The 277,759-nt window shown below is 40.4% G+C and overlaps 27 protein-coding genes and 5 long non-coding RNA genes across 101 annotated transcripts; 14 read left to right on the top strand and 18 right to left on the bottom strand.

Moving 5' to 3' along the window:
• Positions 1 to 852: 852 nt before the first annotated feature.
• Prosap (prosap) lies at positions 853 to 70,209 on the bottom strand. 11 transcript variants are annotated; one of them, XM_046625375.2, is made up of 19 exons: positions 69,710 to 70,207; positions 47,935 to 48,002; positions 25,997 to 26,252; positions 23,229 to 23,248; positions 17,684 to 17,809; positions 16,630 to 16,810; positions 15,680 to 15,999; positions 14,957 to 15,221; positions 12,121 to 12,733; positions 11,411 to 11,637; positions 9,777 to 9,953; positions 9,443 to 9,653; positions 9,129 to 9,330; positions 8,615 to 8,924; positions 8,310 to 8,503; positions 7,111 to 7,275; positions 5,432 to 5,735; positions 4,732 to 5,285; positions 853 to 4,674 (listed from the first exon to the last, which is right to left on the bottom strand). In XM_046625375.2, exons 3-19 carry the CDS (start codon positions 26,196 to 26,198, stop codon positions 4,237 to 4,239), a joined length of 4,509 nt encoding a protein of 1,502 aa, XP_046481331.1. In that variant the 5' UTR covers positions 26,199 to 26,252; positions 47,935 to 48,002; positions 69,710 to 70,207; the 3' UTR covers positions 853 to 4,236. The 11 variants fall into 11 exon arrangements, with proteins under 11 accessions (XP_046481331.1, XP_046481325.1, XP_046481329.1 ...); XM_046625369.2 differs by having other exon boundaries at positions 853 to 5,285; positions 25,997 to 26,249; positions 69,710 to 70,208; XM_046625373.2 differs by having other exon boundaries at positions 853 to 5,285; positions 23,229 to 23,246; positions 25,998 to 26,252.
• Positions 70,210 to 73,611: 3,402 nt separating this feature from the next.
• On the top strand, positions 73,612 to 104,777 carry RhoGAP102A (Rho GTPase activating protein at 102A). Its single transcript, XM_046629787.2, has 13 exons — positions 73,612 to 74,429; positions 74,792 to 75,201; positions 83,740 to 86,805; positions 92,279 to 92,435; positions 93,089 to 93,202; positions 96,412 to 96,602; positions 98,769 to 98,987; positions 99,387 to 99,537; positions 99,791 to 99,981; positions 100,282 to 100,511; positions 101,190 to 101,590; positions 101,826 to 102,150; positions 102,381 to 104,777. The coding sequence occupies exons 3-13, from the start codon at positions 84,949 to 84,951 to the stop codon at positions 102,742 to 102,744; spliced, it is 4,200 nt and encodes a 1,399-aa protein (XP_046485743.1). The 5' UTR covers positions 73,612 to 74,429; positions 74,792 to 75,201; positions 83,740 to 84,948; the 3' UTR covers positions 102,745 to 104,777.
• LOC124220620 (uncharacterized) lies at positions 96,678 to 100,331 on the bottom strand. Of its 3 annotated transcripts, XR_006883632.2 has the most exons (5): positions 99,777 to 100,331; positions 99,277 to 99,608; positions 98,791 to 98,967; positions 98,009 to 98,103; positions 96,678 to 96,967 (listed from the first exon to the last, which is right to left on the bottom strand). It is a non-coding gene; the product is annotated as an uncharacterized lncRNA (long non-coding RNA). The 3 variants fall into 3 exon arrangements; XR_006883634.2 differs by lacking the exon at positions 96,678 to 96,967 and having other exon boundaries at positions 97,108 to 98,103; XR_006883633.2 differs by lacking the exon at positions 96,678 to 96,967 and having other exon boundaries at positions 97,108 to 98,103; positions 99,789 to 100,331.
• On the bottom strand, positions 103,534 to 121,331 carry LOC124220619 (uncharacterized). Of its 4 annotated transcripts, none has more exons than XM_046629788.2 (8): positions 121,133 to 121,331; positions 117,961 to 121,020; positions 113,965 to 114,072; positions 112,286 to 112,450; positions 110,630 to 110,727; positions 107,876 to 108,038; positions 107,224 to 107,435; positions 103,534 to 103,663 (listed from the first exon to the last, which is right to left on the bottom strand). In XM_046629788.2, the coding sequence occupies exons 2-8, from the start codon at positions 118,145 to 118,147 to the stop codon at positions 103,592 to 103,594; spliced, it is 1,005 nt and encodes a 334-aa protein (XP_046485744.1). In that variant the 5' UTR covers positions 118,148 to 121,020; positions 121,133 to 121,331; the 3' UTR covers positions 103,534 to 103,591. The 4 variants fall into 4 exon arrangements, with proteins under 4 accessions (XP_046485744.1, XP_068992878.1, XP_068992879.1 ...); XM_069136777.1 differs by lacking the exon at positions 121,133 to 121,331 and having other exon boundaries at positions 117,961 to 119,804; positions 120,572 to 121,074; XM_046629792.2 differs by lacking the exons at positions 103,534 to 103,663; positions 121,133 to 121,331 and adding an exon at positions 107,527 to 107,561 and having other exon boundaries at positions 107,278 to 107,435; positions 117,961 to 121,074.
• Positions 121,332 to 123,589: 2,258 nt separating this feature from the next.
• Positions 123,590 to 125,757, top strand: LOC124219756 (uncharacterized). Its single transcript, XR_006883453.2, has 2 exons — positions 123,590 to 124,007; positions 124,799 to 125,757. It is a non-coding gene; the product is annotated as an uncharacterized lncRNA (long non-coding RNA).
• LOC124219755 (toxin Tbo-IT2) lies at positions 125,475 to 129,140 on the bottom strand. Of its 4 annotated transcripts, none has more exons than XM_046627828.2 (4): positions 128,980 to 129,140; positions 127,688 to 127,971; positions 126,520 to 126,613; positions 125,475 to 126,259 (listed from the first exon to the last, which is right to left on the bottom strand). In XM_046627828.2, the coding sequence occupies exons 2-4, from the start codon at positions 127,779 to 127,781 to the stop codon at positions 126,124 to 126,126; spliced, it is 324 nt and encodes a 107-aa protein (XP_046483784.1). In that variant the 5' UTR covers positions 127,782 to 127,971; positions 128,980 to 129,140; the 3' UTR covers positions 125,475 to 126,123. The 4 variants fall into 4 exon arrangements, with proteins under 4 accessions (XP_046483784.1, XP_046483788.1, XP_046483786.1 ...); XM_046627832.2 differs by having other exon boundaries at positions 127,688 to 127,863; XM_046627830.2 differs by having other exon boundaries at positions 129,024 to 129,124.
• A 3,037-nt stretch (positions 129,141 to 132,177) lies between these two features.
• On the top strand, positions 132,178 to 144,791 carry LOC124219750 (serine/threonine-protein phosphatase 6 regulatory ankyrin repeat subunit A). 7 transcript variants are annotated; one of them, XM_046627815.2, is made up of 17 exons: positions 136,568 to 136,989; positions 137,099 to 137,285; positions 137,578 to 137,702; positions 138,154 to 138,411; positions 138,997 to 139,192; positions 139,345 to 139,534; positions 139,661 to 139,907; positions 140,012 to 140,126; positions 140,191 to 140,280; positions 140,489 to 140,712; positions 140,948 to 141,173; positions 141,270 to 141,434; positions 141,724 to 142,082; positions 142,164 to 142,318; positions 142,445 to 142,723; positions 142,917 to 143,291; positions 143,424 to 144,791. In XM_046627815.2, exons 2-17 carry the CDS (start codon positions 137,283 to 137,285, stop codon positions 143,531 to 143,533), a joined length of 3,117 nt encoding a protein of 1,038 aa, XP_046483771.1. In that variant the 5' UTR covers positions 136,568 to 136,989; positions 137,099 to 137,282; the 3' UTR covers positions 143,534 to 144,791. The 7 variants fall into 7 exon arrangements, with proteins under 7 accessions (XP_068992223.1, XP_068992222.1, XP_046483771.1 ...); XM_069136122.1 differs by lacking the exons at positions 136,568 to 136,989; positions 137,099 to 137,285 and adding an exon at positions 132,178 to 132,268; XM_069136121.1 differs by lacking the exons at positions 136,568 to 136,989; positions 137,099 to 137,285 and adding an exon at positions 136,390 to 136,416.
• A 1,421-nt stretch (positions 144,792 to 146,212) lies between these two features.
• On the top strand, positions 146,213 to 152,535 carry TM9SF2 (transmembrane 9 superfamily protein member 2). Of its 4 annotated transcripts, none has more exons than XM_046627825.2 (15): positions 146,213 to 146,520; positions 146,809 to 146,876; positions 146,956 to 147,049; positions 147,281 to 147,416; positions 147,614 to 147,729; positions 147,912 to 148,035; positions 148,315 to 148,457; positions 148,912 to 149,088; positions 149,447 to 149,591; positions 149,689 to 149,866; positions 149,978 to 150,137; positions 150,279 to 150,430; positions 150,519 to 150,630; positions 150,713 to 150,884; positions 150,973 to 152,535. In XM_046627825.2, exons 1-15 carry the CDS (start codon positions 146,392 to 146,394, stop codon positions 151,038 to 151,040), a joined length of 1,974 nt encoding a protein of 657 aa, XP_046483781.1. In that variant the 5' UTR covers positions 146,213 to 146,391; the 3' UTR covers positions 151,041 to 152,535. The 4 variants fall into 4 exon arrangements, with proteins under 4 accessions (XP_046483781.1, XP_046483780.1, XP_046483782.1 ...); XM_046627824.2 differs by having other exon boundaries at positions 149,435 to 149,591; XM_046627826.2 differs by lacking the exon at positions 148,912 to 149,088.
• On the bottom strand, positions 151,306 to 160,059 carry Acn (apoptotic chromatin condensation inducer acinus). Of its 4 annotated transcripts, none has more exons than XM_046627823.2 (9): positions 159,925 to 160,059; positions 157,080 to 158,508; positions 155,805 to 155,892; positions 154,976 to 155,095; positions 154,673 to 154,877; positions 154,349 to 154,557; positions 154,041 to 154,271; positions 153,590 to 153,847; positions 151,306 to 153,474 (listed from the first exon to the last, which is right to left on the bottom strand). In XM_046627823.2, the coding sequence occupies exons 2-9, from the start codon at positions 158,504 to 158,506 to the stop codon at positions 153,349 to 153,351; spliced, it is 2,664 nt and encodes an 887-aa protein (XP_046483779.1). In that variant the 5' UTR covers positions 158,507 to 158,508; positions 159,925 to 160,059; the 3' UTR covers positions 151,306 to 153,348. The 4 variants fall into 4 exon arrangements, with proteins under 4 accessions (XP_046483779.1, XP_046483778.1, XP_046483777.1 ...); XM_046627822.2 differs by lacking the exon at positions 159,925 to 160,059 and adding an exon at positions 159,499 to 159,711; XM_046627821.2 differs by lacking the exon at positions 159,925 to 160,059 and adding an exon at positions 158,919 to 159,422.
• Positions 160,060 to 161,457: 1,398 nt separating this feature from the next.
• LOC124219749 (CD109 antigen) lies at positions 161,458 to 173,488 on the top strand. 5 transcript variants are annotated; one of them, XM_046627809.1, is made up of 28 exons: positions 161,458 to 161,505; positions 162,968 to 163,047; positions 163,204 to 163,396; positions 163,562 to 163,789; positions 163,909 to 164,159; positions 164,309 to 164,467; positions 164,621 to 164,792; positions 165,040 to 165,231; positions 165,328 to 165,429; positions 165,511 to 165,644; positions 165,726 to 165,846; positions 165,960 to 166,103; positions 166,532 to 166,651; positions 166,744 to 166,798; positions 169,316 to 169,538; positions 169,750 to 169,867; positions 169,944 to 170,130; positions 170,207 to 170,367; positions 170,528 to 170,666; positions 170,758 to 170,876; positions 170,958 to 171,097; positions 171,182 to 171,401; positions 171,483 to 171,860; positions 172,121 to 172,273; positions 172,353 to 172,528; positions 172,627 to 172,798; positions 172,926 to 173,028; positions 173,142 to 173,488. In XM_046627809.1, the coding sequence occupies exons 1-28, from the start codon at positions 161,473 to 161,475 to the stop codon at positions 173,354 to 173,356; spliced, it is 4,488 nt and encodes a 1,495-aa protein (XP_046483765.1). In that variant the 5' UTR covers positions 161,458 to 161,472; the 3' UTR covers positions 173,357 to 173,488. The 5 variants fall into 5 exon arrangements, with proteins under 5 accessions (XP_046483765.1, XP_046483766.1, XP_046483767.1 ...); XM_046627810.1 differs by lacking the exon at positions 169,316 to 169,538 and adding an exon at positions 167,586 to 167,724; XM_046627811.2 differs by lacking the exon at positions 161,458 to 161,505 and adding an exon at positions 162,257 to 162,397.
• Positions 161,638 to 164,462, bottom strand: LOC138191052 (uncharacterized). Its single transcript, XR_011177294.1, has 2 exons — positions 164,265 to 164,462; positions 161,638 to 162,518 (listed from the first exon to the last, which is right to left on the bottom strand). It is a non-coding gene; the product is annotated as an uncharacterized lncRNA (long non-coding RNA).
• A 259-nt stretch (positions 173,489 to 173,747) lies between the features above and the next one.
• On the bottom strand, positions 173,748 to 177,511 carry PIG-T (phosphatidylinositol glycan anchor biosynthesis class T). Its single transcript, XM_046627827.2, has 8 exons — positions 176,984 to 177,511; positions 176,244 to 176,418; positions 175,857 to 176,088; positions 175,563 to 175,730; positions 175,041 to 175,338; positions 174,766 to 174,918; positions 174,422 to 174,668; positions 173,748 to 174,177 (listed from the first exon to the last, which is right to left on the bottom strand). Exons 1-8 carry the CDS (start codon positions 177,288 to 177,290, stop codon positions 173,928 to 173,930), a joined length of 1,830 nt encoding a protein of 609 aa, XP_046483783.1. The 5' UTR covers positions 177,291 to 177,511; the 3' UTR covers positions 173,748 to 173,927.
• Positions 177,396 to 181,470, top strand: LOC124219757 (uncharacterized). Of its 3 annotated transcripts, none has more exons than XR_006883455.2 (3): positions 177,396 to 177,994; positions 179,052 to 179,218; positions 179,783 to 181,470. It is a non-coding gene; the product is annotated as an uncharacterized lncRNA (long non-coding RNA). The 3 variants fall into 3 exon arrangements; XR_006883454.2 differs by having other exon boundaries at positions 177,396 to 178,016; XR_011177293.1 differs by lacking the exon at positions 179,052 to 179,218 and having other exon boundaries at positions 177,396 to 177,797.
• A 4,925-nt stretch (positions 181,471 to 186,395) lies between these two features.
• LOC124219229 (uncharacterized) lies at positions 186,396 to 187,864 on the top strand. Of its 3 annotated transcripts, XM_046626528.2 has the most exons (5): positions 186,939 to 187,107; positions 187,197 to 187,287; positions 187,414 to 187,448; positions 187,530 to 187,642; positions 187,738 to 187,864. In XM_046626528.2, exons 1-5 carry the CDS (start codon positions 186,939 to 186,941, stop codon positions 187,828 to 187,830), a joined length of 501 nt encoding a protein of 166 aa, XP_046482484.1. In that variant the 3' UTR covers positions 187,831 to 187,864. The 3 variants fall into 3 exon arrangements, 2 of the variants coding, with proteins under 2 accessions (XP_046482484.1, XP_068992349.1); XR_011177195.1 differs by lacking the exon at positions 186,939 to 187,107 and adding an exon at positions 186,396 to 186,773 and having other exon boundaries at positions 187,414 to 187,642; XM_069136248.1 differs by having other exon boundaries at positions 187,414 to 187,642.
• Positions 186,581 to 192,329, bottom strand: LOC124219218 (intraflagellar transport protein 81 homolog). 4 transcript variants are annotated; one of them, XM_046626499.2, is made up of 12 exons: positions 192,037 to 192,321; positions 191,813 to 191,958; positions 191,480 to 191,591; positions 190,533 to 190,649; positions 190,227 to 190,439; positions 189,877 to 190,155; positions 189,360 to 189,674; positions 189,123 to 189,276; positions 188,522 to 188,670; positions 188,322 to 188,402; positions 188,060 to 188,223; positions 186,581 to 187,997 (listed from the first exon to the last, which is right to left on the bottom strand). In XM_046626499.2, exons 1-12 carry the CDS (start codon positions 192,139 to 192,141, stop codon positions 187,901 to 187,903), a joined length of 1,932 nt encoding a protein of 643 aa, XP_046482455.1. In that variant the 5' UTR covers positions 192,142 to 192,321; the 3' UTR covers positions 186,581 to 187,900. The 4 variants fall into 4 exon arrangements, with proteins under 4 accessions (XP_046482455.1, XP_068992346.1, XP_068992348.1 ...); XM_069136245.1 differs by lacking the exon at positions 188,322 to 188,402 and having other exon boundaries at positions 192,037 to 192,323; XM_069136247.1 differs by lacking the exon at positions 192,037 to 192,321 and having other exon boundaries at positions 191,480 to 191,649; positions 191,813 to 191,944.
• A 100-nt stretch (positions 192,330 to 192,429) lies between these two features.
• Positions 192,430 to 195,599, bottom strand: LOC124219219 (tRNA methyltransferase 1). 2 transcript variants are annotated; one of them, XM_046626500.2, is made up of 11 exons: positions 195,490 to 195,599; positions 195,172 to 195,227; positions 194,959 to 195,111; positions 194,581 to 194,665; positions 194,323 to 194,510; positions 193,987 to 194,209; positions 193,603 to 193,896; positions 193,346 to 193,513; positions 193,101 to 193,259; positions 192,832 to 193,022; positions 192,430 to 192,691 (listed from the first exon to the last, which is right to left on the bottom strand). In XM_046626500.2, the coding sequence occupies exons 2-11, from the start codon at positions 195,219 to 195,221 to the stop codon at positions 192,502 to 192,504; spliced, it is 1,701 nt and encodes a 566-aa protein (XP_046482456.1). In that variant the 5' UTR covers positions 195,222 to 195,227; positions 195,490 to 195,599; the 3' UTR covers positions 192,430 to 192,501. The 2 variants fall into 2 exon arrangements, with proteins under 2 accessions (XP_046482456.1, XP_046482457.1); XM_046626501.2 differs by having other exon boundaries at positions 195,486 to 195,542.
• On the top strand, positions 193,878 to 197,243 carry LOC124219226 (alpha-ketoglutarate-dependent dioxygenase alkB homolog 7, mitochondrial). 2 transcript variants are annotated; one of them, XM_046626517.2, is made up of 5 exons: positions 193,878 to 194,048; positions 195,498 to 195,750; positions 195,849 to 196,022; positions 196,319 to 196,446; positions 196,554 to 197,243. In XM_046626517.2, the coding sequence occupies exons 1-5, from the start codon at positions 194,035 to 194,037 to the stop codon at positions 196,681 to 196,683; spliced, it is 699 nt and encodes a 232-aa protein (XP_046482473.1). In that variant the 5' UTR covers positions 193,878 to 194,034; the 3' UTR covers positions 196,684 to 197,243. The 2 variants fall into 2 exon arrangements, with proteins under 2 accessions (XP_046482473.1, XP_046482474.1); XM_046626518.2 differs by lacking the exon at positions 193,878 to 194,048 and adding an exon at positions 195,105 to 195,277.
• On the bottom strand, positions 196,852 to 199,604 carry TfIIS (RNA polymerase II elongation factor). 2 transcript variants are annotated; one of them, XM_046626513.2, is made up of 4 exons: positions 199,398 to 199,604; positions 198,797 to 198,974; positions 198,287 to 198,648; positions 196,852 to 198,108 (listed from the first exon to the last, which is right to left on the bottom strand). In XM_046626513.2, the coding sequence occupies exons 1-4, from the start codon at positions 199,464 to 199,466 to the stop codon at positions 197,773 to 197,775; spliced, it is 945 nt and encodes a 314-aa protein (XP_046482469.1). In that variant the 5' UTR covers positions 199,467 to 199,604; the 3' UTR covers positions 196,852 to 197,772. The 2 variants fall into 2 exon arrangements, with proteins under 2 accessions (XP_046482469.1, XP_046482470.1); XM_046626514.2 differs by having other exon boundaries at positions 199,387 to 199,601.
• A 1,174-nt stretch (positions 199,605 to 200,778) lies between these two features.
• Positions 200,779 to 205,098, bottom strand: LOC124219221 (lethal (2) 37Bb). The gene is made up of 7 exons (XM_046626510.2): positions 204,407 to 205,098; positions 203,954 to 204,235; positions 203,245 to 203,751; positions 202,757 to 202,902; positions 202,614 to 202,700; positions 202,391 to 202,544; positions 200,779 to 201,345 (listed from the first exon to the last, which is right to left on the bottom strand). Exons 1-7 carry the CDS (start codon positions 204,503 to 204,505, stop codon positions 201,091 to 201,093), a joined length of 1,530 nt encoding a protein of 509 aa, XP_046482466.1. The 5' UTR covers positions 204,506 to 205,098; the 3' UTR covers positions 200,779 to 201,090.
• Positions 205,099 to 205,190: 92 nt separating this feature from the next.
• On the top strand, positions 205,191 to 209,480 carry LOC124219227 (metallo-beta-lactamase domain-containing protein 1). 4 transcript variants are annotated; one of them, XM_046626523.2, is made up of 4 exons: positions 205,191 to 205,632; positions 205,853 to 205,915; positions 206,034 to 206,150; positions 206,279 to 209,480. In XM_046626523.2, the coding sequence occupies exons 1-4, from the start codon at positions 205,482 to 205,484 to the stop codon at positions 206,479 to 206,481; spliced, it is 534 nt and encodes a 177-aa protein (XP_046482479.1). In that variant the 5' UTR covers positions 205,191 to 205,481; the 3' UTR covers positions 206,482 to 209,480. The 4 variants fall into 4 exon arrangements, with proteins under 4 accessions (XP_046482479.1, XP_046482476.1, XP_046482478.1 ...); XM_046626520.2 differs by having other exon boundaries at positions 205,193 to 205,632; positions 205,751 to 205,915; XM_046626522.2 differs by having other exon boundaries at positions 205,194 to 205,632; positions 206,031 to 206,150.
• Positions 206,200 to 211,345, bottom strand: CarT (Carcinine transporter). Of its 2 annotated transcripts, XM_046626497.1 has the most exons (12): positions 211,233 to 211,345; positions 210,540 to 210,758; positions 210,153 to 210,320; positions 209,933 to 210,036; positions 209,689 to 209,843; positions 209,312 to 209,480; positions 208,931 to 209,179; positions 208,252 to 208,466; positions 207,388 to 207,569; positions 207,067 to 207,245; positions 206,652 to 206,895; positions 206,200 to 206,515 (listed from the first exon to the last, which is right to left on the bottom strand). In XM_046626497.1, exons 1-11 carry the CDS (start codon positions 211,293 to 211,295, stop codon positions 206,658 to 206,660), a joined length of 1,941 nt encoding a protein of 646 aa, XP_046482453.1. In that variant the 5' UTR covers positions 211,296 to 211,345; the 3' UTR covers positions 206,200 to 206,515; positions 206,652 to 206,657. The 2 variants fall into 2 exon arrangements, with proteins under 2 accessions (XP_046482453.1, XP_046482454.2); XM_046626498.2 differs by lacking the exon at positions 211,233 to 211,345 and having other exon boundaries at positions 210,102 to 210,320; positions 210,540 to 210,666.
• Fs(2)Ket (Importin subunit beta Fs(2)Ket) lies at positions 211,233 to 220,820 on the bottom strand. Of its 4 annotated transcripts, none has more exons than XM_069136244.1 (8): positions 220,557 to 220,820; positions 220,185 to 220,417; positions 219,410 to 219,468; positions 219,150 to 219,332; positions 218,663 to 219,016; positions 218,366 to 218,515; positions 216,376 to 218,228; positions 211,233 to 211,345 (listed from the first exon to the last, which is right to left on the bottom strand). In XM_069136244.1, exons 2-8 carry the CDS (start codon positions 220,237 to 220,239, stop codon positions 211,336 to 211,338), a joined length of 2,664 nt encoding a protein of 887 aa, XP_068992345.1. In that variant the 5' UTR covers positions 220,240 to 220,417; positions 220,557 to 220,820; the 3' UTR covers positions 211,233 to 211,335. The 4 variants fall into 4 exon arrangements, with proteins under 4 accessions (XP_068992345.1, XP_046482450.1, XP_046482449.1 ...); XM_046626494.2 differs by having other exon boundaries at positions 220,583 to 220,820; XM_046626493.2 differs by having other exon boundaries at positions 220,185 to 220,820.
• A 927-nt stretch (positions 220,821 to 221,747) lies between these two features.
• Positions 221,748 to 223,665, top strand: LOC124219228 (calcium load-activated calcium channel). 2 transcript variants are annotated; one of them, XM_046626525.2, is made up of 4 exons: positions 221,748 to 222,268; positions 222,371 to 222,448; positions 223,019 to 223,338; positions 223,454 to 223,665. In XM_046626525.2, the coding sequence occupies exons 1-4, from the start codon at positions 222,208 to 222,210 to the stop codon at positions 223,544 to 223,546; spliced, it is 552 nt and encodes a 183-aa protein (XP_046482481.1). In that variant the 5' UTR covers positions 221,748 to 222,207; the 3' UTR covers positions 223,547 to 223,665. The 2 variants fall into 2 exon arrangements, with proteins under 2 accessions (XP_046482481.1, XP_046482480.1); XM_046626524.2 differs by lacking the exons at positions 221,748 to 222,268; positions 222,371 to 222,448 and adding an exon at positions 222,470 to 222,700.
• A 144-nt stretch (positions 223,666 to 223,809) lies between these two features.
• LOC124219211 (DNA (cytosine-5)-methyltransferase PliMCI-like) lies at positions 223,810 to 231,145 on the bottom strand. 2 transcript variants are annotated; one of them, XM_046626485.2, is made up of 15 exons: positions 230,211 to 231,139; positions 229,653 to 230,016; positions 229,251 to 229,583; positions 228,873 to 229,025; positions 228,293 to 228,752; positions 227,974 to 228,173; positions 227,431 to 227,848; positions 226,766 to 227,095; positions 226,502 to 226,653; positions 226,097 to 226,431; positions 225,603 to 225,714; positions 225,330 to 225,479; positions 225,079 to 225,245; positions 224,723 to 224,963; positions 223,810 to 224,113 (listed from the first exon to the last, which is right to left on the bottom strand). In XM_046626485.2, exons 1-15 carry the CDS (start codon positions 230,951 to 230,953, stop codon positions 223,871 to 223,873), a joined length of 4,401 nt encoding a protein of 1,466 aa, XP_046482441.1. In that variant the 5' UTR covers positions 230,954 to 231,139; the 3' UTR covers positions 223,810 to 223,870. The 2 variants fall into 2 exon arrangements, with proteins under 2 accessions (XP_046482441.1, XP_046482442.1); XM_046626486.2 differs by lacking the exons at positions 223,810 to 224,113; positions 224,723 to 224,963; positions 225,079 to 225,245 and having other exon boundaries at positions 225,344 to 225,479; positions 225,603 to 225,700; positions 230,211 to 231,145.
• Positions 231,146 to 231,215: 70 nt separating this feature from the next.
• LOC124219215 (centromere protein I) lies at positions 231,216 to 236,116 on the top strand. 2 transcript variants are annotated; one of them, XR_006883347.2, is made up of 15 exons: positions 231,216 to 231,395; positions 231,462 to 231,587; positions 231,771 to 231,920; positions 232,043 to 232,131; positions 232,313 to 232,443; positions 232,722 to 232,908; positions 233,003 to 233,109; positions 233,172 to 233,326; positions 233,448 to 233,651; positions 233,754 to 233,860; positions 233,945 to 234,264; positions 234,384 to 234,501; positions 234,634 to 234,807; positions 235,016 to 235,172; positions 235,266 to 236,116. XR_006883347.2 is itself a non-coding variant. In XM_046626496.2 (14 exons), the coding sequence occupies exons 1-14, from the start codon at positions 231,344 to 231,346 to the stop codon at positions 235,082 to 235,084; spliced, it is 1,989 nt and encodes a 662-aa protein (XP_046482452.1). In that variant the 5' UTR covers positions 231,216 to 231,343; the 3' UTR covers positions 235,085 to 236,116. The 2 variants fall into 2 exon arrangements, 1 of the variants encoding a protein (XP_046482452.1); XM_046626496.2 differs by having other exon boundaries at positions 235,016 to 236,116.
• On the bottom strand, positions 235,196 to 239,978 carry LOC124219220 (endonuclease/exonuclease/phosphatase family domain-containing protein 1-like). 7 transcript variants are annotated; one of them, XM_046626503.1, is made up of 8 exons: positions 239,594 to 239,974; positions 239,098 to 239,217; positions 238,868 to 239,022; positions 238,275 to 238,598; positions 237,263 to 237,552; positions 236,897 to 237,115; positions 236,423 to 236,672; positions 235,196 to 236,318 (listed from the first exon to the last, which is right to left on the bottom strand). In XM_046626503.1, exons 2-8 carry the CDS (start codon positions 239,129 to 239,131, stop codon positions 235,950 to 235,952), a joined length of 1,641 nt encoding a protein of 546 aa, XP_046482459.1. In that variant the 5' UTR covers positions 239,132 to 239,217; positions 239,594 to 239,974; the 3' UTR covers positions 235,196 to 235,949. The 7 variants fall into 7 exon arrangements, with proteins under 7 accessions (XP_046482459.1, XP_046482460.1, XP_046482461.1 ...); XM_046626504.1 differs by having other exon boundaries at positions 239,116 to 239,217; XM_046626509.2 differs by having other exon boundaries at positions 236,192 to 236,318; positions 236,409 to 236,672; positions 239,594 to 239,978.
• Positions 239,979 to 243,062: 3,084 nt separating this feature from the next.
• On the bottom strand, positions 243,063 to 244,819 carry LOC124219230 (THAP domain-containing protein 1-like). 6 transcript variants are annotated; one of them, XR_006883350.2, is made up of 5 exons: positions 244,513 to 244,819; positions 244,054 to 244,296; positions 243,811 to 243,986; positions 243,497 to 243,593; positions 243,063 to 243,265 (listed from the first exon to the last, which is right to left on the bottom strand). XR_006883350.2 is itself a non-coding variant. In XM_046626529.2 (5 exons), the coding sequence occupies exons 1-4, from the start codon at positions 244,572 to 244,574 to the stop codon at positions 243,510 to 243,512; spliced, it is 579 nt and encodes a 192-aa protein (XP_046482485.1). In that variant the 5' UTR covers positions 244,575 to 244,819; the 3' UTR covers positions 243,063 to 243,265; positions 243,497 to 243,509. The 6 variants fall into 6 exon arrangements, 3 of the variants coding, with proteins under 3 accessions (XP_046482485.1, XP_046482487.1, XP_068992170.1); XR_011177136.1 differs by lacking the exon at positions 244,513 to 244,819 and adding an exon at positions 244,404 to 244,503 and having other exon boundaries at positions 243,497 to 243,607; XR_011177137.1 differs by lacking the exon at positions 244,513 to 244,819 and adding an exon at positions 244,449 to 244,503 and having other exon boundaries at positions 243,497 to 243,607.
• Positions 244,820 to 244,874: 55 nt separating this feature from the next.
• Ahcy (adenosylhomocysteinase) lies at positions 244,875 to 247,912 on the top strand. Its single transcript, XM_046626512.2, has 7 exons — positions 244,875 to 245,064; positions 245,492 to 245,682; positions 246,291 to 246,632; positions 246,707 to 246,922; positions 247,042 to 247,268; positions 247,349 to 247,514; positions 247,653 to 247,912. The coding sequence occupies exons 1-7, from the start codon at positions 245,037 to 245,039 to the stop codon at positions 247,782 to 247,784; spliced, it is 1,302 nt and encodes a 433-aa protein (XP_046482468.1). The 5' UTR covers positions 244,875 to 245,036; the 3' UTR covers positions 247,785 to 247,912.
• A 205-nt stretch (positions 247,913 to 248,117) lies between these two features.
• On the top strand, positions 248,118 to 250,903 carry LOC124219222 (uncharacterized). The gene is made up of 8 exons (XM_046626511.2): positions 248,118 to 248,304; positions 248,596 to 248,703; positions 248,789 to 248,998; positions 249,083 to 249,574; positions 249,664 to 249,733; positions 249,834 to 249,996; positions 250,301 to 250,537; positions 250,639 to 250,903. The coding sequence occupies exons 1-8, from the start codon at positions 248,278 to 248,280 to the stop codon at positions 250,664 to 250,666; spliced, it is 1,335 nt and encodes a 444-aa protein (XP_046482467.1). The 5' UTR covers positions 248,118 to 248,277; the 3' UTR covers positions 250,667 to 250,903.
• Wdr59 (WD repeat domain 59) lies at positions 250,898 to 257,393 on the bottom strand. Of its 5 annotated transcripts, none has more exons than XM_046626487.2 (20): positions 257,245 to 257,393; positions 257,070 to 257,119; positions 256,865 to 257,000; positions 256,596 to 256,809; positions 256,387 to 256,520; positions 256,026 to 256,175; positions 255,774 to 255,933; positions 255,603 to 255,682; positions 255,399 to 255,465; positions 255,107 to 255,315; positions 254,764 to 255,027; positions 254,533 to 254,686; positions 254,264 to 254,460; positions 254,041 to 254,174; positions 253,770 to 253,967; positions 253,584 to 253,710; positions 253,117 to 253,146; positions 251,874 to 252,034; positions 251,494 to 251,747; positions 250,898 to 251,401 (listed from the first exon to the last, which is right to left on the bottom strand). In XM_046626487.2, exons 1-20 carry the CDS (start codon positions 257,368 to 257,370, stop codon positions 251,262 to 251,264), a joined length of 2,985 nt encoding a protein of 994 aa, XP_046482443.1. In that variant the 5' UTR covers positions 257,371 to 257,393; the 3' UTR covers positions 250,898 to 251,261. The 5 variants fall into 5 exon arrangements, with proteins under 5 accessions (XP_046482443.1, XP_046482446.1, XP_046482445.1 ...); XM_046626490.2 differs by having other exon boundaries at positions 251,651 to 251,747; XM_046626489.2 differs by having other exon boundaries at positions 256,596 to 256,769.
• On the top strand, positions 253,914 to 258,271 carry LOC124219234 (uncharacterized). Its single transcript, XR_006883353.2, has 3 exons — positions 253,914 to 254,233; positions 257,612 to 258,051; positions 258,146 to 258,271. It is a non-coding gene; the product is annotated as an uncharacterized lncRNA (long non-coding RNA).
• A 238-nt stretch (positions 258,272 to 258,509) lies between these two features.
• Positions 258,510 to 262,701, bottom strand: LOC124219213 (Coiled-coil domain containing protein 39). The gene is made up of 11 exons (XM_046626492.2): positions 262,206 to 262,701; positions 261,707 to 262,132; positions 261,422 to 261,643; positions 261,135 to 261,326; positions 260,864 to 261,079; positions 260,414 to 260,797; positions 260,088 to 260,342; positions 259,511 to 259,993; positions 259,218 to 259,430; positions 258,833 to 259,133; positions 258,510 to 258,743 (listed from the first exon to the last, which is right to left on the bottom strand). Exons 1-11 carry the CDS (start codon positions 262,299 to 262,301, stop codon positions 258,619 to 258,621), a joined length of 2,913 nt encoding a protein of 970 aa, XP_046482448.1. The 5' UTR covers positions 262,302 to 262,701; the 3' UTR covers positions 258,510 to 258,618.
• Between the last annotated feature and the right edge of the window lie 15,058 nt (positions 262,702 to 277,759).

The following is a 277,759-nucleotide window of genomic DNA, read 5'->3' as shown; positions in this document are numbered from 1 at the left end:
TGCAGCAGACAACCTCCATATACCTGCGTCACGCTTGGTTATAGCCTGATGGGTGAAACATCCAAAGGCTATATCTCTTAGAATATGACTCGGATCGTTTTAAAATTTTAAAGGAATATTCTCAAGATATTCAATTATAAGATAAGCAAAAAAAAAAATTCGATTTTTTGAAATTTTGAAACCCACCTAACCCCTTAACGTTACGTACCAGACAACGGGCCTGAGGTTCTCGTAGCGGGCTCAGTTCTAAAATATTATTCTGACATACTCCCAGAATCCATCAGAATCACTTCAGAAGCAATAGTTCCAGTTAAGAGCTTTCTGAAAACCTCACGATATTCTCCTTCCTCGAACTGAGACTCCGAAAATCCATCAATTTGTTTTAGAAGCAAGATTTCCCAAGTTAAACGTGATTTTAGAAATTGGGTAACGATAATCTTCATCTGACTTTTGATTGTATTATTTCCACTCCAAGACTCCACCAGAATCGCTCTGGGAGCAATATTGTCCGAGTTACGTATAATTGAATTTGTTGTCTGAATTATTGACCAATTTTTTTGACTTCGAAAATCCTTCACCATCGCTCTAGAAGCGATAGTCTTCAAGCACCTCACAAGCGTTTTCAAAACATGAATAACCATATTGTCTCTTTGAATCCATATTTCTTAAGGGAATTAGACCACAAGTTATTTAGAAAAGGCAACAAAAACTATTGTAGGACCAACAGCTAAGGAATTACGAAAAAAATCTATTGTTTCGACTGTGACTTCTGATATGCCATTCCCAGTCACTTCAAACTAGGAGCAATCGATTTCTTTCGCAAAATTACGTTATAAAGTAATCATAAGCGTCTGGAATTGAACATCTGTGTTATTATTCACTCTCAAAAAATTGCACATACCTCTGCATCTTACAGTCTAATACTATCATACAAAATACAATATTAATTATAATAATTACAATGAGAACCATAATTATTGTAACAATAATGACGCGAATGATGACGATAATAGTGACAACGATGCCGACGGCGACAGTTACAGTAATAATAATAATGAAAGTATCAATAATAATGACGATGATGATGACAATGGTATTAAAAATTAGAATAATAAGAATAACAACAACAGCAGCAGCAACAGTTTCAATCATAATCAAAAAGTGGACATATGCGTGTATGTATTACGTAGTACTAGATGGCAATTTGCTAAAGTGTGTACGTATAGTATTATAGGCATAATGGAAAGAGAAAAGTTAAATAAAATAAATGCTCCGATGTTCAGTCGTTTGAAATACCATTCGATACGCTTTTTAGTTGCTATTTTACTATAACCATTGCTCTGTATGGTATTTAATGATCACGTTCACAGATTAACGTCATATATTGTACTGTGTACATGTGTATAATAATAATTGTTGCCTGAAATTCCGCTAAGGAGAAGGAATAAAATGAATTCTCATCTTCCCAATCATCGTTTCGTAGCGAAATCCAAGTTATGAGCATACACTTATCCATGACTAAACCAAACTTGACCCTTTGTGCAATGCGATCAAATTCATTTCATAGAAAGTCAGTAATACTTCAAGTTCGATCTCTTTTTTCAGTTCTGAGTCATTAATATACATATAAATAGTGCAAGATCTACACAGGAATTGGCAGAAGAATCGATTATAGCGAATTTTCAAAAAATCTGAGGTCCTATTCCATTCCTCTAGCCACGCAGTGTTGCAAACGTACATCGACGCTTACTCAAACACATGTTCATGCCACGAACTTCATCCCAATTGAGAGACCAGATACGAGGTTTAGTTATGTTTACAGTACGCATGTATGAGTAAACTCGGCGATTACTTCGCAAGTCACACGATATATGTATTTATATATGTATGTATGTATGCATAGTATATTATATATGTCATTGTGGTAAGTTGTTCGACTATATACCACTTACACGACTTGCTTTTGACAATAACACTTGTTTCTCGCTAAAATCAAGTCATAAATTGAAACTGCGTGGGTCGATGGACAAATTAGATCGTGCGAAACAAGAGGATGAACCGCAGAGATACTTGAATGAACTATTATTATGGATGCACAGAGTTCTTTGATAGATGCGTAGATGCATTATGCTTTATACATACCGATATTTGCATTTTAGATACTTATATCTATAATTATCTCTTGGATATCCATTTTTCTTTTACAGAAGGTATATGACTTTGAGACTGTGTAGGTTTCATTGAAGTGAAAAAATTGTAGCGAAAATCACGTCCGTATTACATAATACAAATGTTATTCATACTAGGTATAATTGCAGTTTCATCCAAAATGGCATTTATCTATATATCGTAGTTGCGATCAGTCACTTTATAATATAGTACACTACTTCAGTTTCACTCCAGCTTCAATGAGTACTAATATTATTAAGGAAGTGTCAATGCTGGAATCATAATTGCAGTGGCTGTACCCGATATATATGGTATATCATATCATACTATATTATGTTAAATTATATACTATATTATATATATTTTTTATAATACTCTTTTCACTAATATGGCATGTCATTACTACAACTATTCTTCGAATGGTGAACAGCGGATGATTCGGCATTCCACAGGGAACGCCAGCTATACTTATATATAGGTACATAACAAACACCTGGAATTCTGTACCAAATCTACTCACCCTTGACCCTTCCCCTACCCTACTTAATTAATTTTTCTTGTGACATTGACCCCATTGGATCAAATATATGCCAATTTTCTCGATTATTACAAACAATCATTTTCATTTTCAGGATTCATAAAAACTTGCAGTTTTGCTACGATCAATAAATTTTCAAACATACTTATATTTTTCGATACGTGAGTCTCGTCAGAGAAATCAAATATGTCAAACCAATTCCCTTGGATCGAACTTCTGTATGCACATGTCGCAAATCTAATTTGCCTCTTTATAAAGTTGCTATGGTGTAGGCATGTAGTATACATTACACACAAATATACGCTAAAAGAGAATTCTAACAAATGAATTTTCTATTGTCGTTATGCAATAACTGGAAATAGCTGTATAAATAACTATTAACGAGGTTAACAAAAACCGTATGCAAAGTATTACGAAGTACAGTTTGATAAACTTTTCTCTACTCAATCATAGTATAATATTTATGTAGGCTTGATTGTAAGGTATACATGGTACGTATCACCATAATTCTTTCTCGCAACCATGTATCTACGTAAGATGCGTACTTACACACTTGCATACCTATACATTGTTTTCTTGTTTTTTTTTTTGCTTGCGCATGAATATTTATCGACCCTGGTTTGACTCTATTTGAACATGTACAATGAATTATTATAAAGTTGGATTGATACGCACATGGGAAAAAAATAATTTACAACAGAGAGATGAAGCATCATGGACGTCGTTTGTAGAAATAACTCACGTTTAAAGCAATACTTATTTATAGTTATTACTAGTGACAAACATACAACTGTGTGCATTCCAATATTCTTCATTATCAATATATGTATATTAAAATATACAATGAAACAGGATACTGTACCCAAGAACCATCGATTGTTGAACTGCTTATCTGGGCAGTTATTAGTCTATGAATGTGAAACCATATATGTAGTTCTATGACAATGATAGTAGTTATGTATGAGCAGAGATATTTTGTTTCGAAAATTCAACAGAAGATATGAGAACTTGAAACACAATCAAATATCAATTTTCAGCCGGGAATAAATAGTTTCCCACATTTCCTAATAGTTTTTTCAGACTATGATAGTTTACTTTACAATGAAATAATTCTTAGGAACAGATTTATGCATGGAAGGAATAAAGACTACTATTTAACAAGACGAGTATTGCAGTACAAGAATGTATCGGCGAGAATTCGCGATAAGCTCATGCTTTGTTGATGGTAATAATTATGCATTTGCTTATATTATTAAAAACTACAAACATTTTTTATGACTTTGTGATTGTGCAGTTTTATTAGGCTCTTGAGCGGTGTCTGTAGTAAATAAAACAACTACAATGTATATATATGTGCCGTACAAGGACAATATGAATATAACAGTTTGTCCATCAAGACCAATGTATACAGGCATCACATACGTATATGCACATCAAGTTCTGCGCGTTCCGTGTATTTATGTATGTACGTACGTATACAGCATTCACACGCGCACAGCAGTTCTGCAGTCATAACACCAACAAGCCGTTCACTGACTGTGCAATCTTCCACTGGGCGGTTTTACTTGATTATTTCCAACTTTAGGGATAGCTCCGATTATTTTTACACGGTTTTGCTGCCTGTTGTCGCAAAACTGAGGCGGTGGTGCAAACACCGGCTCGTCGCTACTGCCTGACGATGGCCCTGCATTAAATTCCGGTGGAGGTGGGACAAATAAATCGTTGTTCTGTTCGTCGGCTTCGGCTTCTATCGGCGGGGGTAGCTGAGCCAGGCTGACGGCATGCCTGGTCAGCATCCCACTGCTGTAGCTCATTCTCTTTGGGTTACTTTCTTTATCCGCTGGCATGGGGTGGGTATTGTTCTCGTTCCGGGAGTCGTCAAACCCTGTCGGTGGTCCGACCGGTACGTCTTGATCAGAGCTCACACCGCTAGAGCTGTTGTCACCGTCTTCCATCAGCTGTTGGGTCTGTTGCAACAAAAAGTCATTAGGATAGCTCTTAGATGACTTAAGCTGCGTCCTGACCTTTTGAATTTCATCAACGCTGAACGAATGTGGAATCGAACTGCTTCCGGAAGAGCTGCCAGAGTCGTTCGAGTTCCCCGACGTTTCTTTGGCAGATTCTATTTTTTCCCTCGCTGCCGCTTTTTCCAACGCCTTGGCAATGTCTGATTCACCGTCAGTTTCATCATTTTCCGATTCTGAGAGGCTATAATCTGGCTCGGGTATAGGCGGTGCTGCTAAATTCGTTGCGGACGAACTTGTTGTCATGCCACCTTTCTTTTTCCTGTCTCTAGGACCTGCGGTATTGTTACTTCTATTTGTTTTCAACGGCTGGGCGTACTGATTCTTAGTCAACTGGTTGTTACTCTGGCCAAGTGGTTTGAATGTTGAATTGTTCGGAGTTCTGAGACTGTGAGACTTCCTGACGTGCGGCCTTGCCGAGTGCGCCGGCAAGCTGCGAGAGCGGTAGCCTACTGTCTTTGTGTCTTCAGGCGACGCGTACAACTTGGCACTATTGGTTGGACGAAAGCTGGACATGATGCCATACACAGATTCTGGTGTTGCTGCAGCCAATTCTGAAAACGGACAGAATTGGTATCACTACGGAAGAATTTTTTTTCCAGCACCATTGCTATTTAGATAGATAGAATGTAAACAGGAAGAGCAAAGATTCATTTACTCCAGTAGTTACTCATGTTACCCTCGTAAATTAATGACAAACCTTTGACTTGTTGGATATGCGCTATGTTATCGTAAACCGATGCAGCCGGTGTTACCACATCGGACGCACTAGTGCCAACGTTCACTTTGACAACCTGACCAACAGGTGGAGGCGGGGGAGGATGATTTGGTGGAGGTAGAGCGTTTCTGCTGGCGAGCACATTCACATCCTCTTGACTACGATGACCTTTTGGGACGATAATATAAGAATGCGCTTGTATGTTCAAATCCGGAGTGCTATGGAAATCCCTGTGAAGATCGGAACCACCTCCCAATCCACCAAAGAACCGTACCTTCGAGTTCGACTGTAAGTAGAGAAAGTCTAGTCATTTATTCGAACTGTGTATAGTTTGGCAAATAAAGTAATCATTTCACTTATTACTTAATCGCAGGACATAATGGTTGTTATAAAAAAAATCTGTACAGAAAGAATCTTGATTTAGTAACGTCCAGAAACGATTACTTTGTTCTTTGTTACTTATAGTGTACTAACATATTATTAGCAATCGCACTGCCAATTGTTCCAACAGGTAGACTTATGTTCCTACACAAGATATAAAAAAATCGTAGTTGTAAAATTGTGTGTTAACAATTAATTTATTCATATTCATATGGACCGAGGAAATAATGTAACACTAACTGCCCAGCGGTTTGCAATTTGTGGTTGTTAAAAACATCAATTGCAAACATTTTAGTTTTTTGCTGAGGCTGTACGTATCCAACTGAAATATGTAACTCGTGAAACAACTATTGCAGAAAAAGTTCAACTTTTCATGACTGATATAGATTGGGCATGTGAAATGAAGAAAAAATTATACTCCCTTAATTAATCGTACTCATACATTTTTATACCAACAATCTAATTAGTACCAGTACCACGAATAACACGATAAAGATCTCGAGTATTTCTTTACAAACCAGTATGAATAATAAGAAACGAATATCAAGCCGGATAATTTGGTTAGTAAACGCAATTCACCTGGAATCATGCAAGTATCAGATGCATTATAAATAAATTGTTTTTCAATCAGTAATACAAGAAGTCCTCGTCATCTCGCCCGTGCCAGGATTGTGGTCTGTTGTACGCTCGTGGTTTGCGTGAAAACTATAACAAACATGCACATTGCATTCTTTATCCACATACATGCATTAGCTGTATATAAATAAGTTTGCCATTGCTTATTCTGGACTATGTAGTATAATTTACATGAAGCGCAAAGCACTGGCAATTCATTGATCAGTAATAGCGTCAATAGTTACGGATCAGAATATACGCTACATGTCAGATAAACACGGGATTGTAAAGTCTAAAAGATAAATCAGATAATACAACAGCAGTCCAACAAATGTCTACACAGCTGATAAATATCCGCATTGAATTAGCATTGGCCTTGATTACAAAGCTTTTATTATACTTGTTACTCCCCCAACGAATATCTAGACAATCCCTCAAAGTTAGTTTTCATGAGTTATATGCCCGTACATGGTGTGGTAGGCGTTAATATTAGAGGAGCAGTGAATTTAGGCATAAAAAAAAATACCAGTCGCCCCATATATAGCTAATGCAACTCTAATACTGGGTAAATTAGGTAGACATGCTGACTATTTTTCAGCGAAAGGAAAAAAGAATGAAGAAAACATGAAAAATACTACTAAACATCCAGGCAACGGTTACTGTACCTTTCCCTTCCTTTTCATGTCTGCCACACTGGCGTATACACGACCAGTTTTTGCCGGTGATGAAGGGTGAGATTTAGTCGCATGGTTTCCAGTTTGAAAGTGGGAGCTCATCATTGACGAGCCATACTGACCAGTAGCACTACCCTGTTGTCGCTGGAACAACTCCTACAAGCAAAGTTTAAATCTAGATACATTCCTGTGTGCAAAGCTTGCAAACAATCACTGCCCTGTAACTGAAAAAGTTCATGTGATAAATGTTCTGAGAAATCGTATGCAGTTATGAAAGAAATCAGCTCCACCTTGACCAGGTGTAATTTATTATGTATTTTATTCTGTGATTTGTTATATGAGTTATCAACTTGGTATAAAGTATATCATTTAATATCTGATTTATCATACAATTTTTGATACTATCACATTTCGAAGAAAATTAAAGCTTCGTGTCGGAATCGAACCCACGTCCATCTAAGTTCGAGATGGTCACTTTACTACTTCAGCCACTGCACTTGTATGATACGATTCAGTTTTACAATGATAAATCTCAACTGCGTTGAGGAAACTTGGAATAAATTTGGATATTATTATTATAAAAAACAATAAGTAATAAATAAACTACTCGTATGTGTATCATTGATGATTGATATTATTTTCATCATGTAAATATTTTGATATTATTCTAACTTATGTAAAGTTCCCTGAAATCAGTTGAGATTTATTACTGTAAGACTGAATCTTAATGGTTACAACTGCGATGGCTCAGATGGTAGAGTGAATGGTCCAAACTCCGACGGACGTGAGTTTGATCCCGAGCTGAACAGTTTTCTTTTTCTCCGAGACGAGAACAGAGATCACATCAACTTCTTCAGTAGGATCCAGTCTGTCGTACTAGTTTTAAATATTATCCAGTTAATTTAAGTAAGTGTTTCTTGGAATTTTTTTTTCATTGACTGACGATGAACTGCCATTCTACTTGCACATTTATGGATCAAACAACTGTTGTTTGGACATAAAATGGAGTTAAACATAATAATATACAAGCGGACATGCTTTTGCGGTACAAGTATGTGTTCGGCTATCTACGATCGGCAGGCCTGATATGTCGAAGTACACTTGTAGCGGGAACATTTTTTCTTCATCTCACATTCTTTAGTAACTTCAATGCAACATCAAAGTTTTCACTCTGCGATTTAATCTATTACCTCAAGTTCGGCAGCAGTGATACGACTAGACGTTGGCCTTGAACGAATGCTAGCCGTTCTCGGTTGGACAGGCGTACTCTGCCCGGTGTTCGATCCTGTCAATGGTTGTTGGGGCAAATGTATCGACTCTGCACTACTGGACTTGGCACCTGTCGACGCTATTTCATCCCCATCATCCTTTTCTCCGCCGCCCTCTTTAAATAGAGACCATTTGAAGAGGTGAGTTAGAAACAGTTATAAGTGCTATTTTCTTTCTTAAATTTCTTTCAATGGTCATGCTCAGGCGAACGAAAAATATGACTCACCCAACCCAGCGACCATGGATCGAGCTCTAGCCCTTCCGACACTTAGCGTTGTTTTAGGATCTCTTCTCGGCGGCATTGGTGCCGGTGACCTACCAAGAGTGCCACCAATGACCACATTATTGTTTCCTTTCCTCGGCAGTGTCGCGTATTGCCTTTGGATTGGCTGACTAATGGGCAATGCTGCGGCAGACTGAGAATTTGGAAGTCCAACAACAGCCGAAACAACGCACATACGAACAAGTTCACCAGATTTTCTTATCAGATCCACGACGTGCTCGTGCGAAGCTGTTGTCACATCTTCGCCATTTATCTACAGTGTAAAAAGCTTCAAGTCAACTATATATCCAATGATATCTAGTATATTATGAATGCTTTATTGTATGCTACTGTTTCTTATACTATAAAGTGAGTATGAATTTGTGATTTGGCACAGTACTTGAATGAGAAATTGCTGGAATACAAGCAGAGCACGTCAAAAGTGGATACTCTAGGCTGTTGAGCGATTGTACATTACCTGGATCAAGTAATCCCCTTTTTTCAGTCCGGCAATATCTGCGACACCGCCCTGATCCACATCATCGAGATACTGTAAAGCGGGATATCTGGTCGACGGAGTTAGCTCCATTAGTGGTGAGGTGGCTTTTGCTCCACGTAATACAAAACCAAAGCCCTTTCTGGATCTGTGTAGCACGACGGTGCGAGGTTCCGTCGTCACTCTGGAGAAGGAAATAAATTTGATACACACACACGCAGACACGCATAAATTTAATCCGGGTTGTTCGACTAACAATAAATGTGGAATAATTGATATATGATTCTTCGTCTTACGGTTTCTTCAAACGTGGAGCGGTTGCAAAGTATTTATGCTGCGATTCTCTACGTCCCAATACCCTGTTTCGTCCTTCTCTGGTAGCTTGCGGACCCAATGGAATATTCGTATGTCTCAGCCTCACTTCTTGTATGCAGTGCGCTGGAAATAGACCGGTTCCTTGCCCCCTTAGAATTCCTTCCAGCAACCCGCAATCCGTGGCCCCTGTGACTAAAGCAAAAATAACGTCACCACTTGGATAGATCAGGTCAATACAAACAATTATATGATGTGATATGTGAAGGTGTAACAAGTGTGTCACAGCCTGTGTAATAGAATATTTTGGATATGTACCTTCCAGAATATCCCCTTGGTTGATTGCGAGGTGCCCGTTAATCCCAGTATTATAACTTTCGACACAAACGACCGTTGTTCCAGGAATTGAAAGAGAGTTTGTTGTGTCTGATTGCGATGTACCGACGCCAGAGCTATCGCTGATAACGTCGGATGCTGTATCACCCAAGCTTTTGTCTGAAATAATTGAGAATACAGATGCATTGAGGTGAAACGTTCAAACAGTTTTACCTTTTCGAAATGCCAGCTGTCCGACTTGGATAACAATAAATGAAAATCTATCTAGTTCAATGACCTTAAGAAAAATTACCGAAAAAACTTTTTTTGCTTCCTATGAAATTTGTCTACAAACCAGGTCCCGTTGACAATGTACCAAAGCAATTTTTAGTGTTTAAACATTTCCCTGAAACTAAACGACGCTTTGCAGGCCAATGCAAACCAAGTCATGGAGAAACATACGGTGGTTAAAGGTTGTTAAGATATAACGTTGCCACAACGAACCGGTGAATGATAGCGATTCAGCGATGGTTGTACATGAATTTAAAAAAATACATGCAAAGACGGAATAAGATATTACAATATTTCAACATTATACACTATATGCACATATATGTCTTAGGATGGTCTTTGATTTGATTTTGGACAAATTTTCATTGTGATAGTTCTCAAACCTGTTATTCCAAATCATTAGATATAACGCATACAAAATTTCGACCTTCCATGTCGACGGAAACCTGCGCACTATCAAGCTCGGATTTTCCCCATTTTGGGTTCATTCTCAGTCAAACAAATATATGCTAATCTAAGAAACTTTTTCTTAACAAAACTTGTTCTCATTGCAAAATTCAAATTATTGATAAAAAAAAATAACCAGTCTGCGACTAAAACTTAGTTTCAGCTCGCCATCATAGTCCGCATAAAAAATTCGTCAAAAAGCATATGGAAAACATACACATATGGGAACAAGTTGATCTAGGTATACGTACACGATTGCATCTATTTGTCACTAGGGTATTAAAAACGTGCCATTTTATATATAAATATATTTATGCGTGTAAAAATCTGACCGCCACGCGATCGCAAGTATATTCTTGAGAGTACATATACCAATGGACGATTAGTGCCATAAGCGATTGAAAAAAGATGAACATCCCTTTCAGAGACACTGAACAAACATGCATGATATAGTTATCTGTGTGTATAGGTAAAATTGATTTTGGTGGTGATGGGTAAAGTACCAAACGAATAATAACAAAAAGAACGTTCCGACAGACTTTCCACTTATTTTATAACGCAGCGTCAGAATAAAATGATAGATCATTTTTGCCGTTGAGCAGGAACTTCGGTTTTTACATTCCTAAATACGTTTCTACACTTAGCTAAATCGCGATTGGTTGCCAGTGATGATTTCAAAACCGACGTCAAAGTCGACCATACCATGATTAGATATTGACTGGCATTTGTATGCAAAACTTGTCGATTATTTTGCGTAAACACGTATCGTAACACTTTCATCATAAGTGTATGTGCGCTCTCGCTCAATTGCGCACATAGTACGGCGTGCACGTTTAAATTTGGCACCTAGCTGTATTTTTTCGGTGGAAAAAAAAAAAAATTTAAAAAAACTCTTGTACCTGTAACTATGCTGGCTGAGTCTTCGCCGGACGGTTGATTGCTGCCCTCTGACAGGCTAGAACTAGCAGAGCTGAATGGGGCGAGACTTCTGTTACTTGGGGATGGAGACGGTGGAAGGTCCATCGTCCGATGAATGTCCAGACGATGCTGTAACTCGATCCTATGCTCTTGTAACCTTGAGAGGCCCTCAATTCTTAGGTTTTGATAGTGCTCCGAAGGTGGGAATCTTGAAATTTTGGTGTGCATTTGACATCGGCATAAATTGTCTTTGCAACATGGATAATTCGCAAAATTGTTCTTTACACTCGACACCATTCATACAAAATTTCAATTTCGGCTGATTATTTGCATAAAATGAGAGAAGTTTTTGAGATGGTAAAGAAATTTACCGTGATCACGTTATTTTTCAGGATGTCTGACACGTCGGATGTGAAAGTAAGAAAAATACATTTTTTCTATTACCCATTAACAACCGAAAATCGTGTACATTTATACTTGTCTACTCAATTTTTTGAGCCGACATTATAACACCTTTTTTACCCATAAAGAGGGGAATCCTTAATATCATCATTGCAATGGTTTCGGTTTAGCCCGACAGTATGCAGCAGTTGGAAGTTACTTTCCACCCATTTGGCTCTCTCACGATACGTGTACACAACATGTCCAATCATACTTATTTGCACCAAATGCAAAGACAGTTTATGCTTACCTTGTGTTCGGATCTCTTAAGCTATTAGGATTCTGGTATTCGGACGGTATCCGGTCGAGCGTGTTCAACTGTTCGGTTCTAGCCAGGGTGCCAAGGTTAGGCTGATCAGATTGTATTCTGACCAGGGCTCCCAAGTGTTGTTCGGACGGGATTCTTTGGAGGGTTCCAAATTCTGTTCTGGACACACCAACACTTTGATCCATGGACGGTAACCTGGTTAGGCTGCTCTTGCGCAATTCGCTCATTTTCGTAGGAGGGTAGTGTTCGACTGATGGGATTCTTGACAGCGTGCGAACTCCAGAATTGTATTGTTCGATCGAGGGAATTCTGGTCAAAGTGCCTGCAGTAAATTCTTCAGCGAACGGTGTTCTAGCCGCGATATTTTTTATACCGCTATGCGTCTCCGCATGCTGCATTCTCGTCAATGTCACTCCGGCATACTCTTCAATGGAAATTGTTCTCGTAATGAGAGGACCCGACACGTCATGCTGCTGATCGGTAGACGGTACTCTGGTAAGAGTTCCCAGGTTGCTAGCCGAACAGCTTGTCGTCATACCGCCAAAAGCCATAGAGCGGCGTTTCGGGTTGTAGCGTGGAGGCCCTTTAAACGGTACTGGAAAAGGAGGTTGCAAGGTTAAGTAAATAAAAGGTTACTTAGCCTTACAAGTGTTCAGCTTATATTCTATCACATTTATCATACATGTAATCGTACATACGCAGGTGTGTAGTACGTAGGCGTGCCGCTGACACAAGCGACATGTATTACATTAATGTATGTACCATTTGGATGCGACAGGTAGTCATATCACTGGCAAATATGATGCAGACAAACACATCGCTATTCTATGATCAAATATAACGTACAACTCTTATTAAGCACGATTAAAGATTCTCCATCATTTTAACCCATATTTTTCGCTTCGTTGGCGCCCTATCAGCAAAGATATTCTCACAAATCAGATGGAAAATTTCTAGAAATATTCTTGTTCCTTCATTAGCTAATACCTCTTCCAAAATTTTGCTACGTTTTTTCCTTAAAAATTCGGACAACGAATCTTTTTCTTTTTTTTTTGCCACAAATTCATTTCCCTTGTTATGCGTATCGCGCCAAATACAAGAAATTTACATACATACTCTGAGGATTTTATAAAGCCATAGGTCAACCCTACGCGACTTAGCGGGATTCGCCTGCTTTGCCGAATCCTCACGCTATATGTATAAGCTACCTCTGCAATGGACTCGTAGTAATATTAATGACAATAACAATGATTGTAATATATGTTGAAAAGCAGTGAAGCACAGTAAATTGATTAGTAACGCACTCATATTTATATGTGTTTCTAGAATAATTACAATACATAAAGGTATACGGAAATGTATGAAGGAGTTATCAAGAATTAATGACAAATGTTGTATAATTACATATAGCTGGCATTAATAGTACGACACCTGCAGTCCATTGGTGATTGATAAACAATTGTCAATTTGTATTTGGTGATCAGATATTGCAACTTGAAGTACGAGTATTGAAAAAGTCGTCCCCTTGTCGTCGACCAGTCAAACTTATTCGAGATTGACACGATCCACCGCTTATTAGACAAATATCTATGCTCACGAATAAGCATACTTGGTCCAAAAAATATTCAAATCTGTAGCGGCATGCAAATATCTGTTGGGTCACTTACATTGCGTCAAAACGCACCATATTGTACTTTCGTTTCAGGTTGGAAACAATACGTGTACAAATTTTAATTGTACCTGCACCGTTTGCAGTACGTGCCGATGCAGTAAGAAAGAGAGGCGGAAAAAGTGATTTGAATAGTATTAGAAAAGGTTGGAAAACTTCCTTTATATTTTCCTTTTTGCAATAATAGTAAAAGTTATAGTGTCGGCCAATGTGACCAGTGGACTGCGGTTGCATTCAAAGGTGAAAAAAAAATTCGTGGCAAGTCTATAGTGATCTGGTGTATACGTACCAGTCAAGCATTTGTTATGTACATATGAGTTACAAGAAACCAACGTTATACAAAATTAGACGGACAACCATCACCACCAAATCCCACACACAGTCAAGTCGATATTCCTAAGTATACGGTTACGCTTGATCGCTTGGTAAGAACTTGGTACTACGCTTTACGATTCATTTTCAATTATCAACAAAATAGTTAACAGTGCTAATTAGATTAGAAAAACTAGAGCGTGCTCATGCTCGTGCCAGGCAACCGATAATCAAATGGAATTGTTGTGACGATGTTACTTCGATATCTAATGCTTGATAAAATTGAAAAAAGAAATTTGAAAATACTATCGAGTAGTTTTATTGGCATTAGATTCGTACGCCAAAGTTTTTTTTTTTTATTTTTAATCGAAATCTCGGTGCTCATCCAGAATCTCCTTTTCCAAAATACCCCAGGACAAAATCCTCCCTTGACAAAATTCCCCTGGACAAAACCTTCGACTGCATAAAATCCTCCCTCCACGAAAATCCCCTGCAAAAAATTCCTCTTCCCCAATATTATTGTACGTTTATTCATGTTCGTATAATTATTTATTTATTTATTTATTTATTTATTTGGGGAAATTTTGTCCAGAGGGGATTTTGTCAGGGGTGATTTTTTCCAGCGTGAATTTTACGGAGGGTGAATTTTGTCCTGAAGATTTAATCGAGGTGATTTTATCCGGGGAGTTTCGTCGCAGGGCGACTCTGAACGGTCACCGAAATCTCCACAAAGCCTGTCGTTGAACAAGAGAAAAAAAAAATAATGGTATCAAGGAGTGTAACTGAAAGAGGACTGCCTACGTGTTTCGACATGCTGGTTAAAATACGAGCACTTACCAACTTCTTCGGCTTGATAATTTTTAATAACTTCCGCTAGATCCATATTACCAGCGATCACGGCGACCTGGTACGGTGTTTGATTTGCATAGTTGAGACTGTCTTTTTGAGCACCTCGGAAAAGAAGTTGTCGAATGCACGACGAGTCTGTGTTGTTGACAGCGCATACGTGCAGAGGAGTATTCCCAGACGCATTTCTTGTATTCATATCAGCCCCGTAGAAAAGAAGGTGGTCAAGGTGTTGTACTAAATTATTTCGACAGGCCTATAAAAACATTGAAATATTACCTACCCTGTTGCACATGGTATTACGAGTATTAAAATAGTTGGAAATTGATAGGCGGGAAGTCACTGCCGGGATGTGGTGTAGCAATAAAAGAAATGAGAAAAGAAAAAAAAAACACCCGTAGTCCTCGGGGCTGAGATGATGTGTATGTAATATACCATACATGTGTGTGCGTGTGCTTTTGTGTGTACAGTTAGTGTGAGGTTTCTTGACTGCGAGGTATGAAAACATGACGAGGTTCTCGGTCGTATATAAGTCAGTTATAACGAAAGCGTCGCATAAAAATTTCATTTTAATTGACTGATATACCCGAGGACATCATTATGTGTATACAGAGTCTGTCCGGAGCATTTGAAAACGTGATTGATAGGTACGAGGGTTTAGGTCTGAGGTAACATAGCCAAGGTGCCCGTGACGGGGGACCTTCGTCAAATTACCTGATGGACCTCCTGCCAGCCCTGAAGATCCTGAGCACCGATAGTGGCGTGATCGTGAAGGAGAGTTTCGCAGAGCATAGGATCCGTCTTGTACGTGACGCTGTAGTAAAGCGGTGTCAAGCCTTTGGTGTCCTTGTAATTTGGACTAGCCCCCAGTTCCAACAACGTTTTCACCGCGTCTAAGCTATTTCGCTCGACGGCCCGATGCATAGCCGTCAGTCCCTCTTTTGTTCGGTAATCTAGGAGGGCTCCACCATTCACCAATGCGATGATAACTTTGGACGGTTTTTTTAGGGTAGCTGCCAACGTTAGCGGGGTTTCTGTTTTCGTTGGAAAATTACAATGTCAATCGGTAAATATTTTTCGTTAGAATTAACAAAGAACTTCGCCCACTTTGGACTATCGCTGCCCAGTGATGAATTCTGTACCATTTTCTGGCTAATTTTCGTAGCAACAATAACTGAAGAGTATTAGGTCGTTTGGAGACCGCCTCAAGTATTTCTGTTCGATCTAACATGTCGCCTTACCGTTATAAAAGTTACTCCACAGAACTGTCAAATGTAATGAACATGTTTCGGACATGCTCAGATAATACTGGTATAATATCATCTTCAGGATACGTGTAATATCCCAAGTACGAAATGAGCAGTGGTAGAACTAGAAATGTTGCGGTGGATCCAAATGACTACCAGACGTTCATCTTTGATTTTATTTTTATCATCTTTCATCAGAGTAACTGTTTCTAACAGGAATTAACAGAAACTTTCTTATTCAATCGATTTTTGACGATTACCGGCATAATTGAAATAATTTGGCGCCGATAGAACAGAAACCTTTATAACAATATGAGCGAAGTTCTTTAACTTTATGCAACATCATGCAATGCAGATGATTCAAGAAGCCGGTATGCATACACAATCGAATACCATGCATGATTTCATAAAGCTTACCACCTGATTCTTGACAATGAAAATTTGGATCGAGTCCTTTGCTGCACATTTTAGCTATTTTTTCTACTTGACTATTAGCTACGTAATCCAGCAGTCTTCGGAGGTTTGCTCTGGTGTGCATTGCTTTTAGTTGCTTCTCATCCAAATGAAGCATTTTGTACACACGTCTTTTGTACTTCAACTGAAACAAAATCAAACAACACGACTTCGTTAATCGCTGATACTTACGGTTGTCTAGACCTACTACAGTTACGTTTCTCGTTTTTCATACATTGCGCATCATGGAAATACCGAAAAGGATATCAAATGGTACACCTCCACGGTAACGTAAGAAACATAAATAACTCTTGCTAGATGTTTGCATTCATGCTCTCGACCCGCAACAGTATTATTTTATACCTATGGGAACAATAGCGGATAACACGATATTAATATGTGACATTGGGAGCTCGTATAGGAATGAGACAAAGCGAGGTACATGACCGAACGCTGGTGCATAGATGTGAAGGGACGAATGTATACAATCGAATATTGACCAGCGATTTGATCGGGTATGAAGAACTGGCGAAACACAGCATTTCTAACGGTGCTCGCCCCTTCCTGCATCCGTAGATCGCTGTTCAAAGATAATCGATGTGATGGCCAGCGAGCAATTTTAATTATACTACACTGTCGCGTATTATACTCAAGTACCCATGCCCAACAATGGTCCAGGATAAAATCAAAAGGCTTGGACACAATCGAACTGCTTAGTTTTTTTTTTTTTTGATTTGATGAATATTGAAAAGAAACAATTCGATTCATAAGTTTAACTTGAAGAGTACCGTCTCACTAGTTTAATATTCCATTTTTTGTATTTCAAATTAATCCGCTGAGGATTTGTTGAAAGTTCTGACTGATATATCAGCAGCCTCGGACGTATACAGAGTTCGAATTTTTTCGTAGCAAGCGTTCTAGCTGCTCATTTTACCGTAGTTTTAAACAGATAGTTACTGTTTACCAACGGCTGAATATTGCAGAAAATGCTATGGAATGCAATATTCCAATTACGTACCTCTAGGTAGCCGACTGGTCCGTTAAACGGATAATCCCCCAAACGACGTTCTTCGTCCAGGAATTTTCCCGCTTTTCCGTTAACTGGTGGGCAGAACAGCCCATAGTTGAAACTTTCCTTGAGTTCCTGTAAGATGAAAATTTTTGGGATTCAATATCTGTGATCACAGGAAAATTGAAAAAAAAATAAACCAAGGTCTGCTGTTACACGAGGAACGGGATGGATGCTGAATATTTTCAAGAATTACATTAAGATTAATCATACAAAAACGTGCGGTGAAAAGTGCAATGTTTAACCCATTGACTGTTGGGCGGAAAAAAGTCGTACCACTTTTGTATTATGATACATATGTAGGCATTGGCAAAAAAAAAAACATGTGTTTACTGTATCGATTTGGCTGGCGTATGGTAAATCATAGCTTTTGCGGCAGTTGAATCTGAAATCAGATATCCAAAATTCAACATCGTGGATCCAATATGGCGGGAAAAAATTCGAAAAATTTTTATCCTCAGTGTTTGTGTTATGTTTTATAGCATTTAGGCCCTCGCATCCAGATCAACTCGATCAAATCAAAATTCAAATTGGCAACCTCCGTATTGGACCCGCCACTTTGAATTTTAGAAATCTGATCCCAGATTCAAATTCAGTGACCTTATATACTTCACATACACTTCAAATACCGTAATACTGATATGATAGGATAAATCTATTCATTTTTTTCTGACGCAAAAGTGGCATGAAGATGTCATTTTCACCATACCGCTGAGAGGTTAAGACTGATATTCAAGAGTGCAGTATGGCGTCGATGGAAAATAATTAAAAAGATCAACAGGACGAAGTAGGAGAACAGGAAGAGGGGAAAGCAGAGGAAGAACAAAATAAGGCAACATCTTGGCGGGCAGACTGCACGCTTCCAACATACGTTTGGTAAAAGGGTAACTTAGTTTCAAGTTAAAAACAAGTTGGAACGAAAATTGAAAGTTCTCATTCGAAACGACGTGGGTAGAGAGTTGATGGAGTAGCTTACTTTTTCAGGCTAATTCAACTAACAATGAATACGAAGACATGCTGAGAACCACATGACTATCATAGCCAAGAAGGCAAAAGACGAAGTAATGCCAGGTAAGTATAACGACGTGTGACTCAAAAACGTTGACGCGAATATCTGCAATATGTATAGCAGCCTGTTACGAGCTATATCTAATTGTTTCAAGCTTCCTTCGTTATCGACAAATTCAAGTTTTTCAGCCAAACTCCCGACGAACAAGTCTTGGACAAGGAGGTGTGCTGTTGGTGCATCGGGAGCAGGATTCTATCTTCGCAAGACGAAGGAAGGAATGGATTGAGTATGGCTGACATCCATCGGTTCTATCGCGTGTACTTAGTCAAGTCTGTTGGACCAAGTCGTCATCCAGTGACTTAGGATACCTACGGATCGCGTGAGATCAAGCTGTAAACCTTCGCTCGGCCCGATGTTGCAAAAGAACAACGTCGTACCATATCACGCTACAATTCGTGTTGTAACGCGGGTGTTAGAAACGACTCGTGATCTGTGCACGAACAGCACTTGCCGTAGCCACGGGGCATTTTCGGTTAAGCCTTGAACTGACAAAAGTGTAGAAAACGAGGTAAAAAAAAATTAATAAATAAAAAAAACAAGAAAATTTTTACACAAACCTCTCGATCTCGAAACCATGTCCAACACTAAGCAGCAGATACATTCGTGGAAGATTATTAGATCTTCATTATACGCGTTTAAAATGAAATTCACCTTGCACAATATCTCCGCGTATTCAATTGAAACTCGAGTCAGTGCAATCTAAATATCACTGAAGAATTTGCTTAAATATCTGTTAATCTTCTAAGTTAGTCGTTTGTGGTAGTCGCACAATCGTTTGAAAATGTTGAATTTCTCTCTTGATTTTCTTCTCGCAGTCGTCGAGTGTGCCTTCGATACTGCGTCAATATTTTCTACATTGACTCCAAGCAATCTTTCAACATCCAGTTGAATAATATTAGACATCGTAACACGTGCGTTACCGGGGTTGGTATAATCTGGTATTTTGTCAAAGATAGGGGAAAAAATCTAATTTGTTTTTCAACTTGTCAACAAGTTGTTAACAGGCAATAAGTACATAGCCGCAGAATGCCATTCGGCAAAAGACGAACATTGGGCTGAATAGGCAGATCCTGCTGCACGATTTAGCGAAGGAAGCTATAGTTAACACGATTCAAACGCGCAATCCCGTATACCATGAAGTTCAGTTCTCGTTAATTTCAATCAAAACCGTTAACTACGTCGTTAGCGACAGAGACAGTTTGCATCTTCCGGTAGAGTTACCTGCTGGTAAATAATTGAATTGGAAATCACTTGGTCCGTTCACGAATCACAGTAGTAATTCTCCCATCGTGCGGAACGACAGAGTCACGGGATGTGGAATAAATTGTCGATAACATCGGATATTGAAGATTGATTCAAAACGCTTGCTACACAAGCGCGATCAAACACTATAGCTTACATCGCTTCGTAATGTCATTCCATGGAATGCTCGATGCACTGTGAATGTATTTCACTTCTCGTTATTAAACCGGATATTTCAGCGTCTGGCAAAATTCTAATTAACTATCTCGTAAAGCCGACTCACACGCTGGAGAGAATTTCAAATGCGGACAGTTTCCAGTTTTCTAAATACGCTGTTCTTGCTGTCTTACGCATGCACACTAATTTGCCGTTTCCGAACTTATACCAACAATATGCGATACTTGTTAAGTGACAATTATCGTTCAAGAAACAATGATGCTTCCCTCGTTGACAACCACTTGATTGATATCCGAAACAAATGACCGGTTTAATTTCACAAAGATTTTCTCTTCCCAGAGCTGACGTTGATATTTTTTGCTACCGGCAATAAATAAACCACATCAATAACGACAGTGAAATGTTTTCTTCGTAAATGAAAAGATTTGAAACGTGGTAGGATCGAAGAGCCGCCTCGAGGTTCGTCACGTCTTGAAATACCGAAGAGATATTACAGGGTAATCATTACGTGTATACAATGCACAAAAATATAATAATATTATACGGCTGGTTGTGAAGTTGCAAAAACCATGGATGAACTCATAAAATCGATGGCTTACCCGACGCCAGGACTATACGAGGAGACGGAGCAGCAGCAGCAGCAACCCAATAAAAAGTACTCTCACGGGCTCTGGGTGAATCGTGAGACGCAAAGAAATAAAAGAACCAGTTCACCGTCCGTTAAATACCGTACTTATCTCATTAGGAGTTACTACAAAACAGAGTTTATAGTGTGCATCTTTATAAGGCAAAAACAGCCGTTTAAAAAAATTTCGCCGATCCTGACGATCCCGAAGATAGCTCATCACCCTCTTTCGCCCATTTTTTTCATACAGACTTGAAATATCATAATAATATAAACAATGGTCTAAGAACGGTGATTCCAATCGGTATTAATTAACCTATCGGTAGAAGGACACCGCGGTGAGATAACCAAACAACGTCGTATGTTTGCAGAATAAAAAGGCTTGACCGAAATTACTGATATCGAGAGATGGATCGGTTTAGTGTCTTCAATTTCTGACGCACATATTTAGGTACACGCGTATCTTGGTTACTGCGAGCTAATGACTGAGCTGACAGCGAATGACCAAGTTATTATTGTGCGAAGGTATTCGATGATAAGCTTTCGGTGACATGATAAAATAACACAAATACGAACTGGCTGTTCGAACATCGCATCCGGCCAAATACGAATCTCCGCCCCCACGGCGAGATTGAATACACATCAGACGAATGTACGGAGACTTTATTCGTCGTTGTGCAACTTCCGCTGTCATTATCACTTCTTTAGTGAATAGCGAACAATGCATTGCAGGTTACCAAAACCTATATCTACACGTACTACATTACACATCAGAGGTGTGATACATGCTCGCACGGCCATGCTGTGAATGTATGTATATACACACGCTAGTAGCTACGGTCGGTATACTACGTAGAATATATTCATATGTATTACAATGACGGTACGCGTAATACGAACAAAGTAAACACATCGATCGGTCAACTCTACGCAATCACACAAACATAATATGCAGAGTGAGTAGCTAACGGCTGAACGTTCCAACGCGCATGCGCTAAAATTCTAGAGGAAAAGCAGTTGTTTTGTCAGGTTGACCAACCGTCGTAAGTACGGATGAAAGGATACCGCGATGTATGTAACCTCAAAAATGTTGGTCATTCTGATAAAACAACTGCTTTTGCTCTGGAATTTGAGCGCATGCGCGTTAGATCAGTCACCGTTAGCTACTCACTCTGCATATATTACATAAGAGGTGTTTCATGACAATGCAGTAAACAATTGACTGTGACATTATTATTTTCGTGAGGAATTTTATTCAACAAAATTTTTAATTTGTTTCAACAACCAGCTTTCAGCCTATCAATTATCAACACTTTAAATCTTCTGCGAGAATTTTCTAAAAATCAGCAAAACTAGTTATATTTAAGTTGTGGTTTTTGACAATGAATTCAAAAGTTTTTGGGAAAGGTTCGAAAAATCATAGGCTGAAAACTAGTGCTTCAGAAATAGGAAAAAAAATTTAAAAAGAAATTTTGTTACGAGATTCTCGGGGGTGAAGGTTAAAACTTAGAAGGGTCAATATTTCGAATGGCGGATATATCGAAATTTCAAGCAAGCGAAACTAAAACAACGAAAGACGAATTGTTCGAAATCTTAATTCCCGAAAGTGTCACTGATTAAAATGACTAAGTAATCAGTGACACTTTCAAATACTAAGATTAGAATGACTGGTAATCAGTGACACTTTTAATCATCAAGATTTCGAACAATTCGTCTTTCGTTATTTTATTTTCTCACGTTTGAAATTTCGATATATCGGGCATTCGAAATATTGATCCTTCCAAGTTTTGACCACCACCAATTCTCGGGGGTTATACCATAATGGAAAAATCACGGGTGAAAATAAAAAAAATGTCGTCGTCGATCGCTGCCCGAGTTGGCATGGAACACACCATATATGCTTCGTGTTTTATGCGAATTCTGACACTCCACATCCTGCAGCAAGGTCCACTGCAAGCGCATACCGCGTACCTAAGCTGCAGCTTGTGATCCTCCTACTCCAGCGTATCCCTTCCAAACCGAGCCACACGTACACCTTTTACGCTTGCAGTGGACCTGCTACGCCACATGAAGTGTCCGAATCACAGACAACTTACGGTATACAAGTATAATGTAATACGTACCAGTGCTGTGCATTTAATCGATTAACGCGCAGCTTCGATTAATCGTTTTTTCGATTAATCGATTAATCGATGGTTTCGATTACTCGCAGTTGCCTCAATAATCCTGCCGGTCAATCGGTACGTGAATAGCAATCGTCGATTAATCGATTAATCGCGCACCACTAATACGTGCTAACAATTAACGTTAAAATAAAAAAAGTAAGAAAAAAATGTATCGAGAGTATATTATTGTGCATGCTATTAGTGAATTGGACGTACCCTGTACCAAGTAGCCACCTGGTATCAAGTGCTCGGAAAGGTGAGACGGGGAAGACGTACATCGTACGTTGGCCGATTCGGACGAACGAGATTCATCGTCAGCAAGAACCAACCAACCAACCAACCAACCAACCAGCCAGCCAGACAGCCAGCCAGAAACAATACCAGGTGGCGGCGAATTCAAGTGAAGCGAGGTGAAGAGTGAAGTGAAGGTGAAGTGAAGCGGAGCGAAGTTGCCCACGAGACGGTAGTAGGTATGGGTAGGTACACGTTGTAATAATTGTTGCCGTAGACCACGTCGTGTGCACCCCCCAATGTGCAAGCGTGGATAAGCGAAACAAAAGAAAAAAACACCACAAACGTCAGACACAGCGTCACATTTTTCCATCCCCGTTAGTTTCGGACATTGCAATTGGGACTATTGTACATGAGGTGAGAGGAGCAATGAAAATCGTAGTTTGGCGCTAATGGTTGTCTAGGTACAAGTACCGTCCTCAGTTTTTTTCTTTTTTTTTTATTTTTCTTTTTTTTTTAAATTTTAATTTCAACGAATTGCTCGATCTTAACACATTTTGTATTCCTGATGTGACGGCAAACTAACCAAGAGTAAATAGGCACGAATTTCAAGCTTAATTTTTGGAAATTTACTAGTTACCAAAATAATTCCCACGTAAATTCAAATACTTCCGAATATTTTTAAATCTAAATAGTTACGAGAAATGATTGAATGAATTTTGAATCGTCGATACTTTCTCAATATCTTTAAGAGATTGCCGGTGACCCTGAAATTGAGCCACTAGAAACCATCAGTAAAGACAATCATTAACCCCATGAAGAAGAAGGGGAAAAATGCATAAAGGTGAAAACACATAAATAAAAATTAAAATAACCTAAGGAAAGTAAATAGATAATTTCAATTTAAAACTGCTGCATTATCTTCGTCTGTTGAACGCCGGACGAGTAACTGTAAAAACTCTTGCATTTCAAGGTACAATGACGATAGAAGTGAAAAATCAGGAAGATAATGCGACAGTTACGACTAAGGATCGTTAAGACACATAATAATTACAGAAATAGAGGGCAGGATGTTAGTGGGGTGGTGCTATACCTCCTGAGTTCCGAAGGCAAGCATGTTGAACAAAAAAAATACGTTGCGGTGAGTGTGTATATATATATATATATATGTGTGTGTGTGTGCATTAGAGAGGTTCGAAAAATCAAATATTTTTTTTTTCAAAGTCCCACCTTCCGTACTTGTTGGAAGAGGAAATAAGATGCCTGTGAAAATTTGTACCGTTAATTCTAATATTTAGTGGTTCCTGAGCGCCATTTTTCATTTACCATTTGTTTAACTGGTGAAAATAATTTTAGTTTCATTCTGAATTTTGTAAAAGCAGCGTTTTTTAGCTAAAAATAAATTTTCTCGAGTTGAAAATTATTTGAATGACATGACTTCATAGCGTTCGAAATGCTTTATATTAAAAACAAAAAAAAAAAAACAATATTTTAGAATAAGTTTGCTACTTTCGCATGATTTCAACTTTAACCTTGAATAACTTTGGAAAGAGTTGAGTTATCAACAAATCATAAAAGACCTTTTTTGTAAAGCCTTAAATTCCCTACAAAAACACCGTATTGGACATTTACGTACATTGCCTCCTTACCGAGATACAAAATTCAGAACGAAAGTAAAATTATTTTCGCGTGTTAATCAAATGAACAATGAAAAATGGCGTTCAGAAACTAATAAACATTAACATTAAGGGCTCTAATTTTAACAGGTATCTTATTTCCTCTTTCTACACAATTATTAAATTTGTGCCTTGGGCAAAAAGAGAGTCGGTTTTTTTTAACCACCCTAACGTATATATATTTAGCAAGTAATAACACGATGTGAGCATATCATGTGGTTACAAGTATACATATAATAATCGAACAATACACATGAAATAATTGCTTTTTATTCCATTAGGTTGTGCCCGATGTAAACGGAAATCTGAATCACCCAAAGATATTTGAACAACAAGAATAACACGATTTTTTGAAGATTTTTACAAATGAAAATTTCAACTCTGCCCTCTCCCTCTATCGGATTTTCTAATTAGAAACTGTCACTGTACAGAGTGATTGTGCGAAAACTAAACACCCTACACACGTGCAAGCAGGCTACGCATAAACGACGACCCATAAGCAACTAATTGTCATTTAGGTGTTTCGATTCGACGTAATATTTCGGTAACCAAATAGCCTTGTACTATCGTCCATGAATTGAAACGCTTCGGTATACTTACAATATTATCTGTAAAAAATTAATTACTTGACAAAGTCTCTGATTTCATAAATTGGTACAACGACTCGAGTGCCGTTTCAACATCGCCTCCCTGCGTGGTCTGAAAGCTGAAAAGCTTCGCTAATAACTATGAAGCAGCTCGTTATTCGTTGCTCGTGACAAAAACAGTAATTAAAATTGGACTGATCTACAGACACTGTAGCACATCGCACGAGAGAAGATGCAAGACCAACGAAATATGCTTCTGCTTTCTTCTTCTCAGGAAAAGAAGAATAAGAAAGGAACCGTTCCTCTTCTGTACTGAATCAATTTTTAAAATAGCATTAAATTTCATCGTACGGAATATTTTTATACATGTATACATACACGTGATATTAGTGATAAGTTGCAGGTAAGCAATCGCGGCAAAGACATAACTGGATAGATTCTAGGTGTGATAATAATATCGATCGAGAGTTACAGAGACGCGTGGTCCATACCTTGGGTAGCGAGGCGAGACACTGCTGCTTGACATCCCAGACAAGCTGATCCTTCGGGAATTGAAGACATTTGCTGACGTTGAGCTCAGGCACGTGCACCCTGGCAAGGAGGATGCCTTCCTCAGCGGAACCCGTCGTCTCCGAGCCGAGTTCGTGGCCCGCGGTGAAACTTGCGGAGGATTGCTTCAATCCTCCGTCCATCGCGAAGCTCGCGATCAGCCAACTTAGGATCCCAGATTCATTGATTTACATCTGCTGGAACAAGAAAAAAAAAAACCCTCGATTAGATTTTGGTCGACCACATTATCAACCACAAATGTATGCCTCTGACAATGACTTGAGATCGCGAAAAGAGTAGAGATTAGGGATCGAAGAACGATCAATTATCGTACTCTCAATAAAAATGAACACCGAATTTGCACGCTTACATCTATACTGCGTCTTTTTTTATAAATATATACATGTGAAAATATACGTATGTATGTACGTAGCTACCGGATCAAGTTTTTACCAACATCTGTTCGTAAAGTTCGATTTTCCAAGTCTGCAAAGCGTGCATGAATTTTCCCATATCCGAAAAGTGCGGTAAAATATCTAAACTTTGACGCAGGTGCGTAATTAAAATTCTATATTTTCCAAACTAGGGTTTTCTTCGACGCAAGCGCACTTTCGGATAACTTAATTTTACGCACTCTGTTATCGTACAGCGTAAGTTACCTAACGTCAATATTATACGCCCTGTCACTGGCACCTTCGGTGCTTTTCACATGAAAATTTTCGCACAGGTGTTGCAAAAAATATCGCGTGTGACTAGTTTTATGACAACACTCGCGTTTGGTTGGTACCGTAAGCCGTATTCGTTCATGTATCGTCTATTGTTCGCACCTATTTTTACACAATATATTTTTACATTTCCTCACAGTCGTAAGGCTGTCAATATGTATATGTTTTCTCGATGAAAGTAAAAGAATAAATAAACGTTTTTTTTATTCTAAACCTTGGGCATGTTGACATGGGCAGTAGGATAGTTAAAAAAAAAAAATTTTGTTTGTTCCGTTGTTACAAAAATTTCAACTTTCGTTAAAAGTTGAAATACTCATAAGCTATTCAATATTTTTCAAATTCATGCATAGATCCCTGAAGCTTTTTTGAGTACTTATGTAGCGAATACCGCAAAAAAAAAAAAAATTATACGCTCTTTTACCACCAAATTCGTCATTTTGGCGCATACGACCATATATCATAAGACACGCGATACAAGATACGATATAGATTTTTCCACCCATTTTGCGCGTTACCCTCATCCCCATCTTCACCCTCTTAGTACGTTTCGCTTATATTCACGTTATACTTGCCATCTCATTTTCAACGCTCAAAGATATATACAAGAAGTCGACGCGAGTCGAGAATGCGGACTACCGTGGGCGTAAGAAGTTTTACGTAAAACCGCAAAAGCCTCAGGAGAAGCTGCAGTTAAACACAGTTTTGTCCAACCTTGATGTCTGATGGGTTTAAAACTTTGCATACACCACAGACCACGTCGAGTGATATCGACACTGTTAAACCACGCCTGTTCCAACCGATGTATTTAAAAAAAAAAAAAGATTCAACAACGTTATTCCAAAGCGAGAATAAGCACTATTATATTCAGATATGTAGAAAATAGCAAAGACAATAACGCTGTACGATTCCTCCTACGACGTTTGACAGAAAAGATTCTTCTACCTTCTCTTCGCGAAGTCTGTACGCGTACTTACGAACATCGATTGTCTGTCTGACAGTGACACGATGTAAATCATAATTTTATAGGCCTGCCCCAGGCTCAACGTACATTCCGAATACAAGCAGGTCGAGATTTTTACGTCTGACTTTCGATCCTCTTCTCCCCCCGCCCTTTCACGCCGTCTGTAATTCACGTTAGGTGTGGGCGTTAGTCGCCGACTTGAACCGTACACTTACCGAACGTATGGTTCGACATGATCAAGGGAAAAGCGCCGGTCCATCGCTCGGGGTATTGTCTCGCCTCGGCATATTATTCTCAGAAACAGATTCCGAGCTTATTGATCCAGTTCGCGTTTTATATGGTCCTCGACATTCGTGTCCCGCCGATAATAGGTACCCAAAGATTTTTCGCGAGGGTGTACGACACTCGCATTGCAAAGGAGATCGCATAACAACCGTGACACGAATAATCGACAAAATAGATCCGACCGTGTGAAAAGAGATCGACTAATGACAGACTATCAATATCTATTATTAGTATTCATATTCATTAATTCATTCAGAAGCCCAAATCCAAAGCTATCTAGTATTATTCTAGATCCATCGTCACGACGACATTGAAACGAGGGTATAAAATTGGCACGAGAGTGAACCCGCTACGTAAGGGACGAACAAATACACGTAGAGATTCGACGCCTTGTCGTCGAGCTTGCAAGCGCTTCTAGACCTTCCAGGTCCTACATTGACTGCATCGGAACAAGTGAGGCGAGGCACCGCGAGGATGTTGGAGGGGGTGGCCACCCTCCACGGGTATAGTGACAGAGGTACGTGAATCGCAGATAACTGATGCCGAGGAAAGTGGGGGGATAACAGGCCCGTACTGCACCCTCGGATATGCAACAGCAAAAAAAAACCTCAGACTATCCCGAAGAGATATGTGTGCAAGAGAATGACGGAAAAGGCAAGATCTCGAATATATGACTATGATCTCGACCTGGCAACTATCCGTAACCGCCCACCTTGACGTAGTCCACTGTTCAGACAAGGTCATTTCTTACAACACCGCATTTATCTTGTTAATAAATTTTCAAGAGATTTATTTGGTTCATCAATTGTTCAACCTCGATTCGGTAGTACACCCGACATTTGCAGCGGATTGAATTGAAGAATTTTTTTACGGTCACTTGCGTACACTTACCCTTGACGAGGATTGGTCTTTGGTCTTGATCCAAACGCTGAGATACATAATCCAAGAGAAGAATATCTAACCTGCGTCGGTACACTTAACGAAAATACGATTATAGGTGACCTTGTAGTTTCCAGATTTTTGTAACTCGGTGAAAAACGTACGATCGTGACGTAGCACTGGGAAAAGGCATTGTTATACCGATACTGTAAGAAGACGACGAGAAGAAAGGATAAAGACTGATCAAATACTAAAAGTTACGGTACGACATTTTCAGTACACGGTTCCAATCGTTTCTGCAACATCATCCAAACCGAAGTTACATGATCTGCAGTACGAATAAGAAGGGTAACAAACGAAAATAGGGATCGAGGGTTATACCAACTCGTCTTATTATCGAATAAAATAATTTTTAAGAACGAAAGAGTAATCCCGGCGTTGTTGATCCAGTCAAGCACTAAATAAAACGGCACCCCGCACTCCGACACCTGATAACAGCGCACAGCCCTCTTAGGTTTAGTCGTACGGCATTTCGGGAAAAACACATCCCTACCGGTGCCTCGTCGATCCCAAGGTGGCGCCATCAGGGAGCTCCGCAGGGGCGGCTAGTGAGGGGGGTGGTGGATGTGGTTGCCCGGCAACGCCGAGAGATCGACCGAGTACAACCCCTGTAAGAGAGATGGAAGCCGCCCCCGGATTCGCTTACGCGTCAATTCGTCGCAATTCCCACCTGGTAGGAAAAGCTACGAACGAACCTCGCCCAACTCGATTTCATCTCGCTGCAGCTGCGTCTTTGCTTTTATATCTTGTGGGTCTTTTTCGTGCGCCGATTTTCTCCTCACAACTCGCGCATGGGCCTTTCCGCAAATATATGTAATTAATTTTTTCCTAGTGTGGATATCTGCAGCAGCCAAAGATTGGAATAAACGAAACTGCTCATCTATACGAAGATGTTTCGTCTTACCACACTTTAAGACTGAGATCGTCAAAACGAACCGGTTTCTCTGCAGAGTAGACAATTACCTGAAGATCTTACCACTTTTTACACTGAAAGATTGTCTTATCGGTATACCGTGAATGTTAATCCGACGTTAGTCAATCCAACACTAGCTAATACTCAATTCCCGAATTGTGCAGAAAAATTGTTCGATAGTAGTTAGACGGTAAATGTTAAGATCACATTCTTTACAGAGTAAATATGCAGAGGTCCAAGGGAAAAACCACTTCAGTCCATATTTTATCGAAAACGAGTTAGCGATACGATTGTTGTGGCTTTAGAGAGTGCTTTCAGAAAATACCACTGGAAACCTGAATTTGCATTTTTCTTGAAATCACCCGAGTGGACTAATGTGGTTATTACCCTGGGCGCTTCATATACACAGACATCGAGCACCGTATCCCGTGACTATCTCTTGAAGCGGATGTCGATTGAACCAGTCGAGGTGACTTCGTGCCTCGCGTTAAGCTGCACGTTAAAGCGACGCCACTGCGGTAAGCGCGAGTGGCAAGCTTCAGAAGATATTAGATTGCCATGCATTATGCGATTGCGGGACACAACGGATAAAACCTACAAATATTCAAACTGATGTATCGAAACGTACGAGGTTGAAGTTAGCGGCCATGCATAAGTAAAACTCTAGGGACAAATAGGGTTTGGGGTCCAATGACGAAAACTCCTAATTGTACACATTTTTTACAATCACATAAATAGTGCTTAAGAATTACATTACAGTAGAGTTTTGGAGAGAGGTGTTGTAGAAATGGTCTGTTAATCACAAGACTGTAATGTGAGGAACCCCGGACAACGAACTGACCGTGACGACTCGGTAAAACATTTCCCTGCAATCTCCGTCGGACAGTGGCTATCTATTATGCAGCTTTTCCGACTTACTGCGGAGTGCTGAAACAATTGCAGCCTCCCTATAAACAAATTAACATCTTAACAAGAGATATATCGAGGGTTGAATTAATTGGATTTATCAGGGAATCAGATCGGCTAATTGGAATATTGAAGTTAGGCATCACGGATTGTACAATGGTCAATTTGTCGTTCGATATTCCGATCTTTTCTGAACGTTGTTCTCTTTGTGCTGAAGTATCGAGTGATTGCATCAGGGCAGCAGAGTAAACAGACGCAATGTAAACAGGTAGGTAAGTAGATACGTATAAGTTTCAGATGAGAATGATCCAGAAGCTTAATATTCGAATGTCACTAGCCAGTGGACCATCTCTTACGATAGTACGACTCGAATATCATTCAACGATAAAAAACTGATCGATAATTGATAAATGTAATGCCAAGAAAGAATGTATACGGTAGATAACGTAAACTAATCGTTGCTCAAGTGCAGGCATAGTGAGGAGGATCGCTAAGCGGTAACAGGTTACCCTTATCACTCCCTCCCCTGCAATAATATGCGCTTGTTGTCGATCTTCCCTATGCCGCCTGACGCCCAACATTGAACTCGGAGACCTCCACCGCGAGAGGAAGCAAGGAAATAACGGGACGAAGAAGGGTGACCCTCTTTCTATTGATCTAACCCCCTAAAAAATATGTCATCCTAAGAGTGACGCATTTCCTCGCGGAGCCTTCCCCCCGTTTAATAATTTCTATAGGTCTCTGCCCTTCCGCTCCGCTTGTCCAATTAACGTCCGCCAATCAGAGTGATCCCCATTCTAGAGGGCGGAGAACAACATCCACTCTGCGAGTTATTAATTCACAAGTTAAAAAAGGGGGATATCTGTACGTTATACGCGTTCATGTGCTTGTAAGTATGTACGCACCTATAGGTGTATAGTTATGGGTCCTCGTTGTACCGACAACCGGTAAAGGAAAAGGAAGTATGAATATTGGTGAGCTCGTTGGATTGACGTCAACGCGTCAATTGCGCCATACGCCTGGATCCCCATGCGCTGATTTATCAAATCAATTACCAATTTGTAGCATATAGGTACCTATACGCGTACCAGCTACATCTATCGCTTCACTGTACCAATGTTACTACAAAATCCGAAGGGATAAACAAGTTGATATCATCATTTAGTCATTGCAGCATTACGGCCGTACAGTGCAATCTCTCAATAGAGCCGCTCACGGGCTGCGAGGGGAATACATTTCTCAGATTCTTGGTTCCCCCACTCTGACTACAAACGCTCGTTCTCGATCCTTTCAATAGTACCGCGCGAAAAAGTGTAACTTTCGTACTTTTGTCTTCCATTTACGTACATTTGAGGACAATGAATCTGAAACGGCTCATTTTTTACACCAGACAGTTATGTTGGCAACACAGAGAAACCTACAGCGCCACAGTCGGCCGAGCGCCAAACAAACTCAATCTCAATAAACGTAACATAAACCCATGACCGTCGAATCTAACCTAAGAATACCGCGGGGATAATGACTTGTTGGATTGACACGTATTCTAAGGTTAGATTCGACGGTCATGGGTTATGTTACGTTTATTGAGATTGGGTTTGTTTCGCGCTCGGCCGACCGTGGCGCTGTAGGTTTCTGTGTTGCCAACATAACCGCCTGGTGTGAAAAATTAGCCGTCCCAGATTCATTGTCCCCAAGTGTACGTACCACTGAATCACTGAAGGTATGTATGCATTTCAGCAGCGGCACTATTGAGAGGTTCTACTGTATAAGTTCTGCGGTATCAATACTACACCTCACGGGCCGCTGACTTATTCATACCCACTTCACATGTATACGTATACTATGCAACTAATGTGTGTAAAGTTGTTTCAATTGAATAAACCCGTAGTATTCCTTGCCCAATGAACCGTAATGCTACAGATTTTCGATCTTTTAACGTCCCCGAAACGTCCAAAACGGCGCGTGGCATCGGCGACAAATTAAAGCGGGCGATCCATCGGCGTAGAAGCTCCAAGGGTTGGAAAGCGAAGGCTAAGTTATATGCCATATCCCGATTCAATCGCTTTCTGGCACGACCTTTCGTAAATGAAGTGCTTTATACCTACGGTTGCCTTCGCGAAAAACGTCCGATTGAGTAAAAATTGTGAAACTTTATTAAAAATATATTTTGGAACCTACAAGCTCGTTTACAAATATTTCCAAAATCGCTTGAATGTTCCGAATGACCAGTATAGAATATTTGTGAACACGATGCCAAACAAATCACTTACTTGACCGATTTGGTTGAAATTTGGAAGGAAAATTGTCTACATCGAGACAATGTTCAAGTAACTTTGTCAGACTTCTTTTCCCATTCGATTTGAAAATGACAACCCTTCAAACTTTTGGAGATTTCGTAACTTCTACAATCTTCAAGTTACATAATTCGCTGAAGTACGAAATTCAGCTTTATGCCAATGCAATATGTTGTTCGTAATTTTTTCTGTAATTTCACTTTTTTCTCATCGTACAGTAAGTTCAGTGACGACGAAGAAAACTAGGTTCGGCAAAAGCTTGTATTTGCTTTTCGAATAATAGCAAATGAGAGAGGAATATATTGTGATTTATGTAAGAGAGGCGAACGTTAACTATGTACAAAGTAGAGTTTTATTCCATAATGGTCACATTTATTGAACTATTTCGACACTTCGGATGGGCCCAGCCGACCATTTTCAGAAAATGTGACTGTGACCTGATCGGCAAAGATGTTAACGAGACGCCATTTGGGGAGAAAGTGAAGATGGTCACGGACCTTTCCTGAAGATGGTCGGCTGGGCCCGTCCGAGGTGTAGAAATAGTTCAATAAATATGATCATTGTCTAAGATAACTCTCCTTAATACTATATTCGTGGTCAAAAAAATTACTATGTTAACTATTTACGGCACGCGTGTCGTGTAGAATGACGTCGCAACGACCTGTGTGCATCTCTAATGTTAGCATATCGTAAATAAATCGACGTTCTCTTGGCATCCAGATTAGTTTTATAGTTCCTCCTGAATTAATACAACAGTTCATTTAATTTTCTCGAAATGCAGCATAAACTATTCAGCTATCTGTAATCAGAGATGTTTTTTTTTTTTTTTTTTTTCAAATAACCAGGTTTAAAAAAATGGATACATGATGATGTTAAGCATAATATCAAAGTACGGTATGAAATAATGATGACAAAAATGGATAATAGAACTTGAAGACAAAGTTCAACAACAAAACTAAATAAGTCACAAAAAGAGAATATAAATAACCTTTCACTGAAATTCTCGCCGAAAAACAAAAAAAAAACATAGATAAGCAAAAAAAGGGACCAGATTTCACTACGTCGTTGTCGTTGTTGGTTCCAGATAACGCTAACAAGTGAAGATATTTGATAACCGTGCAAAGTCCACAAGGTTTAAGATAGTAATGTTAATCCCGAGAAAATATTTCAAGATATCACTATTCTGCGTCTTTTAAATGACTTTGAACGAGCCGAGTTCGCAAAAAGTTTGCGAAACAATGATTATTCGAAAATGCATGTTTAAATCAACGTTACGAACTTCAACCTGACGAAAACTTCATCATAGCCGCTGAATGGGTGAAAAATGAATGATTGATGCGAACCAATGTCATAAGACGTTGTTATAGTATTAGGAAGTCATATGCTATTCTCTAGGATCTGTGTAATGCAATCGCAAAAGGTTCCACAACGCGACTTAAGTGATTTCCAAAATTATACCCACTTTCATCTGCTAGTCATTCTCCAAACTATGATACATGTATTTTTTTTGAAATATCGGGCTTACGACGAGATATTGGTATTTGATAGTGAAATGCTGGTGCTTCGAACTCGGTTCTCTGGACCGAAGAGATCTTTGACGATATTAGTTTTGTTGACTTCGAACATAGTTCCGATTGATAGTTGTCCTTAATCAATTATCGAAATCTGTTTTTTTTACATTGCCAGCCTACGACGGTGAGATACCGTCGTTCAAAAGTGAGATGGTGATGCTGCTCTTTGGTTTCGTATTTCGGAAACGTTGCTAACGATAGTTGCGATATATAGTTATCCCCACATAAATATAATAATAGTATTGCCTATTAGATCCTATACATAATACCCAATACATTGATGTATTGTTGAGCGAGATACGTCTTTGTCATTCAAATGTCTCGTTGTTGTTAATTCAGATGCCAGTGTTCCGACAGAACTATTGACGTACCTTATCCAGATTATAAAACTCTTTACATCTCTGCTCTCCTGATGTCAAATGATCAAATGCTGGTGACGTGTCACCAGTAACCTCTTTGAAATGCTGCATTTTGAGAAACTTAAACGAACTGTTTTATTAACCCGTGTGGAACTACAGAAGTAATCCGAATGGCAATAATCCAACAGTTCAATAATGACATTCTAAGATTTGTTGTGCTAAATGTCAAAAACATGTTTTTCTTTTAATAATTTTTTCGATAGAGCATTTCTGCTTTAGAGCTATAGAACTGATCAGATTAATGCTCTATCAAAGTCAAGTGATCGAATTTCCCTGAGATGCTGTCGGATATTGACGCGTAGTTGTCATATCATTTTTTTGTATAAGTGTGTTTTGCAAATTTCTAAGAAACTATTGCCGAAACTCATCGGTAAGTATAGAACTAACTAACCGTCCGCAAATGGAACTATGATTTATTTATGATAAGCAAAAATTTAAGACGCCAAGTTCACACATGTGTCGCGATGGCGGGTAAAGATATTGTTTGAACACAGAACACCCGAAGAAGTAGGTGCCTATCTCGTACTGTATATAAGGAACGCTGACATTGTAGTCTCATGAGAGGCGAGGCTACTTTCTCTGTCATGATAGCCTGCGGGGTTCTACCGCAGAGGTTAGACACATATACCGAGGCGTATCAACCAAGTCCTCGCGTCTTTCGATCAACTCCATTGGCGGCGTCCAACCCAAACAATACATCAGAGAGTTACGCAGATGCGAAGCAACGACCGATCAAGATTCGATTTGTGCAGCGTAATGTAATATGCCTTCTCAGTCCGGTTTGTCGTCGTTATAGTCAACTGTCAGTCATTCTTTAGCACTTCATTAACAGAGGTGATGCGAAGATTGGGATGTAGGGGGGAGAGAGGGGGAGAGATTGTTCCTCTTCTTCTCTTCATAAATATGTTTATCTATCTTAGATCCTTCTATTGGGATCAGAGACTAGCACCGAAACGCATGATCGTCGTGGATGACGAACAAGCTTCTCCATCACGTACACACATTTTCTCCGCGAGATTGCTCGGTGCTGCAATTTCAACAAACATCGTTGGCAGCCATAAACTGGCAACGAAAACATCAGGCTAGATGGAAAAGAAAAAATCCCAAGATCTGTGAAGAGCTATCACTGTGCGTGCGCCACAGCAAATGGAATACATATAAACCGTCTAATTGTAAAGTAAGCTACTAAGTTTTGTGGAGAGTCTTCACTTTATAATCTTAAGTATGAAGTAATGTTAGAAAATTATGTGAAAATGAATCACAGCACCATTCCGCGAGCAGGCAACCCAAGAGGAGCTAATGGGTTGCCTTATGGTGGTGTGATTCGTTTCCACATAACGTTTCTTGTTGTACACAATCTCCCGGTACGTTCATACACATGCGTGTGCCATAATTTTGCGCCGGGCATATCGAAAGTAATATCGTCTGAGCAGTTTCGTTTCCAGCGTGCAAATGGAACTCCATATTAACGAGAGGAGGCAGGCAAATTAATGGAAAGTTACGTCCATTTGCCTATTCAATACTATGTTTGCTGGATAACTACAAACGCTAAAATATATTATACATGGCACACGATTTATGAACGAGCAGTAGTAACCTTTCTGTACTCGACGAACATGAAATTGCCCAACTCGAGAGATAACCGTTTGGAAGCCGCTTTTTATTTCACTCCCACCTGAAACGCTTGATGGATACAGTAAACAAGGAAACCTCACTAAGGGATATCACTTAAATCCAATTTAAAAAGATTACGCTAGGATTTTGAAATTTTCCGATATAAATAGCGTCGTTAACGTCGCTTCCAAGTAATGACGCAATAATGAAATTACCTTCCGAGTTGTTGCCACATAGCTGCATTCATTAATACTAACTTCACCCTGCAAGTATAATGTAGAGAATTAAATTATCTCTGCAAAATGCATCTACGTAAAGAAATATAATTCTCGAAATACTCTTTGAGGATCCATGCTTGCGGTATCAGAAAAATAGCAATAGTAAAAAAAATGATAATATTTCAAGGACGGTAGAAGAACTATTTCGATCAGTTCCAAAGAAGATTCTTGTTGCAGATTTTCTCCGCAGAACTGCGGTAGAAGGATGTACTAAATCTTAGCCGGATATCTCGCTAGCACATCAGAGGCAGTATGGCATAGCGGGGGGTACGATACCCGGTTCTTGGTTCTTGGCTCTTGGCTCTTGGCTCTTGGCTCTTCGCTCTACGGTCAAGATCCAGGGCCGTATCCTCGTATATCCGCCGAGCGATGCGGGTAACGAGGAGTAGGAGAAAGAGAAATCTCTGCCGGAGGCGTCGAGCCTCAAAATCTCCCTTCTCGTCCCCAAAGCTACGCTCGCAACTCAGTCATGTTCTTTTTCTCTCACCGATGCCTTATCCATACATCCGAGTTTAAACTACGAGCGACTGGCCGTAGCTCTTTGCCTGCTTCAGCTACTCCAATCCGATCCTGGATCGAGTTGTAGCCGAGCTAGCGCGATGGTGTACGACACAATATAGTGTTGCACTGACTCCACCGGCGTTGGGGGGGACATGCATATGAGGAACCAACTATAGAAGAATTTCAGGTCTGTCTCAAGGTTGTAAAACGGTTGAACGGCGAATAGGTACAGACATTTTCTACGCGACTCTCGCTACGACAGATTTATCGAAAGTGATTGCAGTTAGTCTTACCATAAGCATATGCACGGGTTTAAACAATCGATTTTATCACAAATATTGTTGGTACCTACCGTTAAAATATGCCGGTAGACATCGATCGAGACTGCAACTGCAATGATCTATCCATCAACCTCAATATCCCAGATCATCACCAACGTAAACACCGTCGATCTAACACCTGAATATTTGGCTACTCGAATGTTGGTCGTTCGAAATTTTTACCAGTCGGATTTGCGGCCATTCAGTGTAATGGTCTATCTAAGCTTTAACCCACACCCTCTGAACACCCAACTAACACACTTAACGGAGCTATTGTGAACTACGAATGTGATCAGGTTGTGACTAATGTGCGATTTCTATTATTCATTCGGCCAGTTGTTCTGTTAATAACTAATTGTACATAAAGGGTGTAAATTTTGAACGGTGCAAATAGCTAATCGCAGACTGCACTGGTCGAATGAACTTTAGTTATCAACAAGGGACGTATTCGCAAGTAAGTTTGCTAAGAAGTAAAAAATTATTTTCAAACCCCTCCGTGACTTCAGAACGAGCTGCCTGTGGCTTCTTTGAAATTTGGTCAAAGACCCTGCGATACCGATGACGTTTTGGGTGTTTTTTTTTTTTTCTTTCTTTCCTTCCTCTTCAATTTATAATCTGTTATTCTGAAAAGAGCCCCAACAACTATGACCGTTGTTAGGAATTATTTTATCCGATAAGCAGACAGGTATGCGATTACACGAGGCAGCCCCACTAGTGCCAGCCCTGTCCTGGACCAGAGTATTGATCCGCCAGAGCGTACAGTAGTGCGCCAGAGTCAGTGGCTCGATGAGAAGAAGAAAATCCTACAGTAAAGCACAGCCACATGATTAGTAGCACTTTTATTATTTATTCGTCTGAATTTTGATGGTGTCGCAAGTCGATAATAAAATAAACAAAAGGGTTGTTTGTTGTTTGGGCTGATGAAGAGGGCACGACGGTTGTAACTTAGATACGTACGTATTGCACTAAGGAAGTGTACGGAACTCATTTCGGTTTATTTAACTTTAATTTCTTTCTGCTTACTCAACAATTAATATTCTTTCTGAAAAAGACACTCTCCGTGCCAGAAATGCCAAACGACCCTTTTGTTTGTTTTATTATTGACTTATGCCGCCCAGAAAGTTGGATAAATTTAATCCAAATAAGGTCAAGGTGCTAACCACACCGTGAATTTATTGTAAGCGTAAAACTTCCGATAAAACGCGATAAAAAAAAAACCCCATAGACATTCGTTTTGCAAGAACTGACAACCTGCCCATAGGTGAGTACCTAGTTGTAGGTATATGTAGTGCCAAGCGAACGCGAGTTAGTGACGAATTACGAGCAAATTAGAGAGATATAAGAAAGCTCACGCGGTCGTATGAAGTATTATATGAATACTATACATGTTACAATCCGTGTAACCAACACGATGAAAGTCTAAGGAAGCGGGATATTTTTTCTTTCAAGTACAACCCCGGTAAACGATGTTTAACATGGGTAATAATGACAAAAAATTTCAAAGTAGCGTTAAAAGTTAACGAGCGAGTCTGCAGGCAGAGATGTAAAATAATAGTAACAACGAGAAAGTCCATCCAGCTGGACAAGTTAAAATTTATATGGCTCAAAGTACTGCTTACTGAACTTAACGCTTGTAACCCTGTTACAATTTTAAGGAATTTAAAAAAAGGACTTGTAACAAGCTACAGCTCGTTACACATCATCTTGTCAGTTTATCTTTCCAATCTGTGGGTATTATTAGGATGCTCGTTATTTGGGGCGTAAGCAAATTTTTATCGGGCAGCCTCCAATTGATATCAAATCACCAAAAATAAAGAGTTAATTAATCTTTATAAGTCACAGAATTGAATTTTCACCAATATCTAGTTACTTGATCATTTTTCGAAATTGTATCAACTAGGTAGTTACACTACTATCTCGTTGGTCTTACGGTGTTGATACGTTGAAAAATCAATAGACTTGTGTACACGGTAAATGGGAATGGAACAAACAGTGTAAGCTTACAGTTAGAGTGTATGCGAGTACCATACTTGCGTATTATATGTATATACAGCGCTATACGAGGATACATATTATGAACACTTATTTTCAGCAAAAACGAAAGTATAGATATGGAGAAAGAGAAGAAAAGAACGAAGAGAGCAGTTCAACAGCGAGTATGAAACCAAGAAAAAGAGGGCATGTTAGCTTAATGAAAGGCGAACCGACTGTGAAAATTGCATTTGTTTATGCGTACTTTGTCGGCTAAGGCATCCCATATAGGTATGTTTGTATTATTATTGCTCATACGGGATAAAATACTTAGGTATGCCTGCAGGTAACAGGTGGTGAGTATCTTATACGAATACGCAAATTGATAGGATCCTGACTCCGTCGAGTATGTCGCATGTTTTAAACGTTGTTCAAAGTTGACGCTTGTTTTCAAACAACCATGAGCTAAAACCAAATGTAAAACTAAAATATGGAAAAAAATCAAGTAAACGACAAGAACACAGTTAAATTTTGACGATCCCTTAGGTAACAGGTCAGCACATTATTGTATTGTCTACTCTGGTCACGTCTAAATGAGTACCTATAACTATTAACTACTGCATTGCACCCTGTTTCTGATTCGGTCACATCTCAACGTACGTGGCACAGTGCATACAGATAGTTTGCAGGTATGCGCATTAGCGTCTCCTTCATTTCAATTCGGAATAAGGGTAAAACGTAAACGCTCAGTCATGCGATTGATTGATTCGATCGAGCCCTAGTAACGTCCGTAAAGGTATAGAGGGTGTTTGTGAGTAAACACCGCAGTATGTTGGGTTGCCTACCACTGAGGGGAAGAAATATCGGTAATACAGACGTGCCGAGTTATCGATAAGTATCGCGTTTAAAGTACTCGCGGGTGAATTGGAACTACTCGTGTTGCAAAATTTTGTGGATTTGGCCAAGCAGTTGTTTCACTATTTATAACTCATGCTAAAGCGTTCAGTGATCACGTTCCGAAGTCACGTTGAAGTGATCACATAATTTGACTTTACTAAATTCGTTATGACTCGGTGAGTCTCTTTTACCGATAACTGTTCCCCTCGGTGATAGGCAACTCAACATACTGCGGCGTTTGCTCGAAAACACACTGTATATATCTGATACAAAATGTACCTGGATCACTGAATGAGGCTGATTACAATTCCCCATTAAAAAAAAACGACTTTGATGTATCGTAACAAGTATACAATTTCCCGATCATTTTCAACGATGATTGCCGCTCGTAGCATAAATTGACGTTAATCTTAGATTACAGAGGGACGTCGCATTTGAAGCGGAGAAAAAAAAAATTTGTATCTCAAGGGATTATTTCATAAGAAGAAAAGAATAACTGGGGGTTTAATAACACATGCTACGTGTGTATAATACATAAGAAAAAAAAAAAACACTTTCAACTGACGATGAATGAAAAATATATTGGCTTGAAATTGCTTGATTTCACATGTAATGCCCCGTATACAATATATTACTCGATCCACTGATTCATAAAATGGAGCAAGTGCCGTTGTCTCGTTACCGTTCCTCGCATCATCTTCCACACCAATCAGTAAAACTCTACACTCTGTTACGCGAGGTCCGGGTGTTCCGAGTAAAAAAGATTCACGCGTGCCGAGTTGAAACGAGGCGTCTGGTGGATGGCAAAATATAATTTTTCACCGACAATTATGGATACGATATACGTGGGGTACCTAGTTATAGACGGGGATGAGGGCATACGTATGTATATTTAACGTATAGATAGATCGATAATTATAGGTACTACCGTGCATGGACAGGTATAAGATGCGGTAGGCAGTCTGTAGGGTGCTCATGCGCGGCACAGCACAATAGTCTGGCCAACGCCTCCCTGCATCATTGAGCGTTCCTTGCCACGGCAACGAACCAGAGCCCGCGCAGACCCTGTAATTACAAGGGACCGGTTCGGTTTCCCTGGCAGTTAACCCGCGTACACGTACCTACGTACGTACGTACGTACGTTCGTTCGTTCGTTCGTTCGTGCATAATTGCTGGAGCCAACAAGGCCCAAAGCACGGCACCGCGTTTCGCCAGTACGCCTCCGAATACTTAGCTCCATAACCATCAGGAAACATGGATAAAAGGCTGCACGCACTGATCGTCAATCGATAGATTGCCCATTGGTGAGCGTACTCGAAGGTCGCCGCTCTCAAGAATTGAACTCTGGTGATTCATATGCCCGCCGGTTATTTTACAATTAAGCAATTTTAATCATTGAGAGTTGTCGGGTGGCTCGCGCTAACTCTGCAGTGACGTCAGAATTCCGTATGGGCAACCGGTAAGAAACTGGTTCGGCGTCTGGACAACCTACGTAGGTGCACACAGCTGGTACGTTTTAATACAGCCGTGAAGTATAGTACGAGTACGAAGCGGCTACTTCGAGATTTGACGATCATCGTGAGATCACCGGGCTCATCGCGAACTTGAATGATTTTCACCTTTGACCGGGACCATTGAATCTGTGCTTAATCTTGATAATCATGATTCCCTGTTTATCAGGTTGCGCAGTATGTTACTACCAGTACAGTAATTAAGTACACACAACATGGAAAATAAAGTGGTAAATTATCTGCCAGACGGAGAACCTAACCTACCTGAATTATAGATTTTAGCGCACACCCTTGAAACCTGCAACCATTGTCACGGCGGACAAGCCCGTAACCAACTTCAGTATTGTACCATGTAAAGATGCTGCAGTACACCGAATATTACATGTATGAACCTGCACACGGTAACCCGAAAAAGTTCTTATATGGTTTCAAGTGACCTGCTTCTAATCCTAGCCTTGCTCCTTCAGGTACCAATTATCTTCAAGATCTTCTTTAGCGTGACGCAGAGTGCGGTTAAAAGCAAACGATCCTGCCTCAGACCATGCACCATGACTCCCTGTGGCCTGTAGTACATACTCATCGAATACGCCGTAATTATGTAACATCAACGACCCATTAGCTTCCAATTAGTACCACCGTAAAAATACTTATTAATAGTGTAACTTTACTGGCCATAACGGGTTGCGCCATAGGCGATGAAAAGCGATGATACGCCGAAACGTGAAAACGAAATGAATGATAATAACAGAAAAATCTCAAACTCGTGAATATTCAATCTTCCATATTCACAGGTTACATAGATATCCCTGATTCAAACGATTTACCACATACCGTGACAAACGCGGAGAAAGTGAAAGAGTAGATTTTACTGAATACTGCGGGAAAAAAGGGGGATGGATACATCAGGTTTCGTAGTAAAATATACTTCGTAAAATGCCGAATTTACCATAGAAACGGTAAAAACCACTACATTTATGGTTAAAAAAAATATATAGTTAACATGGGTATTTTTTGACGAAAAGACCTTGATGTATCCCTTTTTTCCTACAGTTTAGAGTAAAATATGCACTTTATCATCTCTCCGTGAGAGGGTCCACTTGCTGAAGTAGTGCAAACGCTTTGCTACCGAGGAGCACCGCACGTGCGAAAAAAAAAACGTTCAAAAGTCAGCAAGATTGAGTAAGATTAATTTCAACAACGTTGGACGAGGTATCTCGTACCTCATAGGTATCTATCTACCATATTCATCCGTTGTACGTACACCTACGCGGCTCGCATATATTGCCAGCGGCTAGACACGATTGCTTTCGGCGAACTTGCTTAGGTGGAGTGAGGTTATATCGCTAGAGTTCTCTTCCTTCCTCCATCCCTCCCCCCTGCCCCCTCATCCCTCTCGCCCTCCCACCCTCTCTCTCTCTCTCTCTCTCTCTCTCTCTGTATCTCTCTCGTTCCCTGTCGAATCACCGCATAACGCACACACAGAAGAGATTTACAGTCGGCCAACCGACCGGTTTTCAACCCAGCACTCATGCGCTCTCGTTGTTGTTCCACATAGCAATTTACGTATAGTTCCCCCGTTTACATTTTGCAAGTTTTTTCACTCTATAAAGAATACATCAATTCCCAACTATATACGTTTCAACATTCTTGTCCCTCTAACATCTATGTAGTTGGGGTATGAATTGAATCTATCTATATTTACCCATTCTGTAAATATGATATCCAACGCATTAAACGCTTATAATTTAATGTCCGGTGTCAAATTCGAGGCTACTTCTCATCTCCCTTCCGGCCTCGTCCCCTCTCCGAACAATACGCCACGCATGCAGACAACTATACTTGCATAACGCGAAACAATAAGAAGAAACTGCACACGTCGTGAGAAAAAATGAACTCGGCCTACAGAAAAAGAAGCAAAAATTTCACTTGCCCGCGGTACGGTTTTCTTCCCATCTCGTATTTGGTACCTACATGTTACCGCAGTGATGACGATAGTCATAAAGAAGAAGGAAAAGACTTCTCCTTTTACATGGAAAGGAGGGCTCCGGAACAGATCGTAATCACGGTGACTTCAGGTTCCTTAGAAAAAGATGAAAGTGCAAAAGGACAAAGAATGAGGAATCAGAAAGAGCGCGTCCATAACTTAGAGACATTCGCGATTGACAATGCGCGTGGCAGCAGCGGACAGATACTCGGTACCATTATGTAAAATTTCCGTAAAGCAGTGGCGGACATTTACATGTATGCTTGATGTGCAATATAAGATTTATACACAGCATGATTGAAGGACGAACGGAAAATCACGGTATTCGTTTGCACAATTTTATTCATTGGTGATATTTACACATGGGTGAAGATAATTTTAATACGTGATAGATACAATTCGTCGTAACGACAATATAGATACGACACGTCCGCAATGTCAATACGAAGAAAAACGAATTATGTACACGAGAAAACAATACGAGCAGGACAGTAGCATGTATGTAGTGGATATCAGTGTTTATCTGTGTTGCTGGATAACGTGAGAATTTCAAGAAATACAATGGTGAAAGAATGAAATTATTATTTTTCAACATTCCGGATGTGTATCAATTTGGTGAGAACCCGACGATATGCGAAATGAGTACCCAGATGAGAATCGAATACCATCCACGAGAAATGGATTCATTTTTTCCTCAAACTGCTGCCCTCCGTTATACCAACATGCTCTCGTCCTAGCGGTTTAGTTATTATACCCTTTAACTATCAGATACATAGATCGATATCTGGTGAGCCATAAAAGGGACCCAATGGAGAACGGCTGCGTGGCTTAACATGTACGACGATTTCTTAATCTTGTACGTACTACGTATAAACGTAGGTAGCTGAAGTAGAAAGGCGATTACTATAAATCCGTACTATACGATACGCCTAATATTTCCTGTAGGTATTGTCTACGAGATCGGTGATACCTGATCGATTTCTTCAACACAGCGTAGATAAACGATGCGTTCATATTATCCCCTGAGAATTACCTACTTCAAATCAGCTTCTCAACACACCGATTGTGATTGTGAATCGCTCTTGGTGGTCGCCGATTAATCTTACGAAATAATGCGTAAGCTGAACAAAAAGACATCAGCCGAATGAAAAGTACAGACTGGGGCTAAATGAGTTTGAATCCAAATACGATTGACCAATTTTCGCGATTTAACGATCGATACGCAGGAATCACAAAATGCGAATACCAAGTTTTCACTTTCGCTGTGGGCATCCACGGTGCAAAATTTCTCTTGTTACAATTATGCGACCCACATGGCGAATCCGTCGATGTTATCTGGGATAGTCTTTCAATGTACACACGGGGACAATGAATCTGAGACGGCTAATTTTTTACACTAGACAGTTACGTTGGCAACACAGATAAACCTACAGCGCCACAGTCGGCCGAGCGCGAAACTAAATCAATCTCAATAAACTAACATAACCCATGACCGTCGAATCTAACCTTAGAATACGTGTCAATCCAACAAGTAATTATCCCCGCGGTATTCTAAGGTTAGATTCGACGGTCATGGGTTATGTTACGTTTATTGAGATTGAGTTAGTTTCGCGCTCGGCCGACCGTGGCGCTGCAGGTTTCTCTGTGTTGCCAACATAAGTGTCTAGTGTAAAAAAATAACTGTCTCAGATTCATTGTCCTCAAGTATTCCTATGCCTATAATATCAGTAGTTATATCAGATAGTAATTCTTGAGACTGGTCAGTGTCATTGTATCCTATAGGTACGGTATATCATCGGTGTACCAATATACAGCTTGCTCGAATACACAGAAAACTGTTCGCAAATTACGTAAAGTGAAATTCGCCCCGGAGGTATGTGTACAACTGCACACCAACAGACAGGTTTACTAGTATATGTATAATACGTGCCACGAACGATTATCTCTTCCTACGGCTTTTGTAGACGTTACATCCAACCGAGTTTTACCTTTTACAACTTTTCCCGCATACCTTTTCCCACCGGCTAGGTACAACTCGTTATGCCTATTATACAAGCCCCGCGGTTGCCGTTCATTATACGCACACGGTTAAAATGCGTATTATATACCAATCCGCCGCGGTGTACTAATATCACCTCCCCGTGTGTGCCCGAGTTAAATAAGCCCACGCATGTATGAGTATCGAGTGTACATGGGCTATAACTATATTGCTGCCCAGCAATATAATGAAAGCCAACGTAATTGTTATGTGTTTATAAGATATCAGATCGCGTAGCTCTCAAAGTTATAAACACTCTCTCGTATTCCGCGTACACGTGTCGGTGCGGTAATATATATTAATTAGGGTGTGCCAGAAAGAAATTCTTTTTCTTTTTTTTTTCGAATCTCCCACATTAAAAATATCAAACTGGTTTCGTGAAATAAGAAGCCTCGATTGAAAGAGGACACAGAAAAAGTGCGAAATGGTGTTTCACTCGACTATAGGCATTAACACTGATGAGGCACCTTTTAAACTTGATTATCAGCACCCCCCTTTCGGTAATTGAAATATTACGTGACATTCAGCTGTTTTAGCATGTGGTATAATAAGTAAAGAATAAAAAAATGTTGGTAATAATTAAGCTATTAACATTTACTTCCGTTTTTTTTTCCCACCGCGGATATGTACGTATTTGTGGATAATAATGACCCTCGTGAAAGATAGCATCAGGCGATCAATGCTAACAGGTGCCTCATCGCCAATATTGCGATGAGTCACCTGATGCTGGCTTCAAATTTTCGAAACCCCCTTTAGCGAAAAGAATGTTCACACGAAAATACTTAATTCCACGTTGTGGTAGCCAAGAAAAGTACCAATTATTTTGTCACAAAATCTTTAGTAATACTAATTTTGCTATAAAAATGTACCCAACGATTTCATTACGCACTTTTAAAAGTGAACTTCATTGTGAGATAATTGAGTTATAGAATGAACATGTTTTTCGCAACATAAACACAATCGCCTTATCAATGACCCGAAATTCATCGACAAATATGAAAATGAATGATAAATACAAGAATAAATCAACGAGCAACAGTATTTATTTATTTCACAACGGCTTTTTAGCACCAAAGTAAACAATATTAGTAACGGAGGAACAAGATTAAAAAAAAAAATTACTATCGTTTTATTGTGACTAGACTAATGGAAGGAACAGAGCGAACTAGAATATATTTGAAAACTCCGGATTTTCACTTTAAAACGCCACAAAATTTTTTATATTACCTTAAAAACTGACTCCTGTACGTCCGTTTAACTGAAGCTCTGCAGAAAACGATTGGCAAAATGGTAATCACGTTTGTAGGCGAACGGAATATCCTTAGAATACGTGTCAATCCAACAAGTCATTATTCCCGCGGTATTCTAAGGTTGGATTCGACGGTCATAGGTTACGTCACGTTTGTTGAGATTGAGTTTGTTTCGCGCTCGGCCGACTGTGGCGCTGCAGGTCTCTCCGTGTTGCCAACGTAACCGTCTAGTGTAAAGTATTATCCGTCTCAGATTCATTGTCCCCAAGTGTACGTCTTACATGTATTTACAACGCGCCACCGCCTCCCTTGCCCACTCGCTCCGAACACCCACGTTGTTCGTTCGACTTTAAACCGAACCGCGACTCATTGTCAGCTCAGCTCGATGTTGCGGGGTAGCAGAAGTCGACATGAGCGCCAATGCAAATCTCTCAGGGTGTTGCAGCATACCCTGTATACCTGAGGGACAGAGGCATTCGTCCGGTAACAGAATAGATCTTACCGTTAGACACGCAGGTCACGCATTTCAGGCATCCGCTGTTGACTCCGGCTTTTTGTCATTCCCCGGATCTTGAATCATAAAGAAAGGGAAATTTTCAGACGACGGATTAAAAGTCTTGACACGTTCGTAATAATTTTAAACCCTGGCGCATCTAACTGGGTAATTTTTTTTTGGGAATAAAAACAGAAACGTGTTTTCGTTATATAGAAATTTTACGTATCTAGGAACAACGTATCGTTTGTTTCTCCTGTAATTTGCGTCGTTGTAGTCATTGGCACATGAAATTTTTTTAGAAAGGAAACTCGATCCAGTTTTCATTCCAGAAAAATAGTAGGTCACTGGGAATCTATTAATGAACATTACTGTACATATCGTATTAAGTCGTACCCAATGGACGAATAAACAAGTGAATAAACAGAGCAATCACGAAGCCAATGAAGTTGCACTTTAATTATAATTTTTTGGTGCAGCAAAAGAGAAAATAAATGATCACAGCAACCTTGAACATACGAAAAAACTAACCTCCGACAATGTTCAATATTTGTAACCTCGCGTTTTCGAATACAATTTTCCCACAGCAAACTTGGTATTGTAATACAAACCAGTAGCGACCAGCAGATAGAGACGCCATCGGTCTGAAATAAGGAACCCAGACTACTTTCGTTCCGTTTGGGAGTCTAGTTGTGTACAATACATTGTCAGATCAGGTCTGCAAATCTATTAGTTGTTCAAGGAATGTATACCTGCCACAACGAGGAGAGTGAAGAAAAAATAAAGCATGAAGATGACGATGAATCAGCGGGTGGAAAGATTCTCTACGTACACCGAGGAAAAGTTGGTAGATAATGTCTTTTCGAAGTAAATGCTTCGAAGCTTTGAAGCAATATTTCGAATTTTGTTATTCGAGTTTACTTTGATAAGTGAGGTAAAGTTAATATTCATTAATGCGTTGTTTTCTGCTACGAAACAAAATCCGAGTAAGATTCTACCAAATCTCTCACGTCAGCTTCATCGTCAGTCATTGTCACCTGATCCGTATAGAATCGAACTCGCATTTTGTTTCAGGCCGTAAAACAAGTTAGCCAAAAGGTAAATGCATTAATGAATATTACTGTACAGCAACGAACGATTGCGTAACACGGATATCGCAAAAAGTCTGTGACGAATCGTCAAAAATTCCAAATGTGTAGTTGGACGGGTTGTATAATGATAAATACTTTTTTTCAAAGTGACATATCGGCCTTGCATCGGCGCATAGATCTTGAAATATCTTTTACACACAACGGCACAGCGTTGCTGCATAAGCGTGTTTCAAAACAGGGTTCGTACGCTTTTTGGAACCCGAAATTCCCTGACTATTCCAGGTGTTCCAGCCTGAAAATAGGATGTTTTTTCAGTAACCTTCCAAGAAATATGCCGCTGATTAATGACAATTTTTTTGCATATTAATACTAATACCTTCAATATTACCTAGTAATTAATTTACTGTCCGACTACTAATTTACAAACAACAGCCAGCGATGTTCAGTAAGAAAAAAAACGAAAGGAGGTTTGATATCAAGTAATGTACGTATAAGAACGAGTTTGTTTCTTCAAGAATCTTAAATTCCAGTCTTATTTTCGAAATTCCCTAACTTTTCCCTGGGTTTTCCCGGTTTTCCAGGTTTTCCCTGCGCGTACGAACCCTGCAAAACTACATTGTTCAAATCGCGTGCTAAGATTTTGAAATAGTGTCTAGTCGACACGATAAATAATATATGGTGGCCATAAAACTTTGAAGTGGGTTGATGGTCAAGTAGATAATAAAGATAATAACTTCTCCCTCTCCCTCTCTCTCTCTCTCTCTCTCTCCTCATAGCCCTCGATCCTCGTTCTGGCGTTGGTGCCGCGTCAGAGGAGTTCGATGGTAAGTAGTAACTCCCCCTGCCCTCCCAAAGGCGAATTCTAGGCCGGTCACTTTTACTTTTCACTCTCTCAAGAGCCGGCACAACGCCGTCCGTGAAGCGCGCGCAAACTCACTCACATAATGTTCGTATGACCGCTCGTACGAAGCTTAAAGAAAGACCATCTCACGCCTGCGATTTTGACACTCCAGTTCCTTTCCACGAACAGAATTACGTCTATACTTATTTGGGTATCATGTATACCTATATCTACATTCACGCTGTACACGTAACGTATAAACGATAAATTCTTCCCACGCTGTTGTTCGCCACTCTCGTATATCTCACACTACAATATTTATCACAGTCATTGAAAAGGGGGAAAGAAAAGAAAAAAAAAAACCAGAAGAGTAAAAACCGAGCGCGACGTATGAAAGCTAAAAGCATGGTGTATAATTCTATTTTGATAAGTTTCGAGAAGATATGTAGAAGCTACGAAAATTTTTGGCTGCGTTAGCGATAACGTGAGGTTCGTGTGTCATAGCCACTGTCAAAAAATATAATCTACAAATGAATATATGTACCCTGAGTAGATTGGTGCACAGATAGTGACCATAATATTATTATAGGTTATAGAATTCTGACATTATCGATTGGACACGAAGCTAGACCTGTGAGCCATAAAAATCGGCGAACCTAATCTGAGACTTGTCGTTAGCTCGGAATATAAATTTAAAAAAAATAAAGAATGTGTAAATAAAAAAAAAAATTTATCGAAAAGTCGGAATTAAATCTGAATAAAATGGGATTTTTTTTTTGTTTACATGGGAAGTTTCATAGATACGAGAGTGTACGCTAAACTCTAATCGCAAAAAGCATTTTTTTTTTTTTTTTGTTTTTTTATTGTAGAAACAGTGGTCACTCACCAACCTAAGGTAAACCACAAACACATCGGTTCACCGTAAAATTTACTGTACCTAATAAAAATCTACGAGATATTTCGACAGGCATCAAGTGATGTTATAAATACCTGCAGTATTGTGTCGCCACGTGCTTCACTTCGTATTTAAGTCCGACAGGCAACACCTAATGGAATATAGTAATATAACTAATCGATGAAAAGCGTGGCGGGTTTTATTATTATTATTTTAAATATTTCAATTGCCAGCGAAACTCGTGTAAGCTGCAGAACGTACCTACAACGAGATGTTCTCCAATACTTGCCGATAAAACTGCCGATACTCAACCGTTCACCAAAGCTGCAAGCTGTTCAAATACAGTTCTAGCCTGCAAAGACTCTGTCAACAAATTACGATGTCGAGTCTGTAGGTGTATGTAGTGAAAGAAACGTTTGAAACGATACGGAATTCGTAATTATTGTACCTTGGAGGTTATTACTGCACGCAAAACATTCAATCAAAATCACACTCGTAATATTATAATATATTATTTGAAAATTAGACAAAGTTTGAGTTTATTTCTCATTATAATGCATATAGGTGTACTTTACGTCCAAGCTGACGTGTATAATAATACATCGCACGGTGTTAAAAATGTTTATTAAGAATATTTCTGTAAAAAATGTATCGATCGTTACATCTTCAGTCGTCAACTACGGTTGTCGGTATCGATCTTTTTCTTCCTGCCTAGATTTAGAATGTAACACGCAATTTATATAATCGATCGGGACTAATAATATAATATTTCTAGGATAGAAATGCTTGGATATTGAAACATTTCATCTAGCCAGATACATAATCACGTTTTTTCCTGCGTGTAGAGGATCTTTAAATTATTTACCGTGAATGGCACCTAATTACACGAATATGTATAATATGCAACGTTATATAATTAGTTTATAATATATAACTCAAATTTTTCGCGATAAAAAAAAATGACAATATTTACGATAAATACCGAAGGTCAAGAAGAAGAGAAAAAGAGACCGTCGCACGTTTACAAATAAAACCAGTTCGTAGTCGAAGAACAGTTAAAATAATTAAGGCAGCAAGCTGCAACGGTTGGTAAAGTAGAACAGATGTATAATGTATCGTATAACACGAGAGTTGACCGTTTCAACGGAAATAGTATAGATCTCAGACTTCGTTTCTACCGTAGAAAAATAATTCAACGTTGTCACGTTTTATGTATAAATATATATATATGTATATATATTTATATTATATTCAACGATGACTACATAATTTATACCTGCGGTCGATAAAAATCTCTATGCCTTGAACTCGTCTGTTATGAATATGATCGTTATGTATAGTGATGAAATCGCTGCACAGAAAATACCACTACGGCACATCACACCTCTCGGCCGATAACGACGTCACCAGAATGGTGCGTTGGGATCGGCGATAAAACTCAGGTGTATGTGTGACGTCGTGGCCTTCCCTGCGCCGCATGAACGCTGGTAATGATGATCGATCGTGACGATGCTGTTAACGATGATGACGATGTTGATAGGATGGCGACGCCAGCTTCTCGGTGAGATGCGAAGCGTCAAATTTTGCCAATTACGATTGGCGTCGATGGCCTCGTCGTCGTCCGAGAATCCACGTCGGGAAATTTCGAGTGGTCGACCGGTCGCTTGTTTGCACCTCCGGAACCAACCAATCAAGGACTCGCCGATCGCAGATTAAACGAAGAAGGGATAAAACAAAATGAATTAGCTCTTTACCAAAACACAATGAAGTAATCGAAACGGAGAAGAAAAAATAAAGAGTGATAGTAGAATCGCATGTGATAGAGATCGTGAGAACAAGCCAGACGGCGACGATGCAGAGGAAGAGGAAGACAGATAAAGAACGAAACGGCGATAAGCGAGCTCGTCAAGAGTTCAGAGAAAGGACGAGATTGAAGCTCGTAACGTTATCGTAACGAGGCATCGTGGAAAATTCACTATTTTCTTATTTTTACGACAACTTTCGAGGAAATAAAATTTCAAAATATGAGTATGTTTTGTTTTATTACTGTTTACTAAATTTCCAACCATTCCATAATCGCGAAACGACGGTTTCTTTTTCCTGAACACAAATCGTTACGATAACGTTACCAACTTCAACATGACGGAAAAATGCCCTCCTGAAATCGAATGAGGTTCTACTTCCAAGAAGAAGTGAAAACAATTGGAAGATACGTGCGACACGTTAGATAATATACTTCTTGGCGGTACTAACTACGGGGTATTATTTGTAAAACAAAAGCAATTATCTTATATCTCGTACTGACAATCAGATGCTAATCAAAACCGATCTATCACGGTAACGAAACGAAAAAAAAAATAAAAAACCAGAATTAAAGTTCAAGTTTAAGTTCAAAAATCTAAGCAAGGTAATGGAAAATAGAAAAGTGCTTTTAGAAACTAATAACAAATAAACAGAGCTATTGAAACAGTGCCCAACTGTTATCGGAACTCGGATCGTCGGTATTACAGTTAAAAATAATATGCTTCGTTTGACTCGACAAACTGCGTGAAAATTTTCAATTCGTTGAAGAAATTGCATTGGTGAAAGAATAATAGAAAGAGAGAGAGAGAGAGAGAGAGAGAGAGAGAGCCGGAAGTGGGAACGTTTAACGTAGCAAAAAAAATTGACAATAAACTTCACTATTTCGCGATATTTTTGCAATTTTGTAGCACTTGTACTTTCAAGATATGAAAATGATTCGTTTCTTTTATACACTTGTACTGTTTACCCGAAACATTTCAGACAATCCTGAAGTAGCGAATTTTTTCAATAATTGTACGAGGGAGAGAAAAAAAAAAAAAAACCATCGGCGGAAACGGATGTGAACGAAAAGTATGGATGCATATTTTTACTAACGGGCGACGACAAAAGTGAAACAGAACGGATAGCGATATTTAATATTAACGCGCGTCAACGACGAGGCTATCAATTTCACACGCCTTCAATCTGCACGCTAGGCTATACGATACCCATTACAGAGATGATACCTTCAGATACATACGATTGCACGGTATAATATGCGCAAGCTTTTTTTCCTACGAATCACCGTTTCACAAACAAAAGACCGAGGCACGAATGATTAATATATTTGACAAAAAGTAACGATTCTCAAACGATCATTTTCATATTGAAGCATACACTGATTTGTAATTGTCACTCGTACGGCGTATATTTTGCATCACTAATTTTGATAAAAGTTTAAATGCCGAAAACATGCTCGTACGAAAAAAAAATTATGAAACCGTCTCGAGAAATATTAGATCACGTATTACACTGGGTTGGATCAACGCTGCAGAAAAGAATCGTCCCCAAATCTTATTACCGCACGAGCAAGTTTCGAAAATCGATTTTTCACAACGCACCCGAGTATTTATCGGCACGTTCATTAGTGATTACGTAATTTCGTGAGTTGGACTGAGGTCAAGACTATGCCTGTAATAGAGCATAAGAAAATGTTGATCATTGTTGAAGAGAAAACGAACGGCACAAAGATTGAACAAATTGCGAAATAATATGCGACTAAAATTTGACCAATCACATGATATGATTACGATTACCTTGCACAGGTCGTCGATCTGCGGGAATAGGATTTTCTTCTTCGGGCCATCGGACGGAGATCCTTCGTTTCGAATATAAATGATTCTCGACTTCGATTACCAACGACGGAAGATCAAAACGGATGCAACGATGACAACACCGTCAGGTCATTATTCGCGCGAATTCCTCAAATCGAATACATAAACAATCAAATAATTGGCAAGGAAATTCGATTAAATTTTTTTCAAATAACCGACAGACGTACGGAACGATTCTCCAAAAGATCCCAGGAACACGACGATGTTGGTACAATGATAAAATAATATAGGGCAGGACCGCAACCTCTTGATTCGATGACGGCAGGCGGATGACTGAGATTCGTTAAGACGCACTCTCGTCACACGGTTAGCTAATTTATTATTATTCTTTCAACTTCTCTTCGTTCCCCACCCGCAACGTCGGCATCTTGCTCTTGGACTTGGACTTGGTCTTGGTCTTGGTCTTGGTCTTGGTCTTGGCCGTCGTCGGGCGTTGAATTACCATCGTATGCAGGTCGTTCGTTCGTTTCTTCGTTCGGTCGAGTTCCTTCCTCGGCGGAGTTCTCAGCGTCGTCAGCATCGTAGTGGTGCCCGTTCCTTATCTCGTTATTCGAATACGAGCACGTTTCTGAGAACTCCATACAACGCCTCGTCAAAAACAACGCCGGCCACCGTCGTCGTCGTAGCCTTCTCTCTTACGTTCTTCTACCTTATATGATGTTTATACGTGTATAAGAATGAGAAAAAAGAAAAGTATGGCCCACGACGAGAATGGTATATATAACAATTATACAGTCGCGATCGGTAAGCTCAAAATATCCATGCGGCATCTGCGCTTTTGCAATCCGTCGTGTCAGCGATGCTGAGAACGGAGGTGAAGCACAAGCGTGATAGCTGAGGGAAAAACAAAGAATCACAATCGATCAATTCACGACCTACTGTATCTATTTCAATCATTGCTTCTACCGAATCGTCTTTTTTAATCGCCCCAGGCGAATATCTCGGCGACTGTGGAAGCGATGTGCGAGAAAAAGTTTGAAGGAGAGGGAAAAGAAAAAATAATGCCGATATAATCTATGGATTGATTTGTGAATTGCGCCAAATTCGAGATTTTTTATGTAGGTAATCCGTAATTTAAGATAGGGAACACGTATTTTGACTCTATGACATTGGCTGATGGTGAGTTTGAACACGAATTTAAAAACGCAAAATAAGGAAATAATAATTTTCAAAAGTTTTTAGAGGTTGCAAAAATTTTCAAAATTTTCAAAAAGCGAGATACTTGGTCATTTTGTACTCGGACAAGGCATTAATTCTCAAAGTTTCATTATATTCTCGTGTATTCTCAACCGAAAGTTAGTCACAGTGAGAATATTGAATACTTCGAGATGAGATTAAAATCAGAAAGAAATTAAAATTTACGTAAATAATAATAACGCAAACAAGTTGTTGATGAAGTGTTTCAAAAAAAATTTGTGGAACAAATCTCTAGTGAATTTTTTTAAAATTTAATATAAAATGCACTCATTGATTTTTCCAACTACCTATGGATTTTTTTGGAATTTTCGGCGATTTTCAATATTCCGTTTTCCAAAATTTTCCAACACTCGATTTATGAAACTATTCGTTTCATGCCTCGGATTTCTTCGATGTAAGTAAAACCATTTTACGAAAACCCATCCAAGATTTCAGGATCCACGTTTCAAATTTGAAAAAATTCTCGCAAACGGGTTTTTCAAAATCGTCTGGAATGCTAAAAACATGGATATGTATTTAGGAAAATCAATGAATTCATTAATTCATTTCATCAAGAGCTTTTCGGCATTATTGTTATAATTCAAACCGAATTATCTTATCAGCTTGGTTATGATTGATTTTTTTGCTGATTTTTATCTCATCGCGAAGTGTTGAATATTCTCACCGGGACTCACTTTTAGTTAGGAATATACTTCCCATAAGAGCTTAAGGGGCTATGGGAAACACTTGATCACCTCGAAAACACGATTCGTAGTTTTTTTTAGACAGGTCATAGCCAAAATATGTGTTCCCTGTTTTAAAATCACGAAAATAGCGCAACCCACAAATCAACGCATATCGGCATGATCTTTTCGGCTTAAAACACTTCAAGATTTCGTATCAAACTTTTTCTCGTATCTCTTCTACGCGATTAAATAAGACCGCCCTGCATACTTGCGTATCAGAAGTTTAGGCGAAGGCTGAAACAAAAGTTAATTACTAACGAAATGAAAAATGGTATGCTCTCTTTCGCAAGAAATTCAAGTCAGTAAGTAACGTTAGCGTAACGAAACAGTAGAGGAAAAATCACTATTGCGCAATCTTGTGAGAACTCTGTATGAGTCGAGTTTGACAAAATGCCAGTACGCAATTAAATATATGTTAATACCCGATTACATCAATTATTGAATATCAGACAGTCGCCAAAGGATTTTTAATCAGGTACAAAACGCATTTTCCTGAATTCGAATTTTTGCGTCAAGGTTACGAACTTCAACATCGCTCTTTCCAGGGTTGTTTCGGTGAAGCAAAAACAGAAACAACTATTACTTAAAAATTTTATTAAGTGATGATTACGAAAGATTACTTGACAAATAAATTCTACTTTTACCAAGTGATTTCTCACGAATTCCAAGTTTGCATATAACTTCTCAAGATGACAAAGATATTTTTTCTAATCCCAAGTGATTTCTCATTACCACCAATGATTACTGTAACGCATCAGAATTTTATTCAAATACTAATGTTTTCGGCGAGTACGAAATAATTTCGAACGTTATCGACATCGTGATCACTTGAGTGAAACACCCCTTGGAACCTCGAATAGTTAGTTATCAGAACTGCATAACACACATATATCCTTATACGCGTTGTAATATACAGCGGTTATACGGAGGCACTGTTATACCTCGCTGATACTCGTACGGCCACAATATAACCGATACCGCCAATGCGTTTTCTAACGGTATAAGATCGTTTCATCTAATACGGTCTCTACCTGTACTTCCAACTCTCGCCGCCTGCACCAATCTCCGTAACGGAGAAGGAGACTTTGAGTCAACCGAAGGAGATGTCTAACAAAACCGACGTCAACGTCTGTCCTGAGAAAACCCCGCGCTCGACCTCGCGAGTCACGCGAGAAAGACGTAACAGTAACCCTGATTGTAATTGTAACCCAGAGCGATGGTAGTAGCAACTCTATTCTGAAAAAACTGGGACGATAACGCAGAGCAGCGTTGCATTCTTCAACCATTTTTTCTTTTTTCTTTTTCATCGACGAACCGAGATCCTCCAACCTTATCAATATCGCGTTTAACTTTTCTGCCGACTAGCGACTGTACGAACGGAACACTTGGGTTTCGGTTCGAATTACCTGCAGAATAAAAAAAAGAAATAAAAAAAAAAAAAAAGACTTTGAGGTCAAACGGTCATGTAAACGCCGGTTGGAATGGCACAACTGTAATCATCCCCGGGACCAAAGTTGAGCAAACAGTTAAAGAACGGAGGTCGGACTGAGGGTCAGGTTTAACGACTTTAACGGTGGGGAACCTGCGACATCGAGCGACTTGACGTACCCTGAGTACCCCGAGTCGCAGTAGGTATGCCTGAGTTTTATACACCCTGTAGCCAAGTCGACTTTACATTTCAGACCGTCACCGACATCAAATTATATAATACGTTAAGTGACTCATCGCATTTATGGTTTGAGGGAGAGAATCGGTTTACGGAAGTGTAAAGGTGGGTAAACAGTAGACGGATGTTACATATAGTAATTCTAGTGCCGGATCTGGGTGGTGGGATACACGCTACGTTCGTTTGAACGGATCAAGATTTTTGTTCTTATTCAATGGTTACGTCATGCCCGTCAATAAGCGAACAATAAGTAGTAGAGAAAGAAAGTGAAAAAAAAAAGAACGTCAGTATCTTCAGAGAGCACAAGTGAGTTGGCATGATGAAGCAGGTCTGTTTTACCATGTGATAAGACACCCAAGTAAGTATGATGGCGTTATATCTGGTAGTGCCATCGATCGACAATCAAAAGAGTCGACCATTGCAAGCAAACCGTAGATTCCAACTAAATCTTACACTGCAATTTAGAGGGTGAACCAAAGCACATAGAAACGATATCGAACGGATGGATAATGAATGCGATTGAAACTTATATTATAATTTGATAAAAATACACATCGTTCAATCTCGATTCAACAACATCAGAATTTGGTTACATAAAACTTGACTGCTCTATCTCTCTCGGCCTTTCTCACTATGACCACCGAACAGCATCGAGTCGTCCGACAAAGATTCTCCTAAAAAGGTATCGAGACGGGTCGACTCTGCGGGCAGCGTTGGCGAGGCTACAACTGACGGAACGAATTTTCAATACCGAATACCTGCCACGGCAAAAGTAAAGTTATAAAAAGGAAACTGTAGGATGCAAAGTCGAGGAAGAGAAAACGTCGAGAGATGAGAAAAGAGTCTGTACAGGATGATTTTGTGCTGATATAACAGAGTTAAAAATTGATTCGTTGCAAAACGCATCGTTGTTTTTCTTTTCCTTTACTTCCTTCAACTAATCCCCCCGGTCTTATTGTGGATCCGGATCAATAACGTTGATCGTCGGATCAATAAGTTTATACGCGGATGTAGTGATGGTTGTCGGTTCTTGAGTTGACGGGTAATCACGCGACGTCGATCTAATGTCCACACGTATATGTATATTACCCCAGCCCCAGGTACGCTCACCTTGATTTTGCTATTTTTCAGGTAAGGATCTATAACGAGAACTGAATACCGGTTGACTCTCGAGACAGTGAAAATCACAATATTAATAGATCATTGAGACGCGACGCCGTCGGTAAAGAAGAAAACTTGTTCGTCCAACTTCTATTAAAGGGGGAACCACCTACCTTGGAAGGCCGAAAAGTAAGTGGTTTTCGGGAATTTTTTTCACAGGAAAGAATCGAACGAATGGATATTTTCGAAACTCTGAGGATCTTTTGTCAATAGATTGAATTAGGTACATCTGGCAATTTTCTCACGCCATTTGAACCATAACTAATCGAGTTATTAACTACGTCCCACCGCAGCTTTTCATTCGCGTTGGTAATTTGCGTACATTCCGGAGAACGCAATTTTGATCTGAAACAAACGAAACTAAATTTTTTTTTATTATTTGGATTATTTTCAAGAACGTGAATGTAAATCTGCCGATGAGAGTTTAAAATTTAATGTTTTACACGTTTTTTTAAAAGATGACATCATTTTCCATTATTTTTTCACAGCTTCGTGCAATCAAAAAAGCTACTTTTACTCGGGCAATGTAATTTTTTTTTCAACGCTAGGTTCACATGTTTTTAGAAATAATTTAGACAATGAAAAAATTTCTGTTTCCGTTGGTTTCAGTTCAAAATTGCATTCTCCAGAACGAATGAAGACCAGCGATGGGATCTAGTTAATAACTTGATCAATTACGGTACAAATGATTTGAAAATACTAGCAGATCTAATTGAAACTAGTAAAAAATTCCCGAAAACCATTTACTTCTCGTCCTTTGAAGGAAGGAAGGTCTCCTCTCTTAAGCTTCCTGCCTTCCTACGAATAATTGGAGATTACGTCGTTTGAGAATAAAACCTTACAGTGACAGATGACAGGCGAGTTAACGCACCGTTCCTACACGCTCGATACTACACAAAATTATACTTACAAATAATCGTACCATACAAAATTACACCATATTAACAATAAGTCAAACATTTACGACTCAAGGAGTGGGCTTTAAAAAACGTGAGTATATTTTGTTTATTATGATTTACTAAATCTTAGACAATCCTAAAGTCGCGAGTTAACGATTTTTCCCGAACACGCATCGTTGCAGTAACGTTACTAACTTCAATCTCGTAAACACGTTACTTACGTAATACTGCTACATTAGTACAAGAAATTATTTAGTGTAGAAATAATTTTATTTTTCATCATTCCGTGTGGTAACTTACGTGTAGTAATCATACCTTATATAACAAGCTTTTTATTGTCCCCATTATAGGTCACATATATACCAAGCGTAATACCAATAAGTAGAATATAAATGGCGTCCGATCGCTAGCTCTGCATGCCGTTTGCCCAATCATGGTTCTAACCGAAGCAATGAATCGTTACAAAACCCCTTACATCTTTTTTCCCCTTAGATCTGATCTCATCTGTACACCTGATCAGAAGATTACGTTCATCGCATGAATGAAAAACGCGAAATTTGGTCAATTTACTCGCTAAAACATTATCTTCCGATCGTCCAAGATTGATTTAGTTTATACCTGGATAGCCACGTATTCAGATTGTGAATCTTGGCAGGATAGATAATACGAGAACATAGGTACATACCAGCAAGGTCATTTATTGGTTAATGAACGCTGACCGTTCGGTGAAAGAGATATAAAAGAAAAAAGAGAGATAGGGAGAGGGTATCAGGTAAAATGTCTGCATACGTCTCACTCGTGTTCAGGAACGAATAAATGACCCCTGTATACGCATGCCTCACGTGTAACAAAGTGTGTATCCCCACCTCGCAAGCTACAGCAGCAGCAACTCAGAGATAACGGAAACTTCAAGGCACAACTACGAAGAACGTTGTTCAGTCATAGAGTTTTTTATTGAGAAATGCTCGCTTGCGGTTATGTAAGTTCAAGCACGCGAAGCGGAATACACCATTACAGTTTTATATTATCGGTTGACATCGAGACGTAGTGTCGTATGAAACTGCTTTCCTGTTCATTGAAAACACCTCTAAAGGCTTCGTACGCTTCATTTTCATCTCAATTTATCAGTTTAAACGAAGGGTCCCCGCCTGATGTGGAAACGTGAGCAACGCCCTCGAAGCGCGAATGATTGCCACCACGATGAACCCCTTCTACCGCATCATGCAGCTAGTAGTGCCAACGCACAGGATGACGTAACGTGAAGCCTGGAATCATTTAGCTACGCCGGAAGTAGTAATCACCGCTACTCTCCCTCCAACATTGGATATAGAGTGCGGTACTATTTAATAAAACCATGGGAAGTAGGACTTTATTAGAGGTGTTTGCGCTTCGTTGTGCTGCGTTCGTTGCAGAGAGACGGGCAAAAACGCGATGGTGCACGGTCGAAATCAGCTCTCAAGTATCCGCACTGTACTGTATAATTCGTAAGAATCATCAACAAGAATAGGAAATGATTCACCTTTGATAGATATGAAATTATATACTACGCTGATATGGCACCAGCGAATAAAAGTTACGAGCACCTGGGTTGGTATACTGATAAGCATGTATATCAATATGCATATCAGTTGCCTTGAATGAAATCGATCATATTGCAATTATGTGATAAGTATAAGGTACCTACACCTCGTCAGGTTGATTCTAAAACCGACGTAGTGTCCACGGTACCGATTGCTAATATCGCAATACAAACCAGTAGCGGCCAGAAGTGTAAAAGCGCTGTTGGTCTGTAATCAGTAATACTAGGGTAGGTAAGTCAGTGCCCTGTAAGACGCGATACTGCCATTCTAGAATCAATTAACCTTCGCGTGTGTGCACACCGCACAGATACTATTGATTCTACAGACACGATGATTGACGACTTGAAGGGAAAAAGAAAAGAAAAGGAAACGAGAAAAGAAACCACCATGGGGCTCCATGTCAAAGGTTGTCGTGTGTCGGGGGTCAACGCGCCATTATCGTTATCATCGTTTTTATTATATTATTACAATTGTTGTTGTTGTTATTATTATTAGGTATTGCTATACATACGCACTTGCAATATGAGTCGTAGGTGAGCCGAAGACGAAAAATTGCAAACATATATACGCGAGGCGAAAAAACAGTTGCCTGGTTGTTACACACGATGCTTTACACAACAAGCGTATCTTACGCGTTTTGTCACGAAGTGCGAAATTGAGGTTAGGATCGCGTAATGTCAGATTTGTTTGCGACAGCGCATGCGCGCGGTACAGAAAAGACCACTCCTAACTCCTAGGAGTTAAAAATGATCCTTTTTGTACTCCGCGCATGCGCTGTCACAGACTTACTCTAGCGTCATAGAAACGGGTGCTTTGTATACGGAAAACACGCATGGAAAAACGCGTAAAACATGCTCACGTCGTGTAACGGAATATTATTTATTCAATACGGTTGTTTGTATTTGAGATATTCAAATTTTTTCACCCGGTTTTTCAAGATCAAGATCCAATCCTCTTGTTTCTTTCAAGTCTTACGTACGTAGAACCGATTCGTGAGAGGCAATACGTAGCGTAGCTGAGTAGCAATCAGTCACAATGGCTGCGGTGGCGACCGGCAAATCATTGTCTGCAGATTGGCTAATGCCGGGTGTAAAAAAAGTGACGCGCCTCGACATGGTGGCTTCAGAACCTTACAGAAGTTTATTAGACAGGCATACACATCTGTCTACGTACGAGCGATATCTAGGGATATCTTATACATACACACACAGTGATCCGTATCCATCCAAGAGCGAAACGCCGCAGTTCCGGGTTCTTACTTATACGGTATCTCTTATACTTTTATACGACAGGTGGGATTCGGTGTTTTAAACTTGCAACGCTAAATCGAAATTCAATGTAGGATCCGCGCTGGGAGGAACTGGTATGCTTGAACGGCGATTATTAATCTTAAAATTTACCGGTAACCTTGTCGAATTATTATAGCTACTTCTTACACATCCGGAACAACACTATCCAACAACCAGGCTAGAATTTCCAGACCAAGAAATGTTGTTAAATGATATTGGATGGAAAATAATGAAGATCAAACGAATAAATTCAAGTGAAACTCTTTACGTGCCCTCCGGCATAGGCATCCCTGGTATTCTATCGTAGTGTTGTGATTCCGTCAGTGTGACAAATTAGTCCAGAGCAAAGCAAGGATTGAACCTCAAAACTTTGAAAGTCGTAGCAGAACTTGATTTTTGTCTTCGTTTTGTACCCAATAATACTACACACAAATTTACAGGATTAAAAATGCCCGGGAAATCGTAAAAATTAATGAAAACAGATAACAATTCGTTGACACTTCGTAAATACTGAACGAAAATCAACTTCCGATGGCCTTTTAAGGAAACTTTTTTCGAAATTCTTTACCAATGTTGAGATAATCATGAAAAACGAAAATTTCCATCATTTTCCATCCTAGATGATACGAATTTAGTATTATCTATGCAATAGCAAAGAGTAGGCGGATTGGTTTGCCGTCCAATAGCTACACTGCTAAATTAGAGTTCCTCAAAAAACACTTAATTTTTATTAGATCCGTCATTTCGTGAAACCATAGTCAATAACCTAATGTTAAACCTCCTAAAAGGAAAACGCCGTGGGACTTTTTTTTAGAGGTCACGCATGAAAATTTTTGTATTCGCCATTTGATTAACACGCAAGAAATCCAATTCTGACGGTTGGATGGAGACTATTATTTCTCTATACAATAGAGTGAACTTTACATTGTAGCGTTTGACAGCTCATTCGGTGTCCCTCAAATCGAGTCATCGTAGAACATTCGAAGTCCAACGATCTTCGAGATATTCAACATGCTGTAAAACGCAGTACTTTACCTTTATAAAAATCGATACCTACGGTAAACTTCTCGCTTCCTTGAGTAGGCCATAGTTAAATATTAAATAAAACCCGTCAAATACATGGAAAGGAGTTTATTCATCAACTACGGTTTCACGAAGTAGCCGGTGGGAAAAAATAATAAACTTTTTTTTCGGGCACGCTACTGCTACACATTGTATGAGATGAGATAGATCGCGTGGGGGTGAAAACTTGAAAGGGTCAATACTTCGAATGACCGATGTATCGAAATTTCAAACATGCTAAAATAAAATACCGAAAGATGAATTGTTCGAAATCTTGATTCCCGAAAGTGTCACTGATTAGAATTACTAGTAATCGGTCACACTTTCAAACATCAATATTTCGAACAATTCGTCTTTCGCTTCCTTATAATTTCGACACATCGGCCATAGGAAATGTTGACCCTTCTAAGTTTTGACCCCCATCCACTAGATCATACACGTTCGCAAGTGGATTCTTCGGCAACCCGATACACGCGTACACACTTCATACGTTTACAATTTACTTGACGAAACAGGTACATTTGTACACCGGAAGATCAACTCCTCGAGAAAGTGACAAACAAAAATTTCCGCACGAAATGCCAAACGAAAACCGACAACGAATGTTACGAAATAATAACTTGGTTACCCGTATCCGTACGAGGCACGTATTGTATGCATATAAATACGTAAACAAAAAATTTCAACTCCTTACTCATAAGGCATATATACTCTCATACACGCGGGATCAACGCTGCTGGGCAGCATCATTCTCTCTCTCTCCCCCCTCCGTCTCTATCTCTATCTCTATCTCGCGCGCACGCGCGATCCGCCTGTTTGGTCCGGTGTTCGGGACCCCCTCTGATATATACGGGGTGATTGTCCTGCAGATCGCAAGGGTTTTTTGTCCCGTACGAACACGCGCGAGCGAGATAACCTCGTCGCTCTCGCCCTCGCCCTCCTCCTCATCCTCATCGTCGTCCTCCTGCTTCTCCTGCTCCTTTTGCAACGACTCGCGGTGTGTACAGCCTCTTATTGACACGACACGCATTCATAGACAGCGAGCGAGGTGTACGGAATACCTGCGTGTACGAAATACGTGCGTGCTAGGCTCAGTCATGTATGCAAGCATTGTGCCTACCTTGCTCGCAAACGGTATTATGCCGAGGCCTTATACGCTGTGTCAAAGAAATAATGGACCAAGATTTAAATTGAAATTTTTGTCTACACCCGTAATAATGCTTGGAATTCAATTTTACTACATTTATTCTCGACTAGAACACATCGGGATATTTCACAAGTATAATTGTATACGCTGAGAATATTGTTTGGTATACGTGATACAGGTAGGATTCGTTGAAGGTGAACGATGCGCGAACGACGCTTCGCCGGAAGATATGCAACCCATAGTTCAATCCGGGCTACTTAAGACGAGTGTAAATACGTAACACCGGTTGCCTACGTGCCGGCGAAGCGTCGTTCGCGCATCGTTCACCTTCAACGAATCCTACCTGTACGAAGGTGTACCCAGCAACTATGTTTATATGTAGTTTTTCACCGGCGTATATTACGAATAAGACGCGTACTTATGCGATATTATTACATTTGGTGTATAACTTGTCACGTCGCGATGCGTGAAGTAAAGACGAACCTGAAGTTTTGATCCACCGTGCTCGATGAAGTAACTGTGTATTCGAGTATAGCCGGTGTTACTATAAACTCCGACGAGGAGATGTTTTTTCGGGATAAATGATGAAACCTGATGAGCCATCCAACAACGCGCGAGATGGTAAATTGATGGCTAATTGTAAATAATTCGCTGAGCTATTTGTGCACAATCGAAACTCTTTTCGGTCAACCTTGACCGAAGATGAGTGAAATAAGTTAAAATCGATCTAAGCTTGCACGGTATAATTACACTTCTAAGAGATCTGTATAATCTCAAGACCTTGGCACATCCCTCTTAAACTAATTAATTTAGAGATTACAAAAAGCTATTCTTATCGAATCCAGAGTCTAGACCGTAATTCAAAGAACTTATCTACAGATACATATCAACGGTACCATACTCCCTTACAGCCGATCGTTTCAGCAACAATAATATGATATGTATAAGAATATGCATGTCAAGTTTGTCCTTGATGGCTGAAGAACAAGTTAATGTAACGATAAATTTTTAGCAAATCTCGTTATTTCGCTACTTTGATACTGCCTGAAGTACAGTACACTCTCATACGGTATTAAGAGGTTAGTATTAATTGTACAAACTAAACTTCTTTCAAGTCATATTCAGCCTGCAAAATAATGATCTCTCATGTAACGTTCGGTTTTGTTAACGTTGATGCAATGATGCATTTTGGTCGAAACCCATTTTCAGATCGTGAATATAAGTTACAGGCCAATAAGCCAACGGAAGGAAATACGTGTTTTAGAAACTAAATACTTCCAAAATCACACCAAAGTTGAAAAATAGGTTCCGCATTTTTTTCAATGATCCGTTACGTTAACCTTACTTGAGGTAGGTATAATTTCTCAGAATAACCGACTATCCACAAAGATGGGGCGGGGTCGAAATTTCGAATTAGAAAAGTTTATAAAAGCACCTAATTCCCAATTTTTTGGTTGCTAAACTTAAAGTCAAGGAAATCAACCCAACAATTCTAAGTGCCAAAAGTGCTAAAATGGGAACATTTAAAAATCCATAACATCTTGAAATTTCACCACTTTGAACTTCCTTTGATTTAGATTTTCTATATTTTTACGTTCGAAATCCTGGTCATTCTGATTTTCGGTTTTTCTGATTTTTCCCAACCACTCGTTGAGTAAACTACGCTGCGTGATGAGTATAATTCAACTTTCGGAATTTCACGCGATCAAAACTTTATTTTCCGGAATTTCGCCCGATCGAAACATTACTTGTATACCTTGTATTGCGGAACTTTTTGTTTCTTCAAAGTTTGATTTCATTGCTTCAAGTTCCGCCGCCAAATAATTCGGAATTAGACGCTTTTGGAAGTTTTCAAATTCGAAACTACAACCTCGCCCCGCAAGGATGCATCGCGCATAGGACCCATGAAACTTTTTCTCAATCTTTTGCTCCTTCTTTCCTACACCCACGTGAATTGAAAGATTCACGAGCAACACCGTATAGTTTTGGCTGTAAAATGTTCCTGCGCATACTGCGTCCAGGGTGCTGCAGGCACATTATACCGCATATAAGAAGAGCGTGTAACGCAACAAATACGAACTCGCATAAATATTGAATGGCTTCTGTATAAGGTATCCGCTACGGTAGGCGTTATTTATTGATTTGCAAAGCTTGAAAGTCGTGTACGGGTCTTCTGTTATTGATTGGCAACGTTTAACGCCACGGTGAGTAACACAACAATGGAAACGCCCCGGGGCCCGTAAGCCAACTACTACTACTACAACTACTACTCCTCCTCCTACTACTACTTCTGCTACTTCTACTACTACCACCAACACAACTACATCCATCGTCTAGTCAAGAAACAAAGAGGAAAGTTTTACCAGGTCGAATTATCATTGTTATAATTATTTGAGATGGTACCGATCCTAGTTGTTTCGTCGCCATTAATCAGTCAAGAAGAAAAATAGCGTGAAGAGAAGACGACTGGATTCGTTCGCGAGTCGAAAGTTCTGCTCTGCTCCGAAGAAGTTCACGAAGGCTTAAGGCGTCGCGTGGAGTGCTGATGTCCGTATAACACGTGTAAAGAAAAACGTTGTCATTCTTCGGTATTAATCGATGATGTCCATACGTACAATAACGAATATAATAGAAACGAAACGAGTAGATAGAAAAAGAGGTACAACGGGGACATGGAAAATTTATACGTCGATCAACAACGATGCATGGAACCAAAAACAAACAGCAATTTACAACGCGTATTATCTACACTCTTCACAATCTATACTATATACCTATTTTAAACGACAGTATTATTATTGTCATTATTATATATTATCTAAGTTATTGCGATACCAGTACGATTAGAGATTACAGGTGAAAAAGAGGCCTACTGTGGCGTTAAATTTTTTCGTCGCTTATCATATACCGTATAGTGCGTAATTATATTATTGCTAATCTAATTCTGGTACGTAAAAGACACTGAGAGTCAAGTGAATTGCGGCAGTCCATTCAATTCCCGCAAAATCAGTTGCTGTTGAATTTCATTATGGTACATGACGAGATCACACCTACGCACGGTGGACGGCTAACCGGCCAATTTTAAATGAGAGGTCTTATCGTTGAAATAATTCCTCATCATTCTCAGGCAGATTACCTAATTATATCGAAATTATTTGCGGAGCTAATCACCGGTTTTTAATCCGGTGTTGTATCTGTTGCGGAAATAAGCAATAATCATCGGAGTCATTGATGTCGGTTTCCCCCTCCCTGGTGAAAATGATTATTAAGATTTTCTACGAATTTTTAAAGAAGTTGGAACGTCAATACGCACAGTTTCTCATAAAAACTTGTAGATTTTCATGAAAATTCGTATCTCTTCGGTAAAAAAAATTTACGAGACACAACAATTTTGAAAGAAAATGAACAATTCTTCGTGAAAAACTATGCATATTTACAAATTTGTACGAAATAATATGAAATCTTCCATTTTCTGTAAAAATTTGTAGTAGTATAAATTTTAACCGTAGCCGCCAGGCCTTCCACAATTTGTTCTTCGTTGATTATTATTAGCACAGGTTTGATGAGGGTGAAAGGAAATGAAGAAGGCAAATATACACTACCATTAGCCACGGAGAATGACGGTCGAGGTTGCCGTTGACCGTCGCAGCTGTTAATAATTCTTTTTACAAAAGTACAAAACTCGTCCGTAAGAGAATAAAGTGAAAAAATTTAATCCGTTTTCTCAATAGTTTACTGACACCGAGCTGCAATCCCTAAAAGAGGGCCAACAAATTGTCGTTCAATTGATGTGAAATCTCAGGGGGTCGTATTTGATCACATACAAATAACGTTAGAAAAGGGGAACGGAACCGACGGAGCTGATCTCCAAAGTTTTAGCAATTTTGGATCATTCGAAACTTTGATGTATAGTCAAAGTTTGATTTTTCTACTTCAAATTTCGCCACCAAAGAATTTATCATTTTGCGCTTTTGTAAATTTTCAAATTTCAACCTCGCCCCAGTGACTTTTGTGTATTAGGCTGTAATACGGCTATGAACATTCACAAGTTAGGCGATGCTTCGCAAAAATAGACACAATGAATGTACCGATAGGTAAGGTCTGCATCTGCACTCGGTTTATAGTTAGCTAGTTTCCCAATGTCAATCAATCACGCAGGCGCAACTGGCCGTCTGCGCTTAGAAACAAGCGTGTTTAAAAAATGGCACTCGTCGTTCCAGTCAAGGTGAAAACCACGAAAGGAACAGCGCGAGTCTTCCAAGGACCAGCTTAACTACAATTTCCTGGGTCACGCTGTCCGCTAATGGTCGTTGGTCTGTTTTGACGTTCTCCCATCCCCCATCGTCATGCGTGTCGCTGAGAACGGAATGATATTGGCATTGCATGTGCTTGAATGCTGATTCGTTGAGGGGGGAAAAAAAAAAACAACCGTTTCGATAATGACGCCAGTTGATACGATGTTATTCAACGAGCAGCACGAATCGACGGAAGATCAGATTCAAATACATACGTAATACATATTCATGACGCATTTGTGCATAAGCTCTTTCTTACCTCAGAGATCGATGGTGAGCCTCAACAGCACCTTGGCATCAGCTACACGCCAGGCAACGCCAATCCCAGTTTTTCCTGACACTATGTTTAATTTTTCCAACTATCCTGTCGCACCGATCGATAATATTTATACTTTGGGGGAATTAAAGGGCCGGAGGGATAAGTGGACGGAGAAAGAGAGAAGCGGAAAGAGACACCACGCGACACTGCACAACTTCGCGAGGGCACCGAAAGAATTCACGCATACGTCACACTTGCGCGTGTTATTGTTAAGACGCTGTATCAGGTTTAGAGTTGAGTTAGGTTTCGGTAATATTGTCACGCACAAGAGAATTCCCCGAATGTAAACCACCGTCAGCGCTGCAGCCGCCGCCTCCGTCACCGTCAACGGCACCGCCACCACCACAACACGACACGACGCGACGCAAAGCGAGACAACGATACAACACGACGCAACCACACGCTGCAAAGTTGCCCGCGCGACTGGATTTAAGCCGCGGGGCAAGGCGTCCGCCCGCTCCCAGCGCCACCCACGGAAGCCGACTTGACTACAAAGATATTCGTTAGAGAGAAGCTTGGAAGAATGTTTTTCGTGTCTACGATTTCGCAGCGCTCTCTGACGCGGAGTAGGATTTGGAACTAACTTTCGAGGTGTACGGTCGGTAAGTGCGTGTTGGTAATCGGCCGATACTCTACCGTGTCTAGCATCGGGAAGACGAGAGTGATAGAGAACAAACACGTTTGTGGCGATCAGTAGTCGAAAATGAATAGATTATGAACATCCACTGCTTACTGATGCTCGATACGACAGAATGTTGGTGGTTATCTACGTGCACTTACCGACCGTGCACATCAAAAATTAGTCCCAAAGACCAGTCTCGTGTCAGAGGGCGCTACGAAATCGGAGACATATAGGGACACGTGAGGGACACTAGGATAAGGATGACCACTCGGTCAAAAATAATCGATGCATCGATTAATCGAGTTCAAAATAAAAATTGAACACGACGCGATTCAATCGGTAAAAATTCATCGATTAATCAATTGTTTCATAACTTTTTAAAAGGGTGTATTTGAAAACAAGTTTCGTAAATTTCGCTATGTAATCTTAATAGTAGAAAACTTTTTTGGATAATTCATAGTTTAATTAAAAATATTTTGCAATTTTAGATAAAAATAGTCATCTATTTTCAGACTTGATTTATAATTTTTGGTTCGAATGTAAACTATAATTACTTACTATAAATTGAAAATTAACTACACACACATTTAATACTGAAATATTAACATTTTATTGAAGTATGAAAAACAACGGCTGCTCCACTTTGTTCCGTTGTGAAATTTGTCCAAGCTGTTGGAGAAACTTCGAGCGAAAGTAATTTATCGTGAAAATAATTTTAATCGTCATGTTCGCATCATTTTCAGGTAATGCAATTATGAATTTAAAAGATCAGAAAACTTTCATAAGTGCACTTTCATCAAATGTGATCAAAATATAATATACATCATTTCATATATTATTGAATCTACCATATGAAAATCAGGATTGTAGACCTTATTGTTAAATTTAGGATAAAATGATTTAGTATACTCCAGGCTATGCTTTTTTAAATTTCGACCACTGTGCACCACACATATGAATTGAACTTGTAGAACCAATTCATGTAGAATCGATACATTATCCATCAGATAATGATGCAAAATGTGACGATGGTGCTTGATCTCAGTAAATAAACGGAAAAATAACTGGGTATTATTGGGTATAAGGTACTTGATATGGTGTCTTTGCTAATCGCATTTCGAGACACCATATTGTCGCTGTGATGGGTCGATTTCAAAAATTTATGTGGTAAAAATACTTATCAGAAATGCGAAATGTACGCCCATGATAAGCGAAGGCAGAGCAACTTATTGCAGAGAGTACTGAAGAACACCGACCAACAAATCTCGTCCAAAATTGGTATTTTATTTTGTGTAAAAGAAAAGAAGAATAAAACAACACATTATTGAAACGATGAAACGCCTTATTCTCCCACATCAAAAAATGTACAAGATTGCAGTGTTAATCTTTCACTTCACATCTTATATTATTACATAGCAATTTGATCGATATATCATGTCATTTGTCCTGTCAATTTCGAGAGTCTCAAACCTTTCTTTTTATTCTTGACATTGTGTTCAGAAGAAATTACGCGAAAAATTTTCACTGCTACGTACCTAGATTTGGTCCATAAAATATTGGGAAAATATTATTGTTTGTAAAGTGGTTGCAAGGATAAACGAAATTGCGGCAGTATTCGCCGCATTTAACAACAACCTGAATCAAGTAACCCGATCAATCAATCTGCGAAAGCAAAGGGAAATCTAAATCCATCATCTAGTTAAACAATAATAAAATTTCCGTAATTGAGAATTTTTAATCAATTGATAGTCTTTAACTGTCAATTAGTTCAACTGATACTAAATTCTGGTCACTTTTCCGAAACACTTAGTTAATACTCGTGCTTATTTCGTTAGTATTCTATCATTAAACTTCCGCACTTTATTTGTTCATTTGCTGTTCACACCTTTTGGCAGATCAATTGGAGTTTCGTATTTTTGTTTTTCCTGAGTTAGGTAAAAACATCCGAGTACCTCCCCCCGTTACTTGGCAATTTTGATGAGTTTGCACGTGTTTAAGTTTACAATTTTTATACATATCTTCGTTTTCTTAGCTCCACATTGGCGATCGCAACGGTGTTTGACTTTCAGTCGTATTATTTTTATTTTTGTTTTATTCACGATTTACCTATTTTTCCGTAGAGTACTCAAAGTTACAGATATTGCATGCTGCTGAGAGTGGAATGAGCAGCTACTATCGTTTTTTGAACGTCACTCTATTCAGTGCCATGGCATTGGAGCTGGCTAACTATCGTAAAAAAACATTTTGCTTCGTGCAGACAATCAACGAGAAAGTAAGACACAGTTTTCACGGTGAAAATGAGGAAGAATGGTGCGTGTTGCAAAGAATGGAGAATCGTTTGGATGAGTACAGGCGACTATAGCGGCGTTTAAGCATTTGCGTGTGAGATTCTCTCTTCAATATTTCTGTTAGCCATTGTACAAGTTGACGTAACATTTCGCTACAAGTGTCAGTAAAGACATTTCCAATTTCTAGTCCTATGGTTACAAGGTTGGAACGTTAAATGGCTGGTGGTATTTCTTCGTGCCAACTGCCACCAAATTTTGCATCCTCATTCGTCAACAAGTGTACCTTTCCGACATTATGAAGCGTAACAATTTCTTATGATTAATTTACCCGAATGCAGGTAATATGAGCACGACGCATCTGACATTAGTTTCTGAACATCACTATTTTTCTATTTTCACAGGATTGTAGCTCACCAGCTATGATACAAAAACATCTTCCTTTCCACGATACAGACTTCCAAAGCAACAGTAAGAAAAGCAATAACTAGTCAGCAGTTATGCATTAATAACTGACCGGTGAAAATGACGTTTAATCAAATATCTTACTTCCTACAACAGTATACCGATAATCGTTACAATTATCTGATCTCGATCTTCGCTCCGAATAAACCAGCCCACTGTACGCGGTATGCTATACCACCATATTAGTGTACCCATGTCGTGTGATAATTACTTCCGTATCGGATAACAGGGCGTTTCTTGGTAGGTACGAAGATTTTCGCCGATTTTCCGCTACGAGTCGTCCTTTCGACTGCATAAGTTTTGAGAATTCAAAGTCGCGCCTGCCAAATCTTGAGCACGATGACGACCACGACTACACACTACCTACACCTCGGTGCTCGGTAGCAGTAGCGTTAGAAGGACATTGGTTTTAAAATAGTCAGCGTCCCCAGCTGGCACTAGCGATGAAAACTCTGAAAGCGGTGCAGATGCCAGTTGCTGGTCGCTCCTCGAGCATTGAGCATTGCTACGAGAAGAGTTTATATTTCATTGCATATGTTTATGATATAGACGCATCTTTTGTATGCAGAAGTGCGGGCTCGTGTGTACGCGGTTGTACATATAGTATACTTACGTACATACACACCTATGTTAATCCACGTACACGCAGACACGATATACACAGAGGCATCGACGCGAATACATAGAAACAGACGAACACACACACACACGCATGCATGCATGCACGTATGTACGTACGACTGTACACAGGACGGACGCATGCATAGGCATATGTACGATACAAGCAACACATGCGGTATAGTAATATTAAACAATATACATGCTTCTTTCAATGCAGTTGTGATGCCGGTACTGTGAGTAGTGGGCGGATATACAGTGATTATACAATTGTCTCGTTCGCATTGGATTGAATGATGATTATAAAACCATGTGAGGCTTACACAATATAATGTATAATGGTGACCAAGTGAGAATATCAACCGTAAAGTTCGTATATCCGGAAATTAAAAGCCGGTCCTCAGTTGCCGGCGTAACGGATACTTACACGTTGTTTCCGATGGTGAGGTTCACTTGGGCTTTTCCACTACGTACCTAGAACCAACCACTCGTTATTCCGGCAAAAGTTTTGCATACCTACGGCACTCGCGGAACTGAAATTTCGAGAATTTGGTTGCACCGCGTGACAAAATTAAACTTCTGCGACGAATTGTGGCCGTACGTATATGCCTGTAACGTGGGTGTGTAAAATTGTCGTCATTATCGCTGCACTGCACCAACATCGTAAAACGTACGTACAAAGACGTTAACGCTTCGCTGTGTTTAATTAAACGGAATAATTCCATTCTCGCGGTTTATATTTTATTTTCAAATAATATACATTTGAAATAAATTTGACTTGGACATTCAGAAATCGATCTCGTATCCGATCCGCGTGATAGTTTGAACGCGTTATTTGATCAATATCAATTGTTTCGCAATTACCTTCGCCATTCAATTGCAGTTCCATTTACTACAACAGAAATAAACTTGCGTTAATCGTTCAGATTTTTACTATTAAAAGCAGTGGTTCGATTTGTTCGAGGACATGCTACAAAAAGTAAACGAGGAAATAATTTTTCTTTCCATATTTTTAACACTTGTGCGCCCAAGATCTGTCCCATGAATCATCGCAGTGTCAACGACGGTCCGACTTTGTTCTAGTTACCCGATCTAATCATAAATATAAAAATGGACACAGACCACGGGAAATAATGAGAAGAGAATGACAAATAAGTGCGTAGATGCCTGAAATACTTTCAAGTTTTGGCAGTGAAGAATACGTTTAAAATAATGCATCGTTCCGGCATGCTGAAATATCATCCCGCGGTGTGTGAACCAACAATCCAGCTTCGCTAGGTCTGCTCAGGTGGATTTTTTTTTGGCTTACGGGATAGCCAGTTTGCGTCGGTACATATGACTGGCATACGTACACATGCATGTTTATACATAGGGAGAAAATCTGGTACTCATGGGAATTCAAACTACCACGCAGTTCGTCGAAAACAACCACCATATTATCGGTAAGATATCGTATTTGCATTGGGCAGGTTATACATACCTTCGAGAAAATCGCATTGCATGCAAGCTTGACGGAACGTTTTTAAAAATTTTCAACGCAGAGATGAAAGTTTCCCTTAACTTTATAGCTAAGCTTTCCTTGCGATGGATCCATCGACCAACTCTGACGCATGTTATACCTTAATAAGTAATCGTGTGTACAGTGATTGGTTCCCAATTTCGTAACATGTTTGCATTTTCACTGTAACATTTGAACCTGCACTCACACCCTGGTTACCCATCAATCTGGCTCATCCCGATCTGTGAATCTTCACAGAATCGTATTTACCGCAAAAAATGGAAACGGTATCGGGAAAACTCGTCGCATCATTCAATTTCCCGCGTTTTGACAAGGAATTTGTGAATGCAAATATTGGCAATAAAATTTTGTTCTCACCGGCGAACAATACCCAAGTCTGGTTAATCGCGTCGCTGCCATAAGACACTATCGACTAGTAAATTGTTGATTATAATTTTACCAGCACATATTCAAGCACAGATCATCCGAAAAATATTGTTACCCATCGATTTGTACGAATAGGCTCGCAGGTAACGGTCGATTCTTACATGCAGGGGACCTACGAAAATACATGCATAACTTTATTACTCATTCATATACCGTGAAGATAATATAATAGTAGGAAAGGAGATTTATTAGATTCAGAGAGAGAAACTAATCACGTGTTACTTGGTTTCATTTAGCGGTCCACTTTCAGATTAAAACTTCATTTAATCTGACGAAATATTTTCGGGTGACTATACGCATGAACACGGGGGAAAATATATGGGATTCACATGCGCGACGGTATTCAAATGGTGAGCGCTTTACTGCAGTGAAAATTTTCGGGATTGTGGCGATTCATAAGTTCAAAGAATTTAACATCAGTATACTGATAAGTAATTCTTACCGCAATCCCTGTCATTTTTACATAAAAAAAAAGCACTGTCCATATAATATGTAAATCTATTATGTTTTATTTCCTGCGAATAAATAGTTTATTATGTATCTAAAATAGAGTTTAAATATTTGCCTTATCTGACTATGAGAAATGTATTTTCCCATCGCAAATGTCGTTTCATTCTTATTTTGGAAATAGGAATAGATGGTAGATCGCACTTTGTAAGACTCCGACTATCCTCCGCTACAACGGTAGGCGGTTTTAATTGTTATAGGCAAAGAGAGTGCATCAGGTATCTCGATATAATAGTCCGTGCAGTCATTGACTGCAAACGGCAACTTGGCGGAGTGAGAATCGTGTGTGTATTATACCAGTACTTAATACCAGATCTGAAAATCACTACACTCCAAGCCGGGTTTTTCAACACGTGCTGTTAACCGAAATAAAAACGAATAGACGCACGTCGAACGAGCGTCAGCATTTGCTAGTCGACGTAGGTTCATAACGCGGATCAGAAATAGCCTATAGCACCGCTCTCCGATTCACGTCGAACCAGACGTCGTGGATATATATAAATTTAACATACCGAGCGATGGAGATTTCACCCAAGTATATTCAAGCCACGATGCGCATGTTCCAGATATTTCATCGGAATACAACATTATGTGTACTAATACGGGGTTGAGCAAACGATACTCGACCAATTTTTAATCCCAACGTAACTCAGCTGGTAAGGTCAGTTGCTTTCAAGCCTTCGTCTATTCTGAACCCAAGATCGTTCTTGATAATTGGTAATTATGAATAAAAAATTACCATACACTCTGGGTCTGGAAGTGTCATTCTATCGATTTGCAAAATTGTTAGGATTTTGTTCTTCGCAATTTTCGAAATAGTTCGGTTCGAAACCTTGCCGATCTTTCAAGCAATGCGTCTCGACACGGTGCTCTTGTTGACCGTAATCGATAGGTAAAGATGACCAACTCTTGGCGAATTAAGTATTTTGATTGATAGAACGGTCAGAGGTTTAGGTTGAACAGAGTCGCGGATGTATTCGAAATGTACACCGAAGTATAAGGTACAATCTCAACCCCAGTTTCAATTCGTTTTCCATCTTCTTCTACGCCTGGTTCGTGATTACATCATTAAAGTTATGTATATACTCTTTACGTTAGTTCTCCCTTCTAAGCATGATGTCGTTTTAAGGAGTTCCCCTACAGCATACCTGGGCTGCGATGCTGTAATTTCACTTTTTACATTTCCCACCATCCAAGTATTCTGATTGGTTTACAAAGTTTACTCAACCAATCGGAAAGCTTGGATGGTGGAAAATGTGAAAAGTGAAATTACAGAATCACAGCCCTGTATCTTATGTGTAAGATTTTTTAAAGATCGTCCAAGTGTGATCAAAATAAGAGTAGGCTTATTACTCACCCAAAATATTGATGAGTAATATCCAGAAAGATCGAAAGTCTGTTAGAAATAAGGTTAGCAATGACGCAGGATGAGCGGTGTTCCTTACTCGTTACAAGATAAATAACTCAATTCCTGGAGTAACATCATTCGTCTTTTGGTACACGGATCACTGATTTGATAGCAGTTTAGAATGTTGCGCTCACCTGAACATTGCGCGCATTGCACAAAATTTTCATTTAAGTATTCTATGATTTGTACTGAGATCGTGTTTCACAACATTTCGCGTGTTATGTAGGTAGTCAATTTTTTCTATCTATTCGCTACAGCACGGACTTACGCTACAGTTATTTTGAATTGTTTTATTTTCAATTACTCAAACCTGGCGTATAACAATCTTTCAATTTGAACGATTGATAATTGAATTTTTCGCAAATTTTTGGGAATTCGGTTAATCAAGCGTTTTGCAATGTGTGTGTGAAACGATTTTGCGTTTCTTGGATATTCTGAAGTAAATATTTTTTGAAAGTTAATTTTTTTGTGACTTTCCCGTTCCCTTTGACAGGGACTGCTCTGCCCAAAATGACAATTTGGTTCTATGGTTGAATGAGAAAACGTGCGATTAACGTAAAAACCTTCTGCATTCGCATGACTGTAATTACGTTTGCCCATCACTTTATTACACAGACATATGTTCACATTCGACGGGTTTATTATAATACAGTCAAGACGTAATAAAATTGTATCGAGCATTGCGACATAATTGTATGTTGATGGTATTCTGCATTCAGCATGAACACGATGGAAAGATTGATGTAAATTTAGTTAGTTTTCAAATATCCCCCCCCCCCCCCCCCCCCCCCGCTTTTGATAACGGTAGACTGCTACTTACAGGTACACGCATAAAAAACACTAACGACGATGTAAGCGAGCTATCCGTCAATGAACGACGGACACTCGCTGCCCCGATTCCTGTTTTCGACGCAACTCGATTCATCGCGTCATCAGAGTTATTCGTTGGATACGATTGCCATCTGGCATCTGACGTAGGAACGACGGTTTTCTCCCCGACTGACCGACCGGACCGTGTCGTACCTCGGGTGGAGGAAACCGGAAAAAATATTCTTCAACTTCGTTACCTCCTACCGTATCTAGCGTGTTATATTTTATTTAATCCTTTCGCATTTTACTTAATTTTTTCGCAGTCAGCCGATCTTTGAACATTCAATCAAGAGCAGAAATCGAACGTCTGTGGTAATATACCGGATTATTTCCTCGGAAAGCCCCATAGGGACCCCTAATTATAGGCAATTCAAGGAGAAGTTCACTCTAAGCAGCTCCGAGTTTGCGGGTGACTGTGTACCCTGGGTTGCCTATGATTTAGGGCCCCTATAAAGTTCTTTGACGTTAAGTAACCCGGTGTACACCCTTTTGCGGTAAGAGTGTAGGAAACGTTTCATCTATCGTTCGAGTAACGAATCAATTGGCGCAAGCTCATTGCCGGATGGTGGCGTCCCGATCGCGACACGGTCGAAGCTCAGCTTGCGGAATCTAACTATGTATATCTATGTATAACCAGCTACCCGGTATTGCGATGTATTCACTGATGTATTCGAGGGTCGGAGCCAGTCGTCGGTCTGCGAGCATCGGCGACCTTGCGATATTTTTGCGCAACTAAAAATAATCGCGCATTTTATAACTGCTACGCAAAGCTGATCGCCCAGACTATCCTAGTTTTATAGACGGACAGATTCACCGATTCCCAAATCAAAGCCAACTCTTAACGTTGCAGCATTAAGGTTTCACCGTATACGGTGCACGCCTGGTGCGATCCTTCCGGGTTTCAACCGCAATAGAAACAAGGAATCCGTGCGTTTGATGCGCTCGCTGAACCAAACAACGAATCACGAAATAATAACGAACTCGTAATAAAAACTCGTAACTGTTTATTTCACAAATATATTGAATATCAGGTTATACGTATACAATTTCACACGATATAAATTTCAGATCACGTAGTAAATGGGATTGGTTACGCGTTTTTAACTACTCGTTGATACGGACATGTTCTTTAATTAAAAAAGTCCCGAATGGGCGTTGCCGCCGATCGTTCGTTTCTCTAGACATTTCATTGATCCTTGAATTCTCAACACTCCTCTCTCTGATACTTCTCATCAAATGTACGTGCATGCAAGTGTTATTCAAAGATGAGAAATCATTTGGCACAAATGTCATCAACCCGCGCAGTCGCCGTCAAGGGAATCGATGTCTTTCGTCTGAGTGAAATAATTCCGAGAAATTTCTTGCGGGACTTACGTATAATTATCTCAACTTTCACCAAACGTTCCCTGAGGTCAATTCAACGAATAAAAAATCAAACGGTCAATTTAGATTACATATTACATACCTATATTTTACATGTTGCAAGCATGTCCGTAAGCCATGTGTCACAGTACAGTTAAGCACGTCATTTAATATGGAAAGCGAATCGATGTTTCATTTTGCATCTGCATGTCTTCTCTTGAACAAGAAACACGCAATCAGTGTTGCTATTTTAATCACACTTCTATAACGTGAAATATCACCGCATGCGAAATCCTCGGTCGTGCTCTCGGCACCTTCTTAACTTATTGTCAGCTTGGGCACTAGAATTTAACCCGAAATTCGTGGACCTTGTACATTTCTACATGTAAAGCTTCTCAAATTATCTGTTTACTTCCCGGTGAGATCTATTATAAACAGAAATCCGACAGCATGCATTTTTCTCCTCAGCCTGACGACTTTTCTATTACAGGTTTTTTAAATTTTTCAACATATAAACAATTGTGCAGGATCTGGGAACATCCAGTAAATTTCCTGTATCCTCAAATAATCTATTCATCATACGCAAATAGCTGTTGGTCACATTGACCATCCCTTTTGAACTTCCATCATTTTTCTCCCACACTCGAACCGAGCGTATCCAGCTTCTTCGCCCTGTGCTGTAAAAATAACTTGACAATCCGTTTCACAGGTGTAACGCACCACAGAGTTCGTCAGTTTTTGTAGTCTCGCCAGTATGTTACCCTCGTGCCGTCTTTTAATCCGAACGCCGGTCTATTTCTCGCCAGACAATCGAGCCAGAAATACCAACATGGCCACCACGTTAATTTTGGTACACTCACATGACGGTCACTCATCATTCGTCGCAGCGTACATTGTCTGGATCTAACCTACCTTAAAGAAATGCTTGACTCCAAGGCCGGTGACATTTGTACGACAAATATGGCCATTTTTCGTACTCCAAATTGATTGCATACGGATATGGTATACACCAGATCGTATGAAAAAAAACAAGACTTGCGTTATTCATTTTTTCATTATTTGTGCAAAGTATCAACAGAATATTCCGAGAATGAAAATTGTAAATGCATGCACAGCTAGTTTTTCACATATTGTATATTTCTTCGATTGTGGTCTGCTGCAATAATTATTCGTATATGCTGCAAGTCCTAAACTTACTGACAATCACTTGAGATCGTCACACCACGGTAGCGAAATAACAATAACAATCATTGTATATATACCAGGGGTAATTGTAAACTGCACATTCAAGGCAAACTAAATTCCGTTGGTTAGAACTTGTGCTGCTGGTGCCATACACCAATAATTCTATAGCCGCCGGTGCTGCTATGGAAACAAGGAATGAAAACAAGACCTTTGGGATTCGTTTAAAAATTAAGGAATTTACATCTCAGTTAACCACATATTTACACTCATAAGATTACGTTAGATGAAAATACAGACCCACAGTTCTGTAACGTGTGTTACCTGTTTGCCTTCGGATTCTAGTCAAATGTCTGCTTTACGCTCAACTTACGAAAGGAGCAGATCAATTGCACATAAGTAGGAAGTCATGTTGAAAATTGAGGCAATTAGTGTGCAAACCTAGTATGTACGTTCATCCGTTGTACAGTTATCAAAATATTTTCTTCTTCGGTGAAGATTGTGAATGGCCCGGAATTATATGATTCAACTACACAAAGTATAACATACAGTGTATAGGAACGTGCAGTATAGACATTCTACTAGACTATATTTTCCGAAGGAAATTACATTAAAGAAACATTCACATGTTCTGTTATCTTTCACTCGTCTTAATTTGTGATCCGTTCGTGGGCAATCATTGCCTCAACCTGGTAACAGGTTCAAAAAATCGAAGAGAAACGCTCTCTCGCATTGAGATCTGACGCATTTTGTTTAGGTTATCGTTTTGTCAATATATCATGTAACGTAAGTGAAAAAACAGTTATTTTTTCTAAGGTATATATATACATTCCGAGTGCAATAGGGCTAACTTGTAAATGATTTTGGATTAATTACAATGTGGCTTTTATAAGATGTTTTGTAAAACTTGGCGTCCGACAAGTCAAATGCACTGAGAAGCAGCAACGTCATTTACGTTGGAAACCTTTCGCATGTCTCACACTTCCGTGAGATGTTACGCATCTATCCTAAGAGCCGCACTTTCTTTATAATCATGATACTCATAGCGTGTAACCGGTAGGATTAAGACCACCGCGCGTCTATCCTAATGTGTTTATAATCCTCAACATTTGCCAAGTATTCCGACGCCATGCCCCGATAATTATAGTCGATCAGAGTCGAAGGCGCGACGGGTGAAGCTGCCGGCAGTCGTGCTGTACATAATTTTTTCTCGCTATGAATCACAAAGATATTTTCATAGTTTTCGACTTTTCCATCTGACATTTCTATTTATCTTTGTTTAAAAATTTCTAACAGACACGTTGATCGCAAGCTCTGCAAAGCTGTGCGACTATCATACGGTGTCTGCAGGGTGATGGAAGAAAGGAGAATACGATACTCTTTTACCGGTAATCGGTATAGAGATACCCGTTATACGTACACGTAGATACAACCGATCCATTTACGAACTATGGTCTTGTATTTCCTTAACCAAAATATTATAGTTTGCGGTAGGTATCCCACGAGTTCGGGCAACCATATAAGCTTTACACCGTTCGTTCGAGATTCGTCCTAAAATAAAGTTGAAAAGTTGCTTTCATTTGGCCCTTGTCGTCGTGACGTCACTTTTCGCTGCGTTGCTCAACTATAACCACCGCTAGATATTTCCTGCGTCGTATATTTCGAGAGCTCTTCCTTGGGTTGCTCAAGATTTATTTTTCACTTCTATACGTTAGTCTCCTACTCCATCTTCCAAATTCCTCACCGTAAGGAAATATTCAAAACGCATCAGAGCCAACCGTGAACGTTTTACGACAGTCACACTTTATTTCCCACAAGACGACGAAGAACGCAGAACATTATAAACTGTATTACTTGCGCAGTGGTAGTATTTTTGATGCAAGAGCATTGGTCTAAAACTAATCTATACTGTCAAGTTAGTATTTGATTTGTTTCTTGACAGTATACGACATTCACATTAACGTCATCACAGTTGTCGCATACGGCAACTTAAATTGCCACAAGTTAGTCGAATATTTATTTGTGAGGCGGGAACGTAATACAAATATAGTGCTAGTAAGAGGGTATCAACGCAAGACGTTACAGCCAGGGAGTAACAGAGATTGCAAAGAAAGTGATCTGTAGCGTGGGAGCTTTTTCGCGTCAAGCGCCACTTGATATCAGTCAGCGAAAGAAAATGACTGATCCGAAACGATTGAAAAAAGGTTGTTTCAGACCGTCATCCGCGTCGCAGCAGATTCACAGAATTTCGAGACACCCGTTTGAGAATTCGTGGAAAGTAATTTTATTTATTTTCCGGGAAAAATGAAATTCAAGAGCTGCAAATATTGCTGGAAGTGTATTTGCAACACAACGTCCCGCTGCACATGTACACACATACGCAGACGCAGGCACGCACACATGACAAACATACGAGCGCGCGCGCGTGCGCACGCACACGCAACATACGCGATATGCCAGCATGTATACGATATCTATCGACGATCGCGTTGGGTCCGTCTGTCCGTCGGGCAGAGACTTGGTACAATGCGAGACGCACGCGTTTGCCCGTGTGTACTCTTGACCCGTGAACGACGAGGTGGGGTACAACATGCTGAACGTCTAGCAAAGACGTAGGTATAGGTCTACACGGCATTTGCAAATGCCCACGCTTCTCAATCACCTTCCTCTCGGCAAGTGTCCCGATCACTGTGTCTCGTCGATTAGGTACGTTTCATCCTCCCAGCGGAGAGACGGAGAAGAGTGAGGTGGCTCAACCGTTCCTGGCGCGCGAAGCACTCCCGGCTGACGATGGAATCAAGGAGAGATGCGGAAAAGCGGCTAAGGGGAGGGCCAGAGACGCTTTTAGACACAGAGCGTCCACGACGTCGCGGCGCCCTGAGCAGTAGTCGTGTACCTTGGCGAGCCTCCACCTTGCCGGCTCAAGTGAAACATAGACAACAGACGTTAACCGTAACATGGTGGACGCGATTCGAACTTCACTCTAGGGGAGAATTCGTCGCCTCTTATCGTCCTCGTAGAGTCCCAGTTCAACAGCAAACCCGTTCAACTTGACTACGATGAAAGTGGCAATAGTGTGTGTGCGGTGATCGCAGGATTAGAGGCAATCGAGTCAAACTTGCATGCTGAAAGACTGTTGTCCTTGTCGCGGCAACTTTTCTGCCCAGGCACCGGGTTGATAGGCATGCGTCATAGTACCTACGTACTAGCTATGCGTTAAAAACGCAACGACACGGCCGTCAGCCGGGCTGTTGGGAGTGGATTCGGCTGTGGCGGGTCATCGGGAGACCTTATTACGGTTGTTGTTCGTCGGGTACTGGGCCGAAGTTTTCTCGGACGTACTTCGGGTTCGGAAGCAGGTCGACCCAGTTCACCCCTCGCGCCACATCGTCTGTTCACCGGCCCATGGTGTGCCCAGCCCGCATCTCCGCCGGCGACGCTCGGGAATGAACCACCATGTCGCGAGATCGTCTCCCCAAGTTTCATTCTGCAAAGTGACAAATCTTAAACGTATCGAATGGTTCGACCTCCCCACTGAGATATCCGATACAGGTGAACAAGCGAACGGTGATAACGTAAAACTTTACTCGCGCAATATCGTCGGTTCGATTGCTTCGCAGGGAAACTGATTGTGAGATACTCGTAGTATTCCACTTGGTGTGACACTGTGACCTGGTGGTGGAGTGCGCGGTTGACGTTGACGTGAAAGACACCGACGTTTGCCCTCCCCCCCACACATCCTCCCCGCCGTTCCCTCTTCTCTGCCCTTTGAATCACGCCGCAATGGTTACTCGTTAGTACGGGTGTCTTGCTGATTTATCCGTAAAGGTTGCAATATATTTAACGCTAGGTTGATTCGAGTGTTCAAAAGTGGTTCGCGTGGTTAAAAAGGAGGACGGAGCCAGAGGTATCGCGATGGCGGAGCGATCCGGTGCCCGAAGAAGGTCACGACGGGACAGCAGCGAAGCAGGTACCTCTCGCAACACCACTCCAACGTCCAAAGATAAGCGCACGAAGCGGCCTATAAAACCAACGAAAGAGCGATGGCTGCTGACTCGAAAGACTTGGCGCTACATGGCGGATGCGGGAAGGAAACTAATACCCGACGGGGTGCACAACCGCCAAGAGGATATACCAAAGATCGAGGAATACTTTCAGGAAATGTGCCAAAAGGAACCAAAGTTTTTGCTCCTGAGGAAAGCCTCGTATCCAAGCTCGTTGGGCTTCCGTACCCATCGACGCCGGAGAACCGGAAGGGGTGGCAGCTGTCGAGTTAAGGCGAGTTCCGCCGACGAGGCTGACGTAAACGAGACACGCGGACCCGGTCCGGCGTTCCTTCTCCAGGCAACGTCCGGGGGAAGATTTGACATAACAAAAATGAAACGGGAATGGCTGCAGGCCGGTGCCGGTATCGGAAGCTCTCCGGTCACACCGGAAGCTCAGCGAAAATTACCCCAAGAGGATGCCGAGGCGAAAGCACTGGCGGACATGTTACAAAAATATTTGAATATGCAAGGAGAGGGTTGTACGACAAGTCCCGTAACATCCTCCCTCAACCAAGATACGAGTCAGTCAAACAAACCATTTAATTACCAAAATCTTATCGACAAGCTTCAGCAGCATCTTGACCTTATAATGGCCCAGGGTCGCGGAACTGACGTCTCGAACATTCATCGCGGTGGCGTACCGAAGACCATGCTACCCTACCAGGGCGACTACGTGCACAAGTCATTGCTCGATACCCTTAGCCGTTATTACAGTAAATCGCCAAATCGCGATCACGTGATATCCGACATATTGACGGACCGTAAGCTTCTCGAAAAATTGTACTTCGACTTACGGTGTACACGGGGCTTTCGGGGCCCGAGGTCCATGGGTTCTTGCGTGTTACCCGCATCCCAGTGGCGTTTCAACACTGATCGTGAGGCTAGACCGCAGAAGGACGTTGGAAGTGGCTGGCCGGACAGAAAAAGGGACCTCGGATCGCCGCCGCCGCTGATCGCGGTTCAAGGCCCGAGCACGGACAGGGGACCGGTCGACGACATCGTCCAAACCGACCCGATACCGCGGGACGTCATCGAATCCTGCCTGCCGGAACGGGACGAGCAGACCAGCAAGGACATCCAAAAGTTGGGTGGTCCCGCAGGATCGTCGCGACGTAGGAGTAGCGTGGACAATGACGATGTTTCACCGTCCGTCAGCGATACCATAAAACGATACCTTCGAATGGCACGGAAGAAATCAATGGACGCTGAGAAGGTCGATAGGTTCAAGAGGGTAAACTATGACAGAAATTTGCGAAACATTAAAGCAAGGTGCGACGATAGCGCGAGACCAAGCGAGGATGACGGTAACAGCAAGGGTTGTCAGACACAGGATAATTGGGCCGTTAATTACCGTGAAATGTTCGATATCGTCGATAATTTGTCGGATCCGGAGACCACGTCGCCGGGGAGTCGTAACGCTAGTTCACGTAGTAGTATTGACGCTGGATTAGGCTCGGAAGATACACCCCCGACACCGAAACAACACCATTCCTTCCTCTCCCATTTCCTGCATGGTTCCAATCCTAACAGAGACAAGCCGCATTCAGCGCCAGGTTCTCCAGCTATGACGTCCTCGAATTCCGCAGGTGGCGCAGCGATGCAGAAAAGTAAATCGTCGAGCAGCGTGGTGCATCACGGAAGCAGGTTGGTGGCCAAGAAGATATGGCGATCGAGGAGCAAGAGCACGTCGAGAGCCTCCAATCAACCATCCGTATGGACACCGCAGGTGAGCTCTACGTCTCCGCGTGCTTTCTAATTATACATATGTTATAACCTACATACACGCTTCGTTATGACCGTATGCGTATAAACGCATGCCTACCTAACGTGTGGCAGACATGCCTGCGTGCGTACCCACGTCTAACATGCACAAATCACTATGCGCTCGTCTTTGATCGCTATTTCAAAGTTTCGCCTTGTACGTGCCCCGTGAACCTCTCTCATTCGGAATGAATATTTTCTCAGCCATCATAGTTTATTTTTTGTGCCGACCCTTAACTTATTCCAGTGTTTGCAAAAGATTCAAGATAATTACCAGCTCGAGCGTTGGACTATTTCCACAACACCCTTCACCGCTACAGGGAACGGGTGATGCATGCGTACACCAGCTGTATTCGCTGAAAGAAATTGCCAATTACCGAGATCCCAATCGGGACAGGTCAAATTTTATTTTATTTAATTACCTAATTCACTAGTTCATTTGTTCATCTTCTCCCTAAGGAAGAACATCAAACCGCAAATTGCCTGTACAGGGATCAATCGTTCGAGGATGCTTTCCTTCGCACACTTGCCTACGTAATGGCTACCAAATTTAAATACGGATTGAATACATTTTTAGGTACTTATTGTCATCATCCTACATGCTTCAAAATATTTAGGTCCCTACATCGGCATGGAATATAGAATAAGATATGAAAGATGCGTTAGCATGCCCTTAATTTTAACGTGCGTAACAACTTGATTGATCGGACGTTGGATGAAAAATATCATTTTCTTCAAAGCGATGCAGGGTGTACCATGTCGCAGACGCGACTGTACGTGAACCTCCCGTTTGAAAATATGTGGCACCACGGAACCGTGCAAATACGTCTTTTCTAACCTTATTATTACCTTATTCTCATTCTCATTCCATTCTGCAATAGGTTAAAAGTAGTACTGTGCGATTATGAATCGTGACCGTCGATTAATCGATCAATTGGAAAAACGACTAATCAATTAATTGATTAATGGAATAAACGATTAATCAGAGCTGGCGATTAATCGATGTATTGCACAACACTGATTAAAAAAGTCAGTTTCGGTGGTTCATTGCGATACCGTCATCGACACTTTGGAAGGCGTCAAGTGCAGCGAAAAGTACTGTGATCTGGTTATGAACATAGTGTAATCAAGGCATTATACTTCGAATACTGTGCACCCTCTGAATGTTCCAGGTCCCTCGAGGGGTCACCCCTCACGATATGTGACTATCAATTTTCAGCATGACAGAATGACTAATGAATATACCGAGATATTGGAACAGTAATATGTAGAACCTCTGCACGGTGTGCTATATAGCTATGTAGCTATGTATGATGCAGGATGCAGCAATATCTATAAGGTAGTTTGAAACAGGCTACGTATTTTTACGTGAGTTTGCCGCGCTTCGATACGACCCCCCACGTGGCGAGCAAATATCCCGAATGCTACGATCGGTTACTAAACAATCTATGATTCAAATTATTACGGTACGTAAGATACGCGTTATTCACATACAGCGAATAAATTAATGCGAAAATGATTTTTTCAATCCATCGAACCCAACGATTCCCAAATATTCGCGAAGTGCTGCGAAGATTGCATAGCTGCGTAGTTTTATAAACTAAGAAACGTGTTCATATTCCTATGCATGTATTTGACCGTCGACCTCTTGCATCTGGACCACATTTTTTACATTGTTGTTCCAATTATAAATAGCACTCAAACGTTTTTCAAATTTTTTTTCAGTAAACTTGTATGATTTATGATTATTGAAAATGAACATGTCTTTGGACGTGATTTAAGAATCTGAAAAATTCTCACAAATCTTCGATCAGATATTAAATTTTTAAGTCTAGAGTTAGTGTTCGGACGTTCGTTTCTACACTTATTTGAGCTTTTAAAAAAAGTATCGAAGAAAATTGTTTTTAGTTATTTATCGACATAAATAAGAATAACTTTGTAAAAATCTGAGGATATTCTTAAAAATGCTGGGTTATGTATAACAATTTTTAAGCAGCAACCCACGATAGACCGACTACTGCTTCATTTTTTTTTTTTTTTTTTAAGCACAAAAAAGTGTAGAACCGAACGCTGACCCACCCTGGGTCTGAATTTAAAAATTTTGATATCAGACACAAGGTTTTTGAGAATTTTTCTCGATTTTTCAACGGCGTCCATAGACATGTGGGTTTGTAAAACGAGAAGTACAACAATTTGACTGAAAATAAAATTTGAAAAACATTAGCGTCCTTCTTAGAGTTATAAAAACAACATAAACAATTTCAGACCAATTTCAAGCGGTCAAGGGCCAGACCCGGGTGGATTTGGCGTGGAATGCCCTACATACAAAGACGCACGGTCTAGCCCAGTGATGCCAAAAACCCAAATAGACGGTGCTGACAGTTACGGCTAACTTTCACTGAACCGAAAACCACAAATGAACGCGTCAAGTTTAGGAAAATGAATTGATCAAAATATACCACAAGTTTCAAGTTACTGAATAACACACGAAACGTTTCCTCGCTCTCAATCTCTACCTCGTACCGTGGCTTGGGTTCGCGAGAATTTGAACACAGCTATTTTCAGAGGGAAGCCATTCCCGTTTAAAACACTGTACATTTGTATTGGCAGAGACAGCGAAGAAGTGCCCATTTTTTAAATGAAATTTCTTGGTATTGGTTCGAATAGGACAAAAATACGAAGGAAAGAATCTTCACGTATCGTTAGAAGCAAAATTTCGAAGAAAATTGACTGATATACAATAGGCTTAAATATTATACTTATACACGTAGGAACGGTAACGTGAATTCTTACGCATTATTACTCACAAACAGATGTGTATAGTTTTCGGGCCAAGTCTTCACGAGAGTTGACTTTCGGTCACCTAGAAATATATCAACAGTGCTAACACAGTGATTGTGTGTAAAGAAATTTTATCCTAACAACCCAGTCTATTGTTCGAAAAAGAATTTCATCGTCCCACGTCTTACCAGGAATACATATCAAAATACACTACACGAAGGAAAAGAATTATTTGAGTCAAGTGATATTTGTTTGATTTAACCAAATGCTAGTCAAATCCGGTAAACAAAATACTTACTTAATTCAACAAAATACTTGTTTCGTAGGAAATAGTTGTGACAACATTAATATGGAATTGAATCAAATCTCAGAATGATCGTGCTGATTGACAATTTATTCAAGATAACAGGGCGCAAGTGTTTTTTGCAATAATGTGAATATTGTATCAAGAAAATGTCTGATTTAAATGACTAAAAATTTGACTGAACGTACCTTAATCGGTTTGTTTTAAAAATCTGAAATTATTAATATCCAAACAAATTGAGCTTGTTCTGATTCATGTTTTGTTGATTCAAGAGTTTATTGGTTGAAGCAGGTAACAAAATTTGTTGTTACTAAAATCTTTTGCACTAACTGAACATTAGAGTTGTTCAAGCGTACAAAACGTATGCTTCGAATAATATCATGTATAATTCTGTTCGTTCGAAATTTTCATTGGATTTACTCGATATTCAATATTTGAAATCCGCAAACTTATTATTGAATATATAGTAGTATAAATTGATCACGTGTCAATATAGTTTTCGTACATTTGTAGTCTATATCAATTTTGATGACGCGTAACTTGTTACTATGATTTCATCGTTTCTAACAGGTCCGATGACGAATCTATCGTACATGATCCGTATCTGACTTTCCAGCCGACTACCCAGTTTTATAACTATCTCTGAAGCAACTTCCGTAGCGAGAACGTTCGCCGCCTAGTGGTCGTTTATAGCACTAGTATCCGGATGTTTACAATGAATATATTCTCTGCTTGTTTCAAAGCATGTGGCGTTTCTTTTACCTCGTAAACAAATTACTGTAACTGATTCGACCAGTTCGGCAAAACAAGCTCCGGTTAGAACAACAAAGTATGGCATTCGATCGATGTAAATTTTTTGTTGGCTAGATTCGTGTACTTATTTTATTTGAAGTACCTAATTGTTTCTGTCAGCAAACATGCGATTTGGAGAACCAATACATAAACTTCAATTGAAACGATATTTAGTTGACTCAATTTCGGAAACACATCAAAAGCTTCATTCAAATCAATAATTCACTCGATCACGACAAAAAAAGCTTTTGTTGAATCCAGGAATTTGCTTGACCAAATCATTTTGACCAACTAATTAATTCGAAATAGTCGAATCGAAGTCATCGTGTTTGAAATAAATAAGGGATACTAGATCGCAGAGAATGGACTCCAACCAAATTTATTTTAGTGGCTCAAGAATTCCTTTCCCTCCGTGGGAAATTAATTAGGCCCATTACGGTAGTAGAATGTTAGGTGTACAATCGAGCGAAGTCGATTAGCAGTACCCACCTCGTATAAGCACGTCAAACACAAGGTTGGTTCCGGCAGCCTCTAACCAATCATATCGGCGTACGAGCAGATACTACGTGCGTAATTCAATAGGCGTAATAAATTGGCCGCTAGTGCTGCCAACCTCATTTCTACCCCGCTAAAATTAGGCGGCTTAAAATCGATTTTACTCGGGTGTACAATCCAGTAAAAGAGAGATTATACCCTCGACATTCTTCACCTAACATCCATTCATCACCCCTTTAAACCGTTTTCCCGCCTATAAAGAAATACCTGTCTTTTATTAGTTTTCAATGCTTTGCAACATACACGAGTTGCAACGAAATTGGAGGGTGATATCAAACTGATGTTTATTGTTAACTGTAAAACAGTATACTTGTCTTATAGATAGGTATGACAGCTGATACTATTATGGAGAGAGAGGCGCACAGTGGGACGAAGGGTTAACTGACGATGAGCATGGCGATAAACTTCAAACTATTATACTGTTCTAATATATTTTTATACTGCATAACCTCACCTTATTAATTGAAGATGATTTATACAGCAGGAGGAAAGGCTTCATAGTCCGTTTATACTGTAAATTCGTCAGTTCAATGCAACGACGTCAGTAATTTTCGTCTCTTCCGAAGGTTTCCAAGTTTTGGTGACCGTCCGAGGTATATTTTCTCCACACTGACCGACTGAAACGGATATAGCCCGTTGCGTAACATCCTTCGATGATTCCCGCAAGCACTTGGAAAACAAAGTGTCGCTTTATACGAGCCTCTAAAAGTTTACACATAGCTTTGCTGTTCAAATTGAACGTGTCTCCTTTTATTCTCCGACTTTAACCGTCGGGCGGCAGCGCTACGAATGCTCATCGCATAAAACAGCGTACATGGATACCTATCCATACCTTAAACCTTACGCGACTACGATGACGACTATCGAATGCCACACGATTAAACATTGTTACAAATATATTGCAAATCATGTAAAATATTATGTCTTTACAATTTCTCACCGTCGAATAGTTAAACTTAATTCGTTGATTTATTTGTCTCTCTTCCATTCGCTGCCTTATCTACAGGGAAGATGCACTTGGGCTGGGGCTGGAGGTCGCCGCGTCACTCTTCAAGATGCACCACTTCGAGCGCTCTCGGACGTTGAACGCCGCGTGCTTTGTCAAGTGGCTGTCGCGAAATTACAAGCCCTAAATCTTGGGGTCCACATTCGTCCACCTACCGGTAAGTCTACGCGATGCCTTCGACTTGGTCACGTTCACTTCTCATTGCCAGTCCGCGCGACGATAGAAGACGGACGACGAAACTTTGTTATACTCTTTTTATTACACGGCAACGATATACCGTGACAATAAAAAATTGCGGAACTTGCGACGTGGTTGAATTTCACGATTTGCTCATCAATCAATAATTCGATACTACAGATGTACCTAAAATTCATTTGACGATGTATCGGTGCATCACGTACGTTAAACGCACACACAACGTGCATGGATTTCAAGAAATGGGTGAACGCGTGAATCACGTTTAGATACTTTTAATAATTTTAGCTGAAAGTATGAGAGTGTTGCATGATGAAACGTATTGTCGCCTTACCCACGGTAAGATCTGAGAAAGACTTGATCACTTGCACCGTTGCAGTTTAAAGATAAGGCGGGACTCGTGCAAAGAAGCGAATGCTATAAGGTATTTGATACCTCATACTTGCGTAATCAGACTCTCCAAGCAGACATCCACGGTTACAGATGCTTACCTATTTTTTCTAACTGAAACAAAATGAAGAATAGTACGTTAAAAACGCGAAAAAGCAATGTAATCTCAGACCAGATGCTACGGATAATAATGCACGAATCCTGATATAATTTTTCTGTTTGCAGAAACTTTGGGCGGCTCGGTAACGACGAAACCGAAACGTCGTGCTTATTTACTGAAGCGCAAGGCTCTCACAACCGGATTTTTCGACAACAAGGGAAAAGATGATAAAGATAAAGGTGAGTCGCGGACATGTGTGCGCACACCTTGACGTATGTACGAAGTACGCTTACAGTATACCATTCAAACTAATGAAACGCGCCAAGATTTTCGAATTTTTCTTGCATGCGACAGGCGGTATACATGGTACCGAAATCGTGTGAGTCAGGGTAGAATTGCATGCTGCAGAAAAGAAAAAGTTATCGGTCACCTGTGACGTTTGGGGTACAGAAAGCACGCATCGATCACGAGAATGATATCACCGATGTGACGTCTATCATGCCTACAGCTGTTACACGTGTTGTATGTATACATATAGGTATAGAAACACACGGCCGTAAGCTGACTCGCTTCGAAAACCGCCGTACATTCCAGGTTTGTAATTCAAATGCCATAGAGTACGCTAGAAAAGAATCGTGCAAAGGCGTGCAAATTACGTATGCCTTAAATTACCCGAATTCAATAGGCAGTGGGAGTACTGTTGTCATTGGGTGTACCGACTTTCAACGTTCGCACGGCTCCCTTTATTTCCTTGTCGCATCAATGTGTATGAAAGATGCTCTGAATAGAGTGGCCTGTAGTATAAACGGGCTCCAAAGTATAGGCCTATATATAAATATCTTGAAATAGACCGAAGCGGCAACGCATCGCGCCTTTATCGCATACCATCTCAATGATCACTGTCCGCAGCAATAGGTCCTATACTGTTTTACCATTATCGCATTCACCCACTTCGCATATTTTTACCGGAAATGTGATCGCAATTTAACGCTTCTCGGGACGATCAAATTTTTGTCTCGGGTTGAAACATTGAGAGATGAATACTTCTTGGCGACTGTTGCATCATCCGCGTCGGCTGACTTGTCCGTCTCTGATACGGAGATCCAACAACAAGATTGATCGAACGTTGCTACGACGAGTCGTAGAATTTCGTCCGAGGACCTCAGACATTATAGTTTTTAAGTCAAGGGGCACCCAGTACTAAAGGTTACACTCGAGTTATTTCCCCACACGTTGATTCGCTGAAACTCGGAGATCGGCCTGGGCAACCCACCATGCATAACTCACTTTCATTGTCAGTCCTAAAGGTGATGACCGGTTACATGCCAAGTGAGTGACCGCGCACCAAAGAGAGTCTTGATTGACGCCCGGCACTTACGAACCCCGAGTAAACCAACCGACGAATATACGTGATCCGTATACCTGTGCATCACGCTTATACGCAAGCGCATACGAGTGCTTAATACATAGCGTGCATGATACGTGTATCTAGAAATATGCAATACCACCGCATCTTCTCTCGGTCTCGGTAAATTTAGACTCTGAAAATGTCTCTTATTTCACCCGGGTTACCGTTAGTAGATTTTGCTAGGATCGTTATTGCCCTTCTTCTGAAATACTACGCGCCGCATTATATGATATATATGTATGTATACCCTAAGCGACGATCGGGAACGTGGAATAACATTTTTTCAAACTCGTAACATTCTTTGTATTCAAGAGAATTGTACCTGTATGTTCTTTCGCTTGAGTCCCAATTTCAAATGAATAATTCACGGAATTTTGGCTACCATAATCCCGCAGTGGTTAAATTTACCTGCGCAGCGCAGAGTAATGTTACAAGTGAAGTCGTATCATTGCGAACACGTACGAAACTCACGAGGTATTTCGAATATAGGGGATTAGAATTTTTTTGCTTTGGCTTGCGTTGAATGCGGTTTAAAATCATTCGATTAAGACACGGTGCATGACACAGTGAATAATTTATAAAGTGTTGGACTCGGGAGTACCTAATTCAGCTAAAAGATATCCATGCATGAAACTATACCCATGTACGTGAGTCGTGTGAGTGGGAAAAACTTGAATTTGAAGGATGGTCTTACTTGAGTGAACGTATCGTAATATAATATCGAACAATATGCTTGGAACTTGCAAGCGTCAATGTCCCAGATTGCGTTCTATATCGGGATGCGTATACGCATGCTGAGCGTTTCTATATCATACAAGTTTGGCGGACGTCGAGTCCACCGGTACAGCCATCGCGGCGTTTCGCGGGACGGTTTCGTCATTGGAACGTTTCGACGTGATCTTGTCGATGTCGATGACGACGTGTCAGCAGGTGGGTTGCACCGATAATCGAATACTGGACCGAGATATCCGAAAAGCACTCACTGCTCTCTCGCGATGTGACGTATTCGAGGAAAGCACAAAAATTCAGAGAAAACTCGTAGTGGCAGGTCTGCGTCTACATCCTCCTCCTCTCAGTTACTACCAATTTATCCTAAGTTGACCTTCGCGAACATGAAACCGAATAGCGGAGGTGAATACACGGTACAGCTGTGAAGTTATAAAGGGGTTGGATCCACAATTGGATATCTTATACAACGATCTATTTACCTACACAGATGTGAGTCGACCGCCGACAGGCACACCTCACTTTATGCCTGTCGATTTATCAAAATGGCACTTGTCACTTTGTCGCAGAAGATGAAAGACAAAAAAAAAAAAAACTCAATGGTCTGCGGGATAACCGATGAGGTTCTTCCGAGCCGCGCCATTTCAGGTCAATGAAAACCTCAACTCATCGAGTCGCTGCGTGCTGAAAGTTAGATGAAGCAACGGTCCAGCAAGTCGGGTCTGGGACCGTTACCGAATTATCTGAACTTTCGAGACCTTTGGAAACACGATTCTCAATTAGTGATCCCTGTATGATCCCAATTATCGAGAAATCACCTCCCAACTAATTCTGTTCTCACAAGTAGCGTGTCGACAGTAAAATTCAGATACACGGCAGAACCACCTTGAACCTCGATATTGTATCGCACGATATCTATAAATATACAGCTATATTCAACCTTTGTTTGGTCGGCAGTGTAACATGTGACGTCATCGTCATCCGTTACCTCTGAAGCAGTCGTTAAAGTCTTTGCTCGGGATATAAGAAGCGAACCCTTTTTCAAAAAACCAATCTTCACGGAATGCGTCATCGTTCTTAAATAAAACACCGCAGAAAATGAACAGAGCTAACGTTAGATGATGCGAGAAATTCTTCAACTCGACTAACTTTTGCTCCAAGCATTTTTTCATTCTTTTCCATAGCCAACCCCTCACCACGACAATGTCTCGTAGATCAATATTCAAGGTGGCAAATGCCAGAGCTGTAATACCATATTCCCATTTGGTCCCAACATTGGCAGTATGATTTACCGATGATCCATTTCGTCTGTAGAATCCGTAGGTGGTCTGGTTTTTGGAATCCCACTGTCCCAGTGCCTCGAAAACGACAGGATCGCCAGGATCGCCGCTGCAGCTGGAGAGATCAGCGACGTTGGGAGTTTGACGAGAAACAGTAGACACGGAAGCAGGGCCAGTTTTACCAGTCTCATTGAAGTGCCCAGCGTCGCTGCGAAAACAGACGAGGTATGCGCGTACCAAAGATGTTGAACCCTTGCATGCCACCGCAGATGCCCACCTTCACACTCCCTGAATGCCCGTGCTCGTCCTTACCACCATCATTTTTACTGCTGTGATCTACGTGAATGTCCCCGTAAATGTCTACTGCACATGAGGGGTAGTCGACTCAAATTTATTTGAAGTAACGATTTCGATTACATCTTTTGACAAACTTGTGCAATCCTTCAGCAATACTTACCTTCAACAATCCAAACCCGGGTCACCGTGCGGGACAGTTTTGCGGTTTAAATTCTTTCGAGGAGAGACTGTTTTCGTACTAGCGATTTCACTTGAACGAAAAATAAATACGTACAGGTATTTATAACGGGAGACTGAAATAAGGAAGGTTAATATAGGTTTACACTTCAATAGTAAATTCGACGATCTTGGTGTGAAATATATTACGCGCAGGCATGGCGTAATTTAATATTCTAAATTTTCGTGGCATGTATATATAAGACTACGTCGGCACACCTGACCGATTCAAACTGGCAACTAGCGAAACTACGTTGCATGCAGTTGATCGTCATCGCAAAGGCGAAACGTGACGTCACAGATCGTAGACGAAAATAGAACAGGGCCAGAGGGACTAATTTTACCGTCGGGTTAATTAAGACCGCTTAATTTTGTAAGAGGCTTTATTTAAAGGAGAGCTTGTAACATTGCGCCAAGATTTTCAATCGGAACCACGCATGGTACGCATGCGCGACTATCTGCAGTCCGTCTGTAACGCCCGCTCGTTTCTTATCCTTTTCTCCGTCGCATAAATTATATCAAGAAATAAATGGAGAAGTGAACTTGTCGAATTTAAGGGTGTACGGGCGTATAGATCAAAATCGTGCTAAATTAAGGAAAATTACACAGTTTGTTTTCACTTTTATTTTAAACACCGGTGTAAAATATAAAAGCTATTGTCTGAACCGTACCGGCGTTATCTTACTTTTTCTTTTTCGTGATTTTACATTCAGCCTAACAGTTTCCCGTAAGAATCAATGTAAGATTACAAACAATTAGAAGTAAAATAACTCCGGTATGGTTCAGACAATCGCTTCCAAATTTTACACAGGTGTCGAAAATAAAAATGAGACCTGTTTGTATAATTTTATTTTCATTGGCACGATTTCGACCTACACGCCTCTACATCCTTAAGATGATGCGCAAGATCTGTGGAACTACTACATTATGAAAAGCAATGTTCACCATTGAATGCCTGGACCAAACTCATGTGCAATTTTCTGTATTGCGGTGACATGTTTGTAAGTGTAACCAGAACGCGTCAAATAAGTATACCGTAACAACTGTTTATACGAATATAGATCACCGTTACTGATCTTAAATTTTATACCTGTTTAGCTAAACAAAAAATTTGGTACCTCAGATACTGATGTAATATTTCTCTTCGAAGACAAGCTTAAACAACCTGTAGATTTGTCAAATTGCAGTGTCGGTGCCTGCAAGTTCAAGCGATCTGAAAACAAGTTTACAATAACAGAATTATTTGCATAGTTGATATTAGGACTATGCGAGTACCAGAATTCTTCGGGTCGGGTCAGGTTCCCGAAATTTTTGGGATTCCCCGGCAAATCCGGTAATTCCCGAAAACCTCGGGATTCACGAAAATGTCGGGATTCCCGGATCTCCCGGTGAAAGATGATGTATTATTTTCTGATAATATTGATGTCATTTATATATGTATACCATTTACTATTAGTATTTAGTATTTAGTATTTAGTATTTGTCCAATATTATAAATATTCTATAAGTTAGGTTACCCACGTTTCGAGTTTCTCAAAAATTTCTGCTTTCCTTACCAAAGATTCCCGGTTTTCCGAAGATTTGGGGTACCGCAACCATTCTGGGATCACTAAAAAACCCGATCCCACACAAACCCGTCCCTAACCCGAACTTTTTTGCCTGAAATTACGGAAACCCGCACAGCCCTAGTTAATACGTGTCAGAGCCAGCCACTTGAAAAAAAGGTTCTTGCTGATTTCTCTCAAATTGAAAATTAATTTGTCGGCACCGGTTATAACTTGTTAACGGCAAAGAGTCGTCGTAAAATTGAGTACCGTATTATATAGCGAGTACGATGTCGATGATTATTTACGGATACAGCATTAATATTATTTCAAGGGTGGCTCCTGCGAGTCATTACCGTCGAAAGCTGGGGCTTTGACCAGCAGTGACTCGGGATTGCTAGAGCTGAGCGACAGTGGTGGCGGTGGTGGATTTCCGGGTGAATGGGATTCCGTTCCAGCCGTTGTCCAACAATGCATCAAATACCTCCAAGTCAGCGGACTTCATACCCTCGGTATATTTCGCGTATCTCCCTCTAAGAAAAGAGTTCGGCAGGTGAGTCATCGTCTACTCTGTTACGCCTACCCACTTTCATTTCATCTCGCCAAATATATTTAATGTTTTATAAAATTATTCATCAATTATGTTTTATCGTGAACTTTGGATTGAGAATTATTTTACTCTGTTTCTTTTTCAAGTTAGTTTTTAGTTTCGTTTTTATGGATCTGTGTATCGTTTTATTTAATTTCTGGCTAAATCTTCCTTGCACCATAGTTTACCAGGGCATAAATAAACTCAAGCTCAAAGTAATGTCATACACAGCAACACTGTTTCAATAAAATACCTGCCAAAGCGGAGGTATCCCTTTCATGTTGCTGCTATCAGAGTTACTTCCATCTTCGGCTAAAGCGCACCGTATTCGGAATTTAACTCAAAACTGATGCATTGTTATAGCTGCGAGAAGATTTCGACTGTGGCCGAGAGTCGAAAATTGGCCCTGACCAATGCCCGCACGATGTGGCTGCTCTGCTGAAGGAATACTTCCGGGATTTACCAGATCCTCTTTTGTGCAGAGATCTCTACCAAGCGTTCGTTCACACACAGAGTAGGTTGGCATGGGACACATTGGTGTGGATGCAACTGTATTACCCGACTCGTGAATGTTGAAATACGGTTCTAGAACGTGAAATTTGCTTCACTGAAATCAATGCTTCGTCAATTTTTCATTTTCATTTTTCGACAATTACCACCATGTTGTCGAGGCTGTTATTTCCTTAAACGTATTCTTTGTCCTTCATCCTTTGAATGTATTCGATTTCTTACTCATTAATTATTTATCGTTACCATGTAAATTACAGAGATAAGAAACAGACGACTGCAGCAGGAAGCTCTGCAGCATTTGATTCAACTGTTGCCGGCGCCAAATCGTGACACTCTGTGGGCTTTGCTCAATTTCTTAGGTGAAGTTGCTGGGAACAGCGAGGACCACAAAAGTGAGGCCGGTGAATGGATCGCCGGTAACAAGATGGACGCAACCAACTTGGCTACCGTAAGAACAAAAATTGCCTGTAAAAAATAAAAACAAAAAACAAATTGATTAATGGATAAGGAAAAAAGCAGATGGAACGGACTGGTTTTTATAGTTCTCCTACACTTCATTTCATATATCGCGACGAAACGTAGTCCAGGTCTCATTGTTGAGTATTGAGAAATTTTGTACTCCGTCAAAAGTCTCAACTCAGTTCTATTGATTTCGATGATGAGTTATGAGAAATTTGTCCATCCCAATAATCGAATTGTCTTGGTAGGTATAGCTGTGTAAAACTTTATTTCTGCACCGACCAAGCAGGTATTTGCGCCAAACATCCTGCACTGCGTTAAGCCGGGGCAGACACGACCGGAAATCTCGGCGGAAAGGGCTGAAGAACGAATCGATGTGATAAACGTTGTCCGCGCTCTGCTCGAACATAGTTCAGTTTTGTTCACCGTACCCGCAGCGCTTCTCGACGAACTATATCTCCACATGATGGACACGCATCCCGCCGACCTGGACGCCGCTTTGACCCGCCGTGCAGACGAGTAAGTTTCCACTTTCCATAAATATATAGTAGGTATAACTTACTGCACCTACCTCATTGTCAGCTATGACCATGCGGATAGAAGAGGGACTTGTGCGATTCGAGACGGTGAACGATTTCCTTAGTATAATCGTACCTTGTCACTTTGTTGTTCTCAGCCGGTACAATAAATCCATTATCGAGCATACACAGTGTAAGATGCTTCGTACATGTATCATGTATCGATATTGTATCGTATTGTTGTAGCTACGTATGTACACTGGGGGACAATGAATCTGAGACGGCTAATTTTTTACACTGGACAGTTATGTTGGCAACACAGAGAAGCCTACAGCGCCACAGTCGGCCGAGCGCCAAACAAACTCAATCTCAATAAACGTAACATAACCCATGACCGTCGAATCTAACCTTAGAATACCGCGGGGATAATGACTTGTTGGATTGACACGTATTCTAATAGTAAGGTTAGATTCGACGGTCATAGGTTATGTTACGTTTATTTAGATTGAGTTTGTTTCGCGCTCGGCCGACCGTGGCGCTGCAGGTTTCTCTGTGTTGCCAACATAACTCTGTAGTGTACAAATTAGCCGTCGCAGATTCATTGTCCCCGAGTGTACATGGTCGGCGGGACACGTCGTTTCGTTTTCGATATTGATTGTTGAACGAGGTTCGCGCACAGGCAATGCGGGGACGATGGTGATCCTTGCAGCGAGACGGAGACGTTCTCCGAGGAAGCCGTAGCGCCACGCAAGGTCTGGACGCGGGAACAGTGCCTTCATCAGACAGCCGGCGTCGGGGGCGACATCGGGCCAAGGCCAAGGCGGTCGAAACGTCCCGGTTTTCGAAGAAAGGACGGGAGCACCCGCAGCAACAGTGTCGACAGCGGTTCGAGCGAGGATCCAACCGATCCTAGGCGAAAATCGTCACCCATGGTCATTACGGCCAGCCTGACGATACCCATGTCCGGGTTCACCCTGAACCTCGACGATCCCGACATACCTTACATCGAGGAAGGACCGAAACAACCCTGCGCACCTCCGCGGCGGCAAAGACAACGATCGATATCCGGCTGCAGCGAAGGTGACTGTTATAATACGGAAACACACTTTAAATTAGTATATACGTCCAACTGATATATTACCATCACCCAACTGGCCAGCATTTCTTACACTTCTCTCATGTATACTGCTCATCCACTCGTGAAACACCTGTTGATTCATCACGCAAGCATGCACTGGAACCCAGTGTCGATTCCGATGTGCTCATCGATGTATGGCATGGCTAGACGTTAATGAGAAACAATCTGGCCCCCTAGGTGGCGGTAGACATGGGAGCGACAGCGCGGTGGGATCTTCGACTACCCTGTCGGGCGATCAACCCCCAAGCTCGCCACCCTCGTGGGCATCCAGCCCACCGGCGAGTCCCGATAGCGCGGTCACTGCAGTTTCCTACATACCTGATCATCACGCTGTACTGCAAAGGGTGTCCTTTACTACCTCGAGCGAAGTTCGCCAAATATCGAGGTCAACCAGTCAGAACAGTCAGACCGCCGTGTCAACGGCTGCATCCTTGGAAACCCCGAAGAGTTCGGTTGGGTCTTACACGCCAAGCATCACTAGTATCGGCGGTGCCGTATTAAGGTGGGTGATGTACAATCCTGCTGCGTGATCAATGTTGTACGTTGAAATTAGCGACAAGTGTATGAAACGCGTATATCATCGTCTGCTTACTCGCGACGTTGTAACAGCTCGGTTGTCGCCGATTTCTGAACGATTTCCGTTTGCGCGTGCAATATTGTAGAGCAAATACCAAGATTTTCGACACGAATTACAGACCAGAATCGGTATACTCACCTCGCTTTCCCTGACAGGTCGAAGACCGCGGATATCGAGAGAATGCTGCACATCACCAAACCGGAAACTAGTAATTCACCGGCGAGCCCGTCACCGAAGCAGCAACAGTCAAATATCAATTCATCGTCGAACGAAAATAAGAAATACACAAAGAGACGTTACACCGACTCGCGGCACCAAACAAGGCACATACCTGACGCTGAAACCCTCGCAGGCAAGTCACCGCCGACGGCGATGACGACGACGACAACAACGACGACGATGTCGACGTCAATGACGCCGACGCCTTCCACGCAAAATACCAGGGTGATTCCAGCACCTGTGTGGAAACGTCGAGAGCTGATATCCAGCGCTCCCAAAGACCGAGAGACTTATTTTTGATAATAAGTCCGATTTCCAGGGCATAGGTATATAATACTACCGCATTTACGGGTAGGATGGATGTGGATAAGCATCCGCAGCCACCCCGTACACTCGCAGCACCAACTCATGGCTCCAGATTTTTCGCATACCATTATGAGATATTCTGGTTCTGGATTAGATACATTTCCAATGCACGTCGTCCTGATAACGCTCGTAGCTTTGCCCATATCGTGCAATACAGGCTCCGTGTATATCGTATTCATGATACCCACGGTAATGCTAATATGTACCATAGACTTGAAAGAATTACTTAAAAATCTTGTCCAAAAGAACTTTCTACACCCATCTGACGCTGTGTTTGCGCGTGGAAATACGTATTACACGATTATCATATGGGTACATGTGTATCGTGTGAACGTAATTACGAAATGTACAGATGGATTCTAGTGTACCGCTTGAGAATATTTTTTAAGTAACGATCGATCAAGGTGTGCGGTGATCAAGCATCACGAATCTTCGACGCTTAAGCACGGGAAAAAGGAATTGCCAAAGAAACTCCAATTGTAGTAGAATTGACTTCAATTACAGGTAACTATTTCGACAGATGCGGTAATTGTACGTTATTGTTGTTGCTGAAAAATTGTTGCTAATCATCCAATTTTATGAGAAATTGTAGGGACGAGGGAATGATTCGATTGTTTTAGATACGAGTTCACGTAAAAACCGAAAGACTCCGAACATTTTTTGTGTACTTGTAATATTGTAGTATTGCGATGCAGTCAATTCTATCACATTATTTCGGCAATGTTGTGTTGTTACCTTGACGTAAAAATCGTGTTTATGCTGTTGCAAGTATTACTTTACATCACTGGAGTACTGTCCGCACATGCTGTCTTCTATATAACAATATAACTGCTGCACCACAGCCAAAAAGTAACTGCAAATAGAGAATTAGAATGAAAACAGAAATGAGCCATATCATTAATTCATTGGTCTACTTAATCTGTGAAAAAACTAAATAACGAAGGTGATGTAATATCAACTAGAGATCAAGGCTATTTCTACTACATCTGTTCGACAATTATAAAGTGTCTTCCAAAAATTGGATTATCGCCAGTTGTTGATGTTACAGGACAATTGAATGGTAAAACTTGCAGCATTGCAGTTGTAATCTTAAAACGGACTAATGTAACAGCGGTATCGTAAAAACTATTGCTGTTGTCCCGGCATGCTGTAGTGAATCGAACAATCGAAGTTATCAGCTAAACTGTAGTTTCGTAACTAAAATATTCGCACAAACAGATCAGTATCGTTGACATGACGATAGCGTGACTGCAATAGTTTTTTCTATTTTTTCACGATACTGATATTTTCAATTTCAGCAACATTTTTTTTTTGTGTGTATTTACGCTCTCCCTCTCACCCAGCAGACCTTTACTCTTTCCTCTTTCGCGTCGAAAGAGCTGGACTTCAAGTTCGAACCTTAACGATAAGTTATATACCTATTTCGTAATGAACAACCGTCCCACGCCTCGGGTTGCGTGAATTCCCGAGTATTATCTCAGCCCATTATATGCGCGTATAGTATCATCATGGAATCTCAAAGATTAAAGCATCCGAGCTATCCAACGATTCGACATACACTGTGAACCGTGAATATCACGTTGGCTGATCAATGCTCCAGCGATATTTTACAGTACAACGCAATTGGAGTGAATTGATCAACACGTCCAGATTTAAGTGTATAATAAATACTTTCCTACATAGTTACCTGCGATCCTTGGCTCGGTAGTTCTTGTAACGCGGAACTGACGAAAAGTCACGGGACATCAACCGGTGATAAGAATGGTTCTATTGTACATGCGAGCTAGGATGCCATGAAACGGTCAATTTCAACATAACGAGAGTCAGATTTAATCGTATCCAGTTATCTCCTGGTGAGAATAATTACCTGTACTACTATACCGTGACGTTACGCAAGTCAATAGTTTCGTCGTCAAGTTTTTAACTTGTAAACTGATATACAATTAAATATTAATTTTTTTTACAAACTTCCGTGTTTTCTTTAATCATGCAAAACAAATCCCCCCCACCCACGCCTGAAACGAGTGTGTACAAGATAACGTGTTCTCTCCATATTCTATTTAGTTTAACGTTTGCATAATTCAAACTCATTTTCATATATGATATTGTATAGATAGATGTATTACCCAACACCTTATGTAGGTAATAGTGATTTTTTTATAAGGTGTTTTGGAAGTTTAAAAACTTTATGGTGCATACGTAAACACCGCCGTACTGTATAATATTCATGTAAGCGTGTAACAACAGTACAAGTATGCATAACATCAAAAAACAAGACATACGGGATATGACTTTTGTTTACGCTTATTGTAATCATATTTACTCTTATTTTTTTTTTGTTTTTTTTTATCATCCATTACAATTGCTTCCAATATAATTTATTCACCTGACCTTACAGAAATTATAACAATTGAAAATACGTCCGTTTAAAATCGATGAGTGTTTGACACCTTTCGATTGTCGCATTCATTCGTGAAGGGTTGAAGGGTGAAGCATCCGTATGCATACTCAACGTTAACTACGTACGCATAACGCTTTTATTTTTATTTTCTAGTCAAATCAATATTGTCATTCAAACATCATGAGACCGGCTCCCAATAAAAGGTGTGAGGTAACTTACGAAAAAGTCGCTGAAGAATAATAAATATTTAATAATAATAATAATAATAATGATAAAAATAGCAATAAGACAAATATTGATAATAATAATACTCGACGAGAATGATAACAGCAACGATGCTGTTGATAAAATTCTTTCCGTTTTAAATTTTGAATGAAGCTTACATGCTACATATAGGTACATGAGTTAGTAATAATATAAATATATACTAGTATACACTATGTATTAGAAATACATATAACGTGTAATATATTTCTTGCCCGTATGACAGCCAAAACAGTAGCTGCCCTTATTCGGACTGGACGGATATTTTGCGAGTAAGTAGCAAAGGCATATATTTTATCCTATAAGTACGCGAATCTTAAATATTACTTGGTTACGGAAAAAAGTCGTATATAAATAGAAATATAACAATGATTCTGTTTTCGTTAACCGCAACATTCGCATAATGCGTACGAAAATGTATGTATAGATATAGTTGGATAGCTGCACATGTTCCTGTATTTGCATGTAATTCTGTTTTTACCAGTGCGCCAGGTACGAATAGTTGGGAAAATTATCACTCGGATCACAACGAGCATTTCTAATGCAATCTGATAGGTAAGGTAACACTTGACTACTCTTCAATTGTATCGCAGGTTTTAAAATATTGCACGATTAGAAAATCACTGTCCCGTAGATGCATGTGTGCCTGTGTATGAGCCAATCCACGAACCTTCAGCCAGTTTTTTAGGATAAAATTTTAGATTCAAATATGTATAGTGTACGCTGAGTTATGAAAATACTTCAATTTTTAGTATTCCTTTTCCTAGAAACTGGTTTTATATCTTGTTTCAAAAAGCAAATGTTTTGAAGTATATCCTGAAATTTTCAAAGTCGAAAGAGAACAATTTATTTCCTGACCCTTCGCATATAAATGACTCTCACAAAGTATTTCTTATTCGGAAAGATCAGACTTTTATACACAAAAATCACATTAGGTCATAACTTTTTTCCGACGGCAGAAAATCCTAAAAATTCGAAGACAAATTTGCAATTGAAAAAAGTGATAAAATGAATCGAAGTATTTTCGAAAACGACGAGGAATGAAGGCCGAAGAATTGGACTCTGAGACGTACCCAAAGTTCAGCCGAATCGATAGTGACCTTAAAAAGCTAGCCGAAGGTTCGTAGATCGGCCCGTATATTCATTTGTTCGTAATTAGATCCATATTAATCATATATTATACGGGGCCATTTATTCATTTGGTGAACAAGACTGCCACTGTTCATGCAACGACCAAATGACCCCGTATGGTCTTGTCGTATAGCCCGAAAATTTCTCGCAGGGTTTCGAGGCTTTTTGATGACAAACGATTCTTAGGCTGAAACTAGACTTCGAAGCAAAAGATGGCTGTGGATGTCTCATAAAATTTTTCGGATCACTGTACGTACTTACAGTACGTGTAACAACATAGCGATAAACATATTTCTAACATTCGGACGACGGCATCCGTTTCACGCACATGATTGTTGTAATACCTGCAGCTGTATAACCGCAATCAAATCATCAACGTGTAAACTTACTTTCATAACACCGTCTAATGTTCCCCTTATTATGATCACAAGGCTCGATTTTAGATTGAATATAGGTTGACGAGCGTCAAACCACTACCATCCAACCAAGTGTGCAAAACGAATCCGTACCTATAACTAACTAAGCCAGATTTATAGCGGGTAACTTGGGCTAGCTTATTTTTGACGATCGTTACCTATCGGGTCTCAAACTTCCGTGGAATGTGTCTGAATTCGTACCTTTTTCTGAGATCCATTTCTTGATAAAGTCGGACTGTGCGAGGAAAATCCTGGATTCGGTATACCCATCGGTTTTGGCTTCTTCAGGGAGCTTCTAAGGGGGGATGAAGTGCTGGCTGCGCTGCCGGACGTTGCCACCGATGCCATCGATCCGTTTCCGGCACCACCGGGGTGAGGCTTACCACTGGCGTCGGTCATTGAAATACCACCCCCTAAAAATAATATCTCGTCAATATAACGGGTCCTGGCCTGCCATCGAAAATCCATATCGTCTCTATAGATATAATGTATATAGGTATATACGTAGTTATCGATGCCGATGCACCGCAAAGTCAAACCTGTTAAAACGGATTCACATATTTTAGAAGAGTCGAACTTGGCAACCCGTAAGACATTTGACTGGATATCATCACGGGTATATTATTTTACATTTTTTCAATGAAATATAATGTTTCCGAATAGCTTATGTGTACTATTTCTCTCAAGACCTCGAAATCAACCTAATCGCTCGTCAATTTTTATTCACGCAAATGCGGAACTTGAACGTATATTTCTATACGAATAATACAGACATTTTACATCTCAACATTCATGGAATAAAATCATCCGAAAATATCACGTAACGATATGCCTTACAAGTCGAGTAACTCACCATTCGTGGGGTAATGGGCTTCCCGGTATCCCGGATTGTCAATCGTGTTACCATGAGAGGTATGAACGTCTCGAAGTTTAGTCGGGTCACCACCTCTCCGTGCGTAAATGCCTTCATAGACAGCGGACACCAGAACGCCAAAGTTCAATGCGATTGCCGCCAGCTAATATAACATGATAAAATCGAGCATACCAGGTCATTAATCGTTGTTTTCCAACGCCTACGCGTAGTTGTTGGTGCATGTTGAAAGTATCATCGATAGCATATATCTATAATGTACATACATATACGTAGAAAGGATCAGGGCTTGCACAGCTCAGCAGTGTGACAATGGGCTTATAATGTATACGTCAACGCGTTCTGGGTATTTCGATAAACCCGAGAGCACCCTAGTGCAGAAGCTTTTGATCAATGATAATGGTTATAACACAACTAAAAAAAAAAAAGAAACGCTTCGATTCTTGTTACACAAATACGCCCAACATTGGGTTGCCATCAGAGCGTATACTCTCTGAATATTAATCAGTTATAAGGGTATTTCTGGAAATCAGTGAAATATCCGTGAAAAGTCACTGAATCGTCAGTGTGTACAATGCATTGGTTTGGTTCCAGTCGTGGTTATACTTAATATAACTGGGAATCGGTGAATTTTCACTTATTCAAATTTACAGAGTATTTTATAAATTGAAGGTACTGCGCGCCCGAACGGCGGAGAGTCTTTTCTTCACACCCCCATCGAATTTCCCGGCAGAAAGAGAGTCACTTAACTACACTCTCTATTCCCAACTGTCCGCACGAACGCGATCTTACGAACTGGCCGAAAACAAATAAGACTTTCGTGTCGTGGAGTTTTAATTATACCACGCCCATTTATTCACTACCGTATAAACCTTACAGGGTATAACTATTTCACGAATTACCTCACGTTTCATTCGCATGGAGCACGTCAAATATTCTTATTCTTGTTGTCTCCGTGTTCCCCATTTGCTCAGTTTGATTTTCACACATATTTAAAGGTTTTTCAGTACAGTTGATACGCAAGATAATCTTCACAATACCGGTTGTCAAAAAATCATCATACCTTTCCGCGTTGTTTCGTTCGGCTGCGTTCCAGCTTGATCTCATCCTTTGCTTCTCTCAATAATCGTCGCTTTTTTCTTTCACTCATAATAGTTTTTAAACACACCACCCATGAGATCGGTCAAACTTGCACAAGCGGCACAATGCTAACTCGTGCCGAGACGAGACTGGCACTTTTTTCATTGTCTCTCCACGGAGTCTCAAGCTTGGAAATTCGAGTTGTCGGGGAGAGAGAGAGAGAGAAAAAGAACGAACATACGAAAGAAACGAGCCAGCCGAATAAACAATTCACTCCTCTAACTTTCCTGGCAAATTATAAAGAATTTTGAATATCGGATTACACGTCGAAGGTTATATTGGAAATCCAACATATCCAGCGGGCAAACCACAACGAAAAACACACGCCTGACACATGACACGCCCGCGGCGACGGGAATCATTCCGATTATCAGTAACCCGCCTCGATTCTTACATCGAATGAAAAACAAATAAATTTAATCACCGTACCAACTTGACAGACTTGTACCATTCCTAGCAGCATGGCAACTGCACGTTTGACGACCTTACCGATTGTTTTTAATGTCAAGCCCGATCGCTCTTATATATATATATATATATATATATATATATATATATATATATATATATATATATATATATATATATATATAATAACAACAATAATAATAACAACAATAGCAATAACAATCGTAGCAGTCGTTATTCCGAGCACATCATATTTTTATTATTCGTCAACACATAGACGCGCACCCGTAATACTTTGATACGTGTGGCACGTGACCTGTAACACCTGCGCGGTCTCCATCTTGAAATGGTTCGCACGATTCGTCGAGTTGGCAGAGACGCGCCCCCGTGTTCTTCGTCACCCACACGTGCAGTGTTGTATGAAGCCACGTGCCCGTGAACCGCGGTGTGAGCGAACCGAAGAAACTAACAGCTGTGGGTGATCGATTCTTATCAACATCCCGATTGCAGCGGATCATTTGCATTCGTCGATTTTTGGCTGACTTTACTCCGTAAACTGGCAGGGTAGTCTTTATTAAAAATATAGAGGCTCGCTCGTACCTGCCTGAACACAAGATACGGACGAGCAGAATGGACTGGTGCTTCGATTAATTGGGCATTCGATGAATCGTTTTTCCGATCAATCGATTAATCGACGGTTTCGATTCGTATATCGATTGACCTGCTGAATTACTACGAGGCAACTTCGATTGATCAAATAATCGAAGCCCACGATTAATCGGTTGATTGGAAATACGATTAACCCCGGTTCGTCAAAATCGTCGATTAATCGGTGAATCGGAAAAAACGATTAATCGGAGATGCGGATTAATCGATTAATCGCACAACACTAGAATGGACTCTGTAGAACTATACAATTACAGAGGCATGTTTGCCGAATGAGATTGTTTCGTCGTTATACCCTTTACCGAGATGGGACTAATCGTAATTGATTCTCATAAGTCGCCGAAATTTTTTTTGGTATACAGGACCGAATGTAACCCAACAACCCCAAACTGGCTACTATGTACCACCTATCACGTGTGCCGTGCGGCATTATACCTACGAAATACCCTATCGGGCAATTATGTGGCATCCGTATGTTTAGGTACACAGACTCGGATTAAATATAAATAGAAAGCGTATTACCTGCATGTAAAAAGCTTCTCCCCGTGTGATGAGAAAACTGTTGGCTCTATCGTCGGTCTGCAGAGCGAATAAACCAGACGCTACGATGGCAAGCAGAGCTGGAACAAGAAAAAACATTGTTGGGTCATTGCTTAGCGTGGTTATCAAACGGCGTACTTGTACAATATCGTCTTTACTTCATAAAATATGCGCATCGTATATTCGGTTTTTTTTGAAGCGAAAAACGTACAAAAACCCACGCATACATATATGCATATTTTTCAATCTAAACCTCGGGTGTTATTTGTATTCGTCATATAAAGGTGCTCTCAAGATGCTCTTAGACGCATATCCGTGAATACTTAAATATAACCATACAACTATAATCCTGGATACGTTCGGACATGCGTGTATGTATTAAACACCTAAATAGGTACAATGTATCCCATGTCGATTGGCTTACTTATCGACTTTTGTCACGAACGTAGACGTACGGTTTATTATGTACCTATAACTTGTGTTATATGGTTCGTTACGTATAATTCGAAGAATATCATGTAACCGATGTAATTTGGATGTTGCATATTCGGATGCCAAGAACACGTACTGAGTCACGATATTCCGAAAGTATAATACAAACATTTACTATAAAATATAGTTACAAAAATCGTGGAGACATGGTAACCAAAGCTTGCATCACAAGTCGAACATTGTAGTTGTTGTTACCATGTGCCAGGAAAAAAAAGTTTTTCTAATAATTACGCGTAATTTTACTTGATATGCAACATACCACATACGTACTAAGTTCCTAGTAACCTATTATCAACGCCAATAGATGAAATACGCATTCTTAACCTATGAAAAGTCACCGCACTCGGAGGGATTTGAACCCTGGACACTTGTTTGAACACCATAATAAATCACGGATGAAGATATATCAGTAGCTGAGCTAGATTTATGGTAAATGCAACAATGAAGATATAGTCACTCGAACTACATTTATGGTTTCTCATACTGTACACATATTACACATCTTGATTATACAATTGAACCCTCGTATGAAATGACACACAGACGAAGAAAACAATTATTTAAAAGGATTATCATATCATTGACCATGTGAGATAATTAAAATGCACATATTTGTAAATAGCAAACATGAAGAAATTGTTCCAACTATACACCTTGTTACAGGCCCGCATTAAAATGGTGTGCCTCCGACGATACCGAATAATCTAACTAAACATCTTGAATAGTCGACATTCTGACTTTTTATATAATTAGTTGCACAATTATTATACTATCTTTAACCGTTACATGTTGACTAACAGAGTTCGTTTGAAGAGACATTTATTTATAGTGTACCAAACGAAAATTATAGTAAAGCATATCATAAAATTGGTTGACTGGACTATAAATTCTTAACTTAACAAATTGTCAACAATTTGTCAAAATTTTTTTCTCAGTGTGCGTACGCGCGCCCTGCACCTAGTTTCCCAAAAGGTAAACCAATGCGATAATTTCAACTTTGCGGCAATTATTTACGGTTGCATGATGTATAGTATTGTGAGCTAGATCTCAGGAATCTCTCTCATTTTTTGTCAACTCCAAACCCATACCATTCTATTGTTTCGGAATAACATTTTCCGTGATAATTAAAATTTTTTAAATACTTACTTGCGAGAGTAGCGAGCGCCACTTTGGCAATCAATGCCGTACTGTAGGACATGAGGATCCTCTTCGCCGAAGAAGCCATCGCTAATTGAATAACACTCAAGACGACAAATATCGCCAATAGAACGGATGCTCCGGTTGCTGAAAGACCAGCCACCCATACAGCCACTGAAAATGAAGAAAATATTGCGATTCAGGTAGGTTGTAATGGTCGATTGGCGAAACCGTATGAAAGTACATTATATTTAATATAACCCCACTTGACATCCCATAAATGTACTTTACGTATGTATGGGGCATTCCACGCCAACTGTACCAAAGTTGGACCCTTACCATTTTTGATTTTATTCAAAAAGATTTATGCGATTTTCCCAACTCCAAAATAGTACCCTGAATTTTTTCAGATTTTTTTGAATAAATCTGTATTACTTATAGTTTTTTCAAAACAACATGTCTTATTCTGTAATTTAAAAATCTGAAAAAATTCTCAAAAATCTTGAGTAAGATATCAAAATCTTCAAACTCAGACCCAAAGTCAGCCGACGGTTGCTTCTGTGCTTTAAAAAACTCAAAAAAGAGTAGAAGTGATCACAGATCCACTCTGGACCTAGGCTTCAGAATTCGGACATCTATTTTATAGAATTTTTTCAGATTTTAAAATGAAATATGTCATAAGAAATGATGGTTTTCAAAAATCATAATAAAATTTACATACTCGAAAAATTTTTTCAAGTTTTGAATTTGGGACGATCGCATAAAATTCTTTAACAAAATCAAAAATGGTGATGGGCCAAACTCGATACAATTGACGTGGAATGCCTCGTGTACACACAACGACAGATTTCATACCACGAGCACGTGTTTCATCAGCGTGCCCCAAGCATAGAAGAGCTGTGCGATATTTCGGCACAGTGAAAGTTTGTTAAATATGTGTTGAATTAAAATATGTAACATTCTTTTAGGCCAAGAAAAAAACTTGTACCCGATGCTCAAAAGATACTAAAAAATAACTAGAAGCTTAGGGGGTCCGTCGTGCCACACATTACCCTATACATACGAAAGTTCGGACAACAGCGACGCGATAAATTGATCTCGGCGGAGCTCCTATAATTCAAAAGTAGGTAGTCTTTACGGTTGGCCATTACTGCAATGATGATGAGTAGAAAAGGATCCGAGTGGTCAGACGAAACCCGCCAAACACTTGACGCGACCAAGGGAAAAGAATCGTCGACGTGGATCCGAAATTTGACGGGATAAAATCGCATTGCAGCTCATCCTCAGCACAATGGACTATTGTTTGTTTGTACGATTCACATCCCCGGATTTCGGTGTTCTGATTTTTTTTATGCTTAAATGCATAACCCCAAATTTTACCGTGTTAACGGGCAACTGGCGGAATGTTTATGGCACGCAATCAACAAGGAGCTAACTTCGACCCCCGTTCATTTTTTCGTTTCTAGTTCAGAGTCTGTAATAATATCCTTCACTGGAGCAGTAGACTTGTTCCATTAAAGATGTGATATAGGTAATCCGATCACGTGGAATATTGTACGTCTGTATTAATGGCGTCTTACCGCACCAACCGCATAATTATTATCCATAATTTTTTAATCTTTAGTCAAACGCCAACGCTGGAACATCCTTATATTATATCCCGATTCATGAGATCGTGATCAACTCACCGACCGGTTGAAACCTGGATACCGCTGAACCGCATCTTTCTCTGCCGTAGAGCAGCTGTTTGCATTGTCGCCAAGGCCCAAAGTATCCGTTTTCTGCTGCGGAACCAGCTAGAACAAAAGAAAATTGCAAAAACAAAAATTGCCTATTGGATTCAACGCTGAAATTGAAATTCATTAATCAGCTCCCCCTCGTCGTTATTCCCGCGCACAAGCTCTTTTTATCAACTTGACTTCAGGATATCCGTTTTTTATATTTCACATACCCACCTAATTGGCCTACAAACGCGCTTGAACAAAATTTATTGTAAGCCCACGTGTGATATGTATAGACGGGCAGAATCTTTTCAATACTTTGGCACCAGCTTTGATGGTGGGTTCAATGACCGAAAGTGAAAGGCTCATATACGACTGGAAACGGTAAAATCCAACCCGTACATATGAACACGGGCTTAGAGTACATATTTGTGAACACAAGGTATTGTACGAATTCGAAAGTGGCTAATAAATTCCTAGTTCAATATCAGGGTGCAAGGTAGCTATAAACGTGACGGCGATGTAACGTAATCATACGAAGTATATATAATCCAGTAACTAACTCTACGATAATTGAAACACAATGTCCCGCACATTCTTTCACATTTCTCTGTCGCACCCAGCTGTATCATGTCGCGACCTCGAAATTTGTTAGTTATTCGAGCTTTGCGACGGTTATTTGTCTTTCTTTATGTTGTTCGCAGTTTTTTTTTTTTTTTTTGTTTAGGTTATAATTTGTGTTTTTGTTACATCGCAATTCATGTCGTTAAAACATGTGAATCCTATCGGCTACGATGTAGGTTGTAGAGGTTGTATAATGCATGAGAAGAGAACGTGTTGCGTGCGGGTGTGGTTGGAAAGGTGATCTCATCGCTGGCAATTTTTATTGATACAGTTGAGAACCGTTGGCTGATGGCTTTGTTACGCAATAACCGAGATGGTAAAAATCTTGCAACACAGTCAGTCGCTTGTGGCAAGATAGACCCGCGGTTGGAGTTCGAAATTTGAATTTTTTCCAATTGTGTTCGACCGAAACGGTGATATAAATAATACAGCTTGATATCTTTGGGTTAGATAGTATCTCCACATGTTACGGCATTCTTCCAATCGAAACAACATAACCTTGACGTTCATTTTTAGCTATTTCAATGACAAATAACTAGATGATCATTAGTTTGAGGGTATCATAATAGCTTTGCAAATATGAACGAACTTCTTTTTGGTGATCTCTAAAAATTATCCACAGTTGCCACTTGGAACTTTTCAACCGATGGATGTTTTACTGTTTCAAATCGCGGCATTCACTTGATCCCGTGGACAATTTTTTATCCGTCCATAGAATACGATGATTTGATTAAGTCGGTTTATCACGAGTTTCTTTTTTTTATTCTTTTCACTTTTTGACGATCGAAATCGGGTGACGAGGAATATAGAGCATAAAAATATTAACCAACCCAAAATCATTGAGCTCTATTACTCATACCGACGTTTTACCGTGACAAGTGATAAAATTTGAGAATAGGGCCGCAGGGAAACGCCCTCAAATCATAACGACGCGAAGTGAATTACGGGAGATCTCATGGCTAGAAAGTATACCGTTAATATACCTTTCGAAATTCTAGTCGTTTCGTAACTGATGCACCGTTAGTTCATTTATAACGAACACGCACTGACTATAGCGATGCATGTAGGTATACCAACGACGATGAACGAAATGGTAAAGCAAAGTACTCACAAGCGGAGTATCAGACCTCCGAATCATGGATTCTGGTGTAACTTTCCAAGATGTTTCTTAGGCCCAAAATATGGAGCTTCTAATAAATAGTTATATCTACCGGGCCATTCTTCGCACAATTCACAATATATCAGATTGTCTATAGTTCGCAGTTTATACTTAACTATAACTGTGGAATAATAATAGATCCGTTTACACTTGAATCTACAAGATCCTGTCATCGAAACTTTAACGGAGAACAATGAGAATTGATATTTAAGGCAAAAATACACAACAGGTTTCATTTGTCATAGCATATTACCCGTTACGTTTTTGATATTGTAAATTTTACCCAAAGTGCAGGGAGGCTTATGAGATGAAATTACACATGACAGGCTTCATATTTTAGGCAAAGGAAACGACCCTAAGAATTTGAGCAGAATCGATGGTCCAGAGGTCTGATACTCTCCTTGTCAGTTTAACGGCGATGAAGGTCGGCAAACCCACAGCGGTTAGCGCAAGACGCAGAGTCACCACGAACGGCTATATCAGTAGTCTGTTTCACCGAATTCTCGGCATAACGATGTTGTAGGTAAATTATACCTACTTACTTGTAACAATATAAGAAATCAGTGGCAGTCGAAACCTTATGAGTAGCAGTGGTGAATTTAAAGCTAGATCACAACGTTGCAAAATGTCCGTACGTATCGTTATACCACAGACATTTGGTAGAAATACAGACCCAACTGACGCAGGGTCACATTAACACCAAAACGAACTGTTGCGCGACGTACGCGAATGATTATACAGATGCGCACGTACATTATACGCTCCCTACATCTAATGTGATAACAGTATTGCCAAAGGGGTCCATTCCTTTACCCTTGCCCCCGCGTATCTGTTGCTATTGGTGGTGTGACACGTAGCGTCAAGGTTAGGAACCGGCGAGAGGCGTATACAGGCAGCATGGATGATAATTAAGTTCAAAGAGCTGAGAGCGATGTCTAAAGTGGGTCACACTAAAATGGGAAACCTTACCTAGATAGGTAAATTTACTCCTCTACATTGGCCGTACGTTTAACTTAAATGCCATCTCCGTTGATCATTCTACAACAAGTATCTTCATACCGGCATGATTGGCACGAGAGCAGCCTGATTTTGTGAATACACATTTCGCTCGTCCGTGATCCGAGCTGTTGCAATCGTAAGTCACTCAGATCTGACTCACGCCGCAGAATTCCATAGTTGCACAATTCCGGCATAATGTCACAGCCTTGGTCTTGAACCTTTATCGATCTGCCATGCAGCTCAATGACACTTTGTATAGAAAATAGAGTATCGTTCAATGTGCTGTAAAATATACGGTCCTCTAAACATAACGCACGCGTCAAACATCCGGGTCATATTAGTACACCGATATCAACTATACGCTTCGGAACATCGCATCACAAAGATAAACGTTTATTTGTGTTCTGATACCGAGAATCACTAAAAGCAATTACGGAAGAGAATGAATTTAATGAAGATGAAGATAGTAACGTTACTGTAACGATGCATGTTTAGGAAAAATCGTTACTTCGCACCTTTAGAGATGTCTGAAGTTTAGTAAACCGCCTTATTAGACTCATTTTACTTTGAAAAACTGACTCCTTGAAAGTGATTCTAAAATTGCGTAATAACGATTTTTTCCCAGACGTTTCGTTATGTTAACGTTACCAGATTCAGCTTCATTAAGTGTGGATATAATTAGTATCGTCGCACTGTAAGAACCTCGGGAGAAAATAACAAAATGTTGAAATAAAACACGTGGTATCAACAAAATTTGTAAGCACTACCCTTCGAACCAAAGAAAAATCACACCTCGAGTATTATGTAACAAGAATATCTCAAGCTGATAGGAAATGTTGATGAAGACGATGACGGGTCATAACCTGTTCGGGCAGTCTGTTGAAAGTATAATATGTGGCTGACTCTCCGATGGCTTGAGGTAGAGAGTTTCTGAGATTATAGCAGATGCTGGTAAAGATTTTTGAAGCGTAGTCGTTGGAAGGGGGGAATCGATTAACTGATTGACGGATTGATTGACTGATCTGTTGATTATTATTTATGACGTCCTAGTCATATCCATCGCGGGGCAAACCGGAAGCCAGAGAAATATCAACGTGGAAAGAGGAAAGAAATATTAGAACGAAAACGGAGTAAAACATGAACGTCTATAGATTAGCAAATTAGAGACAATTTTTACATACCATCAGGATTTGAGAAGTAACCCCAAGTAGGCGTTGCCGCCGCAGCAGATTGCAGAACGAGAGCTAAAACGCCGACGGCCAGAACCCCAGCAGCACCACGTGCTGCTACTGCACGTTTTTCATCCAACGTTGGTTGCACAGTCATCATACCTCGATGACTTTGGTGGTGGTTGTTCGATTCTGCCATTCTTCATACCGTTCGATACTGAATCTTCAATTCAGGCCTCAGTAAGACTTAGAAAACCAAGATTTGTCAAATCGTTTTGTCAGTTTTTGTATTTTGATTTTCTTCCGTTGATTTTCAAGCCTCTTTTCCGACTCCTCTCATCCGAAGCAAAATCTTTCCTCCTTTCGCCGAGCTATTTGCTTTTAAATATATGCCTGTGCGCGGATCCACGTCGGTATTTAGTTTTTCAAGTTTCTTTTAAGCCCTGTGACATTTAATTTGAACCCGAAGTGAATTAACATTTGGTATATTCAAAACCCAACGCAAAAACACTTAAAACTTTTATCCCTGTTCAGTTGTTATTATTTGTTCAGGCATACCACAGAATGAATCTTCAAAATCACGGCAAATATGATTGTACTTTTTATTTTTAAGTATCGATCAACGATTTCAGATATATTAAGTATGTATGCTTTTCAATTTACACTAGTCTTCTCGTCTTCTTGAAATGTTATTTATCAACCCGTAACAGGCTTTGCAGGCTGCAGGTACCGTAACAATTGAACGCCACAGATATCAACCGGCATAAGTTTGAAGTTTAGCCGTTGCAGTCCACAGATGTAGACTCACCGGTGTTTTAATATTTATTAGTCAAGTTCCACTGATCACAGTCGAGTTAAGTTTTGACCACCGCCGCGACACAAATCACAAAGGCACGCTGCCAACTATTGTCCCCTATCAATACCACAGCAGTTTTCCTGGTCAACTCGAGAACTCGGTTCTATCTTGATTTGGGTCTCGAAATGCTTTGGAGGTTTTCAACCCTTTGACGAGCCCACCGCCCTCGTGAACTGCCTCAAGCCAAATACAAGTCGATCATTGAAATATCGGGCTTCACTGTTCTCCGTATTAGCTCTTCTTATTTTTCCGTAAAGGACCGTTTTCTTATGCTTCGTAAAAAAGAATCACATGTTTTTCCGTAAAAGATATGTGACAAAGAGTTTCCATTTGTAGCGTATACGCATTTGCTTGTTGTTTCCTCGATTTTCCTTCTTCTGTCGCTGCTTTCTTTAATCAAAATATACGAACAACACCTGCCAGATCGCCCGTCGGATCGGACATACACGCGGCGAGTGAATTATCAAACACTGAGTCGTGTTCCGTCGAAAACAACAACGCTGCATCATTCATCCTCGTCGACGATAGTGTAAGATAGGTTCCGTTACGTTTTGGAAGCTTTCCCAATGCCTTTGCAACGAAAGCTGGCCGATTGTCAGAAAATAAATACCATGGATTGCGGCGGACGTTGGGACGCGCCTACTTTCGAGACTTTGTTCGTACGGCTGTAACCTGATTGGCCTCGGGCTACCGCCTAACTTGTGTACCTATACGGTATTCCCCCAACTGCAATCAATATGTACAGCATAGTAAGTTCCACGCGGTGGACAGCCCGCAACGGCCGTTAGGCGATGATTCTCAAACGATTCCACTCCTCCCGGCTGCACACTCGACAACCGAGTGTCCGTCAGTCGGTTGCTACTTTCGCCTCTTCTTCCGCGTACTCTCGCAGCTTAGTACCTTTGTATCGGGTTCCCTTCCTCTCCCTCTCGACTTCTTTCGTGCGTCTTTTTCCTCTTATAATATCGTCCCTCGAGTCACCCCGTCCTCAAAGGATAACCTGCAGAGTGTGGACTTGAAACCGGTTTTCGCGATCTTTCGCCTTTGCTAAAAATAAACGTTAGTCAACCGGCACACGGTTATATCGCCAGTGCTGAACGCGTGTTTCGAAAACGATTTTGACCATTGGAAAATTTCCGGGCAACAAAATCCGATCGATACTCGTTGTGCCGTCTAAAGACGTAGCGACGAAAGACTTTTTTTTCTCATGTGTCGGTTATTCGCCAGAGCGAAGTCAGCCTGTCGGAGGTGCGCTATAATAGTTCTCACGTACCCCACTCTAGCTGTCATGCCTGCACGCCATTTTGATTCGGCGAGGTGTGCACGTTTTAATCGTTGTACCGCTATCGAAGCGCGTTTTCCAGTAACCCGACACTTGTTCACTCGGTAACCTTTCTTTCGAAAAAAAACGTTCTCGTTGACCTCTACCCACTGCTTGATGCTTCGATCCGCGATTTTAACTCAAATGACTCGGTTATTCCCACTACGTCTCGAATCGAAGGAATTACCGATTTTCCTTATTGTTAACACATTCTGCAATGACGTTTACCAGCCAGTGGTCGTGTAGCGAGACCGTCTTCAGCGTGCGGGGGCATCGGATGCCGTGACGAACTCTACTCGAACAATTCTTGCGACAAACTGCAACGTATACGATAGGAGGGTACCTACGATATACGAAATATCCGTCCTGACGAGTTGACTTTTGTTACTTTTTCGACCTTTGCTATTTTGCAGTACCTATAGAGGTAACGAAATCTATGATCTTACTTGTTTGTCAGCTTGAACGTCCAATTAGAGACGTTTCATCGTTCGCTCTCCCACCGAAACGTGCTTGTACTAAACGCTACCACTTGCAGGCCAATAACGAATGATCGCGCGGTAGCAGGTTGTCTTTGGTTTGCCATTCCTGAAGTAGCATATCCGTGATGTATCGCTGGATCAAGCAATTCTTGATAACTGCATAATGACAAGTGCGAGGACCAAGTTGCAGAAGAACCCACGTATTGGAAAAGCATGTGGAACAATCGCAGGTTGGTGCAGGTATCCACCTGGTTACCAACGGTCATAACCGTGTCATTCGATGAATACGTGTGCAGCCGGTACTTGGGCTGCTACCGAAAATAACATTTTTGCTGCTTCTATTTACTCCAACGTTTTACTCCAGCCTCATTATAGGAACGTTAAAGGTATACTTCCTTCCAGGTAGTACGGATGAACTATGGAAAATTGATGGGTAACGACCCTCGTTGCAGTTGTAATAGTTGACAGAATATTATTTTTTCCCTCCCTCCCGCCCCCCACCCTCCCGCCCCCATCACCGCCCCTCACCTTTCCATAAATCGAGCGTTTCACGTCGTCACCTCGTCACTATCTCGTCTCGTTAGCTGGTGAGAATTTTTGAGGGGTTCTCAACCGTGATATCAATTTGTTAACGAAACACCGTGTTTGTAAATGCGTATTGAGAACGACGAGAACGTGCGCGCAGGCCTGCGCGATGGGCAGCACTGAACCGATGTTGCAAGTTGATGCCGTTGGTGCCAAGGCACCGCCACGTTCGCTCAGGCACTCCCCGCGTTGGGTATATACAACTTTATACCAGCGTAGAAACGTGCATACCTATTTGTATGTATGTATTGTACATTGTCGGATTAGAGTTCCTCGTTCCAGCTCCTCCTCACCTTGGCGAGAGTAGCCGAACGGCAGAGCTGCGTGGCGAGGAGCAGCGACGGGGGAAAACTGAGTAAGAGCCGAGGAAGCGTGACGGTGGGGAATAGAAGTCGACGAAGTACGGCTACGAAGGTGCGGCATTTGCGAACGATACTTTTCATTCCAGAGACTTTTTCGGTTTTCGTTGTACTTGTTGCGTGTACTATACTAATTAAGCCCCACCTGTCGGTGGCGAGATCCTGTACGATATGCAAGTACCTCCGTGCCTGTTTTATCGATGCAGGTAATCATGGCCCGAGAGTAGCTGGCTACCTATGTTATGCACCGGGTGTAGGTTTACATGTCGTTGTCCGTACTCGCTGGCGAACGACGGAATCGCGGCTACGAATCTCGGCTGAACTGAACCCGCAATCGGTCCGAAACACAATACCGTTATACACAATAAGACGGGGCGGATAGCGGGAAAGCCGATAACGCTTGCGACACATTAGAGAACGTCGAGGATCGCGTGTGGCAACCAGCATCACTTGCAGGATGGAATCGCTTACAGATGCGCAAAAGTCTAGACTAAACTTGGAATGGCGTATGTAGCCAACTTTTTCACTTGTCCGACTTTCCGAAACAATGCGCTGGATTGCGACTCACCCTGTTATGGCAACGCGTCAAACCTGCGACGTTTGTACTCGGTACTTTCAAAGATGTTTCCCACCTCAATTACACACCTGCTGATACAGTTTGATCTTTATCCGATCAGTAGAGCCACATTTGTATGGGACGACGTTCAAGCAAACGAATAATTTATTTATCACTCAAACCCGACTGCAGACAAACAAGGGCATAATAATGCGTCCGGAGAAATCGACACTGCTCTTATTGCGAAGAAGAAAATTAGAATAAAACTGCAGTCACCTGACTGGATTACACTTGGTAAATATTGGTACTTTAGGAATTAGTCAAGCTTTTGCTACAAAAAAAAACAAGAATCTCACGATGAAGATCTTTCGTTATGGGGATAAAAAAATCTTTCAACATAAAAGTAACGAAGTCGGTAATATGCGACTTACAGGTACAGGTAAAACAGCCGTTACTCACAGGTCATAGTCCTGTCCTGCAGGTTCCTTTACCCTTCCGGAAGCCGTCGTCTCTTCGGGTCACTCGACGTCTCGGTTATTTCTCAATGACTACAAAGTTGAACACATAGTTAAATTGAGCGAAAAGTTGCTTGAGTCATTCACCATTACCGCATCAGACTAAGGACAAGGAACTTTTCTGTATTATAAATCCGTCGCTGCCATTAGGCACAGATTGCAGACGAAGTGTTTTGCAATACTTGCCGCAAGTAAATGAAATTCATTTACCAAGTCGATTAATTGCCAGCTTCTAATTCTCACGGAAAAGCAGGTTTCATCGTCGCCTCAGCTTCGACAAAATAAACGGGATCAAGACAGATGCCAATTACAAGTGACACTTGTGAACTTGTGACCTGAGGCTCAACCTTCGCAGCCCTGATTGATGACATTTTTAAGCCCTTCTCCTTGCTTCTTCGACTTACACCTACAAAATACTAGGCCAGTATTTTTTTTTTCCTCAGAAACTAGATCTACGTTACAGCCGGTTAACCTGGTGAAATAATTGACCCAAATAGGAGACAATGCGATCCGAATTATTCGGTTAATTGGCGAGACGGTGCAATTATTGTAATAATTACTACCGTTATAGTATGTTTCAGCCATTCACGTGCTTTAATGAATTAATTAAAACCTGTTTACACCTTTTCTTAAAAAGCATTCAACACATATCGCTATAGATTGCTTCAATTGAAAATTGTTTGCAATCCGTTGGGTAGTATGTGTAATATTTTGACCTTTGGAGGAACGTGCCTATTATTTTTCTCTTCTTTTAAAAAATCGATTCATTTTTATCTAGGTTAACGTGTATACTTTTACACTGTATTCCCTTCTTACGTTTCGCAATCGCGAAGGCGCGCGTGCAGGGCATATAATATAGGTATGTACATATATTTATGACGCATACGCTTGATGATATCGCACTACGTAGGTCAAAACTTGGGGTTAACCAAGTTAACCCTAACCCAGCTCGGATTGCCGTCGAGAAAGACGTTCGTCGCTACCGCGTGCTCCCTTCTCTTGGGAGTATTCGCAGCAGACTCACAAGTTAAATTAATTACCAGTTCCCAGTTACCTCAGGCCAGCGCCAAACCTCATTGGTTTTCCGAACTTTTCTGCGTGTTTTCTGTTACTGACAACTGACTGCCGACCTAATCTGCAAATAATAATACAGCGTGTGTGCATGTGCGTGTGTTTGAATAAATTTATATTAAAGGTGCACACCATATCGCAAGTCAGCCGATGTTCAAAATCACCAGGCTTAAAGGTATCAGAACCTTATCTTAACACAGAGAATTTTACCAAATAAAGCCTGGTCTGGTTGTTTCATCCGTGTTAACCAATTGCGAGGGCCGATTTGTGAATATGGAACACAATATCTGAGATGCATCATTCTAGAAAGAGAAAAGGTATTATTCACAATCGGTGATTGGAATTAATTTCGTGACAGTACCGATAGCGATGTCAGGTGTGCCAACTGAATCTATCAAGGCACGAAAATGTAGCCAAGTACACACTTACACAGCACCTATAACCTGTAACGTCTTTAAACCCTTTTTCTCAAATATTCCATTTGACCCACGGGGGTCGTCTGGTGTGAAGGGTGTTTCTTTAAAGGTTTTTTGGGATATTTTTTGAAGACAAACTATCCGCGAGTTAAACAGATGGAAAAAAATTTAAATTTCAATTTGTTTTGTAAAAAAAAAAAAAAAAAAAAACTGCCGAAGCAATTATGATTTTCCAATTCACGCCTACAGTTTCTTTTACACACGTTCCTCTATCGGGCAGTATAGATAAGGTTATATTTGCTACTTCATCTCAAAAAAATGTACAAAGTTTGTTTGAATATCTATAAATATAATGTGAAAATTATGAAAAATTTGATTTCAATGGTTTATCTTAAAAAAATACCCAAAAAACCTCTGCATAAACAGCCATCACACAAGACGACCCCTTTAAATATCAAGTGTATGTCGTTGCACGTTTCTTTTCAAAGTGATGTGCATAATCTTTCAGTGATTTAATTTATACGTTTCATGTTTCAACACCTATGATACAATTTTGAAATTCTTAGCAATAACTGTTACCTGTGCCACGATTTTTGATGTCTCTCTTGTATTTTGAAAAGACAATAGAGAAATGTACGGGAGATAAAATTACCACCCGGGATCATCTTGATAATAATTCCGTTCATTTTTAGACATACCAAACAGTACTGTAAATCGACCGAAGGAAGGCCCACTGGATGGAACTACACATCAGAAGCTTCATATTTTGGGCCCAAAGAAACACTCCTGGAAGTTTCAGCAGAATTAATCTGTGGTCCGGAGGTCTGATACTCTCCTTGTGATACTGTCCACATGAGCTGTCAGTACCATCAGTCTATCACCGGAACGGCAATTTAGTACACGTGGTTATGTTCGTTTCATGCCATTTGTACCTTCTCGCAATAGCATTATTACATTTCAATATTTGGATTGTAAACTCGTTGTCATAACGATTGAACTTTGCTAAGTATGGCCTGTGGTAAATACATCTATCATGTGTAATAAACGACACGCCTATAGGCATGATATTGACGTGCCAAACCGAAGTATCAAAATCAGCTCGTCTTGATACAATTATCAACACGTATGCGAATGCTAAACAAGTCTGTGATACCAACTAAACGAGTTTACATCTTCCAACTTCGTACCTACCCAAGCTGCATAACTGCAGCTAATTGGAAATGAACATAAAACGATCTGTCATCTGACGATAAGAAGACACACGTCGGTGATTGCCAGGTAGACATGTAAGAATAGCAAGAACACGAAAATAAATCGCGAGGATGGACAAGTTTTTAATACATATCTTTTATTAGGCTCTATTTATATTTATGTAGTTTATTAATATAATTAGACATCAAGTGTAACACTAATAATAGATGAATACATCGCATAATGTTAGCACATGGATAGACAAGTCGAGGAATGTTTTTCAAGCCAGTCAAACGATAAAGGTTCGTGTTTTGTGTTTCCGAGAGTGAAAGAAACTGGAGTTGGAAAAGAAATAAACTATCGATGTTAACGAATCAGCAAGCAATTCAAATCTGCTCGTAAAGCTCGTAAATTATAGTTCCTGCACTTAGTGTGCAAACTAACGTTTTAACAACGTAAATTGCACCAGCAAAAATAATTTCCCAAAAATATTATCGAATGAAATTCCGGCGCAAATCCTCGGCAGGGTCGTCTGGCCCCAAGTTACCCAGCACGCGGATAAATTCCGCATTGTAGAAAAAACCACAAAGAACGTAATTCGCAGTCTGATTTCACGTCTGCCTTACGAAGAGAAAATGACTTTTACGTTGTTTTATACGGACGATACTTGTATACGTATCACACATTATTACCATATCCTATCTATAATATATATTATAGTAAAGACCGAGTTACGCGAGTAGGTGCCTGGAGCCTGCAGGATGTCTGCGATTTACTCGCGATACGGAGAGTAGGGCCGTTTTGCGTTTGCGACGAACCCAATAGCTTATCCCCACTTCTGGAAGATGCCCATTCGTTGACAGCGGCAATTTGATCCCCAGAGGTTGCATCGGCAGCTTGAATTGTAACAGCAATCGTTTCGCCGATGATCGCAGTTACCATCGCGGCGCACGCAGCCACGCCTGTAAAGACAGATGTGCAACCACCAGAGATTAAGTTAAATCGTAATTAAAATGCGAATACGAAAAATACATTTTCATACCGGGTCGCGTTTTACACAGTGATATGGGGCGTAACGCATTGTTGAAGGGGGATAGAAGGAAAACTATCAAAATCGGAAAAATTGTATCTCTTGCATCGTATGGAACACAAAGTCCAGAGATTAGATGTGGATGGAGAACGAGTGATAGAACTGATTCATTGACCAGGTTGGCCCACTCACTTCTGTTGAGCTGCGTGAAGTAAACGGTCCAATGCATTGTCCGTATACTCGGATTCGGTGAGTCCATCATCTTCTGCGATCCGTTCGGTCTCGTCTAGAAACGAACCGATACATGGAACAGATATAGGTATACACATATAAAATTCACCACAAATTGCACCACCTCTAAATGGAAAAAAGTTAGATTTCGAGGGTGTGCAATTCGTCGAGATTGAATGATATGATGATGTAAATTTTTGCTCACATAGTAGCACTAATGCCTACCAAAACCTCGCGGTTACAAATTTTTTTCATCATTATTACTCTTACAATAAAATATATGCTGAGATTTATTTGTCCGAAATACGTGTATTTTAAATGGAGTAATCCACCCTCTTATAGGCACGGGTAGGAGTTGAGATAAAAATGGGAAAAAAATTAGAGAATCGTTTTTGAATTATTTAAAGTTCGTAAAAAAACGCCACGCATCACCTTATCTTACAGTACCGAAAGGACAATTTTCCGCACCGTCAGAGCTCTTTACGACAAATTTTAGGTACAATGTACGCCATATACATTCATGTCACACGGAAAAAAACAAATTGCTGGAGCAGCAAATTTAAGTGCTAATGTAGAGACAACAAGAAAATTTGTTGCAACAACGAGAATTTTGCGAGTGTAACTAATGGGCTTACTACAGTGGGAAGTCCTGTAATTCGCTATGCTTGCATAACCTTCGCTATTTCACCGAAAATTCTTGTAACCACTATATTAACATAAAAATATGCTGGTTCGTCGAATTGTCTTTTCCTGCGTGCGCAGTTACAGGTATATTAAAATGTACTTACAACCGAACCTGTGAAAATTCGAACGATCTATCATCGTCCTCACAGCGATTCACGTTCGCCTGGCCCACGTACCGTTAATTTTTTAAGACGTTACATAATCTCGCTACAGATCAAGCGTTCAATTTGACATTTTTCGAACGTTTCAAAGAACCTTCAGCAGGCGGTACACACTGCCTTTTGTTGGTTTATTAGTGTAAGTGTATAATTCGACTTGATTTACCAACGAATGACGATTTACTTAGACAGCGAAAAAGTAGTGAATTATACTAGTTGATCGGTACGTAGCTATATATTCTCAAAAGTGAGAAGAAAAAAATCTAAACAAAAACACACATACTTACCATCTTCGAAGTAAGGATTTGCATAACCACGATCAGCCAAGAGGATGAAAATTGCACAGACAAGAATAAGTAAGCTGGTCTTCATCTTGTACATCGAAGTCTATCTCGTTAAATACTGTCACCTTGCGCACTAAGGCTTTGCTTCGCCTTTTCCCCCGTTTTCGTCTCTTCTTCGGCTTGTATGAAAGAAAGTTTTTACGACCTGTACGTGTTGTCAGAAGATCAACACCTTGCCACTCTAATATCCTTCTATCTCACTCTGTCTTTGTCTTGCACCCCTTTATCTGTTCATGAATACGTTATACATATAATTAAGATGATCCTTAAAACCAGTTTGAGTGAATTCGAATCAGCTGTCTAGATAGATAAATGAAAATTGGTCAATAAATTAAAACCGGTATCTGTAAGTACGTATTATTTTTCATTTAACCCCTGAAAGGCAATGAGGATAAAATGTCCCCCCCAAAAATTTTGTACTTTTGGAGTATACCGTAAGTATTGAACCCCTTTAACGTTCATTTTTATTTGCTTAGTTCAAATTAATTACTTTCGTAATACAACCATTTCATGCAGAATTGTTTGAACTTTAATTTGAATAAAAAAACGACTCGCCAGCTTTATTAGAAGCTAAGATATTTTAAATTAATTTCCACTGGCTATTTGTTACACTCATTGCCACGAGAGGTATACGGTTTGGATGTTTGCCTGTCAGCGGTTGAATAACATTGACTTTGAGTTGTCGTTCAAAAAATTCTAAGCTCACACGAATCGAAAACATATTGTTGATACTAGTGGGAAAATAATTTGGAAACTCCTAATGCCATATCTCGTAGGGTTGCAGAACTTGGCATGTCCCGTCAAGGGCGATTTTTATTCAGAAATAGCACTCGCAGTCACGTTAGATTCGTACTAATTGTGATGCGAAATTGCGCTTTGGCACTGAGCTTTAAAATTCACCCAAGTCCATTTCAAGGGTCGCTCTAATACGCATAGCCAACACATGTGATACAATCATTAATACGTGTATGTATGAATGCAGCTTTACACATATGTGCGGTATTTACCGCATCTCTGACGCACCAAGTTACCCCACGCTTTCTCTATTTCTCTCTCTCTCTCTCTCTCTCTCTCTCTCTCTCTCTCGATCTCCCTCTCATTCGCGCACGAACGCACATTCACACACCTTTTCGTTCTCCACGATTCTCTTAAATTTCAGAACGGTGTTCCGCGCTTTGTTTGTCCCTATAATGCCTAACACTGCGATTCTCTTGATTAGTCAATGTTTCTCTCACTCTGTTTATCTCTGTTTTTTCCACACTCTCCCCCTCGTTTGTACCTCTAGGTCCCTGTCTACCCTCCTGACGCTTTCCCTCCTCTCGGCTTTTAATTCGTATTTTTAGTCTTATTACTCGTTGGCGGGTTGCTGCCAGAGTTGCGAGTGACGCGCGCCAGTTCAATCCACCTTTATATAGACACGGGAGGCGTGGCCTGGTACAGAGGTTCCGTGGGTGCTGTGGTACGGGGATGAGATGCGCTGGGATGGGATGGGATGGGATGGGATGAGATAGAATGGGATAGAATGGGATAGAATGGGATATGTTTCAACCCCTCCATCTTACCCTTCCACAAACCCCGACCCCGGTCGCCTTTCTCTTGCTGCGCGATCACTGCGTTGAAACGGGTATAAAGGATGAATGTAAGGAGAGGAGCAACTGGTGACATACCAATGGAATATACCCCGGGAAGTAAGTGGCCGATATTATAATATATGCATTGTAGACGAACGTGCTGTTGCTCCTGGTATCTGGATGTTTACAGATATTAAGGAAGATCTGTTAGTCAATGTTGTTATACCTTCGATTATATACATGGGAAGTAATTGGATAGAGGCTCGGGACATTGTTTACCTGTAATCCTTTATACCGCTAGACTGATGAAATATTACGCAACAGTAGCCTTGGTATAACAGCCCCGCGTTCCTTTTGCATGAAATTATCTAAATAAACATTTTCCACTATTAACTGAACCTCGAACGACAAAGGATAAAAGAAATACAGTCAACAAGCCACAATGTATATCCATCGGTCGAAGGACCAATTAAGGATTTCTTCGTTAAGCCGATAAAGGGCGGACGAGGTTCGTTTAAAATATCACCCTGCAGTAAAGTAATTAGTTAGCAGCTTCCCTGAACCGAATGGACCAACTTTAATTATAAAATTTACCTCGCAAAAGGCGCAAGTTACACTGAGCACTATAAATATGCATCCGTTATATCTCTCAGAGAAAACTTGTAGCTTTTTCAATCAGTTTGCAGACGCGTTCAGTGGAAAGTTTTTCAAAGTTGACGGTTAAATTGCGAATACCAAAATCAATCGGTGATTGGTTTAAGATTATGAAATAATTCAATTTAACAAAGTATACTTACACATACGATATCTCGACATTGATGTGTTAAAGCTACTGAAATAACTATACTTGATTCGTGATATTATCACAGTAATGAAGTGAAATTCATACTAAATCTATTCGGTGGACAAAATGGAGTAAAGATTACCGTGTAATATGAGTCGTTAATTGGTTACTGGAAAGGATATGTTGCATATTGAATCTAAAAAATATTTTATCAGAGTGGAAAAATACTTCCCTTGAGGCACCAGAATCCCTACTCACAAGAGCAGTAACGTAAGTAGTTACGTAGAATGGGCTCCGACTACCTGTATTAAAGTCCGATTTGCACAGCTGAAGCGTCACGGGTCAAATACTGTTGAATGAGCATACCATTAACTGTGGCACATTTCTTTGCGTTTTTTGGATGTTGTATTCAATTCTTGTAGCATAAATTACACCGAAATGATAATTTTTTAATTACAATGACAGAAGAATCTGTCTGCAATCTTTATACAGTGCTTTTACCATGCAAATCTTGTTTTGCAATTGCAACAGAACCCTTCCCATTGCGGTGCCAAACCCTTTTGTTCGAAGGACTTAAATACCTTTGTCTTATGTGCAATATATCTTTCGATTACGTCGAGCCAATATTGGACGAGTGGTGGTATATAAACCCTATCATTTAATCGTATTGAGACTATTTCGGTGAACAAAACTGGAAAAATTTGTATGAGTATTACAGACACGATCCAGTTTCGTCCCCGTGGTTGCCTCTTAATGAGAATCACGCACCAGAACGAATCGAAACGTTATCGTAATAGCTAGTAATAAATGATAGGTACCGCGAACGAATGGACGTAATGTCGTTATGCCTTGCAGAAATCGATAACAGCTGTCATCGGTCTGAATACTTGATACGGCAGAACAAGTCCTGCATCCTCGCAGTTGTTCCGAATCGAGTATCGACGAGTGTTGAGGCAGCAAATCACCCCGCGTCATACCTATATCATTTAATGATCAAGCGTAAAGAATTGCGGATGAAAGACCGACGTCAGAGGTTGGGTTGCCATGGATACTTTTACGATCTTCTATCCGCCGCAGCTTTTCATCTGTATGTATGTACCCTTCTTATCCTGCCATCTGTCGTCAATTTTTTAATCAATCAAGGAAACTGAATTTTCCGGCAAAGCGATTCTCTCTCGTTCAGGCATCTGCATTGCAAAACGTTAATCGGCGCGGCTTGTGTGGGTGTGTATATACGTAGGTACGTACATACATCATGTAGAGTAATATTCATCGATGCTTTGGTTTTTCGTCTAACTTCTTCACGGTCCGAAACGAAATGCGAGTTCGATTCTATACGAATTATGTGACAATGACTTGCGATACAGCTGACGTGAATGAATCGCTAGGCATTGTCGCAAAATATTTATAGAATCAAACTCGCATTTTGTTTCAGACCGAAAATAGTTTGCCGGATGGTTAAGGCATTAATGAATAACATAGGGGATGTACCGATTTCTTTAATACTTCCCGCTTTACACTTGGAATGGATGATGCTGATGCTGAGCTCGCCCTAGCGGATTCGGTCTCACCGTGTTATCAGAACATTTTTTTAGTAGATCCTAAAATCAGTGGTATTAGAGTAAAGTTCCAAGTAATCACACAAATTCCACTCAATTCTTCGGTGTAGTTGTGAAATTTTTGTACTGCGGTTTTACCAAAATTAAACTCGAAAAATCCACTCTGATAGCATCAAAATACCACTATAAGTTTTTTTTTTTTTTTTTTAAATAAAATATATGCGCATTATTTAATTTCAGTAGATTTCAAGTGTGATTTCAGTTATAAGTATGAATTTAGAATTCAGTGTAATTTCAGTTGAATAAGAAATCTTTTCCATTTCAGTGATATTCTAGCGGTGGAATAGAAAATTTTTATTTCAGTAATATTTTGGTAGGATTTTGGTTCGCTTTTAATGCAATTACAGTGAAAATGCAATGTAAAAAATTTGTAACCACACCGTGAAATCAAAGTATAATCGAAGTGATATCTATAAATGTAAATTGAGTTCAATTTCAGTGGGATGGAATCCACCAGGGATCTACCTAACGAGGACGAAGCAGCTTACACAGTCGAGATCAAACGTGTGCGACGAGTTGTCAATCATAACCTGCGTATGCGCGTCGACAGGTGAGTATTAATTAATTCATGGCCTCTCCCCAGCCGAGCGATGGTAGTCGGAGTTGAAATCGTATGACGTAACACAGAAATACGCGCGTGAGCCGGCGTGGCGTCGCCGCAGATCAAGTGACAGCCACCAGACGAGGAGAGGCAAATTTCGAGGTCGTGGTCGGTCGTGGGTGGTTCTTATCGGTTGAATTCGCCGCGAAGCCACTATTACCAAGACTGAGCGCCCTGTCACGTGCAGATTCAGATCTAATTAAGATAACTGACAAAACTCTGGGAGATTCGGGGCTGACAAGGAGAGAGAAGCTGTGGAATCTCCGATTGTCAGTCGTTTGAATACCCCTTATCTTTACTGCGGTTGATTTGAACGTGTCCATCTTTATTATTTCATTTCATGTCCCATTTACCCGTCCTCTAGGGTTTTAACTCGTTTGCTACCGACGAAACTTTGTGTAACCTCCTCAGAGGCTGATCTTAAGTTTTAGCACATCGCCAGTAATTTGACTCAACAGTTGAATTATCTGCAGCGAACGTGCTGACCATGTTTCGACGATGTGCTGGACTTGTAACTAATTTCAGGTTCCCCGAGTTAACGAGTAACAATGCCTGGAGATATTTTAATTTTACCGGTCAGGCACCTGAGGATACAAGTTCTCGGGCCTTTGCTACCTTCTATAAATGGAATGTTTTCTCCAATTTCGTACCAGGAATTTTCAAATACCGTCCGGCATCTCTTTGTCCCATGTCAACCTGATATGTATGTACCTAGTCCATATATATACATAATCGGTAAACACAATCGACCGTGCTCCGTCACAATGAATATACAATCGATCGGAAACACTGTAGCTTGAAATATCACTTCCTCTGCAGCTGCTCCGTGTTCAACCATGAACAAATTTAAACAGGAGGCAATTGAGCCCCTCTAACAGCAGTACCAGCTTAATTTCTGTGAAAAAATTTCCATTTCCATTACCAATATCGTTTAGAAAGCGATCGGTGGATATAAAATGGCGTACACCAATTTCGCTGACATCTTTTGGAATTTCAATCTTTATTCAGGGACAACTTGTTTCAACACATTACCAAGTTGCACGTAAAGTCAATGTCCCTTGAAAGGATCGCAGCATTTGTCCATTATATTTGACTCATCGTCGGGTGAAAGTTGTACATGTGTTGGCACTGGCGGTATCCGTGTTATTGATAAGGGGCTCTTTCGATAGACAGTCACGATACAATTTACAGTAGAATGGAATTTTGCCATTTGGAACAAAGAATCTCAACGTCAACGCCGTTGTATCGTTGGATGATCGTACGTGTGTAACGGGTCAGAAAAATGTTGCATGTACCGATGTACGCTTCGGCTGAAATAGACGTGCATACGATCCTTTTACATCAATGTTAAATTACTGTCCGACCCCAAAGCCACTCGTGAAGAATGTTATTGATAGTTTTGTGCGACCGAACCTTTTATCTTGACTGTTTGCTTACACTGTTAGAAATGCGGTGTTAAATGTAATACCGAAAATATTCTATAGAAGTCTACACCGTTTTGGTGTTAATTTTAAGACCACTTGGTGTCAAGAATCGAACGATTTACACCGCTGATGTTTAATTTTACACTAATCGGTGTAGACTCTTATTGTCGCCGTGAATTTTTTGACAGTGTATTATCACTACCTGCACTTACTTAATTACCTATAGAATTACGAAATGACGTCTCCGACTAATACTACTGAAGTGCAAATTTCATTTAACACGAGAAACGCGATATCAGCAGTAATTGGACAACATTTACGATGCACCAGGGTCCCATTCATCGTATATTCCCGACTCTACGGTCTGGCAAGTCAGTCGTTTTAATAAGCTACCGGAGCTTCGGTAATATACGTATCGTATAATCGGACTCGTTTCAGGAGGTCCAGTGGATACTGTGATTTGGTGTCTGGATAATACTCATCTACATGAGGCGTACATGCATGATCCATACTACGTACAGGAAATATTTTTTGAAGTGGGCCATTCTTGCTCAGGAAGAGTGGGTGGCAATCCTCATACAGCGGTTGATCCGCTACACGAAGTCACTTCGTTTGGCTCGGTGGGTCAATTAGAAAAGTTCAGCCGAGACGACCGCACCCTCGCGTAGCACTTTTCAAGCCCCTTCGTCGCCCCCTGATGACGTACATATGGAAAATTGATTACAAAGGCAAAGCCATAAGAAGACTCGGACGAGACTCCAAGAAAAGGGCATAAATCTTCTGCATAAATTATTTCATGACTGCGTACAACTATAATTTCGTCTTTTATCCCTATCCGATTAAGTTAGATGACGAAGAATGATACCTGTTTCGCGAATTTCCCGTTTCATTGAGTATGGGTGAGTATAATCGAATTCATTGCGTACGTACATCTTCATTCAGAATTATAGATTACATGAAAACGGAATATCACACTACGCCCCAGGAGCGGAAAACCGCTAACTGATGGCTGCTACCGAAGAAGAAATTAATGGCTTGTCATTAGAATTGCCCGCTCGCGGGCTGGTAGTGTAATTTGATTTCCATACAATCTCCCGATAGCGGATAGGTATACATAATTTGAGTTCTGTTTCATCCGTTTGGACCGAATAGTTTTATTAGTATCCATTCAATATATTTTATTTTCAAATGTACCTACTTCAATAAGCAGCATACGCAAACATGCACCGTTGCTCGAACCAGTACTGTAGTAATGTATAATAGTATTAGGCAACAAGCGAATAATCGACTTTTATTCCTGTGTTGCATACAGGACTTTATTTCCGACTCAACTCTGGCTACATTGTTGACTTAAAAGTGTGTATGCACATACTTCCTGATCGCACGGACGATACGGTGGTAGATAATTTCAAGTGTATGGTACAAATATAAAAAGCTGCACTCGAATTCCATTGAAAAGAATTTCCCACAAAAGTCCAGTGAAAATACCGAACCTCTGGGTATATTCGCTCGAGTTTGTGCGCGGATTCTTCTCAATCGATTCAAGTTGAGATTTAAAGCCCAAACAGGCCCACTAACATATTTATCACAAGGTTATGTAAGATACGTTACTACCACCTATCCATCACCTAACTGCGATGCTACTGTTAGATTTTGGAAATATAACATGCTTACATGTATGTTAAATTACTGTTTGACACCCTGAACTGAGCGGGAAGTTATACGTAACGCGACGGTAACTAGGAACTAACCAGCTATGTAACATGGTATATTGGGTTTGATAACTGATAAATGTTACTTTAAGGTTACATAACTGTGTCTGCTGGGTAGTAGATGATAGACAATGTTTTGCAGTAAATTGCAAGCTTACAAAGTTCGTCAAATATTTATTCATGCTGCAGTTTTATCCTTTGTTATGCCATCAATTTATTATTCAGTTTCGACGACGACTGCGGCACTTCGCCACGGTAAGTGTTCTCTGATAGGAGATAAAATAAACGCTCACTGCGGCAGCGAGGGTTCCGGAAAGAGTGATAGCTTGGAGGACAGTCCCTATAATACATCGGAGGTGAAGTGTTGCGTCTTTCTACTGGCCACTGCGCATACGAGGGACAGTCTAAGCAAAAATGTAATGTCACTAATTTGCAAAACAAAACGCGTGCAAAAGGGGCACTAATCTCCGGTGTACAAACTTTTTAAAAGACTGTATCGGTTCAAGAGAGATAGAACTTCACTTCCAAGCTATTTCTTTCTCCTGAAGGCGAGCCATATACATAGACTTATAGAGATAGACTGCGCGATCCGTGCACCGAGCTGAAGCCCTAATTAAAATGAGAAAGCAATAGTGAGATCCGACCTCTCTGCTGCACGGTCGAAGGAGTGAGGAGCAGCCGCCAGCCGGGAAGAGCATAACATGTATAAGCTAGGTGTTTCTCCCGCCAAGTCGCCGATTAGAGTGAGAGGTACGATGCCGCTGTTACTTTCTCTTTCTAATTAGGGTCTCAGCTCGGTGCTCAAACCACGCAGTCTTTCTCGATAAATCTATGGCCGTATACCGAGCCACGCAATGAGCGTTCCAGTACTGTTATATTATATCTATATTATAATATTATAATATAGAGTTCAGTGATTATATGTCTATGATTATTATATTTCAATGGTATGGGCACGCGTGTAAGTAGAAACTAAAGTCCCGCATACAAAGAGAAGGAGCTCTGCTGGCAACTCTCTATTTTTGTCTAGCTTGCTTCTGAATGGCGCCCCTCTTTCCTTGCGCGTTTCGGGTTTTCGACGCCTTGCTCAGTCTACCTCAATATTATCTCTATGCCAAAAATCCGAGCGTGGACTCTCTTGTGTGTCCTGTATGAATCACCATCGCTCTTCTGTCAACGCGGTGAACGCGACTGTGCTTGAGGCTAAATGGATAGTCAATTGCAATAAAAATAAAAAATGAACAATTTACTGGAAATTCTTGTCACACAAGTGTGGTTCCGGATACCATTTACCGTTGGTCTCCGTCTAAAATTTTCATGAGTCGATCGTGGAAAACAAGTAATTACTGTTTCATCGTTCAATTTGTTATTGAAATCGGGAAACTCGTATGCGACGAGAATTCAAATTTCACTTTTCCAATGTGCGGTACGTGACAGCAGATAACAGTTTGTTTACTTAATTGTCAATAACTTTCGGATGCGTCTTATGAACGTTGATTAGTTGACAAACATGTTAAAAATGTTTCGCGACGAGGTGAGTTTCAAAGGTGTGGCAGAAAATTGTTACCAATATCAAACGAAACTACATCTTTTAGGTTAGGGTCCATCTCTACATTAAGTAAAGTTTTGCCCTTTTAATTTAGACGCAGATTCAAATTACCTGCATACTTGTAATCGGAGATAGATTTATATGCTTGAATAAAGTCAATCACAACGGTTGCCAGGCAAACTCGTATTAAGGCAACTGGGGCAAATCATTTCTGAATATTGTTCATTCAGTGTGACTTGCCAGGATCCTTGTAATTGCAAGAAAAGTACAGTAATTTAATGGTGAGCAGAATCAATGTGAAATTTTCAAGTTACGCACCTGATCATCGGCTGACCGGTAAAATCTTTATATATCGCAGATGCGATCGAGTATAGATATCAAGACAATATATTAGTCAAACTTGACCAGACAACTCAAAATTTGAGTACATCCCGTTAACACGAAAACAGATGTGTCTTCGATACTCAGACCAACATATGGATACCTGAAATGAAAAATTTACCAATATGACCACTAGTCAGAATTATTCAGTATGACTCATTTAGTTTCATAAATATTGTTTCGCATTTTCAGCCACCCTTGATCCAAGCTATATTCAATGGCAACCTGGAAGAGGTTAAGGCTTTGCTGGTGCAACAAGTTGGTGTAAATTCGAGAGATTCTGAACAACGATCTCCTTTACACGCAGCTGCTTACATGTAAGTTACGCATCTACTTTGACACAACCGTGTGTGTCCAATCAATCAGAGCGATGCATTTAAATATGTCACTCTACCATATCTTTCATCTATTCTGGTTTGAACTCGATAGTCTATAAGCCTAGAAGTCTACCGCTAACGCTGAATGTCCTCGAGAGTTACGAATGACTTATTATCCGCCCTTATCATTGTGTCAGCATTATCACCAGTATGACGTCTTGCATCTTCTGGTCTTTTTATCGCTACTCTTTTCATCTCTTTCAGATCTTATCTTTGAGATAATATTTATTCCCACTAACCCATACTCCCATCGTACTATTTTTACATATTCCTTCAGTACTGCATCGTTTGGTTCAAACAAACAATATATTAGGGTCAACGTGTAAAGCTTATAATCATAAAGATATCCTGTGGCAATGGGACATAACGAATAAACTCTGACTCTGCGCAGGGGAGATCCAGCCGTCGTACAGTCGTTAATAACTTGGGGAGCATTTGTCAGCCAAAAAGACAACAGATGGCTAACACCGTTGCACCGAGCCTGCCGTTCAGGTAATTGGGGCGCCGTTAATGTACTGCTGATGTATGAGGCAGATGTGAATATTCGTGACCGCAATTGGCAAACACCGCTGCACGTCGCTGCTGCTAATAATGCGATACAATGCGCAGAGAGTCTCATCCCTCTGCAAAACATAAACGTCACAGACAGGTTAGTGGTTTGTTTTTTGACTATTTATTCTTTTAGTAATCATAAATTGCTTGACTGGTGTGACATTTTTATTTACTTACATTTATTTATTTGACCAAACATTTCTCAGTGTAGATATGGATTTTGCAAAGTAAAACCTTGTAGAGGTAATATATAACTGAAATCACCTATACATAGATCTGAGAAATAATAATACTACTGACCTAAATACTAAATATAACAACTAAATACCTACTGGTTTGATTTAGAGGGTATTCATCTGATCATATAGCAATATGCTATTTAATATCCATGTGTCAACAGTTACAACCTTGAGTTATTTTTTAATTACTATATATTAAATCTAATCGAATCTGTTAATTTTTTCTTAGAATTTCTTTTATCAGTTTGAAACGTTTTTAGATCATTTGGTAGACAATCGAATATTCTAATTGCTTTGATGTAACTATTTTTATTGCCAACAGCTAACAGTGCTAACAAAATTAGTTGTTCAACATTATTTTTACTTCTTAACTTATTCATTCTTATATTATCACATTTAAAATTTAGACAATGTAAGTACAGTCTGTTGAAACTGTTGTTTAGGGGTGGAAGAACGAGCTTACATCATGCCGCCTACAATGGACACTTTGAAATGACGAAGCTTTTAGTATCTCAACCCGGGTGCATTCTCAACGCTTGCGACAAGAAAGATCGGAGAGCCTTGCATTACGCCGCCCACATGGGTCACGATGCTATTGTCAAATTACTAGTGGAAAACACGGCATCGGTCGATGTTAAGGTACAGATCAAGTTTTTGTTCCCCAAAAATTAATACAAGCAACCCTGATTTCACAAACGTCACAAATACTCAATAACATCTCAATATCGAATTCATAATTTATATACACTCCCATTATCGCATTACAATAAACATCACCCTCTTTTGCCAAGGATCGTGAATTATATACTCCGCTGCATGCCGCCGTTGCTTCAGGAAAAGTGAACTGCGTCCGTATAATCATTGCCGCCGGAGCAGATATTGAGGCAAAGAATGTGTATGGAAATACGCCATTGCACATAGCCTGCTTCAACGGGCATGCGAACACTGTGACGGAATTGATCAACCACAACGCAAATATTGGTAAGCTAGTACAAAGCTTGTCCCAATTAGAAAACAACTTTCAATTGGTTCAGAAATTGCATAATTAAAGAACGTGTGACCTCCAAAAATCAATATAAAGCGATATTACGTCTATCCTTTTCCTAGAGGCATTGAATTACCGTGGTCAAACACCACTGCATGTTGCTGCCGCCAGTGTGCATGGTGTCGAATGTTTGGAGGTTTTACTATTTTCTGGTGCCCAAATCAACGTTCAATCTCAAGATGGTCGTACTCCGTTGCATGTGACCGCCATTCACGGTCGTTTTACACGCTCCAAGAGTCTACTGGACAGAGGAGCGTCGGTTGACACCCGTGATAAGAATGGAAACACAGCTTTGCATATCGCGGCGTGGTATTTATCAGTTATATCTGTAGGAAATATTTGAGGTCCAATGAATACTTTGTTAGTTCCAGCACAATTTTGTCCTTTGATTGAGCAAAAATTCTCTCCACTAGGTACGGGCACGAATGTCTCTCGACTACCTTACTTGAGCGCGGCGCCTCACCAGCGGCACGAAACTCCGATCAGAGAACACCTCTTCATCTTAGCTGTCTCGCAGGGCATATAGAGGTACAATACAGAATAAATGTACTTTCGCAACAATCGCAGAAATGTACTATGCCCATTTTTTCAGGTCTGCAGAAAGCTATTACAAGCGGACAGTCGGCGTATGGATTCTAGGGATATCAAAGGTCGAACACCGTTACACTTGGCTGCTTTCAAAGTATGGCCGCAAATTAATCAATTCAGATTATATGTCCAAAGTCTCTGTCCTGCAAGTTTTCATTCTCATTCCAACACCTGTATGTACACCATATAACAAGAATTATCCCTGCCACGCAAGCTTCAAAAATTTTCCCCATCACTGACACATTTTATTCGTCTTTGAAGTAAAGAGACAGATAGGTAAATTAATATCTTATCCAATCCAGGGATCGGTCGAGTGCTTGGACTTATTACTTTCGAGCGGGGCCAATTTTCGATTGCCAGACAATCAAAACAGATCTGCACTCCATTACGCCGCAGGCCAGGGTCATTATCTCTGTGTTTTCACTCTAGTGGGATTTGTCAGTGACGTCAACGCTCAGGACACAGAGGGTGCAACACCCTTGCATCTCGCAGCTGCAGCCGCTGATCCCTCGGACTCTGAAGCGCGGTATGTAAAGCTAATCTTTCGTACTACTCATTAGTGGCAAAACTATCAGTAATTGAAATTAAACTGTACCATCCAGCAACACACATGCAAACTGCCTTGTGGGTAAAACTACTATGAAAAAACACATCGTATTCTAATTTTGTAATAACTACCAATGAACTTGGTATCCGGCATTAAATGATTTTGTTTTCCACAATCGGCGTAACGATCGCCGAACGCAATTTTCTCGACTTAGGTGTGTGCAATACCTGTTGAAGCATAAAGCTGACCATCTAGTTCGAGATAAACGTGGATTCACAGCGATTCATTACGCCGTCGCTGGAGGAAATCAACCCGCTCTCGCAGCGTTACTCCGAGCATCCACACCTCATAATCTATTGGTTTCCACGGCCCCATTTACGACAACCACGGCGGACGGGGATCATCCGCAATGTCCAGCTCTTACACCGTTACATCTCGCGGTACAGATTGATTTAATAAAATATATATCCAGAAATACCTTTTCGAAAATCAAGATTTTCGTTTACGATTAAACGAGGACAAATTCAATTGAACAGGCGCATTATGGTCACGGAGAAATTCTGAGACTTCTGCTACCGCTTTTCCCAAATACCAACATTAAAGAAGAAACTGGCAAGACGCCTCTAGACTTGGCGTCATACCAAGGGCACAAGCAGTGTGTACAACTCTTACTCAGATGCGGCGCTGTCGTATCGGTGCAGGTAAAACTTGCAGCTCAGCATGTATTCTCATTTTAACCGCAGAAGCGTAGACATTTGTTGTGATCAACAGTGAAGTTGATGAAACATATTCTATTATTTCATAAACCAGATTTCCCATTCTATTAACAGTTTACAAATGACATATGCAATTTTTTTTTTTTTTTTTTGATGATTATTATTTTTACACCTTTGATGATACACACGTCATCCATAGATGACAAAATTAGACAACACTAACGGGTGACAAGTATAAAGCTGATAATCGACAGTTTTGATAACTTATTTCAAGGATTCCATCACGAGAAGAACTCCTGTACACTGTGCCGCTGCAGCAGGTCATTCCGAATGCTTGATTTTATTATTGGAAAATACCGAAGACCCCTCAGTTGTGGATCGTTGCGATGCCAAGCAACGAACCGCATTGGCATTGGCGGTAGCAAATGCACACCTCGATTGTGCCATATTGCTCTTAAAATATAAAGCCGACTGCAATTTGCCTGACATAAATAAGCATACTCCATTGTTTCGCGCAGCAATTCAAGGACTACATCACAGGCTTGGAGACCTTCTTTTAGAAAATGGTGCCATTGTCGCAGTCCAGGATGGTAATGGAAAAACGCCTTTACACCTGGCAGCTGCATGCGGCAGGTATGGAACAAGCGATAGCTTTAAGCAAAACTCTACATAATGCATAAAATGGAATGTATACAATAGTCCAAGTCTTTGCAGACGGTCAGTTCTAGCAGCGTTAATAGCGGCTGACCCTAAAGCAGCGACGCTAAAGGATGATCAAGGTTGTAACGTGCTACACTGGGCATGCTACAACGGGCATTCCGATTGTGTCGCATACCTTTTGGAACAGAATGTGATCGACTCGCTGGAAGGTAAGCTAGTCTCGCCAGTCAATTGAAGATTTCACTCGCTAATAGTAGTGCCTGTCAAACGTTACAATAATAAAAATGTAACGTAACGATAGTAAATTGTAATTTGAAAATCTTGTTCACTCGCAGGTAATCCATTTTCTCCGGTACACTGTGCCGTCTATCAAGGCTCAACCAATTGTCTGATATCATTGATACGCAAGTTTGGAGGAAGAGCAGTAGCAACACCTAGGGATACTCTTGGTGGTCGTTTGCCTTTGCATGTCGCCGCCAGCGCTGGCTCTGCAGAATGTGCTCGTCTCATTCTAACTGCAGTCGGATCAGAAGAAGCCGGCCTTGAAACACCAGATTGTGAAGGACGAACGCCTTTGCTAAGCGCCGCGGCAACAGGGCAATGCAACGCTATCGGTTAGCCATATTTGTTTGAGCTCAATGAAAAACCTGATCAGTATTCGTAAATCATATAATATCACCATAATTCAGTCACAAGTAGCGGTGTAATTTGGTTATGTTGGTGTCACGCACTATCTTGTCAGCTCACAACTGACAATAGATGACAACAGGTTTAGTACGAATAATCGAAGAGGTTTCCTGATTTCAGAGTTATTATTGGAATGGCAGGCGAACGTACGTGCTGTCGATGCTAACAAAAATACTGCACTTCACTTGGCGTGCCAACGACGTCAATCACCGGCAGCTCTGGTCCTACTTGATCACATAAACAGTATATGCGTCGAAGATGAAAACTTGCAGGAGCAACAACTGCATAGAGCGGCAATAATAAATATGGCGAATAAGCAGTTGAGAACGCCGTTACACCTTGCAGCAAGAAATGGTTTGGTGTCGGTGACGCGGCGACTTCTGCAACAAGGGGCCAGTGTTGTTGCAGTTGATGCAGACGGGCTTACACCTGCACTTGCTTGTGCTCCAAATCCTACCGTCTCTCGTTGCTTAGCTACAATACTTGCAGCGAACGGTAAGTGAATTTATCGCATGTCTGCATTTTCATTCTCTTCCTTTTCTTCTCAATATAAAATAACTTCATTCCCGTCGCCAGGCGAACGCTGTTTACCTCAGTTACAATAATTTTGATATCATTTATCATCAGGTCAAAACTGGAATGCCGATCAACCGACATCGATTCAGCAAACCTCGGAAGCCTACTTGAAAAGTCGATCCGGTGATTCTCAACATAGCTCAGATTCCGAGTTTTATTGATGACAAATGATGTTGAAGCTACAATCCTCAAGTTCCCAAAGACTTGAAAAGTCTCGTTTCTACCAACTTATGCGTATCAGTTGTACGTACATGAACATCCTAAGGAACGCTGGCAGGAACTTCTAGCCGGGAGCCGAGACGCCAAGGACTACCAGTGAGCAATCTTGTTGGTAAAGTCAGATTTATTTCTCGATTATCCAGTCCTGCATAGGAAGCACTCATGCCTGAAATGCGTGAAATCGAGGATACGCGACTACTGCCAAGTTTTATGCCACAGATATTTAGTCTGAAAATCGCCGGTCTCCGTAAACAGATGGTATAAGCGAGCACAAGTCGATTTCTCAAATTTTCTGTATGAAATTCCCGCTCTACCATATGATTGTTGGGTATTTCATTTGAAGATGCACCAAATATCCATGTTGAACCTGATCAACTTCAGCTGCACCTTCAAACTTCCATTAGAGCATATGTTTGTCTTGATAGCTCTGACTGAACTGTGCATTTGGTGCATTCTTAACACAACTGCAAGCATTATTATTTACTATCTTAGATTCGATGAATCTGGCCACCACAATAAGCAGAGGCACAGACATTTAAAAATTTTAACGTTTCTCGTCCTCGGACTTGAACTCTACTATGTCTTCCGGTCTGAAGACGTGAAAAAATTCTGTACATATTCTTCCTATATTCAAGCTTAGTTCGATACTGTACGGTTTATTGCGTCACCTCAAAGAAACCTGAATTGTATCATCTTTCATTATAGATGAATATCATACACATAATGTTCGACTTCGAAGACTACTCAGCGCTGCTTAGTACAACTTAGCTTTCACATAAAAATACCTGCTTCTCTATGTCGAAGAGTTGCCTTTTAAATTGTACTTTATCCATGTAGTATGAAATATCTATTTGTGTACGTGTCGACGAAGCCGCTAAATTTGTACAATTCCTCAGCTGAGGTGACATTCCAATATTTGGTCTCTGCAACCAAACCGTGTAAGGAATTTATGGAAGCAATCGCAGCCAAGACAAGATAGATTTGAAAGCTTCATTCGACAGTATTACAAATTTGTGGCATATTTGAAAATGGATTGTAAATATGAAGATGAATAAATGCTTAGGATGAAATGATTAATGTTACAATTAGCAAGCTGTACGTTATGTCATGAAGCCAATTTTTTACTGTAATCGTTGGTGCCTCAGATAATGTGTAATTAAAGTTTCGAAGCCTCGTAACAATTGGACACAGTTGTCTTTACATCACGCATTTTTTTCTTGTTTCATCAATTTACCCTGGACTCCATTTCCCAAATTCTCAATTTTAGGTTTATAAGAACACTGAAGGCTTAGGACTATGAGAGCCTTGTGCCCCCACCCCGCTGGTGCTTTACACTCGTATTTACACCTCACAAATTGTCAGTGGAGACCACATATTATAGTTAACCACATTAAAAACTAGTAGCAAATCCAAGTCGATATGACATCTGGTCTAAGAGATATCGAGCGATCAATTAGGACACATTTTATACTTTTTCATCCTGTCGGAGTGAAATTTCGAAAAATGCTGAAATACCTTCTGAAGTATTTGAATGCGCAACGATTGGAAGCAAAACCGAAGTTGGTACCTCATCGATCCCAAGAATAATCTATGAATCTGCGAAAAAACTTTTTTTTATTCACCCACATTAAAAATCTTTGTTTAAAAAAATTGGTTTTATGAAATAAGAAGCCTCGATGAAGAAGAGCACTGAGAAAAAATGCGAAGTGATGTCTTTACTCGACCATAAGCATTAACAGTGATGTGTTTACGGACACATTTTCACGGGCAGGTTCGCTGTCGCAGCGTAACGCTGCCTGCATTAATCGACGGTCAACTACAAATATAAGTCCTTGTCTTAAATCCATCAAATGGAAAACAAGTTCGATCGAAGCCAAGTGTAGCATTACACGGGTTACAGATAATATGAAATACAGGTATTAGTTGAACCCCAACTAAATTATTCCTCTGAAGATTATGGCGCATTGCGTGCTTATGTATTTGATAAAGCATCGAGTGTTTGACTTACTTCTTGAGGCTTTTGTACCTTATTGCGTGCGCAGCAAATTAGAAAGAGACAAAATTATCTGCTAGTCGCTGTTTTTCTCAGCACGCTCCACTCTACGGGAAGCATGCTACGCGGTACGTGTTCCAAACAGTGGTTCCAAAAGGTGAAGTATGTTCAGTGGCAGCATAAGTAGCTGCACAGCGCAAGCACGTATGAGGTTTGCGCGACTAATTCCATAAATATATTAATTAACTTATTACCGGATAATTATAGAATAACAATACTAGAAATTGATGAATTCGTTACTTACAAACGTGTTCCTTTCGATTACACTTTTCACTTATTGAGAAAACGTTTTTTAAATAATTTTTTCGACTGAAATTCTTATTTTTCTTTCACTAAATACTATTGAAGTAATTGCCCACAAATATTTATAATTGACTAATAGATACCTACGATCGATTTACAAACGATTTCTGAGGGAAAATGACAAAAACGGTGTTTCGTCGCGTAAGTACACACACATATATGTTGGTAAATTCGAAACGGGTTTTGACCGGCAGTCGGTTTCTTTACTCGAGCCGTTCAGTCGCTGTGACGTGTCATGCCGGCGGTGGCGGTGGAGGCGGCAGTGCGCGGAAGTGCTGCTATTCCGTGGCTCCGGAATACCCTGTATGACGTTTCCGGGCTGTCACAAAATATCTTCGAACGACAGTGGTTGGCAGTTATGTGCTAAGAAGTGACCTGATGTGACATAAGCAAGCAATCCCGTGCGTTTGCTATAAGAAAAATTGTTACCAGTGAAAAGCCAAAATGGCGAAGAAATTTACTCTGCCTCTACTGTTTGGGTTGTGCGCATTAACTACGTCCAACGGGTTTTACTTACCAGGTTTAGCACCCGTCAATTATTGCCATGTCGGAGAACAATCGGATACCTGCAAGGTATGTACCACCGCAGATTTGTTACCTCGATATTACTGCGTGGCAGTTTTCCGGATGACTGGACATAACCGATAAAATCCACGTATCGTAACGATAATAATGGTGCCGTGGTGGTTCAGCGACACATGGCCTGTATACCTTGTTTGGTGCACACGATTAAAGCGGCATACTTTTTATAATACCGGGAGATTGAACTAGTCTTTGCAACGTTGACAGCCCACCGTCTCTACCCCTCGTTGACTGGCATATTTCACGGTTTTCACCACTGCTACTTTGTAATTGTTTCAGTCAGAGATCAAGTTGTACGTCAATCGACTTAATACAGAGCAATCAGTTATACCTTACGAGTATAACCAGTGAGTACTCTATGTTTGATGCAATTTGCTTGCATGATTGACCGAGGCGTATTATTACTCGTTTATGCTATTTTTTCAGTTTCGATTTCTGCCCTGCTAATAATGACCAATCGCCGGTAGAAAACTTGGGTCAAGTGGTGTTTGGAGAGCGTATAAGACTGTCGCCTTACAAGGTAAGTTTGTTACATATTGCTTCCGAGAACTGGTTGTGAGGTTACCTTTGCTGGTCGATCGTCGTAGTGATGACAACAACGATATACCGATCATTGCCACAATCCAGGTTACTCTAAGACCAATTTTTCATCCTTTACCGTGTAACCTTTAATTTTATTTTTCATAAATCTCGATATAACTGTTCGTATCAAGTTTTCAGACTGCGTAATTCTCCAATCTTAACCTTTTAGCTCGAGTTTATGAATAATGAAACTTGCAAGCTGTTATGCACAAAGACGTACTCAGGAGGAGACGAGCAATCAGCAAAGAAGCTGCAGCTACTGAAGAAAGGCATGGCTCTGAATTACCAGCATCACTGGATTGTTGGTCCGTAGAACGCATATTTTACAATTACATCTTAGCAAATTCTTTTTGTTTTGCTATGCAGGGTAATTATACCTTGGTTGTAACGATATTGCACCCACAATGGTCTGTTGATAAGATATTCACAACAATCACCCATAGAATGTGATTAAGAATTTCCACACGACCCAAATTCACTTCCAGCTCACTTCCTGTTTCAGATAACATGCCTGTTACGTGGTGTTACCCACTAGAAAGCTCGCGCCAATACTGCAGTACTGGATTCCCCATGGGCTGCCTATCCAAAGAAGTTCGCTCTCCAACAGACATGTGTAATGTGAGTAAAAATATCAAGGAAGACGCTAACATTTCACATACCTATATCACTAAACACGTTATTGTGCCAGAATAAAGGAATGAATAGAAATTACGTTCACTACCATCCTTGTATGATCTAATATATTTGAGGACAATTAACAGTCATATGTTTGCAACTTGACAATTTTTTTAATTCTACAGATTGGCTACAACCAACCGAATACGTACTACCTGTTCAATCACGTTGACTTGACCATAACGTATCACAGCGGTGACAAAGAAGAGTGGGGATCAGGATATCGTCAGAAAGTAGGGCGAATAATATGTAAGTTTCTTCAGAAAAACGATTCTCGTGAATTCAACCTTTTAAAAAATATATAGTGCACCTAGCATTTTCGGTTAATAACAAGTTTTATCTCAAAGTCTGATCTACCGATATTGTTAACAATAAAAATTGACAAACAATTCGGAATAATTGATTAAAGCCTAAAAAAATTGCATTGGCAGGAATGGCAAATGTCCACTTTTGGCATGGTAGCTTGACGAAGATTAGCAATCTGCGAATACTTACCAAAAGGTAACTTTATGCGCTTGCGTGTTATAGCTGTCAAGGTGGAGCCCCGCAGCATAAATCACAATCCGTCTTTGCCTGACTGCGATAGCAGAAGTCCATTGGCAATAAAAAGAGAAGACTTGAGCCCTTCGGAAAAACTTGACGTGCTTTACACATACCGCATTACGTACTTGGTGAGCTGAACAAAGAACAAGCCCTATTCAACTATGATTTTCAACTATTTCCACACTTCCAAGTGATGTTCTATGCTAAGGTTTTGGCATTATTAATACAATCGAATGAATGACTCGTGACCGTTACCCGCTACCTTCACTGTAAAATACTTTTCCTATAGATTTGCAATCTCTGAGATAAACAAATGAGTCAATTATTTCAATTAGATTTATAGTATTATTATTTATTTCTTTTATTTAGATATATTCTAAGTACGAATTTATAGAATAGTCTGATTGCGAACAAGCCTAGTTTTGGGCTTCTGCGACACACATAAAGTGCTTGAAAATCCTATCACATAAGCTACATGTACTGTCATGGCTAGAGCTAAAAGGATTTTTGTAATTGCTACAATTATGGAAAAATCTTCCTGTATCTGTGCATCTAATAAATAAAATTCAATTCAATTTTCAGAAAAATAACACAATCAAATGGTCATCGAGATGGGATTATATTCTCGAGTCAATGCCACAAACAAACATCCAGTGGTTTAGTATCCTAAATTCGCTAGTGATTGTTCTCTTTTTGTCTGGGATGGTAGCTATGATTATGCTACGCACGCTGAATAAAGATATTGCTCGATATAACCAGGTATGTTTGCAAATTACTCATTTCATTGCACATTTGTTGCACAGGTTTTTTACAAAGCACCTATCGAGTCAAATTTAGGATTTGTTGCCTGACAAATTTCAAAATTGAAGTCCTACCTACCGTTTGACCAAGATATTCATCTGGATATTCAATATTAGTCTTATTTTGGTTTGGAAGGTAACGGAAGACAGCATGTAAATGCGAATTAATATTGTATGTGCAAGATTCCCTTCATCACATCGTCCAAAAAACTTGATCTAAAAATGTAAAAAGAAATATATGGGTTCCAGCCATATTATTCGTTATGAAATAGTGATTATGCAATGTCTGTGTTGTGATAACGCAGGCCTACTTTCAGATAGAGTCGGGAGAGGACGCGCAGGAGGAATTTGGATGGAAGTTGGTACACGGTGATGTGTTTCGCCCTCCGCGGAAAGGGATGCTGCTGTCGGTACTTCTCGGCTCTGGCATTCAGGTTTTCTTTATGGCACTGATTACTTTAGGTAGGTCGAAACTTGAGTCTTGGTTAAGAGCAGAAAGCCATAATAGGATAATATTGGAACTAAACAGTAATTACTCAATATTGCTCGTTCTCTCAAGCATTTGCTTGTCTTGGCTTCCTTTCACCGGCAAATCGTGGTGCCCTAATGACTTGCGCCATGGTTCTATATGTGTGCCTCGGCACCCCAGCTGGATATGTCTCAGCTCGTGTATATAAGAGTTTTGGCGGAGAAAAGTGGAAGTCGAACGTTCTCCTAACTTCTATGCTTAGCCCTGGGTAAGTTGCAGATAGATGCAAGCATTTTTTTAGAACCTAACTGTTTGCAGCCAGCATCTGCTGAAAAAAAAATACCAATGTTATTATTAATACGATTTAACTGTATTCCAGCATTGTCTTCAGTTTGTTCTTTGTAATGAACTTGATATTCTGGATGAACGACAGCTCCGCAGCTGTACCTTTCAGCACACTTGTCGCCCTGTTGGCATTGTGGTTCGGTGTGTCTGTTCCTCTTACGTTCGTTGGATCATATTTTGGCTTTAGGAAAAGGGTTAGTAGTGTTATCATTGTTACTTTCTCTGGTGTTGTTTCCATCATTGTCTTCACAGTTATTGTTATTTCCTTCCGCCTTGATTCACAACGTAAATTCTTCAGATCGAGTAACGGTCTTCTTTAATTTTCATCCCCGCAGCCTCTCGAACATCCTGTAAGGACCAACCAGATCCCACGGCAGATTCCGGAACAAAGTTTCTACACACAAGCTGTTCCTGGAGTTGTGATGGGAGGAGTCTTGCCCTTTGGATGCATATTCATTCAGCTCTTCTTTCTGTTAAATTCCCTATGGTAAATGAGACGTTTGCAAACCAACATAGTTATCAATCCAAGTAAGATATTTTATTTCATGCTTTATGTATACACATTCCGTTTCCAGGTCAAGTCAGGTGTACTACATGTTCGGATTCTTGTTCCTGGTATTTCTCATTCTTGTCATAACATGTTCAGAGACAACAATTCTTCTTTGCTACTTCCATCTTTGCGCAGAGGTAAATTCAAGCATTACTTTGGCAATGCACTTACTATTTACAGTAATATCCCTAAATGAATATCACATATTCTGCATCCTAGGATTACCACTGGTGGTGGCGGAGCTTCTTGACATCAGGTTTCACCGCGTTCTATCTTCTAGTTTACTGTATCCACTACTTTGTCACAAAACTTAATATTGAAGACGCAACATCGACGTTCCTGTATTTCGGATACACCCTTATTATGGTGTTCTTATTTTTCTTACTCACAGGTAAGTCGAGGCGAGGATACGTCAAGTCTTTAATGGTTCTGCGTCATCGTGAAAGATTGCCAACATCCATGTTGCATATTTATTTCAGGTTCCATTGGATTCTTTGCCTGCTTCTGGTTCGTGCGTAAAATCTACAGCGTAGTGAAAGTTGATTAGTGCAAGGCTTGTTACAACTCTATCAAGTCCCGAAGAGTACCCTACTTCTCGGTGGCTGTTGTGAGAAATTGAAGAAAATTAATAATTCATTGCCTATAATAATGGCACGAAACTACTCGAGTATATCGGTCCGGTAACGTCCAAGGACACACTAACTTTCGAGAGTTTGAAAAGAAAAATAGTTGAATGTGTACCAAGGATGCAAAATAGATCTTTTTACGCAAAGTCCAAGTTTGCAATATGAGTCGTATGCGAGCGCTTGCGCAAGCCAAAGACGAATATTAGAAATAAGCGAGGCAAATACTGCTTCCATGGTGCACAAGATACTTTATGTAACAAAAGTACGGTTTATAAGTGTGGTTTTTTTTTTTTTAATCTTTTTTCTTTCAAACACTTTTAAGTACTACGACGTAAGGGGCAAAAAAAGACGGGTAAACCATACCGTGTTACATAAATTATGTTATTGGTAACAATAACAATAACGATAAGGATAATATAGTTCACTTAATGTTAAGTGTGCATCTTATAAGCGTGTATATATACATATATGAAGATTAATATTCATATGTATGAGTAATTTGTACAAATCGGTCATTATGTTAGGGATTTTTTCCAATTACCTACTTTTAGCTTTTGTTTATGCTGTATCAAAGACTTTCGAAATAGCAGTTTTTGAGATCGACAGTTTTGTATGAATACAAACCCTGTTGTGACTGAAGATAGGGATCACCCAGTAACATTGAATAAAGAGCCTGCCGACAATTCGTCAATATCATTTTCTGGTATCGAGGAATATAACATTGTGCGTTGATAGAATGTAACACCATGGGGGGGGGGGGGGGGGGGGGGGACGAATTCCAAGCATTTTTGGAGTACCAAAAATTATTTACAAATAACTACTGCACTATCAAACAGAATACTTGCCACTGTCATTGAATCAAACCCAGGCAGTGAACAATAGTGCCCCCCTGCAATAGATTACCGGCATACCTTGTTTGCATATACCTGGGACAGTTGAATAAATCTGGGCATTCTCTGTGAATTATTAACTATGAAGACCGAAAAGAAACAACAACAAATGTCAAATCTTTTGTAAATTGTAGTCGTTGTTATTATTATTATTATTATTATTTGTGTTATAAAGAGCGCGTATAGAGATTGTATTTTGAGGTCTCTTACTTTTATTGATGAATAATTTTACATGCCACATTTTGGGATATATCAAGTATAATATATACATGTGATTCCGCAAGGCGGGGCGGCAATACGTGCCGTATGTTGTTACACTTGCGCATAAATTGCCGGCGAATAACAGCTGCTACCTGATTCATGGCAGGTGTGAATTTATTGAAATAACACATTATTCGTCACGTTTCGAAGTTCGCCGACATTTAACGGTGTCACACCGATTGCGCGTTATATTTGTCCAAACGTGCCAATGTCGGCTAACGAAAATTACTATGTATTGTACGTAATACACATTGTTCAAAATTTCCATCGGAAGTACAAGTTGTTCGTTCTTTGCATGTATTTCGAGTTGTTGGAACTAGCATTACGCGGGTGGCGGCGCATGACTGAAGCGCAGTATTGGTTGTGTTACACACCCCCATGTTCGAGTGTCGATCGAGCAATGCCGGTACGTCTCTCGATTTTCCTTTTATATCCATTTCAATGTCTTTGTCTTTCCTATTCCCACGACGCGGCGCACCCGGACCGGGGGCAAATTATTACCAAGGCCAAAGCCTGATAGTGATATCGATGCTATTAGTCGAAATAATACCATGTCTCTTGCCGGCGACAGTCCCCTTACGGTACAGTTATCAAAGTACAATATCACTATCTCTACTGCCTTTGGTGAACGGTTATGAACAGACGTAGACCTGTAAGAAATACGGTTTAATGCTGAAATTGAGGAATGGACTGGAGAGATGGGACTCGATTCGTGCGTCGGTCGTACGGGAATTACAAGTTAGTTTATGCACCAAAAGTCTGCAACCCGGTGAAAGTCTTGGAACGATTTGCTCGTCAATCACAACTGAGATACGGTAACGAGTAAGAAGCATGTTTATTGAAAAAAGTCGAAGGAAAGGCTGGGGAAAAAAGTGGGGTTGAGAAATAGAGGAAAGAGATGGTTAATTGGTCTCTTGCGTGCAACGATCGTCTCGTGGAATAGGTAAGTCATTGGATTGATTTCTATACAGACTCTAGCTTCTAAGACCTGAACGTCGGTCGCGTGTTGTTGTCTAGTCGTAAATGTAATCTTGAGTTGCTCGGGGAGGATACAACTGTTGGATAAAACCAACAGAGTTTATTTTCTGGGGCTGCGCCGGCGACGTGCGGCAGGGTCTCTGCTTCTCTCCGCGCGCTTCATCTCCTCAAGTCTACGCGCGTGTTCGGCCATATGCTGCCGACGCATCTCTTCCTTTACCACAATCTGAAATTCGATCATAGGTATTATAGGCACGAATAACAAACGGTTCATTGTCATGCGTTTCTCCATGAAAGAATAAGAAACCTGTACAGGTGTGGTAACATCACCTCTCCTTTACCTGTTCATTTGTAAGTGGCAGCCAGTATATGCATGGAATGGCCTTAGTTTTTTTAAACAAATCGTCGAGGAGTTTGGCTGGCGGTGGGTCGTCCTCTTTTTTCTTGAATTTCCGAGCAGGTGGAGGTAGGTGAGGCTCTATCGGTGGGCTGCGACTTCTTTGCCTTCTTTTCTTCTCCAAATCCTTTTTTCCCCGTTCCTTCTCTTTCATTTGATGGCCATCTTCCTTACCCAGATCCCATTCACGGACAGTATTCACCTACACGATGTGTAAATTGTTATGTTACAATGATATGGAGAAGGAAGAAAAAAAGTAGGTAGGTAATACAACGCAAGGCCGAACCAAGAAAAGAAACGACCTCAACTCGTGGGCAAAATGATATGTAGGAAAGAAAAACAGCAGTGACTCCAAAAGCATCAGTCTTTTGTGAGCAACTTGAAAAACTGGTTACCTTGACCGGTGCATTTTGCTTCTCCTCACGGGCCCAGACTTGTTGCCAGGTATCGCCACCCACCGATGGCTCTGCAGCGCGGAGGGCGGGTTGGTCTTTGAACAGTTCGCGCGCTTTCTCCACATCTTCTATAGTTGCATACTCGACTTGAAGACGTTTAGGATTTGACAATGGCCACGAAATTCCGTGCAGGGCTTGTCTGGTTTCAAATGCCTGGTCTTCGTTCGCATACTGTTGATAATTAAGATAACGGAAAAGATAAATATCGAGCTCCCCCGAAATTGAGAAGTTAAAAATTTAATACACACCACTACGTAGCATTTGGACTTAATCCCGTCTATCCAAAAGCCATTCTCTATAATGGTGCCTGTCCGAGAAAGCAGTTCCTTGATCTGGTTCAAAGTAAATGGGCGAACAAGGTTTTTTATCAGCAGTACATTTGTCGCCTTTGCCAATGACGGGCTTGGTGATTTGACGGGAGGCGCTTCTTTCAGTATTGATATCTTCCGCTTTGCACCTGTGGAATATCAAGTATATCTAAATACACGATTGAATGAAAAGGAGGGACTACAAATTTTGGATACAGGTTGTGTTTAAAATTAATTGCGTGTTAAACTGCGTCTGCGACCCACCTATGTGATTATCGTGTTTGAGATCTCCCTTTTTCGTATTTTCGTTCTTTGTCATTGCAATGTCTTCGGAAACTCTCGGCTCCGTGGCGTCGGCGCTGATCGAACGCCGTTTTTCCCGCTCTTTGCGTCGTTCCCTTGGCTCATCATCGTCTTTGGATAATCTGACTTCTGTAATCGACAGTGGCTTTGCGCCGGGTACCAAAGCCTGCGTAACGATTGGAGAGAAAATCAGACAAGCATTTTTTACGAAATTCCCGAGTGTAGACATCAATTTAGCAAATTTTAAGGAAAGATGAAACATACCTTCAAGGAATCAGTCGATACCGTAAAAGCTGGGGTTGATTCTGCTGTAACAGCAACTCCCCAGCGACGCTTGCGGGGTAAATTTTTACCATCGGCTTGTTCAGCTACGTTGTGAATTTCCTGTTGGCCAAGCATGACATATAATTAGTCAACCTATTCGTAAGTACAGTAGAACATCGATAATCCGAACCCCTGTAGTCCGAACGCTTGATAATCCGAACGTCGTTTTGGAAAAAATAAAAATAGTAATCAGAATCGCTCTCTAACTGCTACAGTAAACAGAGCATCACCGTAGTAAACATTGCACCATGTGTGTTGTTATTGAGCCTGTGTTGGTTTTTCGAATGTTCTTTGTTGAGTTTTTTGTTTTCTTTAATTTTTTTATCTTTCTGTACAGTATAATTTTTTTGTGTGTACAGTACTGTACTTTCTGTATGTGTATAGGATTGTATACTAAAAATATTACGAAATTCATGTGCAATACATTACATAAAATATAATTACCTTACTGTAGCACAGTAGTATTTCATAAAACAAAATATTTACCTTTAACAATACAACGTGCTTCTTATTTTATGGGAAATAGTATGTCAGTGTTCATTTTTTGCATGCTACTATGCCTGGAAAGCACTTTTTTTGGTAATCCGAACGATTCGATAGTCCGAACCACTCCCGGTCCCAATTAGTTCGGATTATCAAGGTTCTGCTGTAGTAAGATTTCCAAAGCTTTGGAAGCATTGACTTGTATGGCAAGACAGTGAAAGCAAAATCTCTTTGGAATCTGAAAAATACCCATCAAGAACGTTAAAACGGTACACCGCATTCTTACCTTGACTCGAAGAGACACTTCGCTTTCTCCATTTTTCTCGGCATCATCTTTTTTTATTGACTCCTCGGCTTCCATTAACCGTACAGAGCTGCAAAGTAATTGAAGCAAGAACATGTTTTAAATGTATGATCGCTTACATTGCATTTATCATTATGTCTGCAAAGGTGACATGACGACGTCAACAAAATCGAATAAAATCCACATAAAGATTTACATCTATTCTATTATGAATTTGTTGCCAAAATCCCGATTTTGTTTCAGCCGTTTCGGCAGAATGAAGGGCAATGCTAGGTGAAAAAAAATTAGCACTGCAATGGGTGGATGATAAAAAAAAAAACATGTATAGTTGCTATTTAGTTGCTGGAATGTCACGTAAATATAATTTCGAATTATTCTTTAGTTCAGTAATCATACAACCAACATCTACGTTAAGCATGAGTAACTCCGAAAAACTCCGCCACGCTATTTTGTTACTCACCTGCATTTAACCAAAGACCCCCTCCAATATGATAAGAAATACTAAATTATGAAAATGTCCTTTATATGTGTGATTCTACAATCAATATACACTTTTAGAATTAGTTGCTTTGAAAAACTCCACAGTTCGATTTTGTTGCTTACCTTGTTCTGGCCAAAAACCACCCCTAGTGTGATAAAAATACCAAGTTACTCGAAATGTCGATTATTTCAGCGATTACATGGGCCAATGCAGGTGAGCAACAAAATCGTGTAGTGGAGTCTTCCAGCGCAGCTAATTATAAAAGTAGAAATAGGTTTGATAATCGTTTAAATAAAGGACATTTTGCGGAATTGCGTATTTTCATCACACTAAAAGGAGTTTTTGCCCAAATGCAGGGGAATAACAAAATGATGTGGTGGAGTTTTCCAGAATAACTAATTCTTAAAGTGGATACTGGTTGTATAGTTACTGAAATAAAGGTTTAATTTGAAATTATATTTACGTGACATTCAATCAACTAAATAACAACTTACAATTAATAGACCATGTTTACTTTTTTTTTTAAATTTTTTCTCAAAGCAATGTCAACTTTATTCCAACCTGGCATTTGCTTTGATTCTGCCAAAACGGCTGAAGCAACAAAATCGCGACACAGACAATAAATTAGCAACAAAAGAGCACTAAATCTCCATACAGATTTTAGTCGATTGTATTCGGGTGGTCATGCCACATTTAGAGACGTTTTTCCATCAGATAAGTGGCTTTGAAAAAGGAGAATAAAAACAAAATAACACACAAAACAGCATTTTACTCACAAGGATCGCTTCAAATTGACTTTTGCAGGTTTATAATCAGCTGAAAGTGAATTAACTGGTACTTGGTCACAGGGTCTGCAATCGTTCGGGCTATTTCTCCTCTCCTCTATCTCTCCAGAACTTTCAGTTTTATTATCCGCTGAAACTTCTGCGCAGAAGCCAAATCTGTTCACTGGAGACGGGGATCTGCTGCTCTTGATCTTAGCTGATTCCTTCCCTGTTTCTTCTCTCTGCTGAGAATCGTTAGTCTTCTTCTCGTTGGGTTCATCCTCAGATTCAGGTGTGTCAGAGTCTGAGGACTCGTGATACTTATCACGATGCTTCCGCCGCACTGTACGCAATGACGTAAGTAGTTCAGACCTTTTAGTTTGAATCTTTGTCTCACTTGTCACCGAAGATGCAATGGGCTTGCTACAGCTATCTTCGTCAGTACTCGACTCTCTAGTTTCAGGTTCAGCGGGAGCAATTGAATCCTCTTTTTCATCAGCCTGGCTGTCATTTATCGGCACCTCGTTAAGCCGAACGACAGCCTCAGCTTCAGTTTCACCCACCTTTTCCACCTCTTCCTTGCCCTTCCTTCCCTCTGGCAAGTTTTTATCAACATCCTCGGAAGCCTGTCGCTCGACTATAGGGGCCTTTGTCTGATCTAGATCATCTCCGTTGGAGCTGGGCTCCTCCTGTTCGTTGGTATCTGCTTTTGGCGACTTCTGGACAGGACAGTTTTGGTCGTAACGAATAGCCTGGTCGGCGTTGTTGTCGGCTAGCCGATCTACGTTTTTTTTATCGTCAGACAAGGTGAAGTTGGCTGAAGTGGTTCTGGGCAGGATCTCCCTACAATGACTTACCTCTTCCTTGGAGTCCTGACCCGGGTTCGGGGAGGAGGGATCATCCTGCCGCTCCTCACCAAGGTCCCGCTTCCGTGACCTAAGCGGTTCCTCGGCGGAGTCACCTTCCTCGCCGTCACCCTCACCACTTTCATACGACTTATGAGATTTTTTCCTAGACGAAGAACTATCCGATGCTTCCGATGGATTTCGCTGCCTGCATAATTTGAGCTTCTGGATTTCACCTGGTGAGGCATCCGCCCTCGCTACCTTCCAAACCGAAGCTCCCTCCCCTCCGCCTTCCTCAAGGTTTTCCGAGGGCGGGGCACTACTGCTGCTGCTTATCTGCTTCGCCAATGACTCCTCTTCTGCTATTGCTTTCAACTCTCTGATCTTGAGCCTTGTGGCTGGCAGCGACGTCATCGATTCTGGTATGCTCTCTTGTTCCTTTGACAAATCCACCGACTTAGATTCAAATTCCTCTCTTTCTGGCGATGACGACGTCGCCCTTCTACCACGTTTCCGTGTAGATTTTCGTGTTGCCTTTTCCACCTTCTTCTCCGGAGATCCCTTGGATTTGTTCCTCTCACTTTTGCGCCTCATTTCTGAAACGACGATAACTGTCAATTCACTGGTTTGCTGAATCATGTACGATATGTTGTTAGAACCTGGTACAAATTTTTTGTCAAATTCATTGTGGAAGAGGGTTGAAAATCAAGCAACGACAATGGCACTGTTGCTATTATTGAAAGGATTGACTTATGTAATCTCTGGCCTCAGCAGAATTTCCCGGACCTAGTTGCATTTTTAAAATAATTCAAACGGCTGCTCGGACTGGTTATGCATAATCACTGGTGGTTTTTGATTTTGGGTACTTAATACAGATATTTACCTATACCTGTTATTTCCACTGCCATGACATAGAATTGAATGCATTTGTAAACTTTTCTCATGTATTTTAGTGAGGGTACTGTCGAATAAAAGGATATATTGAATCAACGTTTTTTGTACCTACGCAGCATTAATTACCGGTTGCTGAACTTTAGGGGTACCTGCCCATTGATCAAGTGTGAGAAAATGCTGGGTAGAATTCAGTAATGTGCCTACATGTTGCGTATTTTCTCTACAAGATTTTTCATTTTCACAGGACCTGATAATCCTAGTGCTGAATAAATTTGGCAATCCAAACAGATTTTGTGGAATCAAAGAAAAAAAGTAGCGATGAGCATTTGCACAGTCAGATGATGGAAGTACTGCTTGCACTCAGTCTCAGGCGTTTACATTTCATTTGAGGGATTTCACTCAAAGTCAAGTGAAATATACTTGGGTCGTCGTTTCATGCGCGAATCTGATGAATAAGTTTGAAAAAGCTTTACTGCGTCCAAGCTGGGCTGTCTGGGTTAGGCTATGCAGGGGATAAAATTAAGCTAGGAAAGGCTCGGCTAAGTTAGGTTAAGTTAATTAGAGCTCGAATGAGTTGAGTTGCGATGTATGCCCAAGCACAATTCGCGCACCCAGGGGTATGTTGATTTGTGGTTACTCGACGCGACGAGAAATTTATTCAACGCGGTGTTATATCGGAGGATGATACTTACCGATGGAAAACTATGGATCGCAAAACAATTTGTTATATTTGTGCAACGTGATTAGAATCAACCCAGTCGAAAAAACGATTCGACTAGTTGTGTATTATTTGATTGTTATATAGAGAAACAAATATGTCTATGTCCGGTGACGCTATTAGCTGAAAAGTGATTATTGTCGCTGCAGATGCCGCACTCGCGCCACGAACAACCACGAACAACGACGAATCACCACGAACCACATGAAGTAGAGAGATTAAGAGATTGAGCATATCGTTGTAAAAAATCAAACAAGGATTCGATAGTGGCGCTACGCTGGCGTAACTTGGAACTCTAGGTACTGTATTGCTCTATCGCAACTCGCAACCATTGAAAACCATTCAACAATATATACAATGCGTCGACTGAGGATTACAATGTATGTCCAATAATACCAACCTGTGCTGCAGTGACTTCGGGCACTGAACTCTAATATTAGTGGAACCACGGAGTTATTCTACTCCGTGAGTGGAACAAGTGTATGGTAGTGATGGGTGGTTGAATGTGTCAGACAGAGATAGTTGTTTGAAGTTGGTATGCACTTGTCACACACGATATGTACTGACTAACACAGACATCGGTCCACTGAGTTTCGACAGTTGATCCCAAGCATGTTTCCAGGTATGGTTATGCATAGACACGCAGAAATATTCTTCATTTTCTGTTTTTATTTATTCGATTTGTTCGAATGTAAATTGTAGCAAAAGCAGTCAAGATAGCGTATAAATTATGTAAATGTGAAAGTGTAACTCATATAATGAGTCCTAATAAACATGAATGTGCTATAATATTAAGAATAAATGACGTATATACAAATTGATTGAGAAGTTGATTACATTTTCGTATAAATATAGATTGATCTTGTGTGATAAGATCTGATTGAGAAGTTGATTACATTATTGTGCAAATAGATTGTTTCCGCTTGATTTTGGCGTTGATTTTTGGCGTTGGTTTTCGTTGATTGATGTATCTATATATCAATTAGAGAATACCACCAAAATAACGCAATCTGACAATGAACATTGAACCAAGTTACTGAACTCTGTATAACAGCTAGTAGAGCTCAGTGCACGCAACCGAAACAACGCGTAGCCATGGCGCGTAGCTACAATTCTGGCCTGACGGTCCTGACAGATAGTTGCCGGAAGTCGCCATGAGTGCGACAAGAGCTTACCAACTTCAAACACACCTATCTCTCTCTCACCGCTCGTCGCTTAATCCAAGATGGCTCACGATCAGATTCCCCCTTGGAGCATATTACTGTAAATGCTCTAAGATTCCGCCACTGAAATAGAGATATACATTTCAGTGGATTCCGCTCTCTCAGCTGTAACTGAAGATATATAAAGACGTCAAGCTCTGGCATAATAATATATTTCCTTCGGCTGCGTGGGACACGTGGGTTTTAGTGGGTCCGGGGGTAATTCTCTTGCTCTGCACTTAATTACCAACTCGTCTTATGGAATTTCAATATTAAACCGAGTTAGCATCTGAGCAGAACGCAGTAATTTTTCTCCGGCCCTTCAGCTCCCCTTACCATAACTTTACCCGCGAAGCAAACTCGGCAAGGTTTAAAAGACTTTATTCCTATATACATCTTGAGTCAATTCCTACTAAAAATTCACCTTGATGAAGACTGGAAACTCACCTAAACCCCTTACAATCAATGGGGTGGCAACACTGCAGAGCCCTTTGAGCATTTAAGTTACGTGACGATCAGTGGGATGGTAGCGTAGTGGCAGGTCCCACAGCAAGCATATGCAGTACAGTACAGGCAGTGACTGACACCCACGTAAAGTCTGTGCAGGCAACCTTCGTATGCAAGGTGAAATGATGAAATCACCGAACGAAATGCATTTTTTCTCTTCAGTTAGAGAGTTCTTGAATTGCAACCACGAATGTGTATTCATATCGATATCACCGAGTGGATTTTACCAATTGTTGAATATGCGATGTCTGTGTGGGCACGTGTTGAGCAAGGTGAATCAAAGAAATAGAAAACACGCATCTGACTACACGATTAAAGAATAGGAGATAGATGAGAAACATGGGCGGCGCAATTTATAAGCGGCCATTGCGCGGCTCATTGCAGTCCTGCTTTTTGGAGCGTCATAATTTGTAGGATATAGTCCTTTTTACGACTGAGGATAATAAGCTGGTTATTTAATCATTATGAATTAGGAGTTGCAATACATAAACCTGCATAAGCAACGGCGGCCGAATGTCCGGGAATAATTGCGATTTTCCCAAACGCACAGTTATGTCGTACCACTTGCATAAAACTTCAATTGTATTACACCGTACTTCAATATGCGTAATCGTAACGGTTTATACCCATGTATATACGTAAGATGGGCAGTCTACAAGAATACATTATATGTATATGTATAAAAAGTCACGGGGCGTCATACTCGACGAAAAAGTGGGGAATGCGGAGGAGAGAAAGGATTCCTAGCGATCAACGGCTACCTTGATTGGCACTGCATCGGTCCCACAGATCTTCTCAAGGTGTGACCGCCGTCGCTCAGAGAAAACCAGTTTCGCCGCGCTAATTTCCTACTACATTCATCGTTCGCTCCGACACGCCCGGTTCTTCGTGTGCTCTGTTTTATCGCCTCCAAAATCCGAAAAGATCCGTGTACAGCGACGCGCCTTATTTATACATCCTACGAGTATTTAACTCATCGGCGTGTATCAAATTGTGATTGCTTTGCTCCTGTTGTACATTTCGCGGTTCATCATTTCCTGGATCGCTGATCATCCTACGCCTGCGGAAGATTGTGTTTTCGGCAAAGAATCCCGATAGCTTTGTTCCATATTAGAAAGCTGCGTTTAGTAGAGAATCAGGGAAAGCCGACCCAAATTCTTTGAGGTGAGTAGCGAGTTACCTGTAAAGCTATGCTCATCACGTTCAATATCAGTGAGACATAGCTCCTGTTTTGGCAAAGACGTAGCTTCCTACTATCACTCTGACGCACAGGTGTATCGAGTGCCTGTAAATGTAAAAAGGATGCTTAGTCAGTATTTACCGACCGAGTTAAATGTTTTTTTATCCTTCACTACTACTACCGAAGCCGATGAATCACTGATGTGAAGGCCAACACTCAGCGTAATTCTACATAAGCTGCTGAACAAAAATATCCAAAAACTTTCATATTTCATGCAAAATTAACGCCAGCGAATGTATTCCGGCGATAAGTGGTATTTCAAATTATATATTTTCCGGCCTTAATGTTGTGTAAAGCAAAACGTATTTTGGATATTTGTATTCGGCATTGCAAGTAGAATTGCGCTGACTGCAACATTTTCATATCGTTGATACGTAATATGGGAAATATGGCAACTTGTTTGTACTCGTGCGAAAAGTAAACGGACATAACAGTAAATTTGCCCAACGATATAGGAATGATAACGTAATATGATCATGTTTTGAATTTTGTAGTGCCGTCGAGAAATAATGGACACGCTATGGCCACCGTTACTGCTCATGCTGGGGACAATTGCTACCGTAACATCTTCTCCGTACGTTTATGTATTTCCAGTCATCAGCTATGTATCGTGGTTCTGTCTAATAGAGATAATTTTTCACGGCATCTTTAATCGTGCAAAATAATATCAATGACGAACACATCATTCTATGTTTTATTGCTCGCATCTCACAGATATTTTTCTTCAAAGGTACTACACAGTTATAGGACCAAAAGTTGTCCGGCCAAACTCGGAATATCACGTGTCTATTGGGACAACAGAGATATCTCAGCCATCCACTATTTACATAGAGTTAAGCGGAAATTTGGACTCTGGAAATGTATTCAATGTCTCCCAGACCATTACGGTGGAACCTTATTCAACTCGTATTGTCAGGCTTGAGGTTTGTTCCAGTGCACATGCTCTTTTACGTGCCATACTTGATCTGATACTTCTGTTGGTATGAAATGAGAATAAAAATGGTAACATGTTCAAAAGTATTGTAGAAAGTGAGGAGGAGAGTGAAAAATGATAACCTTTTAAATGGTTGCGAAAATGTTGTCTGTAGGTTGGAGACACGACGCCTGGAAATTACAAGCTGGTATCGCGAGGACTCGCTGGAATTATATTTTCCAACTCTACTGATCTTCGATACATCCACAAAAGCTATTCTGTTTTTGTGCAGACCGATCGAGCGGTCTATAAACCTGGTAGTAAAGTCTTGTTTCGCGCTGTAATACTAGACTCAAGGCTCCGCCCTCCACTGAGCAGCGCTCAATTAGATATATACATAACGGTAATTAATCTAACAATTTTAATCAGTCAACGTTTAGAGAGTATTATTTTTCGAATCGATTCGAGATACCCTCTACATAACTTGAGCATTGACTAAAATTATATGAATCACTTTGCCAGGATGGGCAGGGCAACCGAATCAAACAGTGGAAGCGACGCACGGATAGTAAAGGTGTCTTTGTCGGAGAATTGCAGCTCTCTGAATCACCAGTACTAGGAAATTGGAAGATCTTTATCAACATATTGGACCAAACTTTTGAAAAGCAATTTGAGGTTGCCGAATATGTTCTGCCTAAATTCGAGGTGGTCATCGATGTACCGAAACATGCCACCTTCAAAGACTCCTCTGTAACCGCGACCGTGCGTGCTAGGTGATGAAATTTTTACACTTTTGCAATGATACTCTTTGCAATTCTCGTCGTGAACACGACAATGTCAATCTACAATATCTCTGGAAAACTGAAATCGTCACTTACTTCTCAAACTCGTTTCTCGAAATAATTAGATGTAAACGTTTTAGGTACACCTACGGCAAACCAGTAAAAGGGGAAGCGACCATCACAGCATACCCAGATATATTTTCTGATGTGATCCAGCCGATATTTCAAGCGCCAGTCCGGAAAGTAGTGCCTATAGATGGAAATGTTACAGTCAATTTCGACATTGGCAATGAGCTAAGGTGATCTTGATGTGACAAACCTGCAGTTTTCTACTATTATACATACTTCTGGCAGTGAAGTTACCTATGGGCAACTTGATGGATTGTTGTTTAGAATTTCGCAGGTCTTACAGCATCAATGAGTTGTCAATGATTGAAAATTTTTATTCACAGGCTCACGGACGATTACAAACGACCTATACAATTGGAAGTAGCTGTCAAGGAGGCATTGACTGGCCGCATACAAAACACCTCCGCGCAGATGATATTGCATAAGCATCAATATACAATGGAACTCATACAAACAGCAAAAAGTTATAAGCCAGGCTTGAAATACACTGCGTTTGTAAGTTTACATAACCAGATATAATCGAAGTGTGAAAGTATGACGTATTATTCTGACTCTGTATTGACTCTGGATGTAACTTGGCTGGAATATGAATGAATAATGGCTTGAATGAAAGATAAATTACGCCTGTGGGCAAAAATCATATATTCGTGTATATGCACCTATGTCTGTCCATGCAGTGCAGATGTCATTTTCGCTTAACCAATGTCTGTGTATTAATAAAAGCGATGCCATTAATTTGCAGATAAAAATCGCTCATCATGACGGAGCACCTGTCCAGGACCAGATAAATCCAGTACAAATATGGTACGGCTTCAGCCATGATCAATCTGCCTACACCAACATTACTCGCATGCTGGACAAACATGGAATGATACAATTAGATTTTTACCCACCCCTCGCGGAAAATGATACCTCAGCCGCATTGAATATCCAGGTATGTTGTTATTTACATAGCTTTCAATTGCTTCGAAATAATTAATATCTATTAGTTGATACAATTACCGGAAGAATGAATTGGGTTTTTATAAAGGCACAATACTTGACTCTGCATGAGTCGTTTTCTACAATAAATCAAGCTCTGTCGCCGAGCGGAACTTACATACAGGCACTTTTGAAGACCGAAAAACCCATGGTACGTGTGAACCATTCTTCCTGAAGATATGCACTCGAAAATTCTATCCCAGAATGTGAAAAAATGGTATACTTTAATTAGGTAAACAGTAACATCGAAATCGAAGTAAATTCCACAGCACCCCTCAAATATCTGAGCTACCAAGTATTGGGACGAGGCGACATTCTCAATGCAGCTTCTGTCAAAGTCCCAGAGGAATACACTGTCAAATTTAGGTGAGATATCATCCAACTTTAACAGTGCACGTGTTGTATTTCAAAAGTAAATCTTTCTATATGTCTTATTCGTACCCATAGATTTCTTGCCACATACGTGATGGCACCAACAGCACATATATTGGTCTACTACATGCGCGATGATGGAGAAATAGTTGCTGATTCCCTTAATGTCGATCTAGATGGCGCACTTCAAAATTTTGTATGTAACGAATTGAATTAACACACCGAAGTAGTAAATGAAAGAATAATTTCATCCTGAATGTGAAAAACATTCGATATGATGGTAATTTGGCCAAATCTTTGGTGTTGCAGGTTGACATCAAAACTATGCTCAACGAAACAACACCTGGAGCTAATGTAGATCTTGTTATCTCATCAAAGCCAAATTCTTATATTGCACTTCTCGGCGTTGATCAAAGCTCAATTCTATTGAAGTCTGGCAACGATATATCACATGTGAGTATTCGATGCATCACGCACAGTTGAATTTTTTGTATGAACAGTTTCTTCGTCATATTAGAAAAAAGAGAGGAAAACTAATATCGCACATTTGTAAACCAAGAAGGATAATATTTTTTTTCATAAAAATGCAATTTTATTCATCTTACCACAAAGTATTTATGCAATTCAGTTGTCTTAACGTGTAAAACAGGGGCGCATCTTTAAACAAATGCGAGCCTATGCTAAAATCAAATATCGGCCGAGTCGACCTACCAATGACCATGTGATTCAATAACTGTTTGTCTAGAATGTATTTTGTCTAATGTGTAAGCTAATCCATGTCTTTGATGAGCTGTACCAGTTTAGCTAGCAAAAAACGCGTCACAACAGGTGTTGTATCTCCAATTGCTTGAATTTTGGCAATGTCGTAACTCCGTTTGCAGGACCAAATATTGAACGAACTGAAGTCATACGATATGAACAACGAGTTTTCATCTGTTTTTCCGGCATGGGGTAGTTCTTCTTGGAGCCCTGGATCATCTACTGCATTCGACGTCTTCAATGTATGTATAACGATTTGCAGATAAATCTGTCTCTAAATTTGACAGAAAGCAGAGATACTGTTGAAAATTATGTCCAAATAATTGTATTTCAGGAATCTGGCGCAGTTGTCTTGACCAATGGCTACGTCCACGATATGTCCCCACTTAGTAAGTTTCGCATCAGAATTTCGAAGTAGTATAAATATAGTAATGTTTAAATTACTTCCTGAACAAGCGCCAATACTCTTTACGATAGTATAATAAACTTGTATTCGTGTGCAATAACCTGGCATGTATAGATAACGGTACATGTGACAACCAAATGCTCGTTTAAGATCGAACCTAAGGCGATTTTTTTTCGACACATCTCCACACGTACGAGTGATCTTTACCCACAGTATTCTTAAGTCTCCGATACTCGAAGGTGAAATGCCATTTTAATATGTGTAGCTGTCATTTACTCTGACGCAAAATTATACCTGATGGCTTTACCAATTTTGCAGGAGCTTTCGATTTTTTTGGTCAAGTGTTTTGAAATAGTTTTTTCCCCTAGATCCGCAAATTTTAAGATTATTAAACGTTATTTCACGCAGGACGTTTCTATGTTCCGGATAATTTTTTAACCAAACACTTGAAAAGTATGCATTCTCGTATCCACGAAATTTGCTGGTATGAGTGTAGAAAAAAAATTCGCTAGGGGTTGACTGTGAATTTCGAAAATACTGACTTTACGGAATTAAAAATGATTATGGCCCAGTTCTCGATCCTTTGAAAACTTATTTCACGAGAACGACAGGACGAATTAATCAAATCGTGTACTCAATGTGCAAATTCAGATGATCCGTCAAGGAAAACAAAGTTGTAAACGTTTCTCGAGGACTTGGTTTACCACCTGCCTATTACAGTAATAATGATACCCTCCCACTTGTTACATAACAAAGAACATATTGCATAGTATACCAAAGAGCTAATTTCGACGAAGAGATGTATGAAAGTGCGGCGGCGAGCCCCGACCCGACTACAATCCAACCTGGGAAACTGAAAGTGCGCAAGAACTTCCCTGAAACCTGGCTTTGGCATATGCTTGATGCTGGGTATGCGATAATTAATTGATTACATTTCACGACTCCCCTCAGTTCGGTGAATGGATTCTTGATTATTTCGATTCATCTTGGACCCGACCCTAAGGGCTGATTGTTGCAAAAGATCGTTTCATGAGTTTAACTTCTTAGCGCTTTAGAATGTAATCTCTCCATAAACACAATATTTATACAAACTTAGGTATAGTATATGTATATAAGTGATACATATCTATACGGATTGAACGGTTTTTATATTAAACCTAATAGCGGAAATTTGCCATCACCGACATTTTTCCAGAATCTTTTTCTACAAGGGTAGCATCAAATAAGTGTTGTCACAGGTCGACGTTTCTCAATTTCATCAAATGTATCGGCATTCGGAATAAATAAAGCCTGCAGCATCCAAGTTGCAAACTTTTCGAGTAATGCTACTGTAACTTCTGTATAATGTGCGGAAAATCTTAGAATCCTTGGAAAAATCCTTAAAAACCGCGTCTCTGATGAATTGGAAGTCATTAGTGAATGATCAGACTGGTTAACGCTCATTCTGACGGTACTGTTAGGAAATAAGTCATGAAAATGAATGGCAATGGTCAATGACTGTACAATTGGGTAAAACGGGTCGATTTATCCACAAGTGTGTAGTATATTAGGGTGGTCCATATTTAGGCCTTGGACGAATTTTTTATTGTTCGCCCCCCAAATCGACTCCAAATAATTCAAAAACGATTCCCCAATTTTTTCAGATCTTTATCTCAACTCTAACACCTGCCTGTAAGAGGGTGGTCCCATTTGAAATACATGTGTTTTGGCTATATTTCTTCATTCACAGTATATATTTTATTGTAAGAGTAAGGACTTTCAAAAAAATCTATAACTGCGAGACTTTAATGGATATTGGTGCTACTATCCAATAAAAAATTCATGTCATCATACCAGGCAATCTAGATGAATTGCACACCCTCTAAATCTGATTTTTTTTTCATTTACAGGGTATGCAATTCGTTCTTTCCACCAGTTATTGACACGTTTAGACCTAATTGTTGACTCTTTTATTTTCCAAAATTATAAATTGACGGCACAAATTGTGAATTTCTTGACTAAAACTGATTGCTAGAGGGTTAGACACTACAAGTTTATTTTTTGGTAATTTTAGAACTAACGATCAAACAGATACAATCAAAAAAGGTCAATAATTGGGACAGGGTGAATAACTGCTGCACTTACCTTAAATAAGGACCGCCCTAATATATATCTATACTATTATGTACAGGCGCACCCATATATGTGTGTATAAAATTTTCACCTCTGTTTTTCTCTCTTATCATCAAAGATGACTGTCTCATGAAGCAAGTGGCGGAAATAGACCTTACAGCAATGGAAAGTTTTTAACTAACGAACTGCTAACTTTCCCACTACTGCTAACCCCGCGTGAATCTCAACTCGTAATAACAGTCATATTTATCTGGTATAAGGGCAACGCTCGCCTTGATAATGTAAAGATAAGTGCGATAAGTGACGAGGTGTGTAAGCTCAGCATGAAGTAGGAGAAAATAATACCATGACCTATCCACCTACCTATACCGTTAGAGTTGGATTGCAGGCCAGCCAGGAATTGTTGGTGGTAGAATAGATGGCTTCCACCCTGGTGTCTCCACACTCAGGCCAGACATCGGCCCACCGGTAACGTACAGAATAGCAACCAGACCACCATTGGCGGGTCCCTACGCCTTCTCTCGTATTCCAACCCCGGTATGGAACAAGCCCCATGTTTTCCCAATGCATGACATCTCAAACACCTGGCTTTTCGCGAATTTCTCTTCAGGGTATTTATTGATGTCTTCTTGCACGCTTACGTATTCATGTAGTTATACGGTGCCTCTTCCTTTCTTTTTTGTTTATTGTTTTTTTGTTTGTTTGTCCCACCCTGTATGCCATGTTTACACCCACAATCGGTTATTTTGAATCATTTTCATTAACATAAAATTCGTTACACTAATGGTGATAAATGTTGAAACAGTTTTTCTAATGTAACAGGCCCGAAGGAAAAACTGTTCTTCGGCGGTCCGTTCCTGACACCATCACCTCCTGGGTGCTTACTGCATTTTCCATTGACTCCGTTCACGGGTTGGGACTCATTGATACTCCAAGAAAGGTGTGTATTTGACACTCAGTTATTCCAGACTTGATGAATGTAATTGACTATAACATGGGATATCCGTGTGTTTCAGCTGAAAGTCTTCCAACCGTTTTTCGTATCTCTTGATCTACCGTACTCTGTGATACGAGGAGAGATTGTTGCTATACCCATTGTAGTTTTCAATTACCTGGACAAGGATCTCACAGCGGAGGTCGTACTGGAAAACATGAACCAGTTTGAATTTGCTGAAATATCAAACGAGATCCATGACACACCGAGTAAGTGTAGATTGGGTCGCAGGTGTCGCAATATGTATTCTCAACGCAATTAAACAATTTGATTTATTTACCGCAGAGCTGGAACTATATCGCAGAAAGACGATCGATATCAAGGCTAACTCGCAAGCATCTGTTTCCTTCATGATTATTCCTAGGGACTTGGGCCATATTGTCATTAAGGCCACTGCGCGCAGTACCTTGGCTGGAGATGGCATCGAGCAGAAACTACTTGTCAAGGTATAACTCGATATTTTATGAATTTTGATTTGAGTTTGTTTTATTCAAAGATGTGTAAATTTAGGTTTAAGAAATATTATCAAAAATATTTTATTAGAAAATGGTAAAATAAAATCTTTTACATATATTTCCAAGGTTCATTAGCTTTATGGATTTTCAGTCTGAAGGAGAAACTCAGTATCGGAACAAGGCTATATTTGTTGATCTGCGAAACGCAAAAACATTTGAAACCAACTTGACGGTAGATATACCAAGAAATGCTGTAGTGGGCTCTGAGCATGTGGAAATTTCTGCCGTCGGTAAGATATTGCCAGGGATTTGAAGCTTGCGAGAATTGAAAGCAGGTAGAGGAATAAACCGCCCAGCTAACACTACGATCTTTATTCTCAGGGGATATTCTCGGACCCAGTATACCGAATCTGGCGAATTTAATCAAAATGCCATTTGGATGTGGAGAACAGAACATGCTCAACTTTGTCCCCAATATAGTGGTGATTAACTATCTGAAGGTGTGTAATTCTATAATAATATTCCTTATCCATGTTGATATTATTCGTTATTTTTATCTGGACTGTAATTCATTATTACAGAACACCGATCAACTCACGCAAGCAGTTAAAGCAAAAGCACTCAAATATATGGAAATTGGTTACCAGCAAGAGTTGACTTATCGTCACGAGGACGGATCTTTTAGCGCATTTGGAACCTCGGATCACAGTGGCAGCACATGGTGAGTAGCGATATAGCTAACAGACATCTGCCCTGAAACAGGAGTCGCAATCCAATTTGTATTACCAATTTTATTCCGTTGTAGGCTGACCGCATTTGTGGCAAAGTCATTTGCCCAGGCTGCAGAACACATTATGATAGAAGATCGAATTATAAAGGAAGCGCTTCAGTGGCTCACCACCAACCAATCACCAAACGGCAGCTTTCCTGAGGTAGGAAAAGTGAGTCATCGCGACATGCAAGGCGGCGCAGCTAAAGGCTTGGCTTTGACTGCATTCACTTTGGTAGCCTTCCTTGAAAATCGGGTAAGATCGATAATGACCGACAGCCTTACCTACTAGAAAAGTTACAAAAAAAAAATTTAACACTGTGTGTTTCACCTGCAGGATTATTTTGAGGAATACAGCAATGTCGTAAACAAGGGAGTCGATTATATTGTGCGGAATCTCGAAGGGCTCGATGATGTATATTCACTTTGTCTCTGCACCTACGTTTTAAACTTAGCCAAGAATCCTTACGAAGACACAGCATTTAATCGATTGGAATCAAAAGCCAAACAAAGCGGGGATTACATGTGGTGGAGTAAACCAATCCCAGAGGACAACAAGAATCCTTGGTATTCGTTACCAAGTTCCGTAGATGTTGAGATGACTTCATATGCATTGCTTACGTACCTCAGACGAAACATGGTCGCCGATTCACTACCCATAATGAAGTGGCTCGTGAGTCAGAGAAACGCAGATGGAGGATTCGCCTCAACACAGGTTCGCGATACGATTTTGCAAGTTGCAATATTTCTCTTTCATCTATCATCGACGTGAAAAATGCTAATTCCAGATACATAGGTCTATAGTTAAACAAAATGAACATGGAATAACTTAGTGTTCATGCAATAAAAAAATGTCTGGTGAGAACTGTGAAAGAGCTATCATCCACTTTCATGGAGAAAACAAGGATTTTTCAAGTCGATAGTACATAGAAAATTGCACATTTCGCTTATTGGATGGCTCACCCTTATTTGCAGGACACGGTAATCGGAATTTATGCGCTATCTAAGTTGAGTGAAAAAATATCATCCAAGAACAGCAACATTGCCATATCGTTTGTCTACGAAGACGGAGGTCAAAGCAATATCAATATCAACCCAGGCAATAATATGATTCTTCAAAAGCATATGGTATATTTTTTGGTCACACCCTTTTTTTAATTGGGAAATATGGGACTAGATTTTTGACCACATCCCGTGTCTCGTTTAGTTGCCCAGGAAAACTAGAGAGGTGAACCTGACGGCTACCGGCACTGGATTTGCAATAATTCAAGTATCGTACAGCTACAATCTGAATGTGACCGGTGCATGGCCCCTATTCACCCTCGACCCTCAAGTGGATAAAAATTCAAATGCTAATCACTTGCAGCTTTCAATTTGCTCTGGGTACGACAAAATGTCTGACGTACAATGCCAAAAGTAGCATTAGCAAAACGATAGCCATTAGAGTAAAATTAATTACATTCACTATCCCCTTCAACCAGATTCGTCCCTACAAAAGAAGCAAACGAAAGCAACATGGCTGTAATGGAAGTAAGTCTACCGTCGGGATTCACTGTGGACATTGACTCCCTCCCGAGCTTGGAAATATCGCAGCATGTTAAACGAATCGAGACCAAAAATGGAGAAACTATGGTAGTCTTGTATTTTGACAAGGTAAGCGATTTGCAAGTCATTAATTAGGTGAGAAAAAGACGAACGTGCAGAATCTCTATAGTTCAGACCAATGTACTATTATATATATCCATTACAAGAGTATAACTTAGTAAAAAACAATTCGCAGATGATAAGAGAGGAGTATTGCCCGACAGTGTCCGCGTTCAGGACTCACAAGGTTGCCAAACAGAAGCCTGTTCCAGTCTCAATTTATGACTACTACGACTCAAGTAAGACAGCATTTTGCATATATTCTTACTATTATCAGCAATTTGTGGGAGAATATCGCATTCTGAGAGGGAACAACCTACAAAATGCTTAATATATCTGTTTTGAACTTCAGGTCGACGCGCGAGAGTGTTTTATGAACCGCAGAAGGCTACGCTGTGCGATATCTGCGATGGCGAAGATTGCGGTAATGTTTGTGTAGGGGTCTTGGACAATCAGAAAAACGAAAACGACGGTTCGAGGGGGAGTGCGTGCACCATGTACCACCTCTCGTCGCCTGCTCTACTGTTTGTCATTATGTTTGCAAAGTCATCCTTCTACTTCTTCTGATTATTTATCAAGTTGTCCGTACGTTATACAATTCCATTATAATTGTACCTAATACTTTTCAAGATTAAATTATAGCAATTACGATTAAAAATAACCAAAGTAAGTAATATACTATAATACCATGCAATTCGAGATATTCGAATAACTTTTTAAGCCGTCCATTTATCTTTTCGTTTTTGTCACGTACCCAATTGTATATTATATGTATACAATGAGATTGGTATCGGAATTGTTCACAATAAAATCTAACTATATGTTATATTTGTGTTCTCTACTGTGCCTCACAGATTCGTTCCAAATTTGCCGAGTTCTGAATTTTTTCCGTCTTGCGTCACAGAGGTATATTGGTGTTTCAAAAGGTTTGCGTTTACAGAAATGAAATATGCCAACATTTTATGTAAGAAATACCCGATAATCGATTGTTTGATTTATTTACCTAATTGCTTCAAGTTTTTATTTTTACAACTCATGATATTATGTCGCCAAGGCCTTTGCGACAGATCCAATAGTGTGTAAGGAGTATTCTTTTTTGGAGCGAATAGCAAATATGACTGAAGAGAACTTTGCATATCTACTCTATCTTATCTACCTTTGTTTTGGAGAGTTTCTCTCTGATGTAAGAAACTAGTTTATTTTTCTTAGATGGCTTGAGAACAAGCCTCTTTGTTGTTATGTTGTGGAGGGGTCCGAAAGCCAGTGCCACGGCCGTACAAGCCAGACAAATAACATTATAAGGCATACTAAAGTCAGGCGTTGGCAGACTGACAAGTAGAATCTCAGTCCGTAATTGGACCAGGTAACCGTCCCGAGATGCATTGAAACTGCAACCACACAATAATGATGGCTTTAGGTTGTATTATATTCGCTGCATTGACCAATCAGGAAACAGCTTCGGATGTTTCAGAATAACGTCCCGTGCTGACCAGTTTAAAAAAAAAAAAATTACTCAATTTGCCAGGTTCAACATCTCAGTGGCCACCCTAAATGGTAATGCTCTTCTTACCTCCTGGTCCTCGAAGTTTAACGGAATATTGTTCAATAATTGATCGATCATTGTTTCCTTACCTGGATGAAATAGTACTTCCGTCCTGAGGTAGAGCGGTGTAATTTCTCGCAGTTGGGAGAAGAGAGGTTATTATTGCAGGGCCCATGTAGAACCCGTGATTAGCGTCCGGAGGGTATTCTTGCCACTTGAGAAAAAGATAGTCTAATTCTATTGAAAACTCTGTTACAGAACGCGGGGGAAGTCGCAGAACCATTTCGAGGTAGTAAGGACGTTCCCTTTCTCTACCAGGCACGTATCGCTTGATTACTGAAACCACGAGCAAAATTCACGAACCAAGGATTAGAAAAAATTATTTACAGAATGGAGATGGGAACAAACGATACTCGCAGAAATCTAGACATACGAGGCTTGAGTAATTTCCCCTGGCAGGTGATCCTTATGGTATGAGTGTAGACCGGTATGTACCATGGAATGTTCTCCAGGAGCACGACATCCAATGGCTTCCAGTAATTATTATGGAGTTTTGTCACCAGGCCGCCTCTTTCTTGACCATAGCCTGAGAACAGCGTTTTGTCACGAGTTATTCAGATCCTGCTATGTCAAGAACAATGACCGTCCATTTCATAATACTACAGTTTAATAAAGATCAAGTCCATTACAGTATAAACACAGACACACCTACTACATATCTGTTTGCAAAGAGCACCGGTGGAATTTCGACTCCATAAATTTTGGCTTTGCTGTGGACAGCAGCGACATTGAACATCCCGGCATTGGACAAAGATTTAATATCGTACACAGCTATTCTATTTTCTTGTCCTCCTCGTAAGCTGATTAGAGTCTCCGGTGGCTCAGGCACTAGCCGATAAGTTTCAGACGTCTCATTATCGGTTACATCTACATATACACGGCTCAGGGTGGCCAATGGACAAGCGCTTCGGAGTCCAATGCCGAAAAGCTTTCGTACCGACCAGTCCTGCAGGTCAGAAAGTATTGGCCATGTTCATATTATTTTGTGAACCAAAAATTATTTCAGGATTCCAATATCACGTTGGATCCAGCATTTTTAACTTGGTAATTCATAGATAAGGTTCAGTCTATTTCATTTTGTAGGATCAAGAATGATACAAAAGAATAAGATTCAACCAAAATGAGTTTTTCATAAAAATGTGCCTGCTATTCGATGCCATATGTACGTACCTGCGAATCAGTTGTCATAGTGTCGTAGACCAATGAAATTGTTTGCCGCAGTTCAATGGTAGTTTGCGTGCATGCTGCATTGGTACATACAGGTCGTACATCAACAGCTATCGAGTGGTAATTAGTGTTATGGATATATGCTGAATTCAAGAGAGTAGCCAATCCTTTCTAAGGGATAAAACTATGTTGAATAGGTTTAAAATTTTTTGTTTATACGAGCAAAGACGAAAATGATAAAATATTGTGATTTCGACGTTAGTTAAATATTGTCAGAGTATTTTTTCTTGTTCATACCTTAGAGTCGCACGGTAGTAATTTTTTAAACGGTGTCAAGTTTTCTGTGCAAACTATTTCTCTTGGCAGCGAAGAATATCGAAGACAGCTAGAGTTTAGCGGTCTTGGAACAGCACCGCTGGGTCGAAAGGTAAAATCAGGTGACAAGCTGTTGGACACATCCACAAAATTGAGCGACGCGCACAGCAAACCCGCAAGAGCATTAGTCAAGCTTTTCCAATTGTCATCGATCCTAAGAGCAAGAATATCGAGTATATTATCATCAAATATAGTACTAATACAAATTTCCCAAGGAAAGGCAATCGATGAAAAGAAGATGAGAACTCTTTGAAATGTCAAGGTTGTTGAGTGATTGTCGTTAGGGTAGATAATAGTAAGTTATTGTACCTTCGGTCGTCGTTGAACCAGGCATAAACCTCGGCGCCAGAACCGGTATCTTGAAGAGGATATCCCCATTTCTCGTAACGCCATAATCCTTCAGTCAAACTGACGTGAAGTTCTCTGACATTGTGCCGGCCGATTATTTCCCCTAACCCACGAGGAAATAGCCGAGAATGTTGGACTGTATACAGAAAGATGTATGCAATTCGATAGATCAATTGCATTCAAGAATAGAGCGATCAAACAAAGAATGAGCAAATAATGAAACAATAGAGTGTCAAACTTAAAGCGAGGTTAAAGTACCAACAAAGTGAGAAAATCTAATTTCAGAACGCTATTCTCTCACGAGCAAGGAAAATACTTCAAATGTTGGGGAATGACAGTGTTTGCGATCGTATTTGTGTATTGGGACAAAAAAAAATTCGAAAATTGATCTAGAAGTGCGCAAACCATGGGATTCGGATATCAGTACACCATAACCTCAAAGTGAGTGAAAATCTGGTTATGGTCAGTGTTTGCGTCCATTTTTCGAACTTACTCAAATCATCACCCAAGCACAATAGTGCACGCTATTATTTCCCAAAGATTTTTTTATTCAAGAGGGAAGAAAATTGTAAAATACGATTAACTCATCTGGTCAGCACTCCGACCTCACCTTAGTACCGCCGTTTTCCAGGTTATGACGTTTGGCCATGCATCTACACTGATATAGAAGAACGTATGTACGGATTATACGTAGTACATACAGGTTTCAGTCTCAATGTCAGTCCGCCACAGGGTAGTAAATTGAAAATGTGCGTAGACGTGTCCGCTTGGCAAGGGCTTCAGCATAAGCTCCTCGTTGAAGGCATCATCTACGTCGGAAGTACAGGAAACGAATCCGACATCTCCTATGGCACTCAATATCAACGCCTGTATAAAGTACATCGCAAACGCAGTTCGCATTTTCGCGCACGATTGTAACTGCAATTGGATTACTTTTAAGCAACCCTTCGCCCATTCGCAAATCGAGGTTAAAAACTTTTCGCACTTCGGATATACGGCTATGCGCATAACCTCCACCAGTTAATCGCACTTAAATCGCTCGAATCGTCTTTCCACCAGTCAGGACTCACTGCCGCTGACTAATGACTTGCATACATAATTGTGGAAGTTTATTTCAAAATAATTGTTTTACTGGGTACACTTACACACCCCGCGTACCTCCCTCTGCGTCATTTTCCTTATTAGTTATTAGTATTAGCATAGCCGTAAAATATAGAGCATAGACTGCGCACTCACTGGTACTGCTTGTGGCAGCGCCAAAAGTGAGAGAGAAGGAAACACACGCGGCCAATGTTTTGTCTCTTTCTAAGCATTTGATTGGTCGTTGATCAATTGCTCGGTCATGTCAACTCCATCCGATTAACAAAAATAATATCATCTAAATAAATGTACAATAAACATGCACCTGGTTTACGGTTAACAGCGTTAGAAACCTTTTCTTGATGCAAAGGATGGGAGCCAGAATCAAAGAAGTTAATCAAAGGATGGAGATATATATTTATTCCTATATGTACCGTATGTAATTTATGTACATACCTATGTTTACTACTTAACTCGTGTATCTTCAGTCAACGCTCATATCTTCGTTCCCAAAGAAAATACAGCTGACATATAAAAATAAGCTCTTAACTGACGTTAGATTTCCGTGGTTTTTTTAAATACAGTGTATTTGCAGAGGAAAACCCAGACCTTTCTACACAAAAATACTACTTGTAAATATTTTTTGTAAATTAGGTAGGACTCGATTGTTATTAATGTTTGAATCTATGCTGTAACAAACCCCAATGAACTTCAGGCAATCATTATCACAAAAGCAATTGAAAAAAATTTAAAGAAGATCAAGGTTCCTTTTTTCAACTTCTACTCATATTATTTAGTTAGATTGCGACTCTGCCCGCTAACCCCCAAACACAAGATTGTTCAAAAATTTATTATCAAGTGCCCTGATTATAATTACTCATATCTGTTCACTTTATTATAAATTTACGGCAGTGCCTGTGTTGATTGTTAGGAATTTCGAGTTTGAGAGAATATGTATTCCTGATTACTTATGCGTAAAACGTTTAGTTATTGATGCATCATTTTTTTCGCATTTTACGAATGTATCCTCTGGAAGTGCGGCCTTCACAGTTTCCTCGGCAAGTATCTGCGGGGTATAAGAAAATTATGTATAGCATACTCGTATTATGTATTATCTTACTCAGTACAACCTTTTGTACACATTATTTTATTCACAATTACATTGCAAGTAACAATAATTCAATAATCCCCCGTTGAAAATCTTTCCCACTCAAAGAGTCATATTTTTTATTTTAACTGATTTGTGATTTGTGTTCTTGACGCATCACTTCCTTTCGGTCGGAAGTAATAAATTTATATGCATAATGTGACAACACATTTTTGTGGTTTTTCATTGAGTCTAAAACCAATTAATAATATTATAAAATGCATTTTCATTGAGTCTAAAACCAATTAATAATATTATAAAATGCAAGTTATCATATTAGTTGCCTTTCTGTTTATATATGTGAAAGTAATGAGTTTTTGAAAAATGTATTAAACAGTAGATTTGGTTAAGTAATCTAGAAATCAACCGAGTATACAAATTTGTCATAAAAATTTAAAAACATTTTTCTACAATATAGATTCAAAAGCGAAGATGGCAGTTAATTTCTAACTGTATTCCATTTGGAACAATAGGTTTTTCAGACAGATTACTGGTATCTTGAACGTACAAAATTTCAATACGGTTCTTTTTGTCATTTTTAGTAGCCGGTTTTGAATGAGCTTCGTTTTTTTATTCTTGATCGTTTGTCGCGGAAGACGTGCTCATTTGGTATGGAAATATTGTGTTTTATTGTAACGACTTGTATCGACTGCAAAAGGTCAATTTGGGGAGAAAAATGCTGGAATTACCATACTCTAAATTGCCAAAGGTATGTGCACCTTGTTGACTTTAATTAAGAAACGAAATTTATCAAAAGAAAAAGGTATTTACGTGGAATTCACTGACTAAACTAGAGAAATCCGAAGGTATTACGATTCCACACGCGTTACACATTGTCGAAGCATGAGTTTTATTGACAATGAGTTAAATTTACGCAAGAATAAAATTTTCATTTGAAAAACTACAATATGTTAATATTTGACCAGGGAAAATAAGTTCACTTATGCTCATTTCCACACCACCGCAAGCGGTAGAGCACCCGGCGCGTTTTTTTTTTACGTGGTATCCCCAGTAGGCCTACTCCACGGAGAATACTTGCAAGATCGATCTTACGTTCTTCGAAAAATTGAAGATAACGTTTTTTCACATGTTAATTATGGTACATTGTTTTCCCCAGTCAATTTGTACTCGCCTATATTTGCAGTTTGTTAGAAATTTTTCAGTTCATATAACCCGCTAACTAATTATTATCGATGAAAGATGACTGTTATAATTATGGATGAAAGATGATTGTTTTAGTTATAGATGAAGGGTGATTGTTTTTATCTTATAGGTGAACGGTGATTGACTTTGGATATTCGCGCACGAGTTTTTTTTCTTATGAGGTATGAGATAATCACTAAAGTGGAGAACATGGTGAATACGCAAAACAATCAAAAAGTAAACCAAGATCGAAAACACGAATCGCTGTAAGACATTGGCATTTACCTATCGGAAGACGATGCAAAAATCCTTGAAGAAATGGAAACAAATCGGAGTAGAATAAGCACAACCACCAAAATACGACAGAGCTGTATAATTCTACAGTGAAGTACCAAACCGAACATGACCTATGAGCGACTCGAGAAAAAAAACTCCGACACTAAACAATCGCAATTAAAGACTAAAACCATGAAAGAAACTACAGTTGAATAAATTTTACCAGACTTTGTGATCATGATGATTCTTAACCACATCACTAAATCTATGCGTCGGTGAAAACAAGATGAGTAATCCTGAATCAGACTCGAACCAGACCTAAGCCTAAAAAATTAATCGTTAATTTTTCAGTATAGTAAATGAAACTCAGTTACCTGCAACAGATGACAATATAATTCGTGACATATGTCGATACAGACAAAAATATACTTCGCTCAGATAAGTAACATATATAATTAACGAAAAAGAGATAAATTAATTAGTTAAAAGAAACAGAAGGTTTGATTGAGTGAAACAAACAAAAGGTTTGATTGGCTGAAACAGATAAAAAGTTTGATTAGCTGAAACAGACAAAAGGTTTGATTATCTGAAACAGACAAAAGGTTCGGTTAGCTAAAACAGACAAAAGGTTTGGTTAGCTAAAACAGACAAAAGGTTTGGTTAGCTAAAACAGACAAAAGGTTTGGTTAGCTAAAACAGACAAAAGGTTTGACTAACTGAAACAGACAAAACGTTTGATTAGCTAAAAGAGATAGACAGTTTGATTAGCTGAAACAGAAAAATGTTTGGTTAGCTGAAACAGACAAAAGGTTTGATTAACTGAAACAGAAAAAGGTTTGAATAGCTGAAACAGACAAAAGGTTTTATTAACTGAAACAGACTAAAAGTTTGATTAGCTGAAACAGACAAAAGGTTTGATTATCTGAAAAAGACAGAAAGTTTGATTAGCTGAAAGAGAAAAAGGGTTGATTAGCTGAAACAGACAAAAGGTTTGATTAACTGAAACAGACAAAAAGTTTGATAAGCTGAAAAAGACAGAAAAGTTTGATTAGCTGAAACAGACAAAAGATTTGGTTAACTAAAAAAGACAACCGGTTTGATTACCTGAAAGAGATAGACAGTTTGATTAGGTGAAACAGAAAAAGGTTTGATTAGCTGAAACAGACAAAAGGTTTGATTATCTGAAAAAGACAGAAAGTTTGATTACCTGAAAGAGATAGACAGTTTGATTAGGTGAAACAGAAAAAGGTTTGATTAGCTGAAACAGACAAAAGGTTTGATTATCTGAAAAAGACAGAAAGTTTGATTAGCTGAGAGAGAAAAAGGGTTGATTAGCTGAAACAGACAAAAGGTTTGGTTAGCTGAAACAGACAGAAAGTTTCATTAGCTGAAACAGACGAAGGTATGGTAGGCACAATCACATAAGTCCACATACTGATAACAAATGGGTCGAGTCCAACATGATATTCGCCTTAATATTCGTTGCTTCAATTATTAATTATATGGATGAATAAAAAACATTATGAATTTTTTGAATGGAAATCGCTTTCTGCTTTGGGTTATTAAAGTGATTATGTTTTTCAACTGAACATTCTATGGGAGCTTTCCAGCAACGACACAAAGCGACACTGTGTCGAACATGGTGCTTTCCAACAACGACACAGGCCGTGTTCGTAAATTGACTGACAGTGCTGAAAATTCCCTAGGACAGAGTCAGAGCTATCCATGAACTTGGAAGCGCAAAAGAGATGAAAGATTGCTGACAGTACTGTCAGTCAATTTTCGAACACGGCCAACAGTCGGACACAGCTGCGGAGCATGGTTCGACACAGTGTCGGATTCATTGCTGCCAATTTTTTAGTTAGAGATTTTATTTTCGACGCATGATGTTGTTTATATTTATTTATTAAATGCAATGATAATCTACACGCGTTTCACAAATGTTTTTTTTTTCTTGGAGCGCTCGATGTTCTTAGATTTTTCGTATAATGCATGAGCGGACTCTAGTGACTGAATTAAGATCCTCAAAGCGTTCCAGCAAGCACCAAGGCACAGTGTTCGACCGTGTAACACAGTGTCACACTGTCTCCTTGCTGGAAAGCTCCCTTTAGTTCTAAGTGCATTTGTTAAAAAAATTGGTTATGTTGCCCTGAAACAGAAAATGATATCCGTTAAACGATCTAAATCGTGATCGCACCCGTTAAACGAGTGTTTCTGTACGCCAAGATTCTCTACTATCACTATACACTACCGATATTTTTGTACCTGGGCTTTGAGCGCCGGGCTTCAACTGCCGCGCTTTCTCTCATAACTGAAAGGTATCAAGTCCACGCGCAAAAGGCGCCGTGGAACTTGAAAACTTTATTATTTGTAAAAAAATTGACAGAAGAGCTGAAAGATCAGCACATCGAGAGTGCGTAACTCTTTTATATACTGTTTGAAAAATCGACGAGTAAAAAAACGTGTCCGATTCCCGTTATTAATTTACGCGCAAAAGGCTGCGTCCAATTCTCATGATTAATCTACGCGCAATAAGGGGCGACAGATTAAACTGTCAACAAATTTGTATTACCTGGGACTTGTCCCAAAAATTCTGTAGAAACCCAATCCACATCTGTATCTTTTTGAATTAGGTACATTGCTATGCGGATTGTTCTTCTCAGATCATAAATCGAATCGAAATCGGGAGGGAGGTTGGAGGGCATGCATTATTGTGTGGCGTGACGGTCGGCGGTCCTCTTCGACGCGAAGTCTTCGAGCTCAGCATTTCTCTCCATCTAACGTACCACGGAACGCGATAGATGGTCCAGAGATGCGTTTTGCTCATTCAAACGATCACAGAGATCAACCTCATGCAATAATGGTCGCTAATGACTAAATAATTGAATTGAATTGAATTGAATTGAATTGTGTGACGATTGAAAAATAGTTGCAAAGCGACAAGAAATAGGAAATTCAATCTCTTTAATATTCAAATGCTCATAAATGATCGAGAGACTCGAATACGGAGTCATTTGGGTAAACAATTTCTGTGATCGTTTGACGCTGTGGATTATAAAAGTTAGTAACATCACGGTACATCGCGACCTTCCTACCCTTGCCTGGTTCCCAACGCAACCACCTGACGGAAAAGAGACTCACACACGCATTCATAAGCCCCGCGACGTATCCCAAAACGTCCACCTACCTACCCGGTTACCTATATTCGATCTAAACGATTCTCCATTTTTTCCAACACACATCATTCTTCATCATTTGCGCCGTGGTCACTGACTTACATTTCGTTGGTTACCTGTTGGGAGCAAAATGTTTTTGTATCATAGTCTGCCAACTCAGAATACAGTATCGCGGTTGTTCCCGCCAACCCTAATATTGTATGTATTATTTTAATGTTTAATGTTGGCAGACTATCGGTACATTAACCTTTTGTAAAATTGATTAAAAACATGCTGCATGCCATTTAGCATTTTTCTAAGCGAACTAAGCCTGCAGTTGATCAATACTTGTCGGCTGTTGAAAAATTGAAAATGATATATAATATAAGATACAATTTTATTACGTTACGCTATACCAGAGTTTGGTATTTTATCGATTTAATAGTAATGTGAATAATTGAATACGTTCAAACCTCAGGTGAACCCACCACTTAAACGGCATCATCGGTAATTTCAAACGTAGATTATTACATCAGTTACGAAACACAATTCGATCTCGCGAGTGCCGAGTAAGCGATGGTTACCTGTCACGATGCTCATTCCACTTTTAGCAACGTGCAAAATTTCTAACTCTAAGCTACGGCAATTTAAATTGCGAATAAAAAATTATTCGACTGAAAGTCAAGCACGTTGCAATCGCGAATGAACCTATCCATGCAGTTAAGAAATCGATGATTTGTGTAACAATTGTTACCGACACGCCACATGACAAAGGAATCCCAGGGAAAAACCCGTAACCTAACACGTGCAAACTCACCAACGTTGCCGAGAAATGGAAAAGTTACTCGGAAGTCTCTGCTTAAATCTGTGAGAAACAAAACAGAATATTTGAATTAATTTAACAAATTGGCTTTTCAGTTTGCAAATTAATTATTACTGTTGTCTAGTTTCATATTCTTTGTATGTTATGCAAGAACAAAAGTTCGGCTTCATGTGTACCACCTTGAATTATCAATGAATAATCAAAGAAGTATTGTTACCTCGACTCTGGGCTGCTCCACACTTTTACACGTAGTAGTTCTTGCAGCATCTGAGGTTTATTGGCGAAGCGACGCACTTTTCACATAATTTAGATCCTCACTAATCTCTTATAGTCCAAGAATCCGCACCGCAATAACACTCGAGCCTACATTCACTTTGTGTGCTGCAGCTGTCTAAACAGAGTGAATAAACTTTCTAACAATGCAACTGCGCATTTACCAATGAGCAGCCAAAATAATAAAACTGACACACGACGCACAGAGACAAAAATAGACATCACTGAATAAATGGAACTCGAGACACGAAACTCTCCTTGAACATTCGCAGGATGTTTTTATTTCAGTAACTCGGTTTCTTTTCAGGCTACACACAGCTCTTCGTGTATTATTCACAGATGAGTATGGTGCAAGTACACTGATCGAACAACGCGGTCTGAATGTTGAACTAATACTGAGAACACGTCATTTCACTCCGATCGCTCGGGAACGATTGATGCCGCACGGCGTTCAGAAGAGTCAAATCAGTTCTGTGAAGGACGGAAGATAATAATCCTCCCACCCTCTCTGTTGTTCTTCCAATGGAGTGGGGGTAGCTGCACATGCCCGCCTAGCTCTTCTTCTCCTCTCGTCGCCCCCCCACTCCATGGGCAGACCAACAGAGAGGGCGGAAGAATTATTATCTTCTGTCCTTTAGAGAACCGATTCAAATGCGTTCAGGAGACGCTCAGGCCGTTGCTTACGCTTTATTTTATATATCCCTATGGTCGCAACGGCCGGGTGAAAACACTACGTAAGCTACGCACAACGCGATCAAGATATGTTTAGAGCTTTGCCGTAATGTGCGACGTCAGGTGAAGTACGAATTCTACGACCACTTACAGATATTTCTTGAACGGGATTTTCTCAACTTTGCAATTTCACTATGACGACGATATGTTACCAACGTTTTGCACGCGATAGTTATTAGTTATGAAGAACTTCTTTTACTAGCCTTTATATGTATATCCTCAGTTAACGGATGATTATTTAAGAATCAATGCCATATATTTCGCCAGAGTTTATAACTGCGAGATGAAAAACCTCGAAGGTCGTTTTATAAGTAGATAAAATGTCATATCGTGAGATTAAGTTGCAGTATTCAAACACGTTAACATTAATAATTAATTGATATAATGAGCAAAAGAATGAAACTGCTCACTAATAAGATAAATATAATAAAAAAATACATTTTCCGCACTCAACACTCAATGACTTTTTTTTATCAATTTTCAAGAGTAAATTTCACATTAGAGGCGCTTGATTTGTGTTACGTTTTGGTTAGAAAGAAACAGATATTGGCCGCGTACGTTGCTGTCTCTTTTTACGGACTGAACGACGTACGGCCTTAAGCTAAGACTCCATGTATGCGTTGAGCTCCGGCAATTGCTGCGGTGACCAATCAGGAGCCCGGCGCAAGTCCGGCAGCGGCAACCTCCGGCATGCCGCACCGCACTGCGTTGAGATCAAAATATTTTAATTTTTCCGCAGTACCGCACGTCATTCGGCTAAAGTCGAGAATCTTCGGGACCATTCGGAATCTGGCACGGCTCAAATCATGGCTCAAATATGGCTCAAATAATAGTCGACGTGACGTAGGTTATGTCGTACAAAACTGTCTATGAAAACAAACCATCAATGGGAGCTTTCCAGCAACGACACAGAGCGACACTGTGTCGAACATGGTGCTTTCCAACAACGACACAGAACGACACAGTCGGACACAGATGCGGAGCATGGTTGGACACTGTGTCGGATTCATTGCTGCCAATTTCTTAGTTAGAGATTTTATTTTCGACGCATGGTATTATTTATATTTATTTATTAAATGCAATGATAATCTACACGCGTTTCACAAATTTTTTTTTCCTGGAGCGCTCAATGATCCTAGATTTTTCGTATAATGCATGAGCGGACTCTAGTGACTGAATTAAGAACCTCAAAGCGTTCCAACAAGCACCAAGGCACAGTGTTCGACCGTCTAACACAGTGTCACACTGTGTCTCCTTGCTGGAAAGCTCCCAATAACATCAACAAAACATTCCACTATGGAATATAATTGTGATGACGTGAATGAACTTGTAATTCATTACGTGAGAAACCGCCCGGAATTATGGGATAGAGTATTCCTTTCTTTTAGGTTATGTATCTATCGTTTGTATACATTTTTACGACGCATCTTCGATTTCCGTACGTGGCGTGGCGCTAAAGTCTGCCGCGTGCATGGAGTCGCCTTCCGCATGCGTTTGCCGGAGGTCAACATGGAGTCTTAGCTTTAGAGCATGTACTGTATATGCTCTGTACGGCCCGAATGCGCAGTCCATGCTCTATTTTTATAATCCAGATAGTATACAGATCAGTGTATACACCGTATACACGTTTTTGCATGTTACATACCACGGCAATGGTTTTTTGTAAATACAAGTGCGCTGCGAATAACGAATTTCTAGAAAGCCGAAGTTAGGCCACTTCTGTTGGTTTTCTGTATCTTGCGTGAATATAAACTGCTATAAGTTGTATTCCAGCGAATCAGGCAAACGGTACATTTTGCGGGTATCTTCTACCTGAGGCCAAAGACTATGGAATCTAAGGCTAACAAACCGTAGAAAATAAGGTTAGCGATCAACTATTGTCAGTATTTGCAATTACATGCATTACACCGTATAATAATTAAAAAAAAAGCACAAGGTGTTGTAATAAAAACACGTGATCTGATCAAGCTAATTCGAAAAATGAACGTTCAACAGTTGTCGTTGGATGAAAAAAACACCTAAAGAAAATGGAATTGGCAGGCTTTAGGGAGTGCGAGGATGTTCTTGGATTTACTAATCAGACTGCAGTCCTGCTGAGTGGAATGGGAGCTAAAGAACTTGTACAGCAATTTAGGGAGAGAAATATATCGACTGAAATGTTAGCTAATTTAACCCACGATGACCTTGTGCTACTCGGTACTCGATATCTTTACCTTTTTCAATATTGTGCTAATGTTCCATTTATTTGGATCACAGCTTATGTGATGCTTAAATTTTTGTCACAGGTGCAAGCCATGAACTTGCTCATCGTATGCTCAAGCAGTTGTCTCCAATATTGAGGCGTACCGGTTTAACGGTGTTAACACCGCAACAAAAGTAGGTTTATGAAGTAAAAGTATATAAAGTCGGTATTCATTTGAAACATGTATGCATAGGAATGAATATGTATGATAAGTTGCGTTCGAACAAGTTTTGTACAGATATAATTTTCGATTTTTCCAGGTTAGACCAGCTATTAGAATCTCTGGAAAATAATGGTAAACATTTATTACTCATCAACGCGTTTGTTACGTATACCAGATTGCGTCTTAACAAGGAAAAAATGGATTCTTTCATAGAAATAAACGGTAATCTGCGCAGTAGCCAAGCTTTGGAATTGGCAGTTGCAGCAACTATTTCTGAGATCGAAGAAGCTCGATCGGCTCTGCAAGAACTGAAATTGTTTCTAGAGGTACGGAACTCCACTTTTGATTTGACTCTACCGGCAATGTACAACTCTTACCGCACTTAAGCGTATAACAAACTGATGAATATTTTTTTTTGCAGGACGGAGGCACCTCAAGGAGCACCACTTTTTACTTTGCTACGCTCAGCGGGTTGGGACTGTTGACTTGGATGTTGTTTAAAACTCGTTTCTAAGTTTTGTACCTACTTGAAACTATCCATTTCTACTTTTGTAATAAAACTATAGCACAAACAAATAGTTGCATTACTGTAAAATCAAGGTCTCTGCTCCTTGTCCACGTACAACGACCCCGTCTCTGCGTTTGATTTCCTCGGCGGACTGCCATTTGCACTCGTAAATCCTGAAAGAGTCCCAGTTGTTATAAGCACTCCATTCTGCATGATATTCCAAGTATATACGTACAATATCAAGTTGCCCCACAGACGAATCTGCGTCTCACAATTAGTCAATTGATCCTTCAGCGATTTTTCTTCATTCTTAAAAAAATTAAGTTTTTTTTCCTCTGCTTGAATTGCTTCGTTAAGCTCATCCCTTAGTGTTGATCCACTGCTGGGGCTCGCGTAGCGCTGTAAATGATGCATCGATTGGAAGGCAAGTCAAGTATGATTATAGTTGTTTGATACAGAAGTGCGAAGAGACCAAAGCAAATCAACATATTACACACCCTCATCTCCTGCTGAATTTTGTCTTTAGCAATTTTCAGTTTTGATATGTTGATGCGCAACTGCTTGATTTCTTCCATCTCCTGCATATAAAGGGATAAATTTACCTTTGAATACCAAAGTAGTTTGGATACCTATGCTAGGGATGTAGCGAGTATTTTATTCTCTGATGCACGCATAGTGTATGCATTATCAAACCTGCCTTATCATTATTATCTCGGAGAGAATTCAATTCAGATGATAATGCGACTGTAGAGCTCTCCAAGCTCGTTTCTACAGAGCCATGGCTAATTTTAGCTCTTTCGTGTTGCTCGTCTACTTCCTGTGCCTTCTGTCTTAGTGGTCTCAGGTCTGTAATCAAATATTGCCGAGGTTTCACATTTTCAACTAACTTTCTGTACATGCATACATGCCCCATAGTGAATGCTATAAAAACAGAGTTGCGAAAGACCGGGAAAATCTCGAATAGTCAAGGAATTTCGTCTTTTGGGAAGTCCGAGAATTATGATGAACGACAGGGAAAATCATTGTACTTTTTTGATAAACTGTTTCCAAATTTCAGCCATGTCTCGTAAATTCAGCTAAGCTAGCTGTCGGAAATAGTATTGTTCAATTTTTAATTATTTGTGTATTTTTAAATGCAAATTTATATATCGAAGTTGCACAATTTCTGGAGCTTTAAGTCATAAAAGTTGCCCAACATTAAAGGAAATTCTAAATTTTTTGTCATGAACAGTCAGAGAATTTTAATTGAGGAAATTTGGGATCTCCCTGAAGAACTATAATAATTTAATAGTAATTACCGTTCAGCAGCGAGACTAGTTGAGCCCTGAATGCAGAGATATTCCGCGCCAGTTCTGCATTGGCTGAGATCACGTTTTCTGCCGTGAATCCATTGGGTAAAGTCTTCGCAGGTCCCATTTGCACGGGGCTGATACTGACCCGGACGCGGCTGAGCTAAGTTGTAAAGAGTGATGTCACAGAAGCCAGTATCACCAGCATAGATGAAAACGAGTTTTAAAAAAAAAAGGAACAATTACTTGCGCCTCCAATATACGCAGGGTTCGATTTAGGACTCCTCCCTCTGCTCGAAGGCCAGCAAGCTCCGCTCTGTGTTGCTTGTATAAGGTGCTCCTGGCCCTGAGGTGCGTCACGTAACGCTTCAGTTCGTCGCCTCTCGGCGCTGGCTCTTCAGCGAGCTGTCTTGCTTCCTCTCTTCGCTCGGCTAACCGAGCATTCATTTCCTCTAGAGTCTCTTCAGATCTCTTCAGCTTGTCCAGCACAGTTCGCTTCATTCCAACAACTGCCGCTGCCTGCTGCCTGAATGGTGCCACTTTGTCTGTACCTCCAGTAGCCTGCAATAATCGTAAAGCGCCCAGTGCAGTATTATGTTTCCAATAACCATAAAAATGCGGTATAAATGTGACTACCAAGAAAACGAAATTCGATTTAAAATATCACCAATGCAATTGTTACTGTATCTCGTTAACACAATGAAAATCTTCATTAAATTTGACATGTATAATACTATAACTCTGATCAATATCCTTTAGTCACCTTGTTTTCAGCTAGAGTTTGTACTTCGCGAGCAGTTACATCCAGTTTATTCCGCAACGCAATAATATCATCTGGTCCCAGGTGCACTGAGCGAGCGACGAACCTTAAGGCATCGACGTGAGACTTTTTTGCTGCTATCTCGGCAGGTAGTCGATCTCTTGACATGGCTGTTTGCACGGTAACTTTTTCCGACAAACGTTGAATCAGTTTTTGGGGTGTAAGACTTGCTCCAGCTTCCTTCAAATTGTGCAGCTCGCGTTCCATCCGTTGCAATGATACCTGGGTGGGGGAGGTTTCAAGAATAAATCGAATTATAGACATCACAAGAAGCAATGTTCGTGTCGTTTCACCTGCAACATAGCTGTAGATTCTTGTTGTTGGCGTTTTTGCAACGCCAGCTCACGTTCCCTATCTCTTTCAATTCGAAGTTTCCGAGCAGCTTCAAGCAATTGGGGTGCACTCTCAGCCCTTAGTTTCATTTTTTCCACTCTTCCCAGAATCACTTCGCGCTCTTTTTGCATCGCTTCCAGGTCATTCTTCAGTTCTGCCGCAGCCTCACCACCCTGAAGAAAATGATGGGTGAATACCTACATTATTCATCATGCCAAGAGGGGGAAAATTGTAATGTCTAGTTGAATGTTGTTAAAATATTCTACCTTCTTTCCCGCTTCTCGCTCTTTGTGAATCACTTTGAATTCGTCGACCAATCTCACGTACTGATCGTACAGTCCTGTCAATTCAGGATCACCTGAATACTCTGTGGGCACTTCTACCTGTGTAATTTGGGAATCAGCCAAACATAACATTTCATCACTATTCATCTAGTAGCTCAATATTTACCTAAAGGAATTTTATCTTGTCTAAGAAATCTAGTGATATTTTTTCCACTTTCGCATACGGATTAAAACACTTTTAGTTAACAGCAGAATTTTGACATTTTTGAAGTGAAAACTTCTTTAGCGCCATTGGTGAAAACTTCTTCAGCACAGGAGTGATGTGAAACTCAATGAAACGACGATCGATGTAACGGAAATATTGATGAAACAGAAATGCAAAACTTAACTTGATTAGCGTGGTAGTGATTTGAAACTCGATGAAACTCGATGAAACGACTATCAATGTAACGAAAACTGAACTTCTTCAGCATGGTAGTGATTTGAAAGTCGATGAAACGAAATGAAACGATTATCGATGTAATGAAATGAAACTACTATCGATGTAACGAAATGAAACGACTATCGATGAAACGAATAGTTATTCCACTCCTGATACTGCATTCTCCTCATTCTCTCGCAGTTTAGTTTCTAAAAGTTTCACTTCTACCACATATGAGCTGCACACGTTTTTAAAAAAAAAAAAAAGATATATGTGACACTTTTTTAAATTTTATTGGATAATCACGTGTTTAGTAAGTTATAGGTAAGCTAGTGCAATTTTCCAGTTGCGTAAAAGGAGTTGACTCTTTCTAGATATACCGTTAAATGATGTAACTATATGGAATTCTGTGGTGTATATTAGTTAGCCAAATGTATGTATTTCGTGTAAAGCCATATTGCCAAAAACTATTATTCTTATATGACCTAAACTTTTTATTTATCGTCACCTTCACCAAAAAGCGGGCCAGATATGCTCTTTGTCGTGAGATATCCATGTTGGACAGAAGCCATTTTAGAACGGCATGTATCGTTGAGGACTCTCCCTTCACCAGTCCGTGCCTGAGGATATTCGCAAATATGCAACTGTTTGTTATATGTTCTCACAAGTTAGCAGCGTCTAGGGAAATAATGAATTTGATCATTTTCAACTAGCTTGAAGGGGTAGACAGCCCTTGAAAGTCGAAAAAAGGGGACAGGGCGTTAGCAAAATACTAGCAAACATTGATATAGAAAAGTCAGTCTCTACATTCATCCTCAATCACCATCAATATCGCATTTACCTGAATAACGCTGGGTCACCTTGAGGTTGATACTTCAAGACTCTCAGGGCGGAAAGGATGCGTACAGAGTTTTGTTCCGGGGTTTCGATTCTAACATCGTGCGGGGGACCATCTTGTTGTATTTCGGACAAAACATCGCTGAGAACCTATAAAAATTGTTAGGGTCAGATAATGTTTGCTTTCATTATTCAAATTGTGCATGCTTAATAATAACACAAACTCACTTGTAATAGATCATCAAAACGCAATGCATCGAAGGTGATCAAATTGTAGTTTCGATCTAAAACTTTATTGAGCTCTGCTATGATAAATTTGATATCTTTGCTCATCCTTGAAACAATTGGAATAAGCCTAGTATTAGAAGAATAACAAGCTCACTGCACACACGACGTCACATCACCCTAGAAACAGCTGTAAATGTAATTAACACGAATCAATATTTTTTCACAGTTGTGCCACTTCGTTGTCAAGGCGACAGTTGCTGGGCAGGTGTTTTAAACTCTGATCGCTCTGATGTATAAAAGTTATTTGAAAGCAGAAATGAGCCAAGCTGGATACTTTTCAACGACTAGTATTCAACTAGAAAAGAGGTAGTGTTATCAATATAATGAAATTACTTGTTCTTCATTATAAACTTTAATGTCCATTCAGAGTTATGTTAACACATATGTACAAGTTTGTAAAACTAATCAGTCTCTTTTCAACTGTTTCTGTGGTGACGGTTTCGTTTGATCGTCTTCTGGAACTACGTCGCCTTTTTCTGGTGAATCGAAAGATTTCATGATGCCAGATTCGTCAGAGGAAGCTGAGCGTTGTTTCCTTTTGAAATGTTTATTTTGGTTCTTCTTCTTTTTCAATATCGAATCTTTTGTCTGCACCCTGAAAGCGGATACACGTATTTTGTCAATACCCGCATCAATTTTAGGTGGAGACCAAAGTTTAAACTTAGTTCACAGCTTTGAGAGACCTACATAGGTATACGAACGGTGAAGAGTGTCAAGTAATTGCAAATTACATACATCATTGTCGACTTTGTACCGGGGCCCCAGTATGCGGTTGGGTTCTTTTGAAACCTGGATAATTTCTTTTGCCTCGATGCCGGATTAGCAAGGGGATGCGGTTGAAAAGATATTTCATGTGAAGACGAGGTGTTAAGAATAGCCAGCGCAGCGCTATCCGATTCAAACCTTTCCTTTTTGGCCGGATGCAACTAGAACACAAATAAAACATAATGAGATATAATAATACAGCCAGTTAACAAATAATTAACTATTTAATATAACGCCACCTTTTCCCATGCTCGAACTATGTCCCATATAACACTGTTTGGGGCATCGGTTTTAACCGATGTTTTATGTGCATGTGAAATTGACACTTTATAACCGGCGTTTATCAGCGCAGAACTAAATGTCACCATGGGGGGTACCTCGCACTTTACTATAGACATCTGAAAAAGAGACAATCAATAGATGATTGATTAAAACTCTTGGAATTCCGCACATAAATACACTCAAATGCTGTGTGTCTTCTTACTAATCGATCAAGTAAGTAGTAGAGCGGTACGTCTAGTTCTTCGTAAATCACATTTAAGACGCCTTGAAGCCTTTTCTTGGTTCCAAATTCACCTGTATCCACTTTGGACAGAAGTTGCGAAACAAACTGGCGATCATGTAAAGGACCAAGCCAAATTGGCCCACCGATCTGTAAGAGTAAGGTTACTGCTTCACATTCCTTGGCAAAATTATCGTTATATCGCTACAACACTGTGATACGAATTTTTGCTTGCTTACATGGTGTTTGTGACCACAATAGTGACAAAGCTTATCAACTGGCGGTCCTGCTGGCAGGCCGTACTTGTTGTCAGACTTTGTCATGCTGAGCGGTTGCGTAGTAATACTCTCGCACCCGACGCATTGATAAATCATTCCCAATTTACTCGCTACTCCCTTGCAAACAATTTGCCCTGTGTAGACCCTCACAAATACCCTGATATAAAAATCTACACTAATCGATATCAATGGCTGAATGTACCGGCCGTAACGTCCTGCATGAGATGAGATATGCTGCAAAAGTATCCTCAGGGCCTGAAAATTTTACTTTCTTTACCAGGTCAAGGCCGCGTTCGTGTGTTCCATAGCAATTCAACAACGTCGCAAGACATTCATGACTCTCACCATTTCATGACAGGCTTTTGACTTCAAGGAAATAGCGCCATATTTAACATGACACGTTTCTGGTGAGTTTCCAGCAAGAACCGCCATATCGGTAGCTGTAATCAAAAGTAAGCCCCCCTCGGAAATGCATTGTACAGCACCGTCCAGAAAAACCGAAGGTGAACCGTAAGGGTCCACATCTACAGCATCGAATCGATCGCTCCTGTGCCGGTACATAACCATACTGTCACAGAGAATTCAAAGATTTAAGCATTTGCGATTACACGTTGCTAGGAAAAATTAATACGAGGTCAAGATAATATTCTTTAATAGAAGGAATAAAAATTAATCACGCACGTTGCATCTTCGTGACTGGTCGTTACAAGGTCCCCCACACCATTATGGAGTACATTTTTCTTTATGCTCTCTACCGCGGCGGCGGAAATGTCATTGGCAGTAATTTGATGAACGAACGGAACCTCTTTGGCATATCTGATACTGCGTAACCCTGTAGCAGACAGAGCTTCCAAGATCGTAATGCCTTCCTGTAGATGGGATAATTGAACACACAAAAATAAAGAAATCAATTACATCAAAATGGTAATCCCAACTCACCGAACACCTTTGAGCAACCTTCTTGCTGGGTTCAATTTTTTGATAAGCCTTTCTTTCTTCAGTGAAAATTGACAATACGGCGACACTGGAAGAAAAATGAATTGTCACTGAGACATGAACAATAGAAACCCTTAATATTTATTTAAGCAATGCATCAATAGTACAAATTTTGGAGTGACACTAGGGTCACCTTGACGCTTAAACAAGTTGCTTAAACACTTAAACTCAGACAGTTAGACAGAGTGATGTTGGTTTGCATAGGTGGAACAAATCAGCATCACTGATAGAAAAAATTGAGAGAACTCTTATTTAAGAGGTCAAGTTGATCCTTCTAACGCTAATATGGCATTGCCTTAAGGCATAGCGACGAACGATTACCTGAGGTCTCTGTTGAACTCTTGAACCGGATTGTAGAAGACTTTTTTCTCATTCGCCAATATCTCGGCCATTCCTTCCCTGACGACGATGGACTCCTCGGCGCCCCGAGTCTCCGCTGCCTGAGTGTTCATTACAATTTTCGCAAAAGCGGAGCTGAAAAATGGTCAAGGATTGTTTATATCGCGCACATGATTTTGCACAGAATATACTCACGCACTACGTACGCTGGCCGAAGATAAGCGAGTTGCCAGGACGCGATGCATCAGTTACTATCAGTGAAAACCGGGAAACAATAAAAAGAAGATATTGCAAACACGCGGTAACCCCCGATTTTCAATCTCCGTGAACAGATATAGAGACGCCGGGCGAATATTTAGTTTCAATTTTAAACTAACCTAATTAGCAGTCTGTTTACCGACACAACTCACCACGCAACTGGACGAGAAACTATCACTTAATATCACGCTTTATTTATCTTCGTAATTGTAGATACGTATGTAGATATACTGTAACATTATAGAACGTACATACTTTATCAGTAGAGGAATGTTGTCGCGTTCTGTGCTTTCGGCGTGGCCTCAAACCCTATGGATAAAGAGTCTCGGCTCTAACCTCATGAACTCGGGATCCCGGAGATCCACCAAAACTTTGTCGAGTGACTGGATGTCAGAGCTCTCTGCCACGATGCGTATTTTTCCAGATTTCATAACTCCCCAAGAAGAAGAGTCTCTATTTCAGGAAATTGAACCCTACCTCAAGAGACTCAGATACGAATCTTCGCACTGGGATAACGTGAGATCTCGTTGCATCAATTATTTTTTTTTTAATTACCTTGAGTCCCAACTTGTCCCGTTAAAATTTTAAAGTTCTATCTTTCTGTTATCCGATAGGCTATACAAAGTTACAGGGAGACTGAGAAATCGACGTGGAAAAAAGGGAACTCTGCTGTCATACAGAAAATTCAAAAGACGGCATTTCCACCCGATACCTCTCTTCTAGGACATGTTCATGTGTTGGACCTGGCGGGTGACGGAATGATAAAACCTCACGTCGACAGTGTCAGGGTACGACTTGTCACTAAACGCGGTTTCCATTGACGTGTGTTTAGACACATTAACTAGTTGTCTGACAAAGATGATTGTATCTACTCAAAACAAACACACCGGCATAGGAGATGCGGATGTTTCAAAAAGAAGCTAAATCATTGGGTATTCGTCTTACAAATTTGCACGACACGGCACACGGAGCATATCTATGTCTGCCTCTTTCCAAGCAAACTAGCACTCATGAGATAAAGGTTGAAACAATATTTCTCGAACATTATGCTAACTATGTCAGATTTGGTTTTTAATTTTTTCAGTTTTGTGGTGATACAATAGCTGGACTGAGCCTCTTAAGCGACAGTGTGATGCGACTTACTATGGTTGGTTATGAAAAAGAATGCTTTAAAGATTACCTGCTCCTTCAACGATCGCTATACGTAATGAGGTAGATAAAAATCTAAAAGTTGCTGCTTTTGTCTCTTTGGCATCTGAAATTTTACCACGTATAAAATTTTAGAATAACTTTATGATCAAATTATGATACTATTTTAGCGGTGCTGCCAGATATAAATACAATCACGAAATCCTTGGTCCCGATGAATCCACTTTTGAAGGGAACAAGATCCCCAGATCCAGACGAATATCTGTGATATGTAGGTGTGATCCCAAGCACATAGACTAGATGTTTTCTAATATTGAAAGAATGTGAAAATATTATTACGAAGAAGTGAATACTGTTATAGGTATAGACAATGTAGTGATACAGTACAGATACTCTTTGGCAAGTGGAAGTTACTAATAAATATGCTTTTGGATATTTATGGGTAATGTGAATTAACCATAGATAAGATTCTGTGGTACAAGTTTATTATTTATATTACCAAGTTTGCGAAGAAATATACTCACACAACGTGTTTGGAAGTCACGCCTGCAGGTAGAAAATGATTTATAGCGTTCTATGCGGTTGACTTTTACAGATTGTTTATTCAAACATGATGAGGAGTAGCTAACGATTTTTTACTTTATTAACTACCATTAAATCCAATCTGCACAAGTGTTATATGTATAACTAATTACTAGCATTCACCTTTTCAATAAAACGACCGTCATTTGAAACTAATTATCGTTGACGTAATTCTCACATGCGCTAAATTGCGTCGATTCCGACAATTATGAAAAATCAGTCAGCGTTCGGCCATTTATTTACAAATTTTTCAGCTGTTTCCAATCGAACTTTTCAAAGGGGAAAAAAAAAGATAGTCTCTCCGCGCTTGCAGGCTGTGGTACATATGCCTATAGCAGACAACAATCAAGTCAAGTAACTGTAATTCGGCCATTCTCATGTGAATGTACCTATGCGCACCAGTATTTGTATACCGTCGTGATGTTGTCTTCTGTAAAGTATGATTACTGACGTATTCAAGTTTGGAATTAAATGATCCACGTTTTTCTTCCAATCGAAATAAAAAAAAAAAATTTCATTTTCTTGTACCCAACAGACAAGCCACATCTGCTCTAAGCATCGGCATGTTTATGTATCCTATATAGATAGAAACAAGATGCATACATCAATCGATAATCGTTCACAGCTAGCCTCACACATTGAGCGAAGGAAACGATATCCCTTACTTGAATGCGTGATAATAATATGATCCGAAAATTCGTTGGCCAATGTTTGATTTTCACCATTCATATTAACGCTACGATGAACTTCAGTTTATAGTAGGTTAAATAATGTAGAGACGGAGCTGCGACGTTGCGGCAGGAAGCTTCAGCAGAACTTCCAACGGTTCCCACATTCATTGCACAAGACAAATGTTGTCATAGGTTCGTCGGCGGATCGTGTCTGAACCTGATTATATGTGCAATTGCGCTTCTTGCACTTTCCACATTTTAATAAGCTGGTCTTTGTCCCCTGGACAGTTGCGAGTTGCGCATCGTTAATGGCCTCTTTCTTGAACTGCTCCCGCAACTGTTTAATCTCGTCGCTTGCCATTTCCTCAGCAGTCATTACAGCCAGACGGCCAGGAGGAATTGCTCCAACAAGAAAATTTGTTCTCAAAGTCGGATTTTTCGCATCTCTTAAGTTTGCGACTCGGCTGCGTACCTGCAAATTCAAAACACTTACAGGAAACAATCCCCAGCCCTGCTCTTAATAATAGATATATAAAGATTCGATGCAGTAATTCGTTTCCTGAACCATAACTAGGATATTTGAAAGAAAGAAATATGTTTGTACACTGTGGGGCCTTAGGCTAACTTTACACATATTTCAAAAACTCTACTCTGTTCTTGTATCTGTTGTCCGTATTTTTGAACTCTGCATAAATTGCTTCCTCCAGCTCCTCAGCAAGTTCTTCTGGACTGGCACAACCTTCGATGGCTCCTCCATCAACTCTTAGTGCAGCAGCCAACAGTTCTCGGCATTTTAACCTAACTGCATCTGTGGTGGTGGCGGCTGGAAAGGAAGACTGTTTCCTTGACAAATCTTTACTTGTCTTATCCTCCTTGGATTTAGAATCTCCCCCATCAACAACTCCATCTTTTTCCTTCTTCTGATCCCCTTCTTCCTTGACCTTGTCCAATTTCTCATCTTTTTTTTTTGATCCACTTGAAGAACTTGAATCTTTGCAGTCTTTGTTAGGACCTAGACCGGAGAGGGAAAAGATTAGAGACGTCTATTATCGAAAATCTGGTATTTAGACTAGATTTTGAAGCTTTTTTTGTGATAATTTAAGGATTTATATGTAATGTAACGCTAGATAAACTCTACGAAGCAAAGACAACTTCCTCACCAGATAAGAATTTCTTCCAATTCTTTATGAGCGTTTTTGAAAGGGATATAACTTCGTCGTCTTTGCTCGATTTCCTCAGCGCATTTACCGTCATGCCAATCCTCGTTTTTGTCAAGAGTTCCAAATTTACTGGTAGTTTTTGCAGAACTTTCAATAATTCCAAGGCTTGTTCTTGGCCCTGTTAGTAGTAATTTTAATCAATAAACAAAAAATTGATTATCCTCATTAGGATATTTCATTTAGAAACATATCGGGCCAAGAGAATCAGAAATCCACGAGTCAACAACGGCATCAACACGGTAACGTTTTGAGGTTATGTTGGATCAACTTTGGGACTACGCTTAACATGAATGCTTTAACGGTGTAGTTGCAGGGATGATGCGGGTAGATTTTTACGATACAAAATATTACGGTATATGATAACCGCGTTCGTTATCCCCATAGGTTTTGAGGCAATGTAAATGTCGATTACTGATAGATTCGGAAGTAAATAATCTGCTGCCTCGTCGATGGCGAGCGGACAGGACAAACTCAAGAATCACGGATTAAGCCGGCAGAATTGGGGAAGCCGCGATTGCAAATTTACTCACGGCAGACTCACCGTCCCGTCGCCGCTCGACATTTTAATCAGTTTTTTCTGGATCCTTAGCACTTCCTCTTCAGCACTCATATTGATTTTTTAATATGTGATCGGAGTCCTCTTTATGATGTATGTTACGGATCGCATTAAATACACGCGAAGCAAAGTGTACCCGGCGTCGTACCAGTGCTATCCCGTGCTATCTACGCTTGGCGGCAGTGGGAGAACCATAGACATAGAAAACCTTTTGGTGTAAGAATAGGAGGTACATAGTTCGACTCGCACAGAATGCTTCAATTATTATACTTTACTAGTACATCAGTCGAGTCCAGGTGTCGCATGCACCGAAAAGTCACCACCAACGAAAACTTAAAATGTCTTTCGGAATAGTTTGTATCCACGCAGGAATTACAGTCAACGTACAATTCCTCAAGCTTTCTCAGACCACTTTCTAAATAAATTATGATCTTTAGAAGCGCCCAACAGTGATACTGGTGTTTCTGAATGCGAATACCGTGCTGGCAGTCGGGTACACAGCAGCACTTTCAAATTTTATTATATTGTAACAATGCGGCAATCGAGAATGGCACCTGACAAATAAACGGGTTCTTGAGCAGAAATCAAGTGATCAAATAAGCACGAAGTAAAGATACACGAAAAATGCGTTTTCACAATTACTTGTTTTTTTCACCGTGACATCAAAGTTGACTGAAGAGGAGAGCCAGGGGACTTTAGTAAAATAATCACATAGTGTTGAGTAGCTTCTCTGCTTCTCGTTACTACGTGGTGCCAGCGGAAACTAAGTATATCTCATATAAGAAATTCGTTCGTCCGGTTTGCGGTGAAAGCGGTTTCATTTATTAATTTATCAAGGACATCGTATCGATGAAGGACTCTATTCTCTGTACAGGTCTACATTCATTGTCTCAATTTTTGATCGAAAACTACTAAGTACGGTTACGCTCGTTACTTTAATGGAAGAATGTTGAACGTCTCTGCCGATAAAGAAGATACCGGATGGCTAATACAGCTTCTTATGGTCCCCGGCGCCCCCGGCCCCCTCACGCGCAGAGAACGGGTCACTAAAATTTGCCCAGGAGTAATAGTCTTTAAATTATTCCGTCAACGTACATATGTATATAATGATTCCTGAAAAACTTTGCAAATGTATGACAAAGGCTAAACTTATTTGAATCACAGCATACACTATCTGAATACCCTGGAATGTATCCTGTTGGAGACAAAACTGGTCACTGCACGTGCGCTGTGTATACCGTGCTATCTGGTTTTGAGCAAGGGTTTTGAGAACTTGATACGGAGGATACTGGGTACAAATATTCAAGTGCAAGACATTGTTTTATGTTTAAAGGATACTTTATTTTCTAAAATGAGACGCCTGTCAGCAAACTCAGATTTGGTACTTTGGATAACCTATTAGTCTCAAGTTTTTTTTTTTGTTTTTTGTATCAAGAGCAGATGTAAAAATTTCGTGCAAGTGTGGTACTATATTGCTCTCTGACAGATAACCATGTCGAACCGTTTTTGTATGTGTAACCATACTTATGTAACAGTATATATCCATCTCCACTGAGATAAAACTGGATAAAATATGAATGTATGGCAGACCCTCTGACCGTGTTATTAATCTGTACCAATAAATTGAATGCAACTTGAATAGCATATCCTTTGTTTTTTTCTATCTATAGATAGCCTTTCAGACGATATTCGCTTCTAGCATTGGTTCTAACGTAATTATTCTATCGAAACCTAGCCTTGTTAAGTCTATCGTTACAAATCGACCATCTATAATGAGCTCTGATATAGCTCGACCCACAGCTGGTGCGTGTTGAATGCCATGGCCACTGAATCCAGTTGCCAGGTATAAATTGTGGTAGTACGGATGCATGCCAATGATTCCGTTTTCGTCAAATTTATTGTACTCGTAAAAACCTGCCCACGAACTTTTTACCTGCAATAACAATCAATTATTAAATATATATTATTAAAGTACCAGCACTAACTAATTCTGGAGACAAAATTTTCATGCACATCCGTAATTAATGTAATATCAATTCATATATGGATATTGCCTTGTAAAGTGCCCCGTGCCTATGCAGCAAGCATAGGTGGTAATTAGAGGGCACAATAAGTCAATAATGAAGTATTTATTGCCTCGTGCTCAGGAAATTAAAAGGGTATTTGAATTTTCCAGCAAACTCGGCCAATAGTGCGCGTTTTTTGGCAATCGTGAAATTTTTTCCTTTCTTAGATATTATCATCTACTAGAGTTTCATTGCTACAATGCATTTAAAACATCTTGTTTTGCAAATGCGTTATTCACCTGTTTTACCGCGCGTAAAGGTAAAAAAGCGTATTTTTTTTCACCCTTTGTATTTACGCGAAAAACATGAGAATATATTTAAAACCGTTAAAACTAAAAAAATTGATCAATAAACTTTATGAAAAATAATCATGTTCATTAATGGTGTAAGGACAAAAACGTCTACATGCGACCTTATAGCATTCCGTTCAATAATGCTTTTTGAGAAGATAAAAAATTTTAATCATTTTTCCCGAAATCGACAAATCATTAGGTTTCGAAAATTTTCGCGTCATTTACGAAATAAAAACACAGAAATGGCGAATACAACCTTGTACGATCTATAAATGCAATAAATAAAAATGTATATTGGTGATGAAAAAGCGTATAATTGAGTGTTATGTAATGAGTACTCGTGTAGCGAATGCTGCGAAACGAAAAATTATACACCCTTTTACCACCAAATTCGTCTTTTTAGCCCACGCATCTTTATACCATTAGATACGCGACATATTTTGGACAATCTACTTCCGTTTGCACTTGCATAATCCACTAATTCAAGTAGTAAAATAGATTTTAAGCCCAGCTAAAATTTTTAAACAGACACTAATAAGCTTGGAATTTTCAGGGAATTCTGAATGCCTATAAATTAATTTAATATTTAGATATGACAATACCATGGGTTGGAATTTACCTTCAAGTTCCCAAACGCCTCGACTCTTTTCGCTAATATAGGCCAAATTTTTTGATCGAAGTATTCAAGGTCGACTTCGAGGTTGTCGACCGCCGGTTCATCTACCAGTTCTGGAGACCGTCCGCAAATATAATTGCCAGCCAAACCTTCCCTCCTGTTTCAACGTGTTTGAGTGAAATAGATTAAGGCGAGAAGATAAGTTGCATAAGCCACGTCTGCTCACCTAAAGTACGTTCCTGTAGGATCTATTGTCAGCGGCGTGTTGAGCCCAGGGCCGTCAGGGGAGTGAAAGCAATAGACATACCTCTTCCTGACGAATACATACAGATTAACAACGGTAGTTGAAAATTTTTATATTTGGCTTACCTGGGCTCGACAGGCAATGGCACGCTCAACATTCCAGGCCCAGTCCCGATTTTTGCCATTCTCGCTATATCGTTGCTGTGTGCCCCAGCAGCTATGATAGCTATTGCAAATTGGATGCTCCTCTCTTCTCCAGATTGGGTTCTTACCTAAAAATTAGTAAGATGCCTATTGTAACAGAGATCTGAGCCTAGGTTTTGTACAAGGTTTGTGTCAAATTGCTGAGGTGAATACGTCCTTGGATTATTTTGTTCTTACCTGCAATGATTAATGATGCGCGACTTGAGAATCCTTTTTTTTTTACCAAAGATAAACGATACTTGACATGAGACTGTTCTCCAAGTCTATTTACGCATTATCCTTTTCAACTTGCGCCTCTTTTGTGGAAAATGTTTTAGGATAAAATATCGACAAATTTGAATCAGACACAGCAATAAAAAAAAAAATCCTACAATGAAAGTAAACGACAATCGTCACAAATTTTAACTTACTGTTAGCTTGTCCAGTCCGACATACTGGCCCGCAGGAATGCCGGATACTTCTATGTTAGGGTTTTGCTTGAATTCAAATCCTACAGCTTCGGCTGCGATGTATTCAGCTCCGAGGTGTATAGCTTTGTTTTTCAGGCCACTAAGGAGTGTCCACGGATCAAACCAGCCCTCGTTTTGTAGACCATAGCAGCCAAGCTCTATACCGTCAGTGTTGATCCAAGGAAAATTTTGTGTCAATTTTTCAGGGGTCAATAGCAAGTTCTTCGCCCCCAGAGAATTTTGCAGTACAGAATTTCTCTTAAGTGTATCGGCGCCTGCTTCAGATGCCAAAAATAAGTATCCATATGGATGAAATTGCGGATCTACCTGCGGCTCTCCTTCGATACTCAAGTATTCACCCATGTTACGTAAGAACTCTGCCCCGTACAGCGACATTTCAATATTTTCTTCCAAAGAGAATTGCTGACGAAGACCTCCAGCGGACAAAACTGAGGAACATTTCTGGTACTGCAATGAGATGTTATTATTTTTCAAACATTGTCAAAGGTTCAACATCCCTCGTTAGGGATATGGGAAAGTTCATACACATACGTAGAAATATATCGATTTTGTTACGTTTATACATGCAATATGCATGGGGCAATTTTGTTTCGAAATGGAAAGTATCTATGTATGTATTATCTTTGCAATCCAATTTTTATGCACTTACTGTGGGATCTTTTTCAATTACAACTACACGAAGACCATGAAGAGCGCGTTTTCTAAGCCAGTAAGCAATAGAGCTGCCCATCGCACCTCCACCAATGATAATGACGTCGCACTGCTTTGGGAAATCATACGGAACATCACCTTCCGTGTTATCCTCAAGCTCACGCTCTGCCTGTGACATGGTCAGGCGTTTTTTGAGCTGTCTGAAGTCGTATGAGAGCGCTCCCAGGGTGCGGGAAATTGGGTTTGCTGGGTCAGGTTTGTTACTATCATGCTTGAGTTGCTGAAAAGTTGATAAACAAATTAACAAAAAGGAAACAATTAGGTGACATTTACTCATAGTTTTTAAGTGTAGCAAACAGTTGAGTTTTATTTTGTATAATCTGTCAAATATGAAGTTTAAAGAATAGCCAACCATTACTGAGATTATAATAACATTGGGCTATGTATTTACCTTGGTGGAATGAAAATTAGAAGTCTGTGGGTAGAAGCGTGGGCAGCAAAACGGATTAATGTGACTGCTAGCTCTAGATATAATCACACGGCGCAGCATGTTGAAAAAACTGGTTACAACCGTTTTACCAGTAGATATGCCGGGCGAGGGAACTGAATCTTGACTGGTACATACATACCAGCTAGTAGTAATTTATATATGTAGACAATTCACTTTCGAATATTCATATGATTGTGTATGCGTATCTAAGATGCCTCTCGAGCTACGAGATTAGCACAGCACAATCTTTTCTCGGCGTTTCTGCCCCTGCTATTACTGCATGTAAGATAGACACGGGTCACTAATTGTCTACCAGGATGACATTTCATACTCCGTACTTTTGTCAGTAAGGGGATAAGATAGTCTGGTTTACTGTTGCGTTCAACCTCGTCACCCTGTTGCCGGTATGGCGTAATCGATGGTCAGAACGTGCGACTTGAGTGCGACCGATTGTGAATGCCGAAGTGCTGACTTTAGGCGACTATCACTGATATATATGACAATCGATAACTCTTCCCCTTCTTTTTTCCATGCAAGCTCAACTTGTTAACAACGGGATTCATTCACCGATATTAGTATGTACAATATCAATGAATCCGTTACAGATGATTACGGACTGGATTCACTCTGAAGATCAGCTGAGATCAGAGCTCCAACGAAATAACAGTGGAAAAAAAATTTTTTAAAAAGTAACACTCAATGCCATCTACTCGTGCGTATGACAACTACCGAGCCATCATTACGAAGGTGACGGTAGAATTGTCACACACTGATTATTTTTTTTAACCACATTTTGAACACGGCTTCCGTTAAAAAGTGCCTTTCTTCTATTCGCTCCATAAGTAGGAAGTTGAAGGATAAGAAATCTGTGCCATCGTTTACAACGTCATCTAATGAGGCTTTCATAGAATTCATTTCAGTAGAGTCTATTAGCGTAACTTAAAACTATTACACCTATTTCCGTGCTCATTTTCCTTCGAGGTTAAGGGTTTCAATAATATCACATATAGAGAAAGAAGAAACAAAGTTTTCAGAGATGTTGGATGTAGTTGTATTATTTAACGGCTACTCGAAACGTCTCAGTTACAACAGAACAGATGCCAACTGCACATGCACGCTTATCAAAGGACCAAAAACCATTATCGTAGATACAATGACTGCCTGGGACCGAGAACGTCTAGTTGAGGGTAGAATATTATATCTCTGTTGTCCTGAGAACCATGAACATATCAGAGACAAATATTTCGATATCTTAATGCTAATAATCACGTGATGTCATTGTTCGCTTTGTTTAATTCTACGTAGCTTTGGAGAGACACAATGTACAACCAAGAAACATTGATTATGTTGTTTGCACACATGGCCACGCGGATCACATAGGAAATAATAATTTATTTCTCAATGCAGAACACATTGTTGGCTACGGTGTTCACCAAGGGACTATTTTTTATGAGAAGCAGCTTCAGGACGGTAAACACCTCTGTTATTGGCACACCAATTAGTGGCGACTTGAATTTTCGATTGAAGCTGCAGGAATATCAATTTTTAGTATATAAAATAAGACATTGCTTCATCTCTGCCACAGAAGATTACCAACTCTGCAATGGAGTCAGTATTACCGCAACACCTGGGCACACTTACGAGGATGTCACAGTTTTAGTAGAAGCTGGTACAGGGAGGGAGTCTGTCAAGTATGCTATAACAGGTAAAGATCGCGCTCTTAATTTAATCCATGAAATAACTTAGCGGAGGTATAAAACTCGAATAATTCTTTTAATCCTCTGTATATCTTATTTACATATATTCACATAAAATGTAACGGTCGGCGTGCAGGTGACTTGTTTGAGAAGGAAGAAGACGTCGCAGATCCGTCATTGTGGAAAGAAGTTGGTACCTTTGCACTCCGGAAAATTCAGACTTCCTCACGTTTGCGAATAATGAAATATGCTGATTACATTATCCCCGGACACGGCCCAATGTTCCGAACCAATGACGCTCTAATTCGTTTGTTGGAAAACCAGACCGACGGAGAATGATCGCTTAGCGGATTTTCGAAGAATTTCCAGAGATCTGTGAAGCAAGTTTTCGTAAAAACTATTAGGAGAATAACGTTTAATTCATTATTGATGGAATCAGTGTAAACTGTACAAAGCAAGCTGAGAAAAATTCTCTCCGTTTTACAACGCTTCAAATTATAGCTATTTACCTGACTCTAAAACCAGTAAGCCAACTTTATGGCTCCATCAGAGTCTCGCTGTGTGTCCATTACGCTTGATTGGCGAACAAGTCGCCGCATACTGGCATGAGAATCGCGGCAATCCTTTCCAGTGTTGAGAGGAGACTCCTCGGAAGCAGTTTTTTCGGTAGCATGAAACGGGTCTGGTGTTTGCTGCATTTCAACTGTCTCACCGGCTGAAAGATCCTCATACGAAGTCGTCGTCGACGATGGCCTGCGGAAGCCAGTAACAATAACTTTTACAACTAGACACATTGTAATTTAAACCCTTCTAGAAACACATGTTGCTCTTCTCAGAGGTGATGAGAACCCAAAACGCGCGTGATAAGAGGGTTCGGGATAGAGTAAAATTATGCAAATTATATGTAGTGTTGTAAAAATTTACCTTTTCGGTATACACCGTATACAATCTGCCCACGACCAATTTTTCCCAAACAGCTCACCCTCCTCCACTGTTTGTGGTAAACGGTAATGCAAAGTCTCCGGTAAACGGAGCCCCGACAGCCCACCGATCATCGACACCATTCCGAGAATGATCAGAGGGAGGACGAGGTTTTCTGTGCCCTGTTAAAAATTAATAATGCGCTCGTGATACATTTCAACATCAAAGAGCTGAAGATCTTTTTCAATACCCAGATTTGGTCAATAATAATATATTCTGCTTCTCTTCAATTCCCTACATTGATCAAAAATCTGAACCACTTGCCAAGTAGGTGATGAACGGTATGATGATCAATCCTAATCCACTGACATAAGCGGAAAATCCAATGGCAGCTCCCCGCAGTTGAGTTGGATAAAGTTCTCCAGCGAACGGGTAAATAATGAGGAAGGACGCTGAAATCGCGGACTTGGACAGCAAGAATAAAATTAGAGTAGCTGTAACGGCGTCTGCAAGTACGAAAGTGGTTGTAAGTATATTGCAGATTTTCGTGTCCAGTTAGTAAACGAGGATAAACAATCTCAGGTTTCGGAAATATCCGAAATTTACCAATTTCGACAATAAAGTCGTTGGTCGTACACGGGAGTGTTTGTGGCGGTTAATTTTTATCCAAGGTCGAAATTCTTTGCCCTACAATAGGTAATCCCACAGCGTTGAAGGGCAGTTTGGCCATGTTTAGCTCGCGCCAAGGTAGAACAGCTATTCTTCGACAACATCGTCTTCAGTTTGCTTTTGGCCAGGGATGGTATGTTTATTTGTTGCGGAAGTAGCTCAACTGCAAAAATATCAGCTTTATCAAAGTCTGTTTTCTGTTTTTTTTTGTTCTTTTTTGTGTTAGTTTAATGTGAGAGAAAAATACGCGTCAACCTCATTCAGCCATAATCATCATTCTACATTTTACATCAACAACAATCTTGTCGGTGTTGTTTCTATCGACAACTTTTTCAATCTATTTGCTTAGGGCAGTGGCATACGCCTAAAAACCGGAAAGTGATATTGGGGATCATTGTTGCAAGGCAGAGGAGAGCGCTGCGAAATACAAAGGTACCAGACATTGGCGCGAGCTTGACAGTCGACCGTTTTCCCAACTTTACCAGGATCAGAGGGATACTTTTGTAATTTGACACATACCTTCGGGAAGAATGACCGTCGCTATGCACGACGCGCCAGCTACGACCATGCAGAGACACAGGGGCCACCGTCTACCCCAACGATCCATGACCACCCAGCACGCCATGTAGCTTGGTATTTCTGCCAACGATGAGAAGAAGAAACTCAAATGCTCTTCACTTCCAAGTGCTGGCCCATAATATGAGAGGCCAACATAAACCATGTTGTTGGCAAACCTAAAAACATGCAGAAAAATCGTTGATTGGTAGGTTCATCGATTAGAAGGGTATCTGGCAAAGCATTGGTCATAGTTGATAAATGGTCCCGATATTACGACACTCCTAAATTATAATTGTGTAATTCGGGTTTGTACAGAGATCATGCTTTTCAAATGCTAACCGATCCCATCAATTTTACAGACGTGAAATAGACAGGGAAATATAGTTGACATGGAATTCGGGATATTTTGCAAACGGGGGATTCGAATTGAAAATTTTAAAACTTGGGCTACCTTTCTCAAAATGCTTTCTTTCTATCTACCTATGCACAGTTTGGAGAGAATTATGATAGATATTTTTAAAGACTAATAAAAAAAACACACGACCTTTGGACTTCATCTTCCAAGTTGACTACACGTACCACCAGTTGTATCGTGATTCGAATAGTTGGTACGCGTTTTATTAATACACCTCAAAATTACCAGTTCAGAGTTATCAGGCACGTTTTCAGACGCATATTTGGCGTTTTAAAAAGTGCGAGGATGCCGGGTCCGCTGCGGAGTCGTTCCTCTTCGCTCTTAGATCGTGACATGGTCATCCGCTGGCGAAGCTTCTGGGTGAACGAATCAGGAAGCTCTTTGCCATTTACCCTTGCTAGTGTTTCCAAAATTTCATTCGCTTCCTCCAGACGACCCTTCGCCAGCAGCCAGCGTGGAGATTCTGGAAGAAACCTTTGCCCATAGTTGGCCTTACTATTCAATAACACCGAGAAGCTTACGAGTATTAATTTGGCCATTTGGCATGTTCTCACTGTTCTCTTTGAATGTGGGGAGGGCTCAAGTATTATGTTTTACGCTACTGACCACCAATACAGAAAGTACAGTAGGAACGGGGCACTGGTCGTCAGGGCGAGGAGTCGCCAGTCGCGAACCAGATACGTAACACCTGCCAGCGTACACAATCCGATAGTGTAGAATGTGCAGGTCATGACAGTGACGAAGGAGCGGTAATTTGGCCCTACGAGCTCCAGGGCTGTGAAAAATAACCAAACTTGTTTGAGAATTTCTGCCATGGCTACTATTGTGCAGGACTACGGGTGCGAGTTTAAGTCAACCGATTTTTTGCCACCAAAGATTGGATAATTCTGTCCTAGACAATTGGATTATGGTGGAACAATTCATGACTCTGCTCACACAGCTCGGATTGCATCTGATTTAAAGAGCGATCCTAATGATCTTACAAATAATAAACGGTATTTGATAAATTGCAGGAATCGTCAGGCCCACAATGAATCGGGTTCCGGCCCAAGTCCAGAAGGAGTTTGCCACAGACGTTAGGAATCCACCCGTGATCAGCGTTGCCAAACATATGAAGAACGATAGTCGGCGTCCGATTCTGCCCTCAAAATGAGAAAATGGATGTCGTACGATTTTTGATATTGCAATTAAACACTAATTGGGAACATTAGTGAATTCAAATTTTACCTGTCATTCAACATGCCGAAGAGGTAAACGCCAATTGGTCCTCCTGTGTTAAGAGCAACCAGTCCAAATGTCGGGTAGATGGAATAATTACAGACGAGATTGAACTGTGAACAGTAACACATGACAGGTTTAGTTAATCTCCGAAATCAGTGTATCTACCTTTACTTACACGAGCCATATAATACCATAGAGCAAGAATACGCGTAGCAACCAAACATACGTCGATAACGATGGAAGAAGTCACCTCCGACTCATCGTACTCCCAGCCATGATCGCACGGAATTACAGACCAGGAAGCGTTGGGTGTAAGATACTCGGCCATTAGCATCGCCGGCGTTTCCCAATCAATGTTGTAACGGGTGCAACGGCTGTAAGATTCGTTGTCCCCCTACCAAGCGACCGTTTATCATCGGTACATGGAAAAAAGGAAAGGAAAGAGTTTGCTGTAATGAAAGAAATGAATCCCATTCAACGCTACGAGTAGGTATGTACATACAGACCTAAAACAAGTGTAGTATGTGCAGAGGATCAAAGTTATTTTACTTACCAAATTTGGACAAGCAAGTAATACCTGAGGTGACTTTAATAGGGTCTCTTATTGACGCACCTGACTAGGGATGCCAAGATGCCGTCTCTGAGGTGGATCGAGACCCTCGAGTCCAGGTACTTTGCACCAGTGTGGAGGAGTTTCAGACATGAAAAGCTGATTGAAGGCGCAAAATCCGCATGGCAAACATGCTGGTAGACAGACGAACCATAGAAGCAGCCGTTGGTAACGACCAAACTCTCCGACGATGGGCAACAGATCGTCAAGGTCGAATCCATCCTGTGGCAAAGTTTGTGAGAGAGTCGAAGCAGTGATGACTTACAAGTTCAATGATGGCAAGCAATCGGGCTACCAGAGGAAATTAAAGTGGCTAAACATGTCAAAATGGTATTTTGGTATTTTGGCTCAGACTATGTATTGCGAGCGACTTGCAAGATTTTGCAGGATACCTGGATTTTGTTTGCATTTTAATCAGTTCAGGAAAAGTAATAATTGTAAGGTGATCTTTACCATTTACCAACTTGGCGAATGGAACTGCTGAGCATTGAAAATTGGCATACAACAAATTCAGGGATATTTTGGCACCTATATCTGGTAAGCGTGTAGAGGTGTAATAAGGTGTGTTATAAACCAATTTATGTCACATGAGCCTACTAGTTTTAGCAAACTTTGTTATCACACCAGACCACCGAATGGATAGACGAAAAAAATTTCTGTACGAATAAACTGAGTGAGATTTAGATGCATACTCACGTCGTCGTCGTCGACACGATGTACTTGCCTGTCATCTGGCCCCGAGTTATCTTGAACATTCATACTGGCAATGATGAGGGGCTGGTCTCAGGCTACTGAAACCTCAAGGAAGCCTTAGAAAAAGGTCAGGTAACATTTATCAAGCTTAGTTGTGTCTCATACGCGTGACATACAAAAAATTGCTAACGAAAACTGTGATTGTGGCAGCCACAAATTGTGGATTCAGTAAAAAGGTGTCCAAGAGTTTCAGGAAATAGTGGAACCGTGTCAAATGGCAATAGGGTGGCACTCTAGACGAATGGCAACGATGACGTATAAAAAAATATCCAGTCGTGGGGTGGTTCTTCTATAATTGAATTAGGCTGGAGATGCTTAAGAGAGATTAAGGGCACTGCTGACACACAGCGCATTAGAGAGGATTGATTTCATGCTCGGTATGGAAAGAATGATTATCAATGATACTTGGAGAATGATTCTTTATTACATGTCATAATTGTTCTGGTTCTCTGCAAGTTAGTATTCTACAAAAAAAAAAAGAAAAAAAAAAGGATCAAGTGATTGAAAACAGACAAATAATATCGTATTCAGATGCATATTCGTTTGTATCTGGTTGGTGCGATTCGAGCTCAGCAGACCGAGTCGGTCTGTATTGACATATCCAAAATAAAGCAGGTGGTGTGCCAAATTTGGAAAACAATATCTTTGATAATAATCGTAGCGGTACAATCTGAATCAGTTTAATTAAAATTTGCACCAGATGAATCTATGCAAATTTAACGAGAAGACTGCGATAAGTTTGATTATTACTACATTCATTTTTCTCATCTCACTCACGTGTCTTTTCAACTTCCTTGTCATTCGAATTAAAGAAAAAATATATGTATATATTAAAAACAGACTCACAAGCAGGAAATACACTTTGTATGGCACACTCTCTTTTATGCATTCCTTGAGATCTTTCCATTCAAAAATATATTTGGCGCCACAACTGCCATTGCAAAGTACATCAATCACCTTCCTAAATATTGCAGATTTTACAAGTACATTCTTTGACAATTGTACAACACAGGTCTACATTTCATTATCATCTGCACGTAGTCACATGTTATTCTCATCACACAATAGCACGTTTAAACACCGGAATATCATTCGCCCCACCTCGCTTGGAATCGCCCTTGATTCTCGTCCAGACAAATAAACAACGGGTAAAGAACCCCCCTCCCCGCGACCTCTCGCAACTTGTACTTGTCATTTTAGTAATTCAAAATAATAACGATTTACTGACTAAATAGGAATGTTTTAGGCTGCATGTCCATCATAAAGTAAAATATATCCCGACATACAGCCGGCAGAATCTTAATCATTGTTTATTTGTTCCAGGCCGTGTAGGCATAAATTCGTTCAACCACTCGGTTATACGCATTTACAACAAAACAGCGTACGATAAATGGATTGGCTACCATAAAATTTAATCCTAATTTACCACACGTAATTCGTCGTACTGACCTCTGGGGCAGTGCGCAACCACCCCACACTATAGCGGCTGGTTTTCTTCTATTCAAAATAGTAATTACAATATAATTCACCCTACAAAATGCAGGTTACATTTAAGGACAGCTTGTCAAGCTGCCGAGTTGAAATCGATTAGTTGAACAGCATGGTGAAGGAATTTTAGGGCTTTATATGCAGATATTATACAGGTGATGCACATCTTTTCAGCATCAGGATGCTACAAATAATGGCTAAGGCCTAAACGCTTCAATATTCCAGTGTTTTCTGACGAATTTGATTTCATCCCGGTATTGCCAAGTTATCCTACTTCTAGAAATCTCAAAGGACCTCTAAGTGATTGGCGCATTTCATACTATTGGATGCAAAATTTTTATTCGTTCTTTCGTATCATTTACACCCGCCACGCCACCATTGATGCAATGTAATTCATTCATTTATTACTCTCACTATGAAATTCTTTCAGGCTGCACCCGTGCACATCATACAATCTGGAAATAATTATTTATTTGGATAATTTTAGCAGTCTACAGTGAAATTATCAAGCTTTTGACTATCGATACATAATCTTGAAATTCCGAATCAATACTCACAAAAAACAAAGCTCCATACAGACTCAATATACGTAAAAGTGAAATTATCGGAGCCAGATTGCCTTGGCCCATCAATTCCATGTTTTTTTACATTCCACGAGTAGGCATACAGTCGTCCATTTAATTGCAGATGATACAAAAGTTTACATCAATACAAAACTGAACTGTCGATTGGCAGAACGAAGAGTATGCAAGGGGAAATTTTATTTTCAGTGACTGTGAGGTAAGAACTCGTGTACCTGTAAGTAGTAATAGTGATACATAGCTCTTGATAAAGATCCATCGACAATTCGATAGATGGGATGCCAAATTCATGGTAAAAATGACGCTATACTTTTATTAGTTACATGTTTTTATTCAGAATCCATATGGGAGGTACCCACTGTTCTTTGATTATTCACTCGGTAAATTTTTTTTTCTTTAACCCAATTTAGCAACTTAAATCACTGATGAAAAAAGAAACAATTACCACAGAGTGCCAAATATCGCTTCACGACGTAGAAAAGTGCCATACGAAAGTCAGTTTAATAATCGTATTGATATAGGTATTGTTGGAGTACACGTGGAAATAATCGATTACCTGATCTGATCATAAGCACAGACGTTTTTAAGTGCTTGAAGTAAGGACTCAGATGATCCAATAATAACAATTGTCATTTAGGTGTATTTTTAGTATGTAACAATCAAAAACAACACATATATTTCAAGACAAGGGCCAAGTTTGCCGAGCCTATAACATCAACAAATGTTATATCTGCTCGTACAAGATTTGGCAGGTTTCCTGAGTAATAATTTTGTGTCACGTTATATATTCTTGGTTTCAATAAACATAAACTAAAGTGGATGAGAGCTATTACAAAGAGAAAACAGGGAGTAATAAAAGAAGATGTAATAAATATATGTGGTGGGCGAAGAAATAGTTTAATCATTTTCCTCGTCTAAGTTTTCCTGTCTGCATAAATTCATAGTTAAAGTAGTCGACGCTGTTCAATGGCCATTATTTTGAAATGCAAGGTGTGGATATAATTAAATGCAACTTGTACACACATTGAGAGCGTTGACGATTGAATATAACTTGTACAGTTCCTAGTTCCCAGACCCTTTAGGCACTTTTAGTAATTTAATATCTAATCGTAATACAATTATCGCAACTGTTTGGCACTTGAATCATTATACCACGGACGGTGGAAAAAGGTGTTCGTGGCAGCGACACTGCTCTCTGGATTGTTAAAATTTATCGTAACTATTTTTTATTTGTTTCTAATTTCACTTGTGGATGATTGGACAGGCTGGACAAGGCATTACATAACTGAATAAAGAACTAATTATGAAGCGAAAAAGAAAACACGTAGATTTTAATGTATCATCGATAGCAGCAGACAAGCACATACGAAACAATATGACTTACATCATTCATTGGATTATAAAATCATTCACTCCGACCGTTAATTACTAGTGAAACTCTACCGTATTCTCATTCACACAGAAAATTTATCCTATCGTACATTCTATCATCACAGACACATTTCATTGGCGTAACCACCCATTACTCAGAAACTTTCCTACTATTTGTGCTCATACTTTATTATCGCTATGGTTATCATCATCATCATCATCATCATAATCATTATTTTCTCGTAACAAATGGTTCAACATTACAAACATTCTCGAGCAGGAATTCAAGTTTACCCAATAAACTTACTGGAGTATTCACACAACACGCGCTACATCGGACAACAAAAGAAAACAGTTACCGCGTCGCTCGGTTTCAGGTTTATAATTTGAAGTCTTCTCAGGCTTGAACTCACCGTCGTAATTACGCAGGTTAGGCTGTAGTTCAGTTCAGTTTAGTTCAGTACAGTTCAGTACAGTTTTCAGTTCAGTTTGGTTCGGTTTAGTTGAGTCCGTAAAGTACGGTACAGTACAGTTCAGTTTAGTTGAGTCAAGTTTGGTCTCAGACACACTCACATCATCAGAATTTTCATCTTCATTCTTGTTTCACTCATCGGCAACATCCACTTCCCGTAATCCTTCGGTCGGCATGTAGCAGATCTACTGCAGGCAGTTTTCGGCATTCAACCATGGACTGGTCAGATACCGGTAGATCTGGCCCAGTAGATTTAAACATTACCAGTAGACGCCATCATTTTGGAACTCACGCACATCTATCAATTCGCATCCGTACTATCCAATCTTGTTGTCTTTGTATTGTGTTTGATAGTTTTCTAGTCAAATCAAATTGCACGACAGTACAACCACGAGGTGATCTGTGAACATGAAAAAGTTTGAAAATATTCATCAGTCACGAATGTTCTGCAATCGTTACCTAACGACAATATTATTTTATTATTATAGTTTTAAGATTTTTCCTAACAAGCCGTTTCGACAGCTTCTCAAGATACTCGACTTGCTAATATGTCGAATATACTTAAGGGACACATGTGATATCTAATTTTTTTCAAATAGTCTAGCAACTGCTCAGACTCGCTCGATTTTCTTATAGATTCGTGCATTACGAAATGTATAAAATATGCAAACTGAGATATCGATGGGTTCAAAAACGAACTAAAGTAAATACAGTGTGCGAGCGAAGATGATAATTTTCAATTTGTCATATTCACTCTTCATAAGAGTTATCGGACAGTAGTACCGAACATTTGGTACAGACATGAGCCCCTTTGATTCCGATGTTTCACTGAATACAATACGAAATCAGTCCAGTCGAGTCATAATTTTTCAAAAATACTTTCATCCACACATTATGGCACGCATGCAGGCACTCGGTAACGATAGGCAAGTAACACCCCTGTACTCGGGTTTTAGAAATTACAGCTTTCTGTGATTTGGAAATGGATAACATCTTGCTGGTCGAACCATGGAATGAATTCAAAAAAAATAAATAATCAGAGTGTTTGGGATTGCTCGTAGGATTGAACTGAAGTAATCGGGGAAGATTTTCGTCACGAGCATTGCTGAATTTGAAGTCAGGTAAAACCGAAACAGGAAAAAGTAAAAAAGTTACGAGCAACATGGAAACTCACCAACTAGACTGAAGTGGCACATTCTTCAGCCTGCGAATTTCTTTGGTGGCCCACGTCGCCAGAGTTTTAGTCTTGTTAGTTCGAGACCTGCGTCCTTTGGTCAACAAATCAGTTATCGGCTCAGTTTCGACCATGGGCAACAAGTTGACGCCAAAAACGGTAACCAGATCACCGAGGAGGCCAGCGGCAGCAGCGATATTACTATCTGAATGTTCGCGATCTTGAGCGATGGAGGTGATAAACTGTATGATGAACGGAACATGTGGCTCGACAAGACTGACAGGACTAGGCAAAGTTCCATCACCCCTGAGTCCCTGGACGATACCCATGTAAGCCTCGAGGACACCCTCTCTGAGCTCATTCAAATAGTCGATTAGATCGTAGTCACTCCTGTCGACGTTCGCCTGGGATGCTTGGGCTAGAGTTTGCAAAACAATTTCCAAGTATTTTCTGAATTCAGGGCCGATACTTAGCGCAATGTCACCAAATACAGATAGTATTTGCGGCTTGACTGATCTGTGCACGGTATTGTTGCTTAGGTTCTCCAGAAGCAGAGTCATTATTTCATCGCAGTATGGTAAGACCTTGCTCTTGAGGGCTCGGCAAATATCACCTGTCAACCCGACTGCCGCGCAGCAGACTTGATATTCAGCATGGTTCTTCAAGCCAAGGCAAAGGAAAGGCTTGAACGCGTCCATATACTTGAGGAAGCCTTCACAGAGCACCTCGACGAGCGTAGATACAGCCATAAGGGCATCTTCCTGCACTCCGCCAGCTTTGCAGGAGTTTGAGTTGAACATAGCGAGTAGAGCAGTCATTATGGCGTCCGAAATTTGGGGAGCATCTTCAGGCGAAACTTTCCTAAGTACCGATTGCAGCGTAGCACAGAGCAGGGACTGGAGGTCGTTGTACTGGGCCCGATCCGAATGGCTCTGAATGTGGGTTTCCATTTGAAGAACTTGTTGAAGTCTCTCAAGAATCACCATCGTTGTCCTTTGCACGGTGACGTAACAGTCAACGGGCGAGTTCTTGACCATTTCCATAAGCGCTTCATATGCCGCGGATCTGAGGTTCGCCTGGGCTCCGTCGACACGATCCGTCGTCTCCAGGAGTCTCTGGATAATAAAATCAAAGTACTGAGACATGCAGTACGTCTGCGGCTGTGTTCCATCATCAGTTGCCTCAGCAGCCTCGTAGCTCGCCTCCGCAAGCCCTGTGAATGCCCAGCAGACGTTCGCGGCGACCCTTGGCTCCGCCTTGAGCCCATTCACCAAGGATTCGAGTAAAGGTTTGAGGTACGTCTCGCTTATCGCTGCCTCTGGTATTATCTCGCATATCCGGCCGAAGGTCCAGGCAGCCGTATCCCGCACGACTACGCTGTTATCATACATCAGGTGGATTAGAGTGGGCATCGCCTGCTCAACCAGAGGTCTCAGAGTGTTCGGCTCTAAGCCGCCCAGAATCGAACCGAAAGCCATTAGGGCGGCATCCCTGAATCTCCAGTCCTCGCTTTTTATGTGCTCTTTGACAAACGGGAGGACATAGGGGACGATCGCGTCCTCGCAGCAGGACGCAAGGAGCATCAGACATACACCAGCTGCTTTTGACGGATTCCAGTCATCCTCGTCGTCAAATTCTTCCTGCTTAGTCAACTTCTGCATAAGTACCGGCACTAGGAACTGCAATGCCCCTTTTGCGTAATGTCGAGAGACTCGCAGTGGAGGTCGACCTCCGTCACACGCTTCCCCCTCCTCCATAGACAAGTCCACTTCCTCGTCAGACACGTTGGACCAGAACTCTATTCCTTGAAGCGCCACCTCGTCTATGTCAGATTTCATCGCCTCCAGGGTGATCTGTACGATGCAAATTGATACGTGTCAGACATGTGTTATAAATTGGGACCATATTGAATGCGCCGTTTCAATTGGCTGGGCTAATTGCGATTTATATCAAATAAATGAATAAATTGAACATGACTTGCAAGACTTACAGGAAAAAGTGCAGGGCCCATGTACGGTTCCATGTACTGATAGTAGAGAGACATTATTTTTACCAGACACTGCAAAGCTGCGACTCGTACTTGTGTATTAGTAGACTGGGTAGCTTCGCAAACTACTTCCATTATAAAATTTCTCTCACTCTGGAATAAATTTCATAGAATGGTAACTGTATTATTTTGTAAGTTTACCAAATAATATTTCGCAACTTTTGTTTAACCTAGATTATTGTGAAAAATGAATTGTACTGCAAGGCTACCTTCACTTTGAAAATAAATCTGTCAACTTACCTCAATGTCAAAATTTCCTTTTGTAAATTCCAGGGAATTGAAGAGAGCACTGGTAGCTGCAAGTCGAACATGATTCGAAGTGCTCGAACCCTTCATGCCATGTATGATAGCAGTGAGTATCTGATTCGACTGAGCAACAAGCACATCTCTGTCAATATCCTGACAGATATATCCGATCGTTTCTAATGTCGCTTCCTTCATCATTTCTGTGCTGTTCGGATCGGCCACATTGTTCACTAAGACAGGTATCAGGTCGCTCCATTGTTGAACAGGAAGTTCTGCAACAGCGACGTAGGCGACGCACTGTGCAGCCGAGCTGGGTCTGTTATTTTCAGTGCCCAAAGCACCAAGGATCTACAAACAGCACAGGAGGAAGGAATGAAAAATGAATAAAAATTGCATAAAAATAAAGCACGTGAGGAAGTAAGAGAAATCTTTTAATATCTTTTCCTTCTTTTAATTATATATCTTTCCTTGCAATGCTCACATTTTTCTTGATATAGTCTCGAGACTCAGCTGGTATGGCGAGCCACCGCTCTTGATACTGTATCTTTAGAGCTGGATCTTTGGATGTCAGCTGATTTTTGAGTTGCAGACCAGCAGCCATGCGAGCAACGGCGCTGACTCCTGCTGTGACCAACACACCACTGAGACGCTGCACAAACTCATGCTGAAAGAGTCAAAGTAAAATTGCATTACATTATTTAGACAAGTGTGCGTAAGCCAGATATCACAAGTAATGCTTACAAGATTCGCTTGTACAGCCTGTTCCAAAAAGTTCTGTGCTGCTTCAAGTTCATTTTGATCTGAAAAATAATCATGTAACAAATCAGTAAAGTATTAATTGGGAAGTTTAGCCGCTAATTATTTGTGGTTGTCAAGGAGAACTGAAGCACAGTGTTAACGTGTGTATGAACTTAAATCGACTTGACGTGTGTCAAGGTAGCCGGAGTGTGCTTAGTGGAATTTCGTCTGACATGGGTTAAAAACTTCATCTTCCCAACCAATCATGTTTGCAATATTAGATAAAACGAATTTGATAAAATCGCAACTGTTTCCGGTAATGAAAGAATGTTGAATTGACGTCAGCCTCGGAAGCTGAGTAGGTTAGATGAGGAAGGGCTGCCAAACTGTTGGGGAGAATCCAAGTTAAGGGGTGCGAGAATTGAATAAAGAAAAGGCGAGTGAGTCTAGGCATAGCAGTTGCTCGATGCGGCGGAGATGCGAAATGCCTGCATCCCAACGTAGATATTTGGGAAACATTGCCAACTCGTAACGGTCGTTGAGTGGTTCGCAAGATTGCAACCCATTGCAAAAGGGTAGACTCGAGGCATTTTTCGAAGCCTTCGGCTGCGGGGATGATGGCTAAGGAAATATGTACACAGTACGTATGTACATACTCACACAGAGCGGGATACGAAGAGCATACAACGGTTGCAAAATGCTCGGGCCAAACAACCGCCGTTGCCGCGCGCGGCGGCGTCGTCGGGGTAGAAAATGATTAAACGGCCGCGTCACTCACCCGGGGATACGGTCTTCTCGAGGACCTGTATCAGCTGCACCGTGGTCGGATCCATTTGTATTCTTTCTGCTTTGCGATCTGGGCTCTTAGTCCTCGGTTTTCAATCTATTTCCCAATATTACGTTCACTGTAAACCGGCGGTTGCCCACATGTAGGACCGAGTCTCCACCAGTCAGTTGAGTATCCCCTTCCACTTCCTGTCTTTTCCCTCTCGCCCGCTACTTCGGCTACTCCTATGCATGCGTCGTACGTAAGCTTGTGGTGAAATATGTCTACTCATGCACACTGCATGCGCCTCGCAAGTTATATGCATGCATGCATGTATGTATGTGCGTATGCATATAGATATGTATGTGGTACGTAACGACGTACAGCGCACAAGAGCCGTACACACCAACCGAAAACGTCTCTTGTCTCTGGCAGACTGGTGCGTATGAATACAGCACCCCCGATTACTCAGCGTAGGGATCTAGAGATATGCATCTGTTAAATTACGGGAAAGTTCTTTCCCAGATTCCTTGATCACTCGAAAGATGTCGAGTCACGTTGCCAATGAGCTTCACTCTCTGTATTCATTCACAAAACGGCCCGGTAATTATTCTTCTATTTTAAACGGTCAACCTTGGACTATTTTGTGTATGACAAACGATCATAGATAACCAGCGCCATCTCTTGGATCCCGCTCAATTTTCCCCATTTCCGCTGTTACCACACTTCCGGTACGGAAGTGAGTTAAGAGCACAGGCATTTGTACCAGAGATGAGTAGGTTGGACCATGTCTTTGGACCACGGTCTTTACATACAGGTCTGGCAACGAAGCCAATTTTCTACAGAGCGGCGTGGTTCTCTTGCTGTCCGTGGTTTTTAGTGTTTGAAATAGTCATGTCGCGGCGCTGCTATCTAGGGATGTACGTGGGGTAGGGATGGTAGGGATGAAAATGTGCCAATAATAATATTATTAGGTTGGCGCTGCATTGCGCACGCGTTGATTATCCATCCCTCGATCACAATGCCGGCCTGGCGGCCACAAAGTGAGATTGATAACCGGCCATGAAATGAACCACCCCCACTACCTTCGTTACCAGATCTGTATGTAAGACCGTGGGTTGGACCTATCCATAGTATTCGTCATGTTAGGTTCCCTAGTGTTACGTTTGACAGCGCCCTACTGGTGGCCGCGAGCCAAAACTTTGAAAAGAACTGGATTAAATTATAATTATTAATAATAACGTTAAATTAAAATTTAAAAAAATTGATGTGCTCCAGCACGTGTGGAACACACTATAATTTGTAAACTCAGCCTGACAATCAGGTAAACTATAATACCTTATCCGTTTTTTGCGAGAGGCGCCCATAATTATAGTACGTCAATTATTTATTTCACGTTTCAATCAAATCCGAACCAAAGTTTCAGCTCTTTTCAAATCTCGAGCAGTGGCCACCAGTAACGTTGACTGAAGATATTATACCTATATCTTCAGCCAACGCCAGTAGAGCGCTGCGACACCTGACACGACGTGAGTGTGCTGCCACTGTAGCAGATAGCGCTTCAAACTAGGATTATGGTTGTCGCCTTACCGATGGAAAGCTCTGTCAAGATGCAGATTCCGACTGTCCCTACCATGTCACTACCAGGTCTGGTGGGGTAGCACCACAAATATTGCTAATGTGATATGTAATGGAGAATGGAGATAATGGCTGATTAAGATATATATTATCTGATGACTGACGAAAGGCATGGTCAGAAAAACGTATATATGGATCTGATTGAATAATACGTGCAGGGCTTATTTACGAAGCTACTCACGTCGTTATCCATTTAAAGGGCAAATAAAAAAAGGAGAAAATAAAACTAAAAAAATTATTACATCGTATTGTCGCGCATGTTCTCTGATTCAAGGGTACCTCATAACCAAGTTGAAAAGAATAAGGTTTGCAGCCTAGTACATACTTTTCGATACCTTCTCGCTATTTTCTATCACTCCAACGTGGTGAACGAAGAAAGGCTAACGGTTTCCGAGAAATGTGGGCTGATACAGTGTTAATTGTATTTATCAGCGTGTGCACTGCACTCCTCGGAGAAGGTAAACATCGTTGACATCAAATTCTGACGACGGTATTTTTTACTGTACGTTAAGGTTTATACATGTCCTCAAAAATCATTGCCCTTTATCTTGTTGTTCAAGGTCTCACCTGGTTAATGGTCTACAGGACGGAAAAATATCAGAAGCTGAAGGCGGAAGTAGAAAAACAGAGCAAAAAACGTAACACCTCCAAATAAGACACAGCCTTAATACTGGCAATTCGTACTATCAAATGAACCTATTACATGGAAGGCTCCAAATACGCCAAATGTTCGAATGTCGCGAATTTTTCAGACAGAAATAAAGTGTCCGAACAAGTTATAGAAGCATCCCAAATTTTGATGAGTAGAATTTTTTGGTCACTCATTCTTCAAGAATTAAAGATACCTGTAGTGCGAGTTGTACATAATGTACCTGTTGCGATTCCGGAGAGTAATACGATAATTGATAAAAGTTCTACAATAGTATCACATACATAATCTGAAAAAAATCTAACCTTTTTTTACGTGACCTGGAATAATCATTCAGACTGCTCAAATTTCGATAAGCAAATTGTCATGGGCGAACCATTGATGAAATTTCAAATACAGGTTCAGTCTGTAATGCGAATAGCTACAGTGTAATCTTGAACTTGCCTTTAGGTTAATGTGTCTTTTCTATATACATTTTCTATAAGTGGATGTGCTAATATGTACGGAGGTGACTGCCTCTGAAAAGCTGATAACAGAGGTTTCGCTTGATTCTTTACAGTTGAGAAGAGGAAAGAGGCGCATGGGGACTCATTGGATAAACAGCAAAAGAAAAAGATTGAACGTGAAGAAGAGAGACTTAAGAATAACAATCGTGATTTGTCCCTCGTTAAAATGAAGTCTATGTTTGCGATTGGCTTTGCTTTCACCGCACTTTTGAGCATGTTCAACAGTATCTTCGACGGTAGAGTTGTTGCCAGGCTCCCCTTCACACCCATCAGTTGGATACAAGGACTGTCACACAGAAATCTACCGGGCGACGACTACATGGAATGCTCTTTCATATTCTTGTACATTCTCTGTACCATGAGCATTAGACAGGTATACCATTCGCGATATCAGCTAGACTGAATAGATTTCATTAAAATGTATGTTAAATGAAATGAATCAGATAAGCTGTGCATTAAATCTAAATTTGTCATTACTACTTTTACAGAACATACAAAAACTCCTCGGCTTCGCCCCATCAAGGACGGCGAGCAAGCAGAGTGGTAGTATCTTTGGTCCACCGCCACAGCAATTCAAGTGATCCAGCTCAGAGTTTGCAGGAGAAATGTGTAAATGAAATAAATTGTTTAAAATTACGTTATATGCGACTTTGTCGCTTCACAAGTTGTCACACGATAAAATTGACAGATCGATTCCATACGTTTTAGTTGTTTTTTTTTTTTTTTACTGAAAAAGACAATTCCTTCATTATTACGTCATAGCAGGCACGCAGTATAATTAAATTGATATGGGAAAAGCAACTCGCAGTCTTTGAGATACTCAATAATATCATAAAATCACCTCAACACCCGTCACTCATTGTTTGTTTAAAAATCACAAAATATTTGTCGGGTTTCTTTTCTGCTTAGGATTCAACCTTGATACCGAATTCGTTTGCAGTCTTCGTTCGTTCCGCTTCCCGTTTGTGATAACACTTTCTAATCTCGTGTCCTATTGCTGTTCCCATCGGTGGGGGAACCGCATTCCCCACTTGTCTGTGCTTGTCAAGTACGCTGCCAAAGAACCGATACGTGTCCGAGAATCCCTGTGATCTGGCACACTCTCTGACACTGACCACTCTAGTTTGTTCAGGATGTAAAACTCGACCCTGCGGTACAGAGAAAAGGTAAGTGGAATAGTACATTGTGCACTGAGAGCAAAAACGTGCGTTTGCTCGCTACGTACAAAGTAGAGGTTCCCGGGGTAAAGCCGAGGGGTTCTTGACTTGACTATGTCCATTATTTAAAAGTTATACGAACATTTCATTGCTAATACTTGAGATTACGTATTTAAAATGACTGGTTACCGTATTTTTCCGAATTTTTCAATTTTCACCAAATTTCTTGTTTGAAAGGAACACTATCGAGATAAAGCTTCCTCTTTTAAATCTAATCTCTCATATTTAATGTCATGATTCTGGATTTTTATTGAATTTTTAACTTATACTCTGTTCAACAAGAAAATGAAGACGTAGATTGTTTTACATCGAATTAGAAATATTACAAACAATGCGAAATTATGAAACATTTTCAATCCTCTGCGTTTCACCAACCGAGAATCGCCCGTTTTCGATCCTCCCCAGCGAAGCGCTCGTTTTCGCTTCGCTCTTGAAGAAAAGTCATTGTACAAGTCACAGTAAAAGTATGTACACGTGTACAGAACTTAATTCAGAGTAGGTTTAAGCACTAAGTAATGAGGTATGAAAGAAACTTGTCACCTGTTTGCCCATTGGTTCAGGATTCGTGATTGTTGTACTGAAAAATCCGTCCCATTCCAACCGTCCGTAGAGACCGGCCCAGTGATTATGACGGTTTCCTGTATGAGGCAAGCACCACGGAATGAGTGTATTGAATTGCCTATCCATTGGGTCGCACATCTTCCCTGTACAGCAGCTACAAACTCCTCGGTAAGCCCCCGTTGAACTTTTGCCAGCTTTTTTGTCGTGATGCGTATATTGTCTGAAAGTTGAAGAACAGTCAAAGATGGTGTCTTCCAGACTCTAAGACGAGCTGTTTGGAAACTCTGACACATTCGTCATTTTATTTCATACCAGGTAAGATATTCGATGCTTACAATTTCTTGGCGAAAGTCCCATCGCTCAACTTGAGGATGATATTTGGTAGATCTCTCCAATCTGAGCCACTCGCCGTTGGAATATGAGCCATTCGAGCCTCGACAAGTGGTGCCATTTCCTTACAAATATGATCCTTTAAGGCTGGCTGATACTGATATCCTCGCATCTGCGGAAAAAGCCTTGAATCAGTATGGATAAAATTTCTTCATTTTTCTCTCTAGTTCAAGCTAAGACTTTGACGTTTTTCTACCTTTCTCTGGAAATGTGAAAGTGCCTCGCCGCCATATGGCATAGTTTCTTTGTTCCAACCATTTTTTATGTCTGGCAGATCGGACATAGCATCTCGAACGCTGATCGTTCTATACGGCGCTGATTCTGTCCACTCGCAATTCGAGGAATACTGTGAATAAGGAGTGTATTAAGTCCAAGTAAGGTTTTGCTAACGCGAGTTATTCTTATAACACTCGACATTTATGACTGGTAGTAATGTGACAAAACAGGGATAACAACAAAAAAACCTTACCTTCTTATCGTCTACAACGACACTCAATTGACAGGCACGTTTGCTGAACACGTGGGTCGGCTCTGGATATTTGGGAAGTATCTCTCCAGGTGCAGCGGCTAGAATGACCAGCCTAAATTACACGAAATTAGTTTACTGGTTTGAAACTGCACAGTTGAAGATCGTAATAATCAATTCAGAATAAGTTCGTAAAATATTTAGGAAATTTGCAGACTCCATTTCCTACCATTCATAATTCATATTTTTACACTTTCAACTATTGCGTCTCGACCGGACAAAATAGGTAATTATTTAAACTAACAGTGAGCTTGCAGCCTAGGGAGCATATGTAAACGTGATAACTAAATAATCTATAGTAGTCCTTCGACTCGTGATCGAATACGAGAACTGTCGATTTATCTGCGGAAAAATAATGGCAGAGGCCGATTATTTTGCAAGAATGAATAAAGAACTAAGCGTTGATGCTTGAAATTCAATGGGTACAAGTAATATACCTTCGCCTTGTCTGCGGTACTCCGTAGTTTCCAGCTTGGAGAATCCCATAGGTGCACTGATACCCCATTCGCACCAAGCATCTAAGCGTTAACTTTAGCACCATACTCCGTTTAAATGTGACAAAGTTTCGCACATTTTCCATTATGAAAAACTTGGGCCTATAGTAATCACAGAACGACAGGTAGGAGACAACGAGAGAATTCTTGAACAGCGAATACTGCCTTGAATTGAAGCGATTCATGCCGCTGAAACCTTGGCAAGGCGGTCCTCCGCACAGTAGCTCAACTGCTCCCCTCTGCGGAAGCGGCTGGCCGTGCTCATCTTTTAGATTTCCCTGAAATAGGAAAACTTGAGAATTGGCCGATTTCACCAATTTCACTAAATGCTAACCCTTAAATACGTACATCCATAACCATTCTTAACAACCGATTGCAATCTTCAGAGAAGACAATTGCGTTGGGATTGTTTAGACGGAAAGCGTGTGCAGCTGGCTCTTCTTTCTCCACTGCCCAGCGACTCTCTGCGATGCCAGCTCTGTGAAGGCCTTCGGATAATCCTGATGGAATACATGAAGATTAAATGACTTCTATATAAAATCTTTTTTTCATAGTAAAAATCAAACTATACGAAAGCTTTGTGGAATACCATTCGTACAATCAAGTACCTACCGCCGCATCCTGCAAAAACGTCGAAAGTTTGCAGGCGTTTATCGACCAGAGGATAGTCTGGAGCGGTTTCAGTTGACGGTTTTTTCGAATCATCCTGAAGCTTTGTGCTCTTCCCTTTTCCTTTACCCTTTCCTTTGCCCTTACCTTGTTTACCAATATTTGTCGCATGCAAAGGTGGTTCTTCAAATAATTTCTCATCTACACTGTAAGCTTGGGAGAAGTAGAAACGGTTCGGTCCGGCTGCTGACCATTCTTCGATCGACTGATTCAAATTTTCAGTGTACATCAAGTAACACTTTCCAACCACTTTCTCAAATCGGATGTTGCACACTGCAGGGTATGAATATGCAGAAGTGGAAAAAAAAAAAAAAAATTAGAGCCAAGATCGGGCTTGAGAACTTGTCATATTTTGTAGCAATGTATCTTGATTGTTGAATTATTTTAGTAAGTGATAGGTAAGATAGTTGTCGGGTCGCGTATGCAAAGTTTACTCCTTCACTATATACTGTTGAACGGTATATAGTCCTATTGTATGCCATATAAAGCCATTTTGCCGAACAAACATTACTGTCTTTGTTTACGTTCAAATGACTCTCAGATTCGCCAATTTTAGTCAAATACGTAAGGTTTATCTCATTCATTTGTATCAGGTAAATAAAACTGACCTTCGTTGCTCCAATACAGTACGTTAAGATCCGCTTGTTCCATCAGAGTATGCTTTTTGTGGGTGTTTTCTGGCCTGTACAATTTTGTAACCGTGATCCAGATGTCACTAGACGATACAAGTTTGTCCGTTGTTGAGGCATAGATCGCGCTTATATGACCGATGTGGAATGGTTCTGGTGTATCATAATTCGACCCTTTTACGTGGTCAGAAGATTTACGGTAAAACTCCGGATACATGTCTTCATCAACGTTTTCTTTTTTCGTCTTGGGCGAATCGGTTTTAGTTATACCATATCTGAATTTAAATGTTCCGGGTATCAAGTAAACTGTTGTCCCCACTCTGAATTCATCACCTTTGTAACGCACGATTCCGTATATCACTTCTTTGCTACTCTTCTGCTCGCCGCGTTCGTCCACCTGCCATAGTTTGAAATTGATAAGGAGTGAAAAAAATAAAACAATCTAAATGGCTTAACGCCAATATAAAACGATCAGGTTTGCCGATAAAAGAAGTATTTGCCGTTTCACGGCTAAAAATTGACCTTCGGTATGTTTGTGCCTTGATTTGCACTGAATCGATCGCAGGCTGCACAAAATCTGTGCATAATTTCCGGTCGCGAGCAAGTCGATGGCACCGGAGGGTCTTCGAATCTGGCAGTTTCCGCCGTGTATTGTTTCTGATAAAAAAACGTCCTTCCGTCAGTATCTTTGATATCGTCTTCTGGTTTTAATTCTTCGTTACCTAAACAAAGAATAAATAGAGCCAGCATTAGTCAAAGTAAGGAAAACATGGAAGTTGAAGTAATGCGACGAATTAGCGAATCGTTTGCATCTGCATAGATTTAACACAGCATGACTTGCCTAACATTGACCAGTTACTGGGTATCTGTTTGCGAATCACGTTGGCCTTGCACTTGACGGAAGCAAACGGAGTTTCCTCGCATTCGTCTATGAGAAATAGTTCAATGGGATCGGACGTTTCCCCCAAGACGGTATCACTGCCTCTGCAGAACCAATTTGCATGAAACAATTTGTCTCCATTCTTTGTTTCGAACATGTATACCACTCGAGCAATGTAGAGAGGTACTGCTGGGTCGCTGGGCTCAATGAGAACGCAGTCATTGGGGTGTATTTCTTCGTCACCTAGCATAACAGATTCGTAAAAGGTCTTTCTTCCATCTTGGATGATCGGTTCCCCTATCCATTTTATTTCTTTTCTAACATTTCTCAATCCCTTCGACACTTTTTGAGTCACAGTAGCCTTGCATACTGCCAACGCTTCATACTCTTCTTCGTTTTCCGGATCCGAGTCGTCTGCCTCCTGTAAAAGTATGAATACTTCAATATTCTTTTGTTTGCTTGATAATTCACTCCTTGTTTCGTCCAGTGGAGGAGAAAGAACACGAATCCAGATAGATGTTGCTAAAAGTTGATCGCTCACCTGAAGAGCCATATTTGGACATCTGCGCTGGATACAGGCTTGTTTGCTTCTTCCGGAGCCCCCGAATTTAGTCATGTCTTTGCAATGGATGCACAGGCCGCAGTCAGGTTGTTGACATGCCTCGCACACAGCACATCTTCGCCTCTTGGGACCCTGAGCAACATGAAATGAATCGATCATTGTAGCAAGAAATAGCAAACTCTACAGCAATGTACACAGTTTTATTTGTCAACACATAACAGGGATTGAAAAAGAGGTTCTTCCTGGATGGTTCTACATCTGTTTGCATATCCAGTATGCAATATCTACTTTTACACATGCTTAATTATAGATTAACAGAGAAAATACGCTTCTCAACTGTGATTTTGCTCAACTTACACCAACGCCTTTTTCCCTGTCATTTTCCTTGTCCAACTGATCGGTAAAAAACGTCTCAAACACATTTTTAACCAGGTGCGTCGTAGTGGCCTTTGTCCATGCAGGTTTTTTATCTTTTTGATATTTACGGTGTGCTTTTCGCATTGCTAATCTCTTCCCAACTGTCACACCTGCCAAGTTGACCAGTGCTCGCATGCATGGACTTGTAAGTAGCAGTGATTCTCCCGGAGTCGCAGAAGCATCAAAGGACAGAACTTGATCGCAAACGAATTGAGCGTGCCTCAAGAGAGAGTCTTCCGTGAATTTGAACAAGCCTTTGGGTGGAACAGTTGTCTGTAACAATATTGGTCTCATGTAATTTTAAGAAATAAGGAAATGTGATCGATCTGATTTAACACTCACCTGTAATTTGTTGAGCAAATCCTCATAAGTTGGATTGATTTCGTCGAGCAAGAATTCGATTACCAACTTACTGATGTGAATCTTTTCTCTCACTGCTTCCATAAAAGGTGCATAAGCCTCCGATGGCTCCATTAAAATGTACTCTCCAAACGCTGTATTGAACCCTATAAGTGCCAATTCGCCACCATCAAACCCTGTCACCCACCACTCGTTTATCGGCCCCATGTCCATTGTTGGGACACCCCCTTCTGGATCAGGATTTTCCTCATAAATTGCTTTCATATAGCCAGAAAAGTAGAGCAGCACGTTTCTTTCTATGAGTCCAGTATCGAATGGACAAAGATGACCATTTTTGTCATAGACGCTGAAACATTGCCATTATCGTTATTGTCATTATTATTAATCAAAGATCATATTTACTGAAAAGGCAGAGTGACCACCGAAAATAACGGATCTGTCAAAATAATGAGAACAGTCAGGATCCCCGGAATAAAACTGGTTTTTGAGATTAGATTAGTCGTCACAATTTCTTTCCTCTCAAATGTTCGGACATCATACCTGAAATGAGTGAGCTTATTCTGTGGCCTTTCATCACTCTCGTTAATCATAGACTCCTCACCAGTGAACAGCGATAGTCTGGGGTCTGTTAGAGCAATGAATTCTTCCACTGCGCCGTTCGGATGACCCTGATACAATTTAAGGTCGTCGTCAAAGAGCAGCTGACGACAAATTTGGCACTTTTCTGGAAGAGATCTGGGTTTGTCGATCGGAGCTGGCACCGCAGCCAGCTTCCCACCCTCACCCTCATCCATGTACACCTCCGAGCGGTCGGTCAACTTGATCTTCTTTTCAACGACGAGATTGTCGTCCGTCTTCACGAGGTTCTCAGCGGATTCATCCGCAATTTCGACCTTGACTATGCGGGTCAGGGGGGACTTCGGAGCCTCTGGTGATCCGTCTTTACCTTTGAGAAACATACCGTCGAGGGTGCGCTGATCCACGGAGACGGTTCCGGCGTGCCTTTTCATCCCTTTTCGCTCGGAACGAGCCGGCCGCTTCCGAACGCCAACCTTCGTGTTTCTTCCTGCCTGCTGCGACGAAGGTCCGGCTACATTTTGCTCTGGCAGGCTTCCGGCGTACCGTCTGGTTCTCGGCGGTGGAGATAAAACTCCATCCCCGCCAGGGCTACTGGCGATCATTTTATTTTTCACAGATAACCTATCATTATTCTCCACGTTTTCTACCTCTGGGAGATTCTCTTTTTCGGAAATGTCACTCGGTGATATAACGGCCGACGGCATGTGGGATTTGAGCGGGATCTTTTCGACAATCTTCACATCACCTTTCCCCACTCACCGCCGAACGAAACGAAATTGTTATATAGCAAATTATAAAATGCAAACTGTTGCGAGAACCGTATTGCGAGGGCAATACGCAAATTGAATTGATGTGAACTGTTGAGTAGTGATGGTGGCGGTTGGCGCGAAATATAATAGTTAAGTATGCGTACATTCATATATACAAACATGCCTATGTAGTATTCAACAAACCCCCCCCCCTCAGTGTTCCGCACTTTACTCGTCAGATGCGGACATCGCGGACCATAGAATTCTACGAGGTTAGCTATCTTCGCTATGACAAGTAAAACGAGGAGTAATGCCGGCTAGATTTAAATTAAACAGCCTGGAAAAATGACTGCAGAAAACGTAGAGGTGTACACGTCTTACTTAAAGAGATGCAAAGGTATGTTGGATCTATCTTCGTGCCTGTGTATTATGCTTTTACTTTCACTGGTCCAATATTCTGCAGATGCTGGAAAACTGCTTGCTGGATTTTCTGAAATGCTAACGATGTTAAAGGCTGAAGTCTCGACCAGTGGTCTTCCCGACGAACAGATTCAGCTCTTGATTTACATCATCACTAAAATCACTATGGGTATAGCTTTTACACAGTCGCTACACCTGTGTTTTTAAGTTCCTCTGCTCAGTTTGTCGTTTAAACGTAGGGTAAAGAAACACGAACAAGTAGAGCAGCTTTACCCAGGTTCCGATGTAACATCCCACACAATTGGGCCATGGTAGATTGCATTTTTAATCAGCATTACCATTTTCTTTTTAGGTAGTACACATCGTGCAGCTTTGATCAAATGTTTGATCCCTATCCATAGAATGACCGAAAAGATTGTCCAAGACATTGGGTTATGGTTTATATCGACGTCAAAGAACATCCCAGTTCTACCGGGTATAGCTGTACTTCAATGGTTTACTGGTATGTCACGGTTAATTGAGCAGTCCGTAAATTCAATAACTTTGGAATTTAAGCCAATTTATTCCGCTTCTTATTTAAGTATTTTAAATAAGTTTGATGCTATCAATCACCCTTATTTACAGGTCTATTGAATTATGGGCTTGTCGAAGCTGTGACTATCAACGCTTTCTATGATGCCTTTTTTTTCATCCTTGTGAAGAATACAAAATTTGTGAGATACTTTTTTCCTACCAGTGAATTTTTTGTGTAGTTTGCTCGTTTCTGTGTCTAATTTTTTTAAATATTTTTTTCCTTGCATAAGGCAGGCAACTGAAATCAATCTCAATGCATTTAAAATTAATACTAGACTGCCAACTAAAAATAATGTACTTCTTCTCTATATTTCGCCGTAGGAACCCTTCGTTGCTCAACTAATCTATGTTTTAACTAAGCCTGAAGACGTCACCCGCAGGCAGGTGTCGAGAATTCTTAAACTGCAATCGCAGTACGCAAAACCCAGGAAACATCTGACTGCTTTGTTGTCGTAAGTAGATTCATCTGAAAATGTTGCATTTTATTGTAATATTCTCTTATGATTATTTACCATATTCTTCCTATAGGATGCAAAGTCTGGAAATAACCTGGATTTATTCTGATACCAAATATCAAACAAAAATTCAGAAATGCCATACCTTCTTTAGTTAATTGAACAAAAATGTCAATGATTGAAAGATGTCAAATATTTCTTAGAATCTTGCAAGTGGTTATGCATTTATTTATTTATTTTTTTGCATAATTATTGTCTGTTCCAATACCGTACAGATTGTTCAAGTCTTACAAACCAGAACATGTGCCCGAGAAGATTCCAGCGACAAATGTCGAAAGTGCTTGGAAGCGACTTCCAGAATCTCTGAGACTTGACCTTCAGGATGCTGCCAAGAGGTGTGATGCAAGTCACTTGGCAGCGTGGCAACCTGACTTAGTGTGGAATCCGGTAACAAGTGGCGCGGTAAGAAAAAACTTCATTGCAATCGTGTAAAATTATTATTAAAGGATAAGTTAACTATTCTCATCAGAGCATGTCTGTGCGTGCTTTCACATAGCAATCAAGGAAACAGCGAAAGATGCCCATCCCAACTGTTAGCTACATCAATATTGGCTCGAGTATCTCAAAGGAACCGGATGCGAAGTCAATTTTCGAAATTAGAACGTAAGTGTAAACCGAAGGTCAGGATGGAATCATAAATCGAACTGACCAAGTTGTATTTTCAGACTGGATGAACTTGGAAAGCATCAGCTAAGCTTGGAACTACCGTGCAACGCGCTGTCGCTGTTAGCCAACAACGCAGGCTTACATATTCTGACGTTTGCATCATCTGACTATCAGAGTAGATTCTGTTACAACCTGTACAACACCCTACAAAATGGTGATAAGATGTGTCTTCTGTTGTGAACTCAGTAGAAACAGATTTTTCCTCAGTCAGATAGATTTTGAAGTGGTAGAACTGAGCACGCTAAAACTAGCCTGTAGGTAATCTCTGTTCTCAGCCTTTATATACGAAGTTGGAAAGTTTTCTTACCAAGACCGTGAACGACTACTTTTTATGACCGCTCAACTGTCGCGATATATGCAGCAGGAAATCATTCTTGTCTCACGATTCCTAAAAAATTACCTGCCATTTTGGAATACGAGGGACCACCGAGACAGCATTTTCGCACTAATCCAGTGGATCACAATCTCATCGTTTACCGGTAAATCATATTATCCTGAGTAAATTCGCCTTTGCATTTCAATTGTCATCTCAACGCATCAAACTAGATATGAAATGATATTTAAACTGTCTACTCATCTAGACGTACACAGGAACATCCTTTTGCCCCTTCAAACAATGTGGGAGTCTTCGTCGATCAACGTTAAGTGCGAGATCCTCACGACTCTGAGATCAATGGTGACGAATCTTGTGAGTATGTAAAAAATTCCCTCCAGATTAACGATAAAGTAACGTAATTTACCTAGCTGATTTCAAACATTTATACCTTTGCAGTTCATGAAAAATGAATTCAAAGATAGAGATCTTGGACAAGCTCCACTTTTCCTAGAAACAGATGCGCAAAGTCTAGACATTGCGGACGTTATAGATCCGCTGATGAAATTCACGAGTGATCTAATTGTTTCGGGTCTATACAGCGAATCAAACAATGGTATCTTGGTCTCCGAGGCATTAATTTTTTACCAGCATGTGTCTGAGCTTGAGAAACGCAGTGACCTACCATGCTGGACTATCTCACCATCAGTCGTTATTTACAGTGGACTTGTCAGTCGGAGCATGGCCATTTTGTCAGGAGTCTGCGCTTTGTTGTTGAGGTAAGATAAATGGATGAATCACATTTCGTAAGCTTGCTTTGTACTTCCAATGTATTTGCTTAGTTTGTCACTTGAAACTCACTAACAGTTAATCAGGACGAAAAATGTACTTATTCCAGGTACCGTGGTATCAACGCAAAACTCCGAGAACTCAACCGTCGCGATCTTTTTGAAACAAAAATCAAAATAATCGACACATACGCCACTGACATAGCAAAGAGTCTGTTGTACAATGAGGTTTGTACTCGTACCTATTCACTGACATTAACAAAAATACGTTCTGTGCAGTACAATGAGTTGCCGAGGAAAAAACCTTAAGATCTGTTTAAACATTAGTTACGAAAGATGAAACTACAATATATTCGGTAGGCATTTTGTGAATCTGAGGACCGATGTTTTCTGAGGGGAATCCCTGAACCTCTACTGCTCGACTTCAGAACTTCGTGTGCGTTCGACACAGCACTCAACATTAGCAATCATTTCGCCATTTTGCCCTACAAATTTTCACTAATCGATATGGGACTGGAAATTGTAACAACAGAGGTAAGAACACTGTTAACTTTCTCAATGATAGTACGCAAGAATTAACGTTTTCATTGAGGTAATATGGGAATATCTTTACGTATAATAAAAATTTGTTGTTGGGAAAGAAAGCACGTTGCTAAAGTTCACTAATGACTTTTCCTTTCTCATGCTCTGTTCGTTTACCTAGTTCTTTTTTTTCATGTACATTAACCGTGTCTTTTTACAGGATTGTATCAGCGTTGCTGAAACATACTATCCAGAGGTGGCTAAATTTCTCCAGATCATCAGTGAATAGCTCGTAGCAATAAATTCATTCAACTTAAAATACTTACTTATAAGTTGGCATAATCAGGAGGCAATATAATACCGTCAAACTTATCAGAGTTGAGGGAGTTTGTACACACAGTTGGATTCCAGAAATAGATTTTATTTATTTCAATATTTTATTTTAATTATCGCGTTCTATCACACAACAGAGATCAGTGAAGACGATTGACCAGCATCGTGGATTTCATTGGAATTCTCAACTCCTCATTTTGTTAAGTGCCCACAGGCGAAATAAAAATTAATCAACAAAATAACCAAAGAAAAATATATACATATACTTATCTTTGTATGTATGTACATATGTATATCACATCCCGTACACTCGTCGTAACTTACAATTAGCTTTTGTTTTTCAATACTCCCCGTGAAGACTACAAAACTGATTGTGAACCAAAGATCAACCAGACAACGTCTCCGACACAAGCGGCTGTTTTTATCACACAACCATGCATAGGTATAAGTATTTATACAGACGATTCAATGTTCATAGAGCACTAAATGCTATGAAACACTTGAGATGGAATAAGCGAGGCACCTCAATAATTTGAGTATGGAACTTTCCCGTTTGCCTAAATATTAGCTGCATTGCAAATTACTTTGCAATGATACCTCCTGAACTTATCAACATTTATAAAATGAGCAGAAGAATTCAACTAAAAATGAAAAAAAAAGAGAAAGAACAAATGTTGTACCAGGAAGATGATTGATCAGACAGTTTGATCCGTTATTGGAAAAGTCTCATTGTCAGAGAAAGCATGAAGTGGATCTTCCTTAGCCTGTAACTTGGCGGCGTTTTTCTCCGGGAAGACTGCCGGATGGGTAATGAAATGTTATTACTCATTCAGCTGTGAATATATCTGGCACCAAACCGGGCAGTGGGTTGAAACTGCGCCACCCCACTTCCAACCTCGAGGTATACCCAGATGCGTTAGACCCTGCTTAACGATACCTGAATGCCCGGTTCGCAGCACCGCTCTGGATTTCCGGCTCCATGCGATATTATCGTTGAAAAATAATTCTTCAGGATGAACCGCTGTGTTTTCGTTGCGCGGTAATTCGAGATCAAGATTTTCCACGCCGTTCATTGTGGAAAAATCTCCAAGCACAAGAGTATTTTGGAATCTGCAGTAATTGTCCATTGCCCTTCGATCCCGGACGCCGTGCAATGCCGCGTTCACAACCGTTATAGTAACCTTGTTGATCTAGAAATGAAATGAAAAATAAAGTCAACTGGAATGTAACTAATCGAAATTGCTCGTGAGTTGTTTGCCTTTCTTTTCGGAAATAGTCACATTCAAGAACCCACGTGAAATGTCGCGCAGGCAGCGGTGGGTACTGAATCCGCCGCTGCCGACGACTGATGCTGAAGGGATATACGAATTTTTCCATCTGTATCCCATAGGATAGCAAGGCCTTGTCCTAAGTGTATGGATCGCCAAACCTTGCGATTTCCTTGCCAATCGCGAACCCGTTTCAAAATTGGATTATTCAATTCCAGCGTTATTTTAGCCAGGGCTTCGCTGCTCTCAATCTCTTGTAATGCCAGCAAAGATAATCTGTCAATAGAAATTGAGATTTGAAGGTGAAACTTGCTTCGATAGAAAAATTGGTAGAATTGACGTGGCACAAGCAGTAAAGGGAACCAAGACTCATCGAGTCTGGTGAGAACCTTTGTATCATCCTTACAAACTTTCATCAAACTATCCAACCTATATACTATGTTAATTATACAAACGATATACTATATCACCTATTTGGCATGGCGATAACTTGCGCTTACCTGTTCTCAAGTATAGTCCGACATATAACTTCTCGCACACCTGGGTTGCAAGCTTTGTCAACGCTAAAACGCTCTAGGTTCCATGTGGCAATCCTGAAGGAGGTCCTTCCCTCGAGTTTGGTAGAATAATTACTGGGCGTCAAAGGCCGAGGACTGGCAACACTGAGTAGCTCCCAAATTTCATCTTCAGTTATTCCCGAGCTCGTTTCAATGTCATTGCTGAAACAATTCGTGTTGCCCTGAATCTTTCGATTAATCTGTATTCGGCAGAAGGTTTGCCTCTCTGATTACAATGTCGACTGTATAAGATCATAAAAGCATCACACCCTGGAAGAATGTATTAAGAAATGTTCTCATTAGACTCACGTGACATGAGCACTTGGATTTATTCCATTGACTCGAGGCACCTTGCTCGAAATTCTGACCACACCGTTGGAAACAGGGGTACTTGTCATTTGTGGATTGGTACCCAAAGAAGACGATGTACCGTTGCTAGGGGTCGGGGTAACGGATCCATCCGAGTCAACGACGATCTTTAGATAAGGCTTAATTATCGCCAACCGATGCTTTCCAATCCCTCGGACTTTTGCTAGTTCATCAAGCGATTGATAAAATCCGCGCCTGTGTCTCCTTTCAACGACGTTAGCTGCTAATTCCTGCACAGATGCAAAGTTGATCTATCATGTTAGGGGCCATCCATGAATTACTTCACACGAATTTTAGAACTTTTAAACCCCTCCCCCCATCCTTGTCACAAGTTGTCACATTTTTAGAACCCCCTCCCCCTGATGTGACGTCACAAATTTTTGAAACTTATGCTTGTATTTAAAAATAATCAAAAGAAAACAGTTATTTTCATTTTTTTCTTATTTTTATTAAATAATCTTTAATAAAATCAACACAGTCAAATATATAGCCGATGACTTAAACCTATTTAAACCCTTACCATTCAGAACTCTTGTAAATTTGAGTGTCTCACTTGCATTACAACGCCGCTTTAGAAGTTAAATGTTGTTGCGTGAGAGGTAATCTTATAGCGAGAGTGTTAAATTATTAATAAAAATATCGATCAAGTTCGAAAATTTTTTAAATTTTTTATTCACATATAAATTTCGTGTTTTAGTATTTTAACTTTTAACATGTGACGTCACAAAGCTTTTGACCCCCCCTGCCCCTTGTCACACTATGTCACATTACGGTGATACCCCCCCCCCCCCCCCCCCCCCCCCCCCCATTATCGTGTGACGTAATTTATGGATGGCCCCTTAACAGTTGGCATAAATTTTGTATTTGAGCGTACATTTTTACCGGTAATTCTGGGTTTGAAACTGTCTTGCTAGCCGTGATTCAAGTGAAATTTTAGAGAAAATAAGCATACCTGATTCAAACCTGGGATTCCTTGCAATGCAAAAACACTCGCACTATTGATATCCAGCAAACTCCCCGTATTCCCCGAAGAGTTCAAGCTTATGGAAGCTTGAGATGAACTTGTGCTGGCATTGGCGGAAGCTACGCAGATCTCAGGTCGAACCAATTCCAATTTATAAGCTCCCACTCCTGAAACTAAGACCAAGTCTTCCACCCTGTGAAATCTCCCTATCGCCTGTCTATGACAAACTATATTCCTGGCCACTGCCCTGCTTATTCCTGGCAATGTCATCAATTCTTCTTCCGTAGCTGTGTTCAAATTCATCCGGTCAACCTAGGCAGATAATTATTACTGAATAAACTGTAAGCTGTTAATAATGGTAACAGAGTTTCATTGGTAAACGGCAAAAGCTTGCACCAAACTATCAAAAAAAATGTTCTCTCAATTTGCGTGTTACTTTAGCAATCGCTGAGTGTAACTTAAATTCAATCGATCACTAGCTTTAGTCTAGTCTGATCTGATAAGATAATAAGCGTGACGACAGCAAAGTTTCTATCTCTCTTGGTAACGATTCGCATGACTATGGACAGTGATATTTATACCTTAAGACCCTCATCATCATATGCAAATGTGTGCGACAGGATTTTGCTAGGTTGAGAATGTTTTTTGCCCAACATGCTAAGGGTTGCTCGTCTGAAATTTCGACCACGTCCCCGATGCCCATGGTGCGTACTTCCGTTTTGGCCCATTTCATTGACTATATCAGTATGTTAAATGTATATAAGTATATTGACGTATAGCCGTGCATATACAGATTTATACATATGCATACATGTACGTATTTGGCTACCTATGTATGTATGCATAGATGTGCATGTACAAAGGTAGATTAGTTTCACATTATCTATTGCCTAACGGAGGGAGATAACACGCCGATAGGCATCTGATAATCCTGTAATAAAAAAAACATGTGTATTTCCCCTGTGTCATAATTAAGCATCACAGGTGGGTGAATCTATGCATGTATGTAACGTCTGTATGTAATGTGTGCAGATTGCCAAATCACATCCTATTTACTGCTAGGACATCCGATAATTTCAGTCCGAATATACCATGAAATCGAGCCTCAAAGCATGAGTGGGGGGATGATATGAGAACGGAAAATAATACCAAATATGAGAAGCGTGAGGCAATGAAGGTCAGTTTTTAGGGATTAATAACATTGATTTATTATGGACGCTTCAGTCACTCGTGCACTGTTCGATTTCATTGTACTTAGTGGGTACATACATACGTAGCTATTATTAAGAATGACCAGTCGAACTTACATGACTTTCCGTCTATAGCCTTCCACAATTCAACTCCGGTTTCTCAGTCGAAGTTGTTGTTCGGAATTAGATTCACCAATACAATACATTTATACTTGTTTTAAACCAGAGAAATATGTATCACTGCGTGTCGTGCATATCGGTATGTACTGTGTAAATGCATACATAGATGGCAACATATTAACCAATTCTTGGAGTGGACTTGATTATTTACGTATGTATGGATACGTACGGACGAACGAGATTAAATGCTTAATCACCTAGCTCCCCCTCCGAAATGACAAATCTGGGCACGTGCGACGCCCTGCACCTTGCTGTCCGTCCGCACAGCGATCAGCCCGATTTCACGAGTGTAGTAAAACTACAACCAGGTGTATTGTAATCTGCCAAGTGCGCGCCATCCCACGTTGACGTAATGTATTAAGCCTGGATGGCGGTCCTTGCAAATCTCTGATCATGGAGCTTCTCGGATTCACGTATACACGAACGTGCTTTGATTTAACCCATTTTTTAAAACAAAATCCGTTGCAAGGTCCGTTGACCGAACTGTGAAATGGCTCCACCGATAAAGAAGCTATCGGATCGCTAACACAGCTTCTTGGCACCAGGCCTACCTATCCGCAAAGTATTGGTCAAGAAAATTTGCCCAGGGATAACCGTCTCAAAAATTCTTCAGTCAACGACAAAATGTTTCGCATCGCATCCCAAAAAATCTTGGGAAGTAAATTATCTGGTAAACTCATATAACAATGTTTGGGGATTAGGTGAAACAAAATTGCACCACGCACATGATCTACAACGGCTACGTCTACATGAAGCGTCGATTGAAATACCTTCAGTCAACGCACAAAGATAGCTTACTGATTTTGATTTGCTTATTATTATACATATTTTGCAGAATTATTGATTTACATTGGTATTTGCTGGAATATCATGGGCGCGAGTCCGCTGTAGTCGGGGGAATAATTATACGTCCCTCCTCGCAGCAAGATCACTTTGGCGTTTTGTATCCGTCGTCAGTTGTCACGTTCAGCGCCGCGATTTCAGCTTCTGCGAGCTTGACTATGCGGGTTAATCGCGCACGGTTCTCTAAGCAAAGTAATAATGATGTTACCATATGATAGTTACAAGTAGAAATCGCGTGACCAAAAAAGGTAAGCAACTTGCTGTCGCATATGAAATGAATTCGCGTAGAATAACAGGTCAACATCGTTTATTACAATTATCATTGAATTCTACACTTCAATTAACTTTGAAACTTTGTACACTTGATTAATTTGTCTATTCGTTCAAGTTCGACTGGTTTCATTAGGACCGAGAGAGGCTGGGGTTATTCGTTATCGTTATCCGACGCCGCGGGATCATCAAGGAAAAGTAATTCCAACGCAGCCAATTCGGCTAGATGATTTATGTATGTAAATAAATAATATTTGACACTGCGCTCAACGATTGCGCAAATTTATTGCACGATTACACTACCTTTCGCTGCGATTGCTTTTTCCTGAGCCAGCCGCTTCTGACGGTGTTCATTCGCTATCTTGGCTTGTTTCTGGAGGGGCTCCTCAATCAATTTAAGTTTCTTCAGTTTATCGGCACCATGAAATACCCCGGCGATCAGACATACCCATCTAAAAAACTGGTAAATATTTCTTGCATCTGATCGTTGCGACGTAGATATGTTACAATTACTGTTGTGAATTCTGCTAAACGTAGTATACAGCTGTAAAAGGAGTACATTGAATCGTACAAATCACCGGCAATAAAATTACACGGTACGAGCCGTGAATGTTTTAATAACTTATTTTATATGTTACACCTTGATTCCCGGATGAACCTCACATGGAGCAGGGAGACCTGCCGATACCCTCTTTACCCCATAATGTAACGTTTGCCTATTCATCCTGATCACTCAGATAGCAGTAAATTCTTGAATATATTCCGGTGCAATTTTTTTCATGTTGACATGAACTGCGGCAACAGTTATAAAATCGGTTCGAGATAGACCAATTGTTCAAGCCATCCTCGTAGTGCAAGCGCCTAATTTCAAGCTATTCTACATATTCAGTATGTGGTGTGATACAAAAATCGAATGGTAACTTATCGAGCTCAACGATTATACCAGATCCAATACCACTGAACTATACTCAAGTTTAGAGTGTCTAAACTCAAGTTCAGTGATCAGTACGCGATCTGTAGCGTAGTGGTGGTATGGCTCACTGGCATCTCTGATTCTTTTTCATGTATTAGAAAAAACAGTGCATCTACTATTGTTCATAGACTTGAAGAGATAGACTGCGCGGTCTGTGAACCGAGCTGAAGCCGTAATTAATAAGAAAGAGTAATAGCTGGAGCCGGACCTCTCATTCTAATCGGTGACTTCGACAAGTACACTTTCCCGCTTGTCTTATTGCGTTCCCCCCCTGATGCCTGGTTCCCCACTCCTTCGGTCGTGCAACAGAGAGGTCCAGCTCCATCTGTTTTCTCTCTTTTTAATTATGTCTTCAGTTCGGTGTACTGACCGCGCACTGCGCGGTCTATCTCTATAAGCTATGCTATTATCGACCGAACATCACAGCAACGTCTTCGCTTACGTTGCGAATTTTGAAAAAGTATCGATGAACGTTTAAGGGGCGGGATATATAACGACCCGTTATAATCATCGGTTCTTATTGTTCTAGACTGTCACATTTATTCTGGTTATATGTTTGAATAGGTTAACAACAATAAAAACAGAACATTATAACGGACCGTTATATAATACGGCCGTTAAACGTTTAATTCAGGAAACTAGTCTCGCGAGCTGCGATCACTGTCGACCACGGTCTTACATACAGGTCTTGCGACTCTGAGTTTCGACGTGGGCCTCTTAACGTGTCAAGCCGCTAGCGTCGCTGCGATCGAGGGATGCCCGGTGCGACAAGGATGACGATAGTCGCGCTCGCGCGTCACATGGGCGTGGAATCCTAACGTCAAAGGCTTATTCAAACATTGTAGGTTATGTTGATGCATCCCTCGATCGCAGCTCCATCTGGATTTTTCTTCAACAGAGGAGCCACTCTCTACCATTGGAATTCTATTGAGTCGCAAGACCAGTGCGCAAGACCTGTATGTAAGACCGTGCTGTCGACATACAGGCTCGAAACGACGGTGGTGGGAGTAGGCCATAGACTTGTAGGGTCCACGAGTTCGACTCACTGATATATATATACACTGGATTGGATATTACCGTATACTCTACGTGTAAGCTCGTGCGTCCAATTGAACAATTGAATTTCCGCCATCTTGTACAGAAAGTTGTCACAAAATGCGCGCTAGATTTGAACTGCGTAATATATGCTATTTAGATCTAACGATATATTCGTCACACAAAAAAGTTTTTGACGAGTAAAATAATGTTTGATACATTAAATGAAGAACAAATCATTTTTTCGAAAGTATATTATTATTTACAATTATATGGTGAAAAAGATCATTAAATAATATGACGAAAAACTTGTATTTAAGCGTGATTTTTCTTTATGTTCAAAAGAAGTCCTCAATTCTGAGAAGTTTTCGTCCATTATCCTTTATCCTATGGTGGGCTGAATTCCATACGGATTATTCAAACATTTGTATAACACTAATTCAACCGTTAGGGAATCCATTTACCATCGATTGATCATCAAAGTGGAGCTTAAGACATGTAAAAAAAGTTTTGAATTAAATTATATCGAATTGGGTGAGTAAAAACTTTATTCAAAAATATGGAGAATAAAACTTTCCTTGCAAACGTTAAGGCATTTTTATAGAGTTGCGTGCGATAAACCACAACCGTAATATAATTAGTAGTATCAATCCACAATCCATTCACATGAAGAAAAAGTTACAAGCACAATCAAAAGAAAATAAAAAAGATGTACATACCTGAGCATGCAAATCAGGTACAAATGTGTAGGTGATCATGTAATTTGGTTACATTCACTGTGGTGGGCCGATCGGATTCATCCTGAAATTCGGTCAGCTGCAAGTTTTCACCTACAGATAAGTTACTAATGAATAACGACAATGGAAATACACAGAAATGTGTCACACACGATTTTTCTGTAACAGAGCACTTTATAATCTGTAGGTAATTAACCGCTTCGACGGCATTGACGTAATAGTGCATCACATCAACGTGTCTTTATGCACACTGAGTTTTCTCTGACCTAAAAGGGATTAATAGTTTCAGATCTTACCAAATAACGTTGGGATACTGCCTTTTCGTAAAGTTATATAATTTTTACTTTTCTTCTGAAAGCAAGAGGGTTCAAAGTGGTCGGAACACAGAAAGCTATCACTTGATGGAGACCACGGTCCAATGTTTATATTTGCGATCCACTGCTTCATAATATCAGGTTCATCCAATGGGAACCTACATAACATGCAGAATTTAAATTTATTAATTCACACGTTATGTTGCATTGAGTAACGGTACTTACTTGAACAATGAATAGCCATGTCCACATTCCCTTAATCGGTGACAAGATGAACACTTTGATTTTGGGTTGTCAAATATAGTTGGTACACTGTTCTTTTTCAATGTAATTAGGAATCCTGTCCTATCAAAGCAGTCATTTGCAAAATGAGCTGAACACAATGTGCTATTTCGGTTTGACTTCCAGTCCTTCCTCTTCATTTCTTTTAACCACTGCTGAAGGCGCAACACATCTTTCACGGGAAATCTACATATCGAATTATAATTTAATCCCTGAGTCAATAATACCCGAGTTTTCAATTTCAATTATAATAAGATCGGTTCATAATTCAAATATTGTGAATTTTTACTGACACGATTCGTACGTTATAATACTCGTTAAATATAATTAGTAAATACTTCGTATGCTGACATAACCTCTGCAAGTTATCATTTGCAGAACGCTTCAGCGTTGTATACTCACTTGTGAAATGATCGCCCACTATATTTTGATTGCTTTGTTTTGCAAAAAACGCAGGTACTCATTGTTACCTCAATAATTGTTACTGTAATTTTCCATCGCCATCGATTATATACACATACATATATCACGTATATATATATATATCTGAAGTGACAAGAATCTGTACAAAATGGCTACCGTTCAATTGGCGTGACGGCACCACGCTTAATCATGGCTTAATCCAATCCAGTGTATATATATATCAGTGGTTCGACTCTATCTTCATACCCAGTACTTATCGCCTTATTCTTCTATGATGCGGGTTGCAAGCCACCCACCGAAGTCTGATAACCAGTAGAATTCCACAGTCTACCACCGTCTGCACAGTCGTCTGCGCGTAGGGCTTGCGCTCCTTTGGACATACAATCATACAAAGTGTTTGATAGTCCGGCGGGTTTCGTGCTCACAGAAATACTTAAAATCATTTACTTATCAAGCTAATTTTTTATTTCTATTGTAAAAATAAACCCAAAATATCTGTAAGAATGGCGACAAAACCATTGTACAAAGTTGGTAAGTTTAATCACATTGAAGACAATATCTACGTATGTACATACATACACACTCATAACTTGTGAATTAAGAATTGCTAGCCTAGAATGATAACAAAATAAGAACGCCGTGTTCACCATAAATTCTGATAAACTTGTACCCTCTTGTTTCATTATCTATTTGTTACGCGACACTTATTCTGTCAATCTTCCGGCTTTGCCAATAATACGCGTAAACCATTATTTCACCGAGATCTAGGTTAGTTGCGCTGCACGTGGGCCGGCTGATTAGGAGCCGGTTAAAGATAGCGAGCGGCTCTCGTAACACGAAATTGAGAAAAATGTATAACAGCCGAGCTGTACTTAAGGCCACCTTGGCACTATTTCCTATATAAATTATACCATAGCTATGTGATTGGAGTCTTTATTGTTTGTTCACGCATTTACAGCGGATATTTCGCTGGCGGAATGGGGAAGGAAGGAGATAATGCTAGCCGAAAATGAAATGCCTGGACTCATGGCCATCCGCCGTAAATACGGACCATCCAAGGTGCTCAAAGGTGCGAGGATTGCCGGATGCCTTCACATGACTGTACAAACAGCAGTGCTAATCGAAACACTGACTGAACTTGGCGCAGAGGTAGAGTATAGTTTCTCAATTCACTATTCTGAATCCTTGATTACAAGAATTCGCTATTTGCGTTACTTCTTAACTCTACAGAAAGCTTCAATTGTATTTATCTATGCTGCATGAGGGAGGTTTAAATTTCTGGAAACCACATGCAGTTGCTGAGTTTTTATATCACGACTCAAAAGATCCATACACAAACATTGACAATGGCATAGAAAAGAATTGTACATGTCAATATGTTGGACAAAGAATAAAAGAAAGAAATTATGTAAATTATAGAAAGAATATACCTTCTCTTGCAGATAAAAGCCTTCGTGATCTAATCTGAATTTTAAAATAATCTATTTTAAACAAACAATGATTTATTATGCCAATGATTCGTTATCTGTGTATCCATGACCCCAGGCAGTTGAATACGACTTGGCTTGCTCAATAGTAAGATAAATGGTAATTTGTTACGCCAGAGCTCAAGGAGTTTCTAACTCATGCATCCGAGGTTATTCGCTCGTCAAATGATTTTACTAATCTTACATCACGACTGATTCGGTTGTGATAACTTCTTTTTCTTTATGCAACTTGACAACCTCTCACTTATTATCCTTACTTCGTGATTTCAGGTACAATGGTCCTCGTGCAACATTTTCAGCACACAGGATCATGCAGCAGCAGCTATTGCAAAGACTGGCGTGCCAGTTTATGCATGGAAAGGTGAAACGGATGAAGAATACATGTGGTGTATAGAACAAACCCTGGTATTCAAAGATGGAAAGCCTTTGAATCTGATCCTAGACGATGGAGGAGATCTGACCAATCTTGTGCACACCAAGTTCCCTGAATATCTGAAAGACTGCCTTGGCATCTCGGAAGAAACGACAACTGGTGTTCACAATCTTTACCGCATGCTTAAAGACGGAAAACTCAAAGTACCTGCGATAAATGTCAACGACTCTGTTACAAAGGTACGGAAAACAGAAGACAATTAAAACGTGTTTAACGTAGCGCGGTAGCAATCACGATCGATGTTTCTTCACAGAGTAAATTCGACAACTTGTACGGATGCAGGGAGTCTCTAATCGATGGAATCAAGAGAGCAACCGATGTTATGTTGGCTGGAAAAGTGTGCGTAGTTGCAGGTTATGGTGACGTTGGTAAGGGGTGCGCACAAAGTTTACGAGCTCTTGGAGGTCGAGTTATAATAACAGAAATTGATCCCATCAATGCCTTACAAGCGGCAATGGAAGGCTATGAGGTGAATATGGAAATTTTGGATTTGGCGTCTTTGGATTTCTCGATTAAATAACCAGAGTTTTGTCTTGTTGGGTAATCAGATGAGCGATACAATTTGTTTATTAATTTCTTTTATTGCAGGTCACAACTATGAATGAAGCTTCGAAAAAGGGACAGATATATGTGACTACAACCGGATGCAAAGATATCATTCTAGGAGAACACTTTTTGAATATGCCCGAGGATGCTATTGTTTGCAATATTGGGCATTTCGATTGCGAGATCCAGGTCGCTTGGCTGGAAAAAAACGCGAAATCAAAAGTAAACATCAAGCCCCAGGTCGATCGTTACGAACTGAGCACTGGCAGGTTCGTTTTGCCCAATTAAGAAACAAAAATCATCTCTGATTTGAGTAGCAAATCAATATTCTATAGCAAAATATTTTTAGGCATGTCATTCTCCTTGCGGAGGGTCGACTAGTCAATTTGGGTTGCGCGACAGGGCATTCGAGTTTCGTAATGAGTACCTCATTCACAAATCAAGTCCTAGCCCAGATAGAGCTCTGGACAAAGTCTACCTCGTATCCAATCGGTGTCCACATGTTGCCAAAGAAAGTGAGTGAAAAGATGCTACCGTTACGGTTTTTTCTTCTGCTTCAACGTTTTCAATCATTGTTTATATCGTCATTGTCATCAATCACGGCATACCGTTGACGATGAAAGTTACCTATATCCCGTTTTTCCTACCAACAGCTCGACGAAGAAGTCGCCGCCCTGCATCTCGACCACCTGGGCGTGAAGTTGACTAAACTCACTACCGACCAGTCCAAATATCTCGACATCCCCGTCGATGGCCCATACAAATCCGACCATTACAGATACTGAAGCGCGAAGGGATGAGAAAGAAGAAAACGGCGAGTCGGAAGATGAAAAGTGCGGATTTTGATCTGAAACAAACTATAGGAGTGTCTTGGATTGACTGAGGGCGACTAAATAAACGAGCGATTCAAATATTTTTCGTCTGTTATTTCTGTACCACCCTCACATTGTCCTGATTTAATTTACAATTAGTTTATACCGCACTGTCGGGTAAAGTAAAAAAAATATTCATTTCTCATAAGTAATGTGACTGATGCTGTAAGGATCGCGGGGACGCAGTGCGCGGGTGCAGATGCACGCGCGGAAGGCTAATGAAGGCGCTTGCGTCCGCGGGAGTCCTGGTGGAAGGGGAGGTTCCTCTAAAATCGTACCGCACTACGACTGCAGGGGTAAACGAGCGCGTTCCCGCGATATTATGTAGAAAATTTCTCCTCGACGGTTTATTACAGTTTGACGATTAGGTGATTCCGTGGAGTGGAGCTCTCTACATGGGATATGAATGAAGACCAAATCCCTTTACGCGGAGGTAATAATTTAAAATATTTTAGAAAAGTTTTCGATCGAACTGCACGCACGGCAGAATCACGCGCAACATCCGTGTCACAGCGGCGTAAATTAGGAAAGGAAAAAAAATCAATTCCCGACCTGTGTTATGCAGGGTTGCGAAAAAAAGCAACCTTTTCTGTTCTTTCATTCCGCACCGCAACGCGACCCGACGGAATCCAATTCACCACTTACCTTCTTCAATTCCCAATTCAGGGATAATGAGATGCGTGTAACGAGAAAACGAATAAATATCACCTCGCATGATTCACAGATATTGGCAGTGCTGCTGCTGTGTCAAATACCATGGCCAGGGCCGAGTGTTTTCAAAATATCATGCCCTCGAGACAGTGCCTCGGTGGTACGGAGGATAGTACAAAAGGTAAAGGAGGAGTGGCTGGCTGAATTTGTTATTCTCCTTATTTTAATCAGCTTCAATTTTTAATCGCAAACTTCCCCTCTTACAGAAATGGATCCCCGTGCTGAACAAATACCAAGTCGAGCTGCCCCTCGAGTGCCCGTTCCATAGAACCAGAGACATATTTCACCCTCAACAGGCGGCCAAATATCAGCATCGACCTTCCCAATGGACGTGCGGGTTGTGCGGAAAATCATTTTACGAAGAGCGTCACCTGGACATGCATTTTGATAATAGACACAAAGGCGACATCAACATTGTCAGTACAGATGTTAATTGTTATTAACTGTACTATCATTGCTAGTTGACTACATTTATTTACGTTAGTATCTTCCTTGTTAAGGCAGAGGATGCTGTCTGTCTAGCCGACTACTGCGATATTATGAGGTGCGACGTTCTGATAACTCAAGACTTTGAGGGGTCATCAATAGACGATTCGAGTACCATCAATACGGACATCGAGGTATGGAGGGAAACGACGGCTCGTCAAACAACGCTAGCTCCTTCAACCGGATCCAGAGACTTGGCTAGGGTATTCGGTGACAAGTTTCAAGAGTCGCAGACCAGCGGTGGCACTAACAGAGGAACGTTCCATCACTACTGCGACAGGCGAGATACCCCTGAGAATCATTTCACCATTAACCATCAGAAGCAGAAAATGATCGGTTCTGAGGATGAAGAAAACAATAAGACACATGACATCTGTGACAGTAATCATCTCGTCGACTCGGCTCTACCAGCTATCGATAGAAATCAGCAGCGGCTCGCCGAGCTACAGAAACTGAAATCAAACTGCAAGCCTGAGGAGCTTTTGAAATTGAAAATAAGATGTGAGGTACTAATACCAACAATTTATACATTTTTTACAACTTCTTCATATCAATTTTCATACTCCCTTACCACGCTGATTTTCTTTCCCCTCAGATTCTGGTACGTGACTGCATCGCAGGATTGCTTGTTAATCTGTCCGTTCAAGATTTCACGGAAGTTGAAGGTGCGTGGTTTCATGCCACGATTGGGCAGCAGTGTTTTTAAGTTCTTTTAAAATTCTAAAACGCGTTTCACTCTGCTTTTCGCTGTTTTTTTGATAACAGGTGAACTCAATCGAGCCGTTTGCTGGTATTTGACATGCGAAAAATACTGGGAAGATACGCGCAGACAGCAACGTCAGATACCGTGGCATCTCTTATTCATACTAGCCATGCTCTTATCACTGGGAATGTCAATGTGCTATTACATCATTTGGATATTATTTGAGTAAGTAATTAATAAAAAGAATCCCAAGGAGAGTCTAGATTTATAATAGACTTTTCCTTCCGGTTCGTTTGCTTGCACTACTTTCTTCAATTCCGTTAAGTAAGTTTATACGAATGCAACGCTTCGATTTGATCCAAGCAATGGATGGGATTGTCAAAATACGTCAAGGGTTTCACGAAAAATCCTTGCTTTCTTGATGTCAATCTGTCAGTTCTGTAAATGCTCTATATCAAACTGATACAGTTTAATAATGGCCATTAGTTCATATATTGTGAATGTGCAAGTAATCAATTTCCTATGACAGTTCTGTGCATGAAATGAGAGCTGATGGAATGTCAGGGATTTCGCACTCACCACACAACAATAGGAACAAGGAAATGACGTCTCCGCAGCATGGTTCGAAAGTTGACCAAAATAAGAAAGATAGCAAAGGGAAATTGGAACCCGGACAAGACACGCCCTCCGCAGGGAGTGCTGAAACACCCGATCATTACATATATGTTGCATACCCACCTGAGCTGAAACGGCGACTCCTTGAAAGGTAGACTCACGCTTTATGTATGTTTGTATATACTTTTGTATGGCGTTGCAGCTGAACTAGGTAGGATGGCAGTGACAATTAATTTCTTGGATTTTTTGTAGCTGTTATAATCGAACAACGCGCCTGTAGAGTGAAATGAAGATCGACAGCCAGTTTGGGGACATGATTGACACAGCAATTCGCACACGCATACCTCTAGCCATATTGAATATAGAAATTACATCTTAAGGTAAGGATTATTTTTTATGAGCATCAATTACCGTGCAAAGACCTACGTGTAAGAGTTGAAGGATGAAATTAAAACTGTACAGTTTATTCATGTACCGTTGAAAACTTGATTGCTAATAAAAAATGCACAAATAATAATTTGATGCCTATCTATATTTTGTAGCCGTGGTCGACATCGAGATCTTAGTATTTTTTTCTAATTCGCAATAATTATATAATTGTATACAATGGTAATACATGCCCAAAACTGTTCTACTTAACTTATAATAGCCATGTTCAAACGATACCGATTTTATACAAACCAAGCCGAGGAAGCTAATGGTCCATGTAGAGAAAATGGGGAACTTGTTCAAATTCCTCCCCCTCACCGCCGTTTGCTATTAGGTGATGTCGTGCATGGTTTGTATAAAGAACATGCGATGTAACGTGTCGATTGTTTCGGGATTGCATAACTTTTAGACTGGTGCGAGGTTACGATGTAATAGTGTAATGGTGATTAAATTTTCATGAGGGTAGTGCTCTCGTTGAGACAGTAGCATCCGCAGCCTGTTGGACACAGTGTCTTGGTTGTGAACCAAGCGGCCAAGTGTTCGGTGTGACCTCCGTGTCCGCAAACTACACACACGTTGCTGGGTCCTGAAATATCAATGAGTACTGTGTTTAGGTGATTTTTTCATAGAATATCAGAGTGAATGTCACAACTGAAAGCTGTACAATTAATTCCGTACCTCTAACGGATATGTGACATATGGCACATTGAAATGCCAACTGCCTGCAATTGTTGCACTGTGGACCACGACTAGATTTATTGCAGATATAACATTCAATTTGAAACTCTACAGCCTTGTGGGAATCGATCGGTGGTACACTGACGTGTTTTAGTACCTGTGCCCTGGCATCAAGGAGCCTCCAACTATGCAGGACTTCAGCATATGCTTTTTTATAGCTATCGTAGAGGGTGGTGTTTTTTTCATCAAGAAACCTGAAAGAGAGAAGTACGTGCTAGCTTTCGAATGACGATGTTTCATCCTTGTCCCAAAGTGGGAGAAATTTCGATTGTTTTCTTTCTCTACAAGACATTACTTCTTTAATAATTGAAAATTGTCACCTAATGTTTCGGACGGGATCACCCAATGTTTCTTGAACGAATTTAAGGTCGTCGAGAGATTCAGACCACGAGTTTGACCTATGTTGTTTGAGATTTTGGAAATTCCATCCCTCAAGCGTCGTATCTGCAGGATGTATTGTGTGATACGGTGAACCGCCAGGCTAAAATTGTCATGTTTGAGCGTTAATTGAATGACGAGTAGAAGATTTATTATACACACAGGTATAATACTTATTCATTTATTACAGCGAAGGGTAAGAGAAAATTAACGAGTGCCACAGCTGCGAACACGCAACAAATTATTGGCAAGCTTCAAGCTCTATGAAATATTATCAATTGGTATATTAATTATTCTTTGGTGCATGCAAACTCATGTATCATATTTTAACGAAATGCATGTATGCATGTCTGTACCTTTATTTTGGCGGAATTTCAAAAACATCATAGGCCCTTTTTTTTCAGCAACCTATAGTACACTACAAGCCTATCGAATATACGCTACCAAACTCTGACGTACATATGCATTAAAATACCGAATTATCATAGTGTAACAACCCGTTCCATTGCCGTTACACTGCTTCAAAGTAACTATGCTTGCTAGGTGGAGGGTGCCTTAGTGGCTATTACCATGTTATGTAGCGCCAATGTACATGCATACATACATTGAGGCTGGTAGCAGCCATGTAGCAGTCAATCATCAATGTTACATCAGTATACCTTGCAATATTAGGAATAAAACATTATTGCTATTACGTAATGCGTGCCACATGTTACGTAAATGTCATATCAGAGCTACAAACCTTTGAGTGGGGCATAACTTGTTACACATGAGTTACAAGTTATGTCACGGTAACGCTTCTTGTTACATCATGTTTCACCGTCAATATATAATTGTCATGAAATTTTTTTGGGATATTTGCCGAGAGAAATGGAAACTACATCTAGAATGTATCTACGTACCCAAATAAAAGCAGAAAACTTAGTTTAATCGAAGCTCTAAGTCGACGAATTCAGCAAGGCATAGATTCTTTGCATTAGCTTAATATTTGTCAAAACACACGCGCACGCACACACACAGGTGAAAACTTTAATCAGTCACAACATACTGTAAGCCCTGGTGTGATAACCGAAGCGGAAGATATGAATTTTTATCTCCGAGAACCAAAGAAGAGTAATTTGCAAACCAAAAGCTGTCGTTGATACAAATCTATAGATACGCTAAAGAATAATATTTATACTTTACCTTCTGCCACCATTTCCCAGTGGAAAGCCTCTACAACAGAGATAATAAAATGTCAGTTGGATAAGCAATGCATGCTCGGCAGACAAATTGTTATACACTACGCAAAAGCAAAGGGACAGAGGAATCAAGAAAGCACCGCAAACAGCAGCAAGGGGAGCAGCAATAGTAGCAGCATTGGCAATCTGGTAGGGAAGATCAAATCAAAATTAAAGAAAAGAAAACGATAGAGAATGCCTGTCTAAGTGAAAATACAAAATCTTCATTTATAGATTTTGATAGCCATTTTCTTCGTTAGCAATGCACAAAGCATGCATCATAAAAATAGCAATAATAATAATAAAAACAACCGTAATAATTATAATGGCGACGATGATAATTTACACAGTAGTTACCTGCCAATTGAATTTTTCATCACAAGTCGTTGTATAGTCTACTTGGCACTTAAAACAATATTGTGTCTTACTTACACTGACGTTTACAGACTTGCTCACTGCACGTCCCTGCCCAACATCTTGATTTTCAGAACGATAAGTAAATGTGCAGCTCAGCATGCCTGCCATTTGTATATCAGACTGGCTGGCGTAATGCTGTATACTGAAAAGCGAATAAAGTTGATCATCAAGGGTCTGCCTAATCTTGAATCCTGAACTCACAGAGAATGGATCAAGTTTTGACCAAATGGATGCAAGGGCCACGGAGTCTCGATATCGTTTGAGGAGAGGTTGGAGGGCATCGGCTGCGATATGACGAGTGCGGCTAGGCACCAAGCTTGAACAAGGTCCGGTCTTTCAAGCAAAGCTGCCACTCCGGCATTATACTGACACATTCCAGGAATGTCTGTAATATTGATGCTACAGTGGGGGTGTTGCTTTATTCTTATTGTTTCGTGATTCAAATACTCAATACAAATGATAAAAAACTCACATGTACTTTTCAGCGAGTTCTTTGTTAACAAAGAACAATGGGGAGGCGTCATAGATTGTAACCATCGGATGATTTTTATTAGGTGTTTTCGAGTGGAGCCTGGTCGATGGGTGCAAACTACGTCTGGACCCTCTCTATTTGCAGATGAGACGTCACGAGAGAAACAGTTCCAAGTTACTGGCAAAGTTTTTATGTAAGTATATACAAATGATGACAAGTTTACCCGTTCGTGAAAGTAGAATGAGCTTATAGATATGTTGTCAGCTGCATTCGGTTGTGAATAAGCCGGATATACGTGGGGAAAATGACTACTGCTACCGACTCCCGATCCTAACGCCGAGAGAGCTCGCGGCGTTACGCTTTCCGGCTTTATGGACGGCCTTCTGGCGTACGGCGTTCGGCCAAAACAAACTAGTATTCCTAGAAAAGATTGGTGTAGATTAAAATACGGGTTTAACCCCTTGTTTTTACCCTGGCTTGAGAACTCCTTACCTACGCAGCAAAATTTAGCACCTGAAGTCCGCGGAAAAGGAATGTAGGTATCCTGGTAGTTTGGAAATATGGCACCGGTCGTATTGAGAAAGTTAGCACTATGTGGCATCCTGTATCCCAGATGTTTACCCTCAGTCTCGTCGCTGACGCACATCTGTTTAGGCAGAATGAAATTGATCATCTTCAAATGATAAAAATCGAGAACTCGACAACCAAATCAAAAGGAAATACCTGTTCCAAAGTTGTGATCAGCTGTCTTAAACAGGGCTCTAAGCAGGATCGATTCTTCCTAACTCGTTGTTGAGCGGTCTGCTTCAGTACCTTCGAGAGCTTTGCCATCGCTGTATTGTCTATGGTTGTTCCAGGACAGAATTGAAAGGTCGGTGACGCATTGTATGGGTAATTACCAGGAAAGTTTACTTTCAATATAACATTGTAATTTTTATTTGACGCTGTGACCGTACAGCTTCGTTGCTCTGCATCCATAGCGTTCACCTGAGATGCGAAACACAGAATACATTACAAGTGAGTCTGGAAATAATCGAAACTATGCAAAAATCACGAGTAAATTTACCTCAATGTTTGGAATGTTCACATTGATCAATGAAAATTCTTGCTGTAACGTTTTCGGCTGAGTCGGCGATAAAACATCTTTGTCGCTTGTTGAATAAGTGAGCGACTCTATGCCCATTTTACCTCCGTCAATTTTTGACATGACAAAATTCATTTCTCTGTCGGTCGGTGTATCTTGAAGCTCGAGCTGTTGCATAGAACGTAACGTCCCTGAGAATTTTATTAGCCAGTCATTGCAAATACAATAGCGATTCTCCTCATAATTTCGTACTTGAAGCTTGCGATACACTCACTCAGGTTATTGTCTTCTGTGTACGGAGTATAGACAGATGTTCCATCATCCAAATCGTGTCCGCATAGCTAAAACGTGCAAGGATTGATTTTATTTGTGTTATAAGTAATTTTTAGTAGCAACATCGTTGTTTCATGAGTCTTAGATTTTGTGAATTCGCAATACAGAGTTATGAACTGAATTATATGATGATTATAGTGATTACCTTTTGTAGAAATGGATCGATTTTGAATATTCTCAGGCATTGATCTTTGGACCAAGTTATCAATTCAAAGTCATTCGGTGCTGCGATAGGAAAATAAGTTATTGTTGCCCTTTGACATTATTTAATACGGCGCAATCAAATATTTTACTGCAAAAACCCCTCTTGGAATACCTTTTTTCTGATGCCTCCACTGAAACTCTAGCACAACGTCAGTGTGCCCTATAAACGTGTAAATTGGAGCTGTAAGATTCGAGGTGTTCCACAGTAGCAGACTATTTTCCCCTCGCCTGAGCTGTGGCACAACTATTGTAACCAGACCTTCCCCAAATGGCTACAAGCAGACGTAAATGAGATTTTGAAAATCTTTCACGACTTTCTTGCAATTATTTGATACAGCTAGCAATACAGATGATTAAATTTTACCGTGTATCTGGCTCTCCACACAGGTGCACTTGTCGTCAAAATGCTTTCTGCTCTTCGTGGATTACTGACATCAAATATTTTCACTGTACAGTCCTGACTAGAAGTCGCCAATTGATTTTGTTGAAAAGGACACCAGTCCAGGCCATGTATCTTGAAAGACAAGAGGCTACTTATCCCAAATGTACCAAGTCAGTAAATAATACGAAAATTGTTGAAACGATTGTGAAAATTCACAACATTCGGACATTCGTGCTATACATTTTAAACCAAGCACCACACAAGTTACAGTTTCCCCTGTTCAATGTCCTCGGTTTATAAGCATTCACACAAAAATAATTGGGAAAGAAAACCAAACTAATACCTTAGTTAAATGAGCAGCTATGTACTGCATCGGACTATTCCCTTTCCTCTGGTCCCATATTTTGATGTCGCCATCATGCGCAGTGGCCACAATGTGTGGGGACAGACAGTTCCATCTGACCTGAGATGCTCCGGCTAAAATGAGATTTTTCATCAAACAACTATTATGTAACAATTGTTGAAACATAAAAACAAAATTGGGACTTTTACCAACAGCAGATAGCGACAAGCAGGGCCTACGCTGATCTCTAATGTCCCAAATGTGTATGAATGTGTCTATGCTGCACGAGGCGAGAATGTCAGGCTCAGTGGGATGCCAGTTCAAGTCGCTAACAACACGCGTATGTGCTCTGAGGCTATGCGTCGTTGTGAGATCACGTCCATCTCCACCAACAAAATTGAGTATTTCGACTCTGTTGTTACTCTGTAGAAAGAAAACAATGAGCCTCTCCTTATTTATCGATGCTTTTTCTACTTACGGATATAGCGCAAAGGTGACAATTCTGAGAGTTGGGATTCCATTCGGCAGAGCCAACTTCGTACTTGCTCTGACGTTGGAATTTTCGCAGGGTGTCCGTGCCTTCGTCCAGGTGCTTGACGGCAAAGCATCTTCGCCTGCAGAGCCAATGAATCGGTATATTTGAGAGGCTTTATAGTAATCTGGTCGAAAGCATTGAAACTCACCCGGCCAGAAGAACGAAGCTCCCGGTTGTGTCAACCGCCATAGTATTGGCCTGGTGCATATGGAGAAAGCTAATTATTTGAGGTTTGGGGCGAAGCTCGATTACAAAGATCTTGAGCAACCGTGGTTAATTTGAGTTAGTTTTTTAGTGGGGGCGACGCGAGTCGCTTGGCTTACCTGCAAATCCCGGTGCTCGGCGACCACATAATCGCTACCCCAACGTTTTGACATTTTCAGAAATGACAGGGGACCTCGACATCGTTTGATGAAATTTGAGGTTATAATGAATCGTTGTGTACGCATGTAAATATTTAAACTTGTGACAGAGTGCAGCACTATCTGATCGGCATGACAGAATCCCTGTGTAATGGGATGAATTAGGCTCGATTGGTATTGGATTGGTACAGTTTGCGGGTGTCATTTTACGTTACAATCAAAGCAAAAAACAAATATAATTACATTTCGTTCTTTTTTAAATGATCATAACGTACACTTCCCAATTTAATTATTTTGGTTTTGAACATTTTAGAATTACATATTTCAGACTTCAAGAACTCGCGGTCATCATTCAACATCCGTAGGGTTGGCAACATGCATCGCTATTCGATGAATTCAAAATTGAAAAAACAGTTGCCGGCAGAATTTCAAATGGCGACTATCCGTGACGGCTTCAACGCAGCGTTGTTTCGAATAAATTTCGTGAGCTTTTGGAACGAACAGCGGGCTTAGCATTGATCAGAATATACCTACATAAACCTTTATTCAAACGTGCGAATGAATATCAGGTTAACTGTCAGATGTGGCTGTGCAGGTATCGCGGATTCCATTTCCCCGAGTTCGGAAAGATTTGCTAATGGTAAATGTTCCGTGTACGTAATAATACGTCTATAATGGTGTGTAAATATCAGCCAGCAGTGACAAACATTGAGTTCATAATTCCCCGAGTGTCTGAGATGGTTAACCAAAAGGTTGGAATAATAAAGAGTGAGTCAAGTTTGTACGCGCGATATAAGTAATCCTTGCTGTGTTTGCGGTTTCGAGTAAGTTTGAAATTCTAACTGACAACGTGCATTTTTAGTGATTGAGAGTGGACACACCGGCGCAAATCACGGACGTCGTGGGAGCCAACTGCTATCAACAGTAACGTGAAATCTTATTTCCACTAAAATCATGCGCGTTAACAATCGCGGCAGCATCTTGCAAACCTTCCGATACTTAATTCTTTCCAATATCATTGTGATTTTTTCATCTCGACCCTGTTCCACGAGACAAAAAAAGTCAAGAAAGATCGATTCTAATCCAATATCAAAATCATAAAGCACAATGGAGCTACCAGCTATGAATAAAACTCAATGGTGAAAGTCTCAAGTATCTATACTAGACCCAGTTTCATGGAGGAGGAGGATAAAAGCGATGCACCAATATATTGTTAAATGCTGAAGTATATTTATTTATTTATTTTCAATTTAAGAATACATTTAAGAAGTTTGTAGTTCCACGGTGTATATATCGATAATTTTTATCTCTGATTATATAAAAATGAACGTTTGTTCATTTTTTTTTAGCTAGACCGGATTTACCACTCGACGAGGACTGAGTGCTACACTGAGAGATTGGTTTCTTAGGCCGTGTACTAGGGTCTGTGCACCTCTTAGCTTTTCCATGTAAACTTGTATCTGTAATTCAAATATTCTTAAACTACTAAGAAAGCAACGAATTGTACTGAAACAGGCGAATTAGATGAGAACGAAACGTGAAAACAAACCCTCAAAGTTTGCCTGTATATTGACAATGGATCCCAAACTCTCTGTCGATGGACACAATGTTGAAAACACATTTTCGCTCTTCCTCGTTGCCATTTTAGTCGATATGGAACTGGCGCTGCTGTGGCATCGACTAGATGTTGGTGATGGCTTGAGATAGTTGGTACAGGGCAGTACCATATTTTTGTCCGACAGTAATTTCTTTATATAGGGCTCAGCCTCGGCATGACGAACCGTGAGCTCAGTGATGTGTTGCAGGGCAAGACCGTTCTGCTCTTCAAGTTCACGAATTGCAATATCCTTCTGTGAAATTTTCAAAATATTGCATCGTCAGGTTTATGCGGCAGCTGTCTATACCTTTGAAACAAATCATCAGTCAATTCTTACCTCCTGCATCAGGATCAAACTATCATCGGCACAGAGTTTCTTGTTTTGAATGTCCTTGTATACTTTGTGAAGGCTTTTGTCAGCCCTCAACTGCTTTTCCAGCTGATCGCTTACCTGATGCTTCAGGGTTTCCAGAAAACGCTTTTTACATGTCTCTTTGTCATTTGCCTTCTCTATGTCTTCCAATAGCTGTTTATAGCTATCTTTCATTACCTGTGGAAATATTATTTGGATTGCCATTTAATGTAGAGTTATTACCAAATTGTATATGTATATGAAAATTTTTAGCTCACCTCTATGTCGGCCTTAGCCTGTACTAGTTGTGCCCTTCTGTATCTGAAGCGTTCCATCTCATTGTACATTTCCTCGCCCAATCTTTCCTGCTCCATTTGCTCGGGTCCTCGCTCTTCGACTAGCCCCAAACTTTTTTTATATTTATCATTGGACGCATTGACAATCCTTAACGTGTTCTCCATACTCTGAATCTCACATTCAGTTTTTCTAATCGATTCGTCAAGTTTGTCCCCCTGCTCTTGAAGGGCATACTTCTCTTGCGCGCTTTTAATTTTTATGTAAGTTGTTGTCAAGGGCTCCCCGTCTGCTGTCGTCCCCAAGCAAGACATCAGTTTGTCGTACCTAGTTTGTAGCTGTTGTATACGCGTCTTGCGCTCGGCGATCGCCATGCGTAATTCTGACGTCTCTGTGCTGGCTGTCTTTTTTCTCATGGCAAGGGCTTCCTTCTGAGCTTTTATTTCAGCTTCTCTCTCTTGCATTGTCTGATACAATTTTTACATGAAATTACAGATTAATAATGAATAAACATAAAGACAAAAAACTAGAAATTTGACGTTGCTAGTAACAATCACTCACCGCTTGTATCTCAAGTTTGTACTTCTCCAAATTGTATACTTTGTTGTTGATATTCGATACAGTTCGTTCCGCTTGGTAAATTCTTAACCTAAGTATGTTTTCGTTCACTTGGGTCTCCTCGTTTCGAGCTCTGGCTACTTTTAAGTGTTTTTCACCTCCCTCCATAAGCAGCACTTGATCCTGCTTCTTGTTCTTCAGCAGTTTTAACTGCGCTTCGTCATTAGCTATATGAGTCGATAATTTCTTCATGTCGTGCTGAAATATTGTTGCATTTGTAAGGAATTGTTTTCAGATCAAAGGTGGTAAATTGCACACTTGAAATTTACCTCCAGAGTCTTAATCTGAGACTGAAGAAGCTTCAACAGGTCATTTTTATCAGTCAAACATTTTCCCAATTCCTCTATCGTTTTTTCTTTCTTTTCTAACTCTGCTCCGTCTTGCTTGGCTCCACTGAGGTGTCCGAGTTTCATCCGACCCTTTTGTATCTCAAAGTCACGATGATAGGCAGAATCTATTTTCTCTTTCAATTTTCGTCTCTCTTTGACATGCAAAATCTCTAGTACTTCAACTTTTTTCCTCTCATTCTCAATTTGTAGCTCCAATGTTTTTATCTCGCCCTCAAGCTCAGATATTTGACTCGTGCTCCGCATATTCATTCCTTGGATTCGATTAATTTCCTTATTGATGAGCGATTGGAATTTTTCCTCCTTCTGCCAAGATAAGGAAAGAAAATACTTGAATCTGTTGTCTAACATCAAATTCCATATATTAATTACCTCAATCATATTCTCGAGTTGCTTGGTTCTCTCTGCTATGTTAGTTCTCCGATCATCTATTTCGTCATAAGTCTCCTTCAGCTCTTGTATCTGCTTTCGCCACTCCTCCAATTTTCTATTTCTGTTCTCAATTTCCGCCTGTGCCCTTTTTCTTTTCGCCCTCACACTCTTTGTCCTTTGCGCCGCATGCGCCAGTATTTTCTTGTACATGTGAAGCTGGAATACAATTTTAAATTTCAATGTGAAAGATTGTTAAAAAATTACGACCCACCTCTGTTGTATACGTATTAAAATTCTCGGAGAGCCTCAATCGCTCGTCTTTAATTGCAACGAGTTTTTTCTCCAGCTGTCTGATTTGTTCCTCGAGCAGTTTGTTATTCTTGACCTGGTTCTCGATAAACTTCTCAGACTCCTGCAGCACCTCCATTTTTTCTCTAGCCACTTCCCGTAGCTTATCTATTTCCTGCACTAACAAGGAAGGGACAAGAAGTAAAGAATGTCTGTGTTTGAAGCAGGGTGAAAGATACGAATGTGTATAAATAGCAACGTCGACCTGACCCTCAAGGCCTTGTGAATTTCATCATCCCTCTGCTTGAGCACGAGTACGCTTTGTGTCCATTGACTTATGAGCTGCTGGCGTTCCTTCAAGGCGTCGCCGTACAGCCTGGCTGTCCTGTCCATTACATTCTCCATTTCAAAAACACCATTGACAGCAGTGACGACGGTTTGCCGGCAACATTCTACCTGTGTCTGCAGTTTCTGCCGCCTCAATTCCAGTTCCTATAAAGAATTCGTGTTGCAGTGTTTTTCACATTTTTAAAAGAAACCCACCCAAACACCCACCTTAAACTTCTGGCTATCAGTTTTCATATACCGTTCAATAAGCTGGTTGTCCTCCTGGCCCCGCCTCAAAGCCTCTTCCCATTGAACAAGCTGGTCCTTATCAAACTTGGCATTTTTCTTTAGTTCCTCAAGCCTCTCCGTGAGCTTACTCAGCTCACATTTTTTACTCTGAATCCTTTGGATGACATCATTCCGCTCCTTGTCGTATTGCCTCACCTCCTGACACAACTTGGAATTTGTGCTATTGCACAACCTGAACAAGTGATCCTCGCTATCCAGCTGCATGGAGTGAGCGGTGAGCAATTTTTGGTTGTTCTCATGTTCCAGGGCGACATTTCCAATGTGCTTCTTTATCGTATCGATACGCCGGGTGACGGAGTCCAGCTCAAGGCTCAGCGAGCTTTTGTACTTTGTCTTTCTGTCGATCTGTTAACAATTCCAGGTGATAGTAAGGTAGGCGTTTCGTTTCCGCTACTAGCAGTATGAACAACTCAGGTACCTCTTCCTCGAGCCTTTTGTTCTCCTCGTTAGCAACAGGCACGTGAAATCCATCACCCCAACCCAGCTCCGTCAAAACATCATGAATTAATGCCATGTTGCAGTTTTTTTCATTCGAATTGCAATTTACAAAGTTGTGGGAAAAACCAAACACCCTTCTTTTGTGGAAAGGAAGGAGGCCGACATCAGAAGTCAAGCGTCGCTCATTTCCATGGCAACCTTCCTACCAAAGCTTGGGCACACGACGATAGATGGCAACATACGATGCGGTCACCGAAGCGGAGGAATTGGATGATCATTTTCACTTGAACACAGATGTCACTCGATACATTGCTTATTATGTGGCCACCTATAGTAGCTCGTCGATCTCACGGACAGGGTGGAAAATGGGGTCGCCGTTGAAAGTAATCCAGGATATATTTTATTAGCGAGGAATCACTTTTTTTTTTCCTATTTCTCTTTATTTTTACAACTACTATTCGAATAATCACCTCCATTGGTGAATTTGAAGCGGTGATAATTATCAGATACGGCGCTCTTCACTACCCCGTAAAAGTTCGTATCGTACGTGAGAATTTTCTTAATCTGTAAGATATTCGAGTAATTTTAAGTTTCTTGAGAAAATAAAAATTGCTTATTTACGAACGTTATTTGAGCCTATAACACACACGTAAGGCTGTGTGTTGAAAATGTTAACATATTTTTTCCACCACCTTCTCTTATCTTACGGTACATCCGACAACCGATTCTTAAATTTTATACTTGTGACGTTCGATACTTTACAAGCTTTCACAACATGTTCGAAGCTAGGACGTTTCCTTGGAGTTGGCTTCATAGAAGAACTACTTGGTCGGTATGCATGTATACGTACATGCGTAGCGGACGCGCAAGTCCTCATGGAACCGTTAATTTCTCTCCTCGACACACCGCTCGCACTCGGTATATGCTTACACGTTAGTATTTCCCCCTGGAAGAAATTGACAAGTATTGCGGGACTTTTAATTTCGCGGGTTGAACCGCGTGGAGCGCTGCTGCCACGTTTGCATCATTCATACATGCGGGATTCGCAAAAATATGAGGAGAAGGGATGACGGAGTGGATAATCTGATATCCAAGTCTCGTAATACCGGAAAGCAAACTTTGCAGAGAGACCTGCGGTGTAAGATATCCTATTATACACCTGTACGTAAAAGGCACGACGACGGGGCTGTAGGACGGACGTGGTTTTTTTTTCTCTACCTCTACTACGTTCCCTCCTCTAATCGTATTCAGCCTCGCGTTGTCATCATTTCGTCGTACCTGATATCAATGTGATATTATTTTTTCCTCCGTTTGCGTCGATATATGTTAGACAAAATCGAATCGTATAACTGGTATACATCCGTTCTGTCCAAGTTATACACCTACGAGAAATCATGAGGCTGAAGTTAGTAACGTTAACGTTACCGTAACTCAACATCAGGAAAAAAATCATTACCGCGCAATATTATAATGACTTTCAAGGAGCTTTGGCTTTGCAAAATATGAGTATATTGTATTTATCACGGTTTACTTAATTTCAGATATCCCTGAAGGTGCGAAGTAACGATTTTTCCTAAACATGCATCGCTACAGTAACGTTACCAACTTCATCATCATCGAGAAACACATCTTGGGGTGCAGGCGGCAGTCCGGTAAACTGAGAAAACCGAGAAAAGAAAAAGTGAGTGACTTTGTTCGAGCCAATTGATCGCCACCCTGTGTAAAACGTGCATACTGTACATCTTGCGCTGATTTTGGAACATGAACCCTGGACGATGATGACGTCAACACCACGTTGAGCATACTGCGTATAGGTATGAAATTGACGTCGTCGGATTGGGTGTAACGTTAACTGTATAGGTACACGTGCATGCTCGCTGAACGTACACATGCGGAGAGTACAGCACTGCACGATTCAGTCTTCTGGCACGGGGGTGTAACGGGGACAGGACTGTAAAGGCAATGCACTTTAAGGAGCACACGAACCACTCTCTCGTCGACACGCCACTATCTCTCGCGAGGGGAGCGTTAGGCTCGGTTCACAGCCCGCATTTCTGCCTTATTCACTCTGCGGTATATAATACAATATTACAAGAACGACGTTGAGTCGAAGAGGGAACGGAGAAGAGGAAAAAAGAGAGAAAATACCCGCGGCCAACTCTAACGGAGATCCTTAGAGACCGGAAGACATTTGAACAATGTCGGTTTGGTATAGTGTGGAAACTTGACGTAATGCGAGGTGCGCGCGCGCGTGTGTGTGTGTGTGTCCCTTATCACTCGGTCGAACTGCACCACAGGTGTTTTGTACAGTTTTTCTCAATACGCGATGCGTGAATCATGTCGGGCAACTTCGAATTGGTGTTGCAGAGAGAAAGAGAGAGAGAGAGAGAGAGAGAGAGAGAGAGAGAGAGAGAGAGAGAGAGAGAGAGAGAGAAAGAGAGAGAGAGAGAGAGAGAGAGTGAATGACTTGACACCCCGTAGCAGGCATGCAGCGTTGAACTACGTCTTGCCGTAATTAATCGTGCTGAATAGCGATAGCATGGTGCAATTGTTCATCATTGTAATATCGTATTATTCCCCGTGTGAGAATTTCACGAGAAACAGCGTTCAGGCAAATTAAATACGGTTTGACTCGACGAACACGTAGTATTGAGCAGGTACTTGGAAACGGGCGAGATATGTCTAATCCACGCGAAGAAAATGACGAAAAAATTACTCTGTTATTGGAAAACAGGAAGCTTAGGATCGGTTGGCTCGGCCCTAGGACGACGGAACTTGCGTTTCCGATGTATAATCAGTAATCACGAGTCAGTCCGTGGTATGAGTGTAAGATATATGTGTATATATATATATGTAGAACGCGTAGTTCGGCGAGTTGCTTAATCGTGTTTAACCCCCTTGACCCTGTTAGGAAGCCTGGAACGGCGGCCCGCAGTCGCCCAACCTGAGCCGATTCGAGTTACGACTTCCTCTTAAGTTTTATTCGAATTCTGAATATTGCCTCGGCCATTGCAGTGAAAAGAATAGGTACTCAAAACGTTTTAAGAATACAGCATTTAGGATGAAAAAGTATCTTTGACTTTCATGCACACAGATGTGCTTTCCATTCTACCGTTAAAAAGGGTCATCGGACTGCAACTCTTGAATAACATAACGACTGTTCCGTATAATTAATATTTACAATATAGTAGTGTTGTGCGATTAATCGACAGCTTCGATTAATCGGTTTTTGGATTAATCGATTAATTTAGTTTTTTGATCAGTCGTTTTTTTAATTAATCGATTAATCGGCGGCTTCGATTCCATATACCGATTGACCTGCAGATTTATTATGAGGCAACTTCGATCAATCGTTTAATCGCACAGCACTAATCTATAGTAATAATTACTATTACTATGGGATATCAGGTATACCGAATGCAGTACGCGTACTACCACCAACAAAGCTATGAAATTGCCCCTTAAGAAGAACTAGCGTTAGGGAGTTACGTTACGATTATGTTGGGGTTAAAAACCTTCGATAAACTACCTCGCGATATCAAGGAAGCTCCGTTGAAGGATTTTAAAAAGCGAATCATTAGGAGTTTTGTTTTTATCTTCACAATGCCTATCAGTTGCTGATACCTAGCTAATTAGCTTTTCAGCCTACTAGTCGCTAGGCGATAGTCCTTAGACTTTTGCCCGAATCCTGATGCCCATACACAGTTAAGAATATTCATGTACAAGTCTCATGGGTCACACAGTTACTGTTAAAAATATAAGGTTTGGATTCAAAATGTTGATAAATATTATTTCTTCTCTATTTTTTTAATTTCTATCTTTCTTTTAAATTTTCACCACGACTTGCGATAAAACCTAGTTTTAGGTTTATTGTAAGGGGAATGGCGTGATATTTTAGTGATGTACTTTCCTGTTTCATGACACCTGAATTCAAACGATTAAATTTTTTTTTTTTAATAGAAAAACTTGAATAAAATAACCAGTGGAAAGAATTGTTATTTTTAACTGAATTTCCGTATCGCCTCCGTCATCGTTAGGCCGGGGTAACCCCTCTGAACCGGGCGTTACAGATACATTTAATGAAGTACAACACTGCAGCTGGATCCGATTCGGGCTTGATCGAGCATGGTTGAGAAAAGATCCCACACTTATGCTTCGAGATTTTGTGTGGCTCCACGAATTCTATCCAACGACGTCGACGACGACGACTACGAGAGGGCATAATAACGGTTTTAAATTTATTTGAAATTCCTTGGTGGGCCTACACTACCTACCTACCTACTACTTTCTCTATACGTCTTCGCAGCTCGCTCCTCGCGTAGGTACACCTATTACACCTCGATGGATCGCGGAGTTGCAGCTTCGGATAGCCTGGTTATCGCTGTTGTTGAAATCCTGCACCCCGTTTTTTCGATTATCTCCTACATAAGTTGCGTCACGCTGAATCGCGCGAATTTAGAAACGACGGAGTAACTGAAGATGACGAGAGTGAACGGAACATAACGAAACGCGGCCAACCGTCCGTTTGTTCGTTTGAAATGTGTATACATGGCGATCAAGCGGAACTCGATCTGCCCAGGAAATGACCAGAAAACGCGACCGCGACCGTTATCCTCCGCCAATCCGTCGGTTCGTCCGACCGAAACAAATCTATCCATGATAATTCTTTCCGTAGACCCCGGCTTGAATCAATCCTATGTAAACTTTTCTATCGAGCACTCCTAGGAATATCTTCATCTGCTTATACATATAGATGATTAATATCACTCGTTCCAATTCAGGCTCACAATAAGTAAAAGCTGATCAGTTACGAACTGGCCGCACAGCGGTTAGCAAGGGAAAGAACATCTGTTGTAAAAATCATTTGGGGATTTTCATAGATAATTTCGCGAATGCAAGCAGCGGGAGAGTTTCTGTTGATCTGGATTTACACTTAACAACAAGCGGCTTTAGGCTGGCCATGAGCCAGCCCCCCAACATCCCGTTCTCACACATTGCAGGTTCTAAGTTCACAGAAAAAAAATAATATTAATTATAATGGTCAATTCGAATTTCAAAGTACGAATTCAGATTCGTGATTAACGATTTAAAAGCTCTCGAATACCATATTACATGAAAATATGAAGATTTTTTTTATTTTACACCACTTTAATGAATCCACCATTACAAATTTTGGAAGTCTGATCTAGGATTCGTTATCAGTATCCCAAACATCACCGCCTACTAATTTCTACTAAAATTGGAATCTTTTCAGATTTTTATTTCACCATTTTGAATATCGAAAATTTGACCTCACGTTCGTGATTACCGACCCAAAAAATCAATTCTCAAGATATCATAATTTTTATTTGACTTCTTAGAATCTTGTTATTCAAATAATTTAAAAAGTACTCGACCGATCAACGCCAAAATCTAATCAGCTCTAAGTTTGGAATAGCCGCGTCGATTGAGACCAAAATCATTGAAATCCAGTAACTTATTCTCGAGATATCGTTAGACAAAAAAATTGATCACGCACACGCATCGATACACACATGCACACAGACGTCCATTCGAAAATGGTCGAAGGTAATTTTCTAGATCTCGAGACGTCGAGATTTAGTGAAAACTCAACTTTTCATTTTCGGAGTAATTGCAACAACTTCCTCTTTTCTGTAAAAATATATAAACAGGAAGTTAAAGAGAGAAACGTATTATAGCCACTATTTTGACTCACTAACTCACGAACGTATAATTCGTTTATTCCGATTGATGGATATTTTCTTTTCCTCAGGTTTATCATTTACTCAAACATTGTAGGGAAACGCTGGATTCTCTTTTTCACTGCTATAATATCCCCATTGGTGTATAAAGTTTTTAATAAGGGTTGTAAATAAGTGTACACCGAATATCGAGCAAATAATCTTTCCGATAAAACCGTAGAAAATTCACAAGTATAATATGCATCGAAAGTATGTAAAATTCAATGCGCCCTGCAGTGGTTAACGATCACTCGCATGATTGTCGATTGCTAAATCCGTCAATATTGGGCAGAGGGGTTCGTTACTCGCTGCGTTAGAGTAGGTTTAAAATTCCTGAGTAACGAAATAGCAAGCCGCCTGCAATTCGTGAGTGCAATGTATCCAAACAGTACAAAGACGAAGAACGAAGAAGAAGAGAGGGAAACGCATCGTCGAGCTATAAAACGACCGAATAAATGGGTTAGCTGCAGGGGCGTCGTCGGGCGGATGATGGTCCAAAATACGGATAGGTGTCACGTGTGGCGCGGGTTTTCACCGTCATACAGGGCATAAGAGTTTCGAGGAATATATAAAGGTGGCGATGGGCACCATGCTTCGGATCCAAAGACGCAGGAGCTGCAGGCCACACGGAGCAGGCAATCGACTCTGACTCTGACTCTGACTCGGACTCTGACTCCGACACCGATTCTCTGAGATGGAAAGAGACACCGCGGCGCGGCGGTTCGTTCGTTCGACGGGGTCGTTGAACGGCCAGGGGTACCAAGCAACCCACTTTAGCACCGCACGCCGTGGCACGAGGCGCGTCCCGTATTGTACACATCTTCAGTCTCCTCCACGCGTGCAGCTCCGCGCCACGTCTGTATATCTATAAGGTACGTACATACCAACGAACAACTACGTATAATACACTTGCCTACTCGGGTCGGTACATTACCATCTGGGTACGGGTGGGTATACGTGTCGTTGTGTGTCAGGGTGTGCGCGTCCGTCGTATTGTAGTGCCAGGTTTTGTAACTTGTATCGTGTACTACGGGGCGGGGTTGAAGTTCCGAAAGTGCCAAATTCCGATTTTCTTGTGGAGAAACTTAAGAGTAAAGAAATCGAACTTTGACGAAACGTCAAAGTTTCGAATGTCCCGGAACTCGACGCTCAAAGTTTCGAAAGGGCGTAACTCCGACAAGTCAAAGTTTCGAAAGTGAAAGTTTAAAGATTTTGAGCATCGAAATTCCGAACGATCGAAGACTTTTAGATCGGTGAATTTCTGGTTTGGTGAATTTTCACCATTTTGATCCTTCTTTGTTTTTGATTTTCGATACTTTTATTTTTTACATCCACTCGTTGAGTGAATTACGCTGCGTAAGTATATTTAAAAGTTTCGGCATTTTACTCTGTCGAAGCTTTATATTTCGGAATTTTGCTTTAGCGAAATTTTACTTTTCCGAATTTTGCTCTATCGCAACTTGAATTTTCGAAATCTTGCATTTCGGAGCTTCGAGACGTCGTATTTCCGACCATTCGAAACGTTGTTTCGTAAAAGTTTGATTTCTTTGCTTTAAATTTCGCTACCAAATAATTCGGAATTAGGCGCTTTCAAAGCTTTTCAAATTCGGAACTTCTATCCCGCCCCTCAAATTCCACGTATCTCAAATGTGAAAAAGGATTCAATAGTCCCGTTCTATACACAATTCTGAACAAAAACACACCAACGCATTTTCACTTGACGCAGAAATACAGAAATGGCACGGATTCTACGAAATAGTAAATTACTAAAAATCGTGCCATGCCATTTCTTTATTTCTGCGTCAAATGAAAATGCGTTTGTGTGTTTTTGTTTAAAATTGCATAGAGAATCGCGATGTTAAGCCCTTTTTCACGTTTTCGGTACGTGGACTTAGACACTTGGAGATATATACGCGAACGTCGAAATCGACCAACGCACCCTTCAATCATCTTATTGTTAGTGCGCTTCGTGTGAGGAATAGATGGATGTAATAATAATGGAGGAGAATTTCGCGCTTGTTAATTCATCCACGTATCCACCTGTTTAGGTATATCATGCCTACAAGTAGTGTAAATATAACTTGTAGGGAAAGGGCTGGCTGCAGGCCGAGGCCGGGTAACTTGCCCCGCGCTGTGAGTTCCCAAAGGTGAAAGGAAGCAGGAAACAGCGGGGGGCGTAAGTGCGATGCGATGCGATGCGATGCGATGCGATGCAATCTCGACTCCTCGTCCTGTTGCCTAATTCCTTCCTCCCTGCTGCATAACGCGACCATCACGGGTCGGGTATATATATATATATATACCTCCGTGACATTTCTGCCCGATGAACAAACCAGCTGGTCCGAATCGTATCGCGTCGGTGTCACGCTATGCGGCTGAATTTTATACAAACATGTACGGTGTTATTTTTTTCTTACATATTTTGCAGGGTACTTATTACGTATACGTAATATATGTAATATATATATTATAATATATAAGAAGTGTGAAAAATTTGTTTTTTCTGACAATTTGGTTTGTAAAATTCATTCTCCGCGTATTGACACCGTCTATACCTGTATCAAACTGCACAGTGGGTCCCTAAAAGTAACCTATTATTTTTTCTTCTATTATAAGCACTCTTAAATCGAAGGTTTTCCCAAAATGTTTCTTAAAACACGGTCAATTTTCCCCTGAAACTCCCATATCTTTGCACAGTGAGTTACTTTTTTTTATAAATTAAAATGGACTGAAAAAATCAGTTTGATGCTTGCGAATAATGTTCATACTTCCAAGTCAACGTAGGAACAAAAAAAAATAAAACTCTTATATTTCACAAAACCATAATTTTTACGGTTTAATTGAGTGTAGTTATCTACGGAATATGTGCGCTCATCCCAAATTATTCCAATTAATTTCTAACTACATTTAATTGGAAATATAAACGTCGTTCTAAAGCATCACATCAAATTGATCTTTTCAATCCATTTTAGTTTACGAAAAAATAAATAATTAAAAAAAATCGAACATCTCAATGTATTTTGCATTCAAAATTTCAATCGCTTCCCGGTACGTGTTAATATTATCTGAAAATTTATAAATTTACAGGAAATTTTTTCTGTTACAAAATGAACATACTTTCGTGGTGCAATCGAAAAAGTTCCAAAGCGACCAAAATAACGGACACTCCAGCGTGTATCTAATTTTGCTCTATTTGGTCAGTACTGTGAAAAAAATATTGGAAACTTAATACCCCATTATTTTCACAAAACTTTCCCCTATTTCCCCCAAAATTACCTGGCCTGAGCACTGTAAAGCCTGCTATATTGACAGGTGTGTTCGAGGACGCGCCGCCCATTCTACAATTTTCATTCATTCCGAGTGTGGTGCGTACACGCCTCTGTGCCAGGTATAAACTATATATACATACCTTTTACATACAATCCATTCATTTTTACGATAATTGTCGGAGCGTGATGTGCCTGAATCTTTGTGTATCTTTATACTATATATACATCCTATTCTTTACGTTATCGAAATTTATTTTTCGCGCTATCGCTTGCTTATGAAATGGGCGTAACAACGATACTCATTTGCAAACTTACTACCGAATAGAATAACTGCGGGAGGAATTTCCCCTTACCTTGTCTTATCTCGGAACCTGATTCAGTTTAACATCCGACATGTCTACACGACCCTTGTCTTACCCGAATCACCAACCACATGCAGAATTTTGCCACAATGGCTGCAATGTTCTTCATCCATTTTCGCGTTACCCACGTACTGTCGGTGCGGTCTGGGTCCAACAACCCTTTTACGATGTTTTGCTTATGTATATTTGTACCGGCGTTCGATTATTGGATACAACTGAAATCACAATATATACTATATTATTATACAAACGCTCTCGTCTCGTATATGCGTACACCTACACCTAGCGGTGCGTATGCACGAGTTTAGTACCCCCCGCATATGCGCGTATCATTTACGTGCGGTATATCCCACAGAGCAGCGCGGTAGCTGCGCTTGACATTCCGACACCCACCCTCTACTCTTCGCCTTCTTGTTCTTCTTCTTCTTCTTCTTCTTCTTGTTCAACATCTTCTTCTTCATATACCTATTATGTAAGATGTACGTGTATGTTTGAGGTAGATATGCCGTATTGCACGTACATTCAACAAGGTTATATTTGTCACCTATTAGGTGGTTTTATATTACGCGGTCTGATGGGAAATTACAGCTGACAGTGACAGAATCAACCTCGCTGGGTGTACTTAGAAACTATATTCATATCGTATCGCGGGAAAGTTCTTACCGTTTAATTTTTAGCTATGGTCGCTATAAAGAAAAAGTTTTATATTCACTCCAGATCTTGTTGTGGACAATTAAAAAGAAGTGAATTTTTTTCATTTCAAAACTCCTTAGTCCTCTTATACAGATCGCTCATCACTGGTTCCACTTTCGCAGCTTTGGCAAGGAGCACCACGTGTGATACCAATCGAGGAAATCAAGTCGCTCCAAAATTTCGTTAACATGCGGCTAGTTGAAATGCTCTGTGTCGTCTCCAAAGTTTCCGACCATACCTTGTCTCGAGTTGTTAGCTCAGTTTTAGTTTCGTTGTTTATAATGCTCGCCATTTTTCACCCAACACCGGTTTGGACAAAATAATAAAAAGTACAAGTCTATCCGTCCATCTATCTATTCATCTATCTATCTATCTATCGATCTCCTCGCGCGTAAACCACGATGTAGGAGGAAGCAGGCTATATCGTACCACTCTACAGTAAATGATAGGACAAGTGATGTATTTCCTATATAGCGGTAGGATTTAACTGCAGGTTGTACGGTATAGCCTACTTTACCCTACGTACGATTACCCTACGTATATAACGTATACGAAAGTTTGGTGCGCATTCCAGTCCGCGACGGTCTCGCGCGAAGCTTTTAAACTCTTTGGAGCAGTCAAGTGCCATTGTGGTTTTCGATCCTCTCACCCCTTCCATTGCGCATTTGTGCTTTGTCGACGCATGCATGCAGGGAGACCATAATATATCCACAGACTACGGACGAAGGTTCGCACCTGTCCGTTAGCTATTTCGCCATAAGCTAGATAACCAACAGCGAATCTATTTGTCTATATCTGCGCCGTCATCCAATACACCTGTATGATCATCTAGCATTCTCCCTTCGTCGTCCACGTTCGTCACCCATCCCTCCCCTAAGCATGAAACTTGGAGTAATGGACTCGCTAAACGTGCCTGTGCACGCGGTTGGGGCTGAAAATCCCAACCTACGCTGCGAGACAAACACCTGTGCATCAGGCGAGGAGAGAAAAGGGGTAGCCCAGCGTCACGGGAGACGATCACGATCGCGTTGTGACCGACCCACGAGACCATGTTATGCTATTATGTAGGCATATTCTAAGCCTTCGGGTGCACCGGTCTCCACCGGGGTTACTTTATCCCACCCCTCTCGACCGGGTGATGCGTGACGACGAGTAGACGGGATATCACGGCAGGTACACGCACGTCACACGCATACGCTATACGCGGCATCTATGAACGTACAGCTACGTGTAGCGGTTGCACCATTGCTTCGTATACGGAATACGTCTACGTGCACCTACACCTTATCCCATCCGGGGTAATCGGGAAGGGACCGATTGTCGGACTCATTCTTCCGGTACCTCGACACCCTTGTTTGCGTCCCCGTACTAAATGTCTCTCTACACAAGTGTAAGCTAACGAATATAACGCTATTATACGCATATCTATGTGGGTTTTGATCCTGCATTAGAGACGTACGTACTAAAAATTGTGGTCTTGAAAGATCCTTGTACAAGCGTATCCCTGGTGGAAATAATTTTTACGCCTAACTACGAATTAAGCCTACGATTAATTAGTGAATTACGGACACTTTCGTGGTTTTGGAATAGAATTTTTTGTAGATTATCGTCATTTTTAATAGATAAGTTTGTGTTAGAATCGCTCGCGTTTACGCGATTGTTTTTCTTATATCAACGGTGGAAATGGATATAATTTGTTGTAAAATATTGTGGATTTCTTGGTTTGGTGAAGTCACAAATGTTAAGTCTTTGATAAGACTCAATTATTGAGATAAAGTGAGTTCAAAAATATAATATACGACAGATTTTCTAAATTCTTCCAGATCATACTCACGATCGGAAGAATAGAAGATCAGTCTTCTTATCTTTCACAGAAAATTGTAGATTTTTATAATTTTTCGCAGAAATTAGTAATGTTCTATGAAATATACTACGATTTTTAACGATTTTCCACAACGTTGTTCGCTTTTCGACGATTTCCTATGATTTTCGAGTATTTCCCACAATTTTCAACCAACTGCCTTTTAATGTAGTTTGACGTATAAATTATTTTCACTAGGGTATCACGGGCTTATTAACTTTTGCTAAGGCGGAAGAAACACATTTTTTTATCTGTTTACAAAAATTCGTTGTAAACATTGCCAAAACTTCCACGCATTTATACATGTACCACAGATAAACGGTTCCCACTGTGTGTTACACACTAGTGCTCGGATGTTATTTTACAGAGAATCCTTCGTCAAAAAATTTCGAAAAAATTCACTACATGTATTTCATACTCCAATAGATTTTTGATCGAAATCTTTTGCTGATTCTTTGTAAATAATTCTTTAATATTAGACAGTTATGGAAGATGGAAATTTCCGCTTAGCACTAAAGTGTACACAGTGGGGACGGAGGGTTGAGTTCCTGTATTATAACAGTATAATGAATCGAGTGGCCGACGGACGGTAGCGCCCTTCGTATAAAATTATTGCTACCCATTGAATTAGTCGCGTGTACCGTGCGGAAACATCATTATACCTGTGTTAGATTTTTTTTATGTATGCAAATCAGTATATTACACCTGTTACACGTATGTGTAGAACAGTATCATGGAACGCTCCTGCTATTGTTGTCGTGAAACAGCAGATACACATCTGCATGTGCTCGTACATTTGGGCTGCGAGTGTGCAACAGGTTGTTTCGTCTATAATTTCAAAAGAGGGGAAGGTTAAGTGAGTATGTAATGCGCACATTAATTCGTATACTCGTCAACTTTCTCTACCCCCTATCCCCTCTTCTTTCTATTTCATTTTGTTTTTTGTTTGTTTTTCTCTGTTCTTATAGTTTCCTGGTTTGTATTGATGATTTCAACCTGCAACGCAAAGGAAATCTAATCTTTTAAAGTAGTATGAATAATTTATGTATCCATCTGTCTCTTTCTTTTTTTTATCACTTCGTCATTCTTCAATACTCGACTTTTGCCACTCGTTGCACGGTCAAGACTAGCTTGAAACAAGAATACAGAAAGATAACCGATAACCGTACTCATACATTTCCGTCAAGTCATTGGAAAAGTCGCTAATAAGCTAGAAATATCATTTTCGTCAGAAATGTTGCGACGATGATCGTTGAATTAATTTCTGGGGTAGCATATGAAAATCTGCAGCTTCAGGCACTAGAAAAGGATGAGCGATATTTGTGCAATGTTGCAATTTACAGCCCAAGTTTCAATACACGTATGGAGGTTTATCTGACACACGTGTCTTGTACACACCACCTCCTAAATTTGGTTTCCCTTCGATTCCTTTCTCCCTCTGCACTGTTTCGTATTCCGCCGAGTTTGCAGTTTAATCATTATTGAACGCGCCCCTATCCACCACACTCCGTTCATCGAATACGCATACAACAACACGCTGCTCCAGGCAACAGTCGGAAAATTCAAGTGACGTGATAAACAATACGACAGATGCATACACGCATTGTACGTAATACGTTTGAGCGTCTACGCCATGCCCCCATGATTGACTACGCAATGCGACCCTGCCGTGGGTTTTTCCCTCTCTTTACCCGTCTCCACAGGCGAATAAAACAGTGCAACGTCAAGTTTATTATACGCACGAAGAAGTGAGTAACCCTCTGCAGCAACGTTACAAGTACATCTAACTGGGGGCCTCTAGTGAATTGATAGATCAAGATAAGGGTGGGCGTTACTCTCGGTTCCAAGATATAAATACTACATATCGTGTGTGTATATATATGTGTGTGTGTATATACAATAGCGATTAGATACCGCGCAAGTGCACACGGGCACACACGTCACGACAGGTGATTGTGAAAAGGACAATTCTGAAATCACGGATTAAACGATTATAACATTGACAAAAAATTGTCATTTCGAGCGAATTTTTTTTCCATCATTTGTAATCAAACGCTGCTTTCATTCAACAGCAACAATTGTTCAATCCGGGCATTAGGGTGATTCTCAAATAATCCAGCACGGTACAGTACCGTAGGCCATCTCTTACCTACGGTTAGGTCGCACGGAATTACCCAGATACACAATAGTTTGAAAACGTCACCTCTCGGCGTGCTCGCACAGGTATCGTGCATCCGTAGGCAGGTATAACTCTTACGGACACAATCCCAACACAAACACAGGCGAGTTAGTGGCGGTGCTGGTGCAGCGTTAGACCGCAGCAGCAAAAGCAGCAGCGGCAGCAGCAGCAGCAGCAGCGGCACGGCGGCAGGCGCAAGGTCATTGTCCTTCGGGGTTCAAGGAACCCTACAGGGGATGGTAAGACGGGTCTGCTGCGGGGGCGGGGTAGGGGAGAGGCACGCAGCCGAGGGACGCGCCCCTCCGGTCCTGATTGTGAGACCCAAGTTTCTGGTTATACACGGCGCGATAGGGGAGAGAAGAGAGAGCCGCCTGCTGCCTAGCTCTCCGTAGTCGACGGTCGTCGGCATGCACGGAACGGTTGTAAGAAGAACCAAGAACTAAGAAAGGGAGACCCGACGCACGCGGGTGTAGGAGTACAGGGAGGGAGGGAAGACGCTTTATACCTACCCGTAAAGGTCCCTGCATGGTCACGGGTCTACGAACTACGAGCTCCAGCTACTCGTCGAGTTTCACCCGGGGTGGCGTGCAGTTATGGAGATATTGGGTACAACTATCTTTCTATCGTGCGCGCGTCTCGAGTGGAATTTTTATTTTTCAAACAGAGATAGTAACCACCTGTTAGGGGCTGTGAAGGAACTCGAGACCCGACGACCTTCCCGAATCCCCTTGCTTACAACTCGCTCGTTCCTCCGAACGCCCGGCTCTAAACGCCTTCTCGTATACCACGACCACGCTCCCCGAGGCACAGGGCTTTATTTCTGGAAGGAAGTTAAATTTGAATATCCTCGTCGCCGCCCATGGGAAATATCAGGAAACGCGAGGTCTGCTCAACTTGCTCCGCAAGATCGACTCTCTAAGCCCCAAGGCTCTCTTGCGAGGGATAGTCGAGCTCCGACGTCCTCTCAGTTTTATTTATTTACTTATTCCTTCTGCCAATAGCAATGTACAACTGATCAACTGACTCTCTGGATGTAATTTTCTTTGTATAATGTAACGGCGAAGGTCTAACTTGACAATTTTCTTATGGGACAGCATGAACATTACCCTTTCAATGGCACCCTGACGGCATGAAGTTACATCAGGCTTGCATTGAACGCACGAGAAGCCTGGAATTATTTTTTTCTCCTTCGTTTCCAACCCTTATCGAAACTTATATACAGCCATCAATGCCGCGTGTTATTGCGAGATAGGTCACAAGGCATTGCCGAAATATATTTTACGCAATTTTATAAGCACCGCTGTGACAACTGGAACCTTCGACGATGCTGCAGGTGGTAAATTTTTATGAAAACATTCCGTGTGGGGTGAAACGTCGAGATCAATTTCTGGGTATAGGAGAAACTGTGACGTATACGCAAGACCGTCGT

This window comes from Neodiprion pinetum, chromosome 5 (genome assembly GCF_021155775.2).
Source record: "Neodiprion pinetum isolate iyNeoPine1 chromosome 5, iyNeoPine1.2, whole genome shotgun sequence".
NCBI classification, from domain to species: domain Eukaryota; kingdom Metazoa; phylum Arthropoda; class Insecta; order Hymenoptera; family Diprionidae; genus Neodiprion; species Neodiprion pinetum.
This window is presented reverse-complemented; position numbering and strand designations above follow the sequence as displayed.

What these genes read in the sequence shown, in the direction of transcription:
- Prosap (XM_046625369.2), bottom strand. Translation starts at nt 26,198, where the DNA reads ATGGACGGAGGATTGAAGCAATCCTCCGCAAGTTTCACCGCGGGCCAC. An exon ending in TCTCGCCTCGCTACCCAAGG is followed by an intron (nt 23,249 to 25,996) that starts TATGGACCACGC and finishes GCACTTGATACC; the next exon opens with AGGTGGCTACTTGGTACAGG. An exon ending in ACATGAAAAGGAAGGGAAAG is followed by an intron (nt 5,736 to 7,110) that starts GTACAGTAACCG and finishes CTCTACTTACAG; the next exon opens with TCGAACTCGAAGGTACGGTT.
- RhoGAP102A (XM_046629787.2), top strand. Translation starts at nt 84,949, where the DNA reads ATGGCGGAGCGATCCGGTGCCCGAAGAAGGTCACGACGGGACAGCAGC. An exon ending in CCACATTCGTCCACCTACCG is followed by an intron (nt 92,436 to 93,088) that starts GTAAGTCTACGC and finishes TTCTGTTTGCAG; the next exon opens with AAACTTTGGGCGGCTCGGTA. An exon ending in TCGCTGCGAAAACAGACGAG is followed by an intron (nt 96,603 to 98,768) that starts GTATGCGCGTAC and finishes TATTATTTCAAG; the next exon opens with GGTGGCTCCTGCGAGTCATT.
- LOC124220619 (XM_046629788.2), bottom strand. Translation starts at nt 118,147, where the DNA reads ATGGCAGAATCGAACAACCACCACCAAAGTCATCGAGGTATGATGACT. An exon ending in TTACTTCTCAAATCCTGATG is followed by an intron (nt 114,073 to 117,960) that starts GTATGTAAAAAT and finishes CTTTTGTTCTAG; the next exon opens with CTGGTTCCGCAGCAGAAAAC. An exon ending in ATCCAGGTTTCAACCGGTCG is followed by an intron (nt 112,451 to 113,964) that starts GTGAGTTGATCA and finishes CTTCATTTTCAG; the next exon opens with TGGCTGTATGGGTGGCTGGT.
- LOC124219755 (XM_046627828.2), bottom strand. Translation starts at nt 127,781, where the DNA reads ATGTACAAGATGAAGACCAGCTTACTTATTCTTGTCTGTGCAATTTTC. An exon ending in AAATCCTTACTTCGAAGATG is followed by an intron (nt 126,614 to 127,687) that starts GTAAGTATGTGT and finishes GTTCGTTTCTAG; the next exon opens with ACGAGACCGAACGGATCGCA. An exon ending in CTTCACGCAGCTCAACAGAA is followed by an intron (nt 126,260 to 126,519) that starts GTGAGTGGGCCA and finishes CTGTCTTTACAG; the next exon opens with GCGTGGCTGCGTGCGCCGCG.
- LOC124219750 (XM_046627814.2), top strand. Translation starts at nt 136,966, where the DNA reads ATGTTAAAAATGTTTCGCGACGAG. An exon ending in CGGCATCGGTCGATGTTAAG is followed by an intron (nt 139,193 to 139,344) that starts GTACAGATCAAG and finishes TCTTTTGCCAAG; the next exon opens with GATCGTGAATTATATACTCC. An exon ending in AGGGCAATGCAACGCTATCG is followed by an intron (nt 142,724 to 142,916) that starts GTTAGCCATATT and finishes TCCTGATTTCAG; the next exon opens with AGTTATTATTGGAATGGCAG.
- TM9SF2 (XM_046627824.2), top strand. Translation starts at nt 146,392, where the DNA reads ATGGCGAAGAAATTTACTCTGCCTCTACTGTTTGGGTTGTGCGCATTA. An exon ending in CCAGCATCACTGGATTGTTG is followed by an intron (nt 147,417 to 147,613) that starts GTCCGTAGAACG and finishes TTCCTGTTTCAG; the next exon opens with ATAACATGCCTGTTACGTGG. An exon ending in GAAAGTAGGGCGAATAATAT is followed by an intron (nt 148,036 to 148,314) that starts GTAAGTTTCTTC and finishes TGCGTGTTATAG; the next exon opens with CTGTCAAGGTGGAGCCCCGC.
- Acn (XM_046627820.2), bottom strand. Translation starts at nt 158,820, where the DNA reads ATGGCAGTGGAAATAACAGGTATAG. An exon ending in TATCGACTGATTCCTTGAAG is followed by an intron (nt 154,878 to 154,975) that starts GTATGTTTCATC and finishes ATCGTTACGCAG; the next exon opens with GCTTTGGTACCCGGCGCAAA. An exon ending in CAAACACGATAATCACATAG is followed by an intron (nt 154,558 to 154,672) that starts GTGGGTCGCAGA and finishes GATATTCCACAG; the next exon opens with GTGCAAAGCGGAAGATATCA.
- LOC124219749 (XM_046627809.1), top strand. Translation starts at nt 161,473, where the DNA reads ATGCGATGTCTGTGTGGGCACGTGTTGAGCAAG. An exon ending in GACATTGGCAATGAGCTAAG is followed by an intron (nt 164,468 to 164,620) that starts GTGATCTTGATG and finishes TTTTATTCACAG; the next exon opens with GCTCACGGACGATTACAAAC. An exon ending in TAGTCTTGTATTTTGACAAG is followed by an intron (nt 172,799 to 172,925) that starts GTAAGCGATTTG and finishes AACAATTCGCAG; the next exon opens with ATGATAAGAGAGGAGTATTG.
- PIG-T (XM_046627827.2), bottom strand. Translation starts at nt 177,290, where the DNA reads ATGCGCATAGCCGTATATCCGAAGTGCGAAAAGTTTTTAACCTCGATT. An exon ending in CTATGACAACTGATTCGCAG is followed by an intron (nt 175,339 to 175,562) that starts GTACGTACATAT and finishes TCTGACCTGCAG; the next exon opens with GACTGGTCGGTACGAAAGCT. An exon ending in TGCAAACAGATATGTAGTAG is followed by an intron (nt 174,919 to 175,040) that starts GTGTGTCTGTGT and finishes CGCTGTTCTCAG; the next exon opens with GCTATGGTCAAGAAAGAGGC.
- LOC124219229 (XM_069136248.1), top strand. Translation starts at nt 186,939, where the DNA reads ATGGAATTGGCAGGCTTTAGGGAGTGCGAGGATGTTCTTGGATTTACT. An exon ending in GTGTTAACACCGCAACAAAA is followed by an intron (nt 187,288 to 187,413) that starts GTAGGTTTATGA and finishes CGATTTTTCCAG; the next exon opens with GTTAGACCAGCTATTAGAAT. An exon ending in AACTGAAATTGTTTCTAGAG is followed by an intron (nt 187,643 to 187,737) that starts GTACGGAACTCC and finishes TTTTTTTTGCAG; the next exon opens with GACGGAGGCACCTCAAGGAG.
- LOC124219218 (XM_046626499.2), bottom strand. Translation starts at nt 192,141, where the DNA reads ATGAGCAAAGATATCAAATTTATCATAGCAGAGCTCAATAAAGTTTTA. An exon ending in GGTGACCCAGCGTTATTCAG is followed by an intron (nt 191,592 to 191,812) that starts GTAAATGCGATA and finishes GAATATCCTCAG; the next exon opens with GCACGGACTGGTGAAGGGAG. An exon ending in AAACTCTAGCTGAAAACAAG is followed by an intron (nt 189,675 to 189,876) that starts GTGACTAAAGGA and finishes CGATTATTGCAG; the next exon opens with GCTACTGGAGGTACAGACAA.
- LOC124219226 (XM_046626517.2), top strand. An exon ending in AATCTTCGCACTGGGATAAC is followed by an intron (nt 195,751 to 195,848) that starts GTGAGATCTCGT and finishes GTTATCCGATAG; the next exon opens with GCTATACAAAGTTACAGGGA. An exon ending in CTCACGTCGACAGTGTCAGG is followed by an intron (nt 196,023 to 196,318) that starts GTACGACTTGTC and finishes TAATTTTTTCAG; the next exon opens with TTTTGTGGTGATACAATAGC.
- LOC124219219 (XM_046626500.2), bottom strand. Translation starts at nt 195,221, where the DNA reads ATGCATCGCGTCCTGGCAACTCGCTTATCTTCGGCCAGCGTACGTAGT. An exon ending in GAGTTCAACAGAGACCTCAG is followed by an intron (nt 194,666 to 194,958) that starts GTAATCGTTCGT and finishes TTTTTCTTCCAG; the next exon opens with TGTCGCCGTATTGTCAATTT. An exon ending in CAAAAGCCTGTCATGAAATG is followed by an intron (nt 193,897 to 193,986) that starts GTGAGAGTCATG and finishes TAAAATTTTCAG; the next exon opens with GCCCTGAGGATACTTTTGCA.
- TfIIS (XM_046626513.2), bottom strand. Translation starts at nt 199,466, where the DNA reads ATGAGTGCTGAAGAGGAAGTGCTAAGGATCCAGAAAAAACTGATTAAA. An exon ending in TGTCGAGCGGCGACGGGACG is followed by an intron (nt 198,975 to 199,397) that starts GTGAGTCTGCCG and finishes TACTACTAACAG; the next exon opens with GGCCAAGAACAAGCCTTGGA. An exon ending in TTGGAAGAAATTCTTATCTG is followed by an intron (nt 198,649 to 198,796) that starts GTGAGGAAGTTG and finishes TCTCCGGTCTAG; the next exon opens with GTCCTAACAAAGACTGCAAA.
- LOC124219221 (XM_046626510.2), bottom strand. Translation starts at nt 204,505, where the DNA reads ATGCTGCGCCGTGTGATTATATCTAGAGCTAGCAGTCACATTAATCCG. An exon ending in CTAATTTTCATTCCACCAAG is followed by an intron (nt 204,236 to 204,406) that starts GTAAATACATAG and finishes TCAACTTTTCAG; the next exon opens with CAACTCAAGCATGATAGTAA. An exon ending in AGGCGTTTGGGAACTTGAAG is followed by an intron (nt 201,346 to 202,390) that starts GTAAATTCCAAC and finishes TTGTTATTGCAG; the next exon opens with GTAAAAAGTTCGTGGGCAGG.
- LOC124219227 (XM_046626519.2), top strand. Translation starts at nt 205,482, where the DNA reads ATGTTGGATGTAGTTGTATTATTTAACGGCTACTCGAAACGTCTCAGT. An exon ending in TGAGAAGCAGCTTCAGGACG is followed by an intron (nt 205,916 to 206,030) that starts GTAAACACCTCT and finishes TCTCTGCCACAG; the next exon opens with AAGATTACCAACTCTGCAAT. An exon ending in TGTCAAGTATGCTATAACAG is followed by an intron (nt 206,151 to 206,278) that starts GTAAAGATCGCG and finishes GTCGGCGTGCAG; the next exon opens with GTGACTTGTTTGAGAAGGAA.
- CarT (XM_046626497.1), bottom strand. Translation starts at nt 211,295, where the DNA reads ATGAATGTTCAAGATAACTCGGGGCCAGATGACAGGCAAGTACATCGT. An exon ending in TCAAATACCGTTTATTATTT is followed by an intron (nt 209,481 to 209,688) that starts GTAAGATCATTA and finishes TATTTTTCACAG; the next exon opens with CCCTGGAGCTCGTAGGGCCA. An exon ending in TGCCTGATAACTCTGAACTG is followed by an intron (nt 208,467 to 208,930) that starts GTAATTTTGAGG and finishes GCATGTTTTTAG; the next exon opens with GTTTGCCAACAACATGGTTT.
- LOC124219228 (XM_046626524.2), top strand. Translation starts at nt 222,514, where the DNA reads ATGGAAGGCTCCAAATACGCCAAATGTTCGAATGTCGCGAATTTTTCA. An exon ending in ACCTGTTGCGATTCCGGAGA is followed by an intron (nt 222,701 to 223,018) that starts GTAATACGATAA and finishes GATTCTTTACAG; the next exon opens with TTGAGAAGAGGAAAGAGGCG. An exon ending in GTACCATGAGCATTAGACAG is followed by an intron (nt 223,339 to 223,453) that starts GTATACCATTCG and finishes CTACTTTTACAG; the next exon opens with AACATACAAAAACTCCTCGG.
- LOC124219211 (XM_046626485.2), bottom strand. Translation starts at nt 230,953, where the DNA reads ATGCCGTCGGCCGTTATATCACCGAGTGACATTTCCGAAAAAGAGAAT. An exon ending in ACTGTATTGGAGCAACGAAG is followed by an intron (nt 227,096 to 227,430) that starts GTCAGTTTTATT and finishes CATACCCTGCAG; the next exon opens with TGTGCAACATCCGATTTGAG. An exon ending in TTTCACATTTCCAGAGAAAG is followed by an intron (nt 225,246 to 225,329) that starts GTAGAAAAACGT and finishes CTTTTTCCGCAG; the next exon opens with ATGCGAGGATATCAGTATCA.
- LOC124219215 (XM_046626496.2), top strand. Translation starts at nt 231,344, where the DNA reads ATGACTGCAGAAAACGTAGAGGTGTACACGTCTTACTTAAAGAGATGC. An exon ending in AGAGTCTGTTGTACAATGAG is followed by an intron (nt 234,502 to 234,633) that starts GTTTGTACTCGT and finishes TATATTCGGTAG; the next exon opens with GCATTTTGTGAATCTGAGGA. An exon ending in TGGAAATTGTAACAACAGAG is followed by an intron (nt 234,808 to 235,015) that starts GTAAGAACACTG and finishes GTCTTTTTACAG; the next exon opens with GATTGTATCAGCGTTGCTGA.
- LOC124219220 (XM_046626503.1), bottom strand. Translation starts at nt 239,131, where the DNA reads ATGCATACATACATAGGTAGCCAAATACGTACAT. An exon ending in AGGTAGCCAAATACGTACAT is followed by an intron (nt 239,023 to 239,097) that starts GTATGCATATGT and finishes ATACTGATATAG; the next exon opens with TCAATGAAATGGGCCAAAAC. An exon ending in CGGACTATACTTGAGAACAG is followed by an intron (nt 236,673 to 236,896) that starts GTAAGCGCAAGT and finishes TTCTATTGACAG; the next exon opens with ATTATCTTTGCTGGCATTAC.
- LOC124219230 (XM_046626529.2), bottom strand. Translation starts at nt 244,574, where the DNA reads ATGAGTACCTGCGTTTTTTGCAAAACAAAGCAATCAAAATATAGTGGG. An exon ending in AGTGGGCGATCATTTCACAA is followed by an intron (nt 244,297 to 244,512) that starts GTGAGTATACAA and finishes TTCGATATGTAG; the next exon opens with ATTTCCCGTGAAAGATGTGT. An exon ending in CAGTATCCCAACGTTATTTG is followed by an intron (nt 243,608 to 243,810) that starts GTAAGATCTGAA and finishes ACTTATCTGTAG; the next exon opens with GTGAAAACTTGCAGCTGACC.
- Ahcy (XM_046626512.2), top strand. Translation starts at nt 245,037, where the DNA reads ATGGCGACAAAACCATTGTACAAAGTTG. An exon ending in TGACTGAACTTGGCGCAGAG is followed by an intron (nt 245,683 to 246,290) that starts GTAGAGTATAGT and finishes TCGTGATTTCAG; the next exon opens with GTACAATGGTCCTCGTGCAA. An exon ending in CGGCAATGGAAGGCTATGAG is followed by an intron (nt 246,923 to 247,041) that starts GTGAATATGGAA and finishes CTTTTATTGCAG; the next exon opens with GTCACAACTATGAATGAAGC.
- LOC124219222 (XM_046626511.2), top strand. Translation starts at nt 248,278, where the DNA reads ATGAAGACCAAATCCCTTTACGCGGAG. An exon ending in TACGGAGGATAGTACAAAAG is followed by an intron (nt 248,704 to 248,788) that starts GTAAAGGAGGAG and finishes CCCCTCTTACAG; the next exon opens with AAATGGATCCCCGTGCTGAA. An exon ending in AGATTTCACGGAAGTTGAAG is followed by an intron (nt 249,734 to 249,833) that starts GTGCGTGGTTTC and finishes TTTTGATAACAG; the next exon opens with GTGAACTCAATCGAGCCGTT.
- Wdr59 (XM_046626487.2), bottom strand. Translation starts at nt 257,370, where the DNA reads ATGCGTACACAACGATTCATTATAACCTCAAATTTCATCAAACGATGT. An exon ending in CTTGTCGCTATCTGCTGTTG is followed by an intron (nt 256,521 to 256,595) that starts GTAAAAGTCCCA and finishes ATCTCATTTTAG; the next exon opens with CCGGAGCATCTCAGGTCAGA. An exon ending in TGTGGAGAGCCAGATACACG is followed by an intron (nt 255,934 to 256,025) that starts GTAAAATTTAAT and finishes GTCTGCTTGTAG; the next exon opens with CCATTTGGGGAAGGTCTGGT.
- LOC124219213 (XM_046626492.2), bottom strand. Translation starts at nt 262,301, where the DNA reads ATGGCATTAATTCATGATGTTTTGACGGAGCTGGGTTGGGGTGATGGA. An exon ending in CTCAGATTAAGACTCTGGAG is followed by an intron (nt 260,343 to 260,413) that starts GTAAATTTCAAG and finishes ACAATATTTCAG; the next exon opens with CACGACATGAAGAAATTATC. An exon ending in TATACAGGCAAACTTTGAGG is followed by an intron (nt 258,744 to 258,832) that starts GTTTGTTTTCAC and finishes TTTGAATTACAG; the next exon opens with ATACAAGTTTACATGGAAAA.